General features: G+C 43.6%; 6 protein-coding genes, 1 long non-coding RNA gene and 1 pseudogene across 15 annotated transcripts; 6 read left to right on the plus strand and 2 right to left on the minus strand.

The window, feature by feature from the left end:
• Window positions 1-15,875: 15,875 nt before the first annotated feature.
• On the plus strand, window positions 15,876-20,297 carry TMEM247 (transmembrane protein 247). Its single transcript, XM_028139834.1, has 3 exons — window positions 15,876-16,085; window positions 16,809-17,141; window positions 20,109-20,297. The coding sequence occupies exons 1-3, from the start codon at window positions 15,969-15,971 to the stop codon at window positions 20,295-20,297; spliced, it is 639 nt and encodes a 212-aa protein (XP_027995635.1). The 5' UTR covers window positions 15,876-15,968.
• A 27,008-nt stretch (window positions 20,298-47,305) lies between these two features.
• ATP6V1E2 (ATPase H+ transporting V1 subunit E2) lies at window positions 47,306-51,561 on the minus strand. The gene is made up of 2 exons (XM_008162172.3): window positions 51,498-51,561; window positions 47,306-48,163 (listed from the first exon to the last, which is right to left on the minus strand). Exon 2 carries the CDS (start codon window positions 48,070-48,072, stop codon window positions 47,392-47,394), a length of 681 nt encoding a protein of 226 aa, XP_008160394.2. The 5' UTR covers window positions 48,073-48,163; window positions 51,498-51,561; the 3' UTR covers window positions 47,306-47,391.
• Window positions 51,562-64,886: 13,325 nt separating this feature from the next.
• On the plus strand, window positions 64,887-94,903 carry RHOQ (ras homolog family member Q). Its single transcript, XM_008162169.3, has 5 exons — window positions 64,887-65,442; window positions 66,028-66,086; window positions 90,778-90,942; window positions 91,259-91,354; window positions 94,627-94,903. The coding sequence occupies exons 1-5, from the start codon at window positions 65,301-65,303 to the stop codon at window positions 94,780-94,782; spliced, it is 618 nt and encodes a 205-aa protein (XP_008160391.1). The 5' UTR covers window positions 64,887-65,300; the 3' UTR covers window positions 94,783-94,903.
• An 82-nt stretch (window positions 94,904-94,985) lies between these two features.
• PIGF (phosphatidylinositol glycan anchor biosynthesis class F) lies at window positions 94,986-172,312 on the minus strand. Of its 6 annotated transcripts, XM_054727844.1 has the most exons (9): window positions 172,203-172,312; window positions 170,871-170,984; window positions 138,535-138,664; window positions 119,200-119,289; window positions 115,980-116,228; window positions 115,329-115,420; window positions 113,997-114,113; window positions 104,473-104,581; window positions 94,986-95,282 (listed from the first exon to the last, which is right to left on the minus strand). In XM_054727844.1, the coding sequence occupies exons 5-9, from the start codon at window positions 116,205-116,207 to the stop codon at window positions 95,169-95,171; spliced, it is 660 nt and encodes a 219-aa protein (XP_054583819.1). In that variant the 5' UTR covers window positions 116,208-116,228; window positions 119,200-119,289; window positions 138,535-138,664; window positions 170,871-170,984; window positions 172,203-172,312; the 3' UTR covers window positions 94,986-95,168. The 6 variants fall into 6 exon arrangements, with proteins under 6 accessions (XP_054583819.1, XP_008160392.1, XP_054583821.1 ...); XM_008162170.3 differs by lacking the exons at window positions 119,200-119,289; window positions 138,535-138,664; window positions 170,871-170,984; window positions 172,203-172,312 and adding an exon at window positions 117,978-118,049; XM_054727846.1 differs by lacking the exons at window positions 119,200-119,289; window positions 138,535-138,664; window positions 170,871-170,984; window positions 172,203-172,312 and adding an exon at window positions 117,813-117,970.
• On the plus strand, window positions 118,184-125,775 carry CRIPT (CXXC repeat containing interactor of PDZ3 domain). Its single transcript, XM_008162168.3, has 5 exons — window positions 118,184-118,315; window positions 121,948-122,013; window positions 122,667-122,721; window positions 124,448-124,551; window positions 124,858-125,775. Exons 1-5 carry the CDS (start codon window positions 118,300-118,302, stop codon window positions 124,920-124,922), a joined length of 306 nt encoding a protein of 101 aa, XP_008160390.1. The 5' UTR covers window positions 118,184-118,299; the 3' UTR covers window positions 124,923-125,775.
• Window positions 172,313-172,786: 474 nt separating the features above from the next.
• On the plus strand, window positions 172,787-221,120 carry SOCS5 (suppressor of cytokine signaling 5). 4 transcript variants are annotated; one of them, XR_008558447.1, is made up of 3 exons: window positions 173,191-173,325; window positions 187,423-187,506; window positions 187,884-188,533. XR_008558447.1 is itself a non-coding variant. In XM_028139977.2 (3 exons), exon 3 carries the CDS (start codon window positions 216,993-216,995, stop codon window positions 218,601-218,603), a length of 1,611 nt encoding a protein of 536 aa, XP_027995778.2. In that variant the 5' UTR covers window positions 173,205-173,325; window positions 187,423-187,506; window positions 216,981-216,992; the 3' UTR covers window positions 218,604-221,120. The 4 variants fall into 4 exon arrangements, 3 of the variants coding, with proteins under 3 accessions (XP_008160387.2, XP_027995778.2, XP_008160388.2); XM_028139977.2 differs by lacking the exon at window positions 187,884-188,533 and adding an exon at window positions 216,981-221,120 and having other exon boundaries at window positions 173,205-173,325; XM_008162165.3 differs by lacking the exons at window positions 173,191-173,325; window positions 187,423-187,506; window positions 187,884-188,533 and adding exons at window positions 172,787-172,988; window positions 216,981-221,120.
• Window positions 221,121-267,084: 45,964 nt separating this feature from the next.
• LOC114230265 (uncharacterized) lies at window positions 267,085-275,666 on the plus strand. The gene is made up of 3 exons (XR_003616137.2): window positions 267,085-267,184; window positions 268,028-268,209; window positions 275,601-275,666. It is a non-coding gene; the product is annotated as an uncharacterized LOC114230265 (long non-coding RNA).
• Window positions 275,667-284,545: 8,879 nt separating this feature from the next.
• Window positions 284,546-284,860, plus strand: LOC129151917 (60S ribosomal protein L37-like; annotated as a pseudogene).
• The last annotated feature ends 3,498 nt before the right edge of the window (window positions 284,861-288,358 follow it).

The raw sequence follows: 288,358 nt of genomic DNA on the forward strand, positions 1-288,358 counted from the left end.
CAGAGAGATGGGGGTGGCAGTGGCTGCAGCCTTCAAATCTGTTTTAGCACAGGATTAGGGAGATGGTTCCCCTCTTCCCAGTCACACTTGTGCCCCTGGGGCAGGGGGCAGGGGGCAGGGGGCAGGGGGCAGCTGGCCTTGCCTTCGTAATACAGCTGACCTTCTGGAGAAAGAAAACAAACACCTCTTTGGCAACTTCCCATCATCCTGGAAAGTCTCCAGGCCATTTTGTTAGGCCATCACCTCCTTCCAGACGGCGCAAGCCAGGAAAGCCTTCACTTACCTCTTCGGCGTGTGCAGACTTGTGCAAAGCGGGACGGCGCGGGAGCAGCTTCCGACGGGAGAGGCGGCCACAGGACTGGGGGTGATTTTCAAGGCAAATGCGCTTCAAGAGACAAAAAGAGATGTCGTCCCGAGTCACTTAGAGTCTGAGGGTTGGGTCAGCTCTGTTCTAAGTTCATTCCCGCACGTTTCAAAAACATGAAAGCGGGGTTATAAGGAGGAACCTCTTCCGGGCCTGCTGCCACATTGTCCCTTTAAACACCCTTTCCAAAAGGCTGCTCCTCAAGCAACCAGCCAGAGACCCGACCGAAGGCCAGTTCTTACCATCCATGCGCCTTTATAGGGTCAACTAATAGGTTTCAGGTTTGTACATTTCTCAGGAGAGGGGTCACCTGCGCGGGCCTGGCTGCAGCGCGATGCTTACCTGCTGGCCTCGCGCGCCATCTTGTGGGCAAATGCGGTACTGCGTCCAGAGAGAGGCTTCTCTTTCAGAGACTTTTAGAGCAAACTTGAAAATCGGGGCGAGGGGGGAGGGGACGGATTACTGTTAAGTGCCAAGAAACCAGAACAGGCGTACCTCAGGGATACTGCAGGTTCCATTACTTGATTACAGGTATAGCTCAATAAACGTGCTATACCTGTAATCAAGTTCCTTTCCTACAGCAAAGATGTATGCTATGTGAGCACAGCAATAAAGAGAGTCTCACAATCAAGTGAGTCGTCATCTTTTTGCTAGTGGAGGGCCTTGCCTTCAATTTGTGAAACACGCCACATCTGTGAAGCTCAATAGAGCCAAGCTCAATAAACGTGCTATACCTGTAATCAAGTTCCTTTCCTACAGCAAAGATGTATGCTATGTTGTTTTTAATCATTTCCAGTGTGTCTTGCATCACTCGACAAAGCATGTACTTGAGCACCTACTATGTGCCAGATATCCTGCTGAGTCATGGAGTAGAGATGAATCAAGCAGTCCTGCCTCCTCCCCCCACCCCCACCCCACCCCCCGCTCCGCCAAAAAGTTAAGTTTATCCAAAAAGGAGCCTGAAGTCCAGAGGTCCAGAAACACATAAGCCAATAGTACTTTTCAACGTGTAGTGCCCGGAAGGGTGTGCCACGTGCCCCGAAGCCCCAAAGAGGAAGTCTGCTTAGGGAAGGAAGGAGAAACGGTCCCTGGGAATAGAGAAGGTGGCATTTGGCTGGTGGTAAGCAGCACAACAGGAGGGCAGAGAAGCTTCGATTAAGTCTTGTTGAATGGAACGCTCTCACCACTTCCCTCGCACTCCATAGTGGTCAGCAACACTGTCAGTAAGACACTCGTCACTGGGGACCTGAAGGGCATCCTGGGAAGGGGAAGAGGTGAGAGGTTATGGGATCTTCTTGAAGGTGATGTGGGGGCTGCCTGAAGGCCATTGGGCTCAGTCTGTGGCTGTGGGACCGTAAGCGCTGGGGCCAAGAGGAAGTCAGATGCTGGACTTTGTAGTTAAAGAAACTTGGATCTCCACTTTGCTACGTCACAGCTGTGTGACCTGGACACATCACGTAACCCCTCTGAGCTGCAGTTTCTTCACCATAGATCAAGGTGATAGTCACAACCACTCCTGAGGGGCGGGAAAGGAAGCACTGCATGCAGAGCCCCGCCCGAGGCCTCACACAGAGCTGCCCCCTACGTGACTGGCTGTGGTGGTGTCAGGGTGAGATGCCCGGGTCCCAGTGTGGCTCTTCTGTGGAGCTGTGTATTCAGTCACTGTTCCCAGAGGCTCCCCACACCTCACACGTGTCTTCAAAATGGGGTTATCACACACTGCATGGAACACACTTGTACTAAAACGTTTGTTGTTTATCTGAACTCAAAGGCAGCTGGACCCCCTGTAATTTTAGCTGCTACATCTGGCATCCCTAATTACAATCCCAGGTTGGAGGCGTAACCCCGGGTAGCCCAAGGAGCTGATGATTTGGGGCTGCCATGGAAGCCCCTCGAAGACACAGGGAACTCGGGAACTTCTGCCAGTCAGAGCTTCATTTTCAATCGCCCTCTGATAATGGTCCCAGCACCACTCGGGCAGGTGCCCTGGGAGTTCCGTAGCAAACCAGTTTTAGGGCAGCAAGCACCGAGCACGCAGGGGAAAATAATTCTGGATCAAGTAAAGCTGGGAACTCGCACTAAACTCAAGTGCAGGGTTCCTTCGCTGCTAGACTTCTCAGGCCTTTAATCTGCTGGCGTGAATTGGGGGTTCCAGCGGTGGGGACATGGTGTATAGAGCTTCCCAAACTGACCTGGAAACTTGACCTTCCTGTGCATCCCTTAGGGCTGGCTTTGGAGAAATGACACCTGCAAACAGAGCCACATCCCAAACGCCATAAACTGCAGGCAGGACACAGGTGCTCACCCAGTGCCTGTCAGAGTGAGCCATTCTTGACCCTACCAGCGATGATTAGCCTCTTGGCCAAGTAATGACAGCACAGCCATGGCTCATCTGTGGGTTTTTGTTTTTGTGTTTTTTTTTAATATATTTTATTGATTTTTTTTTTTTTACAGAGAGGAAGGGAGAGGGATAGAGTTAGAAACATTGATGAGAGAGAAGCATCGACCAGCTGCCTCCTGCACACCTCCTACCAGGGATGTGTCCGCAACCAAGGTACATGCCCTTGACCGGAATCGAACCCGGGACCCTTGAGTCCGCAGGCCGACGCTCTATCCACTGAGCCAAACCGGTTAGGGCCATCTGTGGGTTTTTAAGGAAGGTCCCACTCTCAGTGCCTGGGTATTTATTGTCTTGTGGAGCAATGAGGGGTTCTGAGAAGCTTTCCCCAAACTCCCACCCTCTCTCCCATCATTCTGCTTCTGCACCTAAAATTCCATCATTTGGGTGTAGAGGCCTTCACACCAGTCCCAGTGCAAATACGCCGGGGAAGAGGGGCTTGTTGAGGCACGTGGTGGGATTCAGTAGGTGGATCTCTCTCGGGTATGAGCTCCAGCGGCAGCCTTGTGTTCCTGGCAGGGAGTTACTCAGAGACCCAGAGCAGGTACACACGCTGCGGGAAGGAGCAGCCTGGCCACCAGAGAGGAGCAGGGCCCTGCGGGGCAGGCAGAGAAGACAAGCTCAGCTCCTTCCGAATTTACCAAGCTCAGGTCTTACATGGAATCTTACAGAAAGCTAAACCCAAGCCTGAAATGACAGCCCCCCACATGCAGCTGGAGGCCTAATCCTTTCCCATAGGTTTGCCCGCCCCCTGGAGCCTCCATCTGTCCAGGGCCTCGAGTCCCCTGTGTGATTGCATAGCATTTACAGACCCATGTCAGACTCAGAGCTGGGCCTGCTCTAACCTGGCCCCCAATTCTAGTAACTGAACCCACCTGCTACCCCAGTTCCAAGACCTGAGTGCTTACTCTTGTCTCCTCACCTGATTTCCTAAGCCCCCAAGTTTTTTAAATCCTCACTCAATGATATTTTTATTGATTTTTAGAGAGGGAGGAATAGAGAGAGAGAGAGAGAGAGAGAGAGAGAGAGAGAGAGAGGTGAGAGAGAAACATCCATCGGTTGCCTCTGGTACGTCCCCCAACTGGAATGGAATCTGCAACCTTCTTGGTGTATGGCAGTGATGGGCAACCTTTTGAGCTTGGTGTGTCAAACTTTGCCCAAAAAACTGAGCATAACTCGGGTAGTGTGTCACTTTGAGGAAAAAACACATTATTTCGCAAATGTTTCATCCTCGGCGTGCGGCCGCCTCAGCGGCCGCGTGTCATCAGAAATGGCTACGCGTGTCAGTGCTGACACGCGTGTCATAGGTTCGCCATCACTGGTGTATGGGATGACTCTCCAGGCAACTGAGTCACCTGGCCAGCTGACTAAGCCCTGAATTTGATTCCCTGCCAGACCCTCCTGTCCTCCTGTCTTAATTTTCCACCTGTCATTCCATTTCTTTCCCCCCCAGATCTGTAGCCCTGTACCCTTCAAGGATCAGGGTCCTACCCCAAGCCCCAGGACATACCCAGCTGTTTGCTGTCACCGCTCTCCTACCTGCCAGAGAGAGCCTCCAGGGGCCCCGCCCCACCCCCCTGCCTGCCGGGAGGGCCGCTGGCTGCTTCCTTTAGATGCCCCAAGTGCCCAATGCCCAGCGTGTGGCCCCTTCCATTGTCGGTCTCATTGTCAGAGTTCTCTCTGGGCTCAGTGCCCAGGAGTTCCTGTTGGCGACATATTCCATCCCACCTTGACCTCCTCCCTGGAACACAGACCTCCGCAAGCCAGTTCTGAAGACTTGGGTTGCCTCCAGGCATCCTCTTGGGCTGGAACTCCTCCCAAAGGTCTTGTAGGTCTAGCTTTTCTGGGGTGACTTTCTGATAATTCTGCAAATGGCCAGGAGCAGGAATCTATAAAAACTCCTGGGCTAAAAGCCTCCCAGTAAGGACAAGCTGGACCACCAGAGGGCAGTATTGGCCAACACTAGCTTCACAGAGTTGGGGGTCTCTTTCCTATAGCTAGGGAGAGGAGAGATGGAGCAGCACAATGATGAGGCGAGTCAAGTTCTTTATGGGAATACATTTTTTACGTGAAATGAAAAGGGCTATCATATAAAATATCCAAGGAGGCTCCCTCGTGGACAACTTCAACAATGTTAATGTCATTACCTCATGCAGCTGAGCCCGACTGGGCCCACCACTGGGAAGCACATGTACAAAGTGGGGCAGCTCTAGTAGCAGATGCATCACAGGCCTCCAAGCCTGTGCAGGTGTAAGGTAGGAACCATGATAACAGGCCTGTATGGAGAGGGCAGCCTTACCTGCCCCAACTTTGTGCATGTAGAGGCTGCCCGACCCCTCCCCGCCCCCCCACCAGAGGTTTCGATGACTTGCCAAGGTCTTAGCTTAGCTATGGCAAAGCTTGGGCCAGAACCTCAGGACCCCAATCTCTGGTACACTCCACCAGGCCGCTCCTCTGACCCCAAATGAATTCATCCGAAGTGGTTACTGAGAGCCACTGTGTCTGGAGGTCTCCCAGGTAACCTCCCAGCTCTGGATGGCAAGTCCAGAATTTCAGCCTTACGCAGGCTCTTCACTGGAATATCCCCCCATCAGGAGCTCCAACCTGGTTAGGGCACAGGCACCTGTATTCAGGCTTCTCCAAGGTCACCAGAGGTGGGCTTTGCGTTAAGAAGCCCAGAGCATGAATAGCTGTCGGATTTACATAAAATGTAGGTTCGGGGAAAGCATCTTCATGAAATTAAACACAAAATTCCTTTAAATAGTGAAGCTCCCACATCCATCACCCTACTTCCCAAAATTGAGTTGAACTTACAAGACTGATTTATACCCAGCTTTGTGGGAATTCGTCTACTGCTAAGTCACCCACATTAAAGTAGAGCAGTGGTCGGCAAACCACGGCTCGCAAGCCACATGCAGCTCTTTGGCCCCTTGAGTGTGGCTCTTCCACAAAATACCACGTGCGGGTGCGCACGTACAGTGCGATTGAAACTTCGTGGCCCATGCGCAGAAGTCAGTTTTCAGCTCTCAAAAGAAATTTCAATCGTTGTACTGTTGATATTTAGCTCTGTTGACTAATGAGTTTGCCGACCACTGAAGCAGAGGGATCAAACAAGGAGCGTGCTTCGGAAGTGGGGTCTCCGGTTCTGCTTGGGGTGTGTAAAGACAGAAGGTGTAGCTCCTTAACTCTCTGGTCTGCCTGCCTATGTCACACTCACTAGCCAGAAAGGAGGCACAGCCTGGCCAGGGCCACTGGCTAAACCAGCCCTTTGCTGGCACCTACTGGGAGCAAGGCAGTGTGCTCCGCGCTCACCAGCCTCTACTCCGGGGGGAGTGATGCGACAAGCATCACATCATTTTAACACCAAGCAGCCTGAGACACAAAGCACTCAGTTTCACAGGGAGCAGTAACTGGCTGGGTCCTGAAGACTGTGGGGTTTTCCTCAGGTGGAGATCAAGGAGAGAGTGTTTTGTAGGCTGAGGAAACTGCCAGCAAATAGTCAGCGAGGCAGGCAAACTGAGGCGCATTCAGGGAACATCGGAAAGTGGTCCTTCTCTCTCCAGCTAGGTTATGTAGTCCACAAAGGTAAGAACGGCATATGATGATCCTTGGTTTTCCCTCCGTGCCTAGCACAGGGTCATGAACCTGGAAAGGGCTTGTGAGATATTGCTTTGGATGAATTCTCAAAAGGCAGGACAGTCCCCCGGGGCAACGGGGCAGGTGCGTTGAAAGAAAATTGAATTCCTGGTGTGCACCTGCTGTGCCAGTTATTGAGGTATTGCCTCTCTGCTGCAAACCCACCCTTCATTGCCCTGCTCCTGATTCTCCAGCGGAACACTATAAACATTTCTTTGCCAGTCCGCGATGCTAAACTTGGTCAGTAGAGGGCATTGGAGAGACACTGCAGAAGGAAGGGCCTCCTCTGGCTCTGGCCCACCTTCCTCTGTCTCTCACTCTGCCCATGGCATTGCAATGCCTGACCAGCACACCTTGCGGCACTCACCTCCCATGAGTCCCAGGGCACCTTAGGGGCAGCTTCTCGAGTTTCCCACCAGAGGTTCTTGCCAGTGACTTCCTGGCAAGTTCAACTCCACCCCCTAGGCAGCAATCTGGTCAGTTTCACTGGCACCTCAGTGAATAGCTTCCTGTTTGCCAGCCTTGACCTCAATGAGCTTTCACACCACCCAGAGTCTTAGCCACACCCTCCCCAGTCAGATCTGAATTTCAGCTGCAGAGGAACTCCTCTCCCAAATGCATAATTTAGAGTTCTCATGACCCCTTACTAGGTGTACCGGTAAATAATGCGGATTTTTTTTCAATAGATGGAGTTACACATATGTTGATATATGTATGCCATTTTGTTGTATTGACAACAAGCTGCAAAACTTCATATGTCAAATTTTCTGAAGGTATTAACATCATAGATATTTTTATGCTCAAAAATGTCGAATTTCGTGCCAAAAAAGAAGAGCATCTGCAGGAAGTTTTAATTCATTATTTTGAAGAAAAGTGCTGCTGTTATAGGTTCATTACATGTTAAGCAATTTTACCACGAGATGAACTACCAATAAAAATTTTAGTTAACACTTTAGGACCAGCTTTTTGTCCAGTACAATTAATTTTTCTAGAATATTCGCTTATTTCAATTAGCCAATTTAAATTAGTCTGAAAACTTGACTATTATTTTACTGTCAAATTTAATACTCTAACAACAATCTTATTTTACCCTGTAAATATTAGTGGAAAGGATTATTTGCCTTCTTGAGTAGGCCCTGAGCATTCTTGGTACTAGGTTGGATTTAGGCATCAAAAACCCACTTCTCCACACCATGGGTACAAGACAACTCAAACAAGTCTTGTTGCAGTGAGAGGGCAGCTGCTGTCAGCCACGTCTCTGTCTATTTATTACCAGGGTCCTGATTTGAGCTGTGCATGGGAAGCGAGGTAGCCATGGGGGCAGTAGACCTCCCTCAGAAGGGGTGAGGGTTCAGGCCCCCGCACAGTTGGGGGGGTGAGAGTCTATGCCCCACCTCTGTTGACCCCAAGTTCTCTCCTATTGGCCCCTCTGTGACTGTGCCTGTCTTAGGTTGTTCCTTCCCTGAGGAATCTTACCCGTTTGGGCAAAAAAATTAAAAAGGATCCCTAGTCAAATTTATTGAAAATATTCCTTTATTAACTTTTGGTCGAGATGTGTTTGTATATTTTCAGAAAACAACTCCAAGACCATGTGGATTCCTGGAACAGAGAGGAATTGACAGGACTGCTCCAGCCATGTAGACAAAAGAGAAACAGTCCAGAGATGGAAGATGCTGACGATGCCTTGCCATACTAGCAGTCAGCATCTGTGCATCGCTGCAAGTTGCCCAGGACCAAACCAGAGAGGGTCGAACCTGCATTGCCACCATTTGTCCACCATTCAGAACTGAAATATCATTGCTGACATGTACACATAAGGAACTGTTTGACATTGAAATTGGGACTCAAAAGAACTGTTGGCCCAGAATGAAACTCACTACAGAACTGATTCATTTGCCTCCCAGCATAACCATTATTGCTTGTCTCATTTTTCGGTTCTTATAAGTGTATTTCTTGTATCACATGATCTCACGCATCTAGGGGAAATAGTGAACAACGTGAACTGATGAACAAAGACAGACCCGGAGACAGGGAAGCATTGATAAGACTGTCAAACCTCAGAGAAAAGGTGAGGGAGGGTGGGGGGAAGGGGGAGAGATCAACCAATGGACTTGTATACATGCATATAAGCCTAACCAGTGCTCATGGACAACAGGGGGGTGGGGACATACGTGGGGAGGGGTTTGGGATGGGAATGGGGAATGAGGACAAATATGTGATACCTCAATCAATAAAGAAATTTTTTTTTAAAAGAAAGAAAAGTGCTGCTGAAAGTTATCGCATACTTCAGGAAGCTTGTGGTGAACATGCTCCATCTCAAGATCCTTGTGAACGCTGATTTAAAAGCTTTAAAAGTGATGGTTTCAATGTGAAAGGCAAAGAACATCCAGGTCAACCGAAAATAAGTTTGAACACCAACAATTACAAGCATTATTAGATGAAGATGCATGTCAAACTCAAAAACAACTTGCAGAAAGATGAAATGTTGCTCAGCAAACAATTTCCAAACGTTTAAAAGCAATGGGAAAGATTTTAAAGGAAGGAAAATGGGTACCACATCAATTGAACAAGAGACAAATGGAAAACTGAAAAGTCATCAGTAAAATGTTGCTTCAATGGCATGAAAGAAAGTCTTTTTTGCATCGAATTGTGACTTGCGATGAAAAGTGGATTTATTTTGAGAATCCCAAATGCACAAAAATCATGGGTTGACCCAGGTCAACCATCAACATCGATTGCAAGGCCAAATCACTTTGGAAAGAAGACAATGCTCTGTGTTTGGTGGGATCATGAAGACGTGGTTTATTATTAGCTTCTAAAACCAGGTGAAACGGTTAATACTGATCGATACTGACAACATATAATCAATTTGAACCATGCTTTGATTGTAAAAGGGCCAGAAGACACGCCAAAGTAATTTTGCTTCATGATGACACACCATCACACACTTCAAAACCAGTTAAAGACACATTAAAAGATCTTGCCTGGGAAGTATGAACCCACCTGCCATATTCACCAGACCTTGATCCTTCAGGTTACCACTTGTTCCAATCGATGGCACACACACTTTCTGAGCAGCACTTCAAAACGTACGAAGAAGTGGAAAATTGGGTCTCTGCATGGTCTGCCTTAAAACAAGAAAAGTTCTACTGGGATGGTATCCACAAATTACCTGAAAGATGGGGGAAATGTGTAGCTAGCGATGGACGTTACTTTGAATAAAGCACTTTTGATGTTTCTCTTGAAAATATTGTGTTTTCTTTGATTACAAAATCCGCTTTATTAACCGGTAAAGGTTATTAACCTGTACCAGTTAATAATGCGGATACCGGTTTATAATGCCAATTGAACATTTATCGGTTCAATTGTCATTATTTGGTTCAACCAATAAGAGGATTAGTTGGGGAAATCCCACCAAAAAGGGAGCAAGGAGTTGTTTGGGGACTCTCCCTCTTCCCCCAGCAGGGCAGGGATGTGTGTGAAGGTGCAATATTTTGTGCAAAAACACAATATTTTCAAGAGAAACATCAAAAGTGCTTTATTCAAAGTAACGTCCATCTCTAACTACACATTTCCCCATCTTTCAGATAATTTGTGAATACCATCCCAATAGAACTTTTCTTGTTTTAAGGCAGACCATTCTGAGACCCAATTTTCCCTCTTCCCCCAGCAGGACAGGGATGTGTGTGAAGGGCATATGAAGGTGCACCAGCCCTGGCTGCTGAGCCCAGCAGTTTGCTCTACATCATGGTTACAGCACGGCTGGTTCTGGTGTTGCTGCTGCAGTGTATCCTCTCACTCCCCACTGTCCCCCTTCCTGACATTTTCCTACCTCATAGCCTCAGGGCACCTGGGATCTCTGCCTCCTCCCGATTTCAGTATTTGTAACTTCAGCTTCTCATGGCGCCTCGTGGCCACTCTTTGTGTTGTTTGTCCTAACTCTCTGGTTCCTGGTGGACTTTTCCGAGGGCAAGAATCAGAACGACCTGGCTGGCTTCTATTTGGGCAAAGTATTTCCTTCTAGCCCCTGGCAGTTGAATGATTGGGAAAGTGCTTAGTCCGGTCACTTGGCCATGGAGAGGTGGAAAGATGGGGAAGGCAGGGACATACAGTGTGGGGCGCAGCAGCCTGGGGTTGTCCGTGAGCGGGAGCTGTGTGTGTGCGGTCAGTGTCCCTCAGAAGGGGCATTGGGTGCAGCGGGCACCATGTTGATGATTATGGGCACACTCAAAGAGCCACATGTCAATCATAGCTTTGGCGAATAACCAGAGGAGAGACTTGTATATTAACACAGGGCTCACGAGCTTTCATGTACATGATCTCATTGATTCTCAGAATGCCCTTGTGAGGTAATTTGAAGCAGGTACAATTATTGCTGCCTGGCAAGCAGGGAACCTGAGTCATAAGAGGGATGAAGTGATTGGTGTCTGAGTGCAAGGATGTTAACGGCTGAACCAGGACTGGAATGCAGGTTTTCCACTCCCCTTCCTGTTGTTTTTTTAATACCAGCCCATGAAGATGGTTTTTTAGGGGCTCCAACTCTAAGAGGTGAGATGATTTTCTACCTCAAAAAATGAAAGAAGGTGGTATGTACAACACTGTTTATAGCAGCAAAGATTGGGGGAAATTGGACTTTCTGCCAGAAAGGATCTGGTTAATTAGTGCTGTATCCATATCAAGAATAGTATGCAGATTTTAAAAAGAATAAGCTTAAAGAAGAATCCAAATAGGTAGAGGCATCAGTGCAAATGAGGAATGCTCTCCAAAACAGACTATTCAGTGTCAAAGCAAAACCAGTGCTCCCATGTGTATTGGGGTGTGCAAACATGTCATACTTGTATATGTGCCTACATAAGAGTGGTTCCTGGCTGTCTCACAGTGAGAGAGCTGAGGTGTTGGGGGTTTGGGGTTTGGGGGGGGGCATTATTAACTATAGCATTTTGTACCCTTTGGTTTTTAAAAAAACAATGTGCATATATTACATTTTTAATTAGACTTTTAAAAAGGCGTCTGGAAGGGAGAGCTCTGCTCAGTATGAGTGACGGAAGTTTAGGATGCAGAACTTGTTCTAGTTGAGGACAGGAGGGGCATCTTGGAGCCGCTGAGCCACATCCAACCTACACATCATCTCCCCTCCCGTGGCCCCCTACCAGTCTAGGGTAGTTTTTCTTCGGGGATAAAATGGCTGCCCCAGCCTCAGACTGTTGTGATTTTGGGGCACTTCAGGTCAGATGTGCTGGAACAATGAGGAGATTATAAAAGGTACACTAATACTAGCTTACATTCATTGGGCACTAACCATGTACCAGGCACCGGGAATTTTTCATAGATTATTTTACATAATTTTTGAGGAACCATATGAGTTACTAGTAAGTACTAGTATTATCTCTGTCATTACAGGGGTGGGAAGTGAGTCTCAGAGAGACAAAAGCACCTGGCACAAGAAGAGGAGCAGGTGACACCGAGACTGAAGCACCAAAGTCCCCGTGTTCAGTCCCTTCCTGCTTGAATACTGAGAGTGGTTTCTGTTTTCTTGGCTGAAATCTGGCTGATACAGGAGGAGGAGACTCAAGATGCTAAGAGGATTAGTTGGGGAAATCCCACCAAAAAGGGAGCAAGGAGTTGTGTGTGAACATTGAATCAGTGGGGGTAGGGCAATTAGAAGTAATTACACAGTAATTCCAACAGGGAAGGTACACTCTAAAGAATGATTAACTGCTAATAGGAATTGGCTACTACTAGGTGTACCAGTTAATAATGCGGATTTTTTTTTCAATAGATGGAGTTACACATATGTTGATATATATATATGCTATTTTGTTGATTTATTTTGAGAATCCCAAATGCACAAAATCATAGGTTGACCGAGGTCAACCATCAACATCGACTGCAAGGCTAAATCGCTTTGGAAAGAAGACAATGCTCTGCATTTGGTGGGATCAGGAAGGTGTGGTGTATTATGAGCTTCTAAAACCAGGTGAAACCATTAATACTGATCGATACCGAAAACAAATAATATGACATTTTTCAAACCAAAGGGCATATGAAGGTGCACCAGCCCTGGCTGCTGAGCCCAGCACAGTCCCCAGCCACCTGAGTCCCTGCCCTGTCTCCACTGCTCTCTCATGTGGCCTTACTACACATCCCTTCCTCTGGGCTCAGTGGAGGAAGGGGGGACCCTTTCCATGCTGCCAGGAGTGCCATATCACCCAAGGCTTAGGACACCTACCTTCCCAGCTTCCTGCAAAGTCCCCTCGAGGACAGGCGTGTGAGGATTCCACCTTGGGACAGGGGAAATGAGAATCCTAGACTCCATGTTGCACTAGAGCATATTGCTTTGCTCAATGAATTAGTGCAGTTTTGTGGAGGTCCGCCTCCGAGGGAAAGGGGAGGGTGGAGAAGGGCAGAAAGCAGAAATTGAGAGGCAAATGGATAATAATTATCAGTGGAGACATTGCTCATGCTGGTCCTGCCCTCTTGCCCAAATCCCACCCATCCTTCATGTCACTGCCTCCCACAAACGTTCCCTACCTGCTCCAACCATATCAGTACCAACCTTTTTTAAAAAATATTTTTATTGATGTTAGAGAAAGAGGAAGGGAGAGGGAGAGAGATAGAAACATTGATGAGAGCCCTAGCTGGTTTGGCTCAATGTATATGCATCAGCCTGTGAACTGCAGGGTCCTGGATTCAATTCTGGTCCAGGGCACATGCCCAGGTTGCAGGCTCAATCCCCAGTAGGCGTGCAGGGGGCAGCCGGTCAATGATTCTCTCTCATCATTGATGGTTCTCTCTTTCCTTCTCCCTTCCTCTCTGAAATCAATTAAAAGCAAATTAATTAATTAATTAACTAACTTAAATAAAAGTGGGTGGTAGACTCAGGATTTAAAAAAAAAAAAGAAACATTGATGAAAGAGAAACATCCATCAGCTGCCTCCTTCACACTGGCTACTAGGGATTGAACCCGCAACCCAGGCATGTGCCCTGACTGGGAATTGAACCAGTGACCTCTTGGATCATGGGTTGAAGCTTAACCACTGAGCCACACCAGCCAAGACCAACCTTCTTGACTATGATGACAGATTGTGTTTGGGGACCCAACTCTTCATCCCATCCCATAGCCACACTTGTTGCCCCAGGTCTTTGCAGTTCCTCCCACTAAAGGAACAGAGTACTTTTCAGCATCCTCTCACTTTGGGTTTGGCCATCTAAACATATTATTGGCCAAAGGTGATGGTGTGTCAGCTCCAGTACCTCTTGTGCTACTCCCATTGCACTGAAAAGAGCGTGCTCAGGCTAGCTCTCTGTTCCCAACGAGAGGACAAGGGACATGTGGAATAAAACTGCCTCGGCCAAGCCCCCTAGACAAGCCCAGCCAACTCGTAGATATCCAAGCTAAATAAATGTGTATTGCTGTATACCACTGAGATTTTATGATGGTTTGATATACTGCTGACCTAACTACCCATAGCACTTATTATATATTTCTGTACTTGGTGGTTTGAATAGCAGTTCATTATTTGTTTCTTTGAGCAGATTAAAATTGAGCAGATTAAAATGGACAGGTTTAGCGACTAAAAATACAGGATCTCCAGCTACATGTGAATTTCAGATAAACAATGAATGATTTTAGAATAAGTGTGTCCCACGCAATTTTTAGAATGAATTTATACTAAAAAATATTTACCTAAAATTCTAATTTTACTGGGTATTTTATGTTTGTCTGGTAAGCCTACTCCTAGTGCTTGAGGCAGGATCAACATCTTACACAACAGCTGTGAGATAGTTCCCATGGTCATCATCATAATGCTGGGAGAGGGAAGTCATGGTTCTGTTAAAGATTTGCAAGAAGGTAGATCTTAAACACTTTTTTCTCTCAGTGCAAACCCATCCCTTATAGTAATGATACGATGGTTACCATTTACTTAGTCCCTGTATAGGCAGGTAGTGGACAAATACACATTTTATTTTTACATCAGTGCTGTAATTGTAGGGGACTGGCTAAATCCTTATCCCCTTTAGAATGAGCAGACAGCTAGAGTGAGTAGCAAAGCTAGAATTCAAATGCAGCCCTTTGTCTCTTCATAATATAACCCTGCCTTTAACTACCAAAAATGTTTGATGTCATTTTCCCCAAAATTAAAGATGGCAAAGTGTATTCCCCAGCCCCTCAATCTCTTTGCTGGTCCGCCTTAACCCATTGATGAATGACAGTGGTTATATGAATTTGCTAGGGCTATTGTAACAAAGTACCACACACTGTGTGGCTTAAACAACAGAAATTAATTTTCTCAAGTTCTGGAGGTTAGACATCCAAGATCCAGGTGTCAGCAGGGTTGGGTCCTTCTGAAGGCTGTGAGGAAAGAATCTGTCCCAGGCCTGTGGTTACTGTGTCAACTTGACTACCCATGGAATGTCCAAATATCTGGTTAAGCAATATTTCTGGGTATATCTGTGGGGGTGTTTCTGGAAGAGATTAGCATTTGAATTGGTGGACTGAGTCAACCAGATTGCTCTACACCAAGCATGTCAAACTCACAGCCAGTGGGCTGCACGCTCAGCACAGTGTGGGTAGCCATCACCTAATTCTTTGAGGGCCTGAATAGAAAAAAAGAAGGTGGAGGAAAGCTATATTGGTGCTATCTGCCTGACTGCTTGAGCTGAATATTGGTCTGCTCCTGGCCTTGGACTGAGACTTATACCAGCAGCATTCTTAGTTACTAGGCCTTTGAACTCAGACTGGCTTTCCTGGGCCTCCCACTTGTAAATATCAGCTCATGCCACTTCTCAGCCTCCAGAATAACATGAGCCAATTACTTATAATAAAGCACATGTATAACACACACACACACACACACACACACACACACACACACACACAACACACACACACACACACACACACACACACACACAACACACCTATCCATCCTACTGGTTCTGTTTCTTTGGAGAACCCTGACTCACACAAAGGCCCTCTTCTTGATTTATAGGTGGCATCTTCTCCCTTATTTTAATGTTATCTTCCTCCGTGTATGTCTGGGTCCACATTTCCTCTTCTTATAAGGACATCAGTCCTAGTGGATTAAAACCTACCCTAATGACCTTATTTAACTTAATCACATCTCTAAAGACCCTATCTCCAAATAAGGTCACATTATAAGGTACTGGGGGTGAAGACTTCAATATATGAATTGAGAGTTGGGGGCATAATTCAGCCCACAACAGGGTTTGTGGAGCTAATTGTAACTCATCACATACATTCTACATTTAAAAGAGGACCCCCAAGGGAGCAGATTTCAAATGATGGAATTCTGGATTTCAAGTGGTGGAATTCTAGTTTTCAAAGCAGCCCCTCGGAGTGGCAAAGGCCCACCCCGCAGTTCTTAATAATGGCACCTCAAAGGTGTCACACCCTCTACCAAAGGGGCCCTAGCAACTGATAGAATGTGGGTTATTATGAGGGCAGGGGATTGTGATGGTGGCCAGGCTGTGGAATCTGGTGAGGCCAAATGTGAGTCCCTCAAAAGATGCCCTTTGGTCCCGACTGGCAGCATTGTGGATTTCAGGATGACAACGGACTCCAGGGAGTTCATGGAAGCCCGGGGGGCCGGAGAAAGCTGCCCAACCTTCCCCAAGACGGTGCCTGATGACCCCATGTTTGAAGGGAAGTTCAGGGCTGCTTTGGTAAGGACGGTACCTCATCTCACTGCTCCAGCCAGACCCCCCGAGGGAGGGAGAGGACTGTGGGGAGATGGGATAAGGGCTGAGTGCTATGGGATTCCAGAGAGCTGCTAAGGAGAGTAGGTGGTGGACACCCCATCCCCACAACTGGCATCTAGTTATAACCGGGGGCCAGAGAGCCCTTCATAAGACTGTGAAGCCACTTGAAGTTGACAGGTCTTTCCCATATACCTCCCCATTTGGGGCCCTTTCTTCCCTCCGTGTATGGGATCCAGCTCCTCCATAGCCCTTTGGTTGGTCCCCATATATTTAGGTCCTCTCAACACAGACCCTGGGTTTCTTCCTCCCACTGTAGCCCCAGAGGACTGGGTGTCTAGATCTTCTCAAGGATAAGTGGAGTAGGAGGTGGGGAAGTTACCTCCAAAGTGATTTGAAATTACCAGGAAGAGAGCCTTTTGCCTCAGCTCCCCAGCATCTCTTTCAATTCTAGGGTTTCATTCCTTTGTGTCAGCTTGCCCTCTTCCTCTTAACTCAGGTCCTGATAACCCCTTGTAAGTGCATGTCTAGTAAGAACTCAGTCTAGATCTTTACAACTCCCAGCAAGCACTCTTCCAAACACTGCAGTCCACTGTGGCCTGGGGCTCTGGGTGTGCCCTGGGGTGGGAGAAGGGGGCAGCTCCATACTGACTCCTCACCATCCCTCTACTTCCCCCTCCCCCACCTCAGGAGGCAGAGTCCCCTAAGCCAGACTCTTCCTCTGACTACATGGAGGAGATGGAAACTTGTGAAGACAAAGGCTGCTCAGGGTCACCCAAATCAATGTCCTCCAAGACTGGCTCCACCACCAAAGGCCAGGCGGGCGATGGACCCGAATTCTTCTCAGAGCGGCCCATGACCCTGGGGAACCCAGCAATTGAGCTCAGTGCTGAGATGGAGCTGGAGAAGGTGCGCATGGAGTTTGAGCTCACACGGCTCAAGTACCTGCACCAGGAGAATGAGCGGCAGCGGCAGCACGAGGAGGTGATGGAGCAGCTGCAGCAGCAGGCCCGGCCCCGCCTGGTAAGTGACATGGAAGTGGAGGGAACTTTGCAGGTCTCGCCAAATGGCCAGGGGCTGACTCCAGGGGTGAGGGAGCCTCCATCCCTGAAGTCCACCCTACCTGCTTCAGAGCCGCATCCTGCCCTGGGTCCAGAGCTGGGCGCTTACTGCTTTAGAGTTTCCATGTTAAACTGAGAGTTGACCCTGGAAGAGCCTCCCCTGGTCCATCCACCTGCCCATGGTTTTCCTTCTCAGGGAAAAGTCTTCAGCATTTCCTCTTGGGCTGGAATTCCACCACTCTTTGTTTCTCCCTGCATCTCTTTTAAGAGACGCGGTGCTTAAGCTAGACCCAGAACCCCCACTGCAGTCTGGCCAATGGAGTTTGATAAAACCACCACCTCCCCTGATCAGGGCTGCATTCGCTCTGTTGGGTCGCTCTGCATTACTGTCAACTAAAACTTAGACGTCTTTGGCAAGAAATGGACCATTCTCCCCTAATCTGTACGAAATGGGGATGAGAACGCCTACTTGTGATTAAATGGGATGTGAAGTGCTTAGCACAGTGACTGGGCCATAATTAACACTAAGTAATGAAAGATGTTATTGTTTAAAGAAGTCTCTTCTGGGCTTTAAAATCAGACAGTTAAAATCCTGGCTCCATCGCATATAAACTGCATGACTTTGGGCAAGTTACTCATTGTCTTGGAGCCTGGGTTTACACATCCATAAGGTAGTACCTACCTCATAGGCTCATTGTGAGGATTAAATGAGAGAATGCATGTAAGGCACGTTGCCATGAGCCTAGCACATTAGGTAAGCACTCAATAAATGTTAGCTATTACCATTTTTATGTACTCACGCAATTCACTTCCTGACCCAAATGCAACATTCATCATTTTTCAGTTTTATTGGAATATAATGTATGAGCTATGCTTCCCAGCTCTGAGTCATCCTCAATGCTGAGAAACTTGCCTTTTGCCTTTATTCAAGTCATTGCTATAACTGTTAGGAGGGTATGATCTAAAGAAAATACCACCAAAAAAATCTCCCTGCATGTTCCATTAATCACCACCCATGTGTTACATTTTATCAAGCTCACATTTCTCTACTTTGTCCAAAACACTGTCTTGAGACACACTGTCAGGTGTTTTCCCAGAATTATGATATTACACTACCTGTAGCATTTCCCCAATATGTAGTTTTTAAGAAAATAGAGTTGGTTTTGCATGATTTGTTCTCAAAGAATACATGCTGTCTTCTTAGCAATTATCATTTTTTTCTTGCTCACAAAATGCCTCCTTCATCATACACTGAATGCGTTTGCTGAGCCAGGTCAAGCTAATTGAATGGGGATTTCCAAAATCCATCTTTTCCCCCCACTTTTAAAAATCTGGAAAATATTTGCCTATTTCTAAGATTCTGGCACATTTCCTGATGTTTTTGACATCTCACAAATAATTTCCATTTTAAACTTGTTGTAGTCTCAGTATCCTGGGATAAAATTTGTTGTAAGTTGGAGCCTGAAACTATTGAAAGCAGGTATGTATGGAACTATGCCTTTGTTCAATGTCTCCTCCCAGCCATATTTATTTTCCCTTTTCCATTTGAAGACCTTTCTCCTTGCCAGATGAGATAGAAACCTTTGGTGTAGAGTCCTAATCTGCTTTCTGACTTCTACTCAAAAGATAAACCATTGAAAGTGTTTTAAAAGTCTAAAAGGTTTCACAAATGCATGCTTTGTTATCAAAATCATACATCTTACCCAGCAGCATTTCAGATTTAAAACGTATGCAGACCACAAAAGGTGGCAGAGATTAAGCCCGCGGATCCAGAGCCATAGGGAGTCTGCAGGGGAACATTAGACCTGCCCAGCCCTCCCATCCTGCTAAATCACAGGCTTCCTCCTCTGGGCTCCAGCCCTGCTTGCCATTCATTCTAGAGTGGGCATCACGGAATTTATTTTCCTCCCCCTCTGTTTGATTTCGTTGCCCTCACATTTTAAGTAGTGATTTCAGCAATGCTGTGTCCAAATCCCCAGTCTCTAGCAATAGTTTACAAAAGTGTTTTATGGAAAGGTGGAGAGCTGACTTGATATTTCAACTTCCTCCCCGCTCTCTCTTTTCTGGGTGAATGGGATACATCCCATTGCATTGAAAACTACCTCTGTGGGTGTGTTTCTACCAAGTTTAGGGAGCCACAGTCCCTGCCCTCTGCCTGCTTACAAAAAAATGTGGCATGGTTTTAAAAGACATTTTAAAGACTAACGCATGGGTGGTATCTTAATTGCAGATCAAAATATCACCTTCCTTATATGTTGGCACTTTCTACAGTTACAATGGGCTCTGTCAACCTCAATTACATAGATTCCAGAAAACAACAACACACAGGCAGGGTCAGCCAGACAACTTCAGTAGCTTTCCTCGGGACTACGATTCTCAGGGTTGAGGGAGTCCCCCCAACCCCCATCTCTCACCACCTGTCCACAGGAAGACCAAACCCTGGGCTGAAGGACCACAGACTGACCCTATGTGCCATGGGCCAGGACCCAGAGAGTCAGAAACAGTCATTTGTGCCCAGGGGACACCCTCGCATTGTGCTACTGTGCAGAAAACAAACTGTTAAGTTTTCCCGGAGGAAAACTGTCAGAGGACACGCTGAGACCAGGCCTCCAGATCTAGGGTCTCAGAGACGCAGGAGACTGCCTACCTGTGTGACTCAGAGGCAGCATGAAACAGAGGGAAGGCCTGAGTCAGGAGGGATAAGAGCAGCCTCAGGAAGTGAAGGCCCACGAATGCCCTCTCTGGCCAGTGACCTCGCTAGGAATTTACTCCTTGCCTCTCTCTCCTGGTAACCCCATGAGGTGGGCACTATTACTTCCCTCAGGTGACGACAACGACCTGCTGGAGGTCCCATTCAGGCTGGCAGCCCAGCTCTGCCTGGCACCCAGGCCTCTGTTTTGCCAGCTCCACTCTCTTCTTTCCCCCACAGTTCTCAGGAAGCTTCCAGGACCTCCTGCACCCCCAGAACCAGTTTGCCATGTTCCTGTACTGCTTCATCTTCATACACATAATCTATGTCACCAAGGAGATGATCTTCTTCCTCTTCTCCAAGCACTACCTGTTCTGCATCGCGGCCATCTTGCTCTGTTTGATTAAAACTTTGTGGTCATACTTCTAAGTGCTTTTGTTCTCTCCATCACTGAGAGCCTCCATGCTTGTGTTAATGGGACATGATCCACGTTAGCCCGAGCCACCCTGCCTCCTCCCTCCCTGGCGCCTCCTGCCCTAACACGCTGCCTCCTGGCGATCAGAACTCACTGTTAGAAATCACCACTGGCTGTCAGCCTTTTACACCTTAGTGTGAGTAACATGTTCCAGCCTTGCACTCAGCCCAAGTTCTCACTAAGGATGGTGATGCTCAATCTGCTCATGGAGCAATTTCACAAGTTAGCAGGATAGGGGCGCATCTGTAGGAAGAGGGGTTTAGAAAGCCTTTCCAGAATCACAGAAATCATGCCACGACCAGGCTGGCTTTGGATCCATCACATCTCCTCACTTTCATAGATCTGAGGTGTGGGGAGCTGTGGTAGCCTTGGCGGTGGGCCCTCCAAAGATGTCCATGTCTCAGTCCCAAGAACCTATGAATATGTCACCTTATGTGGCCAAGGAGACTTTGAGGTGTGACTAAATGAAGGACCTTGAAATGGGGAGATTGTCCAGGTGAGCCCAATGTAATCACAAGGGTGCTTATAAGAGGGAGACAGGAAGGTGGGGACCGGAGAGGAGATGTGACCTTGGAAGCAGAGGTTGGAGTGATGTGGGTACACAAGCCAAGGACTGCAGGCAGCCTCTGGATGCTAGGAAGGGCAAGAAGATGGGTTCTCCCCCAAACCTTCAGAAAGAATGCAGCCCTGGCCTCCAGAACTATAAGAGAATACATGGGAGGTGCCCTGCGCCTCTAAGTGTATAGTCACGTATTATAGCAGCAACACTAATGCAGGAAACTAGTACAAGACCCGAGACTCCCTGAGCTCTTTCCGGCTCTGCAAACGTGTCAGCGGAGCATCACTAGGCCACTGGCAAGGGTCCAGGTATCGCTGGGCTGAACAGGACTGCACAGTCAGTCCTGCAGGCTTAGAGCCTGCCCTCGGGCCACAGAGAGGGATGCTGAAGCTCTGGGAGCCCAGGACAGGCCTATCCGAATCTGATTGGCAAAGGGTGTCCCAATCCCTGAGCAGTGCATGCCTGGTGAGGCAGGGGAGCAAAATCTGAGCATCCTCCTAGGGAAGGAGGAATTGAACGCCTGATTGGGCCCAGAACAAGTCAGCAATACAGCTCCAGTGGAAAAGTGGGAGGAGGAAAAAAAACAGGCCACACAGCCCAACCCACAACACACACACACACACACACACACACACACACACACACACCCCACAGCAGATAAACAGTTATCCACAATAGAATTGCACACACCTCCCTCCACCCCAGATAAACAGGCAGCCACAACCTAAAGGAACAGACTGAACACTAGAGGGCTCGCGGGAAGCACCAAATGAAGCTACAGGGTGCATACGTAACAAGATAAAGAACTTCAACTCCCCCATTGCCAGCCCCCACCCCTTCTCACACACACTCCACCTCACGGTCAGCTGCACTGACCCCAGCAGCCCCACCCAGGAACGATGGCTGACCGGCTGGCGAAGGAATAGGAATCTTGGATAAATGCAGCAAACTGAATGTGGCTGGACAGCTGTACGATCAATCAAGTCTTTAGGAACCTCTTCTCTTCCCAGGCACAGGGCTCTGCCTTAAGAGGACAAAAGAGTAAGTTTCTGTCTCAGGCTCCGAGTGATGCTCAGTGAAAACACATGAAAAGAAGACGACCTCCCCAGGATTCAATGTCATTACACATTATCCTGCCATCCAAGTCTATGGTGACTTCTCATCTTCCACTCAACTCAATGCATCCACTCCCACGTGTAGCTCCATGGGACAGGTCACTTGGAAGTAATAAAGCTGTCATTTCTCATTAAATGCTCAATGGTAGGGTTTTCACTATGGGTCATTTTCACAACCTTCTTCGTCATGTGGCTGCTCCTAGCTGCAGGGCATCAGAGATGGCAATTTTGTTTTGTGTGTGTGTTTTTTTGCATGGACACTATTGCAGAATTGAACAAAATTAGGATTCTCAGAGTATGGGAAGAGGGAGGAGTGGATATTGAATAAGTGACTGTGTCTACCGTACACAGCCTTTTTTAGGCCCAGCTCCCACTCCATTCCCCAGCGCCGAGCCAGAGTCATGGTGGGGTTGAGACAATTGGGTGGAGTACAGCTGCAGCCAATCTGAGCCTGGCCCACTTCTGTCTGAAGATCTCATTCTCATACCACAGCAGGAAGGTCATGGTTTTCCCTGGATACATCACTGGAACAGCTCTGCCCTCATCTTCCTGACCTCTGCTTGAGGCCCCATGACCTTACACAGCCAGTACAGCAGCCTGGCCTGGGGACTTAGAAGGATGCCCCTCTGTGCTGGGAACCTTCAGCAAAAATGCAAGAGGAAGCAAGTTTGTTTCTAGATCCCTCCTCCTCCTGAGTCCCAGATCCCACAGGGCGAAGCCCAGTGCCCCCTACAGCTCGACAGACAGCTCGCCTGTCAGCCCGCTCATACCATACTGAGCTGCTCAAGACTGAGGGTGTAACAGAGCCGCACATTACACTCAGCTTTCATCCAAACAATCATGCGCTCATAGCCAAGTTTCAGGCAGGCTTAGGGAGAGGAAGATGGAACTATCTTTCCTGCTCCCCAAATGGAATCACACTGGTGGCAACCGGGCTCAAGGGCAAGACCAGTCCTGGAGACTGCTGGTCACAGGAGGAAAGGGGGAGCAGGCTGGTTCCAAAGGCCACTTCCTGCCATGTATGTTTCTTTCTTTTTTTTTTTTTTTTTTAATGAATCTTTATTTTTCAGATTACAATTGTTTCTCCTTTTTCCCCACATATCTCCCCACCACCCAGTTTCTACCCCCCCCCCCTCTTCCCTTACCTCCCCCCCCCCCCTGTCCTTATCCATAGGTGTATGATTTTTGTCCAGTCTCTTCCCATACTCCCCACACAGACACCCCTTTCCCCCTGAGAATTATCAATCCACTCCCATTCTATGCCTGATTCTATTAAGTTCACCAGTTTATTCTGTTCCTCAGATTTTTAATTCACTTGACTTTTAGATTCACTTGTTGATAGATATGTATTTGTTGTTCATAATTTTTATCTTTGTTCTTCTTTTTCCTCTTTTTAAAGAATACCTTTCAGCATTTCATATAATGCTGGTTTGGTGGTGATGAACTCCTTTAGCTTTTTCTTATCTGTGAAGCTCTTTATCTGCCCTTCAATTCTGAATGATAACTTTGCTGGGTAGAGTAGTCTTGGTTGTAGGTTCCTGCTATTCATCACTTTGAATATTTCTTGCCACTCCCGTCTGGCCTGCATGGTTTCTGTTGAGAAATTAGCTGATAATCGTATGGGAGCTCCCTTGTAGGTAACGAACTGTTTTTCTCTTGCTGCTTGTAAGATTCTCTCTTTGTCTTTTGCTCTTGGCATTTTAATTATGATGTGTCTTGGTGTGGTCCTCTTTGGATTCCTTTTGTTTGGGGTTCTGTGCGCTTCCTGGACTTGTAAGTCTATTTCTTTCATCAGGTGGGGGAAGTTTTCGTTCATTATTTCTTCAAATAGGTTTTCAGCATCTTGCTCTCTCTCTTCTTCTGGTACCCCCCATAATTCTGATGTTGGTTCGCTTGAAGTTGTCCCAGAGGCTTCTTACACTATCTTCAACTTTCTGAATTCTCTTCTCTTCATGCTTCTCTGGAGGAGTGTCCTTGGCCTCTTTGTATTCCAAATCTTTGAGTTGATTCTTGCAATCCTCTAGTCTGCTTTTGGGTCTCTGTATAATATTTTTTATCTCAGTCAGTGTATGTTTAATTTCTAGTTGGTCCTCATGGAATTTATCGGCCTTTTCCATGAAATTCTTGAAAAACCTTATAACCGTGGTTTTGAACTCTATGTCCAGTCGCTTGTTCTCCTCCATTTCTTTGGTTTGTGATCTGTTTCCTTGCCTTCTCATATTCTCTGCTTCCTTAAGTTGGTAGGGTAGTTTTGTGTACTAGGTGTCCTATTGGTTCAACGGGTCAGCCTCCCAGTTACTTGAGGTGGACACTCTTGGTGTACCCTTGTGTACTGTGTGTTCCCCAGCAGGAGCTACAGCAAGGGCTAGTTTTCTCCTCCTTTGCTTGGGCGGTTTTGGAGCAGTCTGACTGGAGCTGCAGTTGGTTAAGCTGCTCCAGAACAGGCCATTTATATGCAAAAGCCGCTGTGTGGAGCCGGGGCGGGTTTGTAGAATGTGCGGGGCGGGGCCTCAGGGCGGGGCCTCAGGGCTGGGTGGGGTCTCAGGGCGTCACTAGGCTGGGGCGTGGCCAACGGCGATGGCTGCCGTCAGCCGTCTCTGCCTTTCCAAGTTTCCAAGTCCCTGCGCCCCGCGCTCCAGCGCAGTAAACAATGATTGCTGGGCGCACCACTGCAAAAAAGTCACTCTCACTTTCCGACCCGATGGCCGAGAGTCCAGCTTCTCCCCGTAGGTGCCTGGGACCCCCGAGTGTCCCCAGAAACTGGATTTCAGAGTGATCGGGAGCTTGTCTCCCTGCAGGTTGAAGAAAAGCCGCGCACCCAGCCGCCCGCCGCCGGCCCGATTCGCGTGCCTCCGTACCTCAGCTTTTCAGTGATTGTGCTTCTTTCTCTTCTTAGTTGTAAATCTTCCACTCAGCCAGCTTTCCCGTGGTTCTGGGTGGTAGACGTTTTTGTCTTTTAGTTGTATTTTTGAAATTGTTGTGTGAGGCAGCAGATTAGTTGTTTAACTATGCCGCCATCTTGGTTCCTCCCCCCCCATGTATGTTTCTAATCCCGCTTTAGGGGATGACTGGCTGCAGCAAGTTGGTTAAGCTTTCTATTTTGGTGACCTGTAAGTTATCTAGACTCAGTTTTTTGGTTTTTTAAAAACATATACTTTTTTTACTGATTTCAGAGAGTAAGGGAGAGGGAGAAAGAGATAGAAACATCAATGATGGGATAGAACCATTGATTGGCTGCCTCCTGCATGCCCCACACTGGGGATTGAGCCTGCAACCCAGGCGTGTGCCCCGACCGGGAATCGAACCAGTGACCTCCTGGTTCATAGGTCAACGCTCAACCTCTGAGCCACACCAGCCGGGCTCAAACTCAGTTTTTGAAAAATTTAAAAAGAACCAAAGCCTAGGGTTGAATTTAATTGATTTGTGATGGCGTCCAGGGGGTTTGGTAGCCTTAAAAGTGCCCCACTGGTTGTACAGGGCAGCCACATTACAAAACCTAAATCCTTGCTACTCAACATGCCTTCCGGGGACCAGCTGCATCCACGCTGCCTGGGGCATCTCAGGAAGGCTGGGAAGCTCTCTGCTCTAGGTGATGTGACTCAATTCTACCTGTGCCTTGTTGTGAAGACATTGCTCTTAGCCTCGAGGGTCTGGGGGAGGAAAGGTGCAGATGGGCAGGAGAAGAGAGAGAGGATAACTGAGCCCGTAGCTCCTGGAAGTACTCCGGGAGCCTCCATCAGCATTGGGGGCAGCCCGGGGTGTCCATGCATATGGCCTCCCTCTGTGCTCTAAGTCCTTGCCCTGGGCTTCTAAGGAACCAAATGATTTTTCCCAGCACTCCAGGACTCACAGAAACTTCAGGAATCCCCCAGGCCTGTCTCTGTCTCTGTCCCTTTTTTGATCCACCTCTGATGTGCACAGCTTTGGGAAAAATCTTGCTAGTAGATGTTCATTCATTATTTAAAGGCTGCCACTGTTCCTTCAGGAAGGTTAAGCGTGATTAAAAGATGGGGTTTTTCCACAGGGCACAGCAGAAAAGCTGGGGCTCCCGCATTTTTAAGCTGTTTTGACCAAGCCTTGTTGCATAATTTAAAGTCTGTGACTTATTTAGACTTAATTAGCCACCGGAGCAGCAGCTGCAGGTTCATTAGTCAGTATTTATTAAGCACCCTCGGAGGGTTTGGTTGGCTTTTAAGAGCAAAGTGGAGAATCAGCTTCGGACTTGCAAATTTCCTACACTTCAGTAGGATGGGTTATGCATTTTTGTTCCTCAAGGGGAACACAGGGCCTGAGGTCATGGGACAGATCCCCACAAACGACCTCCTCCTCAGCCGTGAGTGGGTGATGTAACCACCTCACAGGGCTGTGGTGACAGATGAGTTTGATAAGGTGTGCAAGCTCATGCTAAATGGGGAGCTATACAAATGATAGGTGTTAGTAAGAGATGAGCAGGGAAAGGTAGGAATTGTCCACTCAATCTGAAGAACTGGGAGAAGTGGAGAGGACTGGCTCCAGAATTTGTGGGGCCCAGTGCAAAAGGACAATGCAGATGTTCAAAAATATTAAAAATTGCAAGGTGGCGATAACAGAGCCTGAAACCAAGCATGCCCCCCCTCCCCCAAATGCAGAGGTCCCTTTCAGCTTGGCATCCTCCCAGCACAGGGGTCCCACTGATCACAGGGTCCCCTTGAGCATGGGGCCTGGTGCCACTGCCCTGGTGGTCCACACATGAGGCCAGACTGGGGGTTATATGAAGGAGACCCCCTGAGGTAAGGGGCTTTGGTGGTACCTCTCAAATCCCACCCTGAGAGACTATGTCCTGGGACACCCCATCAGCAGGAGGGAGGGGAGCAGGAGCTGTGCATTGTGAAAGGGGGTGGGGGATGCTGAGGCCTCCTCCCAGGTAAAGTGGACCCCTGGTTCACCCATGGGCTCTGGAAGCAGCATCTGATGGAGCAGGAGGCACCTCTCTGCGTGCAGGTCACACCCAGGGCTGACAGCTGCTAATCACAGGGCTAATGACCAGAAGCCTCAAGCTCTCCAACTCCTCCGAGGTTCCCCACCCTCCTGGCTCTGCCCCTGGCCCCATTCAGCTGACCATTTTGCTCTGGGTTAGAAAATCCAAAATTAGAAGAATAAAGCTCAACTTGTACCCCCAGGAGCCTCATTTGTATCAAATGACACGGTCACTTTGCCTCAAACTTTTCATCAAAGGGGCCTTTGTAAGGTCCTGGGACAGAAAGCAGGCCTTGGACGCCAGCCACCAGGAAGCTGGGCAGAAAGTGCTGAGCAAGGCAACTTTTGGCTGAGGAGGTGGGGTGGGTGGGATGGGGGTCTCCAGATCTCCCCCACCCCCAGGAAGGGCCAGTGCTATAGCTCCCTACCATGAGCAGCTCTGGCTTCAGCCAGGAGGCACCAGAGAAGCTAATAGTGTGGCTGCAGGGAGCTCCCAGTACTTGAGGAATAAATGAATGAACAATCCAACAAACAAAAGGATGCAACAGGCTGAGCAGGGCTCTGTGGGCTGAAATACTCTGTGAAGGCTTCTTGGAGAGGGGAGAAGGGTGCGCACAATACCTCCTGCATATTCTGCCTGTCCAATGCACTTTGTCTCCTCATTTCATCCCATGCCCACCCCACCCCACCCCACCTCATCCCATCCCCCGAAGGAGCATGATTACCACCCTCTGGTTGTAGCTGAGAAAGCAGACTTAGGTTCAGGAGTTGCCTGGGCTTCCTCAGCCGGAAGATGGCAGAGACCAAGTGTGGCAAGGAGCTGAAAGTTGATTTAAAGAAAACAGAGAAATATACGTATATGTCTATTTGGGCTTGTGGATGAAGATTCAGAGCTGCTCTGAAGAGTACTGTTACTGAATTTCCAATGGTATTGTGCAGCCCTACTGTGTGTCTCTCTACTTGCGCACCTAGCAGTAGCAAATTCAAAAGTGTTTGACTTAAAAGCCTACCCTTTTATTCTACCCATTCTCTTCCTGCCCCCCACCAAAAGCTGTGGAGGGAAATGTCTTTCAGAGGGGACATGATGTAAGTCCTCACTCACTGGCCCAACCGGTGTCATACCCCTGCCGTGTTCTTGAGAAGTACACAGGAGATCCACACTCCAAGCTTCCTCTGGACCCCACCCAACATCCTCTATTTTGTCTCTCAAGTCAGGTGAGTGGGTCTGTAGCTGGCCTGGGGGTCTTCCCTCTTGAATCAGCCATACCTAGCTCTCCCTCTGGAGACCAGGATACTAAGGCAGGTAGAAGAAAGAAGAGGAAGGTGTTTGGACCCCAAGAGAAATCTTACAGTTCACACTCACTAACATTCACTTGTGGTCAATTTCTGTATCCTCACATGCACAAAGCTCCCTGGTACCAGAGCTGCCCTGGTGGGTTCCCAGAAATCAGTGTGCTTTGATTGGAAGAGTCTGGAAGCAGAAGTAAAGTGGTAAAAAGCTCACCTGCCCTCAGATACCAAGCTAACTTCATAGAAGCTTCAGATGGCTTTCCTAAGCAAACCATGCACTGCAGGACACGCCCCATTCACCAAATTGGGATGCCCAGAGGGCCCAGACAGGCCAGGTAAAAGAGGGACGCTGGCCTGGTGTAGTTAATAGGAAAGGAAGAGCCGATGTAAAAGCAGCAGCCCCTATTCACCTCCCTCCTGCCCATCTTGACCATGTGAGGGTGCAGGCCTCATGTACAGTTTTTCAAGGGCAGCAAGAATTGAATCTTTTTTATGTGAACCTGCTGATTTTCAACTGCTGGTTCAAGTTTCTTAGACACTCTCCAAAATGAACAAAAGTCTGGGTCACCAGCTCACAATCTCTGAACTTCAGATATGACTTCCCTTGTAATAGAGTCTGTTTCACTCAGAGACCTGCTGGGGGAATCTCTTTAAACAGAATGCACTCTTAGTACAAAAATAGAACATGATCGCTCTCGTCCTCGGTTTAAGCAGCAGTAAGGGACTCTTCTCTTCACAAATTGCCTCATTTTGAGGTGTTTCAAGAGAGATAGACCTCTTAATGCATTTCAAATTGAGTTAGAGTGGTTAAAATCTAATTTTCATATACAACTTCTTGAAGAAAGATAGGACTTTGGCTCAAGCCTGGACTAGGAATGAAGAAGGGGCCCGGAAGCACTGAAATGAGGAGGGAGGGAGTGTTGGGGTGGAGGGCAGAGCTGGGTGCCCAGGCTGAGTTATGTAGAGAGAGGCTGACAACAGCTCTATGAAATTGGTCAGACAGAGCAATGAGGCCTAGAGACCAGAAACAGCGAGAGAGGGGAACAGGAGGAGGAAGCATCATTAGTTGCCATGGTGACAAAAGAATAAGGAAAGGGGGAGAAAGAGTGAGGAGGGATCTCTGAGAAGAGCTATATTGTGCTGCTGTCTACAACCAGCTATCTCCTCTCCACCAGGGGCCTTGCCTATGACTCCCTGACCCCTTTCTTACCTCCCCCACCTGACTCGGCTCATCCCTGGCATGCATAAATTACTATGACATTATATCAAGGATATTTAAATCCTAAACATGAGTGGGATGGGTGGGTACCTACTTACTGTGCCTCTGGGTCTCAAAGGACCTCTTGAATTAAAAAATATTTTCTCCAGGCTTGTGTGGCTCAGTTGGTTAGGTGTCATCTGTGCACTAAAAGGTAAGGTGGCAGGTTTGATTCCTGGTCAGGTTGCATGCCTGAGTTACAGGCTCCATCTCCGGTAAGGGCCATGCAGGAGGCAACCAATAGATGCTTCATTCTCACATCGATGTCTCTCCCTCTCCCTTCCTCTCTCTAAAAGTCAATTTAAAAAATCTTTAAAAATTTTTTATTTCTCTAGTGTTCTGCCATAAAGCTTATATACCATTAGGGCAAAATTTCTTAAACTAAGGATTTGTTCATGTTCAATTCCAAACCATCATTAAGGAAGGGTAATTATTAAATATCAATTTCTAGAATCTAATAAGAAATTAATTTATCATATTTAGCAGGGATCTCAGCTGCAGCCTAGAAAAGTCCACTACTCGAGTTAAGGCATATCTGAACATGTATGATAAACTAGTAGGGCAGATCCCAGACAGGCCAGGTCATAGGATGATTCCAATGACATCCAATGCCAGATGTGTCCAGCATTCATTGTCCCTTGATTCTCTTTTGAGGAACTCCTTGTTACTCAATATCTGCCCATAAAGTTCAGGTGGGCTGACTTTCAGTCAAGGGAGGTCCAACACCCAGACCTGACCGATTGGAACATTCCATCTCTTGGCCAAAATACTTGGTTGTTGTGTTGTTACATGATCCAAGCCTGACCAATGAATCTCAGAACTAGGACTTTTCCTGGAACTCTAGGGTACTCAGCTGATAGAATATATGTCCAAAGCTGCTGTAGGCCATCTTGTTCCACTTGGGAAAAGCCTTCCTGAGAATAGAACCAGTAGAGAGAAAAGCAGAGCCAAGAAAAGATGAGAATGCACAGGTAGGGTGGGGGTGGGGTGGGGAGGAGAGGAGAGAGAAAGTGAGTCCTTGTTGGCATGATTTGAGCCCCTGGATCCACCTAAAATAAGAGACACCCTAAAGCTTTCAGTTGCTATTAACTTTGATTGGAATTGGGTTTCTGTCACTGGAACCAAGAGTTCTAAATCATACAAGGGCTTTCCCATTTGACTGAAAAGTTGGAACCTGGGCTTAGCAATGGCTAATAGAAGGGGTATCATGGCATCTGTTCCCAGGCTGTCCTATGGAGAAAGCTGTGGGGATGAAACTACACAAGGGTGTTTGGGAGACATTGGGGAGAAGTGGTGTTCTCTCATTTGCTCTTCCTCAGGAAAGGGAGCCATTTCCCCCATTCCTTGAGGAAAAACAGCCCTGCTCTGGCATCAGAAGGTGGAGACATTGATGATAGTGCCAAGGGAAATGGCAGCATGGCCCGACTGAGAGGGACACCTAGTGGGAAACTCCACAGACAAGCATATGCCATGCACCACCAACATTACAGAGTACTACACTCAGAAGAGGGTCCATTAAAAAGACCATGAAAGCCCAGCTGGCATGGCTCAGTGGTTGAGCGTCGACCTATGAACCAGGAGGTCATGGTTCGATTCCAGTCAAGGCACATGCCTGGGTTGCAGGCTCAATCCCCAGTGTGGGGCGTGCAGGAGGTAGCCAATCAATGATTCTCTTTCATCATTGATGTTTCTATATCTCTCTCCCTCTCCCATTCTCTCTGAAATAATTTTTTTTAAAGTTAAAAAAAAGAAAAAAAGACCATGAAAGATCGGGAAACAGCCCCAATGTTCATCACCTGATGGGTGGATAACTACAGTGAGGAATAGCCACACAGTAGAATATTATTTGGCAATACAAAGGAATGAAGCACTGACATATTCTACAACATGAATGAACCGTGAAAACATTATGCTAAGTGAAAGAAGCCAATCACAAAAGACCACCTATTCTATGACTCCTTTTATATGAAATGTCCAAAATAGGCAAATCTATAGAAAAGTAGATTAGTGGTTGCCTAGGGCTGGAGAAATTGGGAGCTAAGGTTCCCAATTGACAGCTAAGGTTCAGCGTTTCCTTTGGGGTGATAAAATGTTCTAAAATTGTTTGTGGTGATAGTTGCACAACTCTGAATACACTAGAAGTCATTGGATTCTACACTTTAAATAGGCAAATAAAGTATGAGTATATGAATTATATCTCTAAAAAAAAAAAGTGGCTGTTGTGGTTCCTACCCATCTGCATGTGGTGAGGATAAGGGTCAGGGTAGGTCTCTAAAAGGCCCAGGGCATATCATGTAGCTGCTGCTACTCTGAGAAGTGGTTCTACCCTTAGATCTGATAAGAGGGACATCATGCTGGACTGGCCCTTTAAGAGGGCCCCACTCTGACTCTTCTTTGGTCTCTTCCTCCCTCTCAGGTAAGGAATCTGTGGGGCCAAGTGGATGTGTCCACCATACTCACACATTTTTCCTAGACCCTGGGTATATAGGATCCAGGAATACCTTGCCCAAAAGGTACCAAACCTGTTTTTAGAGCCTGCAGGCTTCTTCTCCTCCCCAGAGGAGACTGAATTGGTGGTGAGCATCCAAGAGATGTGATTGGGACTTAAACGTGTAGGCTGAAATGTCCTTACCAGGTCCCTCAAAGGATGGGGGAGAGAAGAAAGGGACAGGCCATGTGTCATGAGTATAGGGTCAGAGGAGGTATGGGACCAGCTCTCTGCATAATCACCATGTTCCAGCATAGTAATGTAAGGAGTATAAAAATTCTCCATTCGACTTGACCTTCCAGGTCATTATGAAGATTTTTTTTTCAAGATAAGGAGTTTAGAACATTAAACAATATGTTAGCTAGCTTTAAAGTTATTTAAACACATGGTTTGTAGACCCCCCACAAATACAAACATCTGACCTGCTGGGAAATGCTGCATTTAAGAGAGAAATCTATCAGAGCTTTTCTTTCTAATGAATCCTGTGTGGGATTTTCCTAGGCTGCATTTACGGGTTTAGGAAACATGGTTCATGGATTCCTTGCTCCAGGCTAAAGAGAAGGCTGACACATGCCTGCCCACAACCTTGAAGTTTAATGATCTCTCTCAACGTTTTCTCAGCTGATCCCAGGGCTTAGGCATGTAGTGAGGTGTGGGCTGAAAATGGGGGTGGTTGTATAAGCCATACTAAGGAATTTTGTGGCTCTCTTTTTGTTTTATCATGGTTTGTCAAGATATAATGTAATAGAGTCCAATTGGCAAGAAATTCCAGCAGAAGCTCAAAAGTAAACTCTGAGAGCATCTTCTACATCTCCCTGACAGCCCAAAACCCTGGGGGATCTGGTGCTGGTACCCTTCAGGCATGGTCTCTGTCCTCCAAGAATCCACCATCTGGTTGAAGAAGTACCCCTGACACTGCAGTCATAAAAACACATTGTAGCCCTACCCAGTTTTCTCAGTGGATAGAGCATCAGCCTGCGGACCAAAGGGTCCCAGGTACCTCGGTTGCAGGCTCCTCCCAGGCTCGGGGCCCTGGTCAGGGCTCATGCAGGAGGCAACCAATCGATGTGTTCCTCTCACACTGATATTCCTCTCTGTCTTTCCCTTTCTCTCCCACTCTATCTAGAAAATCAATGGAAAAATATCCCCAGGGGAGAATTAAAAATCCTATATAATAAAAGGCTAATATGCAAATTGACCGAACAGCAGAATGACCGGTCACTATAATGCACACTGACCACCAGGGGGCAGATGGTCAATGCAGGAGCTGCCCCCTGGTGGTCAGTGCACTCCCACAGGGGGAGCACCACTCAGCCAGAAGCCAGGTTCATGGCTGGGAGCTCAGCAGTGGTGGTGGGAGCCACTGCTGCCTCTGCAGCAGCGCTAAGGACCCCTCAGGGGATGTCGGCCTGCCGGCTTAGGCCTGCTAAGCCGGCAGGTGGACATCCCCTGAGGGGTCCCAAACTGTGGGAGGGCTCAGGCCGGACTGAGGGGACACCCCCCCTACCCCACCCCCCACCCCCAGTGCACGAATGTCGTGCACCGGGCCTCTAGTAAATAAATAAATAAATAATAAATAAATAAATAAATAAATAACACATTGTAAAACAACCAAACAAACAAACTCAAAAAATATTATTTAGGGTGTGACATAAAGTCTTTTCGAGTCTAGAGATCATCTCATCCAGAGTTTCTCCTTGACACTACTGACCTTTTGGGCCAGATAATTCTTCACTTGGGGGGATGGGGGTGGGTGGGAAGGGGAGCTGTCCTACGCATTGTAGTATGTTTAGCAGCATCTCTGGCCTCTACCCACTAGATACCAGTATCAAGCTCCCTGCCCTCGTTGTGACAACAAACAATGTCTCCAGACACTGCCAATCATCCTCTGGGGGTGAAAATTGCTCCCAGTTGAGAACCACTGCTCTAGTGTAACTCCCCACCATTCCCAGTGTAATTAATGTGTATAGACTGACAGTCCTGCAGGAAGCCTGGGGAGGGGGAGTTGACTGTCGGGGGGTGGGGCCTGGTTCCTGACAGAGGAGGCAGCACAGAACTGGGCCTCCAAGCATGGGTAAGACTGGCTAAACCAGCTAGAAGGCCAACACTCCACATAGGGGAACAGTGAGCTCAAAGGCAGAGAGGCAGGAACCAGCAGCATATCCAACATGGCCATGCAAGTGTGCAATGCCCAAAGGTGCCCAGATGAGGGGACAAGTGAGAGCTGAAATGCAGCCCACCCTCCCTGGCCAAGCCATGCCCCATGCACTAAGCTGTGTCTGTCCAGAGGAAAGGGAGCCTTTTTCTTAGTACGAAGGTATCTTGTGCTCTCCACCTCATAGGCTCATAGTGCTGCATCTGCGCAGAGAAGACCTTTCCTAAGGACACAAAGGCACCACAGAGGCCAGCCAAAGCCTCATGAGTGAGCACGTCTTGGGATGGAGAAGAGACGCAGGCCAGCAAAGAAGCCAGTTCTCTGTTGGGGTCTGATGGAGGCTCTAGCTTTCTCTGGCCCTTGTTGGTCCCACTATGTTCCTTTCCACTCTACCTGGTCTATGGTTACCCCACCCTGCCCTGCAGAGACCCCCACATGGAAGAATGAGAAGGAAGTTCATTCAAGAGCTTAAAGCAGGTGGAGCCAAGAGGAGGAGGAAGGCTCTGAGAGAAGAATCTGGATCAGGAGACAGACAGCATCCAGTGTACCTAGGATTCAGATTACTGTTCCTCTGCCCCCTCAGCAGAGAGGCCCTACAGAGAGGTGGTTCCCCGACCCCCCCCCCCACCCCAAGGGAGATCACCTCTACCTAGAGCACCTTTCCTCCTACCACTAGACCTTCAGAACCTGTAGGAACCCCTTACCCCATTACCTTCCCTTCCTTTGTTCATCAATCCAGCAATGGGCCAAATCAAACTAAGGTTCAGATGCCCTTGCGGATACATGAAGACTCTCCAAAGGGTCTTTTTAAAAGCCTCACACAAGCACTCTCTCATACAGGTGTCCTGTCTGACCTCTCGGTCAAGGGTTCCCTGCTGTTTCTCATGATCACCTTCCTCCCACGTCCCCAAAGAAAGGCACACTTCTGACTCATCCCAAATCTTACCAGGTGCATTGATGTGGAGGGAAAGGCACAGTGCCAGAAGGGGGCAGTCTAAATCCTGGTATCCATGTTGAAAAAAAGGAGGGACTAATAACTGGGCACATCAACTAGCCTCCGATTCTCTCCTTTAATTCAAAGTGAAGGAGAACCTATTCCACTTGTCGACTGATAAGATGTTTGATGATTCACTCATGCGATCTTTGGCATACAGCTCGAAAGGAGTTCATAAAATTGAGTGACATTGTTGTAACAAAACTCCTTACATGCCTTTGTACTTACGTATGTGAAACTGTTTCTGAGCTCAGCTCTTGTATCTATTAAAAACAAAACAAAAAAATACAAAACACACACACACACGCACACAAACACACACACACACACACAAAAAAAAAACACAACAACAACACACACACCAGAAATAGAATGCTGAACCCTAACCCCTTCTAGCAATGAGTAATAGCCATCCAAGGATATATGAACTAATTAGTGTAGGGGAAAAAATAGCTTCATCTCATTAAGAGATGCGTTTCCAATTAAGCTTTAGTTTTTTATGCTTCCTTAGTATCTATTAAATTTTCTAATAGCATTTGTTTTGATTAATTGTGTACTAGTTGTCATGGTACAAATCCAGACAAAATGTTCCCTAACATTTAGAGTCTGTGGTCACAGGAAATTTTAAAAATAAATTCACTTTATATACACAGCTTTGTTGGAGAGAAATATGATGAGGTGATACATAAAAGACATTCAATCATAAAAAAATATGATAAGATAAAATTCTGCAGGGGAGGTAGAATGAAAATATAAATTCAAGGAGAAAAAAAGGAAGATGAAATATTTTCCACATTTAAGGACGAACTTCATGTATTTTTTAAAAGGATGATGGAGGGTATCCAATCACTACTATAGTATTTCATTTAGAAACATTTTTCAGAGTACTAAAACAGTTTTATTTTAAAAAGTCAATATTTGCATACATCAGAAGGCACACCCTATGTAAGTGTTTATACTATGAAAAATTTTTGAATGTTTGCTTCTAGAAATGTGCAAACAGGCACATTGAAGGTTTGCTTCTAAAAATGTGCAGATACATAGGAGGGTGCAAGAAAAACGTTTAGAACACCTGGGTCATCAGTCTGGCTCTTGCCTTCGAGCAGAGTGTGCCTACAATGAATGCAATCAACAGCGTTCCCTAAATCTTGGGGGACTTGTGGGCACCCTCAAAAGGGAAGTAGGACTCTCACTGGTGCCCACTTCATCCTATCAATACTTCCCTCGATCTTTTTTGTTTTCTTGCTTTATTTTAAGCTTTCCTCTAAAATCCCATGCTCTCTACTACAAATCCCCATCATACTTTTTCCCCACGCGGCCTCAACCCTTCCTTTCTTCCAGAAGCTTTCGGTGCCCCCACCCCCACCCCCAGCCTCGCGGTGGCAGTCTAATACCCCTTTGAACGCCTGGCACCCACTGTTTCCTCCCGTTTTCTGTTGCTTTGGACCTGTCCTCACTCCCCAGCTAGGCCATAAGTTTTCTCCTCTGTGTTTCCAAGTCTCTTTCCTCAGCAGTAAGAAGGATGTGGATGATAAGAACTGAGCGAGATGAAATTTGCACAGAGTCTGGCCCCGAGCCTGGCCTGCAGCCAGAACTGGGTACCCAGTTGCGTTCAGCAAATACTTGCTAATCGTGCTGTTACATTTTCTCGCTGACCAGTGATTACAGAGGCCTGGGCATTCTAGCGTCCCCCTTCTTCTTCGCCCAGGAAACCAAGGACAGTTACCTAATTCCCAGGTCTCCTTTAGGTAACTTGCTAGCTGGGAGTAACGAACACGCCCTCCCCCTCCTGCTGCCCTCGCGGAGGAGGGGGGGGGGGGTGCGGGGCGGGGCGCGCGGAGAAGCCGGGAGCTATGAGGTCATGCTCAGGTCACGTGACCGCTGCTGCACTGTCAACTGTGGTACAATTACAGAGACTGTCTGGGCTTGTGACATTCAAACTAGTATCTCTCCCTCCTCCCTCTCCCGAGCGCTGGCCCCTTTCACATCAAGGGACCGTCTCAAAAGTCTAGGACCCTGAAGGTTTATGGCTACAACTTAAGATCTGGGAAAGAAAGATTGAAGGAGAGAGAGAAAGAAGTCCACGATTGCACTTCTTGCTGCCGCAGTTTGAAAACCATGTTTAAGCCCCGGGCTCTTTAAAATCTTTTCTGCCAACGCAATTTGACATAAGCATTAAAGAGCCTTTTAAAAATCGTCATATTCTTTAACCCATTAATTCCAGTTCTAGGATGCCTGCCTGTGGAAATAATCCAAACTGAGGCAAAGGTTTAGGTACATAAAATTCATGGCTTGTTATTGAAATATATATATATATATATATATATATATATATATATATATATATATTACAGTATAAATAAGCAATATAATATTGGGCAGTCATTATAAATAGTGATTCCCAAGACATTTTCAATACATGGAAAATGCATGAAAAAATGGCCATGGGGCATATTTGTTGAGCATTTACTTATGTGCCAGATGTTTTTGCTAAATGCTTTATATGGATTGAGTCTTACAACCTCAGGAGACAGATACTATTATTATTCTTTTAAAAACTGGCCTAGAGAAGGAACTTCCTAAGGTTAGCTAGCTAATAAAGTATGAAAATTGAGGCTTAGAATTTATTCAGAGGGCTTAACTGAGTAAGTGGCAGAGGCAGCGTTTGAAGTCAGAGTATCTGAATCTAGAGTCCAGTCTCTTAACTCCCATGCTCTCAGCTGCCTGCCACAATAGTAACGTGTAGAGATCAGGATGCAACACAGTACCTACACACCATCAGGTCAATAATGTGTATCCACATGTGTGTTCCTACACACAACATATGTAACGAAACAAATAGAAGTACAGACTCCACATTTTCTTGATGGTACTCCCAGTGGTATAATTACCAGTGAGATAAATTCTCTTTAAACTCTTCTGGATCTTTAAATTTTTCTACAATGTGTGTGTATTAATTTAACAAATAGGCAAAACGTTAGATACAGATAAATTCCACTAAAAGGCCATGTGTCAATCACAGTATCATTTATTATAATGAAAACTTGAAAGTAGCTCAAATGTCTGTTTGAATGGTTAAATAAATTATAAAACACTAGAGGCCCAATGCACGAAATTCATGCAGGGGCCTCTGCCGCCTCTGCCTCAGCCCGCTGTGGCTTTGTCCAGAAGGAAGGATGTCCGGAAGGATGTCTGGTCTAATGAGCATATTATGATTTTATTATTATAGCTTATTATTACGGTACAATAATTTGCAGGCATGGAAAATGAAGGTACCAAAGATCAAGTATCACTATGTGAAAGGTCACAGTATAAAATGGTAGGCATATTATGCATAATTACTTGAGAATATCACTGTGAAATCTGAAAGAAAATAGAAAAGGGTAACTGTATCAGGATTTTTAAAACTTTTTAAAACTTCTATGTTTTCCTATTTCTTGTATAACAATAAAAATATTTTCATTGAGTTAAGGTTCAGTAATCAAAATTAGCATGAAACACATGGGAATCTGTTTTTCCTTTCTGTTTTATCTCATTTCATTGCCAACTCCCCCCCTCCCCCCCCCCCCCTCCCCATCCCCAATGAGAATAGGCCTTTTCTCTTCCATTTTACTGATAAGAAAGGTGAGGCAAAGAGAAGGTGAGTTTCCTGGAGTTAACTAGCAAATAAATGGCAACCCTGGGACTAGAATCTCCCGCCCCAGGGCTCTGGCTGATAAACCACACCTATCCTTCTGTAAAGTGCTGCATGGTGCTGCCTGAAGAATTCAAGATACGGTTAGTAAGACCCCAAACTCTGAGATGCAAGTGTGGATTCTCTCCCGTGGGTGAGAGCCTGGGAGCAGGAAGCAGGCCCGATTTATGCTCTTTGTCTTCAGAGTGGGAATGCCTAAGGCTTTCTCCATCCACCCTCCAAACCCATCCACCCACACCCACACACACAGCCTGCCTTGTCCCCAAAACAGGCTCCCAGAGAACATGCCTTGCCCTTGGATGAAGAGAAGGTCAGTAGGTTTGCAGTTTATCCTTCCCCACTCCCTTTAGGGGACAGTCCTGCTCACAGCCCTCATAAGAAGAACTGTGACCCCCATAGGCCAGCATATGTCAAAGGCTAGTTGCAAACCAGGTGGGCACCAGAGAAGCAAACCTGGGAAGAGAGATCAGAAGAGGTCAAAGGTCAACAACAATGGGTGAAGCTAGCAGTGGGGACCTGGGAGGCTGAAGTGCCCCAGAGAACATGGTCATCAGGGCCTGGTCCCTTATTTAACAAAGTGTGACTTGCCAGGTTCACACAAGAGCTGGAGAGAGTAGGAGTGAGCCTAATCCAAAGCCCCAGGGAATCAAAGGCCAGGTGATGACTCCACAGAACCAGGCTCCGTCATCTGTCCAACACACCTGATGCCGTTCCTGCTTACCCCATCTTTCTGTTCTCATGGGGTCAGAGCCAGTACCCGATCTCCGATTCCACTTCACTGGGGGGGTCCAGTGACCCCATAGTTCAAGGTGGAAGAAACCTGGGAAGTCACGGGCACAGGAGCAGCTCCCCCTCCAGGGCAATAAGCCCAAACTTCAAAGCACATGAGACAAACCACTGGGCTGAGAGTCCAAAGATGTGTCCAAGTCCAAGAATTCCAGAGCCAGGTGGGGAAAGGTTCCAGAAGGCAGGAGGAGTCAGGAAGAGTCACGACTTGAGTGGTCCAGAAAGTGGGGCCTGCTATAAAGAGCTCAGAGAAACCCAGAGATCCCACAGGTACGGTAAAGCCACAGGAAGTTCAGACGTGGGGCCAAGCCCAGGTGTACCAATCCCAATGGCTGGGCGGGCCCCTAATGAGGAGAAACGGAGCTGGCGGTGCTTGGATGGGGTGACTCTTGTCATTCGTGCATTTAAGTGTTCGTTCCCACCTTGAAGTGGAAGCCATGGAGTACCTGAATGCTAGCAGCTCCTGCTACTGAAGATAAACGGAAGTTAATGGTACTTTTTGTAAGAAAAGGAATGGTATTGGCCCCAAATGCTACTTACAGTGGGGTTTTTCAGGAGGGGGGAAAAAAAGTGTTACCTATAAAAATACCTGTGCATTGGTCTGAGCTGGCTGGTGACTGGCTGACTTGGCTTTGGTATTTCTGTGGGGTCAGTGTGGTTTCCTTTGTGCCAAGAAGGGGAGGGGCAAGTGTTATATTAGAAACCTAACAGAGAAGCTGATACATTTTACACAATAAAATGAAGTCATGCCCCTTTCATGCTTGCAGGCCCTCGATGGCTTTCCACTGTCCATAGAATAAACCTGAATTTGTCGTGTGCCATTCACAAGACCCTCCCCCTTCCCTCCCCCATCCCCTTCACACACTTAGTAAGCTCCACTGGCCTCCTCTCTGCTCCTCAAACTGGCATGGCTTTTTCTGCCTCGGTGCCTTAATTTGTGGCTCCTTCTGCTCAGAATGCCCTTCCTTTCGGCCCACTCCCAGCCTCCTCCTCTGCTGTTTGCATGGCCAGCTCCTACTCAGGCATTAGGGGCACGGGGGCCCTGCTTGAGCAGGGGTCAGGGAAGGCCTCACTGCCCAGAGCCCTGCACTGAGATCAACCTGAAATCGCCAGTTGTCCACTTGTTTGGTGTCCTCTTCCCACAGCCTCCCTGTGTCCCCACCCCCACGCACCACATTAGAATGTTCCTTTCTGAAAGCTGGGGCCTTAATTGTCCTGTTCACTGCAAGGGATGGAAAGCCCGGCAGAGCACCTGACATCTGGTAACCACTCAATAAATATTTATGGAATGAATGAATGAATGAATGAATGAATGAGAGGTCTGCTGATTGGAATTTATCCAAGTGAAAACCCAGGGCTCACATGCCAAACCAGAAAAGGCAAGACTCTTTAAACTCTTTATTGTTCCCCTTCCCCCAATGGAGCCCAGCGCATCTTGCTTCCTCTTTTTCCTCCTTCCCTCTCTCCCTCCATTAGCTCCATTAGCACCTGCTCTGTGCCAGCTCTGGGCTAGGTACTGTGCCACCTTCCTACCCACTCTGCTCCCCAACATGCCCCCTGTGCCCTGACCTCCCACAAGTTCCCAGGCTTCCCCTGGGCTCCCTCAAGTCACATCCCTCGTGCAGTCACCCACTGGTACTCCTTCTCTGTGGGCCTTCATTACGGCCGAGGCCTGAGGCCAGAACAACCCGGAAAGAGAAAGGAAGGATTCTCTGAGGATCCAGCTGTGGTCATGTATTTGCTACATCTCTAACCTGCAGGGAGTCAACGTTCTGGAACTTCTATAATGGTAACTTTTTCATAAAATGAATGACAACAACATGGTCTTTTCAGGTTTTTTTCTTTGCAGTCCCAGGTGTCTTGGCTGATTATGACCCTGGACAGTGTCCTTGCCTCTTCTGAGCTTCAGATTCAAATGAACCTTTGCTCTCAAGATCCCTTCAAGGTTTAAACATTCTGGAACCTCTGGGACATGAATCCACCCAGATTTGTAGCCACCAGGATGAGTTAACACTTCACCCTGTATGGGGTTATCTCCCAGAGACAAAAGAATGTGCTCAATTCTGTCATGCCAAGGGTGTGTGGGAGGGTGTGGCGACTGGGCCAAGGGTCTGCCAGGACTGTCTCTCAGATTTAGAGATTCTTTCGCTGTGTCTGCAGAGAGAAGTGGAGTAGGCTGCCTCCCCCATGAAAGGGCCGCTGACCTGCAGGAAAAGGCCACGGGTGAGCTGTGAGATGGTACAGGAGAGCACTGGGCGCCGTGAGAGAGTGCAGGTTTATCGTGCTTCAGAACAGTTCAGAAAGGTGGGATGGACGCGATCCTTCCCCAGTGCCTTCAATAACAGGTATGATTTCAGGATGAGGTAATGACTTAGAAGGGTATAGGGACAGAAACAGGAAAGCATAGGAAGGGGCAGACTTGAGCAAATTTCCCCTGGAGAGCTCAGTGAGGGGCTGCACTTGATCCCCAGAGGTGTGGAGGGTGGGGGGGGAGGGAGGGTTATGATTGGCCTAGAGTAGATCTGCTGACCCACTTCCAGGGTCCTGGGACCCCAGAGACAGAGAGGAAGCCCTGCGCATTTTCTGTTCTGCCAGTCTGCTCTCCCTGCCTTCTCTGAGCTTCCAGCCCATGCTCAACGCATCCCCTTTGCTTCTGGCTCTCCAGGCAGCTCAAAATCAGAACTAACTCTATACCCTCCCTCCACCAGTCACCCCAGCCAACAAGATTCCTGGGGTGGAGGCCTCAGTGAGGGGCAGGGCCTGGCTGGGTGTGTTTCAGACCCTCCAGCCCTCCCCCAGCCGGGAGTGAGCCGACCAAAGCAGCCTCGCCCTAACTCAGCACAGCCTCTGTCTGCCTCTGCAGCGAACAGCTTCCCTTGCACCTCAGGAGGAAGTGTTAATGAGGAAAGGGGTGGGGAGGGTTGGGCCTGCCTGCGGTTGTAACAGTTTGCTCTCGGGGGATTGAGGAGCTAAAAGGAGAAAGGCGCCTTCTTGAGGATAGGACAGTTAACAAGGTGGGTGGAAAGAGATGAACCAAAGAACTTGTATGCATATATGCATAACCCATGGACACAGACAATAGTGTGGTGAAGGCTTGGGGTGGGAGGGCGGGCTAGAAGGGGTCAATGGGGGGAAAAGGGGAGCATATGTAATACTTTCAATAATAAGTAATTAAAAAAAAAAAGAATGCCTGTACATGTGAACCAGTCAACTAACAAAGTGCCAGTGCATGCATTTCGAAAGCAGAGACCCCTATGGGAGGGCAGCCATCAGGATGGTGACAAACAGCCCACCAGATGGCCAAGGCTAGCGTTGGGGCTACAGAAAGGTAAAGGCTAAGGTTTGCCTCCCATGCCTGAGGCCCCTAAGGATGACCCAGCCTCTAACTTTGCACCCAGGTCCAAAGCAAACCTCCTCCCCCTGTATTTCTGAGGGAGGGAGAGAAGCAATAGGGCCCCAGGTTTGTCCAGCAGGTAACCAAACCCAGACAAGGTGAGGCAGGGGCACAGTCCTGCCTGAGTTCAGGCTCCGCCCATCCACAGCCTTCCCCAGGGAGCAGAAGAGAAGGGTTTTCTTGTTAAGCACCACCCCTGGACTACAGTGCAGGCCCTCGTTCTCCCTGCCCCTGCCCCCATCTCCCATCCTTGCCCCTTTCTGTGGCACAATCTAGGGGCCAAAGAGAAGAGAGACTCTGAAGGCCTCCATTCAGGAAGCGGAGCCAGGCGGGAAAGAAGGACACAGCAATCAGAAATGTCTGTTCAGAACGTACGACGTGCACACCCAACGTCAGCACTGAAATAACGAGGAGCAGGGAATGCAAAGAAGGAAGAATACACACTGTGCCTGCCCGCGTGGAGCCGAGTCCAGGAAGGTGGGACAAGTGGAAAGAGGGGCTCCCAGTAAATGAAGGTGAAGTACTCGATGGAGCTGCTATCCTTGCAGCCAGGACTGTGGACTGCCAGGCGTGGTGGGCCACCAGTCTATGTTTTGCTGAAGGGACATTATGAGGGACGAGACTGGAGCCAGTGGGTTGAGAGGGCTGAGGAGAAGAAGGTTGAGGAGAAAGAGAGTGTCTGGCAGCTTTGGGAGAGAGAAAAGTGGGGAGAAAGAGAGATAATTAAATGAGACTTAAGGGAAATTTTGCCCCACAGGCACTAATCCTTTCATAAAACCTGACTATCAATTTTTTGGGAGATGAATTAATGTCATGCCCCAGTAATGGATGGGAGCCAGTTCAGGGGGCCAGAGCTGGGGTAGGCCAACGGGATCCAGACACTCCTGGGTTACATCAGGAAATGGGGTCCCAGGTCCCAGAAGGAGCAGCAGCTGGGGGCTGGGTCAGCTGGGAAGGGACCGCTATGCTGGGCCTGGAAAGATGACTAGGAGAGAAGTCGGAAGGAGAGAAGGCGGTAGGAGAGAAAGTGGGAGGAGAGAAGGTAGGGGAACCCTGATAAAAAATTGTAAGACGCTGTGAAACTGTGATGGAAAGCCTCGGGGCCTGGACAGGCAGGAGGAGTAGAGGCGGGAGTGGATAGGACATACAGGTCACTGATTCTAATCTCTTCCAGTCTATATATCAATGAATTTGACGACCTCACATAAGAGCTGGGTAGGGTATTTATCATCTCTTACTTGGGCTGATAGATTGTTCCTAATGGGGCTTCTACCTCCCGCCTCTCCCTCCCTCCAATGTGTCTTCCACATACAGTGACACTAAAATAGTCTTTGAGAAGTCCAGTTTCCATTCTTACCTAAAGTCCTTCAATGACCCTTCACCCCCCTCCCCTCACCCCACCAGAATCAGTGTAACTCGTAAGCAGGGCATGCAGCACCACCTAATCAGCCTCCCTGTGCCTTCCCAGCCTCCACATGGTCACTCCCCCCTCACCCCTCACACTCATCACCGTGAACCACACACCATTCCTCTAACACCACTTGCTTTTTCACTCCTTGGGGCCTTTGCATATGCTTCCCCCCCTTTTCCTGGAGTACTTTCCCTGGCTCCATTGCCAACACCCCAGAAGCTTTCTGTGACCCTCTCTTCCTTGTATATAGCACTAGGCTGGCCTTTCCACGTTGTAGATTATCATGATCCTCATGATAATGTTTATGTGCCTGTGACTAGTGAAAGGACAGGACCAGATCGCATTCCTTGCCCCCCAGCACCTAGCCCAGGGCCTCGCTAGCTCTTTATTGGCATTCAGAAAACGTTTATCGAATGAGAGAATTTGTAACTCGAAAGGGCCCACATAGAAGACACCCTTTGGAGACTCTGTGTAGCTGACGAAGACCCCCTTTTCTCTGAGAACTGAAGACCAACTGGACCATAGGAGGACATCTGATCTGAGCTGGGCCAAATGGACTCTCAGGAAAGTGGAACTAAATCCAAGAGAAGCACATTTGTTTCTGGAGCCACAACATGTTGGGAATGTAAACTCTGTGGGGCATGCTCAATCCATCATTTATCTTTTTTTTCTTTTCTTTTTTTAATTTTATTGATTTTTTACAGAGAGGAAGAGAGAGGGATAGAGAGTTAGAAACATTGATCAGCTGCCTCCTGCACACCCCCTACTGGAGATGTGCCTTCAACCAAGGTACATGCCCTTGACCGGAATCGAACCTGGGACCTTTGAGTCCGCAGGCCAACGCTCTATCCACTGAGCCAAACCAGTTTCGGCTCACTCCATCATTTAAACTGCACAGTAGAGAAAGTCACTCCTTAAAGTAAGAAAATGAGTGGCCACCCAGGGAATTTCAGATGGCTTTCTGATCCCCACATCCAGCTCTCTCCTGAGACCATGAAAGAGTCCTGTCCTTTGGTTCTGGGAGGCACCCCGTTGAGCAATAACCTGTCCCTAAATTTCTGTACCTTACACAGTCCTTCCTGTACAAGCCAGCCTTTGCTGTTGGCAAAGTTACTTGGGGTTTTTCTCTTTAAAAATCTTTGATTTTAATATGTAAATTAAACTCTAGTTTACAGAGTTTAATACATTAGACTCTAAATCACCGTATCATGCAGAACTGGCCACATTATTTACAGGGCCCAAAGCAAAGTGAAAATGTGGTGTCCTTTGTTCAAAAAGTACCATGAGAGGGACCAAACTATAAAGCTTTTTCCTTTTTTCTGCAGTCTCTCATTTGATTTGTCATAGTTTTTATTTACAATGTTAGTGGCTACGTAAATAAAAATTAAAAGCTTAAATCATAAGCATGAATTTTATTATTTATCTTTATATTGCGCCATGCCCAAATGGGGAGTCACCAAAATTACAGTGTGTATTTCTTGGCTTCTCCCAGAATATTCATCAAGCTGGCGGGAAGAGATGACCCCAAGTCTCCTCAGGCACTGACTGAGCTGTTTGATGAGAACTCTGTCTGTCACGGGGACACTTGGCAGGGCAAGTACAGACCCTCATAAGCTCCTGAAGTTCCCGCCCTGAGACTCAGGCCCAGGAAGCTTGACAACTGCTGTGTCCTCTTTCCCACAGATCTATGTGCTATGTGCTGGCTGGGGTCAGGGAAGTCCTGCCATTACAGCAGGCTGGCTGACCCAACCCACAGCAGACACGTGAACCCAGGGTCTTTAAACCTCCACACCAGGATGTGCTCAGTATCTGGTGGGAGAGATACTCACCTTCATTGAGTCACCTGCTGAATGGAGCTGCCAGCCAGGGTGCTGATGGCCACTATTATGCCCAGTCATAAGACCCTGCAGAGCATGTATATCCCCCTCTGACCCTCCCTGCATGCACACCAGGTCCTCACCAGGGGCAGAGGGCAGCAATATTTACTGGGTGAGGAAGAGAAAGGCTGGGGCACAGGGAGCTGGCAAGTGGCGACTAAGAAGCCATCCAAGGGAGATGGGTAGGCTTTGGGAGTTGGCATCATGTGTGAGCCAAGGCTCCATGCAATAGTGCATGCTCCGAAGCCACATGGGGCTTCACTTACAAAACACACATTCAAAGTTAAATTAAGAATTTCAGGCCCGGCTGGCGTGGCTCAGTGGTTGAGCATCGACCTATGAACAAGAAGGTCACAGTTCGATTCCTGGTCAGGGCACATGCCTGGGTTGTGGGCTCAATACCCAGTGTGGGGTGTGCAGGAGGCAGCCTGTCAATGATTCTCTCTCATCACTGATGTTTCTATCTCACTCTCACTCTCCCTTCCTCTCTGAAATCAATAAAATTAAAAAAATTATTTGAAAAACAGAATTTCAAGGCAGTGGTTACAGAGCATTAAACCCCCAAGTACTGAGCTCTTTTGAGCATGGAGCCCTGTGTGAGTGACTGCACTGGTCACATATGCCCATGGAGTTGACCCTGTACATAAGAGGAAGATCTCTAAATCTCTTTAAACAACATAAGTACAGGATGTTGAAACAAAAGAAGGAAAACATTCTTCACACACATACTAAAGAAATTTAGAGCACTCAGACCCATAAGCCAAAAATACCACTCACATCTCACCTTGAGGATGAGCTAAAGAATAGACATCTCGTCTTTACTCCCTTCAACCAGACTGCAGAACTGAGCAGAAGCTGTGGTATGGGTGGATGAACTGGAATTAGATTTCTAAGAATGAAGTAAGGCTTTATCCCAAAGTAGAATGCCTTTAGCTATTCAAAGGGTATTTCTTAAAAGAAGATGGAATGATATCAGAGCAACACAGAAGAGAAAACATGACTAGTTTTATTTGCCTTAATAACATGCTTTTATGGCTCAGAAGTTCAACATGAGCTTCATTTCCCAGAGGTTTATATAAAAAACTTCCTGTTGGGATTGGCTCCAAATAAGGTCTTTCGGATTTCTGCCATCTTTTGATGGGCTAAGAGATCCAGTCGACTCTCTAGAGTATTGGAAACCTTTATTTTCTGGTTGCTACTGTAGACCTCCACACCTCCCGCTGCATTCATAGGCAGGTGCACCTCTAGATCAAGGTGGACATTCACATGTTTTTTGGAGACTGTCTTGTATTGAGGGATGGCTTTTTTCACTGCATCCTCAACCAGGAGGTGGTCCTGTGGCCTATAGCGTATAATCACCTCAGGCTCCAGCAGTCGGAACAGACCTTGTAGCACCAGTTTATACAACATCTTCTGGTAGACTTCTGGGTCTGCCACAATCCTGATGAGTCTCAGCCTTGCTTCACTTAGCAACTCTGAGACGAGGTCATTTCGGGCTTTCAGGAAATTCAGCCTTGCCTGACTCCTCATGGTGGACATCTGGATTTTCTTCTGCTGCTCTATTTGCTTTTCCTTTTTCTCATAATACTCCATAATCTTCAGTCGTTGGGTTTGCACAAGGCGTCCTTTCTCGATGTTGAATTCTTCCTCAGCCTTGGCATCTATTTGTTCTGCCTTCTCAATGGCTTCCTGCTCAATGAAAGCCATCATGTGCTTAATCCGCTTCTGCACATCGGCATCACTCAGGGCCATGGCTGCTCCTGGAAAGGGAGGTGGAGGGAGAGCTGGCAGACCCTCTGGTTCCTTTGATTAGGGCAGAGTTTTAGGAGTTCCACTTCCTTAGCTGTGGAGTGTGTAAGGGGAGGAAGGAGAGAGTCAACATCCAAAGAAAAGGATCCTGGAGACCATCTATTGGCTGCTCGTTTCACAGATGAGGAAACTGAGGCCCAGAGAGGGAAAGCCACCTGTCCAAGGTCATACCTTAGAAGAAGAAAGACTTGACCCTGGGTTCCTAGAGTTCTCTCTTTATTATACTTTCCACCTTTTTGTCATCAAATAATAATGAGACGATTAGGGCACACCTAGTCCCGAAGTTTTCTAGGCAGTGATGGTTCAATACACAGAAAGCATTACTATTGATGCCACAAAAATAAAAAGAATTACAGGATACTACTACAAACAATTACATGCCAACAAATTGGAAAACCTAGAAGAAATGGGTAGATTCCTATAAACATACAATCTACCAAGACTGAAGAAATAGACATGAAGAAATAGAAATTCTGAACATCTCTATAACTAGTGAGGAGATTAAGTCAGTAATTAAAAAAAAAAAAACAAAAAAACTCCCAACAAACAAAAGTCCAGGACCAGATGGCTTCATTGGAGAATTCTACTACAAATAGAAACAAAAATTAATGTCAATCCCTCTCAAACTCTCCCTTGCCCCAAAGGAAGAGGAAGAAATGCTTCCAAATATATTTTATGAGGCCTACATTACCTTGACACCAAAGTCAAACAAAGACACTATAAGAAAACTACAAGACAATATCCCTGATGAACACAGATGTGAAAATCCTCAACAAAATACTAGTAAATCAAATTTAACAGCACATTAAAAGGTTCATACACCAGGAACAGGTAGGATTTATCCCTGGGATGCAGGGATGGTTCAACATACAAATAGCAATCAATGTGATACACCACATTAACAGAATGAAAGATAAAATTACATGACCATCTCAATAGATTTAGAAAAAGAATTTGAGAAAATTCAACACCCTTTCATAATAAAAACCACTTAACAAACTAGGAATAAAAGGAAATAACATCACACTCAACAATGAAAAAGTGAAAGTTTTTCCCTCTAAGATCAAGAACAAAGCAAGGATGCCCACTCTTACCACTTTTATTAACATGGTATTAAAAGTCCTTGCTATAGCAATTAGGCAAGAGAAAGAAATAAAGGCATCCAAATTGAAAAGAAAGAAGTAAAATTATTTCTATTCCCAGTTGACATGATGTTATATCTAGAAAACCCTAACAATTCCACAAAAATAAAATGCTAGAACTAATAAACAAATTCAGCAGTTGCAAGATACAAAATCAATATACAAAATCAGTTGTGTTTCTATACATTAACAACAAATAATCTAAAAGGAAATTAAGGAAACAATCCCATTTACAGTATCACCCACAAAAACCAAATACTAGAAATAAACTCAACTAAGGAAGCTAAATACTCGTGCACTATAACTACAAAATGCTGCTGAAAGAAATTAAAGAAGATACAATAAATGGAAAGATATCCTATGTTAATAGATTAGAAGACAATATTGTTAAGATGTTCATACTACCCAAAACTATCTACAAATTCAATGTCCCTATGGCATCTTTTGAAGAAAGAGAAAAAGACAACCCTAGAAATTCATATGGAAACTACAAAGAACTCTGAATAGCCAAAAGCAATCTTGAAAGAGAACAAAGCTGGAGGTCTCACACTCCTGACTTTAAAACATATTACAAACCTACAGTAACCAAAATAGTATGGCACAATAAAGATGAAATATAGACCAATGCACCAGAACAGAGAGCCCAGAAATAAACCCACACATATACAGTAAAATGATTTTTGACAAGGGTACCAAGACTGTGGAGAAAGGATAGTGTCCTCAACAAATGGCGTTGGGAAAATTAAATACCTACATACATAAAAAACCCACTGAAATGGATTAGAGACTTATAAAACTCCTAGAAGAAAATATTGGGAAAGACTTCATAACATTGGTCTTGACGATGACTTCCTGACATGATACCCAAAGCATAGGCAACAAAAGCAAATAGGACTATATCAAACTCAAAATCTGTTCAGCACATAAAATGATCAGTATAACAATAGGCAACTTATGGAATGGGAGAAAATATTTGCAAACCATATATCTCATAAGGGATTAATATCGAAGTATATAAGAAACTTCTACAACTCAATAAGAAAAAAAATCAAAGAATAGATATTTCTCCAAAGAAGAGGTATAAATGCCCAAAAGGTATATAAGAAAATGCTCAACATCACTAATCATCAGGGAACTGCAAATCAAAACCACAATGATATATTGCCTTACATTTGTTAGAATGTCCATTATTCACCCTCCCCTGCCATACCCCCCCCCCCAAAAAAAAACACACACAATAAAGCTAAAAATAATGTGTTAGGGGAGATGTGGTGAAATTGAAACCCTTGTACAATATTGGTGGGAATGTAAAATGGTGTTGCAGCTATGGAAAACAGCATGAAGGATCCTTAAAATGTTAAAAACAGAACTACTATATGATCTAGCAATCCCACTTCAGAGCATTTATCCAAAAAAGTTGAAAATAGGACCTCAAAGAGATATTTGTCACCCTCCCCCATGTTCATTGCAGCCTTATTCACAAAAGCTAATAGGTGGAAACAACCTAAATACCATTGAGAGTTGAATTGATAAAGAAAATATTGTATATACATACAATGGTATATTATTTTGACTTAAAAATATGACAAGGATATCCTGTAACCCGCTACATCATGGATGAACCTTGACATTATGCTAAGTGAAATAAGCCAGTCACAGGACAAATACTGCATGATTCTATTTACATGAGGTATTAAAAGTAGACCAATTCATAAAAGCAGAAAATAGAATGGTGGTTGCCAGCGGCAAAGGGGAGGGAAAGTTGGGGAGTTGATGTCAACGGGTATAGAGTTTCAGTCACGCAAGATGAAACAGTTCTAGAGATTCAACAATGTGCTTATAGTTTACAATACTAACAATACTGTACTGTAACTTAAAAATCTGTTAAGAGGGTAGATTTCATGTTATTGTTTTTTAACACAATAACAAAATAGAATGCTGTCCCAGAAAGATGCACCAAGCTCGGTGAAAAATGACCCAGTGATGGTGACAAAGACCAAGACTCTGGACTCAACCTTCAAACTGCTATTAGAAATTAAAAAGAAAATTCCCACATTCATTTAGGATAGACTGCACTTTTGTAAATAGAGCAAAACATTCTCTGCTCCTGAATCAGACAAGTCAACTAAATGGTTAAGGGGAAAACAGGCTCCCTGGGTAAGCAGAGAGAGCAGGAGATCTAGGACGCCCCAGCTTATGTGCGTAGAAGGAAAAATGTACCCTTACCAGTCCGCTGCCAAGAGCCAGCCTTTGCTCTGGCGCCTGGAGTCCGCAGGCAGAATGTGGAACTTGGAACACACACTGGAACCTGGCACTGTTTCTTCCTTCTTTCTGCAGGCGACCCTCGCAGTCTGCCCAGGCAGCTTGATCTGAAGAGCCAGGCTGTCACCGGGGAAGGCTGGCCAAGTCTGCAAGAGGAGGCCAAGAGGGATTTCCTTGGCACACAGGCCATGCCAGGGGCTTCCCTTGCATGCTCAGAATCTCAATGAATTGGCATACAGTGGGCTTCAGGTCTGGGGTAGGCTGACCTTAACCGGGATATCAGAAATGGATACGTGTGTGAACCAGGCAGCCAGTTTATTAATTCACTAATGAAAAATACAGCTGTTGTGTTGGCAGATCCTGGCCTTCCTCCCCTCCCCACCCCTGTACGTGGGAAGGCAACCCAAAAGCAGTTTAATGAGAAACCAGAGCAAGCAAAATTTGCCAGATGGTCTATAAGGGGGCCACACCCACCACAGGGGCTGGCCTGCTCCAGTGGGGAGGGGGGGGGACACCCTCTCCAGGCCCAGACGAGGTTGACCTGGGCATCGCTGGCTCCTCAGGGTGGGCTCAGGAGTCAGTCTGCCAAATTTAGATCCTAGTGCTGCCCTTACCATTTTGTATGACTTTGGTAAATTAGCTCACCACTTGAAGCCTCATCTGTATGATGTCAATAATAACATCCCCAATAGAATTATTGTGAAGATAAAATAAAAGAAATGAATATTTAGCTTAATCCTCATGCTTGGTAGTTATCATCGTTACTACCACTATTACTACCATGATTAGTGTCTCTTCTCTGCTTCAGGCCTCATTCCTCCTCACAGACATATTCAGAGTGCCTATGACTGACTTGGTTTCCACTCGCTCAAGTAAGTGGAAACACAGCCTAGTCTTGCCTCCTTGTATTACACTTAGGAGCCCTGCCTGGAGTTTGGGAAGCTCCCAGCACTTCATGGCATCTTCACCCACAGCCTCAGGTGGCCGGCCACATCCTTGGTGATGGTGGGTGAAGTGCCGGGATTCCAGGGCTCCAGGGCTTGGGTGGAATCCCCTCAGAGCCTGTCACAGTCACCATCCAGAAACTCAGTCCTGAGTTCTCCTGCCCCCTCCCACTTCTCAACAGCTGATCAGTGGGGCGACCTGAAGGCAGCTGCAAGGTGGGGCAGGTTTAAAAGTCAGGATTGAGCAACCGTCTCTGCAGGCATGTGGGTGCCCGTGTAATGCATCTGGCAGCTGTAACTCTTAATCTGTCTGGAATGGGGATTATGAGGCCAATGGGCCTGTGGCTTGAGCAAAACAACAAGACAAACCGAGAAATGAGAATCCCACATGTCTGCTCCTGCGTGAGAGCCCGTATGCCTCCATTGCAATGGGGCAGGCTTGCGCTATAAGTGGCATCCACTTTGCCATTGTTTGCGGCGGGGGAAGGGCAGCATCTGGGGCTCTTTAAGAAGGCCTTCCTCCTATAAACTATTCAGTACCAGGGTTTTTCATTGCCTGCCCAACACATCAAGCTCCACCGCACTTAACAGCTTCTGCTCAGACCATTTTCTCAGCTAATTGTCCCACCTATATTTTCAGGCCCAGCTTGAGCTTCTTGTCCCACCTATATTTTCAGGCCCAGCTTGAGCCCCACCACCTCTTTGACCTCTGGACTCCTTCTCAAAACAACGACAGCATGGTTGTTTCCATGATAGAATCGGAGCTGGATTCAGTGTCTTGTTTTCTCAGTGACTCTGTTTCTTCCAGGAACTTCCTTGAAGACAAAGGATCTCCTTCTCTAGCAGGGGCTGGGCACAGAGAGGCATGGGAAGGGGCAGGACTTTCTTTTTTTGTCTTTTATTGTGAATATACATATATTACACATATGGAGAATTGTATAGAATGTAAATGTATGGCTTAATGACTTACTATGATATACAAATATCCTGTAACCACCACCCAGGTCAAGAAATAGAACATTGCCAGCACCCCTAAAAGCCCCTCCTTATGACATGAGGGAGACAGTTCAAAACTGGTGATTTTGTATTTGTGGGCATAGGAGGGTCCTTAGAGGAAATGTGAGTTTGGGGATCTCTTCTGGGCCCTCACAGTTGCCCAGTGAGCCTGTGTGAGCCTGGGGAAGGAAATGCAAATCCCCAGCCATTGAAAGGGAGGAGGGGCTGGCAGGAGTGCCCGGCAAAACGTAAAACCTGTCCTTCGGCCTGGAGCCCTGCCAGAGCCTCCAGCAACTGGTCTTCATTCCAGCTAGGATTTGTAAGCAAGTCTAAGGGCAAATGTCTGGGTGTGGGCTCCCTACCCCTGACCAGAAGAGAGGCAGCCCAATCTGGGCCTCCAAACACTTGGAGATTGCAGAGTGAGAAAGGGAAGGGACTTTCCTGAGTTAGCAGCACCGGGCAACTTGCAGAACGAGCCCAGGAAGTGGGTGAGGAAATTGAGAGGAACACTGATTCCTTTAGGGGATTTCAAATGCTAAATATGTGGGAAGGCTGCATCCCTTTTTTTGTCTCTCAACAAATGCTTGATGACTATCTGTTATGTGCCAGGTGTAGGCATTGGAGATATAGGAGAGAACACGTCAGACACCAGCCCTGCCTCTCCAGCCCACAATGTAATGGGGGAGGGAAACCAGGTAATCACTTGACAGTGTTTGGTGTTAGCAGTTTTAAGAAAGCTAAGTGAATGCAGGGATTTAGTGTCTAAGTCCCCTTCCTAGTTCATCACGGATTCTTTTATAATGCATTGCCTTACAGATAGGTAAGCCGTGTCGTGGGTGGTTTGAGATATTTCATCATTGACAACAGATGTCTTAACTTGGAGGCAAGTCACCTGGCAAAAGTAGCAAGTTGGGATAGAGAGACCAAGATGGAGACATAGGGAAATGCCTGTACTGGCCGCCTCCTACAACCACATCAAAATTACAACTGAAATACAGAACAACCATCATCCAAAACTGCTGGAAAGCTGGCTGAATGGAAGTCCTACACTAGAGACATAAAGAAGAAAGCACACTGAAACTGGTAGGAGACGAGGAGGCACAGAACGGGCTGGTCTGGCACCCACGTGTGCCGCGTTTTAAATTGGGAGGGAAACTGTCTCTGTGGAGGCCACCTGGAGGAGCAAGAGGTCTCAGCCCCACAGCAGACGCCTAGCCCAGAGTCCCAGAGCTGGGAAGAGAAGTCTCCATAACTACTGGGCTGTAAAAACCAGTGTGGATTGGGGCTCAGTGACACAGAGGCTGCTGAAGACCCAGCTGCTCCTCTTAAAAGGCCTGCACACAAACTGAACTTACAAGCTCCCGCTTCCTCTGAGCTTCAGTGCCAGGACAAAGCTCTGGGGGACATAGACACATACGAGGAGGAACTGGATTGTCTGGCATCAGGACAGGAACTCGAGGGCAGCTTTCTTCCAGATGGAGGTGCTTTTAGGGATCATTGTTCCTATGCTGGGATCTTCCCGATTGCAGGGCTGACTGGCAGCCATTTCTGTTTGCTCTGCCCTGGTGATTCCCTGAGACCCCGCCCCATCCAATTTGCAACCCCACCCAACCTGTGTGGAGTGGATTTTGCATATAAATGGCCTGTCCTTGAAAATCTCAAACAAGCTGCAGCTGAGTCAGGGAGCCCCAAACCTATCATTAAAAGGCCCAAGACCCAGCACCAGCATCAGCCTGCCTTGCTTCACAGCCGGGCCTTGTCTGGGCATTTCCAAACCTGATGCAAAGAGGAGGAATCTGTAGATCTCTCTGTAGCTCCTGTTGGGGGGCCTCAGGCAGGGCTGACTTTACTCTTCCCTGGAAACCCAAGAGCCAGTGCATCCAGTGGTCAGTGTCAGACCATACCAGATTATAATTCTACACATCCATTAGTAACACACTCAAGGGTCAGACTTAGTGAGCACGAAAGCCCCACTGAAGCAAGTCCTGCTCCACAAGGGTGTCTCCTGCACAGCAGTTCTCCCACTGTAGTTGCAGCTGGTCCTCACAGCCATTGGCCTGGAGGTCAATTCCTCCCAGTGACACCAACAGCAAATAAATCTCAACTACATCAAGACTGTGCACAAAGCCCACAAAGGGGTGCACCTAGAGTGTCCACCTCAGGTGACTGGGGATGCTGAACCACTGTGTCCTATAGGGCCACTCTATCAACTCAAGGAGACCATTAGCAGCTCTACCCAATACATAGAAACAAACACAGGGAAGCAGCCAAACTGTGGAGACAAAGAAACATATCACAAATGGAAGAAAGCAAACTACTAGATATAGAGTTCAAAATCACAGTTATAAGGTTACTCAAGAATCTTCTAGAAACCTCATAGGGACTTAGTGAGACTTTCAAGGATCTTAGTGAGAATGCCAAAAAAATGGAAAAGGACCAGTCAGAAATTAAGCATACTGGTACACTGACTGAAATAAAGAATAATATACAGGGATTCAACAGTAGACTAGAGGATCTGGAGAATCAAATCAACAATTTGAAATATGAGGAAGCAAAAAACACCCAACCAGAAGAGCAAAAAGAAAAAAGAATCCAAAAATATGTAGATAGTGTAAGGAGTCTCTGGGACAACTTCAAATGTACCAACATCCACATTATGAGGGTACCAGGAGAAGAGCGAGAGCAAGATATTGAAAACCTATTTGAAGAAATAATGACAGAAAACTTCCCCTACTTGGTGAAAGAAATAGACTTACAAGTCCAGAAAGTGCACAGAGTCCCAAACAAAAGGAACCCAAAGAGGACCACACCAAGACACATCATAATTAAAATGTGAAGGGCTAAAGACAAAGAGAGAATCTTAAAAGCAGCAAGAGAAAAGCAGTTAGTTACCTACAAGGAAGTGCCCATACGACTGTCAGATGATTACTCAACAGAAACTATGCAGGCCAGAAATATTCAAAGTGATGAATAGCAAGGACCTAAAACCAAGATTACTCTACCCAGCAAAGCTCTCATTTAGAATTTAAGGTCAGATAAAGAGCTTCACATACAAGAAAAAGCTAAAGGAGTTAGCTTTTATATGAAACCAGTATTGTATGAAATGTTGAAGAGTATTCTTTAAGAAGAGGAAGAAAAAGAAAAAGATCAAATATATGAACAACAAAATGGCAACAAATACATACCTATCAACAATTGAACCAAAATAAATAAGAGATCTAATGAACGGAATAAACTGGTGAATAAAATAGAATCAGAAGCATGGAAATGGAACCTACTGATGATTCTCAGAGGGAAGGGGGGTGTGGGGAGTGGGAAGGGATTAAACAAAGATCTTATATGCATATATGCATTACCTATGTGTCAGGGCCAGCCTGAGGTAGGGAGGTGTGATTTGAGAAAAGAAAGAAAGACAGGACAGCGGGATAGGGAGGTCTACGAGTCAATTGAGAGACTGTAGCGAGTTTATTAACTCTGTAATGACTTTTATACACAAATACTGAATAGGTCTGTGAAGAGGAATGTATTCTTTGTTCCTCTTAATCTCTAAGGGAGAGACAGAGCAGAAGGACAAATTCTCAGTACAGTAAATCAGGCAGATTCTTAGTATAGTAAATTTCAGTAAATAGTTACAGACTTCTTGGCAAGCCATGAATGGTTGCTCTCATTCTACTGATAACCACCATCCAAACAGGCCTGGGAAAACTGTGTGGGTAGGGGACCTAGCCTTGCTAGTCCCTTCGGGTACAAGGACCGTGTCAGCTTACACCCAGTCTCCAACACCTATGGACACAGACAATAGGATGGCGAAGGCTTGGGGTGGGGCAGAAACCAAGTGGAGGGGAGCAAAGGGGGTTGGAGAAAGAGGGTCATCTGTAGTAATCTCACCAATAAAGATTTAAAAATGATAATAATAAAAAGAAAAGAACATAGAAAAAAAAGTAGCAAGTTGGTAGTATTCATTAAGGAGAATTTATCCAAATAGACAAGAATCGATTAGGTTGTTATGGATACCTGACTCTACGCAATCTAGAGAACCTTGGTTCAGAAATGTGGAAAGGTATTTGGCACCCCAAATGGGATGGGATAAGAGCCAGGAGAGAACACAGGATGAGTTGCTATAGGCGTCAGCTGAAGGAGTGGTCTTGGGGGAAGGGGTCAATCCAGGAGGCAGGAGTCAAGACGATTATTGTGGGACTGATCATTGAGATAAGCAGAAAGAGAGAGCCTCTAGATGGGGAGAATGCTGTGGGCCATGGCACAGTTGTGGGGATGTGTAGGAGGTCTGGGTGCAGAGAGCAGATTGGGTTGGCAGCAGCAAGCAGGCCTGCAGTGGCAGTGGGTGTAAGCAGTGTCCAGAAAGACTGGTGTTCAGGTAGGGAAGGTTGGAAATGTCAGACTGAGATTGGGGCAGTAGGCAAAGGAGACCCATCAAAGGCTTCTGAGCAGGGCTGGAACTTGGCCAAACCTGGGTTTAAGAAGATTAGCAGAGGCAGGAGAGTCTGGCTATAAGCCAAATAAGTGCCATGTCGAGACTGCCTGGGTGAGGGTTTGGACAAGAACACAAGGACAGGCTTCGGGGTAGAAGGAGATGTTGTACAGAGCCAGCTGGCAGGTTTGATGAGTCAGGGGCAGGCCCTAGCAGCCTGCTGCGGCTCACAGAGCCTCGCAGCTCAGCTCAAGGTGAGGATGTGGGAAGCAGAGACTGTGCACCCTGCTCCCTTTGGAGCATGCTGAGGGAGAAGAGCATGAGCCAGAGAGTTCATTCGGTCTGGAAGTAAACGGAGACACCAGAGAGAAAATCAAAAGTGCCCAGAAAGCTTCAACTCTTTTTCAGTGCTGATGAGTAAGGGGACACATACAATTTTAATCCAAGAACTCCACCCCCAGTGCAAAGCAGGCTTTGGTCAGGGCAGGAGAAAGCTAATGCCTGCAGGGGCCAGAACCAGACAGGGTAAGAAACATTTCTCCTCAAATAATTTACATTAAGAATTCACACCTTGCCCAGCATCTACCTATGAACCAGGAGGTCTCGGTTCGATTCCTGGTCAGGGCATATGCTTGGGTTGTGGGCTCGATCCCCAGGGTGGGGTGTGCAGGAGACAGTCTATCAATGATATTCTCTCATCATTGATGTTTCTCTCTCTCTCTCTCTCTCTCTCTCTCTCTCTCTCTCTCTCTCTTTCTCTCTCTCTCTCTCTCTCTCTCTCTCTCTCTCTCTCTCTCTCCTCCTTTCCTCTCTGAGATCAATAAAAACATATTTTTTTTTTTAAAAAAAATAATTCACACCTTGCCCTAGCCAGTGTGGCTCAGTTGGTTGGAGCGTTGTCCCATCCACTAGAAGGCTGAAGGTTCGATTCCTGGTCAAGACACATATCTAGATTGTGGATTTGATCCCCAACTCAGGGTGTGTACAGGAGGCAACTGATCGATTGATCTCTCTCCCCCTTCCTCCCTCTCTGTTCCGGTTTCAGTCCTGATGTCACTCATGGGCCAGGCAATCTGGATAAAGGCTCAAAATCTGCCTGAATTCCATCTGGATCAAGACAAAAGCCTCATCTATAAAATAAGGATATTAATGAGGAATTCTGCTGCCTTGTCAATGGAGCTGTGTAAGCCAAATGTTGTAAGGAGTGAGCAAGCTTTGTGAAGTGCTAGGTAAAATGTCAGATGCCATTCACAAAATACCCTGCCCCTCATCTGCCCTTCCTAGAACCACAGTTCTTGAGCTGTCTGTGGAGAGGCAGGCCCAGGCCAGAGCCCAGGGAACCTGCAGAAGGCTGGGAGAAAGGATGAGGAGAACACGGAGTCCCAGGACAAGCCTCCAGTGAGCTATAGGCAGGAACAGCCCCAAGGAGTGCAGATGCTCTGCTTGCTCAGAAACACACAGTCCTCAGCTCAGAGGACATATTCAGATGCCAAACATTGCTTTACTGTTGACTTAATTCTCAACTGAGAGGTCCTGGCTGGCCTCACCTCTGCTAAGAGGCACATCTCAATGCCTGACACAAGGAAGAGAGTGTGTCCATCCAACCCTGCCCCTCACCATGGGTAGGGACTTCCGTGATGACCTTATTGGGGAAAGTACTATTTCTGATTCATCTTAGTACTTCCCACAGGGTCAAGCACACAGCGATCACTTAATAATAATTATAGTGGGATAGACAGATGAATAGATGGGTGGTGAGGAAACAGTCTTCCCTATAGACCAGGGTCCTCAAACTTTTTAAACTGGGGGCCAGTTCACTGTCCCTCAGACCGTTGGAGGGCCGGACTATAGTTTAAAAAAAAAACTATGAACAAATTCCTATGCACACTGCACATATCTTATGTTGAAGTAAAAGAACAAAAGGGCAAAAACACCCGCAAGTGGCCCGTGGGCCGTAGTTTGAGGACGCCTGCGACTGTCACAACTTTAGGGGTTTGCAACCCTCTTTGAGAAAAGAAAGGAAAGGGAAGGTGCAAAGAGTGCTGCTGTGGCCTGCCCTGAGGGGTACCTCCTCCTGACCTGACCACACTCCTAGAACACAGAGCTCAATAAGAATTTTAAAAAATATAAGTTATTTGGATGGATTTTCCCAGATCCTCTAGTTGAGTCTATTCTTCTCAGAAAGTGACTTGAAGGCCCAAGAAGGCTCCCACAGTCCTAACATGTCCCGTGATCAGAGATGACACTCAACCCAATTAACAGCTACCCAGCCAGAATTGTCCTGCCTCAGTTGCAACAGGGTTCTGCCAGGCATTAACCCTTTATGTTGAATCCGGATGTCAGAGGGAGCCAGGGAAAGGCCTGGGGTCTGGGGCACCTTTGGGAGGAGGGTTCAGGGCAGGTAGCTTTGACCAACCAATGTGAAATGATTTAATTTCGTTTACAACCTGTTCTACTACATTGTTGTAAAGGGGTTGAAGGTTAGCCCTGCCCGCTATGGAATCTGTTGGAAATTTCTACCTTTAACTAAAGGCCTCAGGAAGGTAGTTTAGGACACAGCAATTGTGTTTTGTTTTATTTCCTTAGGCCTTTTCTCTGTGTGCTTTAGTTTGGATAGGTTCTATTGTTATGTCTTCAATGTCACAGCCATTTTTTTTTCCTACCATGTTCAATCTGCTGTTAAAACCGGCCAGTGAATTTTTCCTTTCAGGTATTGTGTTCTTCAATTCCAGAAGTTCAATTTGGTTCTTCTTTATAACTTTCATTCCCCACCTCTCCATATTCACATTTTTCTTTAAATCCTTGTGTATATTTATAGTACCTTTTAAAATCCTCATCTGCTAATTCCATTATCTCTCATTTCTGGGTTTGTTTCTACTGACTGGTTTTTCTCCTGATTATGTTTTCCTACTTATTTGCATGCCTATTAATTCTTGACATTCTGAATTTTATGTTGTTGAATGTCTCTATTATGTTGCTGTTCTTTAAAAATGATGAAACTCATTTTGCCTGGCATTTATGGTAATAGTGGATGAACTTGTTCTTTAGGAGGCTTGTTTATAAACTTTGTTGGTGGGGCATCTAAAGTTACTTTTACTCTAGAGCTAATATAGCCCTTCTACAAATGCGCACCCCTCCTGTAGTTTCTACTGAATCCTCTGGACATTCTACAAAGTCCCTTCCTATTGTGTGGTTGGAACTCAAATACCTCCTAACTCTGTGTGAGCCCTGGAAACCAACCAGCTCAAGTTCTCGGGCAGTTCTTTGCCTAGCGTTGTGGAGTTTGCTAGGAATGTACAATTTAGTATCAGCAGCCAACTCAAGAGGATCATGTTGCTATACTCCCTCCATTCTGGGCCTCTGTCTTGAAAAGTCTCCTCAGCTATCTTCTCAATCCAGCAAGCCACTGTCATCTACTTCAGTTCCCCCTCATATGCTGCAATTCAGAAAGTACTTTCAGTAGAAAGTTAGGGTGATAGCAGAGCTTGCCTCATTGGTTCTGTTCTTTTAGGAATCACTGTCCCTTGCTATGTGCTGTCCAATTGCGGAAAACAGTGGTCTTGTATATTTTGTGCAATTTCCAAGTTACTTACATTAGGAAGGTATTATAAGTTCAATGTGTTCCCCCAGATTTGTATGTATTGGTATTAGCACGTGGAACCTTCTGGAAGTGATTAGGTCACCAGGGCAGAGCCTTCATGAATGGGATTAGTGCCTTTATAAAGAGGCTAGACAGAGCTCCCTAATGCCTTCTCCCATATGCAGACACAGCAAGTCTGCAACCCTCACCAAACCACACTGGTATCCTGATCCCAGACTTCCAGCTCCAGAAATAGGCAAAATACATTTCTGTTGTTTATAAGCTACCCAGTCTATGGTATATTGTTATAGCAGCCAGAACGGATTAAGACAGAAGGTAGGTATGACAGAAATGGGAACCTCTGCATGAAGCACAATCAATATTATAGTTCCCAATTAAATACAAAGCAGTTCCCCGGCACCACTAATGCTGCACTCTGTCCACCCTAGATGGCTCACTGTTCCCACGAAATTGTGTGCTGTTCCTTCTTGCCTTGGTGTGGGGCCGTCTTTTGCAGGCACTCTTATCTTGCTCCTATTAGCCTCTTAAACCGCAGGCCAATGACACCCTTCTGCAAATCCTTCTTCAGCTAGGTACTAACAGCCTCCCCTGCACTTCCAGAAGTCTGTTCTTTATCCTCTACCACAGCACTGATCACATTATTTAGTAATTATCTATTTGCTCATCAGTTCCTTTCTGCCTCTCCCTCCAGCGATTGCGGTTTTCCAGCTCTTTGTCCCCTGCCCAGGAATAAAGCCTGGCATCTAGTAAATCCCAATAAATGCTTGTTAAATGAAGTACTGGATGAATCAACGGAGAGTAGGAACTACAGGAAAAAGAGAAGGCTAAGTAGAGATTTCCTGATTCTCACACAGATGTTTTTGCATATATCAAAACTGTATGTTTTGATATATGCAATTGACACAAAAGGAGAAAAGCAAGCACAGAGCCTATGGGATGCTTAGAAACAAAGTTGATTTCTGTCTCTCAAGTCCCTGAAATTTGAGCATTATTTTTGTTGTTGTTTTGACCACTTGAAGCATTATCCTTTTTGCCCATAGGAAAAAGGTTTCTGCTAAATCTATCTGGTCCTTCCAGCTAACCCATCTGTGGGCTGATCTGGGGCATCCAGGATAATCCTCCCTCCCACTCCGCATACACACTAGTGGAATCAACCCAGAGCACTAAGTATTCCTGGCAGTCAATTTTGGCTTTTCTGTGGGCCAAAGGGATGAAGTCATCATCACCAATGAAGTCACCTCTGCATGATTCATCTGACATCAGTTCCCCACGTGAAGTGCTCTGACTTTTTCAGAGCTTCTCCCAGACCATCCAGAACCTGGGGGCCCTGACATTTTTCAAGGTTCTGGAGCTGATCCTCCAGCTCCTTGGATCGCTAGTAAATGCCTGCCCCAATAGGAACTGGGAAGCCAGAGTCCTGAACTGGGGAAGCCTCCCTGCTCCAGTCCAGGGAGAGACCTTGTCATCCTCATAAAGGCCTTCCCCATGTCTCCAACAACTGCTTCTCCTCTTGTCCCAAAACAGTAAGCAGGACACATTCTGAGTCACCCTAGAGTTCTCAAGGGTGAGACCTGTTCTTATTCTTTTTTTTAAAAATATATTTTATTGATTTTTTACAGAGAGGAAAGGAGAGGGACAGAGAGCTAGAAACATCGATGAGAGAGAAACATCGACCAGCTGCCTCCTGCACACCCCCTACCGGGGATGTGCCCGCAACCAATGTACATGCCCTTGACCGGAATCAAACCCGGGACCTTTCAGTCCGCAGACCGACGCTCTATCCACTGAGCCAAACCGGTTTTGGCTGTTCTTATTCTTATGGATGCGCTCACATTTATAGATGAGAAAGCTGAGGCCTAGAGAAGTGGGCCTCTAACTAGCATCAGGGACTAAATGCACTCTCCTGGCTGAGTAGACTCCAGTAGCTCCTAACCTCTTCAGATAGAACTTCCTTTCAGAATACTAGACCCAGCAAATGCTGCCTGAAGAAATGGTCCTATAGGCAAAGGGAGCAAGTCCTTTTTTCTTCCCTAAGTGGCAGAAGGTGACCTTGAACCTAGATCTGACTTCAAGGCTGCCTTTCTTGTCATTCATACAAAGTTTCTTCCAGATTCATTGCAGCGGGCAATGCACATGCCCACGCACACTTAGCTGCATTTGGAGGGATCTGGTGAGATCTTGAGTGTGATTCCACAAGGAACTAACTACCAGTAATCCAGGAGGTCCTCCTGGGACAATGGAAGTCAGACTTTGGGTTTGAGAGCTGAGGCCTCAGAAGTGAGGCACAGGGACCTAACAGTGAGCATTTCCCAAAGTGAAGTGTCCTTGAGTGCGGGAATTCGCTGGAAGCCTTGAGATAACCACTCCACCTCTCTAGGTCTGTTTGCTTACCTACAACCTAAGGAGTCTAAGGAAGATGGTCCAGTTGACTTCTGCACTGCCTCTCAACACAGCAGTTCCTAATCCTGTGAATCAATGAAAGGAAGTGGTTTCTCTCATGTCAGCAGGGGGTGCAGCGTCAGCGCACGAGTACCTCCTCTCCTCCACCCCTCTCGCCCAGTGCCTGCTGTTCAGAGCAGCACTATTGGTCAGTGAACGGTGTGGCTCCTCAGGGATCACAACCTAACACCTTCGAAGGGCACTGGGGACCGCAGGGGGAACAAAGGTCCATTTGTGGGGTCCAAAGCCAGCAGTGTCTCCCTTTTCTGGCTGGTTCTGGGTGCTTCCATGATTCAAGATGCTGTAACTCCCTTAGTCACCAGTTCCAAAGTAAAGGATTCAAGCTTCGGCTGCGAACGGCATGGGTGGTTGTGGGAAGGGGGCCCAAGCAATAAGCCAGGAGTCCCTACTTTCTAGCCCAGGGTCGACCACTCCCCCTCCCCCATCACTCTACCCGCCTTCATGAAAAAAATTTTTTAATCCTCTGGGTCTTTCTTCCGTCCCGGTTTCTAGTTCTGCTGTGTACGTAGAGGCCGATGGGTCCTGCCTTCCGGGTGGAGTTTAAATATATATGTATAATTTTGCATGGCTATTGCGTCATCGTTGGAGTCGTCGTAGTTCCCCAAGAGGCCTCCTCATCTCCCAGCATCGGGGCCTCTGGACGCTTCCGGGCGCTGCGGGCACTTTCGCGAGGAGCCCTCGGCTCCTCCCAGGCGCTCCCCGCACGGCCCCCTCCCCCAGCCTCACCTTTCTCCCCTCCCTCCTCCTCCTCCTCCTCCTCCGCGCCTCCTCCGCCTCCTCTCCGCTGCCCTCGCGGGGAGTCCAGCTAGGGCAAGCCGGCTGGGCCCGTGGCGGCCGCGGGCGGGGCGCGGGAGCCGGTGGCGGGCGCGGGCGGGCGCCCCGCACTCGGGGGAGGCGCCTGGGACCGCCCTCCTCCGGGCCCAGCGGGGAGGGGGCCCGGGCCCGCGCGGGGCGGGGACAGCCGCCTGGCCCCTCCCCTCTCTGCCCTCCCCAAAGTTGCGGTCTCCCCCGGGGCCGGACAGTCTTATGATCCAGCGGATCCTCCTGGGGAGGCCGGGTCGGGGCGCGGGCGCGGGCGCGGGCGCCGAGCAGCTGGGGCAGCGGGCGGGCGCGGAGACCGGGGCCCGGGCGGGGATCCGGGCAGCGACCGAGGCGGCGGCTGCGCCCCGGGCCCGCCGCCCCCTCCCCTTGGGCGGGGGGAGCCGCTGCATGGGGCCGGGGGGACGGCCCAGCTGCGCGGAGCGGCGGCGGCGGACCCCCCAGGCGGGCTGGGGTTGAGCCGGGGGCCGGGGCAGGGGCTCCGGGGGGACCATGCCCGGAGGCCGGCCGGCCGCAGCATGGCTCACGGGCCCGGCGCGCTGATGCTCAAGTGTGTGGTGGTGGGCGACGGGGCGGTGGGCAAGACGTGCCTGCTCATGAGCTATGCCAACGACGCCTTCCCGGAGGAGTACGTGCCCACCGTCTTCGACCACTACGCCGGTAAGCCGCGGCGCGCCGACCGAGGGGTTGCCCCCGGGCCGGGAACTTTGGAGCAACTTTGGCGGAGCCCCCCTCGCCGCCTCCCCCGAGCGCTCCCCCCGCCCCTCCCCCGCCGCGCCCTCCTCGGGGCGCCAGCCCCACCCCCAGGCTTTGCCTCGGGCCACCCCTTTGCGGGCCGATTGGACCCCTCTTCCTACCCCCACTCCCCTACCTCCGCACTGGGTGCCGGCTCCCCGCACTTCCCAACCCCCTGGGCGTCCTGGACCAGCCTCCTTGACCTTCCTCACCACCGCCTCCCCTACTGCCCCAAGCCCCCGGGAAAACATGTGGGGGACCGGGCGGGAGACACGGGGCTTCGGGAACTTGGGAGAAGGGAGTAGGCTGTAGCTGGGGGGTCCATCGCACCCCCACCTCAGGCCACTTCGTAGTGAGCCGGGCGCTAGGGAAAAGGGGTGACATCTCCCTTCCAGCGCCCTCCCGCCTCCAGCTGGGTTGGGAGTGGAAGGTCCTGGTGGGAAGCGAAATTGCCCCAGAGTCTTAAGTAATTGTGAGCTTTTCTCCCCGCCCCCACTTCTGCCCCTGCAGTCAGCGTCACCGTAGGGGGCAAGCAGTACCTCTTGGGACTCTATGACACGGCCGGACAGGTGAGTGTCTTGGCTCCTGGCCTACACCCCCTTCCCTTTCTAGATTCAGGGTGCTTGCGAAGGGCCTTTGGAAACTGGGGTGTCTAAGGAGGGAGGGCGTGTCTGCGAGGGGCTGCTCTGGATCGTCTTGATTTCTTTTTTTCAAGTCAGCAAATTAGGAAAAGGGGGAAAAACCCAACAACAAACCCCAGACCTGCCCACCCCATGTGAACGCCTGGGCTGGGAAAGTTTTTGCTTGTGTTGTGTGCCTTCTGTATGGTGCCTGGTGTGTGGGTCCCAACTCCTGTTGCAAAGTGGCAGCAGCCAATCGTGAAGCGCCCTTATTTTTGGTTGCAGATGCCCAGGTCTCCCCCTCACAGCCTCTGTCTGGTCCCTCATTGGTGAGTGGCCTGCCTGCCGGAGGAGCCTGATTGGTGGAAAATGGCATCATCTAATATGATGGGAAGGCATTTGGTCCTGGTTATGTTTATTACAACATCACTGCACTCTGGGACTGGAGTCCCTGAAAACATAATTTGTGGTGTTACCAGGGGACCACAGGGGGAAAAAAAAAGAAAAGAAACAACAACCATTTAGCCACTCCCTGGGGCTGGGAGGGGCTGGAAGGGTTAGGAGTTCAGTGTGAATCTTGGAAGAAGGACTTTATTTTCCCTAGGAAGGCCAGGTGACTGGCTTATTTTCTGGGAGAGGTTATTTTGTAGAAATTCTGGAAATGCACACTTCTTCTGGCAGCCTCTGACCATTATTTGCAAATTAGAGGTGTCTCCTAAAGGATTAAGGTCTCTTCTCTCTTCCTCTGTCCCAGCTCCACCCTCTTCCCAGACCCACTATTGCTGTGGGGGCTAGATTGTATGATGGAGTTTTGCAGAATCCAGGCCTGTGATTAGATATGAAGACTCAGGCAGAAGTTTCCACACATGTCATGCAGACTTGGGACCTTGAGGATATGTGAGCAGCTGAGAGATGTAGCGAGTGACTTTGGGGGATGCTCTTATCTGTAAAATGGGGGCTTAGCACCGAGTCTGGCACACACTAGGTAGGGGCTCAATAAAGGGGAGCTGTTCTTTGAGGCTTTTCTAGTTTTGGATTTCAGAATTGTGGTACCAGGTTAGATTCTGAAAAATGTCTTGTTTGAAGGGGGTTCCTTGATGTGACCTCTGGTTTCTAAACTGCTAAATTAGAGAAACATCTGAGGGTTGAGAAACTGTTGCAGTGGGAGGTGCCTGAGGCTGCCCCCTTTATCCAAACCGACCCAAGTCAGTACAACCAGTTCTTCTGGGCCCCTTTTGGTTGCTTGCTTTGTATTCTTTCCAGCTATCAGAATGCATGGAGACCAACTTTTAAGCAGTACACTCTACTTTTAAACAACAGGTTAAAATTATTGGTTGACAGGAGTCAGGTTTTAAAATATGGCCTCTATTTTTAACTTCTGTCACTACCCCTTCTTTCTTTTTCTCTTTTACTTGTCACCAAGACTGGTTTTTTTTGTGTGTGTTTTTTTACCACAGTCCCTATTCAACAGGACGTGTATATGTCAGAGCTGTTCTGTGCACATTCAAACCCAATTAATATTTACTGAGTTTCTTCTATATATCAGGCATGGGATGACCACTTGCAAATCCTATCTAATAAAGAGGGAATATGCTAATTGACCATCATCCCCTCACAAGATGGTGGCACCCGCAGCCAATAAAGAGTAAATATGCTAATTGACTGCCACATCCTCAAAGATGGCGGTGCCCACAGCCACAAGATGGCAGCACCCAGTCCCCTCAGCCCCGCCGGGGTGGCAGGCACACTGCACGGCCGGGCCCATCCCCAGGCGGGTCCAGCTGCTCTGCACGCCTGCCTCCGAAGTCCCCCAGTCCCCTCAGCCCCCAAGCCACCCAGGGCCAGCCCAAGGTGCAGGCAAGCCTCAAATGGTGGCTGCCTGGCTGCCCAGGCCTGGCCCGAGGCACAGGCAAGCCTTGGATGGTGGCTGCCTGGCTGCCCAGGGCCGCCCGAGGCTCAGGTAACCAGGCCAGTTGAGGCTTGTGCTGCCGGCAGTGGCAGCAGCAGAGGTGTGATGGGAGCATCTCCTTCCCCTGATCACTGGGTCGCCTGCTGCCTGTGAGGGCTCCCAGACTGTGAGAGGGGCAGGCCGGGCTGAGGGACCCCCCCTCCAGTGCATGAATTTTCATGCATCATGCCTCTAGTATTATTATATTTTCTTCACAAAACAACCCTATGAAATAGGTGATATTTCATCTTTGCTGATGAGGAAACTGGGACTCAGAGAGATGAGGTTGCTGACCTAAGGTCATAGCTACTGAGAGGTCTTGCTTTGTTTAGGACATGCGTCTGAATCTGTCCTACTTGAGGCAGAAAGCCACGGGAGGTGCCGAGATACCACCTGAGTTGATGGAATTGCTTGTGTGTCTGTAGACATTGTATTTGGAATTTTTAAAAAATATATATATATTTTTTTATTTCAGAGAGGAAGGGTGAGGGAGAGAGAGATAGAAAATCAATGAATGAGAGAGAATCATTGATCAGCTGCCCCCTGCACACCCCCTCCCAGGAATCGAGCCCACAACCTAGATATGTGCCCTGACTGGGAATCGAACCATGACTTCCTGGTTCATAGGTCAGTGCTCAACCACTGAGCCACACTGGCTGGGGAGTATTTGAAATCTTCACAACCATTTTCTGAGTGGGGGCTGTATGCCACTTTTACAGAGAATAGAGAACCCCCGATCTAAAAAGTCACTCAAAATTAGGGCCTACTACAAAATCTTCCATATGTCATCATAATTGCTGTTTCCTATGGAGATTATAAGATATATACCAAGTGGAGGGTCAACCTATTAGTGAGGTTCAAATATTAATGTTTTTGCCCAGTGGGTGGGACACCTCCTCTGTTGGTCAAGTCGGTGTTTCTCTCAATGTCTGAGACTTTTGCTTTTGCATAAAAGTTAGTGATAATTCATCTTTTAGCATCTAAGGGTTTATTACTACTGTAACATGCAATCTTAGCAAAGTAATCACCAGTGAGATTAAATGGCAAGTGCCTACTGTGCTAAGCACTTGGAAGGTCAAAAGAATAAATTTATTAGAAGGATCTGCCATGACTGATGACAGCATAGGGGGAAGTGTCTGGATCAGATGCCTGTTTATGCATGTTATGTAGGAGATTTCAATGTTGTATTTGGTCATTAAGACCCATGCCTCTATGAATAGGTATCAGGTTAATCTTATAGTAACAATAATAATAATAGGTATCAGGTTAATCTTATAGTAACAATAATGTGTGTGCGCGCACACACACACACACACACACACACACGCACGCACGCGCACACACGAGAATTCTTAAGCCTGATGGGCAGAAGAGGAAAGGCCATGGGCTTTGAAACCAAAGGGTGCTCGATCTCTCCCTTGCTCTACTAGTCATGTGATTCTAGCAAAGTTATCTTCCTTCTTTGTGATCTAGTAAAGATGTGGATAATTAGACTCTATACTGCAGTGTTTTAGGCCAGCTTATATTGCTTAATGTATGTAAATTTCTTCATTCATAGTAGATGTATAATACTATATTACAACAAACTATTGTATTCCACCCTGGGCAGCCTTGTGGGGGGAAGGGATCACAGGTGGAAGAGGACAGTGTATTATGCCTGGAGTTGATAGCAATTCCACTAGGATTCCAGATCCCTTACTGTTCCCAGCAGAGGTGTGGAGCCAGCTTTGCACTTTATGATTCCCACAGTCCCCATCCTGGACCGGCCCATGACACAGTCGAGTGCCCCCTGCTCTAAGTGCCCTGTTATGTCATATGGCTTTCTTTCTGAATCAGAGCCTGCATCCTCAGTGAGATAAAAGAAACTCTTAGGAAAACGAGGAGTTCAGTGTAGAATTTGAGAAAAAAGTGGGTTGTGTAGGATTCAGTTGATTCTACTTAGGGAGACAAAATGGGATGAGGAAGAAGCTCACAGCGCTGGAAAACAGATGCTTTCCCTCACGCACATGGGCGCTCACTGTACTTGAATAACAGCAACACTACCTCCCTCTGGTTGGAACTTGTAGTCTATGTACTCATCCTTCTTGGTCTCGGACCCCAGTGAAGTTCAAAGCCATCGGCAAACATTTGCCCAATTTATGTATTAGGGAACTCAAGAGATGACTACAGGTATACCTTATTTCATTGCGCTTTGCTTTATTGCACTTCCCAGAGGTTGCACTTTTTTACAGATGGAAGGCAAGTCCCTCCACCAGCAAAGGTTACAACTCACTTTCTTGTGGTGGTCTGGAACTAAACCCACAATATCTCTAAGGTATGCCTATAGTAGGTGACCTTTTGCCTTCCAGAGCAGGCCACTTCCCCTCTTGACTTCTGCTGAGACCTCTGAGAGACAGAGAGAGAGGAAGAGGAAGAAATATGAATGTGAGTGTGTTGGCCAGTATTGGTCCCCATCACATTTTCTGCCTGGGGACATCCCTCAACATCCCCAACACACTCACTGGCATTCCTGCTAAAGGGAAGCCCCCTCTCCTGGCCAAGCCCCTGGGGTGGTCCAGGAGCAGCTGACATTTTGACTGCCTAGCTTTGTGGAGTGGAAGTTGAGGCCAGTGCCTTCCTCCTCACTGGTGCCTTGTGCAGGGGTCTGGCTTCCGGCCCCAGGGCTCTGTGCAGCTTCTCCTTTCTTGCTTGGCTTTCAGGATCAGCGTAGGCTCTGCAGCAGCCCCACTGTCTGCTCAGGGAGGGGCTGAAGAGGCGAGACTTTCCCTCCTGCCTCTGCACTGTTTGGAAGCACATGGGAAGTGGGAAGAGCTCTGGCTCTCTGTGCAGATGAGAGGTGGGGACCTGCTTGGCAAGCTGCTCTTGAGCTTCTGGCTCCAGGCTGATCTCTTAATCCTTGGCAGGAAGGCAGAACTTGATACCCTGAAGAGAGAGGACTGACGCCCAGTTTATCCCCAGCCCTGGAATACCCACACTCCGGAGAGTGTGTTGGGGGTGAGTTTGGGTTCTCCAGAGTTCCAGATTTAGCCACTGCCTCTGTGTGTGGAAGTCTGTATGTGCGCTTTTGGGCGTGCCGTTGCTATGTCTGTTAACTTCAACGCACACCAGTTTAAGGGCACGTCCATGAGAGCTATAAATACCCTTAATTCAGATGTCGCTTGGGGTTGCTTTCTTAGTGACAAGCCAGATCTGTTTCTCTCTTAACAGCCTAGCATCTGTGGCTGCCCTGCCAGCCCTCTGGGCACCCAGGGAAGCACTTCCCCACCAGAAGGGAATCTCCCTGAGAGGCAGCCTCAGAATTCCCCGCCAGGCCCCGTCTTCTGCATTTCCTGGGGCTGCCCCCAAGGGCCCTGTGTAATGGGAAGGGGGAAAGGGGAGGGCCAGGGCCAGCTCCCCCCACCTTTAGGCTGCGTTCCTCACTATTATCTTCCCAGGTAGACTTTTCCCAGATGAGGAAATTGGGCTTATAGGAAGCAGAGATGTGATTAGGAAAAAAGTTTACTTCGGAGGGGGCCTGAAGGGAGTATCAGTCGGGCGTAGGAAGTGCCCACTCATGTCGTCTGTGAGGGGCCCCAGGGAGCAGAGTTTAGGAGGAGCCACAGGGTTCCTTCCAGACATCAGCTGCAACAGGTGGGATGCTGACACCAAGCATCCTGGTTTCCCTTAGTAACCTACTGTAGATTTGTCATCTGTGCATTTTGCTAACCTTTTTAGAAGCTATTTATATCTCCAGCCTGCACCATGTCACATGGAATGCTGGCTTCCTTCTCTGCTGGGAAGGTGGACGGCCTTTGTTGACGCCAAAGCCTTTGCAGCGACTGAATGCCCCGTGTTTCCCTCTCCTGGGACTCGGATGTGGGTTTGGGATGTGCCAGCTCAGGCAGGCAGCAGGGACCTCAGGGTGGGGCGGTCCCATCAGAGCTGACTGGTTTCTCTTTGTGCCTCACACGGGTCCGTCCCCTTCCTGACTCTTTGATCCATCTGGCTTCTCCACTTCTGCCTTGATTCTCTTGAGGTTTGGTGACATTTACACTCCGGGAACCAACGTTTCCCAGCAGGTGTATCAGGAATGGGTGTTACAGGTGTGCCGCAGGGGGTGGGGCAGCGTGCCATTCCCAGTGTGTGCCAGGGTATCAGAAAGGTGGGGAGCACGGCTGTAAAGCTCCTGGGTCAGAGGCCTAATGGGGAGATGGGCTTTTGCGATTTTGTTGTGGAATTTGGGGTTTCAGTATTAAAAGGAAACAAAACAAAGCAGCTCTCCAGGGGGTATCAGTTTCTAGCAATGACACACGTATTGGCAGCAGCAGGTCCTACCAAGAGGCCTCTGATGCAGAAGAGCAATACTGCAAGGAGGAGACAAGAGAAGCAGTTACAAAGAAACAAACCAAGGACCACACATGTCTTTTTAAAGAAACTGAAATTCGTGAGCCTCTGCTGAATTTCCTTTCCCTCGGAGGGGCTTGGTTTTGCCCTCGTTTGGCACGGTAGGGGTGAAGGAGCAGCTTTCCTGGCCCTCAGCAGTTCGCTCTTCCTTTTTTTTTTTTTTTTTTTTAGTTTCGGGCAGGCAGTTGCTTTGCTTGAGGAAGTGAGGGGACACCCAGCCAGGGAGGCTGCATGGGGTGGCAGGATGGCTATGGCTGGGCCATCGGAGCTCCCCCAGGTCTCCCAGCTCCCCCAGTAGAGATCTCCCAGCTCCCCCAGTAGAGATCTCCCACATCCACTGTCTGCAGCACCTCCTGGCCGGTGCTTGCTCTCCGGAAGCTCCATGGGGACAGACCACTGTGTCTGTTTTTCTCCACCACATTTCCAGTACTTAGCCCAGGGCCTGGTGCATGGAAGGCATACATCAAATATTCCTTAGATTGAGTTGATTCTCATTTGCCTGTCAAGTCATTTTTGCTCAAGGTTAACCAAAGACTAAGGTTATGGCTATTAGAGAATAACTTCAGGCACAACCCCTTTCTTGGAAAAAAAAAAAAAAAAGCTTTGTTAACCCAGCAGTAGGTTGGAAGGTTAAAAGGAGTGACTGACGGTATGGAGGTGTGCATGGGCCATCAATTTCATCCCCACCCAGGGTCCATCCCCCAGGCTCAGGCCTCTGCATCTATAGTCACCCGTGGGCCATCCCCCAGGCTCAGGCCTCTGCATCTATAGTCACCCGTGGGCCATCCCCCAGGCTCAGGCCTCTGCATCTCGCCTGAGACTTCTCAGCCTCAGGTCTCCTGGGGAGGTAGCAGCTTGGCAGTGATGGATTCTTGTGGGGTTTAGATTCTCCAGACCAACCTTGAACCCCAGGTCCTCTTCTCTGTAGCTGTGAGACTGTTGGCCAGCAGCTCACCCCTGTGAGCCCCCTCCCCTCCCTGGAACAGGAGATGATGTCTACCTTCCAGGGTGGCTGTGAGGGTGTGTAGGTGTGTTGCCCTATATGGCCTGATGCTCACTCAGCCTGTGGTTACTGAGAGTGATGGCCCAGGCCAGCCTGGGCGGCGCCACACCAGTTCATGTCAGTTGGTGCGGATTCAGGGCCTGCTCTGTGTTCTGATCTTCTGTGGAGAAGAAAGGGGGGATCCGATCGCAGAAAGGTCCACCTGTGCAACTGGGAAAGCTCATTATGTGAAACTGAGCGCTGCCCGGTCCCAGGTAGGAAGGGGTGGCAGGGATGAGCTTTTGGGGAGGTCTAGGCTTTCAGGAAGAGTTGGGAAGCAGTAGAGTATCCTGGTTACCGCTGTGGGCCCCCACATTGAACTGCCAGCGCCCACTTTCCAGCAAGGAGCTTGACCTCTCAGAGCCTCAGTTTCCTTATTTGTATAAAGGGGATTGTGTTATGGAGCCATTGGATCCAATCAGAGCTGCTCAGCTCCCAGATAACGGATTTTCTCAGGCTCATGGAGGCTGGGTGGAGCCTGGGACAGACAGCCCCGGGCTCAGGCTGTCCCTTCTGACTTGAGCAGTCCAACCTCAGTCACTTAACCCATGGCCCCTTCATCCCACCCGCTGTGTGTTGGACATGGCACCTCTTTTCTCTGCATCATGAAGTGAAAGCTTGGGAGGCATCTGACTAAATGAGGTCATGCCAGGCAGCGGGTCCCTGGGAGCTCATATTCTGGGTGGGGAGCAGTGCGGGCATGGGGGTGTCTCAAATGTGTCTTTTTCTGGATCTCAGATCCCTGCTGTCAGTGTCAGCATGTGGAGTAGGGTTGATAACTAAATTATGGAGTTTTTTTCACCCAGTGACTGACAACTTGGTAATTAGGAGAGACTACTCTGGGGCTGTGTTGCTTGTTGATGTTAATAAAAAAAAGGACAAAAAGTAGGGGAAGGGGCCTTTATTGTAGTTTCTGTTCAAGGGGCTGGTGAGAGTAGTGAACCAGCCCATCCTGGACTCAGGACCGAATTTGGGGTTTAGTAATGACATACTCGTCATTGAGCGGCATTTTTACAGAGTGCAAAGCATGTTGCATTTTACAGATTGCAAAGCATGTTGCACTTGAGGCTTCTCACCTGCTCCATTGATAAAGTGGTTAGCACTTGGTTGCCTCGTTTTGTAGGTTTTGTGAGAGTAAGTGACTTGCTCCAGGCCACGCAGCTGGTAAAAGGCAACACCCAGATTACAGGGCAGGCTGTCCAACTCAGGTCCCGGGTTACGTTAAATCACTCACACCAAGCAGCTTAAGTGTCTCCTTTAGTTGTGTCTGTTCTGTTGTTGAATAGTTCATGTGAAAAGTGCATTGCTTTTACAAACAGAGGAGTTGGCGGAGTGGTGTCTATAGGTGGGACAGTAGGGGCTGCTGTTAAAGTGGCTCCAAAAAAACAACAACACTCCCCTCTACCTGGGAAGTTGAGGTTGTTTTGTCAGTTTGTTCACCAACCTCAACTCTTGCTTAAAAAGAGAGATGCCTGTGGCTGCATGGCTGGTGAGGGTGTGGGGGAGGCTCGGTGCCATTTGTGTGCAGGTGTAGCTCTTCCCGGGAAGGAGCCGGGACTCTGTTGACATGAGCTGACTCCTCAGACCGAGGAGGCAGGGCTCCCTCCCTGCCCTTGGAGCTCTCACCCCTGCTCTGCCTGCCAGCCTTCGCTCGGCATTAGCTTGCCGTTTGGGGGCTGCCGAGCAGGGAGCTTTGGCCTGCAAGTGACAGGTGTCTTTTCTGTCCCAAGCAGCTGCCCCAAGTCTTTCTTTTCTCCAACAGTTTTCTTATTCAGGTGAAAACTGCCACTTCAAATCCGTTTGTCTCTCTTCCACTTGAATATGCCCTGGATACACCCAGAATGTTTTCTGCCGCCTGCTACTCATGTTGCTTGCCTTCCTGGGCTGTCCCCATCGGCACCACCTCTGCGTGAGCTCCCATATCCTCCTGCCTGGCTGGCTGTCAGGACCAGATGAAAATATTCATGCAGTCAATCAGCAAACATTCCCCAGGTGCCAGATCTGGGCTGAGCCCTGTGCCAGGGGCAGGGCTTACAAGACAGGTCAGGCACAGGCCCTGCCCGCGGGAGCTCACGATTCCGTGGAGGGGCCAACAGTGAGTGATGGGAGAGGAGCGGGTGCCTGTTCACCGGGGACACAGAGGCGGCCGGTCCTGTCCTTCCCAGGAGATGAACAGCTCCTAAGAGCTAAGTGGACCAAGGGGTTCTCCAGGTCAGTTTTTGGCTCAGATTGGATTCTGACACGTACTAGATGCTTAAGAAGGATTTGACTTACTGCACTGGTTTTCAGATGTGCAACTCAAACCAACATGTATCTCCAGTGAACTTGTTAGAAATCCGAATTTGTAGGCTCCACCCCAGACCTGAATCAGAAACTTCGGGACGTCCCTGTTACAATGAGCTCTCCATTCCGACGCAGGTGGAGATGTCAGAGCTGCAGAGGGAGTTCATGAATGTTTGTGTGCTTACGTACCTCCTCTTAGCAAGCCACCTTCCCTCCCCCTCCTCCAACACACACACACACACACACACACACACACACACACACACACACACCCTCCCCCTCTCCCCTCTCCCTGGAGTGCGAGATTTATTTATTTTTAACCCCTGCCCCACCAAACACACCTCCTTTCTAGTTCTTTGCACATGGTTGTGACTCTCCATATTTGTTGCAATGAATTGAAGCATTCAGCCTTCCTAGCTCTCCTGGGGATGGGGCCAGGAAAACACAGAAGCAGAACTTCCTAAGCCTCCCTTGGCTCCATTGGTATGCTGTCGGGCCCAGGGCTGTGCACACAGTAGGCTCCATGGGTATTCTTTGCTAAACCATTTTCTCTCCTGGACATTAAGCAGCCAGACAAGTTGGGGCCCGGGCCCTTCTCTGTTCTCTGTAGCTGAGGTTAGCACTCTGGGTGGTGACAGGCCTGCCCCTACGGAGGATGCCAGTGTGGTTTGTGCTAAATTAGTTCCAGAGCAACAGATGGCGATGAGGTCCTTTTGTTTTAAAACTCCCCAGGCAGGTCACCAGGAAAGGTGGGAGGAAGGGCTGTTACTCAGACACCCATCTTGGCAGGAATTACTTCTCTGGCTGTCCTCCTCCATTCCTCCATTCTCCTACACACACACACACACACACACACACACACACACACACACACACCCCACTTTAAAATTAGTTCTTCCATCCTCATCTCTTTCCCTCCCCCCCACCCCCACCCCGTCTGTCTTTCTTCTAAACTGTTCCAGTGTAGAAAAGACATCCGCTTTCAAATGGCATAATGGTTGGGGTTACAAATGAGTTGGCTCAAAGAGTGCTGCCTCTGAGAGCCACTGCTGAGAAAGAGCATTTAATTCTGATTGTCCAGTTCAATTAAAACTCCATTTGCCCCAGCTTAATTTTCAAAGGGCTGTCCTCCCAGGCAAGCTGGTTCGGGGCTCACATTTACGACCTTAAGGTTTTTTTCGAGGACTCCTTGGCCCTGCAGGGATAGGGAAGGGGCTTTGTCTGGCAGGAAGTAGCCCTATCTCCATCCAGCTGCAGAAAGTGGGAAGGTCCTCTTGAGACTGGGGCACCCCCATGCCCTCCTCCTCAGTGACTCCAGCCCTCTTCAGGTTGAACCCCTTCTTTCAGTTTCAACTGAGCAAATTGTTAGCATTTGGTTTTATTCACGTGTAAATCTTTGTTCAGCACCCAGATGGTAATGGGGCACAAAGCACTTAGCATGAGGTTTGGGGGAGGGGGTCCCAGGAGAAAACCAGGTATGTGTTGGGTTTAGGGAAATCTGTCAGAAAACTTATGGAAAGAACCTTTCCCATGACTTTCCCACCTCCATGTTGGCTTTCTTATCAGTTCACTTTGAAAGGAATTCTGATCTGTCTGGACATGACTGAAGATCTTTAAAACCAGGTTATAGCCCTGGCCGGGTGACTCAGTTGGTTAGAGAGTCATACCAATATGGCACGGTTGTGGGTTTGATCCCTGGTCAGGGTACACACAAGAATCAACCAATGAATAAGTGGAACAACAAATCAATGTTCCTTTATTTCTCTCCTTTCTCTCTAAAAATCAATAAATAAATTTAAAAATGACATCAGGTTACAGGTGGTTGTTCTAGTGCATTGCTCGTTTAAGCACAATAGAACTCATTTCTTCACTCATGGAGCCCGTTAGTAGAAAGGCTGTCAGGGCTATTTGGCCAGAGTGTGTGTTGTTCTCGAGCAAGTCTGGATCTTTAGGAATCCTTCAGCATGCTTGAGGCCAGTGTCCCTCCAAGATGTCCTGTGGCCCTCTGTTGGAAGCAAGGGCGAGAAGGTGCAGAGAACGGGCTAACCTGCTCAGCTCCTCCTCGATAGGAGGGAGACTGAACGCTGCCTGCTGCCCCGGGGGAGCCCTGACATCCTGCTGCCGGACCTGGCAGGCGGGTGTGGAAGCAGCCACACCTTGGTCGGCTGGTGTTAATGAAGAAAGTGATCACTCAGAATTCCTGGTGGACCAAACTGCTTATTGTATACGTTTATTCCTCTTTCCTTTTTTATTTTTATTTATTTATAAATATATATTTTTATTGATTTCAGAGAGGCAGGGAGAGGGAGAGAGACAGAGACATCAATGATGAGAGAGAATCATCGGATCGGCTGCCTCCTGCACGCCCCACACTGGAGAATCGAGCCCACAACCCGGTCATGTGCCCTGACCAGGAATTGAATCATGACCTCCTGGTTCATAGGTCGATGCTCAACCACTGAGCCATGCTGGCGGGTTCCTCTTTCCTTTTTGAAAAAATTGAAATATAACTCCCATTCATTGGATCTTATATATTCACAAAGTTGCACAACCATCAGCACTATTTAATTCCAGAACATTCTCATCACCTCCTAAAGAAACCCATTTAGCAGTCACTCTCTATTCCCCTTTCCCTCCAACTCCTAGCAACTGCTAATTCATTTTATGTCTCCATGGACTTGCTTCCATTTAAATGGAATCATAGAATATGTAGCCTTTTGTGACTGGCTTCTTTCACTTAGCATAATGTTTTCAAGGTTCGTCGTGTTGAAGAATGTGCCATATTTCATTTCTTTTTTATGGCTGAGTAACCCTTGCCTTCCCTTTTTATTCTCTCTCGTCAGTCTGTGTTACATGACATTTTACCCCCGGCTCTAGGAACCATTTATCAGGTTGTGAGGCAAAGAGTGAGGTTCCGCTGGTCATGCACCTGCACGAGTTCACTGACCCCGAGTTCTCCAAACCCTGTCCTTTTGGGGTCTTATGGAGGTTTCATTGCGTAGGCATGATTGAGTAAATCATTGGCCATTGGCAATTGATTCAACTTCAGCCCCTCTTCTTTCTCCTCTAATCACATGGTTGGCTTCTCGGAGCTGTGAAGTTGAACACGGCTCTAGTAATGTGATGCGGTTACTTGCTATAGGACTGGAGGGGCTCTGTTGGGAGCCTCCTGGAGTACAAGAGGGCTAGAGCTGGCAGGAGAAGATGAAGGAAGAAATGCAGAACAGTCAGGGGGTTGGTATAAAATAAGGATAAGCTGAGCTCCGGTGCTCAACATCGGGGAAGCCTGCCACGGGAATCGGTGTGGGTCCTGAGCAGTGGATGTGTTGGGCTCCAGGGACTTCCTGCAGAGTATTTGTGCCGTGTGCCTCACCTCTCTGAATTTCAAAGAAATCTCTGTTACTCTGTGTGTGTGTGTGCCCGTGTGCATATATGTGAGTACTTGCAAGGTTCCAGCTTTGCACACTTATGGACCTGTATTTTTCTTAAATTCCGGTGAAATTCACACAACATAAAATGAATCATTTGAAAGTGTATAATTCAGCCCTGGCTGGTGTGCTCAGTTGGTTGGAACATCATCCTGTGCACTGGAAGATCACTGGTTCAATTCCCAATCAGGGCATATACCTAGGTTGCAGGTTCGATCCCCAGTTGGGCACCAACCGATCAATGCATCTCTTTCACCTCTCTCTCTCTCTCTCTCTCTCTCTCTCTCTCTCTCTCTCTCTTTCTCTCTCCCTCCCTCCTTCACACTCTAAAAATTAATAAAAAATAAAGAAAGAATAAAATAAAGTGTTAGTATACATTCACGATGTTGCAAACCTATACCTTATCGAGTTCCAGAACATTTTCATCAGTCCAACAGAAACTGTAATTTTCAAAGGGTCTGTTCTGTGAAAGTGTATTTGTGAAGTGCATTAGGTCATCCTGATTTTGCCTGCCTGCCGAGAAGACTTTCTCATCGTCAGATGGCAAATTTCACTGTATGTTTGGCCAAGGAGTGAGGTTTAAGTACTCAGATTCCAAGTGGGTTTGTCAGTCATGGTTTAACTCTGGAGAAAACCAGAGTGTCATTCCTGGGGTCTTCTCTTATTGTTTGGCCTCTTGTCTTGGTGTATTAAAAGGCCAATGAGAGACTTCAGTCTTTGTAAGCCTCTTCCCCAGCCTCAAAGGCAGGTGTTAGCTCACAGCTGAGGAGAAGGATGTTTCCTCCGGATTTGGCCCATCTGTTACTTACAGTTCTGTAGTGGCTGTTTCCCTCCCCTGATCCTACTCTGGCCCCCACGATGGAAGCCCAGGTGACCTGCATTCACAATGGCCAAGACTCCTCTGTAGCCCAAGTGTTGGAAAGGGTGAGAGGGATGCTCCTGTGGAAGTGTGAGGCCTGGTTATTATATGTGCCTCCCTCTAAATAGCTAGTCCTGGGCAGTATGTACTCCAGTGTGATACAGGGACCACAGCATTGCTGATGAGGAAGGGGTCCCTGAACAGTCTTCATGATCTGCAGAGGGAGAGCCTAGTGAATGGCAACTACATACTGAGTGAGAGAGGGAGGGCGGGAGGGAGGGAGGAAAGGAAGAAGGGGGAGAAAGCTGAGGATAGCAGAAGGAGAAAGGAGTGAATGAGGAGCCACCTTGGATGATCCAGGGAATACTTCTTTCTGATTGGACTTCTTAGGTCATGTGCCCACAGAGAACCAATGACTTTGGTAGGGTGGGGACTGGGGGAGGGGGCAGGGAATGAGTCCCTTGGATAATCCAGAGACTACTTCGTTCTGATTGGACCACTTAGCTCGTGTGTGCCCATTTGAGAACAAATGCCTTTGGTCAGGGGGTAGGGAATGAAACTCTATGATTGGCTTAATCCAACCAGGAATTCTTTTAGCTAGGGGCATGTGTCTGGATGAAGGAGTGATGGGGTCCTGAACAAATTCAGTTTGGGGAAGAAGAAGGAAATAGGAGAAGGATGCTTAGTTGACAGCCAACAATATTCCTTCAAATTAGGTAAAATAAATGTCAAGACAGTGAGTAGAAGGCAGTGGTAAAAACAGTAGCAGGAACTAAAATGCTGAAAGTATGCCCACTCTGAGGCTCTCCTCTTTAGAGCTCCCATTATTCAGGCAGGTGGGTTGGACCCATTGGTGCACCACAGAATAGCCCTGATCACAGGAGGCAGTTTGATTCTTGGCTGAATGTGGTGATGGCCACCTGAGAAATTAGCCTGTTACTGGAGAGGTCAGTAACAGGCTAATTTCTGGTGAAGGAGGTGCAGGCCAGCTCTGTGCAAGCCCCCATGATCTGGCTGCACTTGGCCTTTCTGACTTCACCTTCCCACATGCTACCCTCATTCACGCAATAAGAATTTAGTAGCAGTTACTAAAAGCCAGGCTTTGAAGTAGAGCGCCCTGCTCTCAGGGAGTCCTGTGCAGCTTACAGAGAAGAAAGAGGCAATCCTCTTAGTGTAAGAAGGGGAATGACAGAAAAAGCCTGGGGTGCTACAGAAGTACTTAATGATACTTAATCTAAATGGAAGATCTGTTGGATGAAGAGATTTCTAGACCAAAGCCTGAAAGATGAGTAGGAGCTGCCCAGGTACGGACATGTGGAGAGGGAAAGGGCAGTGAGACTGGCTGGGCAATTGACTCACGTGCTGTGTGTTTGGGGTGGATATTGAGGACCTCCAGGGGTCTGGCTGGAGCCTGATTGAGTGGTGATACCTTTTACTGAGATGGTGAACACAGGAGAAATTGCAGATTTGAAGGGGAATGAATTTAGTTCAGAAATGTTGAATTTGAGATTCTTTTGGTTTAGCCAAAAGGAGGCATCCGGAGCAGGAGCCTGGACCTCAAGAGGCAGAGAGCTCCTCCAGATACACTTTTCTGACAGTTTTCTTAACATCTCAAGCTTAACATGTCCAAAATTGGCTTCTTGCATTTTCTCCATACTGTGCTTCTTCACCCTCAGTCTTCCTCATCTCCCTGTAGAAGACAAGACCTATGCAGCTACGTAAGCCGAACCCCGGATTATTCCAGGGACCTCCCTGACCTCTAGCCACACTTCCAGCCCATCACTCATGCCTGAGTTTACTTCCAGAATATATCTAGAATCCCCCATTTCTTTAGCTGTCAGCTGCTGCCACTCAATCCAAGCCACCATGTTCTCACCTGAATTGTTGTAATACGTTCTCTCCTTGTATTCCTGCCCACATCTGATTCATTATCCACAAAGCAGCCTGAATTGCTTTTACAAAATCAAAATTAAAAAAAACAACAGAAAACTCCCCAAATTACATGACTCGTGTTTTTCACCTTTTTGGTGACTTTCCATTGCAGTAGGCTCTGATAATATAGGACTGCTAGCTATCAACCACCAGTCTCCCTGCCTTTTCCCCAGGATCTGCCAGGGCTTTTGTGCCTCAGGCTGTTGCGCTCACAGTCCTGCATTTGGCTCCTTAAACCCTCCCTCAGATCTCAGGTTAGATGTCTCTCCCTCTGAGAGGTCACCCTGGTGATCTCTCTCCTAGTACCCGGCTCTTTTCCTTCATCACATGTATTTCAATTTGCATTTAGAGTTCTTTTTGTCCCAATTTGTTGAATGCCTAGCTCAGGGCCTCAACCAAATCAGACTCATCCTCCCTTTTATAACAAATGTTTCTCCTTTACTTATCCTTGAATGAAATCTACAGATAATATAACCTCTCTATGCACCTAATTTTAAATCAATATAACATCCTAGCAGCAATAGGAAAGAGAAATAAAAGGAAAGCGATTCATCATAAAAAATATTTATTTCAGTATTAACCTCCTAAGTCTTTAGAGCTGAGTTATCCAGAAATTATAATGAAGTGGTCAGGTGCCTATACATAGATAACAGCTACAAATGTTGACTAACAGTTGTGGTTTATTGGTGATTCAGTTATTAAGAGCAATATTGCCGGTGGTGCGCAATTTTCTAAAATGGTAAGCAACTCCTGTAATGTTTTAAACAAGATAAAATACAGCCTATTTTTCTCCTTCAATTTGCACTGAAATTACCTTCCTAAAAAATTCATTAAAACCGTGCAAAAAATACTTTGTGCTTTTATGTGTACCAGAGTTAGATCCCAGACTCGAGTAATTATAAAAGGGTTTTCCATGCTCATCAATGCCAGGCAGTACGCTCACCAGTCATGCACACAGCTTTTGGTAGTACCCTGGCTCGCTGAACTCCAATAGGGACACCATAGAAATACCATTTCACAACTGAACTGAAGAGTGTACGGGAGGGGGTGGGGAGGAGAGGGAAACATTTAAAAAGTTTCTGAAGTTACCTCTTAGGAATTTATAGCACTTTAAAAAATTCTTTTTCCTCCCTCAGTTTTCCTCCTTCATTCATTTGACCATCAAAAACATCTCCCACGTTTTCCAAACAGCGCAGGACACGGTAGCACTTCCCTAGTTGGGAGGCACTTGCTTTCTCCTGTCACATTGTGAACTCCGTTGGGGCAGGGTCCTGTCTGTTTTTCACTAGAGCATTCACAGTGCTCAGCCCTGAGCTGACAGATACTTGTTAGAATGAATGAATGAATGAATGAATGAATGAATGAATGAATATTCCATCAGCATGAATTTGTGCCAAGAAAGTTAGAAAAGGAGTAGACTGCCTGGAAGCATGACCTGACATTTACCTTCTGTCTGTGTGCCTTAGGCCAGCTGACCTCTGTTTTAGTGAAAAAGACTTGTCATTATAGCTCCAGACAGTGTAGAATTTCAGCTCTAAATCCTTTACAACGAGGGAAGTCATCTCACCACGCACAGAAGAAACTGTACTGGCTCCGAAGTTGTGGTTTGTCTTTTTTTGGAAAGTCAGGCTTGTCTGTTGCTCAGAACACTTGACCAGCTCTCTCATTTATCTTCACATGTGTATGCTATATTTATTCTCCCCTCACAGATGGGGAACTACAGCTTGCCCGAGGGCCATATTTAGCTAAGTCTTGATCCTCTGCCTTGTGGGGTCAGCTTAGATAAAACAGAATCCTAAAGCTTGATTTTTACCCAATCGGTTAAATCTCCTCCCACATTAAATCTGTTACTAAGGCTGTTCACTGGGGTAAAAAGTGTTCTTTTGAGCATTTTTAACCACATGATGTGGTGATCTAGCTCAGCCCCTCCTTTTAGAGAAGAGGAAGTGCTGGTTCATAATGGCACTGTTGGACAAGGGCTGGGCCAGTGCTCTGGCGGACTGCACATTTCAACTTTCCTTTTCCTCCAGCCAACGTACCCAGGACTTAGGATCAGTCACACAGTCAAAAGGAAGATAGTGAGGGGGAAAAAGCTGAAGATTTGGTTCACGAACTCCCTAAATAATTGGTAAATCAATTGAGCCTGACTTATTATAAATCAAAATATATGAAAATGACAGTTACTGAAATTTAGAAGCTAAAACTTCGAATTCAAGAATTCTTTTACTGAAAGCTATTCAGGCCAGTGATATACACTGAGTGGCCAGATTATTATGACCTCAGAACGCATAATAATCTGGCCACTCAGTGTATGTCCTATATAATAAAAGGCTAATATGCAAATTGTGCCCTCGACCAGGAATTCGACCAGCAGGCAGGCCGGCCAGCCACCCATGTCCCCTCCCCCTGGCCAGGCTGGCCAGACCCCACCCATGCATGAATTCCTGCACCAGGCCTCTAGTGTGTATATATGTATATATATATATATATATATATATATATATATATATATATATATTTGTGCACAGCGGGGGGGGGGGTGTCCCTCAACCCAGCCTGCACCCTCTCCAATCTGGGACCCCTCAAGGGATGTCTGACTGCCCATTTAGGCCTGATCCCAGTAGGATTGGGACTAAACAGGCAGTCGGACATCCCTCTCACAATCCAGGACTGTTGGCCCCCAACTGCTCACCTGCCTGCCTTCCTGATTGCCCCTAACTGCTTCTGCCTGCCAGCCTGATCTCCCCCTAACCACTCCTCTGCCAGCCTGATTGATGCCTAACTGCTCCCCTGCCATCCTGTTTGCCCCTAACTGCCCTCCCCTGCAGGCCTGGTCACCCCTAACTGCCCTCCCCTGCAGGCCTGGTCACCCCTGCCCTCCCCTGCAGGCCTGGTCACCCCTAACTGCCCTCCCCTGCAGGCCTGGTCTCCCCCAACTGCTCTCCCCTGCAGGCCTGGTCCCCCCCCCAATTCACCTCTCATGCAGGTCTGGGCCACCCCCCCAACTGCCCTCCCCTGCAGGCCTGGTCACCCCTAACTGCCCTCCCTTGCAGGCTTGATCGCCCACAATTGCCCTCCCTTGCAGGCCTGGTCCCTCTAAACTGCCCTCCCCTGCTGGCTATCTTGTGGCGGCCATCTTGTGTCCACATGGGGGCAGCCATCTTTGACTACATAGGGGCAGCCATCTTGTGTGTTTGGAGTGATGGTCAATTTGCATATTACTCTTTTATTAGATAGGATGTATACACTGAGTGGCCAGATTATTATTCGTTCAGAGATCATAATAATCTGGCCACTCAGTGTATACATAAATACCATTTCATAACTGAACTGAAGATGAGGGAAAACAAACAAAAAAGCCAAATATTTGAAAAGTTTTTGAAAAACAGTTACCACTTAGGAATTTATATCACTTAAAAAAAATCTTTTTCCTACCCAAATTTTCTTTAATTCGTAGTAGTAGGAGGTGGTAAGCAAATTCAATACACTCATCACTGATGTATTTAGAACCAAACTTATCAAAATGCTCCCCAAAGGAACCCAACCCAGCTTCCATGAAAAACACAATTATTAAGGGGATGAAAAGAGATATATTCATTTCACAAAGTCAAATGTAAAATGAACTCAAAAGTAAAGGATCACACAAAGGAAATGATGTTTCATGGACCATTATTACTAAGAATTATTGTAGGTGGTCCCAGTGTTTCAGGAGCCATGCCTGATACCTATTTTGGGCTTCTCACGAGAAACAGATGGAGATTACTACTGTGTGCTTTGGAAGTGACAAAGTTGTTCTTTTATATACCACAAACCACCAATTGTCAGGGGCATTCTTCATTGTCTTACATTTTACGTATTTCTTAAAGTAGTTAGAAGCTGTTTCAAACTTTATAAGTTTGGGCTTCTCAGTTAAAGAATTATTCCCTTGTGGTCCCGCATTTTATCTTTCAAGGTTGTTACAGAGGAAAACTCTTGTAGGTTTTGATGAGTGACTATCTCTTAATATACTTTATTGACTTTTTTACAGAGAGGAAGGGAGGGAGAGAGGAGAGAGAGAGAGAGAGAGAGTTAGAAACATCATTGAGAGAGAAAAACATCGATCAACTGCCTCCTGCACGCCCCCTACTGGGGATGTGCCAGCAACCAAGGTACGTGCCCTTGGCCGGAATCGAACCTGGGACCGGTTTTGGCGAGTGACTATCTCTTAAAGTAACATGCTGGATTATTCGGGAGTACATAATATGTTCTTACGGCACTTTATAGTCTTCAAAACATTTGTCATTGATGTTCTCCCATTTTACAGACAGAGAAACTGACCCTCTAAGAAATACGTGACTAGACCAAGGCCACATTGCTAGTAGGTCATATATGAGCCAATTCCCTTCATTCTTTAAGGCTACCTCCTCTAAGAAGTCTTTTAGCATTCCCTAATTACCACTCTTGGTATTTACCACATTCTGACATGTAATATAGTGTCCACGCACATTTGTCTCCATTACAACGAAGTAGAACAGGCACTGTTATAAATGTTTATGTGTCTCTCCACCTGTCAAATTCTTCCTCCTCCATGCTGACCTTATGCATGTTCCCATACCAGGACTGAAATTTCTTCTCTTCTAGGCTATGGCTTTGAGGTCTGCAAAGTTCTAGTGAGGTGCACGAGCACATAGTGGGTACTATTATTGCTCATTTGAGCTGGTTGCCTTGTTTTTAACATACAAATATCTTATGACAGAGCTTTGCAAATGTATAAATTATAAGGGTGTTATAGAAATCAGATATGATCAGAATCTTGTCCTTCCTTCATTTCCCTAATGATTGCACTTCACACTATTCTGGACACATAGTAGGTGCTTATTAAGGTTTTTTTTTGGATTAAGCATTTATATGTTCACCTGACCAGTTTCCACTTTTATTTTTCCCATTATTGTATGTGACTGTCATTTTATATGTATATATCTTGAACTCCCAACTAAACTGTAAGCTCCAGAGAGGACAATTATTCCTTGTAATTATGTCTTCCATGCAGTACGATCTCAATACATTTTTGCTAATTAATGTTATGTGACCAGTGTGTGGTAGCATACCAGTTAACAGAGCATGGTAGGGGCTGTATTATCTGATGTGAGTGGGTTTACTTAAAATTCATGTTTGGATATGTATTTTAAATAGGCATACATGTGCTAAAAAATATGTATTTTAAAGAGAATTCACTAAAGTAGGAGAGAGCACCAGGTCCACATGAGGGGACAAAGGTCGTTTAGAAGTGGGGATGGTCATGGGCACTGCTGGCTGCCTATATGTGAAAAGGGGTCTCCCACCTGGTGGTCACTTGCTACAGTTCTGTTACACCTAACGGTCTTTTCTTTCCTCTCAGAACATTTCTATTCAGTCTCTTTTTGTCAGAGGATTCTTGTCAGGTTGTAAGTGTGTGATATTTTTCCAGGGTTAAGGCTGTCATCATCGCAGATCAAAGACTCTTGACAAGAGCTGAGAGCTTAATCACTAAGCTACCAGAAGACATTTCTAAAAAAATTGGACACTTCTGGTACTTAGCCAGTTGGTCAGAAACTAAAGCTTTTACTAAGCACTCTAATAATCCTGTTGATCGAACTCATGATTGTTTTTCATGTTTTTGATGTAAGACCAGTTATCTTTAATATGGTTTTCTCTACTCCTAAGAAAGTTCCAGTTACCATGCTGAAATATCTAAAACTCTATCTTCTTTTAAAGAACTAAAGTAGAACTGGCTTGTTAATTAAGAAGACCACTAGAGAGTTGGCTTTGGGAAGGTACTGACTTTGATAAGTGGCTATTTAAAATGAAGGGCAGTTGTTCCACATTTAACGTTCTTTGTGTTGTCAAATTTAAACTAGATAGCTGGAAACGAACTGTATTCATCCCCAAATCCAGAATTTCACCGTAAGTTCACTCAAGATACTGCACAGTGGATATAAACAATTTTATATGATGCAGGGTAGAGGATGCATGGGAGATAATTTATTTTTTTTAATGTGCTATTATTAGACTTCTAATTACTCAGGCTAGATGGAAGCAGAAGGCTCTCATTCTTATAATAACTGCCAATTATTTAGTTGGAGAGTACAGGCAGAGTTCATTTTAGGTAGTTCAGACTTCAGAGGTAACATTTGTTTTTAAGGAGGTCTAAATGTACTTGTCTTTGTCTTGTGTTTTTATAACCCAGATCCTTCACATTTTAATTATTTTAACAAAATCTGCAATTTAACAAATATCTAGAAATGATTAGTCTACTTTCTTTCCTTTGTGCCCACACGTCTCTCATTGAGGAAAGTCAGGCCTCACTATGGTTATGAAAGCAAACATACAACACTTACGTTCTGTAGAATATTTGCATTAATATTATTAGGCATATCCAGAGAATTGTTGTGCCTTCATTTTCTTTTTATTCTTTGCAATACCCTTCTAGAGAAAGAGTGCACATTCAATTTCCCAGATGAGGTAAACGTGCTTGAAAAGTAAAATTTCATTTAAAAATCTCATTTGGTTTTCTTAGATATATATATATTTGGTTACATTTTAAATAGTCTTAAGGCTCTTGAGTCCTCAAGTGCCTAATTAGTACAGTAATAATATTCTCTTTTATTAATCTGAAAACGATGCTGTCCTCAAGAGACTTCAGTTTGATTTGTGTGTTTTGATGCCAATGTAGAAATTTTATTTCTCACTAAAGGAGTTTCTTCTCTGTGGTTGGAGAGAGATGCAAAACCGGGTCTGGAGTGGGACTGCGGGGACACTGCGTGTTTTATGGAAGGATAGAGGAGTCAGTTTCCCATGGGGTGAAGAATTTATGTGGAAGCATTGGAGGTTTTTACGTGCCTGGCACTACGCTGAGGGATTGAGTTGCATTCTTTCATTTATTCCTCATAATCCTATGAGATAGTATCCCCATTTCCAGTTCTGTGAAAATTGGAGATCTAAATATGGATGAGGAGAGGTTTTGGACAAGAGTGCCCCATTCCCTGAGCATGCCAAGTTTTCTCTCTGGAATGTAGAGTTGCTGGGTGGATGCTGAGATTAAATGCTGTCACTTCCCGCCCCGCCCCCCCTTATTAGAATATGTTTTTAAAAATCAGCTTGAAATAGGCAGCAGAGTACAGAAAGTATATTTAATGAGCCTAATCGTACTATCTAACCCTCAAACTGATTTTTAAAGACATATTCTAGTATCAGTCCTTTGATATTAATTGGCTGGGGTGCAACCTGTTTCATACCCACATTACTTGATTTATTTATTAGTATTTTTTAAATTGATTTCAGAGAGTAAGGGAGAGGGAGAGAGAGATAGAAACATCAATGATGAGAGAGAATCATTGGTCAGCTACCTCCTGAACGCCCCCTACTGGGGATTGAGCCCACACCCCAGGCATGTGCCCTGACTGGGAATCAAACCATGACCTTCTGGTTCACAGGTGGACGCTCAACCACTGAGCCACTGCGGCCGGGCTATTTATTAATTTCTTAGTAGCAGAGCACTGCTTTATTAAAAACCAATTAGAAGCCTCCACTTTTAAAAATAAAGGGGATGGCTTTTCCCTTCTTGTCCTGTAATAGCCAACACCTGAGAAATCTTTCAATGCCCAGGGCTCTGGGTTGTGGAACAGAAGGATTAACTCCAGAGTCAAAACTTTGAGACCTTAATATGCTTGTGTTGAACATTACACTGAGAAAAATGTTAGACGATAACATGCAAGAAAATTTGTTCCACAAGGGAAATACTGCTGCTGAAACTCCGAGTGCCAGGTGTTCTTAATATTTGTTCCTGTAGCCCCACATTCAGGCAGCAGTTTAGACTTCCATGGCCGTCTAACACATTCTGGTCTGGAAAGATCTCCAAGACATACCGAAGGGTGCAGGACAGCATGGATTGCACAGTCTCGTCTAGTGCAGAAGTTTGCACGTGTACAGTTGTAGGTATATACATGCATAGAAAAAGAACTAGAAAGATACACGTGAGAACATCTCCATTTCAGGAAGGGAATGAAAATTAGAGAGGGAAAAGTTTTTGTGTGAATTTCCTCTATATGTTTCTATCTTTAAATTTTCACACAACACACACACACACACACACACACACACACTTAAAAAAAAACACCTATATTAATAGGGAAAGCAAAGATTTAAGGTCTCAGAGAAAATGTATGGTGGGTAAGGCATAGGCTCTGGAGTAAAATTGCCAGGGTTGAAATCCCATCTCTTTTACTTATTGGCTATATACATCCCCACCCAAGTTATTTAACTTCTGTGCCTCAGTTTTCTCAACTGGAAAACAGGGATAATGGTACTTACATTATCATAGGTGTTAGGGGGCTTTAATAAGTAATACTTGGGAGAGCATATGGCTCAGTCCCTGACACAGTAAACTTTCAGTACATGTTAGTTATTATAAATGGTTAACACTTAGACTACATCTAGCTATAATCAATTCTTCGTGCAGACTTTTCAGTGAAAAATGTTTCCAGTGACAGCTTTAGTAATCACAATATATTTTCTGCAAGTTTCATTGTAGTTGTCAATGATCTTGTCATATTTTTACCCCACTGGTGTTCAGAACTTCAAAAGGAGAAATAACAAAAACAAATGGGCATTATCTTGTTTTATGTAGCGTGCCATACATTTCACTTGTAGAATAGTCCTAACATGTGTCTTTGACCATGTTAATGTAATGGACATATTATGAGTAAATTGAAGAAATGGAAATAATTAGGTTTTTCTTCCTTCCTCAGGAAGACTATGATCGTCTGAGGCCTTTATCTTATCCAATGACTGATGTCTTCCTTATATGCTTCTCTGTGGTGAATCCAGCCTCATTTCAAAATGTGAAAGAGGAATGGGTACCAGAACTTAAGGAATACGCACCAAATGTACCCTTCTTATTAATAGGAACTCAGGTATGTCTGCTTTGATCTTACCCTTTTAAGAAAACGCTCTCTGGTCTATCTTGTGGTGTTGCTCTCAGACCAATGGTCCTAAGGTTTAGCAAATGATATGCGTGTTTAAGCTCAGTTGTAAGTTATGAGAAAATCTATCACATTTTTTTTTGAAAATGTAGTGCTGAAAGAAAGCAATTATCTTAGTTGGTTTAAAAAGTTAAGATCCTTTGTTTAATCTTTTACTGATATGTGGGAATTAAGTGGGGCTCCATGCTTGGATTCATCTTTAAAGATTTGTAATTATTATGGGACATTATTGACCTTTCTTCATTAGATTGATCTCCGCGATGACCCCAAAACTTTAGCAAGACTGAATGATATGAAAGAAAAGCCTATATGTGTGGAACAAGGACAGAAACTAGCAAAAGAGGTAATGGAACCTTTACAGAATTTATAAATAAGTGTAAAAGCAGCTAAAGTAATACTAGAAGCTGACATTTATTGTGCACTTACTGTATGCCGGCCACTGTGCTGAGAGTTTTCCATGCATTATCTCATTTAATCCTTGCACTGACTCCAAGGTAGGTCTGACAAGTTCTCTGTTTTATAGAACAGAAAACAGAGGTGTGGCGGTGTCAGGTAACTTGCAAGGTCCCGTAGGTAATAACAGCAGAGCTGGGCTTCAGTCAAGGCCTGACTCCAGAGCCAGACTCTTATACCACCAACAATATTTTCTTAATAAGTCATGTGTAGCTAGAGGCATTATGAAAAGGTGCTGATCTCTAAGCCCTTCTTAATCACTTAAATATCTGTACTGTGTCAGATCAGGCTCTGTCATCAGTTAACACTCATGGAGTAGATAGTGGAGTGACATCGGGTGACAGATTAAATCTGCAGTTAAAAATAAAAATGATGGCTAGGTTTGAAATAAACGAGTTGAATTTTCTTCCAATCTTTTAATGAAAGATTTGAAATAGTAGCATTCTAAAAAAGATCTAACTATGACGCACATAATATCTTTTAACTTGTATTTTTCCTCATCCCAAAGCTAGGCTTACTTTTTTCTCTATTGGGTCCAAACATTATTGGATTCTATTTTTTTGATATGACTTTAATAGGACTTTGGTGGAAACAGATTCTAATAAGTTCCTTTCAAATGTACTCTCAGGAGGCAGAAGAAAGCAAGAAAACTTTTGGGAGGACAATTTTTCCTAAAGCAGAAGATAAATAGCTTCACTAACAAATCACTTTAGAAATTTCATATATTCATTTTGTAATCTTGGGGAGAGAAGGAATTTCTAAATGACACAAAGGTAAAAGTCATAAATGAAAATATTGATGATTTAACTACATAAAAATTTAATACATCAAATGCCAGGAATAAAATTAAAAGTCATATAACAAACTTGACACATATGGCAGAAAAAGGGATTAATATCCTTAGTACACAGGAACCCCTTGCATAGGAATTAGTCAGAAAAAGAATTATATGCCCAATAGAAAAGCGAGCTAAGAACATCAATGGAAAATTCACCAAAAAAATGCAGATTGCCATTGAAGATAGAAAATATGTTAAAATTCCTTAATAGTCAAATGTAAGTTAGATTTTCACCTATAAAGTTGGCAAAAAAAATGAGAAATGAATTACAATAACCCCTGCCAGGGGTGCAAGGAAATGGGCATTCTATTGTACTGTTGGTCATTGAGTAAAAGCAGTCTTGATGCTACGCAAAAGCCTTTGTTCAAGCAATTCCATATGTTGGAATTTATCCCAAGGAAATTATTTGGACGTTCTTAAAGAGATGGCTACAAAGTTGCTGTATTGTTTATAAAGGCAAAAAATAAAAAACCCGCATCTATTAAAAATTTATACTAATATATCCATTGAGATGTTCAAATTTATTATGTAGTTTAAGAAAAAAAAGTGGTTGCAAAACAATATGATCCCATTTTAGGCCTCTCAGCAGCATTTGGCACAGTTGGTTCCTTCATGAAATACTTGCCCTTGGCTTCCTTGAATGCTCTTTGGTTTTTCTCCCTGCTTGTCGGCCTCTCCTCTATCCCTTCATCTCCCTGTCTCAGAATGATGGGGGGCCCAGGGATCAGCGTTCAACTTCTTGAACATTTTTTCTTCTATACCCACATTCATTCTCTAGGCTTAGGTGAGCTTCTATCAGTCTTGTGGTTTGAACAATCTTCTACTGAAGACCCCCAGATGTCTATCTCCAGCCTGAAACTCTCCCCTAAATTCTAGACTTGGTTATCCAGCCATTCACCCGACAAGTCCGTCTTGGTGGCTAAGCATCTCAAAATTAACATGTCCAAAACAATTCCTAATTTTACCCTCTAAGCCTGTCCTCCCAGTTACTCAGGTCAAAATCCTTGAAGTCACACTTGACCTTGCTGTTCTTACATAATGCTCTACCTCCATAATATATTCAGAATCCAAGTGCTCCACCTCTTCTATCAGTCAGGTTTGGGCCCCTCCATATCTGGCCTGATTACTGTGAGTTTCTAACTCACCTTTCCATTTCTCTCCGTGCCCCGTGTGAACCTGTGCTCCACACAATATCCCGAGCGAGTCTTAAAATATAAGCCCCATCAGATCACTGCTCTGCTCGGGATCCACCAGGGGCTCCCAGCTCATGCAGTCAAGGCCAGAGCCCTCACTGTGGCCCCTGGTACCTCTCTGCCTACTCAGGCACGTGAGCTTCTTGCTGTTCCCTTCTGTCTCAGGGCTTGGAATTTTGCTGCTCCCTCTGCCTGGAATGTTCTTCCCTCTGAAATGTTCTTCTTCCTCCTTTCAGATCTCTGCTCAATCATTTTGTCAATGAGACCTTGCCTGATTTCATCCCCGCTCCTTCCCTATCTCGCTTCTCCATTTTTCTGCAGACCACATAATACCCTGTGACATTCTACCTCTGTATTTATTAGTTCATGGTCTTCTCCCTCTAAAATGGAAGCTTCATGAGTAGAGACCTTATTGTTTCTTGCTATATTCTCTCATTTGGCAAATAAAAGTGCTCATTACATTTTCAATGAATTGGTTTCCCCCAATGTAGAAGCCAAAGTCTTTAGTGTGGCCTCAAGGCCACCTCACTGACCTCATCTCTGCCATCCCCCACCCTCCCCCCACCCACACTCTCTCTCTCCTGCCACTGTGGCTTCTTTAGCGTTCCTGGATCTCTCAAAGCAAGCTCCTCCATCAGGACCTTTGCACCTGGGCTCCCATCTGCCTAGATATGCTTCCTCTAGTTATCCCTCACTGCTCAGACTTCACCTTGTAGAGCTTTCCCTGACCACCACCGCCCTCTGCTCTCCCCATCTTCCTCACTCTGCTTTCCTTTTCTCCAGAGCATGTGCCACCATCCCTTTGTCCCTCCCCCAGAACTTAAGCAAATGTAAGCATCACACAGCAGGAACTTGGCGCGATTGTTCAGTTCATTGACAGTATCCCCAGCACCTAAAGCAGTGCTTGGTATAGGGTAGGTACCCGGTAAATATTTGATGAATTATTCCCAAAATGTCTGGGAGGATATATACTAGTAATTTAACAGTTAGCTATCTCTGAGTATTTTGATTTCATTCTTTTTGCATAGCTATATTTTTAATGTTCCTTATAATGGTGTCTGTGTCATACCAGTTGACCAGTTGTGGAAAAAAATTTTACACATTTGTGTTTGTTCTTTCTCTCCCTCCCAGATAGGAGCGTGCTGCTATGTGGAATGTTCAGCTTTAACCCAGAAGGGATTGAAGACTGTTTTCGATGAGGCTATCATAGCCATTTTAACTCCAAAGAAACACACAGTAAAAAAAAGAATAGGATCAAGATGTATAAACTGTTGTTTGATTACGTGAGAAACATCTTCAGTGGCCAACGAAACTGTCCATTTCTCTCTAAGAAAGCATATGAAATGCTACAGCTATACCCAGACCTCTTATAAATACTGAAGCAGTTTAAAACTTGAATGAAAAACAACCCTGTCCTCAGAATTCTATAAAGTTCATTAAGAATGTTTCTTAAAGGTCCAAGAAGCAGCAAACAGCATCTGAAGCCACAATCTATTATAAATACTTTATTTCAACTAGAAGGTACAATCTCTCAGGGGTTTCATAGTTTAAAAAGCTACAATCACATCATAAAAAAACAGTGCTGTAAATGGGACTGCCTGGCTTAGACCATATACATTTCTGCACAGTCTTTATGGAATCTGCACACACAAAAAAATCTTCCTTTGTTCCAATTAATTGTTCTTGTATGTAAGTTGCTTTCTATTCCAGTATATCCAGAGTGGTGAAATAACGAGGCCAGCCACGTAGCCAAAGGTCGCTCCAAGCGTGCAGGAGATGGGCCACACCTGAGGAGAGAATGTTATGAGGTCAAAAGAGAACAAATGTTTTATTATTACTTGAGCACAACTTAAGTGTAACCTAAATATTTCTATATTAAAGCTTATTGTGCTTTCTTAAAGAATGCCAAAAGTGTAATAAGGTCATAACTGCATTTATCACGAACACTAAAAAATGTACGTGTTTTAGTTAATGTGCATTCAACTGTAACAAGGCTTTTGGCGGCTGTAGATTTAGTTTGATACTCCCAAACTGCATGAGACACATGCTAAAATTACAAATTAAAATTTTGGGTCAGACTTTGCCATAATCTTGGACTCAATTTAGCTCTCTGAAGTTGGTAATTTCGTTTGTGAATTTCCACATTGACTTGTATATCAAATGAAATGAGAAGAGTGTATGATGACCAAACCATACAAAACTTTAAATTGTGTTAAGGAGAAATGACCTAGAATTCAAGCATGTTACATGCAATTTATAACAAAGCAATTGCTTCCATTATAAAACTGATGTTACCTTTCAGGTAGATATTGGAACCCCAGTAGAAGTTACAGAACTACAACTTAAGTCAAACGCCCAGAGTGTAAGTTAAACAAAATACCGGCTTCCAGAACCCATTCTGTTCCAGCCACATTACATTTCACAATATTACACCAAGCCAGAAGTAAATAATGTTCACTTATTCCATCTACAAACAGTACATGTTGGTCCCTAGGTGAAAGGCCCTGTTTTTAAAAACTTCTTCATGCTACCTGTGAAGCTTATTTGGCATGCTTGAGCCACTTCTAACCTGGGGGAACAGGCTATAGAACTGTGTTAGAGGTGACCATCTGTTACCTATTTAAGTTCCTGCTGTGGATCTGCCTCATTCCACATACCATGCAACAGACAACAGAGTTAGACAGAGTTTCAGTGTGAACAAACCAATGCAGTTCAGAAAGGCATAATCTCATCCATGCATTTCCCCCCAGCCTTTTCTACATTTAAACTTGCTGTTGCCTAAATTATGATTTTGTCTTTGGTAGGCTCCTGTTAATTTCCATGACTTGAGCTTATAGCTATGTCTATTGCATAGATTGGTTAATGGAACATTAAACTTCTATACTTGAAAACGACAGCCTTAAATACTCATATCAGTCACAAATCTAGGATGCACTGGCTTGTCTGTGAGCTTTGTAGATTTTTTAAAAACATAAGCATCATCTTCCACATTGAAGAGTGGAGAGTCTACTGGGTAACTAGTCAGGAGCTTTCTCTCAGAGCTGGACAGTGCATGTCTTTCTCCCACGAAGCGGTAGTTCACATTAAGGACCATGGTCTTATGTATGCTTAAAAGGAATCTCATGTAATGTTCTCATTCACTTTTGGTTTGCTGGTTTTAGATAGAACTGAAAGGAATTGTATAAATCAATTAGTATATTATCTAAGTTGTCCAACACATGGTATAAAGGAATTAAGACAGTAAAGTATTATGCATTTCCAACTGTCTTTGGGGATTTGATAGGAATTTTTTTTTTCTCAAATTCACATCTCTGGAATTCTTCACACTTGGTTTTGTTTTACTAGCCAATGAAAGTTAAAATCTAGAATTTGTCCTACCCTAAGAGAAAGAGACTTAGGAATCTGGAAACACAGTTCTGTTATCACCTGTTTCATGAATGGGCCTCAGTTTCCTCATCTATAAATATGGACGTAGAACAGATGATCTCCAATGTCACTCACTTTTATCAACTCTTATGATTCTCTTCTTCTTCACAATTATAATGGTTGGCCATTACCTTTTCAGCTTCACATTATTTTTATTTTCAGCTTCACATTCTTAAGGTGGTACAATCCTGTGCATAGATTATTAGAACTTAAAGCAAAGATGATTGTATCATCCGAACCTGAGGTGCCTTAGGTACTCTATTGACCTTGATGGGGTTTGGAGTTTCCCATTGCTTATTAAGAGCCTTTTCATTTCTTTGGTTCTTGATTATTTCTTTTTGCAAAATCCTTCCTGCCACTTTACCTAAAAACCAAAGATTTGTTTTCTAGTCATTTGTTTTCAGATTGTAGAAAATTGCCTTCTTTCCAGAAACACATCTTCATTAGGTCTTCATAGAAATTGAGACTAGTCACTGAACAACTAATTCAAAGAAATGAAATATCTGGGAAATAAAATATTTCAAAAATCTTAGTGACTTGAATTTTATTAGTGAGTGCAAATACACTGCTTCAAATAAGATCACGTATGAAAGAACTTAAACTTAGTTAATACTTTTTATATATAATCAGTTCTGATGTTCTTAAAAGTAATTTTAGTGGCTCCCTGAAATCTTATTTAACACTTTGCTAACTTATCCCTCATTCTATCTCTAAAGGTATATTTTAGGTTAGCCGATTTCGAATTACCATATTTCTATAAGCAGAGCCTGAATTATGGTTTTTATTGTGAATTATCTTAGTTACTTTAGACATTGCTTCCATTTGATTTTTTATTATTAATTTTAAGTACCAAATTATATACTGGTTTGTTGGTTGTTGCTTTTTAAGTGATTGTTAATTTAACAGTGTCCCATCTTAACACATGGGGTTGCAAATAAAATAACATGCATAGTTTACTAAATATGTAAAGCATTGAACTTCTTACCTTAGTAGTTTTAATTTAACACCCTGTGTAAACATTTGGAATAATACTCTTTCCTCTGTTTCTCATGCTGTGAGTCTATTCATCATTGGCCAAGTGTAAGCATCTGCACTTTGTTAAAAAGCATGCTGTCCAAGATTAGGGAGAAATATAATCCCTTGGGAATTCCAGCCAAATTCCAATTTGGGTTACTAAATTCTATTTTAATCACTTTGTAATTTCAGTGTGGCTCTTTGTTTCTAAACACATACAGACATTCGCACACACATTCTTTAAGCAGTTGCTGTACATCACCTCCGGTGGAATGCCAGAAATGAAATAAATGTCGGTTAAAAAGTTTTGTCTAATGAGGGGGCAAAGCTTCTTGAACATTAATTAAATGTCTCAAGAAATCCATGCCTTCAGCAAATTAAAATGTTGGACTGACTGTGAGATTGTTTCCTAGTGATGGATCAGGCTTTCTTGAGTGGTCCTTAATTGTAACATGGTCATTTTTTTAAAGAGAATTTCTTTATACAAGGGTAACTTCCCTGATTTTTGTAGACCAAGATAGGGAATGGCAAACGGAGTAGTTGAAGGGAGTTGGGAGAAGTTGCCCACTAATGTCTTTTTTCTCAAGCAATTTCTTATTAACCTTTTTACAATTATTTTTTAAAAATGTAAACCTATACTATGGCAACAGAATTTATATTAACCTGTCAAGTAATCCTATCTTAATCATGTATTTCATAACTAGATCTTGAAATTTATATTTAAAACTATTTACTTGTCTCACATATAGAGATGTTTCTATGTAACATTCTTCATGCCTAAAAGGACCAAAAACAACAACGCATGGTCATCTACTGAACAGATGATTCAACTGCATTGCTACAAATATTTCTCCAAATTGTAGTAATCTGAGATGGCTATGTATAATTATATTGTTTTGTTTAAGGAAAATAGAAAACTCAGAGACATCCATGTAAAGGAAGTCATTCACAAGTCTTTGCCACCAAAACGATGGTCATCTTTTTATCCAATTTTTATAAGTTTAAAAAAAATTTCAAATCATGAAATAGAAGAAAAGCCCCCTGTTGCATAACAAAGATAATACAATGCACGTAGGTAAAATTATTAAAATTAACGTTGCAGGGGAGGGAATGGGGTGGGTAGAGGTGGAAGAGGGTATAAGGGGGATCAATGGTGATGGAAAAAAATAAAAATAAAGGAAAAACAAGCATAAAAACATTAAAAAAATGAACAGTTACATCATGTGAAGTATCTTACTTAGTGTACTATTATCCTCTATACCAAATAATTCATATTTTTCACCACTTAAAAAAGGTCAGTGTTCTCTTAAAATAATCAGCTTTAACAATGGCCTAATAGTATAGGTTCTGAGTAAATGGCATCTGGAAATTTCATCCTTATAATATAAAAAATTTATTAATAAATAAGTTATAACTTTGTGTTTTCTCTTAAAAACTGATATATTTCTGGTTGAAAGGAGCTTCAAAGTTACACAAGCTTATTCCCACCTGAAGACCACACTGCTCTCTCTGATCAGGCATTACTGTAGAACTCTGCTTACATTTTAGGAAAGCAAAATGTGTTAATATATCTATGTAGTGTTTGATTTTTTTTAATTGATTTTTTTCTTTTAGGGAGAGAGAGAGAGACATCGATCAGTTGCCTCCCGCACTCGGCCTGACCAGGGATTGAACCTGCAACCTGCGTATGTGCCCTGACTGGAAATCGAACCCACAACCATTTCAGTGTACAGGACGACACCCCAACGAACTGAGCCACACCACCAGGGCTTATTTGATATTTTTCAAAGCATGTTCTGAGTAGTACAGAATAGGGATTAAGAACACTGGTTTTTGTATTAGACTGAATGAGTATCAACTCTGCCACTTGTTAAATATGTGACTCTGGGCAAGTCACCTAATCGTTATTATGTGCCTTGGTTTCTCATCTGCAAAATGGGATCATCACAAAACTCACCTCCTGGGGTTGCTGTAATGACTAAATGAGAGAATGCACTATACGGAATTTACAGCCATACCTGTAACAGTATCTGGCACACAGTACAAGTGACTAATACATGTGAGCTATACTTGATGATAATCTTTTAATTCATATTCCTAACGGGTACATACAGGATGGGGCAAAAGTAGGTTTACAGTTGTTTGTATGTAAATAATACAATAATGATAAATAATAATATAAGAATAAACTTTGACGAACTCACAACTGTAAACCTACTTTTGCCCCACCCTGTATAAGTTTTTACAATACAGAAAATTGTCATTCCCCAAATCTCTAGAGCTGAGATTTCTAAAGCTGCTCCTATTTAAAAAACAAGGTCCTGCCTAAATTTTAAGTACTTTAAAAATAAATTTTAAAAATGACATCTAACAGAATTCATGCTTCCTTGTCAAACACTATCCAGAAAAATCACATATATACAAAGTGCCTATAATTCCAGGGGTTCACAGGCCTCTGAAGCCCATCTATGGACTCCTGGTTAAGAGTCCTATCACTCTAACAAGTATTTTTACTAACTGTTCTAGTTGGCCAAAGAAATATGATGACCCTTTACATTTTTGGTTTCCTCATTTTAAGGATCATTTTCAGTGGTGTAGATGGCATTTGTCTGTTGTTCTGTGATTTGAGAGTAAACAATTTTAATACATTTTACCTAACTATAAAATGCACAATATTATATAGGTCCCTTTAGTATATATTAAGTACAAATAGATGTTTAACTTTGTAATGTCAATAAAGTGATAACCCACACTTTCTGATACTCGATGTAACAGCTAGTTTGATATGTCACTGACTGGCAGGGTATAAGCTGCAGATTTTCTAAAGTGATGATCGGTATTTATTAGGTAATTATGATTATATAATTATGATTTTTGTTGAAACTAGTTATAAATACTCAACAGAAAGTTTTGAAATAATTACACAAAAACATTAGGCTACTTTAAAAAATACTTCCTATTTTACTTTGCTTTTCTGGGAAGGAGCATGGGACAGTGGGCTGAGAAAGTTCTGAGTCTGCAGTGCCAGGTCAGCCACTTATTGTCTGTATAACCCCGACCAGGTCACTGAACACCTGAGCCTCAGTTTCTCAATGTGCAAGGCAGGAATAACAGCACCTCTTGTACTTAAAGCATGGGGCTATTGTATTTAATAAAATAGTATTTTAAAACTGTCATGAAAGTTGTAAAGTACCATGCATTGGTATAATTTTGTATATCACATGTCCTAACTTGAAAAAATTAAACTTATGTGATCAATAATATAAGTATTTCTTAGGTAAATGACACTGCTAGGTAATAATTAGAACCAGCAGTTTAGAACAAATAAATTTGTTCATGAGCAGTGTTAGTACCCTGCTGTAGGAACTACCCCCTTGCCTTTGCAATATTATAATTTTTAATACATGCTATTCTTTACATGAAATGTCTGGAGAGTATCAAGTTTACAAGAGAACACACTTCATTCATTGTATTACTATACTAGAGACCCAATGCACGAAATTCGTGCAAGAGTAGGCCTTCCTTCCCCCGGCTGCCAGTAGAGGCTTCCCTCTAGCACCCAGGATCCGGGCTTCCCTCCAGCCCCGGCTTCATCCAGAAGGACATCTTGTCTAATTAGTATATTACCCTTTTATTATTATAGATGCACCCCCCCCCTTAAAAAAGGGGGGGGGGAATTCCTGCTCCTAGTTGTCATTTTATAAGTTTAAGAGTGTAAGTACAGAAATTGGTTCTACACCAATCAATGGGAGACATCTGTCATTCTTAAGAGTCTCATATGAATGACTCCATTCATTCATAACTATTGAGCCTCTACTATAAACCAAGGTACAAACTAAGATTATTTAATTCAGGATATTTTAAAATAAAATTTTAAAAATATGTGTCACAATCTACACTAATAAAAGAGAAAGATGAAAACTGACTGTACCTTCACGACACCCACCAACCAATCAGGAGTGAGTATGCAAATTAACCCAAAAAAGATGCCCCAGCCGCTCCGGGCCTCTGGGCAGCGTGGGAAGGTGGAAAGGCGGCTCTGGGCCAGAGCAAAGGCAGAAAGGTGGCTCTGGGCCGGAGTGAAGGCGGTGCTGGCAGCCAGGGGAAGGCCCATTCTTGCATGAATCTTCGTGCATCGGGCCTCTAGTATAATTATAATTTTTGGAGAGATATATGTCATCACAGATATCATGGGGAAACCACCCTATCTGCAGATCAGAGAACCTAGAACACTTAGAACAAAGCAACAACCAATAGGATTACTAGCTCTTTCAGATAAAAAAGGAAGATTAAACCCAGGCAGCCAGTTCTAAATTTCTCACAAGCTGTTTTTTAATGTTTTTATTTATTGTGCTTATCACAAATTTGCATTTGCAGTACAATTTATCTTTCAAAGCCTGGTAACACTTCTACTGGTTTTAAATGACCATTTATATTTTCCTCTGAATTTGATTGTGATGTTTTTCCAGATGTTCCTAAAGCAAATGCTATTGTCTGATGTAGGAGTACATACAGATGATCTACCCATGTGGACATATTTCTCTAGTTGTAAATCTGCTCTGATCCGTGTATACTCTACCACTCTCCTATGCCTAACAGTACATACCTGAGAACAGCTGTCTGTGGTGAGATGTATAGTCTCCTGTCTGGGACTTTTTGTCAAAGTGATGCTAAATGGTTCTTGCTAAGATCACACAAATGAGTTAATTTGGCCAGCACTATTCTCTCTCACATTGAAAGTCCTGCGAGCAGAGCACTTTCAACAAGACTGCCTTACAATGAACCCACCTTTTAAATCTAAAACGATTTTCTAGCCCTGACCAGTTTTGCTCAGTGGATAGAGTGTCGTAGGCTTGTGGACCAAGGGGTCCTGGGTTCAATTCCAGTCAAGGGCATGTACCTCAGTTGCAGGCTCCTCCCCAGCCCAGGCCCTGTTCAGGGCGTGTGCAGGAGGCAACCAATCAATGTGTTTCTCTCACATCAATGTTTCTTTCTATCTCTCCCTCTCTCTTCCACTCTCTCTAAAATCAATGGAAAAATTTCCTCTGGTGAGGATTAAAAAACAAACAAACAAAACCATTTTCTGTCAGTTAAGTATTACAGGTTTTTTTTTTATCCATGTTTGGAATGTGGCATATTCATATAAATTAGTATTTTATTTTGGTCTGTCTAAAACACTGCTTAATACCTTTGATAACGAAATACCAAGTAACCTAAAAACAGGCTACTCATCAACAATTAAATCCATAATCTAATTTCATCCCTCACTCTAGCATTATTTGTAGTAATTCACTTAGTTATAATCCTTATGACCCCTAGCTTCAATTTATGAAAAAATTATCTGTGGCATCTCTGATTGTGGAAAATGAATATATGTTTCCCAAATATTAAATTTTTAACCTAATAAAACCAGAGAAAACAAAAAGGATTTTAAAATATAACAATGCTTCATTTATCTGATATCTGATGGGAATAAGTACAAATGTTTTTAAAATAACTTTAAATTGTTTTAAAGACAATCTCAATTAATTTTGCTTTTTAAGAAATAAGTATGCTCAGAAGAGATTTGATTATCTGGTTTAATTCCATTTTGGAGATAGTAGCATTAAAGTCCAAAGTTTAAAGGCATCTAAGTGGCTGGATATTGGATAATTTTTCTTTGTAACTATAATTTTTCTTTGTAATCTTTCTTTGTAACTATTAATATTTCTTAAATTTTCTAAATACAGTATATATACAGTCTCTGTAATCAGAAAAAAAACTTTCTTCATGTTAGAAAAAGAAAAAATATATTTTTAAAAGCACAATTCCATTTAGGGGAAATTATCTTAAGAATATAATTGGGAAAATCTGTGAAGATAGAGTCAAAGATGTTTATGATAACACTGTTTATAATAGTAAAATATTGGCAATAACCTAAATGATCAATAGTGAGTTTGTTAAATAAATTTTAGAATAACTATATAATGGCATACTACTAAGCCATTAAAAATTAAATAATGATATATGCATTACTAGCTCAGTGAACTTTAAAATATTACATATCCCCTTGGTACCAGTTTCCTCATCTGTAAAATGGGGATAAAAAGAACACTTATCTCATAGTGCTTGGCTTATTTAGCCAAATCCTATTGGGATAGTAAACGAAAAACCTGATGTTAATGAGCTTCCATCTATATCATGCACCCCTTTTAAAAACCCACTTTGCTACATGCTTTTAAAAAATATTTCAAGATCAACATAATTTGGCCATCAATCACATTAACAAGAATATGACTCTAAGGCCACAAAGGCAATGAATATCAAGGTTAAAAATAGGGAATTCCTGCAACTTCTAGCTTATTTTTTTTTTAAACTAAGCATGTTTATTCACCTATATATGTAGGGGAAAAAAAACCCACCAGTGCTGGAAGATAGAACTGTCATTGCTACTTAACTGAACAAAACAATTTACATAAATAAATAAAATATGTTAGCATCATCAGTTTTATTATTATAAAAACATTTATCTTTTAGTTTTAAGTGGCTAAAACCAACCTGCCATGGCCTTTCCCAATCGAGTGGAATAGGAAAGGCTCCAAGCCATGTTCCTAGAAAACTAGAAATTGTGGTGATCTGGAGACTATTCTCCCAAATGGATGTAACTCTGTAAAACATAAACATGTAAATTGTTGGTGGTATATATCTTAGCTGCTGTAGAATCTAACAAACAGAAGCACAAGTTAACACTATACATACATACTGTTCATTTAAAATAGGCACCTCAAATTGACATATATTTACCATGAACTATTAACAATCGGCAAGAAGAAAGCATTTTTCAGTTGAAAAGCTAACACATGCACACAGTATAAGTCAGACAAAATGAGAGTGCATTTGTGGTGAAATCGAAGTCTTCCTCCTGCCCTTATCACTACTGGTTCCTTTCCTCAGAAGCAACTGCTACACCATCACCTTGTCAATTCCCTTTGCTTCTCAGTGATTTTGAGTCTCCTGTTTTCTAGATTCCAACACTTCCTCTTCCTATTTTCCTTTTTTTAAAGTATCTCCTTCAATAGATGCCTGAGAAAGGGTCCATGGAAAATAGATTTTAGAGATGTTTTACGTCTGAAAATGATTTGACTAGAATTGTTGGAAATCATTTGCCTCAGAATTTTGAAGGCATTGCTCCATTGTTTTGATTCCCACCTGAGAAGTTCAGTGTCCTTCTGGCTCCTAGTCTTCTCTGGAGAACATGTTTTCCTCGCCACCTCCTTCTGGGACCTTTTAGAATCATCTATTACTAGTTATCTAAAATTTCACAATAATGTGTCTTGAAGTGGCTGTCTTCTCATACATTATGCGGGAAATACATGGGCCTTCTTAATCTACAATCTCAGGTCTTGAAATTTTCTTTTACTTAAAGACTTGCTTTTTCGGCCCAGATCCCACTGTATTAACTCCTATTGCTTATATTAATTTTTTATAAATATATTAATGAATAAATATATTCTATTCTGTAACCCCAATTCATTCAATTATTTTCTTGATATAGTGAGCCTCTTAATATACAAACTAAATAATTCCTTCATTTGGGAAAACTGTCTTCTACCCTTTCTTTGAATTATTTTTTTTTACTAGTACATTTTAGGTGCACTAACTCACCTTAAGTTTATTTCCTTTGTTCCCTATTTATTACTTCTTCTTGAACTGGTTTATTCTTCCAAACCCTCTCTCCACCTCTCATTTATTTTGATTAGCTCAAATCTTTTCTCCATGCTGTAACTTGATTTTCTAATTTGTCTGTTTCTAACTTATGATTAATAGTGTGGTTTGGATTCTCAATTTATTTCATTAATTTGGAATCTTCTCCACCTCATTTTGTTTCGTTATCTCATCTTTGAGCTCTTATTTAATTAAATTCATATCCTTAATGACATTTTTCTATGGTAAACTATGTGTTATATATATATCTATATATATATATATATATATACACACACACACACACACACACACATATATATCTATATATAGATATATATATATACACATACTTTGGTTTGTTTTTGTTCTGTGGGTATTATTTTCTTCTAAGCTGGATTCTTTGTCTTCTGCATGCCTTTTTCTTCTTTTTCTATAGTGTGTTTTTAGGGTTGCCATGCCATTTTTTTCATTTTACTCACACTTCACATGGGCAGGCTACCACACCATCTATTTGCTCAGATACAATGAGTGAATTATCTTTGAAGCTGTTATTCCATCTTAACTGGTACCAATTTTTCCTGTCTCAAAGCTGCATTCTGAGGATTGTATGTTATTTTCTATCCAGTTTTCTGTAACATGGAGGAGAGAATGAGGGCAGGGAAATGCTATCTACAGTTTAATCAGTAATATTCAGCTGAAATTTAATAAATGATGATTCCATAAGACAAATTTTTAAAAATTTTGACTGGGGCTTATACATCCCATTAGAAATCCAATGGAGCTACTGTAGCACCGTCTGCTGCCTCGGCAAAGGCCCCTTGGCAGAGCCCACTATGCAGCAGCCCCAGTAGACTGATAGAAGTAAATAGCCCTGCCCTGGCCGGTGGCTCAGTTGGTTGGAGCATCATCCCATACACCAAAAGGACATGGGTTTAATTCCCTGTCAGGGCACATACCTAGGTTGTGGGTTTGATCCCCAGTCAGGGTGTATATGGGAGGCAACGAATCGATGTTTCTCTCTCTCTGTCTCCTCCCCTTCCCCAATCTAAAATCAATAAACATATCCTTGGGTAAGAATTAAAAAAAAAAAAAAGTAAACTGTCTTGATGGGGATTCAGTGAAACCATTACTCTTATGTGTGTGTAAGTATGCATGTGTATACTCTCCAATACCTTCATCTAGAAAATGCCCATATTTGTATGTATACTTATATATACACTAGGGGCCTGGTACACAAATTCATGCACTAGTGAGGTCCCTTGGCCTGGCCTGCGAGATCAGGCCCGCTCTCCGACACCCCCCAAGGGGTCCCGGATTGCGAGAGGGCACAGGCCAGGCCGAGGGACCCTACCGGTGCACAATCGGGGCCAGGGAGAGATGTGGGAGCCAGGGAGGGACCGTGGGAGGGCTCCAGGGCATGTCCGGCCCATCTCGCTCAGTCCTGATCCCCAGCAGCAAGCTAACCTACCGGTCGGAGCATCTACCTCCTGGTGGTCAGTGCACATCATAGTGACTGGTCAACTGTCTGCCCCCTGGTGGTCAGTGCATGTCATAGCGACTGGTCAACTGGTCGACTATCTGCCCGCTGGTGGTCAGTGCACGTCATAGTGAGCAGTTGAGCGGCTTTAGCATGTCATTAGCATATTACCCTTTGATTGGTTGAACGGATGACTGGAGGACCAGACACTTAGCTTATTAGGCTTTTATTATATAGGATAAATAGGTATATACCTATTCTTCACATCAGAACTTTAGTTTGGCAGTGTCTATCAATTTCTTCTTTTTAAAAAAATATTATTTTATTTATTTCAGAGAGAAGAAGGCAAAGGGAGAGACAGAAACATCAATGATGAGCCCTATCCGGTTTGGCTCAGTGGATAGAGTTTCGGCCTGTGGACTGAAAGGTCCCAGGTTCGATTCTGGTCAAGGGCATGTACCTTGGTTGCGGGCACATCCCCAGTAGGAGGTGTGCAGGAGGCAGCTGATCAATGTTTCTCTCTCATTGATGTTTCTAGTTCTCTGTCCCTCTCCCTTCCTCTCTGTAAAAAATCAATAAAATATATTTTTTTTAAAAGAAAAGAAAAAGAAACATCAATGGTGAGAGGGAATCGATTGGCCATCTCCTGCATGCCCCACACTGGGGATCCAGCCCACAACCTGGGCATGTGGCCTGACCGGGAATTGAACCATGACCTCCTGGTTCATAGATTGATGCTCAACCACTGAGCTATGCCAGCCGGGCTCTATCAACTTCTTTTGATCTAGGAATTCTATTCCAGAAATCTAGTCTACAGAAACGCTTGCACAAGTATACAAAATTAAATAGTACAAAGATGTTCATAACAATATCATAAAAATGTGGTAATAATCTCAATAGCAAACTAGTTATAGAAACTTGATGTAATACTTATAATAATGATTAACTGCCCAACATACATCTCATCCCTGATGATTAGAATAATTAAATAATGGCAATCCCATTCTCCTTCCCAATGATTAGTTTAGGAAAACTCAAGGATGAGAGCTGCTACCATCTCACCACCAGCCCAAGGATGAGAACCAGGAGTGTCAGTGAGAAGCACAGCTATACCTTGACTATCTGGTATCTAGAACCACACAACCTGCTATGTGACATAATCAGTTTCCTTATTGTTTACAACAATATAAGCTGAAGTTTTCCACTGCTTATAGGTTAAGATATACTAAGTAAGAATACTATGCAAGAAGATGTAGTTTATACACACATATAATGAAAGACATGTCTAATAAATGAAAAAAGCAAGTTATAAGAGCAGTGGCTAGTGTAGCCATTTTAAATTACATATGTTATATGCATAGATAAAATTAGAATATGTAAAATGTTAGTAATAGCTGCTTCTTTGATAGGATTACCAGGATCTTTAACTTTCTATGTATTTCCATTATTTAAAATTTTACAATATGTGTTTCTTGTAATAAACAATTAAGATAAAAATAAATTCCTTCCTATTAACTAATTTATAGCAATATTAACATTGGTTTATTCTTATTTTATAAGTTTCCATAATAAAGTCATCTAAATTCTATGGTTATTGGCTAATTTTTTCATAATTAAGAAATGTGTATACACATAGTCAATAAGACTGAGAATTAGAATAAATGGTTCACTGTTCAGTAAATAATGAGCAATGTTACAGATCAATTTTCATGACAATGAGCCCCAAGTAACTGGCCACACTGACTCCACTGAAATTCATCATGCCAAATATTAATTGAAGTAAATAGAATATTTTGAATGCCAAATACTGTATCAGGTACCTGAGGTAGTTCACATTAAACACTGTGGCTGGACAGACTATCATCAAAACAGAGCTTGTTTAGATGGAGTTGATCTTTTTAACTGTTCACTCTTCATTTTAAAAAGAGACACCACACAACTCCTCCTAGTGGCTAAAAGTATTTTATAGAATTCTTATGCAAACTTTCCCCTTAGCCACTGAATGAGTAGTAAAACCAATCCCTCTTTGCCACTAAATTTCTGTGCCCACATTAAGGTGAAATTGCCTATTTTTTAATATGTATACATTTTTCATCATTCATACCTTTTCACTCTTAATGTCCACAGTGGCTTTTCCAACATAAAATCCACTTCAATACAAAGATGAGAGAAAGAGGCTTGTTTTTGTCTACAAATAGGTCCTACTAACTGTCTTTACCTTGGCAAGATAACTACAGATTCAGGCACCTATGCAGAAATTCAATTTTTTCACTTCACCAAAAGTGATTAGATTCTCACTTAAACATTTACCTAACAACATAAAAGAACTAATAAGTCAAAAAGTAAACTTCAATGACAAATATAGGTTTAAGATAGTTAGATTATTATTTTCCTTTAGAAGAGTCTACAAATGAAAAAAAAAACCCCACAATAACTATAATACAAAGACAACAAACTGAATTAAAGTAGTACAAATTGAGTACATTTTTTTCAGTAATAAGCACACCAAAAAGTTAGTAGAACCTTTTAAGAAACCAAATGACTTTTCTACCTTCAAGTCTCTTTAAAACAACATTTTTTAAAAAAATCTGGAATAACTTTGCATTTACTTTAAGGGAAAGTCTTGTTGCCGAAACCGGTTTGGCTCAGTGGATAGAGCGTCGGCCTGCGGACTGAAAGGTCCCAGGTTCGATTCCGGTCAAGGGCATGTACATTGGTTGCGGGCACATCCCCGGTGGGGAGTGTGCAGGAGGCAGCTGGTCGATGTTTCTCTCTCATCGATGTTTCCAGCTCTCTGTCCCTCTCCTTTCCTCTCTGTAAAAAATCAATAAAATATATTAAAAAAAGAAAAAGAAAATCTTGTTAAAATAGTGTCATTTAATTATGTATTAAATCTTGATAATATCCCAAGGTCCTTTACTCTTGGGATATAATTCCAACACAATTCTTACAATTAAAACTTTTGTGTTTGTCAGTCAACTGATATCATCTACTTAATTTAAACATGCAAATAAGTAACATTAAAAATTAGGGTGCAATACTTATTTCACTTAAAAGTAGTATAAAATATTTATATTAATTCAATACTGAGTGAGATGTCAAACCCAATTCAAAATTGGCCTATTCATACTGAACATCTAAATGATCATATTTACTAAAAGGGCCAGCTTTACACAAACAAAACAAAAACTCTACCATGTTTTATACACTAAAACACAGGATGAATAATAAAAATATTTTAAGCTCTAAAATCTTCAATTCAAACTTTTTACATAAAAGGTAACATCTTATACACATTAAGGTATTTTAAATACTTTTAATTAATTAGAACTACAGCGTAAGAACTTCAAATCTGAACTTTAATTTCTGTAAGTAATTATTGGGTAGGAAAAAACATATTCATATGTTTTGTGTAACCTCTTTAAATAGCAATAGAATTCTTTGAAATTAAAGTTGTTACTTAACCTAAGTAACGTGAACTGTGTAATAGAACAATTTCAAAATAACACAAAAGTCATTTTTTTTGTGTGGGTATTTCATATTTTCACTGCAGAAGAGCCAGATCTTTGAATTTTAAAAAGATTTTTGCTTAACAGTGAACATTTAAGAAGGCCAACTCTAACATTAAATACGTTAACCTATCGAGTTAATTATTTCCTAAGTCATTCAAAATTTGACATGCTTTTTATTCTAAATTCTTAAAGTGTAATGAAAGTGCTAGGGGAAAAGGTGAACTATCACTAATGTATGATGGAGACAGGAAGACGTAAGTTCCCCTCTTATGAAAAAGTTCAAATTAATTTTACATTCAATGAACTGAAAAACTGTTCCTCCTTCTCCATGGTTGCACTCCTGGGTCTGTTACCTGAACCAGGAAGAGCTACTAAGACAAACAAACTGGAAGTTTGAGTTATAAAAATGCTGACATTTGTAAATCCACTGGGCAAACATTTCTTGAGCACTTACTATTTGATTTCACTCATCGTTTCATCAGTTCTGACAATAATCCTGGAAAGTACAAATTTGTATTATTCTAATATTATATATGAGGATCTGTAAAGTTAAATAGCTTGTCTAACATCACTGGCCAGTAGTAAAGACAGGGTAGGAACTCGTTTTCTGACCCTCAACTAGTAGAGTCTTCTAAAAATTTCTATACCATCGGATGATGCGGATTGAAGTCCCATCTCTACCTCTTTCTGGCTATTGGACTTTGGTGAGTCACTTAACCTGTTAGCTTTCCAATACCTTCATCCAGAAAATGGTGAAATAGGAGTATCTCACTAAACTACTGTGGGAATTCAATGCTATAACATATATGAAAATGCTTTAGAGGTTATTAATGTATTTTTGCATATTTCTATTTCATGCCATGCCCTGTGTGATGTTAAAGAAAATGTTTTATATTACAAATTGATTATTTTTAGTCATAGTTTTCTAGCAACTGAACTGTTATCTGGTTGTATGTTAGAAATTTTAGAAGGATATTTTTGTAGTCTACAAAAAGTTAGGTGGCATCAGAGAAACCTAACAGATTCTTGATACAGATCTAACTTTCTTTTTTTTTTAATATACTTTATTGATTTTTTTACAGAGAGGAAGGGAGAGGGATAGAGAGTTAGAAACATCAGATGAGAGAAACATCGATCAGCTGCCTCCTGCACGCCCCCTACTGGGTATGTGCCCGTAACCAAGGTACATGCCCTTGACCGGAACCGAACCCGGGACCCTTCAATCCGCAGGCTGATGCTCTATCCACTGAGCTACACCGGTCAGGGCCTAACTTTCAATTACTAAAAAGAAGTTAAGTATTGGCAAAATCCTACTCATTTAAAATTTTCATTTTGACTATGTAATATATGAATATAGTTCAAATTCAAAAGATACCAAAGGGTAGTCAGTGGAAAGTCTCCTTATCTTGTCTTCTAGCTTCTCAGATCCCCTCCCCAGAGTCAATGGATGCTATATTAGTTTTTTATGTATTCTTTCAAAGGTATACAGGTATATTTATTCCATCCTAAAACTTTTTACATAAATGGTAGCTTCTTATACACATTTCTTCACCTTGCTCTTTTCCACTTAACAGCATTTTAATTAATAAAGACTTGATTTTTTAACAACTGCATAGTATTCCATGGTGTAGATTAAATTAAATGTGATCCATCGTATTAAAGGACATTTAGACTATTTTCAAAGCTGCAAGGAATAATCTATAGTCAATATTTTACAGGTATGTCAATATATCTATGATAATATCCTAGAAGTAGAATTACTGGGTCAAAGTTATAATAACTTACAAGAGACAACTATTCCCACACCTATTCGCAAAAGCAAATTTCAGGGTTTTTCCCAAGGAAAAATGCTACATTTATTACAATATTTATGTATTTCTTAACATGTCTAACATGTATAAAACCATCCTACCATTTTTATTAAGTTCCCACCTTTCTTTGTGTTTTTTATTGCCCAAGTTTGCATAGTGCAGGGATTTTTAGGACTGTATATGCCATATTATAGCAGGAATCAGATGTCTCCCCCCAATACACTATTATCAGAAACAAAATTCAAAGCTGGATAAATCACCAAACAAAACCAATAAGATTTCAACCAGTTTCCACTGTTTAAAATTTTCAAACTAAAATGCTAAAAGAAATCAACACCATTTGGAATACTATGGTAACAATATGGGAAAAAGTTTTCAATAATTACACTTTTGTTTTCTAGAGGTGTTATGAACACTAGATGGTTCGAAAGGGGGAAAAAAACAGCATTCATTTCAAAAACAAAAAGTCAGTAATTTATGGAGCCTCGATACCCATCAGGCATCCTCTGCTCTAGCTGGGTTGTTCCCTCTCAAATCCCACAAAAATACCATGTTCATTTCAGTTTCTATGGTTTCATTCATTCCCTTAGCATGAGGTCTTTTTCCCCTTTCCCCAGTCTCCCCAAATCTCATACTCCTGATCCAAGTCCTTCATAGATCATCCCACCTCCAACTCATTCCTCAGTGGTCTCCTACTCCTCTGAGTTCCTACAGTACTTACTGTCTGATTTACACAATTCTAGCCTAATAATGTTTGCTCATTTCATTCTTGTCCCGTGAACATACAAGGGACAGGGAGAGAATCATGGCTGACACTTCAGAATCCACACACATATACAAAAAAAGAATCCACACAGAGCTTGCACCACATGGCACAGAGTAAGAAGAGCTCAAGACTTTTTGCCGCTGAGTGATAAACAGGACAAAATTATGGGCACCAAGGAACTTTCTAGTTTTATTAGTTATGACTCAACCATTTTTCCCCCCAACCATTTCTGATACAAATCATCTCAATACCTTTCAAGAAGCTAAAATTTTAATTTAGTTATGCTGAAAATATATATGGCTGCTAAGGAAGTAAAATCCTGTAAAACTTGCACTCAGATGTCATATCACAAAAGAGGCTAAACAAGAAATGGCAGTTGTGACACTAAACATTTTTAGATTGTGGACTCCAATTCTACATTAGAATACATAAGGAAGCAATTTTATCTGTCGTAATTTTATCACAGTGACAAATTATCCCTGAGGAGTGGTCTTCAAAGATTACCTTTGGTAGCAGAAACCCTTTTTCAAACAAAAGGCTAAGTGGAATTCTACCATATGGAAAAATGCAGAGCTGATCTTGCTAAAGCAGAGAGAGGGGCCTGTAGTTCTGCCAGCTTGGATCTCCCTTAAGTGCATACAACTCCTTCTCTCTCTCCAGTCCCCAACTGCAGTGGGCCCTTAATGCATTTCCGAGAACCATACAGAGCTGAGAAACACTCATGAGATAATCAGCTAGCCGCCATGAATAGAAAAATACATTAATTTAAAATATTTTTCAAATCACTAAAACATAAAATTAAAACTTACCCGTTTCTACTGAAAACTCTTAGCCATGCTTTGATGTTTGGTCCTAACAAACACAAACAAGGTACAGTAGTAAAAGTAGACAAGATCACTGCAAATAAAAATGTTTCCAACACCAGCCTAGGAAAAAGAAACTTCATTAATTTTTTAAAAAGTATTAAAGCAGCACATATGCATACATAATCTTTGTTACTTAAATGGATTTAATATAATAATATTTTCTTGCACTTTCCTTTGAAAGGTAACATGAGTCCTACCAAAATGGTGAGTATAAAAAATGTAAACTATAAAAAATAATCTACCAAATATCTGGCTTTAATTGTAGAGTGCAGAAGTGTTGAAAACCCTATGATCCATTCTGTTCAAGGCAAGAAATCTCATTTCCAGATAATTAACTTTCTTCCTCAATAGTCTCTAGAACTTTCTCTGCAGCCAGTGGTTCAACTTTAGCTTACATCAGAGCCACTTTAAAAACTGGATAAACTTAGAGATTAGAGGACCACACCTCTAGAATTTCTGACCTGCTGAGGCCTGAGAATTTGCATTTAAGTAAAATGCTGATGCTGGTTTAGAACCACACTTTGCACAACATTGCTCTAGGCATTCATTCTACTCTAAAATGGATTAGATAGAAATATCTGTTTACCATTACAAAGGTCTTGTCCTCCCTTCTCTTGAAAAGAATTATCTGCTAATTTAATATGTATATATAACAAACTATGTATGCATATATATAACTATGTACATAGCTATGTATTTGTGTATATACATAAATCAATCATTTCACCATGATCACTAATCACTGCTGAAGTTTCCCAAATTCTAATGTAAGAAATATTCATGAATTTTTGCTAATTTAAAATTGGTCAGTTTTGAAAAAGTATCGAGTTAATTTTACCTTTAAACAATAAGCATTAACTTATTAAGTATTTAAATACCAGAATCTATTGGCTTTTCTTAAGAAAACAAACTTTTTTCAAGCACATAAGAATCACATTTACCAAGAACTGATATGCTAATACTACCTAAGTTATTCATATCATTATTTTAAGTCCCACTAGAGGTTCTATGGGTCACACATTTATTGGTATAGTATAGTTTCTCATCCACCTCCCACCCCCCACATGCAACTGTGTAATAGAAGGCTAGGTAATAGGAGCAGCTGATGAATTAAGTTATTACTGCTAAGGAAGGGCAATGATGTCAGTATCCTTCCTTGATCCAATAATAAAACACACCACAGTCTTTCTCTAATCATCAACAGAATTAGCCCTTTGTTTAGCAAAAAAAGTATTTTAAAATATAATTGGCTTAAGGTAGAAATTTCAGACTTACTCTATTAATGGTGCTCCATATAGAACAAAAATTACATGAAAGACAAAACAAGACATAAGAAAGTAGATACAGCATTTCAAAAATCTGGTTACCTAAAAAAAAAAAAAAAAGAGTAATTTAAAGACTCAAGAGAATGCCTAAAGGACAGTACATGTTTCCATTTTATTTACAAACATAACTTATTCCCATGTGTGAACAGTTGAATGCTCTTTGGATTTGGGTATCCTGAAGTCAGATTACATCTTGTGCACAGTCAGGTACACAGCCCTCAATAGAACTCCCCCCGCCAATATTCTACCCACCCAACTAGCACTAGAGTCAAAAAGCATTTCTGTTTCTATGGTATGCATTGAGCTATGCTGTTAATCAGTATTTATGAACTATTTACCAATAACAGACTGCTAAAATACAATACAAACAGTCCTTATTATTATGAAATATTTGCTATATTATTCACGAAGACACCTTAATTCCACAATTAATGCCCAACAAGGATCTATCAAATGCTGTGGGCAGCCTTCCAGCAACCAACATTCTCTTTAGTCACTGTAAATAACTCAAGTGAGTACTGGAATAATGCTTTATTTTTCCATAAAAAAACAACAACCACTACCTCTGTCTAAAAATCAGTTATCAAGAAATGAGCCTTACCTTGTATGATAATGAACTTCTTTTAGTGGATGCATTTGGTTTCACCACTAAATATAATACTAGATTGACGGCAGTTACAAAAACAGAACAGATGCACAACCACGTCAAGTGAGTTTCCAATATTGAGAAGTTCTCCAAGAAGATTGATGGAATGAAGATGCTTAGGATAATTGAGAATATGCATAAAAGATGGGTATACAGTAGTCTCTTGATATCAGTATTTTTCATGGTGTTTCCTTGAGTGGCTGTCTAATAAAAAACAAATTAAGAAGAGCATATGCAATAATGACTTTTCCCATTGTTCTAAATGTTACAACACCTAAGAATAATTATGAGCCAAAGTCAATTTTCTAAGTATTAGTTTCAGAATATAGGAAGATGCATATGCGTGTATGCTCATGAAGACTAATATAGTAAACAGCTCTCAGAGCCTAAGAAGGACAAATTTTCTAATTTCTTAAATATGTGTGACTGGTTTCTGCAAAAGGGTCGTGTGCTAGGACCAATTACGTAAGTGATTCCTTTTCCTTTGTTTTTGTTTTTTTGCCAAAATCAGAGGTGACAACAAATTGCATGGAGTAATGATCTACCACGGTTGGAAATATAACCTATGCATTCTAGAAACTCCATGAATACACTTTGGCTAAATTGTTGGCATTTTTTACCATTGTGGATCCTTGTCCAATATCATAGTAGTTCACATCTTCTAACAAATACCAGGTGATACCAAGTGCACACTTGAATACTCAAATGGTGACTAGTGTAATCAAGAGTTCAAAAAACATTATGCTAAACTAAGGGATCCTAGCGCTCCAGAAATACCAAAATGACAATGTTTGTTACTGGTGTTAAATTCCAATAAAAAGTAGAACACAAATGGAAGGAAGAAAATAATTTAAGCTTTCTACATCACACACACACACACACACACACACACACACACACACACACATCTTTATAAATTACCTAGCAGAGAGCTTATACATAGCACAATTGTTAAGTAAAGATCTTATTAAAAGTAATAGTCCCTATGTAGCTCTGGTTACTCCAGTATATTTTATACACACACAGAAGAGGGGGCGCCCACTAGCAAGCACAAAAGGGCAAGCCCATGACTTACCCCAACAGCTCTCCATTAATTCACACTATAATTTTCAAAGGTAAATATTTTACTGATAAGGAAATAGGCTAAAACAGGTTAGAGGACACGTGTAAGATCCCAAGCTTCCACGTGCTAAGCCATTTCAAATAAAGACACACAGCAGGGATCGGATCGAGAAGCATATGAATGGCAAGAGGGAAAAAGGAAAACTTTCTCAGAGGTCCAACTCTCAGGGGCGGGAAGCAGATCAGCAATACACTGTCTCAACAGACATCCCTTCGCACACTTTTTTCTGGGTCACTCTCACAACCCCAACTGGCATGAGCAGATCTGGATGTAACACATGGAGCAATACCTCAACTCAAATGCTTCCTGAGTCAATGAATGCACGAAAGAATGAATGAATGAACGAGGGACCAGACAAAGGGGAGTGGGTCAAGTGTTAGCCCCTCTGGAGATACCAGCCCTGGAGAGCGAGCGTAGGACACCCATCAGGCGCCCCCTAGGGAGGCTAACAGCCCTGGCGTCCGCGGTCACACCTGGCCCGGTTCCGCAGACATTGTGGGGTGAGGGAAGGCCGTTCTGAGAGCGGCTCCCGGAGACTTCGCGGGAATCGCCTGGCCCCACCATGAACTGGGTCGCTTAGGACTCAGACCAAACCTCAGCCGGCCGGAGTGCGGGCCGCGGGGACCGAGCTGAGGGGCATAATCAAAAAGCACAGGTGTGGAGACCAGGAGAGACGGAGAGGCGGCCACAGAAAGTCAGAGGGGCGTCAGAGCAGCCCCTGGGTCACACGGGCGGGCCGGGGGCACAGAGGCTCGCGGGCATTTGGGCAGTTGGCAGGGTTGCTTGCACCCCCGGGAGGCCCGCGTGCCGGACTGCTGGGCTGGGCTTACCTAACGCTCCCGCCCGCCGAAGGGAAGGGGAAGCTACCACCTCCCACCATCAGGTGCGACTCTTCGCGCAGGCGCAAGCCTGTGGGGCGGAAACCCTAGGCCGCACAGCCAATCGCGGAAGTGGAGGGGCGGGCAAAGGAAGCAGTCCCGCCTTCCCTCTTAAGTTTATTCCTCCCTTGGCTTCCCAGGTGTTGGAAAGGCGGGCGGAGGGCGGAGAGGCCGGAAGTGGTTGTGGTAACCCGGAAGGGGTATCCTTCCCTGGCTTGTGTTGTTGTTTTCAAGCTGCTCCTGCTTCTGCGACTAAGGGAACCATCGCGGAAGGATGGTGTGCGAAAAATGTGAGTTAAAGGGTCCCTTCTGCGGGAGAAGGAAGGTAGGAGAACCTAACTGGAGTTCCCCGGGAACTTTGCCCTTTTTCTTTTGGTTCGGCCATAGATCTCTGGTTCTAGTCTCTGTCCTCCTACCCTGTCCTTTGACTGTTCCTGCCCCACCCCAACGATCATTCTGTCCTATATGTTTTGCATTCCGGATAGTCTGTTTTTGTACCTTTGTTTATTTGCGTTGTTTCCTCTCAACCCAGAATATCCCATACAGCTTCTTGACTGGCTCCCTAACCCCACAGACCCTCAAGGTTAGAATGAATTTACTTCAGATCTCACTCATATGTGGGATATAATGAACAACATAAACTCCTGAACAAAAATAGATCCAGAGACTAAGAAACACTGAACAGACAGTCCAACCTCAGAGAGAAGGCAGGGGAAGGGGTGGGTGGGTAAGAGAAAAGTCAGGGGAAGGGTGTGGGTAAGAGATCAACCAAAGGATTTGTATGCATGCATATTAGCATAACCAATGAACACGGACACTGGGGCGGAGGGGGCTTGTCCTGGGGGAGAGGAAGGAGGGGTCAATCGGGGGGAAAAGGAGACATATGTAATACTTCAAACAATAAAAATTAAAAAGTAAGAAAGAAGGGAGCAATGTAGAATCATTTTCTGTGCTTTAAATTATGTGTACAAATATCAGTAGTTCAGATAATCCCGGACATAGTTTTGATATTACTAGTAGTAAATGACCACACCACTTTAAAAATTAAAAACATTTCTGACAATATTCATTGTACCTGCTACTTTAGACAATTTAGTGAAAACATATCCATTTTAATTGTGGTGAATGCAATGTGTGAGTTCTGAGAAATGAGACATCTTACTTTTTATATTACCTTGTCAGATAGAGGTAGACAGGGCGATGAGGCATGATGGATTTAGATTTGAGGAGTAAGAACTGGAGTCTAACAGGAATCAGTTGTGGTCTGGAAGCAAAATTCAACAGTGAGGATGTTTCCCATTTAGACAATAACCAACAACCATAAAAAGTACTTGGCACCTGGCACTTGACTGGAAGAGAAAATTCGGTGGTCCTTGGAAAAACAGTGATACAGTTTGGCACTAGAGCAAAGCTTCTTTTCACTGTTTTTGCCATGGCAAGGAAAATGTGGTGTCGGTGAGGGTGGGGAGAGTCTCCCCGGTTGCCGTTTCAGTTGATTTTTCCAAACTCTTAAGATCTTTCAGACATTAAGCAATATTCTACACACAATCCCAGATATCCTACTTAGCCCATACATTTTCTGCAGTATTCTGTTGGTTAAGGTTCTTTGGGTTTCAATTAACAGAATCTAATTATAGCTCTTTATCTAGAAAGGATATTTGAATACTGGGGCATTTCACAGAAACCAAGAAGGAATGACATATCAGAAATTGAGACAATTTGTTGGGGGGGTTTGGGAAGGGAATGGGGGGGGGGGGTTGATGACAAATATGTGATACCTTAATCAATAAAGTAATTTAAAAAAAAGAAATTGAGACAATTCTAGGGTCCTCATGAATCTACTTCCTAGAGCACTGCCATTAACAGGGCCCACCTACCAACCTGTTCTGGTCCCTAGATCTTTCATTTCAAATATTCTAGAGAAGCATGTCTCATTTGTCTAGCTTTGGTTATAGGTTTTTCTCTAAGCTATTCAGTGAATTATTCAGGGAGAAGGTTGAGTATTGCAAAAATTATTACTAAGAGCTTGTCCTGATGGAAAGAGTGGCCAGTTTCCAGTAGTTACGCCTTCCACAGACCTTGCAGCCTCTGATCCAAAGTCTCAAATGAACCATCGTTTTCAGATAATATATTATTAGGATTGCATCTGAGCCTAAGAAATTTAGAAACTCTTCTACCAAAGGGGTTATAAAGTCTTACTGGTATACCAACAGTAAGGCTAGGTCTTGAAAATAAAAGTAGTCTTAAGTTGTTTTTACAAAAATGGAACCAAATGTCACAATAAAGTAAGGATTTAAAAATAAAAATAAAAACTTGTTAAATTTTCTCACTGTTATTAAAATATTCAGCAAATACAAAAAAAGTCACTTCAACATTTGCCAGATTTAAGCAAATAAAAATACTGATGCCTGATTAAATTTGAATTTCAGGCAAACAATGACTAATTTTGAGTATAAGTATATTCCATGCAATATTTATGACTTAGTTCTGTTTGCTGCTCCTTACTACTGTGAGGAGTTCTTTGTCCCAAAGCACTTACTTACAGGACATTCTTTCCAAAAATAAGTATTGGTTGTGTATCTGAAATTTAAAGTTAACTGGGAATCCTGTATTTTATCTGACAACTGGAAGTCAGTATCCCACCCAATGGCTTTGGCGCTTTTTTCAAGAATACCCACAGTATTGAGGCAAGGTGGCAGGAGATTCTCACCACTTTCAAAGCAGTCTGTGTAGACTTCACTGGCTTTTAGAAGAGTCTTTCCTCCCTATAGTTGCCACCCAGTGATTCTAATACCAATCTAGAAGGTACCTTATTTTTGACCTCACAAACTGTCTGTATGTTTAAAAATAACTGTCATATGCCCAAGTCTCTTTTTCCCCAAGCTAGACATATCTGACTCTTCTGTGACAGGGTTTCAAGTCCTCTTATGTCTAATTAACATAATCTATTTTGTTTATATATCCCCATTGCCACATACCCTCTCTAATACCTTTCCCACATAGCTTTCTTGGATTTCTTAGCCAAGGTTGTTTCTTTCTCCATGGAATTTCTCCTAGTATGTTACTCTCAAATTGTTTTAGCTCTCAATTGTTATACTTATTTTAAGCTCATATTTTAATTGAATGGTTAACTTTTTTTCATTGTTGTTTCTCTGAACCCTTTGAAAATTTGATGAAAGCTATAGATTCTTACCAGAATCTATAAATACAGGGAATATACAAAAGGTTTGTGTATAATTTCATCTAGTTCATGTCCACTGGTAAAATCCAAGTTAAGGACTACTGTTAGAGAAATCAGAAAGCTCCTTGAAATTTAGATCTTTATTTAACCCATCAGGGTTTTTTTTCTCTGTATTTTATATAATGGTTTATACTTGGTATAAATGGCTTATAGATGTTTAGTAAATATATATGGAATGAACAGATTAGTTTACCTAGTTTGTTTAAAGTGTGCAGAGGAAGCCTATTATAAGCCTACTAAAGACCCAGTCCAGGGAGCCCTCAGAGAATGTCTGGGCTAAGCTGGCAGTCGGACATCCTTAGCGCTTCAGCGGAGACGGGAGAGGCTTCCACCACTTCCGCTGCACTCACCATGAGCCCAACTTCTGGCTAAGCAACACTCCCCCTGTGGGAGCACACTGACCATCGGGGGCAGGTCCTGCGTTGAGCAGGTTCCCGTCAGGTCGATTTGCATATTAGCCTTTTATTATATAGGAGGATTATACTACAGATTTTACTATGAGTCTGTTATACATTGCCCATAGTTAATAGCATAAGTCACAGTTCACTAGCCCTGACCCCAGCATTAACAGGATCCTACTATAATATGTCTGTTGAGACCATTGTGAACTTTGGACAATATAATATATTTCTTAGATAGTAAATACTAATTCCCTTTACTTTTACTCTCTTGTTATAACAGGTGAAAAGAAACTTGGTACTGTTATCACTCCAGATACATGGAAAGATGGTGCAAGGAATACCACAGGTATTTTTCCTTTTAGAACATAGAAGTTGGATCCCATACTTTCTGTAAATAATGTTTTAGCTTTTAGATTATTTGTAAAATGAAATGTTGTGTGTACAAAATATTTCATTTATTAAACATTAAATTGTACATGGATTCCCCAACAATTCAATATCTTATATAGTTCTCTCAGTTACATGTTGGGGTTCCTAATTTGGTTGGCAGGAGACAGTAAAATTATTAAATGACTTTCAAGCGATAAGTATATCATAGTAATTGATTTGATTTAGCTTAATTACAGTTGGTATCTAATCCCCCTCTTCATACCTGATTTTTTGTATTCTTAAACAAATCATTTCAATGTTTTCACCTTCTTACTCATTTTTTTTGGTATAAGATAATTTATTACAAGACTAGCCAATATCACCTTCCTAATTAAAGTTCTGCTTTGAGTCTGAGAAATAAAATGATTGTGTTTTATCTAAATTTTTATTGTTTTCCTAATAAGTAATTGTTTTCTATTAAGAACCTGGCTAGTAAATGAGAATTTTGATATAAACTAGTCTGGTAGGGGGTCAAAAAGGGAACGTTTTAATTGTTTAATGCTATATGTATGTATTATATGTGACATTTATAGAAATAACTCACTGAAATACATGTATGTTTTGACATAGAAAGTGGTGGAAGGAAACTGAATGAAAATAAAGCTTTGACCTCAAAAAAAGCAAGGTAGGTATAAAAGCATCTATAGAATAATAATATGTAAAATTGCCACTTTTTAACATCAAGCTTGCTGAAGTGAATTTGGTGTGCATCATTCTATTGTGATAAAACAGGTAGTTCCTAGCATGCAAAACCAAGCTTTCTGTTTCAACCTGCTGGTTTCACTCTGTTCTTCCTCACTATATCAATACCTGAAGATATTAGTACTATGGTAATTTTTTAACTTCATCTGAAAACATGACTTTTATGTTTTCTAGTTTTTAGTTATCCTGCAAATCCTGGTAACAGAGAAATGTAGAAAGAGCACAAGTTCTGGAGTCAGACCACAATTTGAATCTAGACTCTGTCACTGTCTAGCTCTGTGACCTTACACAAGTTAAGCCAGTTGCTTAACTTTTCAGAACTTTACTTTTCATCTGAGAATGGGGATAAAAATGTCCCCCACCTTAAAAACAATTCTTGACACCATGCTTTATTATATCCAATCTTAAAAATCCCATGAACTCTTCCAGCTGCCACCCCATTTCCTTGCTTCCTTTTACAAGACTTTATTTTTGGAACCCTTTTTTCTTTTGGCCCTGGGACACCACACTCTTCTTTCCTCCCAACTCACTGGCTGTTTCTTCTAAAGTGCCCCTGGACTTTTTTTGTCTTGTTATAAATTTATAATTTCTCCTCATTGACTTTAGTCTAATAGCTTTAGGTTCAAACTATCTGTTAATGACTCCCAAATGTGTATCTCTAGTTCTGACTTCTCTGAGCTCCAAACATACATCCAACTGTCTACTTGATTTATCCAATTGGATGTCTAACAGGTAACCTCTTTTTCTTTCAGTTTTCTAATCATAGTTTTTTCATCATTGCACTATTGTCCAATCCAGTTGTGCAAACCTAAAAGCTAGAATTCCTCACTGGTTCCCTCTTTTTCCTCACTCCCCATACCCATCAGCTAGCAACATATAACCTGAATCCACCTGCTTTTGTGCATCTCACTGTTATTCCCATGTCCCAAACCACCATTATTTCTTACTTGGATACCTTACTTTCTATCTCTCTGCTTCCTCTCTGTTTTCCTGTAAAATCTTAGAGTAACCAGAACTGTCCTTTAAAAGGCATGTAACTTCTTTGCTGAAAACCTCCTTTGTTTTTCTTTTTATGTTGAATAAAATCCAAGCCCCCTACTATGTTCTTACAAGGTCCTCCATGATCTGGACCCTCCCACCTCTCTGACTTCCTGTTGTAGCAATCCCTACATCAGATATGCCAAGCCCACTCCCAGTGGAAGAGGTTTGTGCTTATTGCTCCCTTCTAGAGCTCACCCCTCAAAACTGGGGAAGGAACCCGCAACCAAGGTGTGTGCCCTTGACCGGGAATCGAACCTGCAACCCTTCGGTGTACAGGCCAACACTATAACCACTGGGCCACACGGGTCAGGGCTCCATAATATTTATATTATCTATCGACCAATCGATCGATTGATCAATCGATCAATAGATCAATCAGACAAATAGATCAACAAATACATTGGCTATAAACTGGCTTGGGATTAAGTAAGCATCCGCTTGCATGGAAGGGATAGAAGTGTGCAGGCATTTTATAGAGTAGCCAGAGCTGGTAGAGTTTGACAGAGGGAATTGAGAGCATGGATTAATCCCATTTGTTGTTCAAAAGAGGTTATTTAAGAGTGTTTCTATGGGATTATACATTTTTCTTTCTTTAAAAAATTCTCTAGATTCGATCCATATGGAAAGAATAAGTTCTCCACTTGCAGAATTTGCAAAAGTTCTGTGCACCAACCGGGTTCTAATTACTGCCAGGGCTGTGCGTACAAAAAGGGTAAGTTTAATACTTTCTATTCATATCAAACTTATTTTATTTGGTATTGATTTGGATAATATAGAAAAAGGAGTAGCATTTATAAATTCTATTACAGTCAAATCCTTCTTATTCCTAAGGCAAAATAGAACTTGTTCATCATTAAAAATATATATTTCCTTTTTCTGTTTTCTGATGTTATAAAATTATGGTTTTAGCTTCAGGGTTGACTTAAATTAACCAAACCAAACCATTGTTATTAGATATTTGTTGGTATTATTAGTTGGTATTGTGATTTGACATGTTCACTTGTTTTCTTTTGTTTAGGCATCTGTGCAATGTGTGGGAAAAAAGTGTTGGATACCAAAAACTACAAGCAAACGTCTGTCTAGATGTATTGATGAAGATTCTGTCTTTCTGTATGATTTTGCTTTCTGCTTTAAATTTTCAAGGCATATCACAGATGTTCAAGTTATAAAATAACATGTTTTAAGACTATTAAGGTTAAGCCAGGGAAGTTGATTCATTCTTTTGCTCTCTAGAAGTTCTGAATAGCAACAATGGAACTAATCTGCCTTACAAGCATCTTATTGAACTAGAATAAGAGGCAAATTTAACAACAACAAAATATTTTCCCAGTTCTGTAACACTTTTTATTTAACAATATTCATATAATTGTTATTATCCGCTCCCTCTACTTTATACTTACATATATTGCAAAAGTGAAAAGGGGATTATTGATATTTCCTCAGAACTTGGCATTAGGATTTGTAAATTTCCCCTCATTCCCTTGTTGGTTGCCTAGTTCTTAGAATCAGCAGTCCCTTAATTAATTTCAGCTTCACAAGGTATTTAATTATCTGAGACCACAATTGCTGAATGGTTCCTTAGAAATTAGCCAAAACCCAAATCAAACACAAGTTCTATTTATGATATTTAAAAATTTGTTCTTGAAGCCATAGTGCTTTCATATGAGAATAAGAACACAAGGGATACTCCATATATATACAAATGAATACACTGGATTTCAGAAAGTACATGTTACACACATAACCTTGAATTTACACTATTACGAAAGCCAGAAGAACAGTGTTCATTATGACAATGTATGATAGAAATGAATCACTACTCTTTGGGAAGGTTTTTGAAGCAAAAATGAAACTTCTTTAACCTTTCCCCCCCAAAAGAAAGAAATAAAACAAAGCAAACATTTTGATTCTCAACATATATATCTTCAAAGAAAGATTTTTTTTTAATGCTACTTTCAAAGGTTTAGGACTTCTGCTTTGGAAATCTGCAGCCTGGTAGGGGAGACCAAAAAAGTATCCCCTATTGCAAAGTATAGTATGTGTAAATACTTATCACTATAAAATGTGTAGAATAGATAACATGATATACATAGTATAGATATTGCATTATTAAAATTATTATGGAAAATAAAGTTTAACTGTTTAAGTTTTTAAAATAGTGTTTCTGGGATATGTTGTTATTAATATCTAGAAAAACCACAAGGATCATCTAATCTAATAATAGACAAATATGCAAATTGACCGCACCTTCGCTACACCTAAGCCACGCCCACCAGCCAATCAGGATGAGTATGCAAATTACCCAACAAAGATGGCGGCTAATTTGCATATCAAGACAGCATCGAAGGGAGTAAAGCTTCGAAGAAGCAAGCAAGCGGGGCGGGGGGGGGAGGGGAGGAGAAGGGAAGAGCGAAGTCAGGGCCGGGGGCGAAGGGAAACGCAGGCGGGCTGGAGGAGAAGGCAGGGCGGGCGACAAGGGCGGAGCGGAGGCGGGGCCAGGGGCGAAGGGAAACGCAGGCGGGCTGGCGGAGAAGGCGGGGCAGGCGACAAGGGCAGAGCGGAGGCGGGGCGGGGGCAAAGGGAAACGCAGGCGGGCTGGCGGAGAAGGCGGGGCAGGTGACAAGGGAGGAACGGAGGCGGGGTAGAGTGCAGCAGGAAATGCTATTGCAGGATTTTTCCTGCAACAGGAACGCTAGTGTAAAATATAAATAACAATAGCTGTGAAGGCAGGAAGTATCTCCTCATGCTTTAATCAATTTGGGACTTTTAGTTAAAATCAACAAAAGGAACTCAGTTAGAGAGTGGCCCAGATACATTAAAAGTTGGGTTTGGCTCAGTGGGTAGAGCAGATTGAAGGGTCAAGGGTTCGATTCCAATCAAGGGGGCACTATCTCAGTTGCAGGCTTGATTCCGGCGTGGTCCCAGTCCTGGCTCAGTTGGGGCTTGTGTGGGAGACAACCAATTGAAGTGTCTTTTTCACATCTCTTTCCGTCTCTCCCCTTCCCACTCTCTCTAAAAATCAATGGAAAAATATATATCCTCAGGTGAGGATTAACAAACAAACAAAAGTTGGGTCAACCAACTTAGGGAAAAGTACATTTCTCAGGTATTAACCGGGATCTGGACTTCCACAACTCACATTTCATGTGTATGCCTTGAGTGGCCTCCTTCGTTAGTATTAAACCTCAGATCAGAATACAAGTATTATAAGTCTTCATATTGTTGAAGTAATAATATGACTGCCATATATTGAATAGACTATTAGATGAAAAGGAAAATCCCAAAACAAAACATGAACATAAAATATTTTTTTTAAAAGGCATAATAAACAGAAACTATAACATTAAATGAGATGATAGAATTAAAGGCAAACATAGTTTTAAAGTAAATGTTAAAGTGATGAAGTAAGGTACTTTTTAAAATCTCAGACTAGATTCAAATATATATTAGAAACAACTTAAATATCAATAGAACACTTCTTCAGTACATCATAAGAACATGGAGCCATCAAAATGACATAAGAATTCTATATGCTATCTATGCAGAAGTTTGGGTATATACATAGAAAACATCTGAAAGCTATTGATACTATTTCCGCCCGCCCCCCCCCCCCCCTCCATGGAGTGGAACTGAAGGTTGAGAAAAGAGAGACTTAACTCTTTATAGCCTCATGCCAACCACCTAATATTTTTAGCTCCAAGTTTTTTTTATCTGGGGAGTACTGATAATTTTAGTACCCTAGAAATATATATCTACATATACATATGTGTTTTTGTGTTAAGGATTTTAAATAGAAGAAATATATACATTGTTCTGCGCTTGGGCTTTTTAAAATGTTTCTCATATTTGCTTTATCATTTTCTCTCTATCTCTTGTTATGTATTTTTTCCTTAGCCCATTTGAGAGTATATTGCAGACATCATACACTTTACCCTTCAATACTATGTCTGTACTTCATAAGAACAAGCATACTAAGTACAGTTATGAAATTCAGGAACTTAGCATTGATAACAGTACCCTTGTTTACAGTCCCTCTTCCAGTTTCATTTGTTGTTCAATAGTTTGTTTATTACAGTTTCTAATTCAGGATCATATGTTACTTTATCATGACTCTTTAGCCTCTTTTTGTCTTCTGTAGTATTAATGTATTAGAAGAATATAGGACAGTTAAAGCATAGAACATCCTTCACTCTGGCCTTTCCCAATATTTCTTTATGTTTAAATTCAAGTTATGAAGTGTGGGTTGAAATACTATGAGTGATGTCACATCCAGACTCACAGAACATCCCTTTGTGCCTTATTGGTAATGTTCACTCTGATCACTTAGGACAGATGTGGCTAGTCACTGTAATTATTGTTTTTCCTTTGCCATTAGTGGTTAATTTGTGAGGAGAAATTTTTGACACCATGTTGATATTCTATTTCTCATCAAACCTGTCCCACCTAGATTAGCACCCTTTGATGATTCTTATCTGAAAAACATTTTTACTGTGATGTTTACAAAATTATAATTTTCTAACTACCTCATTTTTTTGTGTGTATTAATTAGTTGTCATCCTACTATAAGGGAGAATTTTCCCTTTATCAGTGTAGAATAAATGCTTTTTTCTCCTGGCTATTTGCATGTTAGCTACAGATATGATGCCTCTTTACCTCAAATACTTGTGCATTTCCTAAGAACAAGGATATTTTCTAACATAACCAATTTTCTATATTTCACTAGTTGTTCCACTAATGGCCTTTTTTTTTTTTTTAAACAAAGCTGGGCCAGGATCCAATCCAAGATAATACATTACATTTAGCAGTCATGTCTCTAGTCTCCTAGAAAATTCTTCAGTCTGTCTTCCAAAAATGTCAAGCTCATTAAAATATAGGCCAGTTATTTTAGAATGTCCCTTAATCTCAGTTTTTTTTTATGCTTCTTAAATGATTAGGTTGCATTTTTGGCAGGAATGTCCTAGAAATGATGTGTCCTTGTCAGTGCATCATCATGGTGTCAATTGTCCCATTTCAAGGTGTAATTTCACTCACTTGTTTTAGGTGACGTCGGCTACATTTCTCCACTATAAAGTTTCTTTTTCTTTTCTATTAAATTAAGCATTTTATGGGGAGATACTTTGAGACTGTAAATATTCTATTTCTCAGCAAACTTGCACACCCTTATTTAGCACCCAGTAATGTTTCTTGGCTGAGTTGTTACTCTGATTGTTGCCAAATGGTGGTTTTCCTATAATATCATTCCTTGTACACTTATTAGTTGGCATTCTATTATAAGGGAAAGTTTTTTTCTTTTTATCACTTATGTTAGCATGAACTCATGGATTCCTATTTTATTCAGTCTGTTACTCTCATTTGTTTTGATGTCAAATTGTCCCAGCTTTGGCCAGTAGGAGACCTTTCAAGCTGGCTTCTGGATCTTTTTGGCATGTTCTTACCATTTTTTGAGAAATTCCTTATTTTCCAGCACAAGTGTTCCAAGTTTATCTTATTGTTTTCTTTTCCCATTCAGCCCTAGAATCAGCCATTTCTCCAAAATTCCCTTTTCTTTTGGAAAATGGTGTTTAAAACCTAAGATCTGGGCCTGCGGGGATGTCATTGACTCTAGAAAGAGCAAGAAAACATATATATTAAAAAATTACGAGTTTTATTGCTATCTCCAATTCCAATCCACCTCCACAGGGTTCTTCCTTCCCTTTCCCCCTTCCACATTTGTATCTTCCACAGTAAGAACCGTAGCTCCCAACATCATCAATGTAATTACTAATTTTTCATATTGGTCTTGTATTTTGTAATCAAATATAATTTTAAGTTTGAAAAAATCTAGGTAAGCCCACAGAATTATACATGCGAATGTCATTCATCAGTATGCTATTACAGAAAAAAATGTGGAGACTTCTGTACATATGCTGCCTCCCTGATAAATTTGGCAAATGAACAAATGGCACTAAATACTTTTTTCAATTCATCTAACTTTTATTGAACCTCTACTTTGTTCTTATCCCTCGTCAGATTGCTGTTATTGATTCTAAAAGTTTTGCTTATAAGCAACCCATCAAATTAATGTAAAATTGTAAAAGAAAGGTGTGACAATAAGAACAAGGAAAATATAATGGAAGAATAGTGACTAAAGGGAGAGGCTGCTTCAAAAGCAACAATTCTAGAAAAAAAAATCTAGGAACAAGACTAAGGTAGCACTAGGAAAATGGAAATAAAAGGAGAATTAGGAAGACCTGATGAAAAGATGATTTGACAGGATTTGTTGACAATTTGGGGGGAATGAGAAGAAGGTGAGTCCAAGTAGGTCTCATTTAGATGTGGTAATAGTATATTTCTCCACCAGATGGCATTGGTGTTCTTGGTTTTCCATCTTGCTAAAAGATTTACAGTTTAGCAACTTAAAGATCAAATAAGCCCTAGCTGGTTTGGTTTAGTGGATAGAGTCTTGCCTGCAGCCTGAAGGGTCCAGGGTTCGATTCAGGTCAAGGACACATGCCTGGGTTGCGGGCTCGAGGCCCAGTGGGGGGCATGCAGGAGGTAGCCGATCAATGATGCTCATTGATGTTTCTACCTCTCTCCCCCTTCCTCTCTGAAATCAATAAAAATGCATTAAGAAAAAAGATTAAATAGAAGGGGGAAAATAGGGACACCTGTAATAGTGGCAACAATAAAAAAAGATCAAATAGATGGACTTAAGTTTTCAACAACAGTGAACAAGCTAGCCAGAGAAACTTAACCATACAACAATAATAATTCTGGAAAATATTTATATACATACATATGCATGTAAGTATACAAAATTTATATATGTATGTAGTTTTTAAATATGTATATAATTAAACTGTCAGGAAAGTAATGATGATCCTCAGAAGCCAGAATCGGGGAAAGTGCAAATTCAAAGGATGAAATAACACCGAAGTTAATGTTTGCCTTTAGGAATATCTGCGAATCCCCCAGGGTCTGAAGCCTTATTTTAAAGGGCACCACACACATGGAAGACAAAGCCATGGGCTTGGGCAAGGTGGAAATGTTAGATTATTAACAGATCATCTATGGTTGCTTTTGTGTATAATGGCAGAGTTGCAAAGCCTGAAATATTTACTACCTGTACCTTTCAGAAAAGGTTTGCTAACGCATGTTCTAAATAGTTCTAGAAAGGGTCACCATTTTTGGAAAAACCTTAGATTGATATGAAAGATTAGTGGCTGCACAGTAATACAATGTTTTCCCTGGCTATTTTTATTGTTTCTTAATTCCTTAGTCACTTAACGGACTCAATTTAGGGCAAGGAGTCATGCAGATATCTGTAAAGATTGTCTTTCTGGCACAGGCTAAAGCACATATTATTCTACATTGATAACTAAACTATTAAGTAATTTGATCTAGATGATTATTTACAGTGTAACCCAAATGCCTTTAGCTTGTTCTGGTTATTTACCCAAGGATTATACCTTCTTGCTATGTTCACTCAAGAGTAATAGAATGTAATTAATATCTTCTGGGATATGGAATGTTGGGACCTTTCTCCAAATACACCTCTGATTTGTTTCCATGACATGGAGTTGGCCTTTCGGCGATGTGGTTGAGGTACCCCAAACAGGACATTCATTTTCATTCTTCACAACAGAAGAAATATAATCCTACTTCATGATTTAGTGAGCCAAAGACCCTCCTGCCTTCTTGCACTATTTTTTAAATAAAATAAATGTTAATTTTTTTTGTGTGTGTGGATCATTTGCAACAAACTTGTATTTTCAAGGAGCTCACACCATATTCAGGTGAGTGTACTCAGCTAAGACAGCGCATTTGGAGCCTTAGCCAGGAGTTTAATGATAAAAATGCATTGCTTGCAAAAGCTCTAATTGAGCACTCTGGTGTGTCCTGTGTCGTTTTGCCAACAAACTCTTCTTTGCCTAAAATACAGAATCTTTTAAGTTATATGTCACTCTCCAAGAAGCAAGTGGAGGAGATGTGTGGCTTTTGCATTGTGTGTTCCTCCCCTAGGCTCGCGATTCAAATAGCACAAGTTTAGAAACATGGGAATAGAAACTTCTTGCCTGGACATGCAACAGTTAGCTCTTTGAGGAAAAGTGTGTGTTCATAATTACCAAATTTGAGATGTATAGGCATCATTGCTACTAGAAATTTGAGGTTGGTTTAGAGCCAGATCAGCTGCTCCCTGCTCCCTCTCCCTCACCCTCTTAAGAGGTATCCAGCCTGCCTGGTTATCCTGGTGTTTCTTATCTCAGTGCCATCTGTTCCTTCTTGTCCTACCCAGGAAGCCTTCTCGGACACCTCAAGGCTTAGTGAGGTGTTTTGCCTCTGTCCCAGGGCAACCTGCATTTTCCCCATCATTGAGATTATTCCTTCACCTGTCTTTGCATAGGCTCCTTCCTCTTCCAACTTGAACTATAAGATCCTTAAATCCAGAGATCATGCCTTTTTGTTGTTGTTAATCCTCACCCGAAGATATTTTTCCATTTATTTTTAGAGAGAGTAGAAGAGAGGGGGAGAGGCCGAAAGAGAAACATGGATGTGAGAGAGAGACACACATTGATTGGTTGTCTCCCTCACGGGCCCTAATTGGGGCCCGGGAACCAGCCTGCAACTGAAGTGCGTGCCCTTGACCGGGAAGTGAACCCACTACCCTTCAGTCTGCGGGGCTGGTGCTCTATCCGCTGAGCCAAACTGGCTAGGGCCCAGGCCTTTTTTTTTGTTCAACGGACTCTAAAAGTTCATCAAGACCAGTTCCTCAGTATATAGCCCCACATGGAAATTCAATTATTTGAATGAAAGAATAAGTGAATGAATGAAGGGACTTTATTATCAACCAGGTTGATATTATTCTGCCACAAAAACAAATTAATTGGGCTCCTGATTGATAATAATCTTGGCTGGGGGGAGGGGGGGGAAGGAGGAGGGAGGCAAGAACTTTGGATGTAGAGGCAACTTGCCTTTCCAACAGCCCCAGGGACAGGGAAGTTGCAGAGAGGACCTGCATGAGAGGAGAGCCTCAAGGTGGTGCCTGGCAGTGTACAGCTGCCTCCTCTTCTTATCTCAGCTTCCTTCTCCCAACACCCCAGTCTGACTTGCCGAAGAGCCTCCATATAACACGGATGGAGCCTTCATCGCTCACCCAATCCTTAGAAAAGATACCTCTATTTCAGTGTTATGTATGAAAGTCACTTAGCTCCAGAGGCTACAATGCAGGAAATGTTGAGAGCCTGTAGGAAAACTGTACCAGTCCTGGGGGTCTTATTTTAATCATTCTATAAAAGTTCAATTTTTGCCCAATGTCTGATTCTATTTGGGACTGACTTCCTCTTTTGTAGTCGTGAAATCTATATTAATTTCTTTATGTGGCAGAATAATATCAACCTGATTCCTTTCCCATGTTTACCCCTCCTCCTTCCTTCGCCTCATTCAGGCACTAGCCTATTTTGTGCTTCTTATCTCAGAGGAAGGATATGATAGCAAGAGACAGAGGAATAGAATATCTTCCTGGCTTTTTGTTTTAGAAGCTGCCCTTAGGAGAAAGAAGAAGGAAGAGGGGGGAGAGAGGGAGGAGGAAGGGAAAAAATTAACAGCATAGACAAAAGGTTTGGAAGAAAAGATAATTAGAGTAGAAAGAGTTCCCTACTGGGGAATAAATAAATTTGTGGGAAAATACCAAGGGCAGAGATGTTGCTAGGTCCTGTGGCTCACCCTGGGAAGGTGGCTCAATCCAAGATGTTTTGGTGGGGCCTAGGAATAGAGAAGACATGTTTCCTGCATCCTCAGGAGAGGCCCAGGAAGATTACAAGACCTCAGAGAAGAAATGGGTGCATGGTAGGTCACCACTGAGGCGGCCTTAAAAGGCTTGCAAAGCTTTCCCTGCCCCAGTGAGACACAGAAGCATGTCTCCTTGTGCCCAAGAGGGCACTGGAGAAATGAAGGGTGCTCCATTTGTTGAAGGAGTTGGACAAACAGGGCGAAGGACGGGTCAATAAATACCATTGTGCAAGGGTGCCCTGAGGACCCGTTCCTCACTCACTCCTCTCCCCTCTCCCTACTGCATATCTTGGCACCTCATTAACTCCTCCCAGAAACTAGACACAATCTTAGGGAAAGGGGAGGCTGAAATCAAGTTCACTGGAATCAAGTTTCTGACAATGCAAAGAAAGGGAAGCTTGAATTAAAATTCAGGTTGTGTTTATGTAAATTTGTGGACTAAGGGATATATCCACTGCTTGCTTGTAGTTTATATTCTAGGGTGACATTTCCCATAGAGGAGCAGTGCTCAGAATAAGCCATTACTAGTACATGTCTTCCTAACTGGTTTTAAGGTTCTAGAAACCAAATGGTGATAGACTATCCAATATATGCCATGAAAGTGGGGCCAATAACCAGGAAAAAGGTTCTCTCCTGATGGAAGTTGTCCATATCTCTGAGATGAGGATGAAGTCAAATGATGACAAGTGTGAACACTGCCTTTGGACATCAAACAAATGTTTTTCTTAAACTCAAGCATCATGCTAACTCTACTTTTAGTATCAGCTAATTAAGAAAACACATAACAAAAAGTTAAGATATATTCAGTAACATTGTAAGTTAATTTCTTTTATTCATCACAACAATTATGCATATTTCAGAAGTAAGTCATGTGAATGAGCACATTTTTCATCCAGTCTACAGTCAGAACATGCACATGGGTTGCAGATCCCTTGAGGTACACAGTTCTGAGTGGTTTGAAGTCCACCAGTTAGGACCTAATGGGCCAATTAATTTGAAATTGGTCTTAGTTGGAAAATCCAATATGTAGGATGCCAATGTCTTGCATAAATATTTCTGTCAGTATTCTAGCCTGTGGGCTCTGGCAGAAATAATAGTTTGCTGCAAAACTGATCACTCCTTTTTGTTTGCAAAGTCTCCATACCAGCTGAATCACAGCTTGCTTTTCACGTCTCGTAATACCTTGCAACATCACAAAATATTTGCTGAAGTTTGTGAAGGGCGGCTGCAGAATAAGTACACTGAAAGGAGGCCTGCCTTTCCTCCCACCGTCAGCACCTTCTGTTCTCGCAGACCGACAGGCAGCTCGAGAGCCCTGACTGCTTCTCCAGATTCGGACAACTCCTGGCACCGGAGCCGGGAGCAAGAATGGAAGCAAAGGAAACAGGGAGTTTTGCAGGTGCCAGTACCTAATGTTGTCACTTTGCGGAATTGAATTTATAAATGACTTCATGAAGGTGAATTGCTATGGAAACCAGCCTTCTCAACTTTTAGGTAAGTAAGACTAGTGTGGGCCATTTCTATTTGGGAATATATAATCTGGGTTTAATGACTAACTAACTGCCCATGCTCTAACTCCTAGTTAACTGGGCTCATATTATGCTAGGTCAGGAAGGAACCTTAGCATTTATCTACTTCCAACTCCCAGTTTTATAGATGGGAAGCTGAGACTCGCAGAAATGAAGACACACTTGGGCTCCCGTGTGTCAGACCTGAGCCCATGTTTCCTCACTTAGTTTCCTAGCGTTCTTTTCTTTATATCGTGCTGCCTTTCTGAATGGACTCAACTTCAGTGAGTGGGTGAGAGAAATGGAACCACAATTAGACATAGGGCCACCCTCACTACTTATTGAGATATTAAATCAAGTCTTGTTTATAGGTTGCTGCCTAAGTATGTAATTTTCTCCATTAGCATTATCATGGATTCCACATTCCAGCTTTTATTTACTTAGAATATGGGTGGTAGGACAGTGTGGGGAGGTAGGGAGTGATCTGAGGAGACTTGATCATGTTTCCATCATAAACCATATGTAGATGAACAGTTTCAAAGAATTAAAATGTGCCAAAATCATTTGAACATACAGTAAACTTAATTTAGTGATTCAAAAATGATCCTTTAGGATTTTTCAAGGCCTACTTTCTTGAAGAACGATACCCATTGCATAAACACATGCAGATTTGCTTTGGAAAAGAGCTTTCCTTCCAGAGCACAGCCTTGAACTGTTAGGAATCTCCACAGATTTTCAGAGAGAGGAATGTCAGAGGCATAGAGTATTTAGTACTATCTTCTTAAAACCAAATCAAAATCGAAGTTATAACTAAACAGTGAAATTAAAGAATGTTTTAGAGTATTATTTTATGGTAAGGTAACATATGACTTAGTCTCCAAAAGTCTTTAGTGTGTGAGAACCACTGGGGGTGGTGGGGGGAGGTTTTGTTTAAGTGCAGATTCTGGTTCAGGAGCTCTGAGATGAGACTCAAGAGTCTGCATTTCTAACAAGCTCTCAGGTGGTGGTGATGCCACTGATCCTTGGGCCACACCTTTGGTAGAAAGGACTAGTTTACCTGCCATCTCCCTAAATGTGTTTTCTATGAAGGTCAGCTCTGATTTTCAGACCTGTGACCACCCCACTCGGCGTCATTTTGGCCTCTGAAGTCCTAGTACTCTTATATGTATGTATATAACCCACAAGGAACTTAGGTACTGCTGTGTATTATGTCCCACATGTGTATGTCTTATATCTGCAACCAGATTGTAAGCTCATCTATGTCTGCTCAGCCCTATGTGTGAACGAAGAACTACTGACTCATAAATTGAAGATTATTTCCTCCTCATTTAAAATGCTACAGCCCAGCTCATTAATGAGCTCAAGACGTAAATGTCTGGTCCAAGAGCCATAAGTCTGGCTGCCCGCCCCGTGGCTGCCCCCCCCCCGAATTGACGTTTTAGAAACCTATGGCTCTGCAGAGAGTTCTGATTGGGTATGTGATAAAGTATATGGTTGTCTAACCACTAAACGGTACACCTGAAACCAATATAAAATAAAATTGAGTCCTAGTTGGTTTGGCTCAGTGGATAGAGCATCGGCCTGTGGACTGAAGGGTCCTGGGTTCTATTCTGGTCAAGGGCACATGCCTGGGTTGAGGGCTCAATCCCAAGTAGGGGACGTGCAGGAGGCAGCCGATCAATGATTCTCTCTCATCGTTGATATTTCTATCTCTTTCTCCTCCCTCTTTCCTTCCTCTCTTAATCAATAAAAGTATATTTAAAATAAAAGAATCATATATAATAAAAGGCTAATATGCAAATCGACGAAACAGAAGAACAACCGGTCGCTATGACGAGCACTGACCACAAGGGGGCAGATGCTCAATGCAGGAGCTTCCCCCTGGTGGTCAGTGTGCTCCCACAGGAGGAGTGCCACTCAGCCAGAAGCCTCTCCTGCCTCCATGGCAGCACTAAGGATGTCTGACTGATGGCCGTCAGTTAGACTTCCCCCAAGGGCTCCTAGACTGCGAGAGGGCACAGGCCAGGCTGAGAAATACCCCCTCCAAGTACACGAATTTTGTGCACCAGGCTCCTAGTAAATAAATAGAATTGAAAGAAAACAACAATTATCAGGGGTCGGGGGAGCTGACACAGCCAGAAGCATGCTTATTGGTTGCATTAGGCCACTACAGTGGAAACACTGGGCTATACTGGAAAGGACACAGGCTTGGAGGTCAACAGACCCTGGTTCAGAGCCTTCTACACTGTCTACAAGTTGTGTATTCTTTAGAAAACTTACTTAAAATTGCTAAAAATTTATTTCTTCATCAGTAAAATAGGATACTTTCTCCTGTAGTTGTTGTAAGAACTATTCTATATAATAAAAGCCTAATATGCTAAGAGTCCGACCATTTATTCGACCATTCAACCAGTTGCTATGACATGCACTGACCACTAGGGGGCAGAGGCTTCGACTGGTAGGTTAGATTGCTGCAGGGGTCTAGCTGATGGGGACTGGGCGAGATGGGCCAGATATGCCCTGGGGCCCTCCTGCGATCCCTCCCCAGTCCCAATCGTGCACCAGTGGGGTCCCATGGCCAAAACTGGCAGTCTGACATCCCCAAGGGGTCCCTATTGCAAGAGGGCACAAGCCAGGCCAAGGGTCCCCACCGGTGCATGAATCTGTGCACCGGGCCTCTAGTAGAAAATGTATAAAATGCATTGTAAATTGCCTACCAAGGTGCTCAATAAGAGATAGATGTTATAATATCAGCAGAATCGCTTTACACTGGAAATTGAGTCCCTTTGAGAAGCATCTGGATAGTTTACATGCAGGGCATTTAGCTCCATCTAGTGGCTTGCCACTGCCTAAGCATCCTTACACAACTATGTCTTCCCCTAGTTAGTACATACCTTTGATGCTCATTTCATTGCTTTATTGATTTCACTCAACAAGCATTTATTGAATGCCTCCTGTGTGCCAGGCACTCATTTGGCTGCTGATGCTGCGACAGTGAACAAGACAGACATGGTCCCTGCCTTTAGGGAGTTTATGGGCAGGCGGGAAAGACAAATTAAGAAATTTCCCAAATTTTGAGTTCAAGTTCTAAAAAGCAGTATAAAGGAGTACAGGATCCTGTGAATTTGTAAGAAGACTTCCCTAGGGAAGTGACACTGAAGGTAAGAAGAGAAGAAGTTGGCTAAGAGGCCACACCAGGCATGCCTCAGCCACCCAGCAGCATCTCTCTAGAAACTTCAACTCAATTTAGGATCAGGATCCTGCCAGCCCATCGAGCACTCCAATCTTAAACCATAGCCTATTTCATCAGTCATTTAGTATCTATTACAACCCACCCTATGCAAGTCCCTGTGTATACATCGTCACTGACCTCTGATTATCCTTTTACAGATGGTATTCAGAGAGGTTGAGTAACTTACACAAAATGACATGACAGAGACAGGATTCACACGTGGGTCTTTCTGCCCTCAAAGTCCATGTTCTTTCTTCTACTTGTGCTGTCTCCCCAGTGCCAAGCTCAGATCTCTTTATTCTGCTGCTTGCATTTGGCTGAAAGGAAACCATTAGGAGAGTGAAAATGTGCAGGGAAAATAATAGCTTTGTGGGTCATCTGTGAAGGGCAGGGAGGAAACTGCTGACTTGGCTGGTTATGCGCCATCAGTGTGTCAGAAAAGTGAACCCTAGAGATCTCCTTCAGTAAAGAGAGTCTCCCTAATAATGCTCATGATGCGCTTGTGATTTAAAATGGGATGCAGTGTGGCTAAATTAAAATGATCTGAGGGATCATTTGGAGAAGAGAGGATCTATGGAGATCTCTAGGGAGCTGCAAGGATCACCAAGCACCATGAACAAAAGTCCACTGGGTCAGAAAGTGGCCGCAGAGCTGTGCAATGGGGAGGCGACCAGCTGCCCTGGTTTGCTCAGGGCTCAGCGATTTCCCATGGTACAGGACTTTCAGCTTTAAACCTGGGACTTTCCTGGGCAAACCATGATGGTTGGATTCCCTAGAAATAGGTCAGACTACGAGGGCGTGATATCCTCATGGAAGTTAAGCTGCAGCAGTTTTTGAAACCCGGGGTTCAGGCAGAAAAGGTGGGACACCATATGATACCTTCCTGCTGAGTCCCTGGATTACTGTCCCAGAGCTCCTGCCAGCAGAACTGGTTGGCTTCAAGCTTAAGGGAGGGCTTGGTAGAGGACAATAGGACAACAGAGTCAGGCTGGTCTGCACCTTAGTTTCCTCATCTGTAAAATGGGATAACAGTGCCTACCTCCTAAGACTCCATATGAACAATATGAGATAATACGTGTGAAGTGCTCAGAGCAGAGCCTGGCCTAGAAGAATACATCAAGTGTCACCATGTAATTCTCAGGAAGAGAAACTTGTGTGTCGTCCTGGACCGATCACCATCTATAGCTGTTTCCCTGTCTTTTAAAGTGGAAACCAAAGGCTCTGCCAAAGCTTCCAGAAGAAACAGAACAGGATGCAATCTGGAAGGAAATGGCGAGCGGTTAGGAATGGGAGCTCTGGAATCAGACCACTTGGGTTATATCCAGCGCTGCCATTTAGATGTTCATTTATTATTTAGCAAACACGCACAGGGCAGGCCCTGTTCTGAGCACTTGACACATATCAGCTCATTTGGTTCTCATAGCAATCTTACCAGGTGGGTGTTTTTATTATTCATCCCATTTACAGACGAGAAGAGTGAGGCACAGAGAGGTTATAACTTGCTCAACCCACCCAAGGAGCCAAAAGTTTATTGACATCTCTGTTCCCTAGCTCCCCTAGAAAAGTGGGGATATAAATGATGATACCTACCTCATAGGGTTGTTATGTGGATTCGATGAAATAATCTATAGAAAGCCCTTAGCAAAGGGTCTAGAACATAGTAAGTGCTGAATACTTAAACATAAAGTACCTTACTTATTTGGAATGACAATACATATATTATTTGCTATATTTATAAAAAATGTAACTGGCAGTTTAAGGAAATGGCCAAATGAGTAAAGCAGTAAAAGTCCGGGGGAGAGGGGTACATAAGACACCCTAAAGATCCTATTTGCATGAGAGACCTTATAGATTTTGGGGGAGAAATGGTAAAGAGGACTTTAAGGATTGACCATTTGTCCCCAAACTCCAGGCTTTATTTTGCTGAACTAAGCGAGGTAATAAACAAGCCCTCACCTCCAGGAAGAATTCCTCAGAAGCTCCAGATTGGAAAGTTAAGGTACCTGAGCCTGGGGCTGAGATGGCTGTGGTCTATTCTTGCCTCCTGCGGTAGAAAGCCTGGGCAGGGCAGGCTCCACTCGTGTTCCGGATTTCTACCATGATCACCTCCGGCTTGCCAGCTCGAAACCACTGTTATGTCTCTGGCTTCATCCATTTAGATGCTCCTCTTTGACTCACTAAACTCAGCCCTCTCCCTTCTCCCGCTCTATTTTTGATCATGCCCTTTGATTCCAGACAAGGCATATTACTCTATGTACCCTAAGTGGAGGGGCCTTGAGGGCAAAGGGGATTGGCCAGGGATGGGTGAGGTGAGAGGAATCTCTCCAGGAAGCGATGTGGTAATGATGCTCACAAATAGCTCTAGAGTCCTGGCCAGCCCCTAGGAACTCACCCCAAGTTCTTTACCAGAGAGGGCGTTAAGCTACATTTTGGAAACCTAGTAAGAGTTGTAAATAGCAGCAGAAAGAGAACAAGAACCCTTCTCCAGGGTGAGTTACAAGAACAGTAAATAGTGAGTGAACACTGGCTGTCCAGCCAAGCCACAATCCCTTCCCTCCTCTCTCATCGCTTAAAAAGTGGCCAGAGCTGTGCTCTTGGGCTCAGGTCATTATTCCAGGCTGCACTGCTTTGCCTCCAAATGGACTCTTCATCTCTCCTAAGCCCTTTCTGATAGAGAGCTGGATTGAAAGGTACTTGATTTTCATTTCTATTTCTCCCCTGGAAATCATTGACATCTAGTATTGGCAACTTCCATTTCTCCCCTTTGAGTGGATGCTCCACCTGCTGGGGTGAAATGGTGAAGAGGACTTTGAGGATTGACCATTGGTCTCAAAACTCCAGGCTTTCCTTTTTTGAACTAAGAGAGACAATAAACAAGCCCTTGCCTTGTCTGCGTGGAGGATTTGGATGAGGGCTGCAGCAGCCTTGGTGCCTGGCATTTCAACCCTGGTTTCCTGGGTTTGGGTTGTGGGTGGGATGCTGCAGATGGGGCCACCACGTGGCAGAAGGGAACACAACAATGGGGAGATTCCCCTGCAATGGAAAGGAGGAGGTTTCTTGGGAGGAAATGAGCACCTGGGAACCCTGGTGGTCAAAAGCCATTGAATTGTTTCCCACAGACTGATGTTTTCTGGGGGAACTCAGCTAGAGTCATCATGTGTCTCTGGGTTCTGCTAAGAAAGCTTCCAAGAAGAGACTGGAACTGGGCTTCAGCTGGGCTAATGGGTGATTTACCCACATGGTGCATTCAGGTCTGCATTTCTGCCCTGAGTGACTCTTCAGTGCAATGTTACTAACACTTTCCCACGAACGTTCTGTTTTGTCCTACAGATCCTATAGGACATAGCATGACAATGAAATCTTTGTGCTTCCTATTGTTGTTACAAAAAGACCACACTAATATTTTTATGGCACTTTTGTTTTTGTTGTAATGTATGTGAAAATAACTATTACACAAATCAAATAGTCTGCTTTCCATTGCCAAACATCTCTAACAGAGGAGCTGTAAGACGCATGATAGATAAAACAGTTTTTAGAATCACTAATTTGGTGGCTGGGATATGAAGCTGGCCAGCCCCTCTCCGCCCATGCCACCAAAGACGGACCAGTGGGCATGTCCTTCCTTAGGTCATGGTTCTGCAGAGGAGGGAGGTGTCTCTCCTTGGCCTTCATCCCCAGTCAGCTCCTCCCTTGTGACACCCTCCTTGCTTCCCTGGGGACTGATATTGAGTGCCCTGCTTGCTGCCTTCCTGAGATCTGTGGGCCGCTCAGTCGTCACTGGCCTCCTTGCTTAATCCAACTCCCACGATGGCATTCGGAGTCCTCACCAGGGAAGGGAGCATCCTTAGTCATCTCTGCGGTCACGGTCATCTTCCCTCCCCTCGCTGAGGTCCCTCCTCCTTCAGTACATTTCTTTTTTTAACTGTAAAGAGTCTCTCTCTGACCTTCCATCTGGAGGCTTTTCCTGCTCAGTAAATCCACACCCACCCCACCCCACCCCTCAGTCCTGTTCCCAGTGTCTTTCCCACAATGCCTGTCACAGTGCCATTGACTTATCTGGGCTGCCTAGGACATTTCTATTTACATTTCATTACAGCATGGATTTGAGATGAGCCTGTCAATGAAATAAGTGTGAACTTGTTTTATTTTTGTTTATTGTGAGTTTAAAGGGCAGAGAAGAGAAAACCATAGTGAGGGAAGGAGAAGGGAACCAGCATTTACTGAGCCCTTGGAGTGCCCGCCCAAGATAGATGCCTCACACATTAACTTAGCCTCCCAGTGGTCCTGGGAGGTGTCAATTATTCCAATCTACAGAGGAAGAAATGGAGAGTGCATAACTTGCACGAGGTACCAGGGTTGGTAGACAGAGAATCCAGTTGCTAATTTGCTCTCATTTCATGTAAAAATTAATGAACATTTCCTGGATGATTCAATCCTTAAAAAAAGAAAGGACTCATGAGGTGTGCTGTCAAATGAGCTGTGTGACCTGGGGCAAGTCAATTAAGTTCTTTGGGCTATAGTTTGAACATCTATAAAATCAGGGATCTGCCATCTAAGAGCTTCTGACCCAGTCGTTAATTACCCGTTCTCAAAGAATGACTTCCTCCTGCCCAGCCCAAATCTCTCAAGAACCTAGATCACACTGACAATAAATGATTACTAATAAATGATTAGTACTCCTGGGGTATTAATCAGGAGCACATTAGATATTCCATCCTTCCCAGCGAGGCAGCAGTCGTACAGCCATGCTCACTCTCCTAAACCAGGCCCTGGGAGAGGGTAGAAAAGGGGAAAACACAGTGAGCGCTACAGGGGTTTCCACATCACCTAGATTTCTTCACTACTCCTCCACCCCTTCTGCCCCAGCAGCTGGAGCCAGTGGGCCTCGACCCTGCCATCCTTCCCTTGGCAGCCTGTGTGCTCCCCCACGGTGGGCTGCCAGTGCCTGGGGAGGGCCGGTGCCACTGTGCTTTATCCCTGGGCAGGCCAAGACAAACAGATTGGACTTGCATGGCCTCCCCTGCGCCCTGGGAGAGCACTGCCCATGTGGGGGAAATAAGATAATATTTATGAGAAGCAATAAAATCTACAGCAGCATGTGCACCTTGAAATTCTAGGAGCCGTGAATTGAAGGCCACTTCCTGACTCCCTGTGCAATTTGTACTCACCTAGCCTAGGTGGGGGAAAGGATCACACACATATACATGCACATCCATACACATATATATACACACACGTGTGTGTGTATATGTGTATCTATGTATGTATATATATGTTTACTGACTATCTCGTTGGGATTTGCTAAGCATCTCATATGAAGCATCAGCTTTCCTAGGAAACTGCATTTATGAACTCTTGCTAGTAATTCTGCTAGAGTTTGCCAGCATTCCAGAGTCAAGGCAAGACTTTTAAATAGCTGTGCACTAGATTCTGACCTCAGAGCACAAATCAGACAAAGATGCCAGGGAAGCTAAGTTTAGGAGGTTCATTAAAGAAGCTAACTTATTTGCTTAATCTCAAACAACTAGATAGTGGTAAAACCTAGATTCTAATCCTCTTTCTGTCTCCAGATCAAGTGATTGCTTCTTTTCGTTTTACCTCTCCTACCTAGTTACTACCATGTTAACTTTCTAAAATATTATATGAAATGGATTATATATGCAAATAAATATAAATAATATATATATATGTACTGCTAAATAAGCACTTGTGAACCCAGCCACCCAACTTAATAGAATATTACCAAATCACTGAAGCCCCCATATGCCCTTCCCTTCCCACCCAGAAGTAACCACAATCCTAAAGTGTGTACCAATAATTCCTTTGTCCCTTGGAATTTTACCACATTTCCTATGTATTTTCTATGTAATGTCTACTTGCCCCTCCAGATCCATTTTCATCTTCTCCATCCTGCCCTGTGCCCCACCAGGGGCTCCCTTGACCCCTCGCTTCCAGATGGGTTTAGCAAAAGTGAAGCACAGACAGGAGATCTGAGGATGAGGAGAATGAGGTCGGGGTGTTTGCTCCCGTGCCCCCTCCCTGCTGGGTCACCCACCGTAAATTGGTTGCAATCCTCTACCAAAGTCAGACAGCCCCTTCCACATAGCTATTCCCATCTTCTCCTCGCCTTGCTGCTCAGGCCTGGGGATGCGAACGCTTCCTGGCTGTGTGGTTAGCCCTAGGGCGCTGTACCATTCTTTGTTGGTTTCCCAAACCTAGTGTTTCTCAATCATTTTTCTCATTATCACCTCCCAGATTTTTTCCATATTCGTCTTCCCCACCATTAAATTTTAATAGCACAGACATACTGTACTGCCTATCTGTTTATGTACTGTACATCACTTCTGTACTTTGTACATGAAAAGAATATTTTTCGCCCCCAAGAGCTAATTTTCTGCCCTTATTCAGAAGGCATGCCCTAACTAAACTCACATTTTTGTACAATCCCTTTAATAAGTGATTATGACCACCCGGGTTGTGTATGTCATCTCTCTCTTGTCAGAGCACTGATTAATACATATCTATGTCCCTGACAATATATTTTTAGTTTTTCTGGGTTTTGACATTTATATAAAAGAAACAACACTATATTTTTCTTTGTCTTGCTTTTCTCACTCATTATTATTTTGTGAGATTCATCCATATTAATGTGCATAGCGATTGTTCATAGTCACTGCTGTATAGTATTGCATTGAGTCAACAAATCAAAATTTGCATGTTCATTCAGTGTTGATGGACATTTGGGTTGGTTATTTGAACATGTGGCATGAAACTTTCTTGTACATGTTTCCAGGTGTGGATATGGATATGGATATGGGAATAGAGAGTCCAGGGTACATATCAGAATGTAAATAGCTGAGTTGTAGAGTATACCCTTACAAGAAAATACAAAATTGTTTTCCTATACCTACATTAATTTATATTCACACTGATAAGGTATGAGAGTTCTGGTTTCTTCGCATTCTTTCCAGCATTTGTTATTGTTAGACTTTAAAATTTTTGCTGATCTGGTGGATATGAAATAGATATCTCATTGGCCATTTGTGTTTCCTTTCTGTGAATACCTGTTTATGTATTTTGTCTATGTTTCTTTTGGGGTGTTTCTCTTTGTTTTTGATTCTTTGGCATCCTTCATATATTCTGGACACTAATTATTTACCAATTACATATGTCATAATTTTTTATTCTCTCTTTAAGGTGAATTCTGATGAATAAAAGTTTATATTTTAATGTAGAAAAATGTATTAATCATTTCCTTTATGGTATGTGCTCTCTGTGATTTATTTGAGATCCTCTTTCCTATCCTGAGTTGATAAAGTTATTCTTTTAAAATATTTTTTAAAATATATTTTATTGATGTTTTACAGAGAGGAAGGGAGAGGGAGAGAGAATTAGAAACATTGATGAGAGAGAAACATCAATCAGCTGCCTCCTGCACACCCCCTACTGGGGATGTGCCCGAAACCAAGGTACATGCAATTGACCGGAATTGAACCTGGGACCCTTGAGTCAGCAGGCCGACGCTCTATCCACTGAGCCAAACCAGTTAGGGCTGAAATATTTTTAAAGATTTTTTATATTGTGCCTTTCACATTTAAATTTTTATTCCATCAGAAACTATTTTTTGCACCTAATAGGGATCCATTTTTTCTCCCATATTAACTGAAACCAATTTTCCAGTACCACTTACTTGATGGATCCTCATCTCCCTTGTCTACCTTTAGAGCCTTCTCTGTCATATATTTATATATGTGTGGGTCTCTTGTATCCCATTGGTCTGTTAAGATATCCCTGCATCAATAACACAGTTCTAATTTCTATAGCTTATTAATGTCTTGATATCTGGTAAGGTAAGGCTCTTTTCTTTTTTAGAAATGTCTTGCCTATTCTTTTTCCTTGGATCTTTTCTGTAAAAAAATTTAAATGGTTTGTCAAGTTTCAAAAAGAACCCTAGCAGGCAGCATTGTGGACAAACAGCAGGAGCGGGAGGAGCATCTACCGCAGCTCAGGGAGGGCCGCTTGGGGCAGAGCAGGTGATGAAAGGTGGTGCCAACAACCCGAGCATATCTGAAGTCCAGGAGCCAAGGCCTCCGGGAGCCAGAACAAGACCACCTGGTTGCGAAGCTTATTTCAGAAGTACTGTGAAGCTGTCTCTGCTTGTTTTTATTAGCCCAGGGGCCCAGGGACATCATAAATGTGCGAAACCTCTTATCATAAGCCTCCTTTGGGGAATAATTTATTGTGAAAAAGAGAAAAACTAGCAGTTATTTAATTGATGAGTACTGTTCTAGGCTAAGGAGATAAGTGAAAATGTAAAAACAGGCCAGAGTTGTGGATTCGGACTCAGAGGCTTCTGTTAGTGTTGCAGGGAGACAAACCGAGGTGAATCCACAGCACCAGCCAGTTTTCTCCCAAAGAGAATGTAGATGGTTCCAATACATGTCCATTTTTGTTTGTTTGTTTAGCTGACACTTATTAAGCATTTACTTTGGAACTGGTTTCTCTTGTCGGCACTTACCATGTACTATTTTAAATTCTGCCTTCCCAACCCAAATCAACTCAGAGAATGTATCCAGCTGATGAGTGATCAATCACTTGGCAGAGATTACTGAGAGAAGGTAAAGAATGCCCCTAAGCATCCACCTTGGCAACCACTCTGCAAACTGGGCTTTTGAACATTTTCCTGGTGGATCTTGTTTATTTGCTCTGAGTGGGAAAACATACGGCCAGGAGTAGGTCATGTGGCTTAAAAACAAAAAGAAACAGGATCATGGAGACCACATGTTCTCTGCTGGGCGCAAGCAGAAGGAAGGGAAGGGCAGGTAGAGGGGTGCTTTGGAGCAGACTGCCTGTAGCACCCTCCGCAAGGCCGTGTGAACAAAACTTGGCCCCTGGCTCTGGGCAGGAAGTCCACAGTCTCAGATGCCAAGTATTGGCATCAGGGGTTTTCCAAGAAGAAGGCAGTGCCTCAAATCCTTTGTGGAGCAAGACAGGTTATAAATAGATCTATAATTTTTTTAACCAGAAGGCAACAGGCTTAGCACAGCTATTCTTCCCTTTTGGTTCTCCTCCCTGCTCCGCTTTGCCTATTATATCCCTGCTACCAGGCAGATCCACCTGCCTCGAGCCAATCGCTGCTGAGCAGCCTCAAGGAGTCAGGATTGAAACTGGCTTCTATTATGATTCCAGATTGTGACCTTGCTTGTGGAAAAAAGTAAATCTTCCTATCTTATGTCTGGCTAAATGGGCAGGAGGTAGGGAGACAAGAATTTATCATACAATTTGCCACCTGCTGACTAGAACACTAATAGCCATTTCGGAGGCAGGCTCTGATTTTAGTGACAGGCTGAGGAGAAAAAGGACATAGTCTGGGTTTCTGGGACACGTAGTGAGAACCTGCTCCTGGGGCTTCTAACTGCACGATCAGAAGACTGGTATTTTATGGGTGGCCAAGTTTTATGTGGCTTGAGGTGTGTGTGTGTGTGTGTGTGTGTGTGTGTGTGTGAGAGAGAGAGAGAGAGAGAGAGAGAGAGAGAGAGAGAGAGAGAGAGAGAAACAGAGGGACAGAGAGATTGATTTCATCTCTCCTAACAGATCCAAAGGTGTATGAGCATGCAGGCATGTAGAAATCAGCCCAGTGCTTCTCAAACTACTTGTTCATCAGAATTAGCTGGAGGTTTGCTAACACAGAGATTGCTTGATTCCACTCCCAGAGTTTCTGATTCAGTAGTTCTGGGCTGGGGCCTGAGATTTGCATTTCTCATAAGTTACCAAATGATGCTGATGAGAACCACTGATTTTGGCCAACCTCTTGATGTCACAGATGAGGAAACTGAAGCCCAACGGTTAATAAAAGCACACACCCAGGGGCTCACAATGGTTACTGGCTCAAGCCAGACTAGAACAGAGATTCCTGACTCCTAATCTGGTGCTTTTCCCACCACTTCAGGCTGGTGCCTGGCCAGAGTGCCAGGGAGGTGCTAATCTAATAACAAACATGTTATCCTTTGTGGCTGAAGATTACCAGCCTCTACATTGTTTCCTCTTCCTCTGCCTTCCCCAGTCCAACATCACTGGCCCTGCTGGTTCAGTACATAAATAGCTCAGCCCAGCTCACTCACCCCATCACCCAGTGGGACTTAGAATCAGGCCCTGTTCCCACAGCCAAGGTGCCCACTCCCAAAGGCCTAGTGCCTAGCTTACTCCCTTCACACCCTTGCTGGCAAACGAACTGGAGATCTGGGGCCACTGGTCATATTGGCCCCGAGTTATAGCTCTTTCTACATGGATGTTCACCAGAGTTTTGACCTTGGTGTCTGACATTTATCCTGCCTGCCACCTAAGTCAGGTTATTGTGCCTCTGTGGAATCCAAATTCTGGAAGGAGACAGAGACGTCTGGAGGCCTCTGACTGGAGAGCCTGATGGATTAAATCCAAGCCTTGAACAATCCCAAAAAGCTGTCGGGGTGCCCGGGCAATGTGGAGCCAATCTGGACAATGCATTCCAGATGGTTCGCCTTCCTTCCTTGGGTTTGGGACCAGTTGGAGCTCCCGGGCGGTCTCCCAAGGTAGACCCCCAGAGAGCTCAGGGCAACTGTCCAGTGGGAGGGACCAGGCTCAGGATGACTGTGGCAGGCTCGGAATTGGAGGAAGGGCCCCTCCTTTGTGTGAAGCATCTGGATATCATTTTCAGGCTATTAAAAACACTAACTATACTTTGCTAAATACAGCCAATCCATTAAAAAAAAAAAAAAAAAAAGTACTCAGGGGACAATTCCAGGCCAAGCAATTGCCCCAAAATGGATCCAAATAATTTTGGGCTATACTATAGGTGAAGCTCAGAGAAAGGCTCCAACATTCTCTAACGGGCGTCCAATCACCACCACCACCCATGTCCACCTCCCAACTTTACCAGCTCTTGGGCAATGACATCACCCACTGACTACAAAGACTCAAAAACTGCCAGGGCTTAACAGTATAATTTGCTTTGTTGCTGTTGTTAATCCTCACCCGAGGATATTTTTTCCACCGATTTAAAAAAAAATTTTTTTTTTTAGAGAGGGTGAAAGGGAGGGAGGGAGGGAGGGGGAGAGAGAGAAACAGCGATGTGAGAAACAACCATTGGTTTTCTCCCCCACGTGCCTCGACCAGGGCAGGATCCAACCCATGTACGTGCTCTTGACCGGGACTCAAACTCAAGACCCTTTGGTTCTCGGACAACGCTCTAACCAGTGAACACTACCAGACAGGGCAGTATATTTTGCTTTTTTTTTTTTTTAGTTTTATTTTAGCTTGTGCAAAATGGTCAAGACAGATATAGAAGATTTTCTTCCACTTTCAAGGCTTTCTGACTGGTTTATAGAAAATAAGCATGAGGTAGAGAGAAGAAGGGTAGGGACAAGGGAGAGAACAGAGAGAAGGAGCAGACTTGATGGATGAGCCACCTGTCAATTCCCAGTGGACTCCATGGTCTGTGAATTAGCTTTGGCTATGACTGAACTTTTTTACTGTAAAGAAAGACTTATTTGCCTGTGGCCCTGTTGCAACGCAGAGGTTGGATGGTAATCTGAGGCCAGTCAGCTAATAGCAGCCCCCTCCAAGAAGCCTGGGGAGAAGACAGGAGGTAAAGAGTGTGCCTCTGCCCAATGAGTGTCCAAGGCTCAATGGGAGAGAACCAGTCCCTGCTATGGGGAAATCCTGGTGAACAAGACACCATATCCCAGTGTCGGGGAGCTTTGGGCTTACAAAGCAGCATGCGCTAAACAATTCCAAAGGAAATGAGTCCATAAATATTGAGGGGTACAGTGAGGAAGTGAACAGAGCAGGCTGGGGTAATTTGGAAAAAGAGTTGCTGAGAGAGAATACCCTTTTCAATTCAATAGTCATACACAAAGGAAGCCTGGGTACAATCCTGCCCAAGCATTCCAGTGTCCATTCTGTTGCTTATGGAACTGTGCTTTACTGAAACTATTTTGGACACATTTCTAGAAGGTAAATAACAGAGAATTAAAATCTTACACATCCAATTAATCCCCCAGAAGCACCTTGTTTGAGGAGTGGAAAAATCATATATATCCTGAACCATTTCTCATGCTTCTTAAAATTTTCAGTATAATCCACAATGGGAGAAAAGAATAACATTCTTGACATAAATCTACTATAAATATATATCATTATACAAAACAAGCTATGAATAATCAAATACACAAATTTATACACTGCAAACTTCTGGGGGACAGACCTCTACAGAGCATGTCCATATGCTTCTCACTACTTTATCTTACTATGTCTTTGGGAGTCAGACAAGAGGATCCTTATCCCTGTTATTCAGAGACCTCGTTTGACCCTGGTCCTCCTGGATGCGTCAGCCTGCAAATCTACAACCTGAGGCCCAGACCCTCACCTGTCTTGACAGGGCTCTTCTGGGTAGCCAAACAACACCCTGCTGCATTCCGATGTGTTATTAATTATTATTGATGTTGCTCATGGCAGCTCTGCTGTGAAATGCCAGGCTTGCTAATAGCTCAGCCTCGGGCTCTATGCTTGTCTTCTTGGAATCATACCTCAGGCCTAACCTTTATCTTCTTTTACGAAAGCAGGACACTGACACACTCTCAACTGCCATAAACAATAATTTTCAGCAACTCATCCATCTTGTGATAACTGACACATATCATAAGCACCAGCCAATTTTTCTGGAATAATATTGACAGGCACACAAGGAAATGACAGTTATTTTTCCTTCCAGACTTAAATGGGGGTGTTAGAAATTGTTTCCCAGACCAAGAGATTTACACGGTGCAGAACTTCCCTGGACTGAATGTTTCTTATTCACTTGAACTTTAAGAGAAATTTTCTCAAGGGTCCAGACAAGTGTGGCTCTAGTTCTTTAGATGGAAGAAATGTTTGTTTTCATCCTGTCCGTACCTGGTGACCAGCAGCACTGCTCTTCAGCATGATGTCAGGTACTTTCCCGTTATGTTGGACCTCTCCCTTTGTGACTCGTGCTTCTCCATGGCAGGTTGAATGGAGGAGCTCAGGATTTTCCCAATCAGAGACACCTGAGACATGCCCCAAATCGGCTTGCCTAAGGAACAGAAGCAGCAGATGCAGGGCATCTCTGCCCATGTCCAATGTCATGGCCACACAGTCCACATTTCCTTTCCTGAAAAGGCCATAAGCTCAACTTGAGATGGAGGCTTCAGTGTTCACTTAGGAGGAAGATACCTGAAGAACCACTCCATGATGAAAACTGGAGTCCTTGAGGCTCTGCTCCATAGGGGTTTGGTCTAGATTTTCTTGAATAATTCACTGCACTGTGGGAAATGAGCTCATCTGGTCATGGAACTGACAGATGGCAATGACTCTGGTCAGGAGTGTCAATGAAAACTCCCCAGAAGATTGCTGCTCCTCTCTGCAACTTCGATGGCAGTGCCATATGGATGGGTCTGCCCACTAGTAACCTTCTCATACCCACAGAGTGTAAGCACCAAAAAAAAAAAAAGCACGTTTCCTGAGATCTGCATAGGGCATACCTAAGCGGGCATCTGACCTGTTTTGAGTCAGCAAAGGAGAATCCGTCAAACCAAATATCATTGAGGAAATGTGGAGCTGTTCTTAGACTCTGACCTGGTAGAGGCCACACTGGGACCTAAGAGCTGAGGAAAGCTGGCTGAAAACAGCAAGAATCATCCAAGAAGCAGGATGGAGGCACACCCATCCTGTCCTGGTGGCTGGCTGCCAAAGTCGATTGGCTCCAGGGAAGTCACTGGCAAAGAAAAAAATACTTCTCCCTGCTCTGCATCAGAAACCTGTGCATGGGTCATGAGCTGCTGGAGCAAGGGCAGAATTGGAAGGACACCAGGAGGCTCTTGCAATCTGATGATATTCCTGGGGCTCAATGAATCCTTCCATCTGATCTTCTGCTTCCAGGGGGCTTCCTCCCCTGGCTTCCATCAGGTGTGGTGATGAGCCTTTCATTTGACATTGAGCAGCTATTTCCACATGGCCTATCCATGCCTCCATCTAAAAAAAATAAGGTGGATTCTGGGTTTTCCCCACCTCCCCAGCTATTTCACTGTGAGAAATGAGATTACCCTGCAACAAGGAATTTAAGGAGAAAGTACACAGACTTGTTGTTACTAAATATATCTAAATTTACTTTAATCCATAGCAATTTATGTTCGGAGAAAAGATACAGCAGTTTTTCTTTTCCAAAGGTTTTCCTTCTGATTGTTCATGTCACCCTTGTAACTCTCAGAACCACCTGGGGACTAGACAAATTACCTCCCTTTGACAGCTGAAAACAACGCCACCCCATAGCGATTTGTTTGAAGGTGTCAGAATTGGTGACAAAATTGATGTCTGGCCTCCTGATTCCCATTCTGGGTTCTTTATACCAGTCTTCCTTATTTCATTTATTCAGTGTAGCAACTAAAATGAAAAAGTGCCTACTACATGCCATGGAAGAAACAGGTTTCTAGCCTTGTCTCCCACAGCCCACCCACACAAACCATCTGTCCAGTCACACAAAAATAGCTGGTGTTTTCAGCCTCTGCACCTTTGCTCCTGCCATGTGACTTGCTTGAACTGCCTTCCTCCAATTCTCTGCCTAATGAAACTTAATCATTCTTTAAGCCCAAGCTCAACTGTCCTCTCCTATATTTCTCTCCTGATTATTGCAGCAGGAAGTAATTTCTTGCTGGAGATGAAGTTAATTTTAAAAAAGCAACTTTGATGGCACCATATACTGCTTTGGTTTATAATATTTTGCAGGTGAATTTTTATCTCCCCAAGTCAATGGTGAGACTAAAGGAGGCAGAAACAGTGTTTCGCACATCTTAGTGTTCCCCACAGAGTCTTGCATATAATAGAAGCTCAATAGTTATGAAATGAGCAGACATATGAAAGTTAAGCGGCTTCTCTAAAGTTTCACAGAATGCCAGAATCTGACCTCCATGTACTCCACCAAGTCATGCTGAAAACAATGCAGTTTCCACTATAATTAGCCTCTTTGTAGGTCAAAAATGGTTGAAAATAGGCTTTTTCATATAGCTCAATCTAATACAATGCATTTTGAGCTGTTCAGAGAGAACAGAATAGTTTAAATGTTTGTGCTTGAAAACCTGAAATTCCTATGCTGCTGGCTAGCATGAAATGAATAGCCCTCTCCCCATGATGCCTCCTCTTTTAAACATGAATTAATTCTCACCACGAGTCAGTGTAATAACAAAGTATGGCGGTCATTAAGGTGCCTTTATGAACCAAATTAAGAGGAGAATCAGAGAGTGACCCAGTGTTATCTTCCTTCAATCATCCATGCACTATTTCCATCAGCATTGAGTAAACGCACTCTGCCCACACTGAGCTAGATGTTATGGATACAGAAGTAACCCAAAATCTCTGCCCTCATGGAATGCCAATCTGGTGACTATCTATGCCTATTGCTATAGTAGTAGTAGCACTCTTCCTTTGGTTTTATCTGAAGAGTTCAAGTAAGGGTGGAACTCCAGGCATCATTCTGTACATGAAATGTATACTCAATCTGCATTCTGGGTCAATATGTATACTGAAATGTAATGAATAGAAATTATTATGCTTACTAGGATCCTTTCAGGAAGTTTCTTGGGGTTGGGAGACTCCTAAGAGAGTTGCTCAAGTAACAACAGAAGATCACTCACCTGCCTTCAAAGAGGGGTAGAGTGTGTTTACTAAAGAGGTCTTCTGCTGAGCAGAGGGTACAAGTTTGGGTCAGAACTACATTGTTGAAGTCAATAGAGAAAAGACTGAGCCTATCCTCTTTTCCCTGTGGTTCTCAGGCTGTCTTTAAATAAATATTAAATACGTATTTACAGAATATGGGTTGAAGCAATACCAAAGCGGCCTATTAAGGCAGCTGTCTGTCTTGATGTAGCCTTGTTTATCTGTCATTTTATTTATCAAAGGTAATGAAGCATTTCTTGGGCAGTAGCAGAAGCCACAATGGAACTCAGGAGTCTTAACCCAGTATTACATCATACACATTAACATCCCATTGCTATTAGCAATTCATTCAATTTGTTTATTTATTAATGACAATTATCTGCATTGCTCAAATGACTTCCTCATCCAAATTAAATATTCAGCTATTAAGTCAACAACATCAATTTTCTAAAGGCCATACCTCTCTCCAGTACAAGAGGGAAACAACTCAAGCAAAGGCTAATAGGCGACTTTCTACCAGTACTGTGCTAGGTACTGGTACAATGTAGTTTTGTCATAGTAGAAAAGACCTAGTATGGTTCATTCAGAATACTACTCTGATAGACAAACCAAGAAATGTTTTTGTAGATGGATAAAAATAATCATAAGTACATCATCATTAAAAAATTACAGATATATCCTAAACAGCTCTAGCTCTCTTAGTTCTTTATCAATGCAATTATCTAAATTCCTATAGCATTTATATAGTTCACCTCTCTAGTACTTCTTGGTATGACAAATTTATAACTCAAGGAGTAAAGCAGAAATTCCTCTTTCGTGTTCTAAAATTGCTTCTTTCAAAGTTCAGGTATTCCTTATCCCATTTAGTTTTGGTGTTGGATAGTCTGGTGAGTCATTCCTGATTACATATATATAAACTTCATATTCATAAAATTCAATCTTGTTTTTGTTCAGTCTTCTTTCCAAAGTGCTTTATCCACTGCAGCAAGCCACCAGTCCTCAAATCATTTATGAGGCCTTTCTGGAACTGTTCTAGTTCTTCATGTTTGTATTGATATGTGTATAGTTCCCAAAAGAGTAGGTGATAAGCACACAAGATGTAGACTACCATGATTCTATATATATCCAGGTTAATGTTTACATAATTCTTTAATAATAAACAGGTCAGTATTTTGCACAACCATTTGTCATCAATCCATGTTTTTATCCAGTCATTTCCTTGCTGTATGAATTTTCTCACTGCAAAAACAAAACAGTCCTGCTGTAGCAAATACCTGTCTAGGACGTTCCTTTAAAACTCCTTGCCTGCTGCTGCAAATCTTCCCTGATACTGGTTTTCTATACACACTTAAGCACTTATCTACATACTAAACAAACAAACAAACAAACAAACAAAAAACCAACCCACACATGCAAATAAAACTAAAAAAAAAGTTTCTCCTTTGCTTCTGCAAAATACAAAACAACAAACCATCTCCTAGTCCCTGTACACTTCATTTTCTCTTTAGCTCTTTCTACTCCCTCACTGAACTCCATGTTCTCTTCTGGCCTCTAGGGTTCTTTCTCATCTTTTTTTTTTTTAAACAGGGTAAATATTAAAAACACAACAAAAAGAAAAGACTTCTCATTCTCCAGCTAATGTGTAGGATAAGAATTGAAGAGCAATGCAGTGAGGAGCAAATAGGTCTCTTAAGCCAAATAAATTTTAGCAATTAACAGCATCTTCTGTGCACGGAACTTAAAAATACAGTTTTTGATACTTCATATTTTATGAATGCCAATTGGGAAACTTGCATTTAGGTAATAATTAACTTTTTAAAACTAGACTCCAATATTGTGGAGTCCAATTTTAAAGTAGTTAATATTTTTGGATGGATGGAAATCATGTGATAGATTGATGAGGAATGGATGAAATGTATGGGCTTTAAACTGTTCGAAGGTAATAATAATACCTTTGGGGCCGATAGTCTGTGAGCTAGTATTCTGTAGAATTAATACAACTATGACAGCAACATACATTTAAATAAATGAATTAGCCCTAGAAACTGGTACTTTTTAAGGTTTCATTGGAATATCTTCAAAAAGAAAGCACTGTAACCCATTCATTCAGGAAAAGGGTTTTTTTTTTTTAAGGCAGATGAAAATTGGTAGTATAGGTGCTCCAGGTTTTCTTCAGTCTTTCCCTGATTTATCCATTCTAAATACTTTTAGTCTAGAGAATCATCATTAGCCTCAAGACTCCCTAACAAAAACCTCTATTGAGTTTCATTCTGAGTTTCCCAGTGACAATGACAGTAGTTCTACTTAAAGATGTAGATAGATCTTCACCTTCACATGATCAGGCCACTGAGTAGGTGGCATCATATTTTGGTGAATTGGGAGTGAACATAAAATTACCAGGGACAAATGTTGACCCAAGTACAAATAAGGAGTCTAGTATTTTAAAATATATAATTAGTCAGTGGCTAGGAACTCTTCCATCCATGAGTTTGGAAAGTTAAGTCATATAAGAATGTTTTCTTTTTCAACCTTAAATATCTGTACTAGTTAACTAGACAATACCATGTGAGTTGCTAATTTTAGAGGTGTTGGACTCATTTTTACAGTAAAGATACAAGCTAAGTATGAGGTCCAAAAAAGCTGGTTGTTGTGGAAGTTTTTTGAGAACCTAACTAAAAGTCCCTATCAGAAGCTGCCTGTTGTTAATGAGAAGCCTGTTGAAATAGAAGAATATAATAAAAACCAACTGTCTTTCCCAGCTGACTTAATTTTTGAAGAAAGCTGAAAAAACAGACATGTGACCTCTGGTCTGAGAGATACCCAAATAGATCCCTCCAACATATTTATATTCAAACTTGACCCTGCAGAGAATTCAGTTTCTACTTCAAAGATGTTGTGGCTAATGGGAGGGTTCATATGCATCTTCCTCCTGAATGAGCCTCCAAAAGTTAGCATGTTCCCCAACCTCCAGCTGCATTATCTCAGAGCAGCCATAAACATTCTGTAAAGGTTCTATAGAATTTAAGAGCCCACCAGCTCTTATGTACAAAGCTCTCTGATACCTATTCACAGACTTTGGGTTCAGAATGAAAATGCATAGGATGCATAGCCTCTTCATAGAACATTCACTATTTTCCTTTTTGCTATTTAGGAATAGGAGTCTACTAATTTAAAGGAAATGTCCAAAAGAAGCCCATCATCCTCCAGGTAGTTTGGCAATATCTAGCCAATTTTTACATTTTTAAAAATATTTTTTTATTTATTTCAGAGAGGAAGGGAGAGGGAGAGATAGAAACATCAATGGTGAGAGAGAATCATTGATTAGCATATAGTTTTTAAAAGACAGTATTATAAGTGAAAAAAATTAGGTTAGCATCAAATGTTTCAGCAATAACACTTATGTCTGAAGAAAATGGAGTAACATATTCAAGATTCATAATTAAATGTGAGCTGAGAATTTTTATATTCAGAAAAACTGATTTTTGGGTACAAGGAACACAAAGCGTTACCAGCATGTAAAAACTCAGGGAATATTGTTCCTGTGAATCCTTCCTGTGTATCTACTAGAAAACAAGCTTCAGAGTAACTCATGCCACATCAGTAGGAAGATTTGTGAGGATTAAAATATATAGCTACTCGTAGAATCAGGATAAAGTGAGGAATAAAGGGGAGCTAGTATTGTATACAATGGCTATATACTCAGACAAATGTAGATATAGTAGAAATTATTTTTTTAAAAATAGAAGCAGTTGCAGAGTGCAAACGAAAAGAATGTAACTTTTAGCAATCATGGTGGTTGTGGTACTATTATTGTTCTGAGCCTACTGTGTTCCTAAGCCTATGGTTCTAAATTTGAATTAGGAGTATAAAAATAAACTCAGCATGTATTTTATTTTTAATAGTATACTGTATAGATATTTCCTAGCTCTGTCCACTAAGAAGGTCTAGAAACTATGCTAACACAGAAGTGATAAACATATTTAGTGCCTATATTGTGGTTTTGAAATACCATTTCCTACTGAGAGAAAACAGGGCCTATTGGAGAAATGGCAGATTCCAGATCTGGGGCATGAGATGTACAAGATGAGCCTAGAATATTTTGTCATATCAGATGGCAAGGAAGCTATCAAAAATTACCAGGATCATGTCAAAAGGACTCAAGTACCAATGGAAGAGGCTCTCTCAGGCCAAAGGGAGAGAAATTGAGAGGCAATAAAAGTAATGATAGCAATGACTCAAAACCCATAAAATATGAAGAACACATGAGTTTATGATGACTAAAATAAAAATCACCTTTGTAGGATGATGGGAAATATTAGTGAATAAAGGGAAAAAAAATCAATCACTTACTTTTCCTCTTTTATCTAAATTGTACCACTGATTAAACAAACAATAGATGGGAGGAAGTATCTTTTTATAGAAATATTCCAGCTAATAAATGAAAAATATATAACTGAATTAGAATATTCTATAGCCCACAATAAATTAATGGGTCTAGGCATTGAGCATTAATATATGCTATAGTCACAGAGACCTCCTGATGTACCACTCATTATCTTGCCAAAGATGTGAGACTCAAAACCTGAGTCTCACCAAGCCTAAAAATCCAGTTACCAGTTTACAGGAAATACGAAGGGCAGGGGAACTTGCTGAACTGCACCAAGAGTATACAACTGGCATCATCCAGACTGCAGGAAACATGAGAGGAAGGGAGAGGTCAAATTGCTCTGGGTTCTTTAACAGATAAATTGTATGGAAAATAAAAGTATGGAAAAGAAAACTAAGTTTAAAAAGATTTAAAAGACATATCAAAGTTTTTAAAAAATGGACACAACTGAACCATAGTGTTCAGGGATGCCACTTGGTTGCTAAAACCTCAAAATTAGAAGGAAGTGATTTCTATAGAGGTCAGTATAGTGTCTACTTTCAGGGGAAGGGAGGCAGTTATGATCACCACAGAGCACATGGAGAACCTCTGACATGGCTGACCAAGTTCTGTTTCTTGATCTGGGTGACGGTTAAAAGTGTGCTTACTGTATAACAATCCATTAAGCTCTATATTTGTTTTGTTTGGGTGTCAGTATTTTTGTTTGATTTGATAATAAAAAGTGGTATTTAAATTTTAAATGCACATATCCTTTGACTTAGCAATTTCACTGCTAGTCTATAAAATAAACTCACTGAAATATGCAAAGATATAAGTATAGGTATGTTCACTGCAGTACTATTTGTAATTGCTAAAAAGTTGGGGTGGTGATGGAAATGTCTGTTAGGTGGGGGTTCATTGAATAAATCATGGTACATCACACATTGGAATAGTATGCAGCCAAGAAAAAATGAGATAGGTCTATATCTCAGACATATCATTAAATGAAAAAAAGCAAGATGTAAAATAATATTATGATGATCTCATATTTGTATACACATGCATACACATTGTATTTGAATTAAAAATATTTTGCAACAAAATACCCCAGATGAGAAAACATGAAGGCCAGAAAGGGTCAGTGCAGGAAAAGCATGACAAGATGGCTGGCAAAAGTAAACTATTGGTGAGTTCAACCCCAAGAGAGCAAATTTACTACTGTGTGCAAGATTTGTTTAGGCTTCATTTGAATAAATAATGAGACACAAATTAAACTAAAGGTCATCTTGCCACTGATGTTTCCTTAGAGTCTTCAGAGTATTGAATTCAACTTAAACTTGGAGCCCCTGTGCTGTTGGGTGGACAGAAAATTCAACATTGATCAGTCTGAAGTATCCTGTGTACACTCACTGAGGGCTCTGGCAGGGACCAGGCATCTTAAGAAGCACAAGAACATCTGGAGGCCCTTCTCATCATTACTCCATAATGGAATGTCCCAATCTGCATTATCCCTTTGGGTTTACCCTCTGCTTTTTTCTAGAAAAGAGGTACTCTTTGGTAAAGTCATGGCTTCCCTGAGGCATACATAACAGGGGTACTGCCAAGAAGCAGAGAATAGATATTGATAGTGTGGGGAGATATGGTTCTCCTCAAGCCATAATTCTCTTTGATGGGTTTTATTCAGAACTAAAGCCTGGAAGTTCAGCCACAAGTCTCTCCTGAGGTAAAGGCACAGAATCAGTTAGAATGAGAGAGGAAAAGGGGAAAAGACAGAGAGACAATAGAAATCAATATTGCTTAAAAGCTTTCTCTCCAAATTCTTTTCATTTTAGAGTTGAAGAAACTGAGACATGGGCATAATGACCAAAGGTATATTAGTACATAGTTACCAACAGAGCTGGCTCTTTCTACTATGTCACAGTGCCTGTTGGCTTTTCCTAACTCCCAACCTCTGTTCTATTCTAAATTCCCCTTGTTAATTGGCACATAAGTTTCTGCACCTAGAGTTTTAGACATATTTGGAAACTTCTTTTAAATATGTTGATCTACTCAAGGCTGAATTATTTGTGACAGTAAGAATAGCTCCACCCTGGGGCATATCCAGCAGGATGAGGGATTCGGGGATAAATCCCATTGTGTTCCATTCTTCCTGGCTCTTGATATTTTCACACAAGAGAAATCAGGTTCCTCGGGGTGCACAGGCCCAAAAGGCCATTTTTAGGGTATGTGTGGAGGAAAAGTCCTCTGTGGAGGAAAAGGTAAAGTCCTACAGGCCCAGTTACTCTCCACAGACACCCTTAGGATGACCTTGGGAAACCTGATTCCTCCTGTGGCAATCATATACGTGCACTGGATGATTTGGAAGAGGCAGGTGAATGAGCTATATGTATGTAGCTAAGTCGTTGATCCTTCTTAGCAACAGCTGGAAAGACCATGTCCTTTTCCTACTGCCTCTGAGAGTCACTGTTCACCTGCATCTAGGCAGGAAAGGGAAGAGGAAGTGGTATTGCATCTAATTTTGAGAGTAATCATTACTATATCAGTGTGCAAAGGGCATGTTCCAATGGGCAGCGTGGGAGTACGCAGGATTGTCTAGCTATAGGCATGGTCTAACACTTTCTTGTATTCTTTCTTCTAATAATAAATTGTGAGAGAACAGGATGTACTGTTGTGTTAATAATTCAGGCAAACCACATACAGGTATTGGCTAACATGGTTTGACATGCCTTTTTTTTTTCCTTAAGCCAACCTGACAGAAAAGCATTGAGAGTTGCATTGGCCCTTCCAACATTTTTCTGTCCAGTCCATTAATCATCAGCAGAATAGCCAAGAGACCATGTTACTGCCCTGTAGCCCAAAGAGGTCTGTGGTTGTGAATGGGTTGACTGGGAACAAAGTTATATCATTGCAGTTCTGATTGATTAATGCTGAAGTCATTGCTAAATAATGATTACCAGCCCCAGTTTCCACAAATCATTCATTGGGTGAATAAGAACAAAGTTAAACAAACTTAGGCCTGTGAACACAGATTTTTCTTGTGGTGGAGGCAGAGGTGTGGAGATAGTGGGCAAGGGGAGAAAAAACTAGATCTGATCACAAGTGAACAGAAAACAACAGCAGTTTGGGTTCTCATGGTGACTTGGGCACTTCCCTTCCTCATGCAGTTGCTTCTCATGTCTCTGCATTCCCAGTCTCTCTGCAGTCAGATTGCCTCTGAATGCTGCCACCACCGTTATTCCCCTCTATCATCCTTGCTCCCTTCTTACAGATTTCCATGACTAACCAGAGGGAGTTACTGCCTACTCAAATGATTTAAATCTCCCCTTTCTCCAGGCTTTCCTACCCCAACTCTCCAACCCCCCTCAATTCTTCCCAGTTTATTTCGAGCAAAGTACATTCTATATCATTCCACTTGTCTCTTTCACTCTCTGTCTCTTTTTTATCACTCCCATGTTCAAGTATTTGCATGCATGGAAAGATAACATTCCTCTACTTAGGTTAGATAACCTTTCAAAATATTTAGTGCAGTGGTTCTCAACCTTCCTAATGCCGCGACCCTCTAATACAGTTCCTCATGTTGCTACTGTTAATGAGTCGTAATGTAAATATCTGTGTTTTCCGATGGTCTTAGGTGATCCTGCTAGCGGTTCTCAACCTGTGGGTCGCACAGGTTGAGAGCCACTACTGTTAAGCCTAAGACCATCAGAAAACACAGATATTTACATTACGATTCATTAACAGTAGCAAAATTACAGTTATGAAGTAGCAACGAAAATAATTTTATGGTTGGGGGTCACCACAACATGAGGAACTGCATTAAAGGGTCGCGGCATTAGGAAGGTTGAGAACCACTGATTTAGTGTATTTCCACTAATCCTGAACACAGAGTAGGTAAGATATTAGAGTCACAAGAATGTTTTGGACAATATCAAATTTAAACCTTGTTTGTGGTTCATTGAGGCATATTTAAACAATTAAAGGGGGAAGTGTTTTTAAGTTTTAAGGAAGCTCTGGTATCAGCAACCTCTCATGTTGCTTCTTGACAGCTTTCTATTTGGTATTAGGTGCTTCCTAAAGATGCACTTTTTTGAAGTCAGAACCAGCACAGGCTGAGCCAAAGCATGATTAAAATTCTTGCTGGCTGCTCCTTTTGCCAGTAGAGTTCTGTGTTTCCACTTGTTGGAAATACATCTGCCTGTCAATGATTGAGAATGCCAGTACCTTTCTGAAATTACAAACACAGTGTTCCTCTTCAAGAATGCCAGCATTCATAATTTTTAAGTCTCAAACTTTCAAGAAATGGAAGCAATTGAATTTCTCTGCATCTTAAAGTAGAATGGTAATATAATATGGATTGGCAATAATGTTATTTATGCTTTCAAAAAGGAGGTCCTTCTAAGTCTATGCCTGTGTATTAGTCACAAGCTAATTCATTCCTTAACTTCAAATGACTTTCTTTCTTTCCTTGTTTTTTTTTTGGTCCCAGAAATTCTGAATGATTGTTACAGTGTAGAAATTTACAGAAGTTTGAGTTGAAGTGAAATGTTTCAGAACTCAGGTAGACATAAATTATAATTTATTAATGCAAAAAAAACCCAACAACACTTAGTTGCAATATCTCTTACAGGAAAGTTTTTAAATATTCTAGATATGAAAAGATTTATGAGGTGTGATTTCATAAGAAAAAATATTATTTTGGTGAAAACTCTTTTTTTTTTAGGTAAAATAAGAAATCACAAGAGTAATTAGATGAACCTCTGTGGAAATCATTTGCTAACTCAATTGAGCAAGTGAAGTCCATTAATCTCTAAAAACCAAAATACATGTTTATTATTAGTTTCTGGTGCTGAGTTCTTTTTATTTCCTTACAGAGTTGTTTGTGGAATCTTTTATTTTGAAAACATGGCACTTTAACATGGGTTGTCAATAACTTGATCCTAGTAATATGAGAGAAAAGGCATTAGGTTAGAAACCATAGGGCCTGGGTATCATTTTCATTCTGCTATTCACCAGGTTTGTGACTATAGTCATTTCTCTTCTATACTTTGGACTGCCACTTTCTCCTCTGTTCAACAGGAATAAGAAATACATGATCTAGCTCTAGCCAGTTTTGCTCAGTGGATAGAGCATTGGCCTGTGGACCGAAGGGTCCCAGGTTCGATTCTGGTCAAGGACAGGTACCTCGGTTGCAGGCTCCTCCCCAGCCCAGGCCCTGATCAGGACTCCTGCAGGAGGCAACCAATCGATATGTTTCTCTCACATCAATATTTCTCTGTCTTTCCCTCTCAATTCCACTCTCTCTAAAATCAATGGAAAAATATCCTCGGGTGAGGATTAAAAACAAAAAACAAAAAAACTGATCTCCTTGTCTCTTAATGTTGTCATGAGGGTCAAATAAGGTCCTAATTGTTAAAGCATTTTGAAACTATAAAGTGTGAGATGGTAAGCATTCTACTCCTCTCAGATTACATTGCCTCAAATGCATTATTTAGGAAAAGTATGAACTTGAATGCCATGTGGAGTCCTTGTTGACACTGCAGATGTTGGTTAATTTTAGATTCTAAAAGAACAAAAGAACAGAAGCACAACCAAGCAAATTATCCTCTTTAGCCTTTTCTTCGAAATCTCCTATTATATGAATACCAAACTAAAAATGGCAAGCTAAATATTATAGAAAATTACATCATTTGAAGCACTGAAATTCTGTATATCCAAGCCCTTTTGCAGAACATGAGTTTATTTCCTCCAAAGCACATTACCAATGAATTTAATGTTATAAGATTAATTATGGTTATATCGTCAAGGATCAAGTAAAAGGATTTTAATCTCCAACTTTAACTTCAAATAACACAGCCAGTGGAAACAGAAAAGTCTCAGAAGAGTCACAAAAAGATATGCAATCCATTTTGGTGATCATAGCCTCTCTTGAACCAATGAAAAATTGATCTAAGCTCAGCTAGCCCTGGGCTCAATTCTGAAAATTCATACTTGCAAGTGTGCATTTCTTTACAGAACAGGTGTGACAGTCATGCACATACTCAAGACAACTGCTTTTATAGCCTCATCAGTTTGGAAGACCTGTCCTGCTCACGTGTGCCATCTGTTAAGACATCTCTTTGCATCTTGTCAAATCTGACTTCCTGCTTACACATGCATAAACAAGAGGTGTTTTGTAAAATATGTAGACAGCATCTGTCATTCTATCCCTTGTTTGCATACCATCCACTAACAAAAAATATCCTGAAATAAGCTGAGCATTTTGTGTCTCAAAATTATTTATATATACATGCATATATAAAAATTATAAGTAATATATTTAATAAATAAATATAATACATGTAGTTTCATATATATGAAGCAATAAAACAAAGGATACTTCATATCAGAACATAGCCATTAGATTACCTGAAGCCGTTTAAAAATGGTCCTGTTGATATTCTGAATCTAGATTTTTAATAACATTTTCCGGAAAATAATCCTGTCTCAAAATTGCTCACTAAGTCTTTGTGCCTTAAGATATTGACAGAATATCACTCTAATTAAAAATAATCCTCAAACAGAAATGTTTCACCTATATAAGATCCTTGTTTCTCTAACAGGCAAAAATTTCAAAAGATGTTTCAACCTATATTTTAGAAATTTGGTAGATACTATATGATATATCTTAAAATGTGTCCTCCTCTGGATTAGAAATATTCAAAGTAAATCCAAGGGTAGATTTTAGGATACTTATTATGGATGCAGTCTAGGCTGATTATTTTAGTATTAAGTATATTATTAATCACCTTCCTATCTTGCCCATATGCTACCTCTGTTAGCACAAAGGCCGAATAAGACAGGTGCAACTTGATTCTATGTTACATAGTTCTCTCAAATTGAAACAAACTTTAACCCCCCAAAATAGTTTCCCATGTGAAGGACTGGATTACTGCAGATGATTACAAGCCTGAACCAGAAATGGATTCAAACAACTTTCATTCACTGCTGAAACTGAACTGGATCTGACCCCCAAAATAAATTGGCTTAGTTCCCTGTAAGAGGAACATGAATCAGGTTGCCATCTGTTCCTTCCTTCTTTAACATCAGTGGGCTGGGTTAAACATATAACCGGAGGAGTCCTTGGGGGAAGGGGAACAGAACTCTGGGTTGGTGTGTAGATAGATAGGTGTGCTGCAGTGGTAGAGTCACCCCAAGTGCAAGGAGGAGGAGTCTGGAAATTATCTGGGGAAATCTTGCAATTTGTCAAGCCATGGGGACAAGATGAGATTAATTTGCCTAAGTTTGTTTGAAGATATTTCATAAACTAAAGCTCCTTTGCTTGCCAGAGAAGAAAAACGTAATCTGAACTAGCTTAATCAAAAGGTAATTTAGAGTTTCTGATTCAGGCAAAGCTTCATCCAGGGCTCAAACAGTGTGACCCAGGACCTGATTTCTCTCTCTCCATTTCTCTATTCAGCATCTTCAATATTGGCTCCATTCTTGAGCAAGCTCTCTCCTTGTGTAGCCAACATGGATGCAAGCCACTCCGGGGACACTTGTCTCTAGATTCAAGTCTAATTGATTTTTATTACAATTAGAATACAGTTCAAACTCTTTTCCCTGAACTTCCAAGCCCCACATAATCTGATCTGGCCCCTGTATGCTTCTTTGACTTCACTGTCTACCTCTGCCCCTCACTCCCTCCATACCACATAGGCCTTCTTTCAGTTCTTCACATCTACTTTGCCTGCTCTTGTCTCAGGGCCCCTGCCTGTGCTCTTCCCCCTGCCCTTCTTTCTGTATAGATGCCTCATCATTGATGCTCATACACCACTTCCTCGGGGAAGCCACTCTGATCGCTCCAGTTACATCAGCCCTGCACTCAACATTGTTCTATTTGCAGCACCTTTAACTATATAGATTAACATCTTAATTTGCTGGTTTGTGCTTATTGTCCGCACTATAATGTAAGTCCTATGAAGTTTCTTGTATGACCAGTGCCTAGAACAATGCTGGCCATATAATGACTCAAAAAAGTTTTGTTGAATAAATAAAGGAATTTAAAATTATTGTGGGTAGAATATTTATTTCCTTAGAGAGCTTTTACTGTGTGTGTGTGTGTGTGTGTGTGTGTGTGTGTGTGTATATATATATATATATATATATATATATATATGGCTAATATGCAAAGTGTCCCCTTGGGAGTTCAACCAGGAGACCAGGAGTTTGATTGCTCGCTATGACATGCACTGACCACCAGGGGGTGGTGCAGAATGAAGGAAGGCCCTGGCCAGCAGCCTGAAGGAAGGCAGGCCCTGGGCTGGCCCTGATCCCAGGCAAGGCCTAGGGACCCTACCCGTGCATGAATTTCATGCAGCGGGCCTCTAGTTTTAATTATAAAAAGGCAATAAATAATTATAAAAATAAATGAGGATGTCATGATTGGCTTTTGAAGAAACATTATAGATAGTAGGCTAAAAGAGTTAATAGTGAGAATATAATTCTACAAGAAATGGTAACTTATGCCATAAACCAATGTAGGCGACAGGCAGGCCTGGGGACTATGTTAGGCAGAGGGATATAACAGTGACCTGACATTGATTTCGCACTCGAGGAGCTGAAAATCTATCAAAAAATATAATTTTATAATTATATCTAGAGGCCCGGTGCACAAAATTCGTACACGAGGGTGTGTGTCCCTCAGCCCAGCCTGCACCCTCTCCAATCTGAGACCCCTTGAGGGATGTCCGACTGCCCATGGGCAGTCGGACATCCCTCTCACAATCCAGAACTGCTGGCTCTCAACTGCTCGCCTGCCTGCCTTCCTGATTGCCCCTAACTGCTTCTGCCTGTGAGCCTGATCACCCCCAATTTCCCTCCTCTGCCAGCCTGGTCACTCCTAACTGCCCTCCCCTGCAGGCTTGATCGCCCCCAACTGCCCTCCCTTACAGGCCTGGTCCCTCCCAACTGCCCTCCCCTGCTGGCCTGATCACCCACAACTGCCCTCCCTTGCAGGCCTGGTCCCTCCCAACTGCTCTCCCCTGTTGGCCATCTTGTGGTGGCCATCTTGTATCCACACGGAGGCAGCCATATTGTGTGTTGGAGTGATGGTCAATTTGCATATTACTCTTTTATTAGATAGGAGAGAGGCCTGGTGCACGGGTGGGGGCCAGCTGGTTTGCCCTGAAAGGTGTCCTGGATCAGGGTGGGGGTTCCCTTGGGGCGTGGGGCGGCCTGGGCGAGAGGCCTGTGGTGGTTTGCAGGCCAGCTATGCCCCCTGGCGACCCAAGCGGAGGCCCTGGTATCTGGGATTTATTTATCTTCTATAATTGAAACTTTGTAGCCTTGAGTGGAGCCAAGCCTCCTGCTTGCTACATGGCCGCAGCCATTTATGTTGGGATTTATTTATCTTCTACAATTGAAACTTTGTAGCCTTGAGTGGAGGCCTGGGCTGGCCAGGGTGTGCGGAAAGCTTGGCTTCCTCCATTACTGGGGAAACCCAAGCCTCCTGCTAGCTCCATGGCCGCAGCCATCTTGGTTGGGTTAATTTGCATACTTGCTCCTGATTGGCTGGTGGGTGTGGCCTATGGGTGAAGTAATGGTTAATTTGCATATTGCTCTTTTATTAGATAGGATATCTAATATCTACATAATGCAAATCATGTTCATATTTATAATTACCTCATTTGATCACCACAAGAGTCCTAGGTGAGTATTACTATAATTGTTATGATTACAAGTTTTATAGGTTAAATAACTGAGCCCCAGAGAGGTTATGTGACTTGCCTTGGATGGCACAGCAAGTAATGAATAAGATTTTTAAGTTAGACCCAGATATTTTGACTATCTCTCCTGTTCTATTTTACCACTATGACTATTCAGTGTGATAAATGTATGTGCAACATGCTATGGGAGGTCAAGTATAACAAAGAGACTTTTTGTCTGGAGAGGTCAGGGAAGGATTCATTGAAGAAAAGTCATATAAATGGAGCTGTGAAAGGTGAGCAGGAGTTTCTAGGTAGAGAAGGAGATATGTTTCAGACAGAGATCTGATAAAAAGGGAAGATGAAAATGTATAGCATGTTGCATGTTGTGGGGAGCAGAGAAGTCCAGAAGGAGAGGTTGGGGCCCTATTCTGTGAAAGATTTTCGGTACCATTTTGTACACAGTTGAGTAGTCCCTGAATGCAGAGGATTGAAACAGCCAAACCTGGGTTTTCAAAAGAAAATTAGAATGGCAGATTGGTGGGTGAATTGGAGCATGAAGAAACAAGTTAGGCATTTTTCTTTCTTTTTTTGTGTGATCGTGCAAGCAAGTTTAAGTGTCTGAAGGAGGAAAGTGGAAACGAAAAGGACAGATTACAAAATGTGTGAATTAGAATCACTTTGGGGAGGTGGAAGAAAGCGAGGAGTAAAGATGATTTTTAAATATTTTTAGCTTATATGACTTGGTAGATGATGATTTTTCTCAACCAACTTAAAGAATACAGAAAAATGATTTGAGGAGATGGGGGTTTTCTTTTAGCTAAGATTTATCTTTTACTCATTTTTCATCTGAGGTGCCTGTTTGTAATGTCTAGTTAGATATGTTAAACAGATAGTTAAAATTTTGGGCCTAGACTTTGAAAGCGACGTTAAAGCTAGACATCCATTTTTTGGAGTCATCAAATTACAAGTTGCATAAAAATTTCTATAGCAAAAGAGGCACAGGAAACTTTTTGGCTTGATGGAAATGTGCTATTTCATGGTTATGATAGTGATTACACTGTTTACATGACTTAAAACAGATCAAATTTTACACATAAATGGGTGTATGTTATCTTAAATCCCTTACAAAACTAAAAATATAAGTGAATTGCTTTATATAAATAGTAAGTGATAAATAATTTTTTTTAAAAATCAGTTGATTTTTAGGAAAAAAAGAGAAGAGAATGGGAAATTGTTCTACACACATCAGTTAAAAACATCAGCACGGAAAGCTGCCATGGTTTCTGTTGTTCCAGAAGCCAGTGCTAGATGTGCCAGTTTATGGGCCATATGGGAGTTCTGCGTTCAAAATTGTATTCCCTCCCCAAACCACCCTCCTCCATCCTCAGCACACCTTGTGCCACCTGGGTTGACTTCTGTATTTGGAAGAGCTGACACAAGAAAGGTGCTTGAAGAATATAATATGACTCATTGCTGAACAAGAAATCTTTCCTTATTGATTGATTTTAGGCTAAAGGCCAATTTGGCCTCCTTTTATGGCACCATTCCCTCAGCATCACTTCCGAATTGTCCTTTCAGTGCTCAGCTTTAAATCTACTTTGCTCAAAAAAACATTTTTAATTTGATAGGAGGAGGTGAAGTCTGATACCTGTATTCACCCATCAGTGTGGACACATCTACCATGAGTATACAGTTACCAAATTTGTATCTTTATGTTCACATCTCAATTCTGTCACTTACTAAGTCTTTGAGACCTTGAAGAAAATGAGACTAATAAAATCTACCTTGCAGGATGGTGTGGATGAAGTCAGATAGCATAAGTGAAATGCTGAGTATGGCACTGAGTAGGCACTTAATGAAAGGAAGATATCTTGTCAAGCCTGACTATACTTTCTGAATTATTTAGTCTGTATCATAAGTTTTTTTTTTCCAATGTAAAAGCACTCTTACCTGCACTCTGCACTCTCACCCTAACTAATATATCCTCAGGAGACATTAGGGAATGATGGTTAAGAAGCTGACAGGTCAAGGATAAAGTTGAAAAGATTTATATAATATATACATAGATGAGAAGAGATCATTCTGGGGAGATGGGGGGGGGGGGCGGGGTGAGGAACTAGATCCAGAGAGGATGGCAAAGGTCTTTACATTTCCTCTTTCCATTTATTTAAAAATTTATCTAGCTAAAAAGAGGGGACAGAAGGACCCATCTTGATGAGTGGAACTGCAAGCCTGTGTGCCAATACACCTGGTATCAATTCATGCCAGCTGGGAGAGGAGCTTGGCTCCTCAGTGTTTTACTACCATGGTTTCCTGGGCTGGGCAGCTGGGTGTCTAATAATGATAAAAACCATAATAATACTTCATAATTACGCACTGCCCTTTGCCAGAACTTGGATTTAATTACAATGACTATGCCGGAACTGGCAACAACTCTCTCCCTGTCGGGGTGCAATACCCAAGGGCCTGGAAATACAGAGTGAAGTGGCAACTGCAACTTCTCCTGCAGAGTCTACCCTGGCAATTCACCCAAAGTGCTTTGAGTTGGAAGCTCATCATCGGAAACAAAGAGTACTTTTAAACTGCCCACATGTACTTGGCACTGTCAAATAAATGGTGTTTATGAAGCAACTACTGCTACACATGGGGCACAGCTTCATGGAATCCCAGGCCTGGAAGGGATGAACACAGATTGTCTAATTTATTATTACCCTGTCGCCTACCATGAGGCATCACTACCACTAGATTCTAATAGGTGAGTTCACTGACCTTCCATTCTGATTTGGGCCAGGGATGCTTTTGTGGTAGTGTGATTCAGGTCTCAGGCGATTCACCAATTCATGTAACACTCATTTTTCTGAGCACCCATTCTGGGCCAAGGTGCTGAGGAGACACAAAGATGTATAAAGTAAGGCATAATCCCTGCCCTCAAAGTAGCTTATCTTCTAGTTGGGGGATTTGTATGCAGACAACTGTTAACATAAAGATAGAGAAAAGTTCTCGGCTTTACTCTCTTTAAGAATAAGAAGAAAGGATGAGTGTTACGGGGGGAGACAAAAACTGAGGTGAAGAGCTGGGCAACGACTTCAGGAGGGTCTTGCAGGTGTCCCCGTCTTTTTTGTTGTTGTTGTTGTGGGATGGGTTTTTGTTTGTTTGCTTTTGTCTTCATAGCAACTATCATCTCCTGAATTATCTTGTTTATTTGCTACTTTACGAATATACTCTTGTATGTCTCACCCCATTCATGAACCTTATCAGTTTTGTTCATCACTGCAGCCTAAGCATCTCAAATAATCCCTGGCACAGAGTAAAGTGCTTAGTAAATATTGGCCTAATGAATAAATGGCCCAGGTGAGGCAGTGGCTGTAGAAATGGAGAGGAAAGGGCGTTTGGTAAATCGAATCAACAGGACCAAATTAGAAGGGATAGAGAGGTGTTACACTGTGCTGGGGTAGCATGGAGGATTACTCCCAGGTTCCTGGTTTGGCTTAAGTGAATGGATGGTGATGTTACCAAAGAAGATAAGGAACAGACTGTGTGGACTTCTGAAAGTATCTGAGTTCCAATGATGAATGAAGCTCAAGTGGAGATGTCCAGAAGCACATATAAGGTATACCCAGGCATCAAAATGATTACATCACCTACTATGCAACAGAATGATTATGTACTACAGAGGAGAGGCCTAGGGATCAGATGCTGGGCTCAAAGAGCCAACAGAGAACAGATTTGGATTAACTGAAGACAAATACAACCTGAGGCTGTAGTTTCAGGGAAATTATAGTTTCAGGGAAACTGGGGTCAGGTGTGCATTTGGGTGGCGCACGTTTCAAGAAGGATGTGGTCTATAGAATACACTGCAGTGGAGATCAAATAAGAACTAAAAAGTGACCCTTAATCTTGGTTCCATGGATGTCGCTGGCAGCTTTAAGAAGAGCACTTTCAGTGGACTCCTAGGGAGTATAATTTGACTGTTCTTGAAGCGTGAACTGAAAGCTCGATAGGGTCTCATAGGCAAGTGTTTTTTCCCCCTTGGAGGGGGGTGGTGGTTAGGTAGTAGTTTGTTTTATGTTTGGAGGCGTTGGAATCCCATCATGGGCTTACCTAACACATTAGTTGGTGAATGATGACAGGTTTCTAGAAGGCCAGCGGGAAAGAGTCCTGGCAGCGTCACAAGGCCTCAACTATGAGGCTTCTACCCTTTCAGCCATTTCTAGAGCGGGTGCCCTTCCATACAAAGTGAAGGCAAAAGGTGGGAGACAAACACCCCTCCGTCGGATTTGTGAGTCACGTTTGTGACAGCTGGGAGTCGGGATGGCAATACTTGAATTAAGTGCCCGGTTTCCCGCAGATCTTGTAACGTAGTAACGACGAGGCTCCGCGCTGGAAGAAGCTCGGAGGCTCATTCACATTTTCCGACCCGTCGCTCACACTATCCATTCATCGTTTTTCCTTTCCTTTTCCTGAACGGAGTTGAAACCTGGGCGAAGCTTCCCTCCTTCTCCCACCTCAGGTTGACCTTCCGCCCCCAAGCCCACCCGCGGCCCTACTGCGACCACGTGACCACCCTCAGTCCCCATAAGTCGCTGCCGTCGACCCCTCCCCTCGAGCCGCAGCCCGCCTAGCCCCGCCCCTCAAGCTCACGTGACCAGCTCTCTCCCACCTGACTGGCTCCTCCCTCCGCCTCGGGCCCGACCCGACCGCCTTAGCAACTGCCCGGCTCCAAAATGGCAGCCGCGCAGTGCGCGCACCCGAGTGGCCGGACCTCCCGGACTCCCGGGCCGCCCCCCCTCTCGCTCCCGGCCTCCCTCCTTCGGCCTCCACCTACCTGCCTCCGGATTGGCCACTAGGGATCCCGCCCCTCCAGAGCCCCGCCTGCTATTGGTCACGGTAGGCTGCCCTTCCGAGAGGCGTGCCCCCGCCGCCCCCCAACCCCGGGAGGTATTTTCCATTCCGGGGGGGGGTTTGGGGGGGGAGGGGGGAGGGGAAAAGGGTGTCAAGGGGGAGGCGGCCGGGAAAGGGGGTGGGGGCCTGGCGGGGGCATCCGGCGGAGCTGGTGTCCCCGAGCTCGGTCCGGAGGGAGGGAGACTGCGCTCGATCAGGCAGTCGGAGGGGACGGGACCGCGGGCGGGCGGGCGGACTCGCCCTCTCGGTGACTGCGCCTCCCGGGCCCATCCTGCCTGGCCGCAGGTGCCCCTGGATGAGGCCGCCCCGCGCGCCCCGACCGGTGAGTCTCCCCGCGGCCCGCGCCCAGCACGGCGGGCACCCGTTCCCCGGCCCCGGTGCCATCCTTAGCGGCAGCCTCTACGGTTCCTGGTGCCCGCGCCCGGCGCAGTCCGCCTCCGGCCGGTGCTTCCACACCCCGGGCGGAGGCAGCGTCGTGCCCCTGGTCGGGAAGGAGACAGCGGGCGTGGGACAGCGAGCCCTGTGCAGACCGCGCCGCGCGGAGTGGGAGCTTGCGCTTAGTAGGCTCTCGATGCATTTCTGTGGAATTGTTTTCTGGTTGGAGAAACGTGAGGTGTCTAAGGGGAACAAGGGTCCCCCGGGTCTAGTAGGAGGACGCTCGTGATCCAGGTCGAGGTGGATGGGGGCGAGGCTCCCGGAGATTGTGGGGCAATGCGGGCGCTGCAGGGAAGGAGGCACCCGCCCGACTTACTTCGGGCTCTGAGGCTCTGACGGGAGTGGGGGGTCCTCAAGGTCGAAGAAAAGAGGTCCACTGGGAGAGAGGAGCAACTGGGACGCTTGATCTGGAGGTGACTGGAGCACCTCCGGGTTTCTAACGCGAGGTGGAAAGGGATGCGCAGGCGGGTGCAGGAAGACTTCTCTGCAACTGCTTGGGGGTCCTAAGATTCTTGGGTTCTGGGGTTTGGGTATTCAGCTAGCTGAAGCGAAGTGACTTTCCGGAGAGGGGGTTGCATTTAAAGAAGGATGCTAAGAAACAATTTAAGTGCACGTCTTGTCATGGATCTCAAGTTTGAAGGCTGGGCGATTGGAGTCTCGAGGTGATATTGACATTTTTCTCTTGGCATTCCCACTAGAAGCTGGCTGGCAGCTAGACCTTTTCCGTTATCCTTTAATTTTAAATGTATGTACGTATTTGATGGTGTTTTACAGTTACTAGTTTTGCTGGAGATTCTCAAAGCTGCACCTTGAAATTCTTGTAGCAGCCGCTCCAGCTGCTGAAGATCCTTTTTCTTCAGGTCTCTTCATCTATAGCAGTGGCTCCGTTCTTACCAAGTTAACGTTTAGATTGGACTGTATTGTTTAGTTTGCTACTGACTTTTATTCTTCAACATTAATACATAATTCACATGCTTTCTTTCCCTTGCTTTTAATTGTTTCTTTACAAGGTCATGCAAAATTGAACCACAAATTCTATAGAAGTTTTAAGATATTTTAACTTGGTGTTGAATAGGAAAGATGCTGGTAAGTTAGCAGCCTAGAAACCAATACTAAAGTCAGGTTGAGGTTTCTAACAGTTGGGGATCTTAATGTCAGATGCTTAGTTTAATTTTAAGAATCGTGCATTTGCATAACACTCTTAAGAATGGATTAGGAACCTAGAAAATGCATATCAGGGTTAGGCAGTGAGTGGCAGTCCACAGAATCCACCTCTCTGGCAGTCCATAGAGGCACTTCCTGTCTCTGAGAAGCAGCAGCTAAGAATTGCACAGCTAAATCTTTTAATCTTTTAAATATTTCCTTAACCCCATATGTTATCTTACTAATTTCTCATAATTTATAAAATGTAAGTTTTTTTAAGGGAGTAGTACTTAAAGAGATTTGATAAAATTTTATAGATCAGATTTTGCCTTTTAATGCAATTCATTGGTCAGAGAAAATCTGCAAAAAAGTTAATATGTTCAGTTGGCTGAACCTCTTTAGTTCTTGAATAATTAATGGATAATTACATTTTTTTTCTCCCTATTGTCCTTGAATTTTACCGTTTGTCCTTAGGGAGAATGTACTGGCACACAAAACAGTAGCCTAAAATACTGAAACCTAACACCTTTTAACATTATAATAGCTTCTACATTTTTCACCTTGAGATTCATCTGTAGCAAACCAGTGATCTTAGAAAGCTATTCCCTGTCACCTTTGTTTAGAATGGGCTGTTTTCTCCATTTGTAGAACTAAGGGACAGTAGTGCAGTAATAACTAAACAATGAGAATGGGAAGCTTGGGAAAAGATATGTGTGTATGAGTCACATTTCTTCTAGAGCTGGAATTGTAGACCATGGAGATGATTATTTTGCAGATCAGGAAACCAAGGCTCAGAATAGGGGAAGGGACAAATTGCTAGTTAGTGATGGACAGATCTCTGGACTGTAGTCCAGGGTTTTTCTATTTTATCACATTTACAGTGTTTATTTTATTCTATTTTTACCATTGAGGCATTTTATTTGCACATATGTATTATACCTATAGAAAAAGAATCCCAGGATTTGCCCTCCTGTGTGTTTTTGTCTTTTCTTCATGGTCCATAATGCCCGCTGAGGTTGGCAGCACAGTGAAACGAAACTGACAGGTTGTTCTTCCACTTTGCTAGATCTTTGAGTTGCCCATCAAATCTGGACTGATCACTCCATACTTATTTAACCTGCCTATGTGGATTACAACAATTTTCCCAGCTCTGTGATCATCGGTGATTTCAGATTCACCAATGTAACCATGCTTCATCATCACAGTTAGAAACCAGACGATGAATTTGGAGAACAGCCTAATACGAACCTGGAGTTTGCCTCTCTTTTTGGCATTGCTGATACTCTTTAGAGCATCAGCCAGTACATTCATGTGCCTCATTATGGTGGTACAGAAAGATGGCGGAAAAGCATAGTGTTTAAACTAAAACATTCTAGTGCCAACTATAAATGACTTTTGAATTATTTGTGATGTTGTTCCCTTCTAAAGATGAGAAGTTGAGTTGACTGATTTTTCTCTCTCCATTTTTAACACCTTCACTGAGGTGTAATTAACAAACAGTAAACTTCACATGTTAAAATATACAATTATGAAACCATCAGCACAGTCAAGATAATGAACATATCCATCACCTCCTAAAATGTCGGGTCTCTGTAATCCTTCTTTTCTGCCCCTCCCCCATTCCCAGGCAACCCTTTCTGTCACTGTGGACTACTTGGGATTTTCTAGAATTTTATATAAATAAACTAGAGGCCTGGTACATGAAATTCGTGCACTGCGGGGTGGGGAGGGTGTCCCTCAGCCCAGCCTGCAGCCTCTTCAATCTGGGACTCCTAGGGGGATGCCCAAATGCCTGGCAGTTGGACATCCCTCTCACAATCCAGGACTGCTGGCTCCCAACCGCTCACCTGCCTGCCTTCCTGATTGCCCCTAACCGCTTCTGTCTGCCAGCCTAATCACCTCCTAACCACTCCCCTGCCAGCCTGATTGACGCCTAACTGCTTCCCTGCCGGCCCAATTGCCCCTAACTGCCCTCCCCTGCAGGCCTGGTCCCCCCCAACTGCCCTCCCCTGCTGACCCGGTCACCCTAACTACCCTCCCCTGCCAGCCTTATCGCCCCTAACTGCTCTCCCCTGCTGGTCTTGCCCCCCCCCCCCCAACTGCCCTTCCCTACAGGCTTGGTCCCCCCCAACTGCCCTCCCCTGCCAGCCAGGTCACCCCCAACTGTCCTCCCTTTCAGGCCTGGTCCCTCCCAACTGCCCTCCCCTGCTGGCCTGATCGCCCACAACTGCCCTCCCCTGCTGGCCATCTTGTGGTGGCCATCTTGTGTGTTGGAGTGATGGTCAATTTGCATATTACCTCTTTATTATATAGGATTCTCATAGTGTGTACTTGATTTTATCTAGTTTCATTTGTGCAGCATAATTATTTTTGAGATGTCGATATTATTATCTGTATCTATAGTTCATTACCTTTTATTTGCTGAGTAGTATTCTGTTATATAGTTGTCCCAAAATTTGCTTATTCATTCTTCTATTGAGGACATTTGGGTTGTTTTTATTCTTTGGTTATTAAAAAATCTTTTATAAACATTCATGTGCAAGTCATTGGATAAATGCTCTCATTTCTCTTAGGTATATAGCTAGGAGTAGAATGACTGGGTTTGATACAAGGTGTGATTTGTGTTGTGGTTGTGGTTATTGTCCTTTATGAAATTGCCAAACTATTTTCCAAAATGTCTGTACCATGTTACCCTCCCACCAGCATCATGTAAGAGTTCTAGTTGTTCCACATTCTTGAAATTGACCACTTTTATACATGAAGTGATGTAAAGCTGTATAAGCTTTTACTGAAAATTTTAAAACAATATGCTGCATTGTTAGTGAAAGTGCTGATATTTCAGTGGAAAGGGATAAACTATCATCTAAATTTTAAATATTAGGTAAGCTTATTAGAGTAGGCTAGTGTTCTATAATTTTTATGCTAAAAATTAATTGTTAAAAGATTTTCAGTCTGGCTGATGTGGCTTGGTAGTTGAGTGTCCACCTATGAACCAGGAGTTGGTAATTGGTTCAATTTCCGGTGGTCAGGAAATTGAACTAATTTAGTAAGTGTGAAGGTTTTATGTTAAAATGGATTCTAGTACTTTTATAAAAGAGCAGTAGTAGAATTACATGATAATTATGAAAACATAATTTCTATTATAGTTGTAATAGAGAAAAACTGGATTTGTATTTCAGCCACTTAATAACATTATGATCTCTAGCAAGTGATTTAACCATTGTGTACCTAGGTTTCCTCATCTGTAAAGTGAGGGTAATAAAAGTACCCACCTCATAGGGTATTGGTGAGGATTAAAAGTGCTTCTTTAGCACATAGTAAGGGTACAGCAAATATTAGACCTTATACTTTATGGTTCAGTAGGTATATATAGGCATTTGTATGCCCACTTGTTTCCTTGCTGTTAACAAAATCACTTTGAGGCTACAAAAAAAAAAAAAAATTCCTAGATAAAAATAATAGTCTGCCTTAAGGGTAGTTAGTATAGTTGATGCTCTCTTTTTTTCCTGCTTCCTCTGTTCACCTTGGACCTTTAACTAGATGTGCATAACAAGTTGGGTGTCTGTTTTTCTGAATGTCATCAGGAGACCCTTGTTGCAGTTTCACTGTTCTAGAACCAAAATGTTAAAATTGATTTGCAGGTACTCTACTGAGTTCTAGAGGCCTACTGGGTATGCTCAGATAAGGAAACCAGGAATTTATAAGGTCTGTTATTAAACTCCTCTCTGCCAGTGGAATCATCAAAAGATCTTTGAACCTTGCTTTTTATTAACTGAATATTTTGATGACTTCATTCATTAAACTGTTAGGTTTTAGTGATAAAATTTGTGTAACTCCAATTTTGTAACATTTTGTTCTTTTTAAATTCGCTGTAACCCGGGTCTAATTAGTGTCATGAGCATGTGGTTTATCAAATGTATTTTGTGGTGACAGTGGTAGATTTCTTTTGGATATGTATTGTTTCTGCCTTAGGAGGTTCTATTGCTTTTACAGTAGCTCTTCTTATTATAGTAGATTACTCTTAATTCTCAAGCATCTTTATCATCTTTCCTTGATTCTCAAGCATCTTTGTGGTCTTTCCTTCTCACAACATCTCAACCTCCTGTAACAACATGTAACTTTTCAACATCTGTAACATATGAGCTTATTTTGCATGCCTCTTTTAAGACATTAATTTCAATTATTTTTAAGTGTATGTCACATAATATTTTTAATTGCTCTTATTTTTTGAGTTTATTAAATTGAGTTTATTTTATAGGTTATATATTAAAATCATAAATAAGGTATAGCTCAAAAGCCTATCATTATGATAGTAGTAGATTCTTGCTATATTGTTTTAGATCTCAGGCAGGCATTCTGTTGGTGGTACTTCATATGATAAATACATGGGTCATCCCTTTAGTCTGAAGTAATGCTAGCAGGACTAAAAGAGTTACATAGAGCCATCAAAAGTTTCCAGGGTTGTATTAATTTTTAACTGATACAAAGTTTTAATATATTAGGGTGACCTTCTTTTGATGAACCATTACAATAAAGATTATGAAGTTATTACAATTTATTGTACATTTTTTGGACTCATTACATGCCTTTAGAAATTTTATAGAATTTAGACATACAGATACTTTGTTCCGTCTATTACGTAATCTAATTATATGAATAAAATATTTAGTTAAATATGGTTTCAAAAGACATTAGCAAACATGTTATAATAAAATACAACTATTGCTCAATTTTTCATTAAGTTGGAATTTTCTTTGTATATTTAAAAACAGTTATGGCATTGTGAATTGCCTGGTACTCATATTTAAAATTCATGGGGATGTGGACTGGGTAGGTATGGACCATGCAAATTATTTTCTTAGCCTCAGTGTAGATGTTAGAGAATGACAGGGGAAATACAAATCATTTGCCTTGCCCAACCTAAAAATTCTGTAGCTGGATTAGCCAACTATCCTACTTTTAAGGGGGGAAAGGGCTTTTGAATCTGATTAAAGCAGAAGTAACCTTGAAGGGTAATTGGCTAAACTGCTGACTCAGGTTAATGTTAGGTAAATTTACATCTGAGTGCTTTAACTGAGAATTAGTTGCCTAGTTTTATTCTACATGTAGGTGACACATTCTAAGGAATGACTTGAGAGAGACTATAATTACACCATTGCCAAATACAGTATAGTGAGAATATATTTCCATGGGTTCTCTAATAGTTCATAACCACTTTACTTATATGCTGTTTAGCACCAAAATTAAATTTACCTTTCCTTTGATGAGATATCATACAGTAATCTTTTATCAAAATTAATAAGAGGAAGCAATGATGAAGATAATTTTGAAATGGGCTTACTAGTATCTGCTCTGCAATTATCTTCAAATTATGACTCTTTAAATTTGAAGACCACTATAACAGGAATAATATCCAGTCTTTTTATTCTGAGCAAGATTCTTCATTTAGAGGTGGTAATCAAGTATATGATATGTTGTAGTTCAAAAAATTGAAAAGGATAGAAGCCTATTTAAATAATATATATACTTAAAATGAAACATGAAAGAATGAAAATTATTTGGGAGCTGAACTTTAAGTCTATATATATGGTAGGTATTCAAAAGAAGGGGAGCTAAGGAAGCCATCAGAGGATGGATAGAGAAAAATGTTGAGGAAAACCAGGATTTCATGGGAGCTTGGGGCCTGGCATAAATCTTGGGATCCATAGATTAGCATGTCGTTGTATCAGAAAAACTACTGAAGTATTTTATAAAACTAAAGGATAAATTTACTAAACATTAAGTATAGTCTGATTAGAGAAATCCAAGTAATTTCTTAAGGGTTAAAATATGCCTGTGGCCCTGCCCAATGTGGTTCAATTGGTTGAGCATCATCCCGTGCACCCAAAGGTTGTCAGTTCGATTCCTGGTCAGGGCACATACTCAGGTTGCAGGTTCAGTCGTGTGCAGGAGACAGCTGATCAATGTTCCGCTCTCACATCTCTCTCTCTCTCTCTCTCTCTCTCTCTCTCTCTCTCTCTCTCTCTCTCTTAAAGAAAAAAATCAGTAAAATATGCTTATGGCCAAAGGGGAGCTGATTTATCTAATTATTTATTTAGTTTTTTACTTTATTAACATGAGACACCATTCCATCCTCATTAACCTTCAGTTGATCAGTGCTGGGACCAATTTTATTTAACATTTTAAAATAAGTGATTCAAAAAGCATACTGGCAGTAAAAAAAAAAAAAAAAAAGCCAGATTTGCAGCTGACTCTGTGTGCTGTTCCAGGTAGTTAAAAGTCAAGCCAATAAGGAGAAGCTACAGGAATATCTTTTGATGAGTTTTCGTGTGGCAGAGAACAAGATTATGCATTTAGGAGGAGATATTCCAAGTTATATTTCTAGGACCTGAGTTATGACCCAGGTAGGGGATCCAGAAGTCATAGAAATAACTTCCTTGAAGGCATTTATTGTATTTGCTGCTGGGTCACAAAGTCCAAGAACATGTTTCAGAAAACAAAGATGATGTTGTATATAAAAATAATTATACAAGGGGTTATCAGTTTTTTACTATTGTGTTCCAGGCTAAGTGATTTGTAGTCATTTTTTCATTTAATTCTCTTAACAATTGTGAAAGGTGGGTGGCATTATTAAACTGGAAATTTGAGTCAGGGAGATTAAATGATGTTCTCAAGTCAGTTAAATATGTGTTGCAGTTGGGACTGTGGCCCTGGTCTTTTGATTGTTAATCCTAAAAGTTTCCCAAGATATTAAGAGGCACCTCTTAAAACATTTAATAGTTTAATTTAGGGTTTATGGAGTGCTGTTTTACTTTGCTGTGGCATTACCACAAGAGACAGTATCTAGGTATTTTCAGAGGATTTAGAGATATTCCTTAAATTCCTGATTTTTAAGGAAAGGTAGGGATGTTTTGGTGTACAGTTTTACCCTCAAGATTGGTAAATCAGTGCTGGTTGCCCATAAAATGTTTCTCCTTTTGACTTTACAAAATGCTGGATAATTAATGGGCATTAGTAAATATAATATTAGTTAATAAGGAAAATAGTTTGGCAGAAAAGAATACCAGAGTAGAGTTCAGAGACTTATATTATTCTAGTTGTGTGAAAATATTCTGATAGTATTGAAACAGGCATAACATTCCTGCTCTGGAAGGACGGGAAGACAGAAGCTGTGTCTTAAGAGAGGAACAGATGAAGAGAGGTTATGGAATTCTAGGCAGAGGGAATAGCAGTATGTTAGGTGAATCACTGAACTTTTGGAACTGCAGTTTCCTCAATTTTGAGTTAAAATATAAGAAGAACATCTTATATCCTACCTAATAAAATAGTAATATGCAAATTGACCGCACCTTCACTATGCCAAGCCACGCCCACCAGCCCAAGCCACGCCCACCAGCCAATCAGGGCGAGTATGCAAATTACCCAACAAAGATGGTGGTTAATTTGCATAAGCTGAGAGAGGGAGGAGTGAAGACTGAAGACAACTTAGAAGGAAGAGGGAGGAAAAGCGGAAAGCAAGGTGGCTGCCAGAGGGAAAGCCTGGGCAGGGCGGAGCGGGGTGGAACAGGGCGGAGCGGGGCGGGTGGCAGTGGTGAGCGGGTGCAGGCGCGGTGGCCGCGCACGTGGCCGAAACAGCCGCTTGCAGGATTTTCCTGCAAATGGGCTACTAGTTTTAATTATAAGGGCATATATATTTGTTGATTTTGGAATTCCAAAAAATGAGGTAAGAACCAAGTGAGTAAGTATATGTGAAAGTGCTTTGTAAGTTTTTATGTGCTCTACAATTAAAAGTGGTAGAAGAATACTGGTGTTCTTGTGAAGGGTGGACAAAGAGGTTGCTGCAAAAGCTTAGCAGGAGAAGAAAACTGCAAGAGGAGAAACAAGTGGGGAAGGGAGGTGTTAAAGATGAAAGAAAGGAAATGGATAGATATGAAGAAAATTGAATTATAGTTCTATTTGTGCCTGGGAATCAAAAGGAGGACAATAAGTCTGTCACTGAAGAATTTTAACATTAATTTACTGTAAGGAAGAAGCTCAACAGTTGTTGAAACATTTATTCACTTAGTCTATACTGACCATGTTAATAGATAAGCTAACTGAGAGTTGGCTGTATTATCTGATTGTTCAGCTAATGGCTTAAAATAGTATAAGGTACTCATAAAAACAAAATAAGCTGGACTGAGTTACTATTTATTCTAGATTATTAAAAAGAAAGGGCATAGTGTGTCTAAGGAAAAGGGTGAAGTTTGATCTGCTGAAATGAGTGCAGAAAAAAATTAGGAAGTCAGACTAGAACCAAGGTGAAATGGGAACAAATTGTGAGTAGTTTTATATGCCATAGTAGGAATTTGGATTTTATTATGTTTTATAGGTAGGGAAGTGACACAAATAGTTTGGTAGTTTAGAAAACTGATTATAGCAGTAATAAAGAGAATAGTCTGGAGGGACAGAGATTGGAGACATTTATTCATCAAGTAATACATATGGCAGGCTGAGTGAATGTGGCAGTCTCTGGCCTCTGGTAGGTAGATTAGTGTCAAGGATGTCATTTAAGGCTCTGCCCCAGTTCAGGAAAGAGATAATGATGGTCTGAATTAAGGAATTTGTAGTGGGGATAGAAACAAGAGCACTGATTTCAGAGATATTTAGGAGTTTGTCTTCCAGACTGCGTTAGTGTTTGGAGATGGTAGAGAAAGTTGAGAATGAGTCTAAGGTTTCTGACTTGGCAGTAGAATAATATGTGCAAGTTTGAGAGAGGGGGGAATATTGTGTTTGCTTTCAGATAACTCATTATGCTTTTTAGATTAACGTGATCAAGATATCAGTTGGAAATATTCTAGCTCAGGAGCATGATCAGGTTTATAGATATGATTTGGAAGGCATAGTTTAAAATTGAAAGTTGTGATATTAGCTGAGTAGTTCCTAAGTAATAATGTATGCAGAACAAAGAGTACTGGCGCTTAGTTTGATTTTTAATTTTTGCCCACCTCCAGTCAAACCTCTACCCCCTAACATTATAAAAAAATACATAGAAATATTTGCTGTCAGAATATTTGAATGTCTTTGAAACTGTACTGCATCCTGTCTGATCATCTGTATAACACAGAGAATTCATAGACAAACACACTTCCTTATTCCTCTCCTAAAGTCTCTTTTTAGAATCCTGTTTGCTTCCTTGGGCAAGTGAGCAAGTCTGAACAGATATTGAAGCCTAAAGGCTTTTTTCACCTTCTTTAAAATCTAATCCAGGAGCAGCCATAATCAACTATCTTTTAACTCTCTCTCCTACCCCTCCATCCATATAGAGTTTAAGCCTCTGGCAACTAGAATCCCAGAGAGAAAAGTAAAAACAGCACAAGAGAATGAACCTTGAAAAGGACTGTAATCTTTTTAATCCACTGAACCCAAAGGGTCTATTCTATAACCAGGGGATGGAGTTAGTGAGTCATTATAAGAGATGTCCAAATTCAGTAAAATAAATACATATATTAGGAGCAAGATCTTCAAGTGCTGAGAGAATTTGGAAAAAATCTGAGGTTTCGCACTTAGTGGAAAAGATGAGTTTTTGGTTCAGTCTTAAAGGAGGTAGAAAGACAAGTCTGTGCAGCGAAGAGTAAGAATAACACTATTAAAGAGATGGGGAAAACAGTACCAAGAAAGTGGGACATTAAGGAAGAAAAAGAAAGGGAACTGGTGAACAGGATTTTTATCTAAAAATGCACAGTATGAGTTGGGATTAATGAGAAATTAGGGTAGTTAGATGATTGAAGACTAAAATTTGGAATTGGAATTCCTTGAAGCACATAAGTAGAAAATTGAACATGAACAGATGAATAGTATAACATGATTTAAATGGCAATTAAGCACTTAATGGAAGATAACAACTGTTACATATAGTTTATAGTGTATATGGCACTGATTAATTTATAAGTTACCCCAATCCCTTATATTTTCTCTTTTTGTTTTCTTACATACTTCCATAACAATGGTTTTCAAACTTTCCTGGGCATAAAAATTTTATAAAGCTCTTGTTTAAAATATAGATTCATCCATGTTACATGTAACTGTAGTTACTTCCTTCTAGTCGCTGACCAGTATTCAATTGTATGGATATACTGTAATTTGTTTATTATTATTGCAGAAAGGGTTTTCAACTGTTATGACTAAAACTATGAACATTCTTATACAAGGCTTTTTGTGACACATGTATTGTGGATGAATACCTAGATATGGAATTGCTGGGTTTTAGAATATGTGTATGTTTAACATTATGAGGAATTGACGACAAATTCGAAGGTGGGTTTACCATTTTACATTTCTACCAGCAGTGAGTGTTCCTTTATTCTTCCTTTTATGGGAGGGTTTGGGTACAATTGCTGTTCTTCCTTAAGTGTTAGATAGAATTTACCAATGAAGCCACCTTGGCCTGCAGTTTTCTTTGTGGAAAGGTTCTTAATTAAGGATTCAATTTTTAAAAGAATGGATATACGACTATTCAGATCTTCTATTTCTTTTTATCCCTGTTTTGGTAATTTATGCCTTTCGAGTAATCTGCCCATTTTATCTTAACTTGTCAAATTTATCAGCTTGAAAATAAATTATATATGTTATAAAACAGTTTTCCTTTTTATGTTGGTAGGATCTATGTGGATGCTCCCTCTTTCATTCTGATATTGGATTCATTTTCTCCCCCTCCCCCTTGATTAGTCTAGTTAGGGGTTATCAATTTTGTCAATCCTTTAAAATAATCAACTTTTGGTTCTTTTGATTTTTTTTCCTCTTGTTTATCTGTTTTGTGTTTTATGATTTGAGCTCTTCCATTAATTCTTTCCTTCATCCTTATTTTGGGTTTAATTTACTCTACTTTTTCTAATTTTTTAAGGTGAAAGCTTAGTTCATTGATTTAAAATTTTTTTTTTAATATCAACATTTAAAGCTATACATTTTCATTAGCATTTCATTCAAAATATTTTCTAATGTCTCTTGTAATTTTTTTTTTTACCCATAGATTGTTCCAAAGAGCATTGTCAAATAATTTTCAAATACTTGGGATTTTCCTCATATCTTTTAGTTACTGTGTTTTCATTTAATGCTATTTTAGTCAGAGAACATAGTCTTTTTAAAAAAATTTATCTTTATTGTTGAAAGTATACAGATGTCCCCTTTTTTCCCTCCCTTCATCTCACTCCCACACCCCACCCCAGGCCTTCACCAAACTTTTGTCTGTGTTCATTGGTTATGCACATAAGTTCTTTAGTTAATCTCTTCCCACACCGTTCTCCCCTCCCCCTTCCTTCTGAGATTCAGTCTATTGCATGCTTCCATGTCTCTGGATCTATTTCTGATAACATATTCTTAATACAATATTTAATATTTTTTACATTTTCTACAATAAACATGTATTCATTCGCACACCTCCCCCCAAAAAAAACCTACTTTAATTTTAAAAATTCTGATAAAATTAATGATTGGGAGGATAAGGGAAGGAGGATTTAAGTGATTTTAGTTTTTCTCATCTTAACCATGCCTCTTTTCCATTTTTGCATATATTTTAACTTGATCTTTATCAGTATAGACTAAGTGAAAGAGACATTTATTCTTACACTATATGTGTAATATATATTCTAAACTTTTCCCAAACTAAGGCAGTGTCCATGTTTCATTGTTTAAAAGTGTGGGTTTCTATCAAATAATTCTTTGTATACTTAAAGATACTTAATATTGCTTTCTTTCCTTTTTTCTTTTTTTCAGAATTTTTTTTAAATATGTTCTTATTGATTTTTAGAGAGAGAGGAAGGGAGAGGGATAGAGAGATAGAAACATCCATGAGAGAGGAACATCATAGATTGGCTGCCTCCTGCAGGCCCCCTACTGGGGATCCAGCCCGCAACCTGGGCCTGTGCCCTAACTAGGAATTGAACCGGCAACCTCTTGGTTCCTGGTCTGTGATCAACTGAGCCATGGGCTCCAGAGTATTTTTTAAAGATGTTTTTGTTTTCCTTTCTCAGCCACTGGTACTGCCCACCTCCTTGCAGATATGGATGTTCTTATGTTAAAAAAAGAATGGAAATCATTGTCTTTAGTTTTCTTAATAAAATATTATATTTGCTGTCTCTATCCAGGGCATCTTAGGCATATGGACCTGGTACTCTTCAAGAACTCACTCTGGTGGCTCAGCTTCACATTTTCTGCTATATATAGAACATGTTAGAAATCCAGTGGAGAAAGTTAATATTCAAAAGAAGGGACAAAGCAATGGTATGGTTAATGAACAAAGAAATAGACATCTCCTCCAGGGAGGTGCCATTCATAGCAGACCTCAAAGAATGACCTTAGCTTGAATAGTCTGGTATCTGTTCCTCAGCAATTGTAGATCTAGAAACTCAGTTTGATCAGGGGAACTGGTTTCATGCTAAGCAAATTACTGAAGACTCATGTGGAAAACAAAGCTAATTTCTTAAGTTACGTTAAGATATAATATCCAGTTATGATGGTTTGATAGTCCACATCTTCACTATAGGGCTATATCTACCAAAGATATGTGAACAGTTGGGTCCACTGATGAGAGACTTTTCCTAAAGGCTTAAGACAGTGGCACATTCTTTGATTACCTTATTTTTAGGCTTTGTAAAATATTATGTAGCTGTGGGACATTTTCTTAACCTCCTGAGCCTCAATTTTCTCATCATGACAATTGTGATAATAACTAGCCGAGTCATAGGATTGTTGTGAGAACTAAATAAGGTAATCCATTTAAAGTTACTTGGACAACATCTAGCACATAGTTGTCATTTAGTAACTGTTAAGATGATTTGTTTTTTTTTCTACTTCTGGGTTTTAGGTCTGGAAGTTAAGGGCAACTCTTGACCTTTTCTTGCTGCCTGCAGACATTACTGGGAACTCTACTGCACTTGGTGTTCTGGAGGTACTAAGAGTATTTGATTTACAAGAATATTGTTCTGAGTCATAAGAATTAACTCAATCTAGCAAAGAACTGTGATGAATCTTTACATAGGTTATGTTTTACTGTGAGATCTAGCCATTTTAATATTTTTAGACTAAAGTAAGAACTGTTCTTTTATAAAGAATTCATTAGTGTTCACTTTTCCTATTTGGCATTTCTAAAAACAGTTTGATATTTCTTGTAGAACAAACAAGTAAAGTCCAGATAACAAATTTTATAAGCTGTTTTACTCATAGCTGACAAATTAGTAAGGTTTATGTTCTATGGATAATATTTCTAATTTTTATATTAATAGATCATGATGTTCTAAAAGACCTGATTGATTCCCTTTCTTTCAGATAAGCTTACTAAGACCCAGAGAACCAGCCTGAAACTAAGCCAGACAGCTGATGCATCATAGGGGGTCCCTGGGACTGTGAGGTGCCAGTGCAGCTGGGCCCAGGACAGTGAGGCCCTTGATATAAGAGTTTGTGCTCTGGAGGAGGCAAGGAGAGCAGCCAACTCCTTCTTTTGGGTGTCAGCATCCTTTCTTTCACATGGTTGTGAAAAGATGGAATTGAATTCAAACAGTGAGCTTGCCATAGGCCTAAGTTTCAGAATCCGTTCTAGAAGGAGCCTATGCCTGCCCCTTCTTCCTTGCTTAGCCAAATCCAAAGCAGCGGTGAATGAACAAATGTCCTTTTTGTGTCAGGTACCTTGCCTACTAACTATACACTGCGGAGCAGTTGGGACTTACCCAAGAGTTTTTAATGGCAGAGCTGAGACAGGCCTCTAGACTCCAGTACATTCTTTTCACTGTATTCCAGTGTCTCTCTACATCAGATGAAATTATTTTCTCTTCTGAGTTACCAGAATGTTTTGATGTCTATTTAGATGTTATTCTCCAATTGTTGTACATAATAGTTTCTTATTTACAGTTCTGGTGTCTATCTCATGAGTCTGTATTGTCTCCTCAGCTAAGTCTTTGAGGACCTATACCATTTTGATCTCTTTTTTTTTTTTGTTTGTTTTTTTAAATATATTTTATTGATTTTTTACAGAGAGGAAGAGAGAGGGATAGAGAGTCAGAAACATCGATGAGAGAGAAACATCCATCAGCTGCCTCCTGCACACCCCCTACTGGGGATGTGCCCGCAACCAAGGTACATGCCCTTGACCGGAATCGAACCTGGGACCCTTGAGTCCGCAGGCCGACGCTCTATCCACTGAGCCAAACCGGTTTCGGCCCATTTTGATCTCTTTTGTATGACCCTTAGGGCTTGGAATATTTAAGTACTTAATCATTAACTTGTTTAGCAGTAGATAAATATTTGTCGTCAAATTTTCATTGCCCCAAGCTTTACATATTAACATACTTTCAGCTGTTGAAAGACTGAATTTGCTACTTAAAGCTCGTATCACCAGAAGATTAAAGATTGAAAAGTTATAAAAATGCTATTGTCCTTTAAAAGGAATTGAGTGCTTCTACAGATAACTTACATTTAATGTTTAGAAACTAGGACACAGTTAGGGATGGTGAGGTTGGTTACTTATCTAAATAAATGGCTTTGTTCATATGGTTGTGTTTCGTTAAAACTCACAGTCTAAGATCTAACTTTTATGGCAGCCACCCCAAAATACATATAGTTATAGAACAGTGATGGGCAACCTTGTGAGCTTGGTGTGTCAAACTTCGCCAAAAAACTGAGCATAACTCGGGTAGTGTGTCACTTTGAGGAAAAAACATTATTTCGCGATATTTATAGTTTAAATAACATAAATGTATAATTGTTATATATAATTGTATTTAATAAACCAAAAACTAAATATTTAACTTACCTGCTTAGTGACTTCTTTGTTCATCCGTCAGTCGGTTTCTTTTGTTGGTCTTGATATTATTTAGCTTGTGTGGGGTGCCGTGAACTAAGATAAGTGAGGGGGAGGGGGAATTATTTAACTAACCTGCCTATTAGTGACTTTTTTGTTGCTGAATTTCATTGACTAAATCTTCAATTGAAGGTTGGTATTTTGTACACTTCAGGCCCAAGCAAGCGCTACTAACTTCATCTGTCAATCTGTTTCTTTTGTTGGTTTTGATATTATTTAATGCTGAGAATAAGGCCTCACAAAAGTATGTAGAGGGGAAAATTGTGAGTAAAGCCATTGCTATATTTTTCAGGGTGCTAAAAGTGTCTGGTAGTCGGTTCCAGGCACTCCAAATTTCCTGTTCGTAGTGGCACTCCTCTTGATTCTCCAAGCGGCACCTTTCCAGATTCTCAAGCTTTGACCTCAAGTCGACAAACACCTGAGCCCAGATACTGTCTTGAAATTCTGCAAGTTGCATCTCCAAATCATCAATTTGCATCCATTGGAAACCATTTAATTCCAAACTACTGTAGACTACTATATCAGGATACTTAATTATTTTCATGGTCTGTTCTAGACTTATAAATTGACTAAATCTATCACTAAACTGGTCAAATAACGAGTCTAAAACATGCTGGTACTTCATATGCAAGAGTTCCATTTCATTCTGTACAGCTGCACTGGCCTTCTCAAAATACTTTGTTACTCGAGGAAAATACTTATAAGTTTTAGTTTCTACATCTCGCTTGAAAATTTTAACTTTACTTTCAAAAGCTTTTATGTATCCAAACATAACGTCAATACTTTTGCCAAAACCTTGTAACTTTAAGTTCAGTTCATTAATATGAACAGAGAGATCTGTAAAAAACATCAGGGTGTTGACCCACTTATCATCATTAAGCTGAGGAAAATTTCCCAGATCCTTATCATCAAGAAATACCTTAATTTCTTCAAAGCACTCCACAAAGCGCTCAAGAACTTTGCCTCGGCTCAGCCATCTTACATTATTGTACATCAGCAGTCCACTGTAGGTGGAATCAACCTCCAGTAAAAGTGCCAAAAATTCTCTCTTGTGAAGGGGGCGAGCAGCTATTAAATTAACTATTTTTGTAACAACTGACATTAAGTCGTTTAAGTCGGTGAATCCTGCCTTGGCACATAAAGTCTCCTGATGGATAATACAATGAAAAGGCACAATCGGATGTCCAATAGCTTCTGTAAACAATTTGACAAATCCGACTTTCTCCCCCACCATATTTGGTGCCCCATCTGTCGTCACTGACACAACTTTAGAGATATCAATGCTTAGGTCACGAAATGTTTGTATAACAACCTTACATATTTCGCTTCCTGATTTACTTGTTGACACTGATACTAACTTTATGAACTCTTCTCTCATTGTGAGACCATCAGAATATCGACCAATAATGACCAACTGAGCATATGATGTGACATCAGTAGTTTCATCAAGAGAGATCGAAAAATATTTACACTTCCTTATGTCTCTCTTTAATTGATGTACGTTTGTGTTCAGTCTCATTATTCGGTCTTTTATGATATTTCTACTGAGTGGTAACTCAGATATTCTCTTAATAATTGCATCTTTATTCTGCATATCGTGAAATAGAACTGGTGCACATCTTAGGAGAGTTTCTTTAATAAATTCTCCCTCACTGAGTGCTTTTCCATGCTGAGCTATAGAGTGAGCAGTGCTCAAACTTGCAGATGTTAAATTTGTAGAGCCTTTCATAAATTTAAGGATGGAATTTGATTGGCTCTTATAAAGGTGTAGCTGCCTGGAAATGTATTCCTTCCTTTCATCCTCACTTTTTTCCAAGAGCTGGGAATGATTAGTTTCAAAATGTCTATTTATATTCCACGTTCTGCTTACTACCATTTCAGTACATAGAACGCAAAATGATCTGCCATTTTTTTCTATAAAGCCATACATCTCAGTCCATGTCTCTTGAAAGGGTCGGCCACTGCTACTACCACTTCCTTTACTTAACCTTAGTTTTTTATTTTTTGGGTTCTCCATCAGGGGAGCAGTGACAGAAGATAGAATTATAGATAGCTTGTTAGGCCTGCAGGCAATTAGGGGTTAACTAGCCTAACTAACCACAAAATGGTGCATATAACTGTCTTTTAGGAAAGGGCAGGGTTAATAAGCAGAAATAGGGGTTAATAAGGATGCACAACAGTAATAGTGGTGAAATGGAGTCTGCACTATGGAGCAAGATGGTGTTCCTTATGTGAATTAAAATGGCTGCCGCTATTTCTAATGGCGGGAAACGGCACCCATAGCACGCCACAAACCCTCGCCTCTCCCAGCCTCCCCCTCACTTATCTCAGTAATGATGGATTAGAAATCCATGACACCCCAGAACAGTAGATAATGGTTGCTGTGGTTAACTGTTATTTGGTTACTGGTAATGGCAGGGCCCCCAGAGATGCGTCCCCCGCTGCCTTCCGCTGCTCCCTGCTCTGCCGGCAGAAGTGAGGGCAAAGATCCCGGCTTACCCGTAAGTCCCAGAACTAGACGCTCTGTGCTGGACTTCTGTTGTTTTGGCCTACAGACCTCCGGCACAGAGTGTCTAATAGGGGAGGATGAAACATTTGCGACTAGAGTCTTGGAGTTAGTCGCAAATGTTTCATCCTCGGCATGCGGCCACCTCAGCAGCCGCGTGTCATCAGAAATGGCTACGCGTGTCAGTGCTGACACGCGTGTCATAGGTTCGCCATCACTGTTATAGAGAATACTGTCTCGAATTATAATCCTTTGTGTGTTATCTCCCCAGTGTCTAGTTTGGTGGACTAGTTTATTTTTTGGGACACACACACAAAAAAAGAAATATCTTATACCTGCTTAGGATGGTTTGCAGAGTGGTGCAATTATAACCAGTCTTAGTACTTGGTCCCAGTCAGCATTTTCCACCCCCCTAGTTTTATTGAGATATAATTGACAAATAAAAATTGTATGTATTTAAGATATACAACATAATGATTTGATATACATATACATTGTGAAATGATTACGACTACCAAGCTAATTTACATAGCCATCACCTCACATAGTTATACCCCCCCTTTTTTTGGTGATAACATTGAAGATCAACTCTTAGCAAATTTCAAGTATACAATGCAGTACATTAACTATAGCTAATGCCATATATTAGATCCCCAGAAATTATTCATCTTATAAGTGGAAGTTTGTACCCCTTGACCAATATCTCCCCATTCACCCTACCCCCTCCCAATCCCTAGAGAAATGAAAACTTGTATTCACAGAAAAACTTGTACATAAATGTTTTAACAGTTCTATTCATAATTGCCCCAAACTGGAAATAATCCAGTGTCTTTCAACAGGTGACTAGATAAATAAATTGTAGTGCAGTTCATCAATGGATTACTATTGAGCAATAAAATGAATGAATTATTGACACATGCAACAGCTTGGATGAGTTTCAAAAGCATTATGCTGAGTAAAAGAAGCCAGTCTCAAAAGGTTACTTACTGTATGATTCCATTTATATAACATCGGTGGTTGTCAGGAGTTAAAACGGGATAGTTAGGGGTTAGGGGTATGACACAAAGGGATAGTATAAGGGACTTTGGTTTTGTACCACTTTTTTTCACTTCCTGCCTTATTTTGGGTTATTTGAACAGTTTTTAGTATTCCATTTTAATTTATCTATTATGTGATTTTTTTTTACTATATCTCTTTCTAGTGTCTGTGTGTATGGTTGCTTAGGGATTATAATATACATATTTAAATTTTCATAGTCTACTTAGAATAAATATTTTTCCACTTGAGTGGGATGTAGAAGTCCTAACACTATTTATGTCTCTTTACCCTCCTCCTTTTTTATTTTATTTTCTTATATATTACTTATACATACACAGAAAACTCCATCAGACATTATAGTTTTTGCTTTTAACTGCCAAACGTTCAAGAAGAGAAAAATAATTTATTATATTTACTCAGATGGTTATCATTTCTTTGTTCTTTCTTCATTACTAATGTTCCATTTTTTTTCTTGGCATCATTTTCTTTCTGCCATTTAGTAATTCTTTTAGAGTATATCTGCTGGCCATGAATTCTCTTAATTTTACCTTCACCTGAGAGTGTCTTTATTTTGCCTTAATTTCTGAAGAATATATTCACTGGATATAGAAATTCTGTGTTGACAGTTCTTTAAGTCTTTTAAAAATATGCCATTTCTTTCTGCACTTCATGGTTTCTGATGAGAAATTTAGATCCATTCAAATTGCTGTTACCCTATAAATAGTATATTACTTTTGTGTGTGTGTGTGTGTGTGTGTGTGTGTGTGTGTGTGTGTGTGGCTGCTTTCCAAGTTTTCCTTTGTCTTGAGTTTTTATCAGTTTGATTATGATGTGTCTGGGCATGGATTTCATGGGGGTTTGTTCTTTTTTGGTCCTCTGAGCTTCTCAAATCTGTATATATGTTGTGTCTTTTACCAAGTTTGAAAACTTTAAAAGTCATTATTTTCTTAAATACTTTTGTGCATTGCACTCTTCCACTCTTCTTTTAGGATGCCAGTAACATCAATATTAGACCTTCGTTATCCCAAAGGTTCTTGAGGCTCTTTTCATGTTTTGTTCTATTTGATGTTCAGACTAGATAATTTCTATCAATCAGTCTTCAAGTTCACTGACTTCCTTTTGTCATCTCCTTGACCAATATCTCCCCATTCACCCTACCCCCTCCCAATCCCTAGAGAAATGAAAACTTGTATTCACAGAAAAATTGAGACTTGAAGTGAATTACTGTATTTTTCACTTTCAAATTTCCATTTGGTTCTTTTCCTTCGCTGAGTCTTTCTATTCATTTCAAGAATGTTTGCCCTTCTTTGGAGCATTTTTGGTAATAGCTGCTTTAAGATCTTCATCAGGTAATTCCAACATTGCCTCATCTCAATGTTGATGTCTGTTTATTGTCTCCTGCAAGTTGGGATAAATGATGTATTCACAGAGGCCATAGACCCTCTCAATAATTTTGTCTCTGATACTTCTATGAGGTAATAGTTGCTGCCACTTTTTATTTTTTGATTGGGCATACATGGTTGTTTTTAAAACTATAAGTTTACAAAAATAATACATGATATTACAGAAAAATAAAAGAATACTACCTGCTTGAGTAAAAATTAAAACAAACATAAGGAGCACTGATTTTTTTTCTCCCTTACTCATATTTTTAACTCTTCTTTGATAGGAAAAGGTATTTGATCATCAAATACCAGGTTCCTATTATAGCTAGATGCTGTTCAGCTATGACAGCCATTTGTAAAAGGATACAATGGGTGCAGGCAGATAATAAAAATAAAATGTATTATAATCAGATGCTCATAGTTACACTGTAATTCATTGACCTCAGTTTACTTTAAACAGCAGGTATTCCAATCTTTACCTCAGCCAGACATTGCCAAATTATATGTATGCTTTTCTTTTCTTTGTTGTCAGATTCCTCTCCCTTAACTATTTCAGGAGTCCTAATCTTTTCTTTCTGCCAAGTATTATTTCTTCTAGTCCTCAGCATGTACAGAAATACTACTGTGCCTTTCTCTTATAGAACTAAGTTTCTCTCCCTTACCATACCTTAATCCATACTGCTTTGTTTTCTGACAGAGGCATTTGGGTCTTCTAAAATATGCGGAGGATCATCTGAATTCATAATCATTTAATACTAGAGGCCCGATGCACGCAATTTGTGCAAGAGTAGGCCTTCCTTCCCTCGGCTGCCAGCACCGGTTTCCCTCTGGCACCTGGGGCCTGGGCTTCCCTGTGGCTGCCGGCAGGCACCTGGGACCCAGCTTCCTTTGCAGCCCCGGCTTCGTCCAGGGAAGGACGACTGGTCTAATTAGCATATTACGCTTTTGTTATTATAGATGACCAAATATAGGAGTAAAAGCATCTTTTTCAGCATGGCATGGAAGAATACTCTTTATGTCTGTTTCTCTAACTTTCGGAGTGCTTTTTCTTTTACTTCATTCCACCTACCTTATACATCAGTCATCTGAACCATTCCTCATCCTTTGGAAAGTCAGACCCTTTCCTGCGTCTGTGCCTTTACATTAGCTGCCTGAAACGGAAATGCCTTTCTCCACTTGGCAAGTAACTGTTCATTCTTCAAAACCTTGCTTGACATCACCTTTTCTGTGAAGCCTTCCCTGACCCCCTGCGTTCGTTAGAATTATGTACAGTGACATGTAACTGAACCACCAGAATAACAATGACCTAAAAACGAGAGAATTTATTTTTCTCCTATAAAAATAGGGAATTTGCAGTGTAAGCCTGAAATGACAGCTCTTCACAAAATCACTAAGGAAGTAGTTTCCAGCTAACTGCTTCAGAATCTCTCATATCTCTCAGACCTTTGTCCTCCTGGCCCAAAGTTGAGGTATCTTTGTTTTAAGCAGCATGAGTATGAAGGAACAAAAATGAAAGGTCTTATGCAAGCTGTCTCTTAAAGTTTCCCTAAAGCTCCCACACGACATTTCTGCTTGCATCTCATTGGCTTGAATAATATGTCTTTGTTCTTGGCAACTGTGTGCTAGCTAATTATATTATTACTAGAGGCCCGGTGCACAGATTCGTGCATCAGTTGGGTCCCTCAGCCTAGCCTGTGACCTCTTGCTATCTGGGACCCCTCGGGGGATGTCGGACTGCTGGTTTAGGCCCGATCCCCGCAGTCTTGGCCTAAACCGGCAGTTCGACATCCCCTGAGGGATGTAGCAGTGTGCAAAGCGGCAGGTGGCTGGAGAGGAGCCCGAGCTGGGGCCAGGCACAGCTCTGCTGCCACTCATCCCCGCCCCGCTATGCCTGCCGCCACTGCTGCCACCACCACCGCTTGGTAGTGCTGCCGCAGAGACAGGAGAGGCTCCCGCTGCTGCAGCTGCGCTCGCTAACTGTGAGCCCGACTTCTGGCTGAGCAGCGCTCCCGCTGTGGGAGTGCACTGACCACCAGGGGGCAGGTCATGTGTTGAGCCTCTGCCCCCTGGTGGTCAGTGCATTGTCATAGCAACCAGTCGAGAGATCGACCGGTCATAATGGTCGCTTAGGCTTTTATATATATAGATGGAAGAAAGGAAGAACAAGTAGGGGGTACAACAAGCAGTGTGTTACGCTTCCCCAGCTAGAGGAGTTGCTTTGTGCTTTGAATTCCCAACAGGCCTTTAATTAATTAGCATTTAGGTTGTATAATAATTAGTTTGCCTTGTCTACTAGATTGTGTACTTCTCAGAGATTATGATATTCTTTCTTTTTTTATTTATTTCTAGCAGCTTACATAAAGTTTAGTACCTAGTCTGTGCTCATAAAGTATTGAGTGAATGGATAAAGACATTCAAGAAGATTACAGCAAAATTATCAGAGACATAAGAAGGCAATATTTAAGTACTCCTGTGAGCAAGAGTGATTGCTTATGTAGACACTGATTTCTTAGACTTAACTTTTTTCTATGTTCTCTATTATGTGGAGAGAAGTGGATACTTCAGTAATAGCATAGCTGCTTTTCAAAATTTATCAACCACACAGAGAGAACACAAAAGGTTGTATTTACTTAAAAGGTTGTATATTCTTCTCTGTGTTATACTGCCTTTTCATGGTGATAAAATATACATGAATGATACCATTTTTACTATTTTTAAGTATACCTTTCTGTGGCATTAAAGCACATTCACATTGTTGTGCACTAATTACTACCAACCATCACCAGAGCTTTCTTCTCTTTCCCACTGAAACTCTGTACCCATTAAACACTAACTCCCCATTTCCTCCTGCCCCCAGCCTCTGGCAACCATCATTCTACTTTCTGTCTCTGAATTTGACTATTCTAGGAACCTCATATAAGAGGAATCAGGCAATATTTGTCCTTTTGTGATTGGCTTATTTCATGTAGCATAATATCATCAAGGTTCATCCATGATGCAGCATGTATCAAAATTTCTTTTTTTTTAAAAAAAAATTATGTTTTTATTGATTTTAGAGAGAAGAAGGGAGGGAGAGAGGGGAAGAGAAAGAAAAGAGGGGGAAGGGGAAACATCAATGTGAGAGAGAAACATCTATCTGCTGCCTCCTGCATGCCCCCTACTGGGGATGGAGCCAGCAACCCAGGCCTGTGCCCTGACCAGGAATCAAACTGGCAACCTCTTTCTTAGTGTCTGGAATGATGCTCAACCAACTGAGCCACACTGGTGAGGGCAGAATTTATTTTCCTTTTAAAGCTGAATATATTCCATTATAGATTGTACCACATTTTTTTTTTATCCTTTCATCTGGATGCTTGGGTTGCTGTATTACACTGTTTGTTTTTTTGTTTTTTTGTAAGTTTACATGCTACAAGTATTTTCAATACAAATAGTGTCTTATTCTATTGTAATTTCACCACCACTACCCCCAAATAGAAACCATATAATTACATACCTTTATATAAGGAAAGTACAAAGAAGATAAAAACAATCATCTACATTAGGAACTTACTATGGGAAGTAATCAACACTTCTCCTAATCATAGTTTCTGAAGTATAAATTAAAACATAAAATTAAGTTATGGAAAACATTATCTTGGTGTCAAATCTAGGTACAAGAGTGGAATTGGAAGAAAATATAGTGGCTTTTCACAAGAAAATATTAGATTTTCTTTTAATGGAGAATTTCTTGATTTATGGTAAAGACACAGGTGAGTTCAACCTATTAATCCCTATCCTTTTAAATATGAAGGTTTTACCATGACTGGACAATGAGAAAGAAATTTTTACAGCTGTAGCTTAGTGATTTTGCTTTTATAAAATTTCTATAACATTCAAGAGAAAAGGGTTAAGAATAGGTGGAATAAGGAAAATTAGCCCCATTCCTATCACCTGACCTCTTGTTATCAAATAATAATTATTGAATGTTTGATTGCCTAGTAAACTCTGAGTTTTGGCCTCTATCCCACTAGGCACATTATCCAAATTAGCAATCAAATTCTTTTACTAAAATTCTCTGACCAAGCTTTCAAATAATTACTTACATAGAATACATGCCCAGAGGTTTAAATAGAATTTCATAGACACTTTCCCATTGCAGCTAATTGTTTAATCCATTTGGCAGAATGAGTCATACTTCACTAGCCAGCTCACAGACCAGCTGTTGATTTAGTTATCTGAGCCAAGACCCAAGTACCAGAATAGAATAGAGCACCTTGGCCTTGACACCTTTTTATCTTTTCCTAAAAAATCTGATGTAAAGTTTTTTATTTCTCCCCTAGGTGTACTGTTACAGAGATAAAATTAATATGCCTGAAACGATCTGAGAAGAAAACAACAAATTGTAGCGTTAGTAATAAACCCTTTTAGAGAAATTAGAACTTGATGTAGACATTAAAAATAGAATTGAATAGTGAAGGACAGAGTAGTGGTGGAGGTGTTTCAGAGTAAGGAGAATTAAGTTTGGATAAAATGGGGCCTAATTATGGATGTCAGTCAGTGAAAGTCAGGCACAAGATGTGTGCAACTGTTGAATGTTGCTGAAAGGAAATGTCTGGTGGTGGTATGAGTATAGGAAGAGAGGAGAGACTGAGGTGTTGTAGAAATCTAGGAATGTAGCAATAGAAACCTGGACAAGGTTACTGGCAGTGAAGGTGCAGAGCAAAGGTAAATTTGAGAGCCATTTTGGAAAAGAAATTGTCAACTTGGTAACATTAAATATAATGGTGTTGCCTGGCCAGAGTGGATGACATCGTCTCATGAACCGAAAGGTCACTGGTTCAATTCCTAGTCAGGGGGCTTGCAGGAGGCAGCTGATTCATGTTTCTCCCATCGATGTTTCTCCCTTCCCCTTCCTCTCTCTCTAAAATCAATAAAAACCATATTTAAAAATAATAAATAAATATAATTGTGTTATTGGAAAATTATAACATTTTTCTAAGAAATTCCACAGAAACGTGGTTCTGATGGTATCCCAATTTGGGAGAAAGCTTAAGTTAATTTTAGACATGAATTTGAGGGGCGATGAAGAATAGCCAAATTGAGAAATTTTTTGTAGGCCATTAGTGGACTAAAAAGTGGGTGGAATATAAGGACTGCAAATGTGCTTCCCATAAAAATCCAGCTGTACTCAAGGAGGTAACAGTTGGTTCTAGAAAATACCTGATTATAACTGTAAAGACAAGAACATACATTCATATATATATATATACATATATATATATATATACACACACACTTAAAATCAAATAAAAATTTTTCCCCATTAGCTTCATTTCAATTGAAGGGACTAGGTTAGTTAAATAGATGAAATACATAAATTACATCCAGGAAACTGAAGTTCTCCCATACTATTAAGTAAGAAAGTGTAATCCAAATTGCCTTATATGGCTAGTAAGATGCAGAACAGGGCAAAACTTAGATTCTTTCATAAAAAAAAAATATCTGAATAGAAATTGTGGCAGAAAAATGTTATATAAAGGATACTTACGTTCTTGAATAATGTAAGTTAAGTTACTGAATTAACTACTTAATATGTAGTTTAACCTCATAAGATTTAAAGTAAATCTACCACTATGTAATTGAATGTTTTATGGGTCATTTTTAGTGGAACATTTAGTTATATCTGCTGTGCCAAATGTTTATGGCTTTCTCTTTCGAACTAGCTCTCTGTGTATGTAGCAGCCATATGGAGTCAAGTAGAAAAAACTTGGCAAAGGACTATTTCTCTTATAATTAGATTCGAAATTTTGTTAAGATATAATATGTAACAGTAATGATAAAGGTAATATAATGAAAGAAATAATAGTCTAGTGTAGAGATAGACTATTATTTGGGTTTCACTGAAGATACCTAAAGATTGTTAAGTAGCCCTTTGCTAGTACTAATACCTACAACAAATACTGCTTTCTGCTTTTTTTGATCTCTGTGTATTCTTTTTTGTTGTTCTTTATTTCCCATGATGAAATCTAACATATACAGAACAGTGTGTAAATATATATATAAAGGTACAGTTTAATGGGTAATTATAAGGCATTCACCACCCAAATTAAGAAATAGAACATTGCCAGTCTACCGTACTTGTGCTATGTGCCCTTTCCAGTCAAACCCTACATGTCTCTATCCTTTCCATTCCCCAGAAGTAGCCATATTCTTGCATTTTTCCTTCTCTCAAAAGTTTACATCCTTAAAGATGTAGTTTACATCTTGTATAGACACATATACAGACATATGTATATATGTCAATATATAGTCTTTTGTGTCTGACTTATTTTTGTGCCATTCATTCATTTGTGTATAACATTTCATTTCTCTAATCCATTGTACACATACTATCCTACTATATGAATATACATAATTTGTGTATTCTGTTCTGTTTCATAATATTGAAAAACTCAGCTATGACCATTATTGTATATTTTTCTTGGTATGCATGGGTATCAGTATCTCAAGGTCTAAATTTATGAGTGGAATTGCTGGATCATAGTAAATTTATATTTTCCATTCACAGCATAATACCAAACTGTTTGCGAAAATGGTTATAGCAATTTATTCTCACCCAACAGAATATGAGCATTCCTGTTGTTTCACATTCTCACCATCACTTGGTATTGACAAACTTAAATATTTGGGCAAGAGAATGGTATCTCTTTTGGTTTTATTAAGGAGGATGATCCCCTCTTTTATATTTGGATTTCTTCTTGTGATGTGCCTATTAAAGCCTTTACCCACTTTTTTACTTGGTTATCTGGTCTGTTCTTACTGATTTTTAGGAGTTCTTTATATTTTCTGGATATTAGTCTTTTAGTCTCTTAATCAATATTGTGTGTTCAGAATTTTGTTTCCTACCCTGTGTTTTTGATAACTAGAGTAGTTCCTAATTTTAATGTAATATAATTTATCATTCTTTCCCCTTATAGATCATACTTTTTAAATATTCCAGGAGAGATTTGCCTAGGTACTTAACAGCAAATGGTACATATTTTTACATTTCATTTTCTCTTTGTTGCTGACACAATAGATATTTTATATACTGACTAGTGGCCTGGTACACGAATTCATGCACATTGAAAGAAAATTAATTAGAAGAAATATTTTAATATTGCTATTTGCCCTTTCTCTATAATAGAAGTGTCAACCAGATTCACTATCGATAATGACAGATGGAAACACACACGTGCAATTGGCACCAGCAAGAATTTTATATGTATCGCGCATGCACGAGTCAACTTAGCCTTTTATAGATATAGAGCAAACTTGCTTAATTAAACCTGCTTTCTGATTTAGCTGAACTTTTTTCAGCCCAGTGAAGCACCCCAACTTCTCTTTCAGGTAATTGTCAGCAACACAGCAGTAAATATCAACACAAAGCAGATTATTATTGTAGATCATGCAGGGAGAACAAAGGTAAAATACTTAACTGTAGCAGTGTTTGACTATATTCTGTGCAGTGAGAAAACCTGAAGTCATTTTCAAGGTCCACCATTTCTTCTTTTCAGTCGGGTCAAGTTTCTAAACATTCTAAATCTCCATTTTCTGGCTAATGAAAAGAAAATAGGATTCCACTGAGTCGCCTATCTACCTACTTAAGGACTTCTGTGAGGATCAAATGAGATGAGGCACAGGAAAACGCTTCACAGACATTTGGTTATAGTGTAAAGTGTTTGCACCTGGCTATAAAGTAAGTCGTGTTCCTGGGCTGAAGAAACCGAAAGGAGGCTAGTCGCTAGGGAAAGGAAGCTGGGAAGTTGCTATGTGACGTCATTACCCGGACAGGGGGAAGGACACTTAGCATTTTAGCCTTTTATATATATATAGACTAGAGGCCCGGGGGGGGGGGGGGGTGTCCTTCAGCCAAGCCTGCCTCTCCAATGTGGGACATCCCTCTCACAATCCAGGACTGCTGTCTCCCAACCACTCATCTGCCAACCACTCACCTGCCTGCCTTCCTGATTGCCCCTAACCGCTTCTGCCTGCCAGCCTGATCACCCCCTAACCACTCCCCTGCCAGCCTGATTGATGCCTAACTGCTCTCCTGCCAGCCGATTGCCCCTAACTGCCCTCCCCTGCTGGCCTGGTTCCCCCCCAACTGCCCTCCCCTGCAGGCCTGGTCCCCCCCAGCTGCCCTTCCCTGCTGACCATCTTGTGGCGGCCATCTTGTGTCCACATGGGGCAGCCATCTTTGACCACATGGGGGCAGCCATCTTGTGTGTTGGAGTGACAGTCAATTTGCATATTACTCTTTTATTAGATAGGACTAGAGGCCCAGTCCATGAAATTCGTGCACTCGGGGCGGGGTGGTGGTCTCCTCAGCCCAGCCTGTGCCCTCTCACAGTCCGGGAGCCCTTGAGGGATGTCTGACTGACGGCTTAGGCCCACACCCCATAGGGCAGTTGGACATCCTTAGCGCTGCCACGGAGGCGGGAGAGGCTCCTGCCACTGCTGCTGTGCTCGCCAGCTATGAGCCCGGCTTCTGGCTGAGTGGCACTCCCCCTGTGGGAGTGCACTGACCACCAGGGGGCAGACCCTACATCCCCTGAAGGGTCTCGGATTGCGAGAGGGCACAGGCCAGGCCCACTGGTGCACAATTGGGACCGGGGAGGGATGAGGGAGGGCTACAGGGCGTGTCTGGTCCATCTTACACTTTGATTGGTTGAATGGATGACCAGACACTTAGCATATTAGGATTTTATTATAAAGGATTTGTATCTACCAACTTTTCAAATTCTTATTCTAATCATTTTTTGGTAGATGATTTTGGATTTTTGAAATGCACAGTTATTTTATCCAGAAATAATAACTGTTTGTTCCTTTCAAATCTATAGAGATAAAATTAATCACTGCCTTTTATTTCTTAACTTGCCTTATTCCGCTGACTAGAACCTTTATTACAATGTAGAGTAGAAGTGATGATAATAAGCATCTTGTCTTATTCCAGTCTCAGCATTTCATCAAGGATGAGGTTAGCTGTCATTTTTTAGAAATGTTCTTTATTAAGTTAGGCAATGTTTAGTTTTCACTCTTAGTTTGCTAAATATTTTCTTAACAAATGGGTGTTGGATTTTATTAAATGCTCTTCTACATGTCATGAGCTACAAATTTTCTTGTTCTGTAACTGTCAGTATGATGAATTATACTAATTGATTTTCTAATGTTAATGCAACCTTATATTCCTAAGATATGTCTAACTTGACCATTTTTATATACTGTTAGATGCAGCTTGATAATATTTTGTTTAAAAAACTTATATCTATACTCATGATTGAGATTGGCCTATATCCTTTTTTCTCAAAGTTTCCTTGTTAGACTTTGGTATTAGGTTATATTAGCCAAATAAAATAAGTTGGAGGATGTTTCTCTCTTCTGATCTCTGAAGAGCTTGTGTAAGATTGGAATATTTTGTTTTTCCTTAAATAAAGATAGAATTCACCAATGAAGTAATTTGGGTCCAAAGTTTTCTTTTTGGAAAGAATTTGACTACTGATACTTTTATCTCCTGTAGACTCTTGTTTTCAGTCATGTCTTCTGTGTAGTTATGTTTGAATCTACCTCCTGCTTATTGTCCTTAAAATTACTTGTGAGTATTCTTTGAGGCCTAGAATGAAGATGTCTTCCTTCAGTGAGGGTTTATCTTTCCTTCTTTTAAGATATGTGAAGGTATCCCTAACCGAGGAATATTTTTAAAGAATTTCACAGCTTGAAGTTCCCTGGATTAGGAGTCCATGCAAACCCAGACTGCAAACTCTACCTAGGCTGGTCCAACTTCTTAGGGATCTATATCCTCAGATGTTTTACCCGCCATTCTTTTTTTCTCACTTCTCTCTGGGCTAAAATAACCTTCTCTTCAGTCTCCTGGGGGTGGGTTTTGGGTTTGGTTTTAGTTATTGTTTACCTTTGATTGAGGTTATAGCCCCTTGGGATCCTGGGGCTTTCCACCTTTTGAGGAATCTGTGCTTTGAAATTTGTTCCCCTAATCCTGTGAGGCCACTGAAACCAAAGACCTAACTTGTTGAACTCTACCTGCAAGTGCCCTCAGGATCATTGTCTTTAGAGGGTTCTTATTGGGTTCCAAATTGTCCCTAGAATTTGGTCTGACTGTTTCCCACCATCTTGTCAGCTTTTTATTTTAAGCTATTTTGGGATTTTTGGATCTAAGGACTTTTAATTGTTTTCAGCGAGGAGGTTGTCTGAAAAATCCTAGACTACCAGAAACGGTAGTCTTCTTGTTATTTTTCTTCACTTACTCTTCTATTTACCTTTTTTTTTTCCTTCAGCTTCCATGTTAATGACTTAGTTTCACAAACTTTTGTATATCGTCACCTAATTCATATATTGAACATTTACTATGTACCAAGCATGGCACAAAACAAAGTCCCTTCTTTACCTTTTTTATTTTATTTTATTTTGAATCCTCACCCAAGGTTCTTTTTTCCCATTGATTTCCTAGAGAAAGTGGAAGGGAGGGAGAGGAGCAGGAGAGCGAGAGAGAAATGTCAATGTGAAAGAAGCACATTGATTGGTTGCCTTCGGTCCACGGGCCGATGCTCAAACCATTGAGCACAACCAGCCAGGACACTTTTCTTTATATTTAAAAGTAGCCTGCCTTGAGGAGGGGGATAAAGGCAGGACTAACTCATCAATAATCTCTCCCTAGCCATAAACAGCTTTGTTTTTTGCTACTAGCACCAACATGTAGCTTCTCTTACCTTAGATTGGTTGTATAACAGAAGCTACCATTTTTGAGCCCCTATTATATACTCAGCTATTATTACCTAATGTCATGTTATCCTCTTAAAAACCCTTGAAAAGAGGAGTAATTTTTCCTATTTCAGACGGAAAGGCTGAGACTTAGATTTCACACAGCTAATGAGTGCTTGATTTTTATTTTAGGGCCCTCAGAAGCTAAAGCACATGTTCTTTGTGTTCCATTCAGTCTGCCAATAGTACTGGCCAGATAAGAAACATTTCAGTTAATGGTAGACTCGTTAGTATATTACATAAGATACTTTCTCCACAGAAAATGAAGCATAACTTATTAGGACTTTATGTTTCACTGGTGTACAATATCTATGTGGTAAAATTTAAATTGTGGCAGTGTTTTTATAGACTAAAAAGGAATTTTGAAGAAAAAAAAAAGAATGAGGACTATGTTCCTGGATCTTTCCCAGTACTATACAGATTAGCTATGCTTAGTTTAGGTTGTAGATGAGCTGTAGCTTCAACTGCTAAGGAACATTGAAATCCCCAGAGTTTCTTAGGAAATAACATAAATTCAAATGATTAATAGAACTTACAGTCTGGCAGATACTGTACATAGGACGATATTGACATTTGGGGCATGACCCACAATAAATGAATGGGAGAATTATTTTTAAAGGAAAGAAAAGCTAAAGTTTTATGCTAGATAGTACTGATATCATTTTTAAAGTCACTGTCTTGAGTATCTCCTATGAGCCAAAGATTTTATAGTTAACTAGAGGGCTGATGCACGAAATTCGTGCAAGAATAGGCCTGCCTTCCCCCGGGTGCTGGCACCAGCTTCCCTCCGGCCATTGGCGTGCACCCAGGACCCAGGCTTCCTTCGCAGCCCCGGCTTCGTCCGGAAGGTCATCTGGAAGGACATCCGGTCTAATTAGCATATTATACTTTTATTATTATAGATGGTTTTTATTCCTCATAACCGATCTATGATGTAGTATTGTTATCTTTATTTTACCAAGAGACAAAGTTAACTTCAGAAATGTGAAGGAATACATTCAAGTTCACAGTATTCTTAAGTGGTAAAACTGGAGTTCAGCCTCCTCTCCTCTCTGTCCCATGGACTGTCTCAACATACTTATGCCCTAAGCAAAGCACAGGCAATGTCTCCACAAGTGATTTGGGCTTAAGAATGGGATTTTTGAGGCCTGGAACACCTTCCTACATGACACTGGAAGTTAGAACTATGTGAGTAAAATTTAAGAAACAAATTTTAGATACTTGTTTTTACTAGAAAAAGATACCACCCTTAGGTTATCACTTTTTGGGGGTATTAATGCAGAATCTACACTGAGTGACCAGATTATTATGATCTCTGAATGCCTAATAATCTGGCCACTCAGTGTATATCCTATATAATAAAAGGCTAATATGCAAATTGTCCCCTCGACCAGGAGTTCGACCAGCAGGCAGGCCGGCCAAACGCCCATGTCCCCTCCCCTTGGCCAGGCTGGCCGGACCCCACCCATGCATGAATTCATGCAGCGGGCCTCTAATATATGTATACACACTGAGTGGCCAGATTATTATGCGTTCAGAGGTCATAATAATCTGGCCACTCAGTGTATATAATAATACTGTGACTCTTAATTTGATTTTATATCCTCTTTCTTTTTTCTTCTTTTTAAAAATGGACTACTATATTTTTCTTAATATGCAGAAAGAAATATAAGAACTTCTTGAACTTCATTCCTGGAATTAAGCATATGGCTTCAAACACATTCTTAACTGACCATGTGGTTAAAAGTAGTATTTGAGCAAAGAAATAGAACTTAGTCATATAGATCCATTAGTTATAAAAATATCAGAACATTTCTGAGTGGTATACAAGTTCTACACAAAAAATGATTTTCATAATAGGTAAGCATAGAGTATAGACACCAAAATATTCGCAGTAGGCTGTGAATATAGTTTTCACTCTGGACTCTTGGTCAGAGTATTGTTTCATACATTATAATAAAATGAAACAAGCCAGGCCTGGTTAGTGTGTTCAGTGGTTAAAGCATCAGCCTGCACACTAAAGTGTCAAGGGTTCAATTCCCAGTCAAGAGCACATACCTGGGTTGCAGGTTCAATCCTTGGCCCTGGTTGGGGTGCGTGCAGGAGGCAACCAATCAATGTGTCTCTCTCACATCAATGTTTCTCTCTCTCTCTCTCTCTCTCTCTCTCTCTCTCTCTCTCTCTCTCTCTCTCTCTTTTTCTCTTTTTGTCTCTCTCTCTCTCTCTGTCTCTCACTCTCTCTCTCTCTCTCCCCCTCACTCTTTCCTTCGCTTCCACTCTCTCTAAAAAGTAATGAAAAAAATATCCTCAGGTAAGGATTACCCAAAACAACAAAAGAAACAAACCAGTAATGTTCTTTTGAGTGTGCATGTGCTACCTTCCAAATTTTAATATCAGTTTCATCTTTTTTTGTTCTCTGCCATAGTTGAAAATATATAGAAATGATGTATTTGTTGAGGTTTTAAAGAACTTATTAATAACCCTCAGAGTTAGAGTTGTTAATATACAGTTCTAAAACTGATTCAAGAAGAGATAGAAAACCTGAATAGATTAATAATAATGAAAGAAACTTAATTCCAGATTATTATTAATCTTTCGATTGTATCAGTTTCTATATATAAAATTGAGATAATTTTTACTCATAGGACTGTTGGGAGAAGTATAATGCTTATATCAGTGCTGGCACATGGTTAGCATTCAGTAATGTAAATTGTCATTATAGCCATCATTACCATTGTTATTTCCTTTTTTCAGCTTTCCAGTGTTTGTCTGCTTTATTGTGTGTGTTTTTTTCAATACAAAGGTTGACCTTTTTTTTTTTTTTTAAATGTATTTTATTGATTTTTTACAGAGAGGAACGGAGAGGGATAGAGAGTTAGGAACATCAATGAGAGAGAAGCATCGATCAGCTGCCTCCTGCACACCCCCTACTGGGGATGTGTCCGCAACCAAGGTACATGCCCTTGACAGGAATCGAACCTGGGACCTTTCAGTCCCCAGGCCGACGCTCTATCCACTGAGCCAAACCAGCTAGGGCTGCTTTATTGTTTACTTCAGATACTCTTGGGTTTATTGATCAATTTAAAAGATATAGCTGTCAGAGGTCTTTCTCTTGTACTAGTCTGATGCCATTTCTGACATAGCTAACTAAAAAAAAGAAAAACACTATTCAATAAATGAGAAGGGATATAGTCACAGACATGAAAATATATATTTTTTAATTATAAAAGAAGATTACATACAGCTTTTTACAAAAAAGAGAACTTATGGAAAGATGTCTACCAAAATAGTAAAAGTGGTGGGATTCCAGGTGAGGGTTAGACTTTTATTTGGTATGAGGGTTAGACTTTTATTTGGTATGTTTATTTCTTAGAGTATTGTTTCCCCAAATTGTTTTCTAGAATAAATGTAAATATTAGTAAATATAATATCAAAGGCTTTATGATGTACTTTATCAGAAGTTGGCAAACTGTGTAGGTAAATCTGTCCTGCTGCTTGTTTTTGTACAACCCCAGAGCTAAGAATAGATTTATATTTTTAAATGGTTAGGGGGAAAAATCAGGAAAAGAATATTTTGTGACACTAAAAATTATATGACATTTGGATTTCACTGACCGTAAATAAAGTTTTATGGACAAACAGTTATGCTTATTCACTTACATATTATCTGTGTGCATTCAGGCTACAATGGCAAAGTTCAATAGTTTCCACAGAGAATGCATGCCCACAAAGCCTAAGATATTTACTTACTATATGGCCCTTTTCAGAAAAAGTTTGCTGACCTCTGTATTACATTAGAAAACTAGTTTAGCTTAATATTTTTTTCTGGTTGTTGGTTTGTTTGTTTGTTTTTTGTTTGTTTTAAATTTTGCCTGCTTTAGGGTAACCATCTAGTCTAGAATAAGTGCCAAGTTGAAGAGTTAAGAGTGTTTTGATAAATATTGCCAAATTGTCATATAGGAAAAAAATTGCAAAATATGAGTATGCTATTTTCTAAATAGTCTGTAACTTTTAGTTTTGAATTCCTTTTTTACCTAAGAGTTATGAGAACTTTTTATTTTCCTGGTGGCTTTTTTTTTTTTTTGTATAATAATTGTTATTAATTCCTATTGTGGTCAAAATGTGGCCTACATAGTTTTTTAAATTTTATTATGCAATGTATCATGTACAGGAACAAGTTTATAAAATGTAAGTGCAGTTTAAAGAATAGTTAATAAGTAAAAACCATGTCCCCATTACTATAATAAATAAAAAATCACCTGTGTTCTCGAAGCTTCCTGAGCACCTATCCCTAATTCCATATCCCTCCCCCAAATAGGTAGCCATTTCCTTGCTTTTTATATTTTTATTATGTATGTATGTATGTATACCTAAACAATATATTTTGGGGTTTGCCAGTTTAAAAGGTAAATGAATTCATAATGTATATATCATCTGTATGATTTATTTCTCTAAGCACTATGTTTTTAAGATTCATGTGTATAGATGCAAGTAACTGTACTTTATCATCCCTGCTGTATAGTAATCCATTATATGAACATACATTGAGGGACTAATGAGGCTTTACTTAGATATCTCAATGACAGTCTCAACTGTAGCATTTTCTAAATTGAATTTATTAACTCTCTCCAACCCCTCACTTGCCAAAACTTCTCTATCTATTGTGTTTCCTATCTCAGAAATAACAGGATAGCATCTCTATCCACCTATTTCCACAAGTCAGAAACTTGGCATTGGTTGTTTTTGTTTTTCTATGTATTTTTAAATTGATTTTAGAGAGAGACTAAGGGAAAAGGATAGAGAGATAGAAACATCAATGACAGAGAAACATTGATTGGCTTGCCCCTCCCCTACTGGTGGGGATCAAGCCCAAAACCCAGGCCCTGATTGGGAATCATCCGGTGACCTACTGGTGCATGGGTTGATTCTCAACTACTAAGCCACAGCAGTCGGGCTTGGCATTCATTTTTGATACCTCTCTCTTCTTCATTACCTATTACCAATCAGTTATTAATCCTGTAGATTTGACTTCTAGACATTTCGCTAGACATTTCGAATCCATCTCATGGTACACATAAACTAGTTACTAAAATTCCTGTGGTACACCAGTTGAAAATCATTGTCTAAATGATTATGTATAAATTACATATAAATGTTATGTATATTCCAATAGTAGAACTCTGAGGTTGAATTATATCAACATTTATTACCCACAAAACAGTAATTTTGTATGGTTGAACATAATATTGAATAACAGTATAAGAGATTCTAGTAAATAGGCATCCAGTTCTATTTTTCTAAAAATTATTGAAATACCAATCAAAAGTTGAAACTCTTAAACTGTCTCATGTACTCTGAATTTGGCACAGAAATACTTTCCTCAATCATGTGTCCCAATTTTTGTTACTGAAACTGAAGGACTTTCTGTTGGGAAGGTATTATCATGACTAAGTAGTCTAGATAGACTAAACAGTAGACGAAGGATTTGAGTTGAGTCATATTCTTCCTCTTTAACTATTGTGGCATGCCATGTAGTCTTAAAACTTACTGAATTAATTTATTTCTAATAAAGTGTGGCTTGAGTCCCATTAAAATGAACTCCTGGAAACTTTTAATTATTTTGTTTTGTGGGAATTTTGTAATAGATACAACTTGGCATTAAGAGGGCCATTGACTGTAGTCTTTAATATTTTATGTATGTAAATTTTTCTAGTAATGGAATTTGACCTATAATTTTCCATAATTCTGGTTTATAGCTTATCCTGTTAAATATCATTTTTCAACAAACGCTGTTGTTAAAAATGGCATTATAAAACCAGTTTTAAATTCTGATTATCCTTGGAGGAAGAAATGAGTTTTTAGAAATTTGTTTTTGTTAGTTTTTAGGATAGCTATACAGGAGTGGAAATGGAAAAATTGTAATGAACGAGTGACTTTTATTCCAGAATCAATACAGTTTAAATTTAACACTTTTTTAGCTACGTGTAATCCTATCTAATAAAAGAATAATATGCAAATTGACCATACCTCCACTATGCCCACCAGTCAATCGAGCAAGTATGCAAATTAATCCAACCAAGATGGCTGCGGCCACAGAGTGAGCAGGAGACTTGGGTTTCCCCAGCAATGGAGGAAGCCAAGCTTTCCGCCTGCCCTGGCCTGCCCTGCCTCCTCTCAAGGCTACAAAGTTTCAATTATAGAAGATAAATAAATCCCAACAAAAATGGCTGTGGCCACGGAGCAAGCAGGAGGCTTGGGTTTCCCCGGTGATGGAGGAAGCCAAACTTCCTGGCCTGCCCTGGCCTGTGCTCAAGGCTACAAAGTTTCAATTATAGAAGATAAATAAATCCCAGATACCAGGGCCTCCGCTTGGCCAGCTTGCAAACCACCACAGACCCCTCACCCAGGCCACCCCACGCCCCAAGGGAACCTCCACCCTGATCCAGGATACCCTTCAGGGCAAACCATCCGGACCCCACCCGTGCACCAGGCTTCTATCCTATCTAATCCTATCTAATAAAAGAGTAATATGTAAATTGATTGTCACTCCAACACACAAGATGGCTGCCCCCATGTGGACACAAGATGGCCACCACAAGATGGCCAGCAGGGGAGGGCAGTTGGGAGGGACCAGGCCTGCAAGGGAGGGCAGTTAAGGGCAATCAGGCTGGCAGGGGAGCAGTTAGGCATCAATCAGGCTGGCAGGGGAGTGGTTAGGGGGTGATCAGGCTGGCAGGCAGGCAAGCAGTTGGGAGCCAGCAGTCCTAGATTGTGAGAGGGCTGTCCGACTGCCCGTTTAGGCCCGATCCTACTGGGATCGGGCCTAAATGGGCAGTTGGACATCCCTTAAGGGGTCCCAGATTGGAGAGGGTGCAGGCTGGGCTAAGGGACACCTCCCTCTCCGCCCCCCCCGCCCCCGTGCACGAATTTTGTGCACTGAGCCTCTAGTGTTATATAAAGTAATAGAGTTGTAATTTAGATTTCAAAGCGTTTCAGCTAAAAATATTTCCTAAAATTTAACAACAAAACAAACAAAAGAACCTCAAAACTGACATTGTAAATATTAAGATAGTTGAAATGCAGGCCATGGCCCAGTAGCTCAGTTGGTTAGAGTGTTGTCCACATTCACCAAGGTTGCAGGTTTCATCCCTGGTCAGGGCACATACAAGAAACAACCAATGAATGCATAAATAAGTGGAGCAACAACTTGATGTTTCTTTCTCTCTCAAATCAGTAAATAAATAAATAAAAATAATAAAATAAAAAAAACCTTCTCCGGAGAATGTCAAGGCAAAACATTAAAAAAAAAAAAATAGTTGAAATGCCTGCCTGATTCTTACATGGACTCTTCTATGAATCATTATCAGAATTTTTTTTATTCCCAGTATTACAGCCGCCCACATAGCATTTCCCACATCAAGAAAAATTCCACTTTATATCCCCAAAGGGTGTGGAAGCATAATAGTCTTTCTTTAAATTAGAGTATTTTGTCACGATGTAATCTATCAACACTATTCAGATTAGAAATAGAGAAATCACTAAGTTTCATGCTCTATTTATAAAACTGAACCAAAGTTTCAGTATTAGAAACTGCCTTTTGTAACCTGGCAAGTACAGTTGTGTTTTGCATGTCCCTCTTGGTTATTCAACTTATAAACAGCTGTATAGGGAGATAAGTGGCTTTAAGTTTGGTTGCTTTCTAAAACAGCCATTTTTCAAGTATAATTTGCTGTCAAAGAAATATTTTTAGATAGCTACAAAATTTATGTTGTAAACATGTAGAAAAGAGACTCTGACTTCTTGAATATTGCTATTCTAATGTCTATCATGGTATGGTTTGTAATCTTACAGACTGTAGGTCAGGGTCATTAAACTTTCTGTAAAGGGCCAGACGGCAAATATTTAGGTTTTGCAGGCTACATGTGGTTTCTGTCAATGTTCTTTGTGGGTTTTTTGTTGTTGTTGTTGTTTATTAATCCTTTTAAAAATGTAAAAAACAGCCCTGACCGGTTTTGCTCCATGGATAGAGCGTCGGACTGCTGACTGAAGGGTCCCAGGTTCGATTCCAGTCAAGGGCATATACCTTGATTGCAGGTACATCCCCAGTAGGGGGTGTGCAGGAGGCAGCTGATCGGTATTTCTCTCTCATCGATGTTTGTAACTCTCTATCCCTCTCCCTTCCTCTCTGTAAAAAAATCAATGAAATATATTTTTTAAAAATGGAAAAACCATTCTTAGCCAGGGTCCATACAGAAATAGGCCACAGGCCATATTTTGTCCTCAGGCTATATAGTTTGCTGACCCCCTGCTTTAAATCAGTACTGTCCAAAAGAAATATAATTTGAACCATATATGTAATTTTAAATTTTTTAGTAACCACATTGAAAAAGTAAAAAGCAGATGAAATTAATTTTAATGATATATTTAACCAATTATATCCATGCTGTTATTTCAGTAGGTGACACTAACCAAATGTCAGGGACTCAATAACCACATGTATTAGATAGCACAACTGTATACCAGAGCTACTCAAAGTATGGGCTGTGAATTGATGCCAGAAAGATGATAAGTTAGGTATAGAAATTAAAAGCAAGCATTTAAAATATTTTATAGCAATTTGACAGTTATTTTTATGTCTGTTCAATCTAATAATGCACTTGCATTTCATGTCTTTATTACATTTCCTATTTCCAGTAATTTGTTCTTCTTATATCTTATAGTACAAAAGAGTCAGTGCTCTAGACAGTATCCTAGGATTCTATAGGCCTGTGGAATACATGACAAAAGTAAAAACATGAGAAATAGTGATGAGATTGTGGCACATAGTTTATTTAGTATTGTTCACACCCTACTTCAGAGCATTGTCCTCTTTTTTTTTAATCCTCACCTGAAGATATTTTTCCCATTGATTTTTAGAGGGAACGGAAGGGAAGGGGAGAGGGAGGGGAAAAAAACCACATCGATGTGAGAGAGAGACATCGATTTGTTGCCTCCTGCATATGCCCACTAAAACTAAAGGAATAAAAAAAGCATAAGGAATAAATTCACAAGCAGAAAACAAATGAGAGAAGACAAAAATAGGACTAATTGATCAAGTTTTTGGTAAAAGCAAGTCACTAGAAATTAACAGAACTGAGAACGGCAATCTAAGCGCCTGCAAAATGAGTATGTTAGAAAGGAGCAAACCAATTTACACTGCTGGCTCAGAAATTAGAGGAACCAGCTCCTTCAGAGAGTAAGGATGAAGTATACAGCTGAAAGCATGTATGGTTGAAAGTGTATACATCAGGCTCCCATGCGTCGTCCTTCATCCTCAGCAGCCAGGAGATCACCATTCCTTTACCTTAGATGAAACTAGAGGTTAGATCTGGGAGAAATTTAATCAAGAGGTTTGGGTATAGCTGGAGCTGGGACAGCTTTTATAAATAAGGACACCTTTGAAAAAACAGGGACTTAAGGTTGAGGTTATTCTCTTGCCCTGTTCTCAGAACATGGCAGTCAGGTATATATGGGGGTTGGCAAAAGTAGGCTTACAGTTATGAGCACTCAAAACAGTTTGTTCTTGTATTATTATGTGTTAAGTAATTATTATATTTATTATTATTATTATTATTATTATTATTAACCTACTTTTGCCCACCCCTGTATGCTCTAGAGAAGAGATTGGAGCATTTGTCTCTGGGATGAGCCAGCCAGCAAACAGACTTATAGATACTGACTTTTGGGGATAAAAAAACAACTCATTGACTCATTACCTTGTAGTAAAACCAATCATTTGGCAAACAACTTTCTCAAGTAGACAGAGCTTCTGATTAGCATGTTAGTGCTGATGGATAGTCAGGGCTCATCAGACAGGGACTTAAGAAGAAAACAGTACTGAGAAGAAACAGATAAAAATATTTAAAATGTTAAAACATTCAAAATTTTTTGTATCCTTAGTGAAATGAGATATTACAGCCAAGAAATTAAAATAGGATGCTATTAAAGAGAACATTTAGAGAGCCCTAGCCGAGTTTGCTCAGTGGATAGCGCATCAGCCGGTGGACTAACGGTGCCAGGTTCGATTCCCATCAACGGCACATGCTGGGTTGCTATCCCCAGTAGGGGGCGTGCAGAAGGCAACCAATCGATGATTCTCTCTCATCATTGATGTTTCTATCTCTCTCCCTCTCCCTTCCTCTCTGAAATTAATAATAATTATTTATATATATATATATATACACACATATATATATGTATATATACACACACACATATATATGTATATATATGTATATGTGTGTATGTGTGTGTGTGTGTGTGTGTGTGTATATATATATATATATATATATATATATATATATAAAAGAAGAACAGAGAGCAAGAAAATTGTTTTGGAAATTAAAACTGTGATAGAAAAACTGAACTAGAAATGTTGGAAAGTGACACCAAAGAAATCTACCAGACAGTAGAAAAGGAAAGGAAATACAATATTAAAAGGAAAACATGATAATCAAAAGATGAATCTAAGAGTTCTAGTATCTAATAAAAAGGACTTTCCGGAGAGAGGGAGGGGGCAGTGGGGAGGACATGGAAAGGCCCCAGCTCAATGAATGTAAAAAAAAAAATGGGGGGGGGGCACTCGAAGGATAAAGAACAGCTATAGTTTTTCATGAAACAAAAACAGGCCGCATAAGAAGATTAGGGTCAAAACCGGTTTGGCTCAGTGGATAGAGCGTCGGCCTGCGGACTCAAGGGTCCCAGGTTCGATTCCAGTCAAGGGCATGTACCTTGGTTGCGGGCACATCCCCAGCAGGGGGTGTGCAAGAGGCAGCTGATCAATGTTTCTAACTCTCTATCCCTCTCTCTTCCTCTCTGTAAAAAATCAATAAAATATATATTTTTTTAAAAGAAGATTGGGAATTAATATGATGTTGGACTTTTTGACAGCCACCACTAGAACAGTGAAGTATTGCCCTCAAAATTCTGAGGGCAAATTATTTTCCACCTAGAATTTTATCAGTTCAGGTTTTTCCATTTCTTCCAATGTTGACTTTTAGGTTACTGAATAAGACAGTATGCCTGTTAATATTGTAGTCTTAAAATAATTTATTTGTAAAATGCCATAAACTGCTTTTCAATTTTTATAAAGGGGCAAGAATAAAGATGCCAAATCGCATTTTTTTTTGTTTTTATTTTGTTAATTACTAAAGTATAAATTTTTTTTTATTTCTTCTAAGCTCTAACGGGATTGAGAATTGGGAAGCTTAAAGATACCTTTTCACTTAAACCTAAATATTATATTCTCTTTCCTTCCTCTTATTTTTCTTTCTACTCAAACTGCTTCTTCAAAATCATGGATAAAATATGATATATTGTAGGGTGGAGAGGGAAGATATGGAATTTTTATAAGTGATTAACCTGTAAGCTTTAGATTGCTAGGTTAGTGGAGTAGTAGTATTGAATCAGTTATGTTTCAACAATACAGAATATGTTTTCCCTTTTCATACATGAGGCAAGTACCTAAATTATTCAAAGTAAGAAGACAATCAATGTCATAATGAAATTAGATTGATAAATGGGAAAAGAAACCAGAGTTTAATTGAAAGTGTTTCTTTCCTTTCCCCTGAGTCCTCAATATGTTATCTGAAAGGAAATGGGAAGTGAGGACTAGCTTGAATGCAGTGCCACAAAGGCCTGGTGACCTTAACAGCTACCTAGTGGGATGTCTGTCCTATCACTGTAGTAATGGAAGGCAGACTCTTGACCATTATTGCTGAAATTTTCAAAGAGAGGGGGAGTGGGTTCTGCCTTTCCTGTTTTCACACACCTATTAACTTATTTTTCTTTCCCTGTTTTGTCTTTAGGTCTTATAATCAATGGATAAAGTGGGGAAAATGTGGAATAACTTCAAATACAGGTGTCAGAATCTCTTCAGTCATGAGGGAGGAAGCCGTAATGAAAATGTGGACATGAACTCCAACAGATGTTTGTCTGTCAGAGAGAAAAGCATCAGTATAGGAGACTCAGCTCCTCAGCAACAAAGCAGTCCCTTAAGAGAAAATGTTGCCTTACAACTGGGATTAAGCCCTTCAAAGAATTCTTCAAGGAGAAACCCAAACTGTGCCACTGAAATTCCTCAGATTGTTGAAATAAGCATTGAAAAGGATAACGATCCGTGTGTCACCACAGGATCAAGACTTGGAAGAAGAGATTCCTACTCTCGACATGCTCCGTGGGGTGGGAAGAAGAAACATTCCTGTTCTACAAAGACTCAAAGTTCACTGGATACTGATAAAAAGTTTGGTAGAACTCGAAGTGGACTTCAGAGGAGAGAGAGGCGATACGGCGTAAGCTCCGTACATGACATGGACAGTGTTTCCAGCAGAACTGTAGGAAGTCGCTCTCTGAGACAGAGGTTACAGGATACTGTGGGCTTGTGTTTTCCCATGAGAACTTATAACAAGCAGTCAAAGCCTCTCTTTTCTAATAAAAGAAAAATACACCTTTCTGAATTAATGCTTGAGAAATGTCCTTTTCCAGCTGGCTCAGATTTAGCCCAAAAATGGCATTTGATTAAACAGCATACAGCCCCTGTGAGCCCACATTCAACATTTTTTGATACATTTGATCCATCCTTGGTTTCTACAGAAGATGAAGAAGATAGGCTTAGAGAGAGAAGACGGCTTAGTATTGAAGAAGGGGTTGATCCCCCTCCCAATGCACAAATACATACATTTGAAGCCACTGCACAGGTTAATCCCTTATATAAACTGGGACCAAAGTTAGCTCCTGGGATGACTGAAATAAGTGGGGACAGTTCTGCAATTCCACAAGCTAATTGTGACTCAGAAGAGGACACAACCACGCTGTGTTTGCAGTCACGTAGGCAGAAGCAACGTCAGGTATCTGGAGACAGCCATGCCCACGTTAGCAGACAGGGAGCGTGGAAAGTCCATACACAGATTGATTATATACACTGCCTCGTGCCTGATTTGCTTCAGATTACAGGCAATCCCTGTTACTGGGGAGTGATGGACCGTTATGAAGCAGAAGCCCTTCTTGAAGGGAAACCTGAAGGCACATTCTTGCTCAGGGACTCTGCACAAGAGGACTACCTCTTCTCTGTGAGCTTCCGTCGCTACAACAGATCCCTGCATGCCCGAATTGAACAGTGGAATCACAACTTTAGTTTTGATGCCCACGACCCATGTGTATTTCACTCCTCCACTGTAACAGGACTTTTGGAACATTATAAAGATCCCAGTTCTTGCATGTTTTTTGAACCTTTGCTTACTATCTCACTAAATAGGACTTTCCCTTTTAGCTTGCAGTATATCTGCCGTGCAGTAATCTGCAGATGCACTACGTACGATGGAATTGATGGGCTCCCTTTACCATCAATGTTGCAGGATTTTCTAAAAGAGTATCATTATAAACAAAAAGTTAGAGTTCGCTGGTTAGAGCGAGAACCAGTCAAGGCAAAGTAAATTCTCCTGTCCTAGATCTACTTTTATGTGCATCAGACAGTACTCCTATAGCAAGCACACATATCAGTGTTAGGTTTTTTTCAGTACCGTATGTAAGCTTAGTGTTAGTATCTGTCAGAGGTGTTAGTATCTGTCAGATGCGATCTGCTGTTACTCAGAAAAACGTGGTGGCTATTGAGACAACAGAAAATAGAACTGAAGTGTTCAGTAAGGCTACAAAAATAGTTTGCCGATTTAGCTGTTTGGTTTTTAATGGCTGAAGTTATTGAGTGAGTCAATTCTGAGGCATTTGCTATTAAGAATTCTATTTCTTACTAAAGAACAAATTGTTAATATTGGATGAGTATTTCAAAAGTGTGACTAATGTTTGAAATTATTATTTTTTCTAAGAATTTTTCTATTACCTTCCAAAAGTAGTGATGTCTGTAGTTACTACAAATTAAGCTTTGGAAGTCCAAAAAATAAAGACTGCCTTCCTTTTAGAAAAAATTAAAAAATAAATGCAATTTTTTGGCCACAAGGGCATAGTGCAGTTCACTTAAGTGTTGATATAGTTTATAGTTTTTTTCTCTTCTGCAAAAGGTACTGTTAAGTAAACCAGTTTTTCTTAAAATTTCAGACTTATGAAGTTGGTAGGAGAATTTTATTTAAAAGCCTTAGGTGTTAATTTTTTAATGAATGCTTTAACTTAAAACATATTAGGAATAGCTGCTGCAATTTAGTCCTGTGTGTGATGTTTAAAGTTGACATATGTAGTCTAATTGTTGATTTATTAATGTTGGATCTTTTCCTATGCCCATGACAAGTTTATGAACCATGAAGAAAATGAGACTAGAAGATGTCCAAACAAGTCAGAAATAATAACTACAGTGATTGTTGATGTTGAGGTTATTGTTAAACTGTAATAATTTGGATGGCAGTATTTATCTCTTTGTTGTAAATGCTCATAGCTGAATTACTTAAAGTACGATTTATAGAATTTCAATGGAATTGAATTTCATTTTTAATGGAAAATCTGAAATCTAAGTTGCAGATTTAAAAGGTACTGTACAACCATTGTATCTGTAAATAACTTTACTTAGCACCTTTTTGTCACTTAGAATAGTATGCAATACTACTTGAGTGAGCTATTTTGGAAGTAATAGCAAGTTCTAGTGTTTGCTTCTTAGCATTGAACTGAATTTCCAGTTCTGTCCTAGACGTTTTGCACTAAAGTAGCAGAATCCATTCTTGTGTCTTTTTGTTCATGTGCTCTGTACCACTGGTGAGTGCTCCTTAGTTCCCTTACCTGCTGCTACAGAAAGTTATTTTACATCCTGATGGCTATTGCCAAGGCTACAAAAAAGAAAAGCTATATTTGTATGCAACACTAACCCTTTGACTGCTAATGTATGTTTCTCTGCTTGCTGTGCCTTGTTATGGCTGCTTTTTTGTGCTAATAAAGTATGTTTGGTGTTCTTCTTGTATATCCACTGTTTTATACATTTGCAACAATTTCTCTTGTAAATGGAATGGATTGGGTTTTTAAATAAGCTTTACCTGACAACCTACTATAGTCAATGCAGAATTACTGTACAGTCTAATATTGACTTATTCTGACTAAACTAACTCTAAATGTAATGCTATACATCTTTCCAATCATCACATATACTGTGGAACACTATAGTTACTGCAAATTACTGTGCAGTTCAGATTGTAACAGAAAATGAACAGAGAAATATTGACTAAACCTGTTGATTTCTCTGCTTTTAAGTGAAAAATAGAAACTGTCAATGACATGTCACAGTAAGTATTTCTAGCCTCCCACTACACCAGAAACAGGTTAAAGGAAGTCTTGTGAACTAATACATCAGCGCCATTTATTGGTTAGGGGACCATTTTAATTAACAAATGCCTGAAATGTAGAACTTTAACCAAAGATTTGTCCATTTTAAAGCAAAATGGGAATTGAAGGAACTTATAATTCCTGTTATTTCTAATAGAAGTCCCTGAAGAACATATACCAAAGTGTTTGAGAACTTCATCCAAACCTACTTTACAGCATTATGTGCAATTAAGTTGTTATGACATAATTATATTGCATAATTGTTGGGTTCATTTTCTCGAGCTTATCATGTACCTGGAAAATAAACCTCTTGGAAATGAAATGTTCTTACTGCTTTTTGGAGACGGACTATATGTGCAAGCAAGATCTTGTTTTAAAGAGGTAACTTGAAACTCCAAGAAAGCACTTGATGTTTTATATGCTTGTAGCAAATCAATGTTCTAATTGTAGTTTTATAGAAAGTATTAATGCATTTATGTATTTCAGAACTTTATATGTTAAATGAAATTGTTTTAAATGTGTAAATATTTGAGTTTCTGTAAGCATGTATACACTGTGCTAAAAGTCACTTATGTTTCATTTTGTGTGTAATATTAATATGCAACTTTTGGTTTAAAAATTTTTTCTTGAAATATTAGTGGCTTACATTTTAAAAAAGAAAAATCACCAGCATGAAATTGCACTGAAGTCTATATTCACTGTGTCTTTTTCTGAGTCCCATTGTAGTCTGTCAACTAAATTTGTGTTTTCATGGTCTTTCTGAAGTGTATTTTAATACAAACCAGGAAATTCTTTAGAGAAATTTAGACACATCTTCACAGTGAAGTAATTAACCCAAGGACAGATTGATCTGATTCATAAATATTCTCATTCTTTCACTCACTCATTCACTTGTTCATTCTCTCTGTATATGCATATATGTACACAGACATACATACATTTGTGGTGTTAATATTACTTTAGACAATATTGCCATCTGATTTTAAGTCATTTAGAGGCTTTATTCCATATATATGTGTATATATACGTGTGTGTGTGTGTGTATATATAAAAACCAAGTGACCGGAACGACTGGTGGCTTTGACACACACTGCGGCCCCATTTGGCCCCTCCCCCCAGCTGGGCCGGCCCCAATCAGCCCCAATCAGGGCAAGCCGGCCGGACCCCACCCATTCACAAATTCGTGCACCAGGCCTCTAGTATATATATATATATATATATCTGTGTGTGTGTGTGTGTGTGTGTGTGTGTGTGTGTGTATACCTTGTATCATTCAAATTTGATTATGTGCACCTACAGTTTAGTCTTGCTACTCTTAGTCTTTTTTGTAACACAATCACCATACAAAGATAATGCTTTTATTAGTATTTTCTTTTTTGGCTAAACACAGTAAAAAAAAATAAAAAAAAAGAGCTTGGTTTAAATATAGTTATTAACAGTCATAATTAAATTGATATTTCTTAGACAAAAATTTAGCCCAAGTAATTATACCCCACAACTGATCCATTTTCTTAAGGTCTATTAGAAGGTTTATGTAAGATAATGGCTTGAATATAAAAATTGATACTTCTGAGCTTCATTTTGACAAAATTCAAAGCTTATGAACCTTTTTATTTGACGTTTTGACCTGGTTACTATTCATTTTTTTAAATATATTTTTAATTGATTTCAGAGAGGAAGGAAGAGGGGGAGAGAGATTGAAACATCAGTGATGAGTCCTGCACACCTCCTACTGGGGACCTCCCCAGCAACCCAGACATGTGCCCTTGACCAGAATCGAACCTAGGGCCTTTCAGTCCCCAGGCCGACACTCTATCCACTGAGCCAAACCAGATAGGGTGAACTGTTCATTTTTATCCCAAGCTTCCTTTGCTCCTTGGCACTAAACAGTCATTTGATAAGTTTTATTGAGATTAGTCTTAAATCACTTACTTTGATAGCTATAAAATTGCTTTTAGGTGAAGGAAAAGAGGCTATGAGCGAGTCAGGACTCTCCATCTCTGGGAGTGTGAAATTACACCAGTTCGTTCACTTGTTCTGCACACCAATACATACAGTTTTACTCTATGAAATTAGATAAATATGCACACACAGGGCTGACTTAAAGGTGAGAAGAGTTCCCAAAGAGGACAAGACTGCGTGGTTGTATGCACAAAAACTACAGTACCAATGATGTTAAGTTTTGTTTCATATTTTTTTTGCAACAGCTGATACAGAACAGACTTTCTAAATAGTATGGTCTACAGAGGCTTGGAGTGGGGTTTTTGTGGGAAGTAGTTGGTGCTTGCTTGCCATTGCAAAGTATGGTTCAGTTGGAACAACTGTTTTGGTGCCCAGGAAGCTTGAACATTTAGACTCTTGAGCCATTCATTCAACAAATATTCATTGAAGACCCATGTGCCAGTCACCATTTTAGGTGCTGGGTCTACAGTGGGCTATCAGACAAAGTTATAGGGTCACTGGGGAGTGGTGAGAGAAGAATGACCAAAGAAAAGAGCATTTTGATGAAATAAAAAATCTCAAGTTAAGAATGAGCTTATATACTGAGAAAGAAATGCTACCAAGTCTGGAGTCCAGTGAGGGGGTAGCAGGGGGCTGCGGGGAGAGTGTAGGTGCTAAGGTTGTATAGATTGTTAAGGGACTGACCAATGAGGACTATGAATCCATAGTAAGAAATTTTTATTTTATTCTGAATATGTTGGTAAGCCATTGGAGGATTTTAAGTAGGGGAGTGACATGGTCTGCTTTTTATTCCTTTGGTACATGGAGCTATAGTGGGGCAAAATAAGGGAGACCGCTTTTGTTTTCTATACACATCTTTATTTTAACATTTAAAAGTACCACACACTCATTCTGACAGCCTCACCAGGCTTCAGTACCCAATAAGTTACACACACACACTCAGGTACTTGGAAAGTTATTGCACATTTTTTGAACTGATCGAGTGAAGGCACAGGGGCCACTATGCCCACAACCAGCTCAGTTCACCTTCCATAAGGATACCCTGCTGGAAACGGGCTGTGGGGCAGCTGCATTTGAACCTTGCTCCAGATTATGAAACCAGTGAAGGTAGCACGATTCTCGTGGCTACTTTTACTTCAGTGTGTCATGTTTCGCCCCGCGCTCCAGCGCAGTAAACAATGATTACTGGGCGCACCACTGCAAAAAAGTCACTCTCACTTTCCGACCCGATGGCCGAGAGTCCAGCTTCTCCCCGTAGGTGCCTGGGTCCCCCGAGTGTCCCCAGAAACTGGATTTCAGAGTGATCGGGAGCTTGTCTCCCTGCGGGTTGAAGAAAAGCCGCGCACCCAGCTGCCCGCCGCCGGCCCGATTCGAGTGCCTCCGTACCTCAGCTTTTCAGCGATTGTGCTTCTTTCTCTTCTTAGTTGTAAATCTTCCACTCAGCCAGCTTTCCCGTGGTTCTGGGTGGTAGACGTTTTTGTCTTTTAGTTGTATTTTTGAAATTGTTGTGTGAGGCAGCAGATTAGTTGTTTAACTATGCCGCCATCTTGGTTTTCCTCTGGTGATGGATTCTATGTGAAGAAGAAATCAGACACCAATTTTTGACCTGAGCAAGAGTGGTGATGCCAGTAGCTACGATTCCAGAAAAACAGTGAAGGAGCAAATTTGAGGGTATCTTTGATATGCTAAGTTCTGAAATTCTTATTAATTACCCCAACGGAGACACTGAGTAGGCAATTGGATGTATGAATGTAGAGTTAAAGGGAAAGTAAAATCTGGGGAGTCACTAGATAAATAGTATTTAAAACCATAGGACAGGAGGGCAACAGCTAGGGGTTTTGCATGGAGTAAAGCATTTCTTTGGGGGAGGTAATTATGGCAACATTTATCTTTGGACAATTCAAGATTCTGCAAAATTAGGTGTGTTTTTTAAGCCAACTACTTTTAATAGGAGACTTTCCTTTCAAAAAATTTTAGAATACTGGAATCATAACCTTGCACTCTTAACACTTTATCCATGTCAAATTTGGTTGTCATGCCTTCCATGTCAAGTTGTGTATTTTTAGTACAAATTTTCATGTGAGAGATACAAGTGCATTATGGAATATTTAGAAAGTACTGAAAGTATAAAGAATCAGTACCAAAAAGAAAAAAAACCTCCATATTATCTCTTTCTCTACTATCACCAACTCCAATCCTCCCTCTCCCAATTTCCATTTTGTAGTCTTCCAGTAGTAACTGTTATTAACATTTGTTCCCTTCCACTATTTTCCATGCATTTTAACAGTTAAAAGATCAAAGTTTATAAAATAATAGAGGCCCGGTGCATGAATTCGTGCATGGGTGGGGTCCAGCCAGCCAGCAGGCGTGGGGAGGGGGTGGAGGAGGGGGATCAGGAGGTTGGCCGGCCAGCCCTGCCCACATTGGGCCAGTTGGCAGGCTGCAGTGTGCATCATAGCGACCAGTCGTTCTGGTCGTTCCAGTCATTCCAGTCGTTCTGGTCACTTGGCTTTTAGATAGATAGATAGATAGATAGATAGATAGATAGATAGATAGATATTAACATACAGAGATGAGAAGAGGCTTAAACCTCAAATAACTTTTAGAGAGTATACTCAGATGTGCTCCAAATTATTCGGTGGTTAGAAGAACTGAGAATGCAAAGGCCTAATCACTGGTGCTTTCTTGAAATAAAGTTTCAATAGAAGATGAGAACCCTCACCTCACAGAATTTATAAACTAGGTGAGAACATGGGCAAATATATCCTATACTAGAGGCCCGGTGCACGAAATTCATGCACGGGGATGTGTTCCTCAGCCAAGCCTGCACTCTCTCCAATCTGGGATCCCTCTCACAATCCAGGACTGCTGGCTCCCAACTGCTTGCCTGCCTGCCTTCCTGATTGCCCCTAACCGCTTCTGCCTGCCAGCCTGATCATCCCCTAACCACGCCCCTGCCAGCCTGATTGATGCCTAACTGCTCCCCTGCCAGCCTGATTGCCCCTAACTGCCCTCCCCTGCAGGCCTGGTCCCCCCCAACTGTTTTCCCCTGCAAGCCTGGGTCCTCCCCAACTGCCCTTCCCTGCAGGCCCGGTCACCCCCAACTTCCCTCCTCTGCCAGCCTGGTCACCCCTAACTGCCCTCCCATGCAGGCTTGATCGCCCCTAACTGCCCTCCCTTGCAGGCCTGGTCCCTCCCAACTGCCCTCCCCTGCTGGCCATCTTGTGGCGGCCATCTTGTGTCCACATGGGGGAAGCCATCTTTGACCACATGGGGGCAGCCATCTTGTGTGTTGGAGTGATGGTCAATTTGCATATTACTCTTTTATTAGATAGGATAATAAAAGCCTAATGTGCTAAGTATCCGGTCATCCGGTGACCAGTTGACAGTTCAACCAATCAAAGTGTAATATGCTAATGATATGGTAAGGCCGCTCAACTGCTTGCTATGATGTGCACTGACCACCAGGGGGCAGACGCTCTGACCAGTAGGTTAGCTTGCTGCTGGGGTCCGGCGATTGGGACTGAGCAAGATGGGCCAGACACACCCTGGAGCGCTCCCGCGGTCCCTCCCCAGCCCGATCATGCACTGGTGGGGTCCTTTGGCCTGGCCTGCACCCTCTCACAATCCTGGACCCCTTGGAGAGCCAATTTCAGCCCAATCCCACAGGCCACTACCCTCAGGAGGGCACCAGATGCAGGGCTCATGGCTGGTGAACACTGCTGCGGCAGCTCGAGCCTCTCCCTATCGGGACTGATTGGGCGTGAGCCCGTGGAGGCACAGTGGGGTCGGGATGAGTGGGAGCGGCAGGTAGGAGCTGCAGGCGGAGTTGGACTGTGGACTTCAGTCTGATCCCCGCAAGCCATCCAGAGGGGACCCACCCATGCACAAATTCGTGCACCAGACCTCTAGTAAAAATATAATGATGCAAATATATGGAAATAGACCAAGCAAAAAGTAATTAAGCGCCGAAACCAGTTTGGCTTAGTGGATAGAGCGTCGGCCTGCGGACTCAAGGGTCCCAGGTTCGATTCCAGTCATGGGCATGTACCTTGGTTGCGGGCACATCCCCAGTAGGGGGTGTGCAAGAGGCAGCTGATCGATGTTTCTCTCTCATCGATGTTTCTAACTCTCTATCCCTCTCCCTTCCTCTCTGTAAAAAAATCAATAAAATATGTTTAAAAAATAAATAAAAAATAAATAAAATAATAAAATAAGAGGAAAAAAAGTAATTAAGCAAAAACTGGTTGCATGCTTGATATGGAAAAACAGAAACGTGAGTAGAAGCAGGGTGATTTGGTGTCTTGGATTTGTTTCATCACAACAGTGTCTAAGAATTTGACTCAGCAGAAGATGGAGAAGTAAGATGGGGAAATACAGTGGTAAGTAGCATGCATTTGGATCAGAGTCTATAATGACTCACTGCAAAATGAAAGCTGAATGCTTTTTAAATTTTTGTCTTTTATCATAAAAGCGAAATCTTCTTTGGACATATTTCAGTTAGCAAAAATAGGTACTACTGTAGGTCTCATAAAAGCAAAGTGGTGCAATGTGAATATCTGAAAATACCTCTATTTAAAATAACCCAGAGTTAAATCTTTTATTAAAAGTGAGAGATTGATAACATGCCATATCTGAGACACTTAAAAGTTGTTTCAGAGTAAATTTCCTACAGAAAAATATAAATTTTCTGCCTGAATAACCGGAATGCAGGGCCCTGGAGTGATAAAAATCAAATGAACACATCTATTCACCTCCCCCCCCTTTATTTGTTTCCCCAATCTTGTTTTCATACTTAGTGTTCGAATTATCTTCCTTCTTTATATGTTGATATTTTTTAAGCACACATACTTTTTTCACAGTTCTTCGGGTAGCTTCTAGTGAATTCCAATACAAAGAAGATAGATGGATAGATAGAAAGATGATTAGATAGATAAAAGTAATTGCTTTTATACCAACACCTTAAAGCTATTTTGAACTTTTAGGAAAGCAGTGAAAGAATGCTGTATTGGAAATGGAGAAGTACTCAAAAGCATGGTATCATGTTTTCAAATGGATTGTGATTACAGTCTCAGTTCACTGAACTGAACCTCTGGTGGGCAGGTGTAGGATTACTGTTTCTTCAATTCTTATTAAATGAGGGCAGAGACCCAAGGGGACTCATGATCATGTGGGAATGGATGAAATGGGGACTATGTTCTCTCTGGTTGTGTGGGCTCAAAGCTATCCATCCAGATAGCTTTAAAAGAAAGACAAGGACATAACTAATATGATGGCCTTCCTGTGGTGAATGGAGAAACCCATGGATAATTCACAGAACAAATGAATGCCTTAGGAAACACTCAGGCAATAGTCTCTTGCCATTGGAGGTAACTATATCTGTGAAAATACAGGTCAAAAGTTATATGGTACTGAAAGTCATCTTTTTTAGTGGAAACCAATGACCTTGAAGAAACATCATATGAGATTTTAGGAGTTGGTTGCAGGGGAGTAGCAGTCCTGGGTTCAGGTTAGGAGTCTTGGCCCCCACTCATGTCATCTTGGTCAAATCACGGTATCTCTTGACCTTCCTTTTTTCTTGTCAAAAAGAAAATATCTGCCTATCTCACGGAATCATAGTTTGAAAATCATCTCAGATAAGAAATGGCAGATATATCACCAATCATTTACAGAGCTCTATGGCATTTGGAAAAATGAGCATTTTGTAATTTGTATATATGAGTTAATACAAGACAGGGATTTATTCAAAACTAGAGACCCTGCACGCAAAATCGCACGAGACCCAGACCCCTTCGCACCACGGGACCCCAGACTCCCTCCGCTGCACCGCCATGGGCAGGACCCCAGACTCTGCCACGCTGCTGCAGGCAGGACCCATCAATGCACCTTCAGGTGACCAGTCATTTGGTCGTTACGGCATTACGGCCATAGGCCTTTTAAAATATAGATAATTTTTAAGTTAAGAAAGTTGTTTTTTACATAACACTTTTCTCCTGATAAACTCAAACTTCATAGTTGTGTAGCTATTGTCAAATTGCCTGGGTTGTGCTGCAGTTCAGCTACCTACTAACCAGTAAGTTTCTTAACTCTTCTCGTCTACCTCCTCTACCTACCTCACTGTGGTGAGCAAATACTGTACTAAATAATCCTTGAGAAGTGCATAGCACAGTGCCTGGCACATCATAAGTGCTCAATACATGTTGTTACTGTTTTCTTTATCCTTACATTCATCATGCATATTATCCCATTAGTAGAAATGCAGAACTGAAGTCTAGAGTTGATTTTGGTCTTTCTTCTGCTGACGGCTTGACTACAGTGTGAATTCAGCCAGTAGTTCTATATATTGTTGGTTTAATGTGGAGTTTTATTGAAGGACATAGTCAAAATGTTGAAACATAATCTCTAAATCTTCACGAGAAATAAATCTATAAAACTTGCTCAGAAAATTACTTGGAACCAAGATAAAGCCAACCATAACTCTATTCAAATTTTTATTTCAAGGCTCATAAAATGTTTTAGTTTTTTTCCATAAAGTGAAAGAATTTATCTCTGGAATCAATAGAAGTAGAGTTATTATAAATTTAGTTCATATTTTTACATCCTGGTAGAAATGTGGCAATCTACATAGAAAAGTTTTATTAAATTTTAATTATTTTTCTCTAAATACACCCTGCTATTTTATAACCGGGGCTATGACCACAGGACTGGGACACACACACACACACAGGCACACACACACACACGCACACATGCACACACAGCATGGGGATGCCTACAGTAAGCCATAAGACCTGTTTGTAGCCACCTTGTACCACCAATACAAATTATTGCAACTGGGTCATCCTGTGGGAAATCCACATTATTATCGATTACTGGCTGAGACTTTGAAAGCCAATGTGGCTCCTTTCATGATTGAGATTTCTGGAAAAACTCCTGTATACCTTTCCATCATATGTGTTTGCCACTCATAATCTTATACACAAAATCATTGCTAAGTTGTTACTATGGGCCTCTTGAGGGCAGAAACCTACCATTATGTCCCCAGCTGTATGCCTTGTACCCAGCCCAGTGCTTAACCTTTTGCACTCAGATGTCGAGTGTGACTCGACACGGTTAGCATTGGTAGCAGCTCTTTTTATACTCTTTGAATGTATCAATAATTTGAAATATAAAAAAATCCAAATAAATAAGTTTGTATGAAAAGAGACCAGTTTTTTATTCTACTGCCGCGCTTTGTAAAATCTGAGGTATTTAAAAAATTAAATACCAAGTAGAATAAAGGAATCGAGAAAAAAGCAAGCAAGTGCAAAGGGTTAACTCATGGCAGGCACTCAGTAAATAATATCGGTTGAAAGAATGAATTAATTTTCAAAAATAAAGTAATTAAATATCTATTGAGCATATATTTTAAAAGCATGAAACATGACCTTTTGACCTAAAACCCAAATCTCGATTTGAAATAATTAAAGAGAGCATCGTGTAACTGCTAGTTTTACCTGGCCTTATGTCAAAAACGTTGATAAAAAGCCGTGGTGCTTTATTCTGACCTTATGACTCAATTAGCTGAGTAGTTAAAAGTTTCTAACTGTTAATTTTGAAATTGAGACTCAAATGCATCATTCTGCTGATTCTAGACCCTAACCTCTAAACCATAAAAAGACTGCATTCACATCTGATTCTAGAATTGCTGGAGGTTTGGCTTTGAAGTTGAAGTGCCTACCTTTTGTTGAGAAGGGAGGCTCTGAGGACCTGTAGTGCCCCAGTATAAGGAGGAAATTGCTTCTACTAAATTGACATAAAGATTTTTCTTAAAAAGAGACAGCGGGACATAGGTAAAAGGCCGCGGTAGCTGTCACTTCTGAATGTACTTATTTATGGCAATGGATTCCAGAGTGGTGCTTTCCTTCTCTGAGACAACGTGTTTAGGATCTTATCCTTGGGACTTGCCCTGGAGCGGTTTCTAACAGAATGTTTTGAAAACTACATTTCCCTTTTAAGGAATGTCTCTGAACACCACAATATAGATCAAGCCAAAGGAAGTGCTGGTTTTATTTTAATGGTTAGTGACTTTTAGTGCATGTCTTGTCCGGAGGTCCTGGCTTGAGGAACTGTGTGTGCTATTCAGTGCAGAGCCCCACATTTCTCCCAAGTCTGGCTATGTGGGAAGGAAGGTCAAGGTGAATGAAGGGAACTCCAAAACAAACCACTCTAACCATATCCTTACTAGTAGAACTGAAGCTCAATTCTACTTTAAATTATTTGATTCTTCTTCAAGTTCAAGAAAGCTAATACCATGTTGTTGTTGTTGTTGTTTTACATAAACCAGAAAAATGTTGAGGAGAGCGTAGTCCCGATCCCGGTTTACCACTGACCTGTTCTTTGGGTGATTCTAGTTCTTTTAGGTTTAAAAGCTTTACAGTTTTGATCATAAGATTATTTTATTCTGTTACTGAATGGAGAACAAACTTGAATGACCCAAAGTATACTTAATTTGATTTTTTTGCTTAAATATATTAAGTGGTCAAAAATAATAATAAACATCTGGATGTCCCAACCCCACATCTTGGAAGAAGAATATTCTCTCTTTTTTTTTTTTTTTTTACTCTTTTTTTTTTTTTTTTTTTTTTTTTTTATATTTTTGAATTACTTTATTGATTAAGGTATCACATATTTGTCATCAACCCCCTCCCCCCGTTCCCCTCCCAACCCCCCCCCCCCCCACACACACAAGCCCCCCCTCCCCCTGTTGTCCGTGATCATTGGTTAGGCTCATATGCAAGCACACAAGTCCCTTGGTTGATCTATCTCCCTTGTCCCCACCCTCCCCTACTTTCCCTCTGAGGTCCGACAGTCCGATCATTGCTGTTCTTGTTCCTCAGTCTATGCTGTTCATCATTTCCCCTAGATGAGCGAGCTCATGTGATACTAGGAATACACTTATAGGGACTGAAAATGAGACAAGCAATAATGGTTATGCTGAGAGGCAAATGAATCAGTCTGTAGTGAGCCTCCCTCTGGGCCAACAGTTCTTTTGAGTCCCGGTTTCCATGTCCAGCAGTTGTTAATGTGTTCATAACAGCAATGATATTGCAGCTCTGGATGGTGGACAAACGGTGGTATTGCAGGTCCAACCCTCTCTGGTTTGGTCCTGGGAAGAAGAATATTCTCATACCAGGAAGTCGCTGTGTCTAATAAATGACTCCTTCAAGAAAGGGCATGGCCCAGCCTTACAAAAGCTGTGCTCTAGTCCCCACCAGACATTTGAGCATGGCAGTTGTGTGGCCTTTTATCTGTGTCTACGTTCTCTTGTCTCTTTCTGGAATTAGTTACCTTAGGCCACTTGAGTTCATCTCCCCATATATCCTATGTTTCCATCAGTTTAGGACAGTGGTCCTCAGACTCTTGGGTCTTAAGACTCTATTATACTCCTGCCCTCATGGCTGCTTCGCTTCCCATGCACAGCTCAAATCGGGACCCAGGTAACAGACAGAGACTTGGCTGACAGCAGCTGTCCTCTCACTGCAACAAGACTTGTTTGAGATGTCTTGTACCCATGGTGAGGGGAAGCGGGTTTTTGATATCCAAATCCAGCCTAGTACCAGGAATGCTCAGGGCCTACTCAAGAAGGCAAACAATCCTTTCCACTAATATACACAGGGTAAAATAAGATTGTTGTTAGAGTGTTGAGTTTGACAGTAGGATAGTAGTCAAGTTTTCAGAGTAATTTAAATTGGCTAATTGAAATAATTGAATATTCTAGAAAAATTGATTGTAATGTACAAAAAACTGTTCCTAAAGTATTAACAAAAATTTTTATTGGCAGTTCATCTCATGGTAAAATTGCGTAACATGTAATGAACCTAAAGCAGGTTTTATTTTAGTGCAAAAAATTAAAATGTAAAAGCTATCAAGACTACATTATAAAATTTCCAAAAGCCTCCTAATATTTAAATTTAAAAAAGGGGGTGATAGTAGAAGAATATCATGTAAGGAAAAATATCCTGTAAGTAAATTACATCTAGAAAATTTTTACTTTTGAAAATTAACTTTCATTTGTAATGCTAACCGCAAGACACCTGTGAAAAACACACATGGTGTCAAAACAAGCCAGAGGAAAATCATTTGGGCAAAAAATGAAAAAGGATCTCAAGTCAAATTTATAGAAAAAATTCCTTTATTAACTTTTGGTCGAGAATATGTTAGTATATTTTCAGAAAACAACTCGAGGACCATGTGGATTCCTGCAACAGAGAGGAATTGACAGGACTGCTCCAGCCATGAAGACAGAAGAGAAACAGTTCAGGGATGGAAGACACTGACAACGCCTTGCCATACTAGCAGATAGCAGCTGTGCATTGCTGAAGAATGCCCAGGACCAAACCAGAGACGGTCGGACCTACATCACCACCATTTGCCCACCATCCAGAACTGAAATATCATTGCTGACATGTACACATAAGGAACTGTTTGACATTGAAATTAGGACTCAAAGGAACTGTTGGCCCAGAAAGAAACTCACTACAGACTGATCCATTTGCCTCTCAGCATAACCATTACGGCTGGTCCCATTTTCGGTTCTTATAAGTGAATTTCTTGTATCACATGATCTCACGCATCTAGGGGAAATATTGAACAACATAAACTGATGAACAAAAACAGAAAAAAAAAGACTCTATTATACTCTATAAAATTATTGATGACCCCCCAAAACTTTTATTCATTGCCTTATTCATCAATATTTGCCATATTAGAAATTAAAACAGAAATAAGTTCAAATGTATATTTCTTTTAAAAAGAAATGATAAACCAATTAACACAAATAACATTTTTTGAAAAAATTATATTTTGAAAAACAAAATGTAGTGAGAACAGCATTGTTTTAATTTCTGAAAGTCTCTTTAATATCTGGCTTACTAAAAGACATCTGGATATTCTTATCTGCCTCTGGATTCAGCCTGTGGCAATATGTTGCTCTGGTTTAAAGAATATGAAGAAAATCTGGCCTCACATAGACATGTAGTTGTAAAGTAGAGGAGTATTTTCATAGACTTTTCGAATATCTGTAGACACTCTTCAATGATACTAGAGCAAAATGGTAGTTTCTTAAAGGCTCTTTGCAAACTAGAATCTGAAATTCTATCAATGAACTTTAAAAATCATTGCATTAAAATCCAGTGGTTCATCTTGCACTCTGAATGGATTTTGTAGCATCATGCATCGGTCATTTGGAAAATATTAGCTAATTGAGTTATGCAGTTCTTCCAAATGTTTACTCATTTCAATATAGAATATTTAAAAAATCACATTTGGTAATAGCACCTCTGATCTCATCTATAAGTATTGGCCAACTCATAATATTGGATACAAGTATTCCAAAATTCTAATTTTGGCTTGAGAGCTCAAATTTTATTGCCACATACTCACGTCTGAACGATCAGAGTTTGTCTGTCAGGCAAATAAAAATGGTGTTCCATTAAAAAGGGGCTAGTTCAGCTTGAAACTCAAAACAGTCACACCAGTGTTTTTCTTGGAGAGGACCATTTACTTCAGGATGCAGCAGAATGCTCTGGTGCACTCCAGTTCTGTCACATAATATTCAAAACTGTGTACTCAAGGAATCAAAATTTAATAAAACTAATATCTGTATTGTTTCATCAAGAACATTCTTAGCTGAAGCTGGCATTTTTGTTTTGCCAGTGCATGGTGGTAAAGGATTCAATGACCCCTAGTACAGATTGGGGCCTGGATTGATGTGAAGGCATTTTCACCCACCATTGCGTTTGTACCATCATTGCAAATTTTGACACAGTTGTGTAAGTTAATTCAAAAACTTTGACTGTTTCAGATGTGTTTGTTTCCAAGCATTCATATAATAAAAGATCTTCAGTGATTCACTGGGACTAATATGGACAATATAGCAAATACAGCCACATCTGAAAATCTGTGCAGTTTGAAGGCACAAGTGCAATTCTGCAGGTAAGATATTGACTTAGTCTTCCTGTTTGCAGTGACATTCGTAATTTGACAAGTTATTGTATCTTTGGGAAGGGATACTGGTTTACTTTACTGACTTTTCATCCAATTATCACAGCTTTATTTTCCCTTCAGTTGTGTGAACTTCCCCAGCCACTGCAGTACGATAACTCATCCTGTAAGGTGGTTCAGCCTCTTTTCCATTTCTAGGTTGAAAATGTAAAACAATTTTTAGCTTTTAAAGAGCACATCATGCCCACATTTAAACTATTCCTTTTTTCAAACTCTGATCAATCTCAAAATGACAACTTGAAATTGTTTTGTTGCGTAAGACACACAAAGATGAATTATTAACTTCCAGAAAGGTGAGGAGAAGGTAGCTTTCATTGTGTTTTCATTTCTTATGAATAGCTTCATCCCATTTCTTTGAGGTTGATTCTTTCTTCCATGAGTCAAGGTCTCTATTTCAGTTTCACCTTCTTTAGCATCTTTGGATATAGATGCTATAGATATGGATTAAGAAAGCAAGTCTTCTTTTCTCTTGTATTTAAGCCAATGATCTATCCTTAAAGATAAGAAAAATATCCGATAAATAATTTTCTCTTTAATTTTGAAAAAAATAATGAATTATAAAGTAATAACTGTTTGAGATAAGCTTTTTAAAATTTGAACGTTTTTGCCGAAACCGGTTTGGCTCAGTGGATAGAGCGTCGGCCTGCGGACTGAAGGGTCCCAGGTTCGATTCCGGTCAAGGGCATGTACCTTGGTTGCGGGCACATCCCCAGTAGGGGGTGTGCAAGAGGCAGCTGATCGATGTTTCTCTCTCATCGATGTTTCTAACTCTCTATCCCTCTCTCTTCCTCTCTGTAAAAAAAAAAAAAATAAAAAAAAAAAAATCAATAAAATATATTTTTAAAAAAAGAAGTTATATTAAAAAAATAAATAACGTTTTTGAAAATAATATTATTGCAAAAACAACAACAAAGGATACTTATTTCTTGTTGAGTTTCCAAACAGATGCAAGGGAAACTTTGGGATTTCAAAACAATACTTTGGGCAATAATAAAGTTACAGAAATTATAGCAAATATAATAAAATATAGTAAGAGTATAAAGCATTAAGAACAAACTGAGTTAGATTCTAAATAGGCACATATTTATACCTTAAACCTACCACCTAAGAAAATTATTGAAAACACAAGAATTCACAAAACATGCATCCCATCAGTCGCCAGAGCAATGATGTCATATGCCGGTGGCCTCTGGAAAATTCCACTGCACACTCATGAGAGAATGAAAGTGAAAAAAAAGCGAATGATGTCTTGGCATTATTATGACCTCCCGGACTTCCTGAGCCGGAGAGGCGACGATCTGGAGTTGTTCTTTTCTTCTGCTCCCTCCTAGCCTCAAACCGCCCTTAGCTTGTTCAAGGAGGATAAAAGGTGAAGCAAGAGAAATGGGGGAGGCAGCAGAAGGAGGCGGGAGGGAAACTCCAGAGTGAGCTGCCGTCAGCCAGAGGAGGCTGTCGGGATAAAATGACCAAGAGGACCAGGGCGCCTTTGTCTGAGGTGGATGTGGGGGGGGCACCGCCCAGAGCCCCACCCCGGCTCCGTGTCTGCAGGAAGTGTGGGCAGTAGTCGGCCTCCAGCTGGCAGCTCCTTCAGGGTCTGCCTCAGCTGCAAAGAGCCGCCTCCCTCCGAAGAGCTGCCTCGCTCAAGGTCATGCCCTTCCCCGGGCAGTTGGCAACCAGTAACAGAGAGGCAGGGATGCACAGGCACCGCCATTTCAGACGGCTGCGGAGCTCCCTGCTGGACTGAGCAAGGCCTCATTGCAATTCAGCTTCTCCCTCTGTCCCACCCAACGTTCTCCCTCTTTTCTTTACCGGTGTTGATCCCTAAGAATATCTTGCACCCCAAATTCTGCCTTAATACCTGATTCTGGAAAATCTAACCTGTGTCCATTCTCTCATCCAGAGCTGAATTCATACATATATGTTATATATATATATATATATATATATATATATACTAGAGGCCCGGTGCACGAAATTCGTGCACGGAGGGGGGTTGTCCCTCAGCCCAGCCTGTACCCTTTCCAATCTCGGACCCCTCAAAGGATGTCCGACTGCCCGTTTAGGCCCGATCCCTGGGATCGGGCCTAAACGGGCAGTCGGACATCCCTCTCATAATCCAGGACTGCTGGCTCCCAACTGCTTGCCTGCCTGCCTTCCTGATTGCCCCTAACTGCTTCTGCCTGCCAGCCTGATCACCCCCTAACTCCCATGCCAGCCTGTTTGCCCCCAACTTCCCTCCTCTGCTGGCCTGGTCACCCCTAACTGCCCTCTCCTGCAGGGTTGATCACCTCCAACTGCCCTTCCTTGCAGGCCTGATCCCTCTCAACTGCCCTCCCTTGCAAGCCTGGTCCCTCTCAACTGCCCTCCCTTGCAGGCCGGGTGCCTCCCAACTGCCCTCTCCTGCTGGCCATCTTGTGGTGGCCATCTTGTGTCCACATGGGGGCAGGATCTTTGACCACATGGGGGCAGCTATATTGTGTGTTGCAGTGATGATCAATCTGTATAGTTCTCTTTTATTAGATAGGATAGAGGCCTGGTACAGGGGTGGGGGCCAGCTGGTTTGCCCTGAAGGGTGTCCCTGATCAGGGTGGGGCTCCCTTGGGGCGTGGGGCGGCCTGAGTGAGGGGCCTGTGGTGGTTTGCAGGTGGGCCACGCCCCCTGGGATGCAAGCGGAGACCCTGGTATCTGGAATTTATTTTCCTTCTACAACTGAAACTTTGTAGCCTGGAGCAGAGCCAAGCCTGGAGCTCCCTCCGAGGCCCAAAGCCAGGGGTTATAATTGAAACTTTGTTGCCTTAAGCGGATGGGCCCGGCCAGGGTGTGCGGAAAGCTTTGCTTCCCCTGTTGCCAGCAGCAACCCTGGCCTGCTCTCTCAAGCTCCATTCTGCCGCCATTTGTTTGAATTTGTTTACCTTCTATAATTGAAACTTTGTAGCTTGAGTGGAGGCTTAGGCCTGCAACGGCTGCCAGAAAGCTTGGCTTCCTCTGTTACCTAGGGAACCTTGCTCTCTGTGGCTGTAGCCATCTTGGTTTGGGTTAATTTGCATACTCGCTCTGATTGGATGGTGGGCGTGGCTTGTGGGCGTGGCTTCTGGGTGTGTCGGAGGTATGGTCAATTTGCATATTTGTCTATTATTAGATTAGATATATATATACACACACACACACACACACACACACACATATATATAAACACATTATAGATGTATGTGTTTATATGTTTATGTATACATATAATATTTATATTAATAACTTTCCTCTATTCAATAGCACACTATCTGCCAATTATCAACAAACTATTTTCAACTGGTTGGCTTATTTATTCTAAATATAGCTATTATGTTCCTCTAATGCCAAAAAAATTTTTATTTTTTTATTATTTTTAAAAATATGTATTTTATTGATTTTTTACAGAGAGGAAGGGAGAGGGATAGAGAGTTAGAAACATCGATGAGAGAGAAACATCGATCAGCTGCCTCCTGCACACCCCGCACTGGGGATGTGCCCGCAACCAAGGTACATGCCCTTGACCGGAATCGAACCTGGGACCCTTCAGTCTGCAGGCCGACGCTCTATCCACTGAGCCAAACTGGTTTTGGCTAATGCCAAAAAAAATTTTATAATAACAAAATAATTTATGTTTTCCACTAATCCCAATGTAATGTTTGCCCATTTTTGAGACATTAAGATCCTAAATACACATCATTTGTTTAGAACTGTAGGGTGACACAAACAGATACAACCAACTACTTTACTGATCACTGTGGGCATTTGCTGCAACTTACAGATGACACAGTGAGGAACACTGGTAGCAGGTTCTGAAAGCCAGGCTGGAGGTGGGACAAAGCTGACTTAGAACCGGGCTCCCAAGACGGATGTCAGCTCACATCCCTGCTCCCAGCATGACTGTTTTGGCCTCAGTAATGTTAATCATAATTATAAACTCTTAGGAAGAATGGAAAATATTTCATTTGTAATTTCAAAACTATGATATCTGGCCCTGGCCAGCATGGCTCAGTGGTTGAGCGTTGACCTATGAACCAGAAGGTCACGGTTTGATTCCTGGTCAGGGAACATGCCCAGGTTGCAGGCTCCACCCCCAGTGTGGGGCATACAGGAGGCAGCCGGTCAATGATTCTCTCTCATTGATGTTTCTGTTTCTTTCTCCCTCTCCCTTCCTCTCCGAAAATCAATAAAAATATATATATTTTTTTAAAAAACAAAAACTACCCGGCCGGTATGGCTCAGCGTTTGAGTGTCAGCCCATGAACTAAGACAGTGATGGCGAACCTATGACACGCGTGTCAGCACTGACACGTGTAGCCATTTCTGATGACACGCGGCAGCATGCCGAGGATGAAACATTTGCTGCTCCTGAGGATGAAACATTTGCGACTAGAGTCTTGTAGTTAGTTTTTTCCTCAAAGTGACACACTACCCGAGTTATGCTCAGTTTTTTTGGCGAAGTTTGACACACCAAGCTCAAAAGGTTGCCCATCACTGAACTAAGAGATCACAGGTTTGATTCCAGGTCAGGGCACATGCCTGAGTTGCAGGCTCTATCCTCAGTAGAGGTTCCTCTCTCACCAACGTTTCTATCTCTCTATTCCTCTCCCTTCCTTTCTCTCTCTAAAATCAATAAAAACATTGAAAACAAAAACAAAAAACTGATATCTGGAAGGTTGAAAGCCACTTTCTCAACAGTACCTGGTGAAACCCTCATGTTGCACCCTCTGTTTACTCGGTCTTTCAGCCCCGTGGGCAGAACAGAGGACCATGATCTGATTATACTCATCTGTTTGCAGGAAACTCAAGCAAGGTCAAGCCTTTTCTGCAAGAGCTGCCATCAAATCAGGAGTTGGACTAGAGGATCCCTGAGATCCCTCTTATTCTAACATCCCAGGTCCCAAGTCTGTTGCCACATAGGTTATTTGGGGTCCTGAGAAGTAGGTTAAATGGTGACTTTTAAATTTCATTTTAGGCAAGGCTTTTTATATAAAACAACGAGCGAATGTGACAAACCTAAAATTCATCACGAGAAGCAAGCATTTCTTTCATGAAACCCAGGTTCGGTGGGACGGGGGAGGGGGGAGGGGGGAGGGGGGCGTCCCTGGGCTTGACTATAAGGCAACGGGGCCATCCTCAATGTTCTTCCCACCTCTCCTTTCTTTGCCTCACCCGGGTTACTCAGGCCTGTGCCTCTCACCACAGCTCCCGAACATCACTTCTGATCACTGTCCCACCGACTCCCCAGGGCCACAAATGCAACCCAGATCCCTTGGGCTAATCCCACACAACAGCCTCTGTGGTCTGACCACGGACCACCTTTCCCAACCTCCCTCTAGCCACACTTCCCCCCTGCACTCTGTGCTCCAGCCACTCTGGAATTCTCACTGTCCTGGGACACACCACTCCCCCGCACTCTCTGCCTTTGTGCCTGCTGTTCTTGCTCCTTAGACTGCTGCCCTGCCCGCCGGCCACCCTCTCCCATCGGCCTGGCCCAGCGCTGCTCAAACCCAGGCCCTGTTATCTCCTCTCTGTTCTTTTCCCTGACACCGCCCACCGCCTCTGGATTCCGAATATTCTGTTCACACCTCTATTATAACTGGTGTATTTTTTTTTTCGGGGGGGAGGGGGTGCAGGGGAGGGGGGTTGTTTGCATTACAGCTCCTTTATTTCTTATGCCGGACACTTCACTTGGTTGTGGATGCCTGAAGAGTGAGAACAACATCTCGTCCCTCTTTGCATCACCAGCACTGTCACTGGCTGGACACATACCCAGCCTCAGGAAGTGTTCAAAGTTGAACGCTTGGCTTCCCCGCCCCCCGCCCCACCCCAACCCAACTGAAAGGACTCTTGTCTTGCTCCGTTTGCTTATTTGAATGTCTCATCCGGTGTCCAGTACAATAAGAGGAGAAAGAAGAACGCCCCTTGCTTTTCAGCAGGCAAATGCTAGGGTGAAGCTGCACTTTAGAGACTTCTCCTTTGGGAAGGTGCAGGATAGGAATGAGGGAAGAGAAGAGGGAGGGGGGGGCTGGAGGCTGGGGGAACATTTGGGATCAGGCGTGTAAGAGGTAGGCAAGTGGCGAAGTAGCAGGAGTGCACCGGGATGGCCGCGCCAGTTCTCATTCACGGTGAAACGTGCACAGTGGTCGGTGGAGAATTACCGGTAACTGCTTGCAGCACGTGGTGAGCGAACCGAATAATATAAATTTTGGCGCGCATCATTTGTCTCAAAAACCACACAGCATCGCCATTTCAGAATATGTTTTCTGGTTTGGGCAGTGGTGTTGAGGGTTGGGGACGGGGACAGGCTGGGAGGGTGGCGGACATCCTGCTGTTTATTTCAGGTGTTGGGGACTTGCTTGGTCTCCAGGAGCATTTATGTTTCTAGAGCACATTCCGGTAGTTGCGTCCATTTCCTCCTTCAGGACTGACGGCATTCTTGTGGGAGCAAGTATGTGCACCTCCATTTCAACTGAAGAGGGAAACAAGGCCTAGAGGTAAAGTTAGCGGCTCGGGGTTGGCTCTGGCTGCAGAGCCTGCCTCCCGGGTCACCACGGATGATGTTAGCACCTGTAGGGAGAGCAGCCTGGGGACCTTGGTCAGTGTGGCCTGGTCTGTGTCCCACACACATGCCCTTGGTCCACTGGCGGTCTCCTGCAGGCTCAGAGGACTGCTCCTGTACATGCACGCCGATGACTTCCCACCCCAGTCACCTGAGGAGTATGGCCTTAGCTTTGAATGGCTTTCCTGTCTCAGTCACAGCTCCCAAGAGAGACAATTGAGTCAAGGTCCCTGTTCTAGAAGTCACCATTCTTCCCACATAGATCCTTGTACTAACCCCTCTTTCCCCGAACCACCTCAAGGGGGAAGGGGCGGGGGGGGGCCTCTGTTCCTGAAACACATCTGCTCATCAAGGGAAGGTGTTTAGATCATTTACATTTAATGTAATTATTGATATAGTCAGGTTTATATCTACCATCTTGCTACTTATTTTCTATCTGTCCCATCTGTTCTTTGTTTCCTTTTCATTCCTTTTGTCTTTTTTTTGCATGAACTGTACATTTCTTTAGTATTCCATTTTTTTTTTAAATATATTTTATTGATTTTTTACAGAGAGGAAGAGAGAGGGATAGAGAGTTAGAAACATCGATGAGAGAGAAACATCAATCAGCTGCCTCCTGCACACCCCCTGCTGGGGATGTGCCCACAACCAAGGTACATGCCCTTGACCGGAATCGAACCCGGGACCCTTGAATCCCCAGGCCGATGCTCTATCCACTGAGCCAAACCGGTTTCGGCAAGTATTCCATTTTAGGTCCACTGTTGATTTGCTAATTATATCACCTTGTTGTGATTTTTAGTAGTTGCTCTAGGGTTTAAAATATGCATAATTGAGGTGTCACAGTCCACCTTCATGTAAAATACTAATTCACATATAATACAAAAACCTTCCAAAGGTATTCTACTTTCCCCTCCTGTATGGTGCTATTGTTATCATACGTTTTACAGCTTCATAGATTACAATACCACAATACACTCTTTTGCATTAAATCATTATTTTTTAAGTTTTTAAATGAAAAAACAAAGGGATTTATTTTTACCCACATATTTACCATACCTTGATCTCTCTAGTCCTTTGTGTCGATCCAAGTTTCCATCTGGCATCATTTTCCTACTGCCTGAAGAACTTTAATATTTTTTAAGCTCAGGCTTACTGGCAACAAATGCTCTTGTCTTTTTTTCTGTCTGAAAAATTCATTTCACCTTCACTCTTGAATTATATTTTTGCTAGATTTAGAATTCTGGGCTGATATTTTTTTTCTTTCCATACTTTAAGATGCATTCCACTGCCTTCTTGATTGCATTGTTTCTAATAATAAGTCTATAGTTAAGTTTTATCTTTGTTCCTTTGTACAAAAATGTGTCTTTTTTCTCTGGATGTTTTAAAGACACTATCTTTATCACTGTTTTTCAGAAACTTGATCATATCGTGGCATAGCGTAAGACATTTGGATTTGTAGATGTATAGTTCTTATCTGATTTGGAAAAATATTGGCCATAATTTCTTCAAACATTCTTTTGTTTATTTCCCCCTCCCTTCTATCTTTCTGGAATTCCAATTTCATAAACACCAGACTGCTTAATATTTGTCAAACAGTTCCCTGAGGCTGTGCAGTGCACTTAAAATGTGTGCAGTTTCTTATGTGTAAATGAAATGAAATAGAATTGATTTAAATACATGAAATAATATATACAAGCTCCCAGCACCATCCATGACTCACAACAGGTGCTTAATAAATATTACTTCTCATCTCCCCAACCGACCTCTTTAATTTCCCTCTGTGCCCTGCTCCCAAATTCCTCCCATCCTTCAAGATCCAGCTTCAAGGCCTACACCCTGAATGTCCAGCTTTCTCCAGGTCTTAAAGCACTCACCACTTGCTTCCCCAGAATCAGGCATGGGTTGTATATTGACCTGTGTCATCCACAGTTTATGAATGAACGGTGTCCTGCCTCACCTTTGGTTTTGAGTTCCTCGAGGTGAATACTACCTTTTCCCCTCTGTAGCCTGGGCACTGCCTCTCGAACACTTCCAGGCGGTGTTTCTCACTGTCTGTGGCCTGGAATGAAGCCCTGTAGGTCTCCTCCCCTGGTCAGTGAACTCTACTCTGGAGTAGGGGAGAGGGGGTGGAGGAGACTGGGCTAGAGAAAAAATGTGTTGCTCTGAAGGAGAATGGACTTTGGAGCCCAGTCATCCTGGTCTGAATCTCAGTCCTGCTTGCTACCTACTATCCGTGTGACTCTGGCCAAGTTACTTAGCCAAACTCAACCTCAGTTTCCTCATCAGATTCATGGGTGTGATTGTTGGAGTGAGATGAAAGACAATTGTGTCAAGGGTCTGGCTAGTGTCTGCTATCCTTGAGAGCTGGGTGAATGGATGAAGGACCAGGCTCTCAGCCTGGCAGGGGCACATGGAACTGGACGCCTGTTCAGAGAACACCTAGACCTGTGGATTTTTGCTGGTCATGAACTCATTTCCCCAGAGAGGAGAGAAACAGGCTTTGCAACCCCTCAAGTACAGAGTATCAGGTCCTAAATATTAAATTGAGCCAGAGCAGATAGTCCAGGATGGACCCAGTCCTAAGTCCAGCCTGGTCAAGGGACACCCAGGGATGCACACGACGGTCTCCCATGGGACCACAGCTAACTATGGAGAGGAAAGAACAGGCTTCAATGGGCAAAAGCTGCTGTCTCCTTACTTAGCAACACATGTGTCTTTTTATATAACAGAGTTAAATAAGAAATGCAAACTGTGAAAATCGGTGGTTAAAAATGAACACGGCGGGGTGGAAATAAAGACTCTAACAGATGGTTGGCGTGACTCTCTCTTCGACAGGTGGGACAGAATCATCTGCATGAACACATCTCTGAGGGCGTTCCTTCTGGTTGGCGCATTTATTGGCATCCTGCAGGCTGAGCCCTGCACATTCAAGCTGCAGAGTCCGCGAAGCCGCTCTGCAAGGAGGACCTTGGCCTCAGCCTTGCCTCACCTGGGGCCAGAATGGCCCCTCCCCAGAAGGGAGAAAAGGCGAGAGGAAATCAGACAGACCTGGTCAAAAGCATAGAGGTCCGATGGAAGGTGGTGCTGAAAGACCTGAAACTTGCCCTTGGGGTGGCCAGGTTGCATCCCTTTCCCCATGCTGCCTACCTGACCCTGTGCCCTTCCCCCTGCTGCTCCGCCCACACCTGCTCTCTGACGGCCAGGACTGCTGGGCCCTTGGGAAGACCCTGCCTGGTCCACTAACTGGTTTGTGTGGGCAAGTCTTTTTGCTCCACTTGGAGGTAGAGACCAGCCCACGTCCTCCAGCATCCCCGTGGCCAATCACAGGCTGCCTGTGTCCAAGCTGCTCCTGCGGGCCTGGCACAGCCATCCTCATTTCCCATGGGGCCAGGCTCCGGAGGGGCAGTGGTGGTGGCGGGGGGGCGATTGGAGGGGGACCCTTCTCATCAGCTTCTCTGTGGTCCCCACTGTGCGTTGTGCACTGGCCTCCTCCCCAGGCCTCCAGCCCCTGCATGTGTGAGTGCTGAAGGCTGGACACCAGTGCTGGTTCAACACAAGTCCACAGGGCGTCCACGAACCCCACAATGGGGTGGCGTGGCGGGGAGCTCTCGCAGGAAGCAAACTGGTCTCAGGAAAGCCTGCCATTTATCAAGCGCTTGCTGGGCCAGCCCACCGTGCTGAACCCTTTATATGCAGAATCGTATTAAATGCTTACAGTTACTCCACCAGATACCGTAGCTGCCATCAGCATCATCAATCCTCATTTAATACATAAGGAACCTGAGACACAGAAAGGGCAAAAAACTGGTCCAAGGCCACAGAGTTAATAAATGGTGAGCCAGGATACACACCCCGGCAGGCCCACTCCACACTTTCTGCTCCGAACCCCACTAGGTTTTGCACAGCCCGCCCTGACCTCACCTGTCCCACCGGGTCACGGGCACTTGAGCGGGAGCCAGAGACGAATGCAGGCTCAGGTGGGAGGCTGCCTCTTGGCGCCAGTACTCTGGATCAAGTCACTGTCCCTCTCTGAGCCCCAGGTTTCTCATCAGGGATATCAGGGTTGTGGTGGAAGATGCCGCCCAAGGTACTGGAGGATTCAATGTGCTAATCGTGTAAGAGACTCGGAACAGCCACTGGCACTGGAAACACTCATACACGTGACCCTTTATCGCTAGCATTAAGGCTAGGATTGCTCCAGCTGGCACACGCCAGGTCTCTGTCTGACCCCCACTCCCTTCTCCAGAAGGTTCGTGTATTGACTTCTAATATCCGGTCTCTTTTCAGGTTTCCCCTCCGCTTCATTCCTCCACCTTCTCTCTTCCTCCTCCTTGCAAACCTGACATGCCATTGAATCTGGTTAATTCATTCTCATGCTCAGATCCCTGAATGTGTCAGAGGCAGAGGGTGGAGGTGGAGGTGGAGAAGGAAGGAGCTTGTGTAATAGGACATAAATAAACTTGCACATGCGTCTCTTTTTCAATATCAGATTTTACCCCATCACGGGGCAAGTTTTGCTTTGTCTTCTCTTGAATCAGAGGGAAGATGTTTTATTCATGCGCCTCTCCCCAGCACAGACGGTGGGTGGGTGCTCCATGTGTGACGGTGCATTGGGTTCCGTTCGAGCCGCCACGTAGCTCAGCACCTCACACGCGCTGCTTCTTTGAATGCTCTCCTACCCTCTGCAAGTCCCCGTGCCTGGCAGATAACGAGCGCTCAAATGCCTAGTGAATAAAGCAAGTGTGGTCAGTTTCTACCCTCTCGGTGGACACATCATTTTAAACCCCCAGCTTGATCGTTGTGGCTCCTTACTGTTCTCTCTGAACTTCTGGCGTCACTCCCTCTAACATTCAGGAAGGGGGTTTCAGCACAAACGTTCACCTGGGTGAATGGCAAGGCCCAGCTGACAATGACAAAGCGGAGTACACACCTAGAGAGACTTGGTGTTTTCCACAGGGTTTGATTTAAACAGCACCCAGGAATCCCCCGGAAACATCTAAAAACATCTCCCTTGACACGGGAGAGGCATTCCTGTGGGTTACCTCTCAGGTAGCACTCTATAGACCGAATGCAGCACAGTCGTGGCCAGGCAGGCCCGTGTACATCCTTGTCCCATGATTTATGGAGCGAATTCCTCACCGTCTCCTCATCAGTGAAGCGGGTCTGTGGGAAACCGCCCAGTTCGGTGTCTGACATTTCGTGGGTGCCTTCCTCACTCGAACAGCCCACGGAGCAGGCCCCTACGGAAAGAAGGATTCAGAGGGAGATAGCAGAGGGAAAAGAAAGGGAGGAGGGAAGCTTCTGGAGTCGGTCAGGCGCGGGTGGGACAGGGTGGTGGGTGGAAGCTGGGAAGGGAGGGAGCTGTTTACCGGCACCATCAATAAACAAAGATTGAGAATATAAAGCAAAGCATTGTGCTGAGGGCTGAGGAAGTACAAAGGAATTTGTATTTATAAGTTCTATCCACCTACTCCCAAAGTGACTCACAATGAAAACCACATAGGCAGCAAGATCACTGAGAAGAAAAATCCATGGAATTGAAGAAAAGCAGCAGCGTCTATTATCACCATGCACCGAGTTCCTGAGTGCATTCGGTCTTGTAATCTAACAACCCCATTTTGCAGACGAGAAAGGCGAGAGCGAAGAGGTGTGCCCGGGCAAGTGCAGGCGCAAGCAAAACCCCTCCGTTAGGCACAGCAGGCACGGGGCCCGGGGCCCGCGATACTTTCAAGAGGCCAGGAAAATGTTTTACAATTTCCTTTACTAACAGAAGAAATAAAGGACATTTGGGTTGGAGAAAATGTTTTAACATATAATATTGATACTGTATAGTCTTCTCTATACCAACATAATTATAAAATATAATTTTTTGCTATTTTTTTAATGGAGGAAGGGGCTCACAAGGGTCCAAGTTCCTAGGACCCGGAAAAGTCGTAAGTCAGCCCAGGACCACAGACTCCACCTGCCCAACTCCACGCCTGCGCTGTTTCCACGCCTGAGCAAGGATACTTGCCGTCGTTGGGTACCATTGCAAGTCGGTTCTGAAACTGAAAGGAGACTGTGATGTGATAGATAATTCTTAGTGCCATGAAGACGATGTGTGGTGGGGCATACATACTCACTTTATAATGTGAATGCGGAAAAATGTGATTTTCCCAATTTATAATTAATCTACTTTTTTCTTATCAGCTCTACTAGGTATCAGGAGGGGGCAAAAATCCCTCAATTTTGTCCAATTTGGTAAATTTCCCATCTGATTCGGTTACCAAAATGGTCTTTCTAGGTGACTTGTCTGATCCAGGTGAATCTCAGCCTTGGGGAAACTGCTTTCTCTGCCTGCGGGATGCAGTGTGGTGAAAGGTTCCGACCAGACGCTGCTGGAAGCCCAGGAGAAGGTCCTTGCATTCCTGAGGGATGACCCGGATCCTCGCTGCTCTGCACTGCCCAGGGCTGAACGAGCCTGCTCCCTGAACGGATGGTCGCTGTGGTGGGACGGCCCCATCTTGCTTTGCATTGTGCTGTGCCAGGACCGGTGACCGCTTGGTCCCGTTGCCAGGCCTGTCCTCTGCTGTGCAGCCTGCTGTCTCAGAACCTGCTCAGATGCTATCTTGGGCTCCCCTACGTACTACTCCCTGCCACGCCTCCATGCCACGGTGTGGGTGCTCCTCCCTGACTGTGTTCTCCCCCCACCGGCCTGGGTCAGGGCCCTCCTAGCCCAGACACTCGCTCTCTCTCTATACTTCTCTGGATGCTTCAAAACTCCCGACATGCCAGGTTGTGCCCTGACACGTTGGTGAGGAAGACGGAAGAGGTGACAGTGGTGCCTGACTACCTGTTCCCCGGCAGTCAGCGTAGAAGGAACAGGCTTTCCTCTCTTCGTGTTCAAAGATCAAGTCAGATACACCGAACCCTTGATATGTTAAATGAGAGTTCAAAAACATTTAGAAAACCTTTTCTCTTAACAATTGCTAGCTTTCCATCTGAGAACCTTGTTACAGACCCAGACAAAATCGAATCTGAATATGTCGAGCTAGTATTCTATCTGCCTTCCTCTTACCTCCTGCCCCAAACATTGCTTCAATGGACAAGAAACCCCAGAACAATAAGATTTACAGAATATAAAAATGCATCTAAAACATTCCAAAAGTAATTCCAATAATTACTTCATGGCAGAAACATGTTCATTCAACGGGAGAGACCAACCATGCTGATGATACATTCCAAAAGAAAGGCATTCTGTGGGTTCTTATACCAGGAATGTTGACCAATATGGTGAACACTATCTTCAATACTTATTTGGCAAAACTTTTTCCAATAACTGTGTGTTATATCAGTCCTCAATAACTGTAGATTAGAACATTAGGCATTTCTCTGGTGAGAGGGGGCTGATCTGGTGATTCCAGTTGTGGTATTCCTGGTGTTCTTACACCTGGATGCCACGTAGACACTGAGAGAAAATAGCGTAGCACAGCACACTTCAGTTCTCTCAGGCAGCGTTTAGATGAGGGAGCAAAGACACTGTCCCTCTCTCCCACCCTAAAGAAGGTCAGGGAGAGTTTCAAAAAAGGGAGATGGTTGCATCCAACCTCTCCCCATCATACTAGTAGTTTTTCTGAAGATTATTTGTGATTCAAATGTGGACCAGAAATGGTTTGGGAGTTTGGGAGGAACTGAATTTCAGAGGAAATGACTCAACAAGTATGACCTGTTAGAGAATAAGAGATCAGACTACAGGATCTTCTAGATTTAGGCCAGAGATATGCAACTCTCAAAGTTTTTAATACAAGTTAGGACTCTTTCTCTGGACCAGGAGAAAGACTAGGGAGCTGTGAGTAAGCACATGATCATGAAGAAAATCAAGATCTTTGCATTGCAAGAGATTATCTTGTCCAACTACTACTACCTTTGAGACCGAGAACAAGACGAATGGTTACTACCACTTTTTCTGTCAACATTGTACTGAAGCCCTACATGTCAGTAAAGAAAGAAAAAAAAGTAATGATTAATATTGAGATAAAAGAAATAAAACTTTAAATATGTACAGATAATATTAAATATTATTAAATCTGGTAAGAAAGTTTAGCAAGATTGCTTGGTATAAGATTAATGTACAAAAAATGAGTTTGTTTCAATATATGAACAATAAGCATTATGAAATGTAATATTTTAAAAGTGATTATTTACATTTGCAACAAAAATGAAGTATTTATGAATGAATCTAACAAAATTTATGCTAGATTTATATAAAAAATTATTAAACTTTATTGAGAAACATTAAAGGATGCTCTAAGAAATACAAAGGTATACTATATTCATGGGTGGATGATTCAGCATTGTAAAGATGTCATTTTTTCCAAATTTATATATAGATTCAATGCATCCCAATCAAAATTCCAACAAAGCTTTGCATGTAGAATTTAGTAAATGCATTGTAAAATTTATATGAAAGTATTCAAGAAGAAAAACAAGGTGAAGGAATTATCCTACCAGGTAGCATGACTTTTATAAAGCCATAATAATTAAGACAGTGTGACACTGGCACAGACATAGAGAAATGGGTCAATAAAACAGAACAGAGAGCCCATGAACAGATCCACATGTATATAGACACTTGATATATGCATGATTACAAAGCAGTAGGAAAGAACAGATTTTTTTTTTTTTAATGATGCTAGAAAAAAAGAGCTATGGGGAAATGTATTCTAAATGGTTCCCTGGTGGAGTATTTAAGGATCATTCCAACATGGCCACGGAAATTACACTCAGAGAAGCATATGAAATGAAAGAATTTGTTATACTCATAGGTCCTAGAAGAGGGAGGCATGGCAGGCCGCACAGTCAATTATATCTCTGGTTTACAAAAAAAAAAACAAAAAACAAAAAAATGCATAACATATGATACTTACTTAACAAATCTAAAAATAGAGTAAACTACTAATTTAACCTATAGAAATTGCTGATATTCAACCATTTTTGTTTCACTAATATAGCAATTTTCTACAGTTCACCCTAATATTGTTTAGGGTGCATATATAAATGGTAAAACCATGTAGGAAAGCAAGATTATGCTGAACAGAAAAGTCAGGATATTGTTACCTCTGGGGACTAGGGGGGGAGTTTTGATTGGGAGAGGTGGAGGGGTTAGGGAAGCTTGCAGGTACTGGAGATGTTCTAGTCTATTTCTTTTTTTTTTTTCCTTTTCTTTTTTTTTTTTTTTTTGAGGATGTAGCTTTTTAAAAATATATATATTTTTTATTGATTTCAGAGAGGAAGGGAGAGGGACAGAGAGATAGAAACATCGATGAGAGAGACACATCGATCGGCTGCCTCCTGCATGCCTAATACGGGATCAAGCTTGCAACTCGGACATGTGCCTTGGCCAAGAATCGAACCCGGGACCTCTTGGTCCATGGGATGATGCTCAATTCACTGAGGCACTCCAGCCGGGCTCTAGTCTATTTCTTGACCTCATGAGTGGTTACAAAGCTATATGCTTTATAGTTCTTTCTAAATACGAATAAGTTTTATACATTTTAAAAATGATAGTCTTTTAAAAGGGAAGAAAAATGTAGACACCAATTCTGAAGTCAGGTCAGTGTAGCCAAACAAGCTGTCTATGGTTGAGTGGCCGAGAGAGCAGGGCACTTCCTGCTGGCAGCCAGGGGACCCACATAATAGATTCCCTGGAACAGTTACCGTATTTTCTGGCGTATAAGTCGACTGGGCGTATAGAAGATTTTCCTGGGTTAAAAAGTCGTCTTATACGCCGGAAAATACGGTACCTGCCACAGTAGATTGTCTTCTTTTGTTTTTCCCAGATAACAATTGGTGAGACTTATATTATTCCACTTATAATGATATATTACAAAAATTATTTTTTTGTGTTTCCCCAATAGAGGGTGAGCCACTGGAGGGAAAGGACTGAGAAGTTTTCATGGCTGACCCAATAAAATAGGGTACAGGGCACACTGTAGATACTCAACTAAAAGTTGGCTGAAAGGTATGGAAAGATGGCGACCGGCAGGAAGGTAGGGAGAGAGAGAGTGTGAGTGAGGAACCCATAGAGAAGAGTGTAGACGTGTGTGGTGTGTGTGTGTATAAGCTAGGGTCAGTTAGATTCTGCACGTCTTCCAAGGGGCTGCCTAACCGGGCAGTTTTAGATGGCGGAGCCCCGCGCACAAAGCGGACACATCTCCGCGGCTGTTGCGGACGCGGAGACCACGCCATCTTGAGAAACAGAGCAGCCTGAGACTCGGATCCTGGCTTCTGACACAAACCAGGACCCTGCAGCCACTGGGGACAGAGAACTGCTATCACAGCTTCAGACCAACAAACAACAAGAATCCAGACGTCCCGGCAGAATTCCGTGAGTCAAAGAGCCTACCCCCTCCCCGCAGGCGCGCAGACAGTGCCATTTTAACTGATAGATCCGCCTCTCGCCCAAGCCGCAGAGCTTTGCGCAGGGACTTGCTCCCCCTCAGGGAATTTGGCGCGCACAGGAGAGAATCAGCTCCCTGTTGGGGAAATCTGTCAGTGCGCACAGAGGGCTCCCCTTCGGAGAATTTGGGGGAATTTGGCTTGCGGGTCACAGTTCTCCCTTCAGGGAATCTTAGTGCTTGCACAGAGGGGCTTTCCCTTTGGGGAATTTGGCGCGCAGGACAGACTCCGCCCCCCTTCCGGGACTCCGGTAGAGTGCACAGAGCCAGCTCACCTTCAGGAAATCAAGAGTGTGTGCCCAAGCCGGTTTGGCTCAGTAGAGAGAACACACACAGGTCGCAGCTCCACTTCAGGGAATTTGGCACGCCGGACACAGCTGCCTGGGATCCCTGACTCACAGCGCATTCACACTAAGAGCCAGCGACCCCAATTGTTGGTGCATGCACACATAGGGACCCTGAGTCTCAACGAGAAAGCGCACAAGGCAACAGAGACTCTGACACTCTAGTCTTGGTGCAGACACAGGGAAACTCTGACTCCTGGCACATGCTAAAGATCTCATTTTCGGCACATACCAACAGTGTGGTGCAGACAGGGCCCCTGAATCTAAGTGTGCACACGAGACCACACGGAACACTGGGGACACTGACCCTGGGCAAGTCTGGTTCCCACCAACCAAAGGCAGCCACACGTCCTAGTGTCAGAGCACTTCAGTGAAACTCGGGTGGAGTGAAGTCCCCACAGCACATGGCCCAGGTCCACACAAACGGAAGCTTGAGCTTTCTGGTGATAGCCAGAATGGGGAAACGAAATAACTCACAGAGGAAAGAAAATGTGGAGTCGCCAAGAAAGGAAATCAGTGAAACTGAAGCTTGCAACATGACCGAAAAGGAGTTTAGAGTAATGGTTGTGGAATTTATACATCGGATGGATGAGAAAATAAACAACTTATGCAAGAATCAGGAAGAAATGAAAAGTGATATAGCTACAATCAAAAACACCATGGAAAGTTTCAACAGTAGACTACAAGAAGCAGAGGACCGAATTAGTGAGTTAGAAGATCAGGTACAGAAACAAGCTCAATCTCAACAGCAATTGGAGAAAAAAATTAAAAAGCAGGAGGAAAGCCTAAGGGAGCTTCGGGACAACATGAAACGAAGTAACATGCGTATAATAGGGCTGCCAGAAGGACAAGAAGAGCAGCAGGGATTAGAAAATCTATTTGAAGAAATAATGACAGAAAACTTCCCGGATATGGGAAAGATAAAAGTTACGCAAGTACAGAGAGTCCCAAGCAGGATCAACCCCAAAAGACCCACACCAAGACATGTCATAATTTCAATGGCAAATATAAATCATAAAGAGAGAATCTTAAAGGCGGCAAGAGAGAGACAGAGAGTTACCTACAAAGGAACACCCATCAGATTGTCAAATGATTACTCAACAGAAACACAACAAGCTAGAAGTGAATGGACGGAGGTATACAAAGTGTTGCAAAGCAAAGGTCTGAATCCAAGAATACTATATCCAGCAAGACTATCAATCAAAATTGAAGGGGAAATCAGGAGCTTTGCAGATAAAAAAAGGCTTAAGGAGTTTATCACCACCAAACCAGCAATGCAAGAATTGCTAAAGGGAATACTGTAAAAAGAAGAAATAAACAGGTAAGAAGGAATATAGACACAAAAATAGATATGACCACAAACAAATACCTTTCAGTAATATCTTTAAATGTAAATGGACTAAATGCTCCAATCAAAAGATATCGAGTAGCTGAATGGATAAAAAAACACGACCCATATATATGCTGTCTACAAGAGACCCACCTCAGAACAAGAGACTCACACAGATTGAAAGTGAAGGGATGGAAAAATATCTTTCAGGCAAATGGAAATGAAAAAAAAGCTGGGGTAGCAATACTTATATCTGACAAAATAGACCTCAAAGTAAATGCCATAACAAGAGATAAAGAAGGCCACTTCATAATACTGAAGGGAGAAATCCAACAAGAAGAAATAATTCTGGTAAACATATACGCTCCCAATATAGGAGCACCCAAATACATAAAAAAACTCCTGGAAGATTTCAAGGGAGAGATTAATAGCAATACAATCATAGTAGGAGACTTTAATACCCCACTATCACCACTGGACAAATCCTCTAAACAAAAAATCAGCAAAGAAACAGCAATCCTAAATGAATCACTAGACCAGATGGAATTAACTGACATATTTAGAACATTTCACCCCAAAGCCACAGAATATACATTCTTCTCAAGTGCACATGGGTCATTTTCAAAAATAGACCATATGCTGGGTCACAGGCAAAGTCTCTTCAAATTCAAGAAGATAGAAATTATATCAAGCGTCTTCTCAGATCACAGTGGCATAAAACTGGAAATCAACTACAATAAATACAATCCAAAGAAATCAAACACTTGGAGACTAAACAGCATGCTATTAAACCATGACTGGGTCACCAGAGAGATCAAGGAAGAAATAAAAAACATCATGGCAACAAATGACAATGAAAACACAACAATCCAAAATCTATGGGACACAGCGAAAGCAGTCTTGAGAGGGAAGTTCATAGCTCTACAAGCCTATTGCAAAAAACAAGAATCAATGTTAATAAATTACTTAACCCTACAACTCAAAGAGCTAGAAAAAGAGCAGCAAGAAAAGCCCAGTGTAACCAGAAGGAAGGAAATAACAAAGATCAGAGCGGAGATAAATGACATAGAGACCAAAGAAACAATACAAAAGATCAACAAAACCAAGAGCTGGTTCTTTGAAAGGATAAACAAGATTGATGGACCTCTAGCCAGGCTCACCAAGAAGCAAAGAGAGAGGACCCAAATAAACAAAATCAGAAATGAAAGAGGTGAAATAACAACAGACCCCGCTGAGATACAAAGGATTGTTACAAAATACTACGAACAACTCTATTCCAACAAACTGGACAACCTGGAGGAAATGGACATATTCCTAGAAAAATATAACCTCCCAAAAATCAATCAAGAAGAATCTAAAGAGCTCAATAGGCCAATAACTATGGACGAAATTGAAGCAGTCATCAAGAAGCTTCTGGCAAACAAAAGCCCGGGGCCTGATGGCTTCACAGGAGAGTTTTACCAAACATTCAAGGAAGAACTAAAACCTATCCTCCTCAGACTATTCCAAAAAATTCAAGAGGAAGGAACACTTCCAAGCTCCTTCTATGAAGCCAGCATCACCCTAATACCAAAACCAGATAAAGACAACACAATGAAAGAGAATTACAGACCAATATCCCTCATGAACATAGATGCCAAAATCCTCAACAAAATTCTAGCAAATCGGCTCCAGCAGTACATCAGAAAGATCATACACCATGACCAAGTAGGATTTATCCCAGGAATGCAAGGATGGTATAATATCCGCAAATCAATAAACGTGATACATCACATAAACAAATTGAGAGATAAAAATCACATAGTCATATCAATTGATGCAGAAAAAGCATTTGACAAAATCCAACACCCTTTCTTGATAAAAACTCTCAACAAGGTGGGAATAGAAGGCTCATACCTCAACATAATAAAAGCTATATATGATAAACCCACAGCAAACATCATACTCAATGGACAGAAACTAAAAACATTTCACCTAAGAACAGGAACAAGACAGGGATGCCCACTCTCACCACTCCTGTTTGACATAGTACTGGAAGTATTAGCCATTGCAATTAGACAAGAAGAAGAAATAAAAGGCATCCAAATTGGAAAAGAACAAGTAAAGCTGTCTTTATTTGCAGACGACATGATATTGTACATAAAAAATCTGAAAGACTCCGTCAAAAAACTAATAGACTTAATAAATGAATTTGGCAATGTAGCAGGATACAAAATTAACGCCAAGAAATCTATGGCCTTTCTATACACCAATAGTGAACTTACAGACAGAGAGACTAAAAAGGCAATTCCATTTACCATCGCACCAAAAAAATTAAGATACCTAGGAATAAACTTAACTAAGGAGGTAAAAGACCTATACACGGAAAACTACAGGACACTGAAAAAAGAGATAGAGGAAGACGTAAACAGATGGAAGAACATACCATGTTCATGGATTGGTAGAATCAACATCATTAAAATGTCCATACTACCCAAAGCAATCTATAGATTCAATGCACTCCCCATTAAAATACCAATGGCATATTTCACCGACCTTGAAAGAACTCTCCAAAAATTCATCTGGAATAAAAAAAGACCCCGAATAGCCACAGCAATCCTGCGAAAGAAGAATAAAGTAGGAGGGATCTCAATACCAGATTTCAAGCTGTATTATAAAGCCACTGTTCTCAAAACAGCCTGGTACTGGCACAAGAACAGACATATAGATCAGTGGAACAGAATAGAGAATCCAGATATTGACCCAAACCACTATGCTCAATTAATATTTGACAAAGGAGGCATGAACATACAATGGAGTCAAGACAGTCTCTTCAATAAATGGTGTTGGGAAAATTGGACAGATACATGCAAAAAAATGAAGCTTGATCACCAACTTACGCCATACACAAAAATAAACTCAAAATGGATACAGAACTTAAACATAAGACGGGAAACCATAAAAATACTAGAGCAATCCACAGGCAGCAAAATCTCAGACATATGCCAAAAGAAATTCTTCACTGACACTGCCCCTAGGGCAATGGAAGCTAAAGAGAAAATTAACAAATGGGACTACATCAAAATAAAAAGCTTTTTCACAGCAAAAGAAACCATTAACAAAACAACAAGAAGGCCTACTGCATGGGAGAACATATTTGCAAATGGCATCACTGATAAAGGTTTGATCTCCAACATCTACATGCAGCTTATACAACTTAATAAAAGGAAGATAAATGATCCAATAAAGAAATGGGCAACAGACCTAAATAGAAGCTTTTCAAAAGAAGACAGAAGGAAGGCCAAGAGACACATGAAAACATGCTCAACGTCACTAATTATCCGAGAGATGCAAATCAAAACAACAATGCGGTACCATCTCACACCTGTCAGAATGGCTATCATCAACAAATCAACAAACGACAAGTGTTGGCAAGGATGCGGAGAAAAAGGAACCCTCGTGCACTGCTGGTGGGAATGCAGACTGGTGCAGCCACTGTGGAGAACAGTATGGAGTTTCCTCAAAAAACTGAAAATGGAACTCCCATTTGACCCAGTAATCCCACTCCTGGGAATATATCCGAAGAAACTAGAAACACCAATCAGAAAGGATATATGCACCCCTATGTTCATAGCAGCACAATTCACCATAGCTAAGATTTGGAAACAGCCTAGGTGCCCGTCAGCAGATGACTGGATCAGAAAACTGTGGTACATCTACACAATGGAATACTATGCTGCCATAAAAAAGAAGGAATTCTCATCATTTGCAGCAACCTGGATGGAATTGGAGAACATTATGTTAAGTGAAATAAGTCAGTCAATGAAAGAAAAATATCACATGATCTCACTCATTTATGGGTAATAAAGAACATTATAAACTTGAACAAAAAGATAGATACAGAGACAGTAAAGCATCAAACAGACTGTCAAATTACAGGGGGAAAGTTAGGGAGAGGTGGGGGAGATAAGAGATCAATCAAAGGACTTGTATGCATGCATATAAGCATAACCAATGGATGCAAAACTCTGGGGGGTGAGGGCATATATGGGAGTGGGGTGGGAGGTGGCAATGGTAAAATATGTACACATATAATACCTTAATAAAAAAAAAATTGGAAAAAAAAAAAAAAAGTTGGCTGAAAAGATAGACTCCAGATGAATGGATGGAAGGATAGATGGATAGATAGAGATCTTAATGGGGATTTGTTGTTGTTGTTGTTTTAATATATTTTTATTGATTTCAGAGAGGAAGGGAGAGGGAAAGAGAGACAGAAACATCAATGATAAGAGAGAATCATTGATCGGCTGCCTCCTGTACATACTCCCTCTCCCCTCACTGAGTATTGAGTCCACATCCCAAGCATGTGCCCTGCTGGGAATTGAACCGTGACCTCCTGGTTCATAGGTCGATGCTCAACCACTCAGCCACGCCGGCCGGGCATAAATAGGATATTTTATTTTCAGAACTAGTGAAGAAATTTTATTTATTTATTTGTTTTTAGTAGTGAAGAGATTTTAAAGCATATTTAAAGCAAGATTTTAGTGAATGGAACATAGATCTATATTTTGAATATTCAGTTATATCTCTATCTAATTATGCTGTTGGGTTTGCCAGCCACCCAGGGCCTCCTACTTCCTTGCACAGCTCCAGGGTACTTGCTTACTTTGTGTTTCAGGTAAATAGTGCTCCCAGAATTGTGCGATGAGGAGGTTCAAAACCTGCCTTTGCTGGGACACAGTGATTACCCAGGAAAGGGGTGTCGGAAAGCCATGCCATGTGCGGGATGCTTCCTGATTGCCCTCCCCACCCCTCAGTCATGGAGGGTGGGCACTCAGATGACAGGGTTTGGAGATACATTGTCCTTCCTCACCGTTTCCTTCCTTCTCCCTTCCTCTTGACTGCTTTTCTCTCCCCTTCCCCTCCTCTCCCTTCTCTCTTCCTCTCCCTCTCCTTGTTCCTCTCTTCCTCTTTCCCTTCCTTGCTTCTCTCTGTCCCCTCTGCCTCTCTCCATCTCTGTCTTGTCCCTTTCTCTAGCTCTTTCTCCTCTTCTAACCTCTGCACTTGGCAATCTTTCCAGTCCTCTATTTATACCTCCAACTGTCCGTCAGATGGGCTCAGCGGTAGAGAAACCCGAACATTTTAGCTCTCCTCCCCAGGAGACCAACTATGACTGTGGTTTTTAGGAGACTGCATTCTCTCAGGGCCCTTTCCCCATGCCCCCCCCCCCCCCCCCCCCCCATAGTCATGGACTTCTCTGGGTGGCCTAGAATCTGCACCACCAGGCAACCACAAAGCCCACAGCCAGAGAAGGGGACATTTTATTACTTCTAAATGTATTCATCCTTAGCCCCAAGGCAAACACCCCTCCTTTCTGGACCCCATAATAGAAACACAGATTTTGGCTGCCCTTCTCTTCACCCCAAGAAGGGCTGCTTTTGCAATAAAGGGGCATTAGAAGATTGTCGTCTGCCAGGAATGCATAGATGTTTTTCCTCCACAGTCTCTGCCTTGGGCTGATCTGGCCTGATTGACAGGAGAGATAGAGATTCTAGGAAGAGAACATTTGGGTAGGAAGGGGTCTGGAGAGGCAGAGCCTGGGAGGGTAGAAAGAATCAGAGAGAAGGAAAGATGAAGTTCCCGGATATTAGAACTGGAGGAGATAGAAGATCATCCAGTAGCACTACCCCCACTCCCACCCCCACACCACCCATTTTCCAGAGAGGAAACAAGGCCCCAGCAACAAGAAGCAGGGTGCTCCTTTCCGAGCTGATAATTGGCAGAGTTTGGACCAGCAGGCAGGTCTCCTGACTCCAATCCCAGCCCAGCACCACCCTCTGCCTGACTCAAAGCAGAGAAAGTTGACTGTCTTGGCAGCAAAGTGAAACCTTTGATTTATGAGGAATTCTGAGATATCTTCCAGTTGACAGTCTTTGGAGAATTGCATAAGCCCACACTTTTGTGGGGGCAGCACTTAATGAAATGAACACATGAGTAATTCATTTTTCATTAAAAATGACATGCAGAGAGTCCATATCTAAGGATGAAAAATAGGTCCTGGCCTGGGCCCCCTTGGTCCTAAGGAGCACTTGTCTCAAGACACAGGGATAGAGGGGCAGGGGGGCAGGGTAACACCTTCCAGACACTTCCTGTCATGTTCATTATCTCATGTAATTCTCACAGGGACTCTGAAAGCTAGCTATTATTGCTCCAGTGTTGGAGATGAGGAAACAGAGGTTCAGAGAGAGTGAGTAACAAGCCCAAAGTCACCCAGCTAGTGAGTGACAGAGCCAGAATTTAAACCCCAGGCTGCTTTGGCTCAGCTTCAATGAGCTGTCCGTGCAGGAATGGGAGGCCAACTGTGCAGAGCCTGGGGTCCGATTGCACAGACACGCACTCCAGCTGGATGCTCCAGAGACAGAGGAGTCCCGGGCCGGGCGAGGGGAACCCTTGGCACTGGTGGTCAGCCAGGCCCAGCTGGACAGTGGCCAAGCCGATGAAGTCTAGGGAACAGGGGCCATGAAAATGATGCCTGGCAGGTTGTTTTCACTGCTTTCCAACTCCCCAGCCTCAGAGCAACTTGGCATCTGTATCAGGAAACCCAGTCGGGCCTCCATCTCAGATGCATGTGCTGCAAGGGTGGGCCTTGGAGCCAGCAGGACCTGAGTTTGAATCCTGAGCCTGTCCCTCATGAACCACCAGGCTCTGAAAAATTGCCCCAATCCCTCCTGAGCCTCAGTTTCCACATGAAAGTTATTATTATTAATACTAATAGCAGCTATTTGCTATAAGGACAGCTCACTTATACTGAGTGTGTTTGACATGCCAAGTACTCGATTACGTCACCTGAGCTAACCTTCGGTAAGTTCCATTGCACCTGAGAAAAGGAGGACACAGAAGCTCAGAGGTGTTATTTGCTTGCCCAGACCACAGAGCTCAAAAATGACGAGGTCAGAATTTGAACCCAGGCCTGTGTGCAGCGCCAGCCCACTTACAGGACTCTCCTTATTAGCAAAGCCCCTGCCACACTGACATTCGAAAAATAGGAGTTCCAGTCCCTTCGTTTTGCTCTAAAATCGCAGATTTCCACAGGGCCCTCTGGGATTTGCTGTAGGGCTTGCCTACATGGAGTTTTCTGGAAATCAGGAGAAAGCTGGGGGGAAGGAGAGTTGCACCTCCCACTCCAAACCTTTCTTTCCTCCCCTGGCCTTCCTTCCTTATAGGGTTTGGCAAAAGCTGGCCTCACTTGAGGACTCTGTGTTGCTGGAAACAATGTAAGTTTATTTTGGCACCGCGGAGAGGGCCTGATTTCCCCGCTCTGGACGCCTCTGTGGGAAGAGGACCTGGAGAATGTGGCCCTGCCTGTCAGTTCCCATTATCCCCCAGCACGTCCACACCACAGTCCTCTCCACCCCATGGAGCTGGGAGCAGGGAATGATCAGAGCTTTCTGTCCACTTCAGACAGATCATAAGATCTGCCGGCCCCCTCCGTACTCCCCCTCCTGAAAGAAGTCAAGCTGAGGACACGGTGCTGCAGTCAACTGCCCACTCTTAGCAGATCCCCTGTCCACCCTGTGGGCGCTTCGTCAGGCGGCGTCTGCACCCGGGTATTCGGCCACCTGTGGCCAGTGTGCTGATTAAAGTCACCGACGCTCAGGGCCGCAGGGGTTGTCGCCGCCCTCGGCCCGAGTCCCCTCCTGACTTAGATTCACAGTCGGCCACATTTATCGAATGCCAGCCCTGGGCCCCGCAAGAAGGCTTTTGCATCTGTTGGTTTATATTTGGGAGCCCCTCGCACCACCCTTTTTTAAAAAGACCTTATTTCCCCGTGTTCACAAATGCGGAGCTTGTGGCTCCGGGAGAGGAAGCAGTTGGCTCAAGGTCATGAAGTGGGGAGGTCGCGGGGGAACCAGGGTGTAGTCCTCCAGCTCTGAGCCCAGCTCTGTCTGTCCCAGCCCAGGAGGCGTCCCCCGGCACCACTCTCAACAGAAGGTCCGTCCAGGCCCGGTGTTCCCTGAGAAAGCTTCACTTGAAAGGTGCGTTAGGCTTGAGCTGAGACCTACCTCCCTGTCGCTTTCTCCCACGGGCAGATGTCCTAAGTCTAACTGCAGGCAAGAAGAGGAAATTTAAATGCCCCTTGGCCACACCCGTCCTTCAGACATGGGAAGATGGCCCAGATGACCCTTAACTGCCCCTCGTCCGGCCCCAGAACTGGTGTGGACACGGACGGGGGTGCCCGCCCAAGGAGACTGGTCGTCAGAACCCTGGTCTGTGGGCTTCTCTGGCCCTCCCTTCTGACTGCCCCACTTGGCTCTGGGTGTGAGTTAGGAGAAGACAGAGGTGAAAGTACGACCAGGTGAGCCTACCAGGCAGGCCCCAAGTGAGAGGGACGAATGGGGACTCCTGCCACAGCCCAGAGAACCAGAAATTTCCAGCGACACCAAGAAAAGCACCAAAGCACCGCTGAGTGGGCAGTAACCTGTGGGTGGGGAGAGCCCTTAGGCTCCAGAGATCATACTGGGGTTCACTCTCCCCACACCCCTGCCCGCCCAGGGCCACTAGGGGAGACACTGATCCACCAGCAGGGATGGCATGGGTGACAGCTTTCCGAGCTCCTTCTCCACATTAGCCCTCTCGGTCCCTCAACAACTTGTTGAAGGAGGTAGGTAGGGTGAGCTGCATCTTAGTTTACAGATGTGGAAACTGATGCTCAGAGAGCTCCTATGACTTCGCAAGGCCACACAGTTAATGAGGGGCCGAGTGAGGCCCAAATGCAGGGCCTCTGGCTCCCAAGCTCCCTGAACTTTATTTCCTGCTCTGTCGCACCCCCCTCTTTCTCTGTTGAATCTGGGAAGATTGGTCTGGGCACAACTGCGAAGTTGCAGATGGGAGGAAGCCAGCTGAGTCAAAGGGCAGTGAGAAAGCGATGGATGAATTGCCTGATTGATTGATTGATTGATTGATTGAACCATTGAGCCCTCACCTTCCTGAGCACCCTTCAGGCTCTTCTCGGATCACTCTCCTAAAATAATAAACCACCGGGGAACAGGTGAAGCAGCCCAGCCAGCCCTGCTCAGTGCACCCTCTCTCTCACCTCCCCCTCCAGGAACCCTTTGAATAGGAGACCCGAGCTGCACTGGCAGTTCCCGCCCAGGGCGAGGCTGAAACACTTATGGTTTCTATTTAGAGCCGTGCCTCATTCATCATTTCAGCACCAACTAACAATTAAACCTGATTCAATCAAGCACTGACAACTAATTTAAACCGGGCCTCACAATCGGCCTGTCACTGGCTATTTAAAACCCTATCCTGGCCTCTGGGGCCCTTGGGAACCAGGACTGTTTGTCCTACCAAGAACAAAGCCCCGCCTGCTGCTTCCCGGATGCAGACCTATGAGTATCTAGCGTCCCTGTGCCTCTGCGGCCTTGAAGTTCTCTCTGCCAGGTGAGGGGCAGGGAGGGGGTCCGGGGTGCCAGGCGGAAGGAGCAGGGGAAAGCGGAAAAGGCAAAAGCCCACTTCAGAGGTCAAGACCCCAAGTGCAAGCACTTTGGGTGCTTTCTTGGCTTTAGTCAGGCCCGAGCAAACGTGGCCACCTGGGGATTGTTAAGAGCACAAAAACCTGGGTTCAAATTCGGACTCTGCACTCGAATACTCAGTCCCGTGATCTTCGCCATGTCTCTTGGGCTTTCTCAGCCTCACTTTCCACACCAGTATAGTAGGAATAATAAAAATCTCTCCACAACCGCCTCTCTGTGTTGTGAAGAGATCCCTCAAATCTGGCCATTCCGGTAAAAGCACTTGGAACATGAGAAGCCCTAAGACATGGAGGTTATGAGTGGGTCAAGCTGAGCTCCTGCTGGGTCTGTGGCTGTGGGGGCAGCATGGCGGATTCCAACAGACGCTCATGAAAGAGATGCCTGGGTACTCATGGTTCTCTAGGGCTGCAGGAGCACACAACAAACAGGTCACCAAATGTGGATGGTGACCCTCCAGGCTGAAGACTCGGTCCATGCTGGTGTAGTCCGGTAGGTCTTCCTGGAGGCAGTGGACTTCAGCTGGCCAAGACTAGAATAAGCCACGGGTGGGAGGGAACCAAATTAGATAGAGCCACTTAGAGCTGGCAAAGAGCTCCCACAGCCACTTCCCATTTAATCCTCCCCCCATTTTATAGGATGAGGAGGCTGAGAGTGTAAATGACTGGCCCCTGAGAGATTAAGGCAGCCAGGTCCTGGTGTGAGCTCCGGCTGCCAGGTGCCTGGTCCCACTCTGCCCCCTCCACAGAGCAGAGAACACCAGAGGTGGGAGTGGGACCCTGAGCAGTGGAAGGCAGAACTCCCAGCAGGGGCTCTTCCCTCTAGGATTCCTAGTGCATATTCTTCTCCAAGGAAGAAAAAGCACAAAAGATGCACTTGGGAGGCTGAGAGACTATGGGATAAATTGGGGAGGTGGTGCGATGTCAGGGGCGGAGGAGCATGGGGTAGTGACGGCCGCCCATCCCTGTCACGGGGAGAGCCTGGGCTGCCCTGACATCGGGAAAGGGTCTTGAGATTCTCTAAATTCTCGAGTGTGGGAGGAAACAATAGCCTCTTCTCTGGGGCCCAGGGGGTGAGGAGGAGTGAGATCATGTCTGGGGAGAGAGGGCCAGGGACACAGGATATGAGTGTGCTCCCAGGGGATCCCAGCGAGGCCATGGAGCAGAGCCTTGAGGGCAGCTGCCTCCTTCCCTGAACTCCTCCCCGGCTCCGCCCCGCTATCCTCCCCCATCTAGGTTTCTGGTCCTGCAGTCAAGAGTGCCTGACTCTCCTGGGATCCTTCAAAGGTCCCGCAGAGTCCCTGTGCCTCTGCGGCCTGTTGAAGTTCTCTCTGCCAGGTGAGGGGCAGGGCGGGGTGCCAACCAGACTGCAGTGCCCTGGAGGGCAGGTCCACGATGCCGTCAAACTGTGGTTTTGGGCCCGGGGCCTGGGGTAGGACAGGCTCAAGGTGACCTCCAGTCCTGCCACTGGCTGAGTGATGTTAATCGTGTCCCTGTGCAATGAAGGTAAAAATAGGACCTGTCTCACGAGGTCATCATGAAAATTAAATAAGTTAATCAGAGTAAGTGCTTACCAAAAATATCTTCATTTGCTGTGTCCCAGAGCAGCTAGTCCCCATCTCAGTGGATCGCAGATCCTGACTATTAGTGGATTGCAAGCTCAGGACAGCAGCTGCAGCAGCAGGGACAGGATGGAACAGGCGGGAAGGCCTCCTGACATGCACAGGTGATTCAAAACGAAGGGCAGAGCCTGGCCACGGCTGGCATGGCTCAGTGGTTCAGTGTCAACCAGGAGGTCACGGTTCAATTCCCAGTCAGGGCATATGCAGGTTGTAGTAGGGGGCATGCAGGAAGCAGCCTATCAATGATTCTCTCTCATCCTAAATGTTTCTATCTTTCTCTTCCTCTCCCTTCCTCTCTGAAATCAATAAAAAAATATATATATATTTTTTTTTTAATGAAGGGCAGAGACTTTCTCGGGAATTTTGTTCCTGTGAGGCCTTGGGAACATGGCAGTCCTTCTGTCATCCCACCCTGAGGGTCGATGCCCCCATCTCCTGGGGAAATTGGGAGCCCCAAACTCTCTCTGGGGTCTTCCTGGGGAGCCTGGGCCCCGCCTCATGGTTGGGGTGGGACAGGGGACCCAGGAGTAGAGTTGCCTTCCTCTGGCTGAAGCTTAGCAAATATCAGGGTGGGTTCTGCCTTCCTGGGAGGATGAGGGGGGGAGAAGAGAACCCCTAATTCAAGCCCCTGCAGAAGCTGTGTGTGGACAGACATCAGACATCATTCTCTAGACCGGTGCCTCTGAACCTTTCTGTGAAGGACCAATGCTTTTGTGAAATACAACAAAAATGAATTACAAAAAAAAAAAAGATCATACACTTGTACTGTGGCAATAGCAAGTGGCTCTAAATATGTGTAAGTGTTTGTTCACAATTTCTGGGCTTATCTCATCAGCAACTGGTGACAAATGGTTTGTGCCAGACGTTTGCAGCCGCACTGCACTGGAGCAGACACTCATGAAGGCTCACTGCCCTCTCCTCCCCTCTGCAGTCTCACCTCCTTCACTGAATGGGGAGAGGGGTTCTGAGAGCCCCTCGCCATGTGTTTAGGAGACCCCCAGGTCTTCCCTGGTCCTGTGGCCACGTGCCTCAGTGTTTCTGGGCCCGTCCCGATTATACGTGTTTTCCCATGGCAATGTGTTCTGACTTTTTTAAAGGCTGCCACACAGCAGGTGTGTTCCTGAGAGGATGAGCGTGACTTCTGTAGTTCATGCAAAGGAGAATGAGGAGAATTGCCTGCTGGGGCAGCACACCCCTCCCCGGGGGTGGGGCGGGGGTGGAAACAGTGCCCTCCTATTGGGAAAGAGTGCAAAAGAACTATTTTTTTTTATTATTGATTTTGATTTTAGAGAGAGGGAGGGAGAGAGAGAGAAACATCCATCGGCTGCCTCCTGACTGGGGATCGAACCCAAAACCTGGGCATGTGCCCTGACCGGGACTTGAACCCCCTACCTTTTGGTGCACAGGATGATGCTCCAACCACCTGAGTCACACAGGCCGGGCAGCAGTTACTATTGTTTTGAGCTCCTACAATTCGCCCAACCCTGGGCTCCACGAACAAGATCCCTCTTTCCCAACAAGGCAGATCTCATTTTGTCAGGTTTGAAATGAGACGCCTCCACTCTGAGCTCCTAGAAGGAGGGGTCCAGGTGCGACGCAGCCCCGCCCCCAGTGCTGGTCGGGCTTCAGGGCATCCAGAGGGGCTTTTTTTTTTTTTTTTAATATATTTTATTGATTTTTTTACAGAGAGGAAGAGAGAGGGATAGAGAGTTAGAAACATCGATGAGAGAGAAACATCGATCAGCTGCCTCTTGCACACCCGCTACTGGGGATGTGCCCGCAACCAAGGTACATGCCCTTGACCGGAATCGAACCTGGGACCCTTGAGTCCGCAGGCCGACGCTCTATCCACTGAGCCAAACCGGTTTTGGCAGAGGGGCTTTTTTAAAATGCAGATTCTCCAGCCCCACCTCTGCTGCAGAAGCCTGGGCGGTCCCCAGGGTCCCCGGGTGAGCCTCCCAGTCAGCTGCCTGGGCACCCGGGTTCTCACCGCTGCGAAGGCCTGGAGGCAACAGGCGGGGGGAACAGCCCCCATGATGCCGCCTTCACAGTGAAGACTTTTTACCGACACACTAAGGAGAAAGCGGGCAGTAAAACTGTGTATTCTATAGCTTTACGTCAGCTATGCAACAACAACAAAATATTGCGAGGGGAAAAAAACACAAAATCTTGACATCAATGATGGCCACGCAAAGGGCTTAGGTGTGATTTTATTTTCCTCTCTGTCGTTTTCTACATGGAGCACGTATTCCCTTTATAGATCTAGCAGCAATGAGCACTATTTTTAAAAGGGAAAGTCTCCCAGCCTCCACCAGCCTGAGTCAACTTTGACCTTCTGGGGAGAGGCAGAAACTGCTGGGGGTTTTGTTTTCTTCTCTCCGAGGGCAGGAAGTAACTAAGGAACTATTTCCCCCTGGGTTTCCTGCTGGAGCCGGAGGCGGGGAACACTTCTGGCAGAAGACAGGTATGGAAACACACGACTGGCAAGGCCCTTGTGAGGGGCTGCTGCTCTCTGTGGCCCCTCCCTCTCCACCGCCTGCCTGGGCCTCATTTCTGGAAAACACTCTCTTGACTCTGGCCAGCAGGCCTTCGCCCGTGCTGTCCATCCAGGAGCTCTTCCCTGCCCCCTGTTCACTGAACTAACATCATCCGGCATCATCTTAGGTGTCCTTGTTCTCCGAGGAGCTTCCCTGACCCCCCAATACTGAATGCGACCCCATGAGTGCCCAGAACAGCGTCCTCCCTGTTACAGGATGTGTCACAATTGGTTGTGTTCATGGCGACTCCCATGCTTGCCCACCGGCCTTTAAGTTCCGTGGAGGTTTGGACTCTGTGTTCTCTGCCTGGCACAGGCCTGGGCACTCGGCAACTGTTCACCGAGTAAAGGAAGAAACCTGCCTCGAGGCCCTGGAGCTGGGTGTCACTCAGGCGGCTCTAGGTACCTGCCCCCCTACCCTGCTCTCCGCCCTCCCCCGCCACTCCCCGCCCCTTAAAGGAAAGTGGCCCCAAAGCATCCTTTCTGCATAAGTTGTAAATTGTATGGCTGGTGACACGTGGTCAGCAAAACCACCTTCTCCGCCTGCTCCAGCAGATGAGACCAGGGATGGGAACCCAGCTGGAGGGAGGGAGTATGGCCGCCTGATGGCTTGCCCAGAGAGTTGGTCCAACATGGTGACTCTGTGTGGGATGGTGCCAGATGATTCATTCTCTCTCTCTCTCTCTCTCTCTCTCTCTCTCTCTCTCTCTCTCTCTCTCTCTCCCCCCCCCCCCCCTTGGCTGCTCACTGGTCCTATGACCCCTCCTTCTGAAGTCAGGCGGGGTGGGGGTGGCTGGCCCAGCTGGCGATGCTTAGGGAGCAGCCTGCACACACACTGGACCAATCCTGAGGGCACATTTGCAATTGGCTGGTGAGTTCGAAGCCCTGCCATCCAGCCTGGGGCACTAGGCAGATGTGACTTCCCTTCCCTCACACACATCTCCTGACCGAGGGAGGGGAGCGTTTGGCCACAGGCTCCCTTTGGTGGGTGGCATGAGCTGCACCAGGGAGACGGGCAAAAACAGAAGCTTGTTTCTGATGCTGCATGAAACGTGCTAGGAGCAGGGGTCCTGAGAGGGCAGGAGGGGGAGGCCACCAGGGTCAAGGAGGGGCTGACCCACACTTGTAGGCAGGCAGTGTCCTCCCCCCGCCAGCCCTAAGGAAGTCGGGACTTGTGCGAGGTAGGTCTGTCCCACTCCCCCCACCTTGTCCACCCTTTCAACACTTTCTCTCCCCCGTCTTCAGGGAACCAGTGCCCTGATGCTTCTGGAAACCACATGTTCCGGTCTCTGAAGGAGAACTTAGATTTACAGTGTTCTCGTCCCACATCAGACCACGTGTCCCTGTGCTGTGACCGCCCAAAGCCTTCTGCCCAGGAGGACAGCGGCTGACACCCACATCCACCCTGAGGAAGGAGGTGGCTCAAGGTAGAGGGTGAGGAAGGGGATAGAGAGTATTGCCTAGAAAACCACTTTCCCCCAAAGATACCAATCCCTTAGACTGGGATGGACCAGTCCAAGGTGGGATGGTGGCACCAAGTGTCCGCACCAGCTTTGCCTGCCTCCAGCCACTGCCCCCACGTTCTTCCAGCTGCTCCAGTAAAGCCAGGCTCCTGCTCAAAACCCTTTCTTCCCTGCCTGGAAAAGTCTATTCCCAGGAAATTCCCTCCGGACTGTGGAGCATCTTGTTCTGAGTGCTTTGCTAGCGTTTGTCGAAAATGCTCTGATACTCTAACATTGTGCAGTTTTGCTCAGATATCATCAGATTGCAAAGAATTTTCCAGAAGGGTTAGAGGAGCCCTTCCCACAGAGGCCACTGCAGCAGCAGACCAAGTGGGAAGTGTACTGGACTTGGGAGCAGGATCCCTGGCCCAGGGTCTGCCACTGCCCCTAACTGGCTCCCCGCTCTGAACCTGAACGTGCACAACTGTGAAGTGGGGGTGGCCTGGGTGACCGGAGGTTCCTCCTCACCCTAGCCCTCTGAGTCTTCAGAAGCTGCTCCAAGCTGAACACAGCTGGGCCGGGCACAGCTCACCTCCAGGCTCTGCTTCCCGGGGCCTCGGCCAGCCCTGGCCTCCTGCCTGGTGAGCCAGGGGCACAAGGGGCCTTCACAGAGGCTCCGGTGGTTTTCCTGGGGCGCAGGGGCGGGGAGCCTCGCGGAGCTAACACAAGGCTTCGTCTGTGTCCACGCTGAGGGAGGAGTGGACAGAGTGGCCCATGGGGACTCTACCTTGCCTCTGGATTTTTCCATGGCCTTTTTCAGAGCCTTTCATTTGATCATCAAATAACCCCTCCGCAGCAGCGACGGCAGGACAATCTGCTCCATTTCACATTTGAGGAAGCAGAGGACCTGAGGTGCCGCGAGGCGAAGTGATGCGGGGGGACACTGTATCCAGGCAGTCAAGAGTACCTGCTCCTCTGCCATTTAACCTCAGACTCCATTGTCTCACCTTTTTTTTTTTTTAATCCTCATCCAAGGATATTTTTTCCATTGCTTTTCAGAGAGAGTGGAAGGAATGGGAGAGAAACATCTATGTGAGAGAGACACATTGATCGGTTGCCTATCCCACGAGCCCAGACAGACCTGGGATCAAACCTGCAACCCAGGGACATGCCTTTGACTGGGAATCGAACCCTCGATCCTTCAGTGTTCACGCCAACGCTCTAACCACTGAGAACACCATCCAGGGCTCCATTTTTCTCACTTAAAAAAGTAAATTCTTAATTATTCTGGTAGTCTGCCCAAGCTCTACCATGAGGAACACCTTTGGGCCTGAGTGGGACCCAGGAGCCAAGCCAATGCAAAGGCAGGGCCCTGGGAGATCCATGACAGACCAGGCAGTATTCTAGAACTTTCTGTACTTCATCTCCTATCATCTTCACAGCAGCCCTATCAGTCAAGATCTTTTGGCTCATTTTTCAGAGGGAGAACGGGAGGCTGAGTCCACACCCAGCCAGAGGTCAAACTCAGGCTCCAAGTTATGTTCTTCGACCTCCTTGTGCTGCCCCTCGGATGGGGGTCTGGCTCAAGAGGCAAGTTCTGATTCTGTGTGATCTCCTTCCGCCCTTGGACAGTTGGCCCGTGGGAGGTGGTCAGCCTGCAACCCCAGGCTCCAGCACAACCAAGAAAACCAGGGAGGGAAATTGCTGAGTTTGAGAAACTTATGCTTTGAAATCATCCCCTTCCTCAGAGCAGAGGGAGTTTTTTCAGAGATTAAAGAGTTACATACTTTTATAAAAACCTAGGAAAACTAGCAGAGAGACAAACATTAATCAAATCTCTGGAGGGAGAATGTTTCATTAAACTTGGAGATCATCAATGAAATCACAAAGGAAAGATTAGCACGTTTGACTACAAAAAATGTAAATTTTGTGCATTAAAAATGACTGAAAGCCGGTGACCCAAAGACCACACTTTAAGAACTACAGCTCAGGCGACACAAAAGAACTATGGCTCAGGCGATACAACAGCGGCCTGGAACGTGCTCGGCGCAGTTCCCCCGGCGGTCTCCGGCTGAGGGGACGGCTCCATTGGCAGCCAAACACGGACAGACGAGCCCCTATGAGACATGGGGTGGGAGACTCCGCGCTTGCTGACCTCTGAGTCCGTCAAGAATCTCAACGCCCCGGAAGCGGCCAGGTGCGCATGCTCGGCGACCGGCCACCGATGCAGACCCAAGGGCCGACACAGCGACGCCAGACTGGCCCACCGCCATGCACCGGGTGCACCGGAGCTTCGCCGAGCCGCCGCCCGACGAGTTCTGCAGCAGCCATACTGGAGCTCCGGAAGGATGGCCAGGGGAATTGCTGAGGGGGGATTGACCGGCAGGAATTGGGATCGGGAAGACGGGGCCCCGCTGAGACCCGGGTGCGGGCGGGGTTGCGCGCCTCTGGGCTAGGGTGTGGTCACACGCCTCTGGGTATAAGTGAGGCCTCACGTCCCTGGGTCTAGGTGAGGCCACATGCCCCTGGGTCCAGGTGAGGCCGGACTCCGGGTCCGGGTGAGGCCAAGTGCCCCTGGACCCGGATGACGCTGGATCCCGTGCCCGGGCGAGGCCAAGCGCCCCTGGGTCAGGGAGAGCCCACACACCCCTGGGTCCAGGTGAGACAATGTGTCCCTGGATCCGGGTGAGGCCGCGTGCACCTAGGCCCGGGTGAGCCCAAGTGGCCCTGGGTCTGGGAGAGGCCAAGCGTCCCTGGGTCCGGGTGAGACCATGTGTCCCAGGATCCGGGTGAGGCCTCGTGCACTTAGGCCCAGGTGAGCCCAAGTGGCCCTGGGTCTGGGTGAGGCCAAGCATCCCTGGGTCAGGGTGAGACCATGTGTCCCTGGATCCGGGTGAGGCTTCGTGCACCTAGGCCCGGGTGAGCCCAAGTGGCCCTGGGTCGGGGAGAGGCCAAGCATCCCTGAGTCCGGGTGAGACCATGTGTCCCTGGATCCGGGTGAGGCCTCGTGCACCTAGGCCCGGGTGAGCCCAAGTGGCCCTGGGTCGGGGAGAGGCCAAGCGTCCCTGGGTCCGGGTGAGACCATGTGTCCCTGGATCCGGGTGAGGCCTCGTGCACCTAGGCCCGGGTGAGCCCAAGTGGCCCTGGGTCTGGGAGAGGCCAAGCGTCCCTGGGTCCGGGTGAGACCATGTGTCCCTGGATCCGGGTGAGGCCTCGTGCACCTAGGCCCGGGTGAGCCCAAGTGGCCCTGGGTCGGGGAGAGGCCAAACGTCCCTGGGTCCGGGTGAGACCATGTGTCCCTGGATCCGGATGAGGCCTCGTGCACCTAGGCCCGGGTGAGCCCAAGTGGCCCTGGGTCGGGGAGAGGCCAAGCGTCCCTGGGTCCGGGTGAGACCATGTGTCCCTGGATCCGGGTGAGGCCTCGTGCACCTAGGCCCGGGTGAGCCCAAGTGGCCCTGGGTCTGGGAGAGGCCAAGCATCCCTGGGTCCGGGTGAGACCATGTGTCCCAGGATCCGGGTGAGGCCTCGTGCACCTAGGCCCGGGTGAGCCCAAGTGGCCCTGGGTCTGGGTGAGGCCAAGCATCCCTGGGTCAGGGTGAGACCATGTGTCCCTGGATCCGGGTGAGGCTTCGTGCACCTAGGCCCGGGTGAGCCCAAGTGGCCCTGGGTCTGGGAGAGGCCAAGCGTCCCTGGGTCCGGGTGATACCATGTGTCCCTGGATCCGGATGAGGCCTCGTGCATCTAGGTCCGGGTGAGCCCAAGTGGCCCTGGGTCAGGGAGAGGCCAAGCGTCCCTGGGTCCGGGTGAGACCATGCGTCCCTGGATCCGGATGAGGCCTCGTGCACCTAGGCCCGGGTGAGCCCAAGTGGCCCTGGGTCTGGGAGAGGCCAAGCGTCCCTGAGTCCGGGCGAGACCATGTGTCCCAGGATCTGGGTGAGGCCTCGTGCACCTAGGCCCGGGTGAGCCCAAGTGGCCCTGGGTCGGGGAGAGGCCAAGCGTCCCTGGGTCCGGGTGAGACCATGTGTCCCTGGATCCGGGTGAGGCCTCGTGCACCTAGGCCCGGGTGAGCCCCAGTGGCCCTGGGTCTGGGAGAGGCCAAGCATCCCTGGGTCCGGGTGAGACCATGTGTCCCAGGATCCGGGTGAGGCCTCGTGCACCTAGGCCCGTGTGAGCCCAAGTGGCCCTGGGTCTGGGAGAGGCCAAGCGTCCCTGGGTCCGGGTGAGACCATGTGTCCCTGGATCCGGGTGAGGCCTCGTGCACCTAGGCCCGGGTGAGCCCAAGTGGCCCTGGGTCTGGGAGAGGCCAAGCGTCCCTGGGTCCGGGTGAGACCAAGTGTCCCTGGATCCGGGTGAGGCCTCGTGCACCTAGGCCCGTGTGAGCCCAAGTGGCCCTGGGTCTGGGAGAGGCCAAGCGTCCCTGGGTCCGGGTGAGACCATGTGTCCCTGGATCCGGGTGAGGCCTCGTGCACCTAGGCCCGGGTGAGCCCAAGTGGCCCTGGGTCTGGGAGAGGCCAAGCATCCCTGGGTCCGGGTGAGACCATGTGTCCCAGGATCCGGGTGAGGCCTCGTGCACCTAGGCCCGGGTGAGCCCAAGTGGCCCTGGGTCTGGGAGAGGCCAAACGTCCCTGGGTCCGGGTGAGACCATGTGTCCCTGGATCCGGGTGAGGCCTCGTGACCTAGGCCCGGGTGAGCCCAAGTGGCCCTGGGTCGGGGAGAGGCCAAGCATCCCTGGGTCCGGGTGAGACCATGTGTCCCTGGATCCAGGTGAGGCCTCGTGCACCTAGGCCCGGGTGAGCCCAAGTGGCCCTGGGTCTGGGAGAGGCCAAGCGTCCCTGGGTCCGGGTGAGACCATATGTCCCTGGATCCGGGTGAGGCCTCGTGCACCTAGGCCCGGGTGAGCCCAAGTGGCCCTGGGTCTGGGAGAGGCCAAGCATCCCTGGGTCCGGGTGAGACCATGTGTCCCAGGATCCGGGTGAGGCCTCGTGCACCTAGGCCCGGGTGAGCCCAAGTGGCCCTGGGTCTGGGAGAGGCCAAGCGTCCCTGGGTCCGGGTGAGACCATGCGTCCCTGGATCCGGATGAGGCCTCGTGCACCTAGGCCCGGGTGAGCCCAAGTGGCCCTGGGTCTGGGAGTGGCCAAACTTTCCTGGGTCTGGGTGAGACCATTTGTCCCTGGATCCAGGTGAGGCCTTGTGCAACTAAGCCCGGGTGAGGCCACGTGCCCCTGGGTCTGGGAGAGGCCAAGCGTCCCTGGGTACGGGTGAAGCCAGATCCTGGGTCCGGGTGAGGCCGTGCGCCCCTGGATCCATCCGGGTGAGGCTGGGTCCCAGGCCCGGGTGAGACCACGCGCCCCTTGGGTATGGGTGAGGCCACGTGCCCCTTAGTCCAGGTGACGCCGTGCCCCTGGGTTCGGCCGAGACCAAACCAGAGGGAGTCGGACCTCCATTACCACCATTTGTCCACCATCCAGAGCTGAGGGGTCAGTGCTGACATGTACACATAAGGAACTACTGGACATCGAAATTGGGTCTCAAAAGAACTGTTGGTCCAGGGGGAAGCTCGCTACAGATTGATTCATATGCCTGTCAGCATAAATATTATTGCTCGTCTCACATTCAGTTCTTATTAGTATATATCTAGTGACATTTGATCTCATTCATCTAGAGGAAATGATGAACAACATAGACTGAGGAACAAGAACAGAACCAGAATCAAGGAGGCATCGATCGGACTATCGGGCCTCAGAGGGAGGATAGGGGAGGGTAGGGGGAGGGTGGGGGGAGGGGGAGAGTTCAACCAAAGGAACTGTATGCATGCATATAAGCCTATCCAACGGTTAAGTTCAACAGGGGATTGGGGCATGCGTGGGGAGAGGGGTGGGATGGGAATGGGGGGATGAGGACAAATATGTGACACCTTAATCAATAAAGAAATTAAAAAAAATAAAATAAAAAATAAAATAAAAAATAAAATAAAATAAAAAAAATATTATCCCTAAGTCTACTGTAAGATTCTAGCTGTTCAGAATGATGAAAATTGATGCTGAGATTGGAGAGAAGAGAGATTTTTTAAATAGAGGCATGCTAAACTGATAAAATGGAAGCAAAAAAGGGATGGAAGTGGAAGAAGGAATTAAAAAGAGAGAGAGAGAATGTGTTTCTAGAAAGTCAAAAAAAAAAAAAAAATGACTGAAAAAGGGGCAAGTGGGGAGAAATATTGACAGCAAATAAGGAAAATAAAAGATTATTACCTGTTTTTATTTCTCTATACTCTGCCCCCCTCCTAAAAAGTTCTGAGGAGGGAATATTACATAAAGATCTCATACAAACTGATAGTTGAAAAACAAAGAAGCTTTATATGTAAACAGGCAAGGGGCATTTCACATAAGAAAGAGTGACTTACATAAAAGAAATTATAACTACTAAATGGATTTTCACAAAAATGCCCAACCTAGCTAATCACCAAAGAAATGCAAAGCTAAATAGAAAAAAACATTTCAATTGATAGAGTGCTCACGTAGGTAGGATAACAATTTTACCTTACAATTGTTAAGGAAACTAATTTGGTGAAAAGCTACTGAGAACTAGAAACACATTGGTCTCTTCAACAGAGTAATCTTATTGCTGGGGATTTATGCCAAAGTTCTAAAATGTGAAAAGAGTTAGGTGCACAAAGATGCTCACTGCAGCACTAAAAAAAAAACACACACAAAACAAACAAACAAACAAAAAAAAAACCTGAAATTTTAAAATGGCCTAAATGTCCAAAAGCAAAATAATGGTAAACTAAAGTTTGCCCTATCCACTCAATGAAATACAATGCAGCTACAAAGTTCACAAAGACCTCTGGCAAATAAAAATGCCTGCAACAGAATGTGAAGTTTGTTTGTTTTTTTAATATATTTTATTGATTTTTTTTACAGAGAGGAAGGGAGAGAGATAGAAAGTTAGAAACATCCATCAGCTGCCTCCTGCACACCCCCTACTGGGATTGTGCCCGCAACCAAGGTACATGCCCTTGACTGGAATCGAACCTGGGACCTTTCAGTCTGCAGGCTGACGCTCTATCCACTGAGCCAAACCAGTTTCGGCAGAATGTGAAGTTTAAAAAGCAAGACATTTAATTGTAGTATTCACGCAGGGATGGGTGTGAGTTTTATCACAGCCTCCAGGTGAGCGCTTTTAAGTGGCTCACTTTGGTGGCGCTACAGGCGTGGATGAACTGAGCATCTTTTTTTCTTTCTCTTTTTGACAGTGAAACTTTTTTACATTTAGAATTAGCCAGCTGGACTCAGTCTAGATGAGGCCAATTTTGTTGGCAACATCCAAAGCATCGTAGTTGGGAGCCAGTCAAACATATGCCTTCTTCTCTCCCTCAGGCCTGATGAGGGTGTTGACCTTGGCCATGTCAATGTCATAGAGCTTCTTCACAGCCGGTTTGATCGGTGCTCATTGGCCTTGGCATCCACAGTGAACACAAGGGTACTGTTGTCTTCTTTCTCTGTCATGGCTGACTCGCAGTCAGGGGAGCTTCATGATGGTGAGGTGGTCAAGCTGGTTTCTCCCCAGGGCGCTCGTCCCAGGATCCTTGGGCTGCCTGAGAGCTGCAGTCTTCACCCCAGCAGAAGGTGGGTGATGGGGGGGGGGGGGTGTCTTCTTTTCTTTGTGGCTGTGGGCGCCTTTCAGCACTGCTTTCTTTGTCTTCAGAGATTTTGCTTTGGCTTCAGCTTAGGGAGGGGCTGGGGCTTCTTTTTTTCGCATTTGGCAGCACCTCCATGAAAAGGCTGATCCCAGCATCCTCTCTGCGAATCTGGCTCTTCCCGATGTTAATGGGGTTTGATGGTGGCTTCCCTGACCTGCCTTCACCCAGCCTTCCCGTCAGCTGTATAAGCCTCTAAATCCCCTGTGTTAAAACCCTGCATCGCTGGGGTATCTAGAGTAGCTTCTGTTTTTCTGACCAAACCCTAATGGACACAGATAAAGAAGCTATGTTAAATGAAATGGGGGAAACCCTCCTGGCGTGTAAAAGATTCCTCCTGGGAAGGTTTTCTATAAAGCGACAAACTGCCCCGGAACCATTGTTTGTAGGTTTGTTGTTTGTTTGTTTGGCAGGAGCCATCTTGGGTGTGTGGCCGCAGAACCACAAGGTGAGCATCGAAGGTCTCCTCTGAGACCTGTTCCAGAAAGGAAAGCCCCTTTGCCACACCCACCATCACCACAGGGAGCCAAGGGGGGGCGGTCCACGGGGCCAGCTCGAGGCGAGAGGCCTCCTTCCCTCTAGGACTGTGGACACACAGGACCATCTACCTGAGTATGGTCATCCCGATTTTAAGGGAGCAAGGAAGAAAAAAAGTTTAAATTACTTGGTTTTTATAAAGTATGGGAACAAATGTTAATCAAGTCCAACTAATCTTTTTAAATATTTTTTAATTGATTTTTTAGAGAGAGAGCGGAAGGGAGAGAAAGAGAAAAAAAACATCGATTGGCTGCCTCCTTCATGCCCCATACTGGGGATCGAGCCTGCAATCTGGGCATATGCCCTGAGCAGAATTGAACTGGCAACCTTTGGGTACATGAAATGACGCTCAACCAACTGAGCCACGCTAGCCAGAGTGAGTCCAACTAATCTTTTAAGACAAACTTCAGTTGATATTTTATGTAAATAATAGTATTTGCTGCTTTTTATTGATATTTTTCTATGCGCTGCCTAAAATTTTCTGTATATCATCCTATTTAGTCTTACCAACAATGCCAAGGTTAGGCTATTACTATCCCAGTTTCATAGATTAGAAGCCTGAGGCTCATCAAGGTCAAAGCTGCCTGCTCCCAAGCCATTCTCTTTCCACGCAGCCATTCTGCTTCTCCTCCTAGAAAGGAGGAAAGAAGAACACGAGGGAAAGAGAAAGCAGCAGGAGGAGGAAATAAGAGAGACTGACAAAGGAAGAAGTGTAAGGAGACACGTGTTCAAGTAGAAAGGGGAGAGATGAAGAGAAACCCCAAAGGCTACGCGAAGTTGGAGAAACTCTCCTCACAGCCTACTCAGATGGTGTGCCATAGAACAGCGGTCGCCAACCTTTCGGATCTCACAGACCACCTGTGGTCCTTGGGCCACCGGTTGGCGACCACTGCCATAGCTCTGGGCAGTGCCATTAGCCAGGTAACCACTGTCCACAGCTCCTAATTCTCGGGCTTCCTGAGACTCCAACGTGAATGGGGGGGAAAACAACAATCCGCTGGGGGAAGAACCCTTTGGCTGCCCCATCAGTGCTCAGAGTAATGTTACACTAGAGAGTAAATCAAGCAAGGGGGCAGCCCCAGCCCCTGGGCTAAGGAGGGATGGGCATCAGGCTTGCCCTTGCACCAGGTAGCCAGTGAAGTCGCCCAGACCTTCTCTAAGCACCCTCAACCCCACCTGCGTCTTAGGCCCCAGCTACCCCTGAGCTTACCTTCATGGGGTAATGACAGTCTCAGAGAACCTCCATGCTCCGTGTCCTGTGAGAAAGCCTCTCTGTATAGGAGGCAGGGCTGAGGCAGGCCTTCCTGGAGCCCCCTGCCACACCCTGGCCGTGGTCCCTCTCTGTGAGCATGTAAGGCCAGCCCAGGGCTGGGAAGACCCAAGGGCCACAGGAGAGGTGGTCCCCATCTCATGATAGCCCAGATTCCCAGAGCCTAGGCAGAGCCCTCGTTGGTCCTCTAAGCCAAGCACTTTATAATAAGCCTTCAGTCTATCAGTGAGGAACCTGAGGGTCAGAGAAATGAGGGCAGGAGCCCAAGGCCAGGCTGTCTGCACATTCACCCGGAGCCCAGACGCCGGCCCAGCGCCCTTCCCTCTGGCAGCTGTGTGTCTCCCCAGCCCCAGTGCCCAGCGAGCCAGCGAGGCCTCACATGTGATTGCAATTACCGTGGGCTTGGCCTGAGCCCAGCCACACCGCGAGCACGTCCAGGCCTGGTCTCGGGCCAAGTTTCCATCTCAGTAGAAAAATGAAAAGATTCAAGGGATACATGTTAATCCCAAACACACGAGCGGGAAGAAGTGGGGTGAGAGGGAGCGGGCCAGCCGGGATCTCTCAGGGCAAGCACATCAGTCCACCCAGCGCTCCCCTGCCCAGGAGACAGCAGGCCCCCAGCCGACAGAGCATAGGGCCAGGACTGCCTGGTTGTAGGGCATTGTGGCTCAACAGCCATCTCAGGATTAGTTGTGGTTATAAACCCTGCTGGCTCCCGGCCCAAGGTGGAACTCAGCTGGCAAGACTTGGCCAGTGGTCCCCATAGCAGCCACCCCTCCCCAGCTGGCTCCTTCCTTGTTCTATGCATTTTCCACACCCTGTGTATTTTTATCCTCTCCTTCATCATCACCACCCCCTGCTACAGATAGGGAAACTGAGGCACAGCGATGAAGGGACTGGTCCAAAGCCAGGTAGCCATTGAAGAGCCAGGGTGGGCTAGAACACAGGCTCTGGGCCGCCAGTCTGGCTAACAGCCCCATTCCTGACGCTATGAAGCCGCACGGGGCAGCCTGGACTGTGTCTAGGTTTCTCCTGCACTCTCCTGCCCACCGCCAGCATGTATTTCACGTGCTCTCTGACTTCATCTGATCCACACCTGCTACATGGCCCTAGGGGGTCCCAAATTCTACCCTGGCTGCTCACTTGTGCCTCTCATATCTTCAAGGCTTCTAGACTCATGTGTCCCCAGTTCTTCCACCACAGAGATGAAGGTTCCTTCTTTTCTCCCAGAGTTGAAGCCATCCTGAGTAACACACGCCTCCCAGCTTCCCTCAACTCCTGGAACTCCCATCTTCCAGCTGGGCTTGGTTCTGGCCTCAGAGAGGGCAGGACATTTGAATTTTTGACCTGAAGTATGTGCATCTACCCTTTGGGGTCTTATAGCAGGTTAAATAGATATTGGGAGGAGCAGCACTCTCTATTGCTGGAACCCTGTTCGCCTCTACTGGTGATGTGGTAAAAACCCTCTGGAGGACAGCAGCCAATTCAATAACATCTGTCAAGAGGAGAAGAGCTGTGGTCCCAGCAGGCAGGCAGGGAACAATGGACTGATTTCAGATGCTCTTGAGGGTATACAATTCCTGAGAAAATGAGGTTTACCGCCAATAAATGTGCTGATTTCCACCAGCTTCTAGACTGGCTGAGGACGGCCCAGGGCCTGCAGCCAGGCCTCCGAGCAAAGGGCACAAGCTCCAGAGTGCAGCTTCGTGCGGACTCTGGGATTTATGGGCCTCCCGGAGGGGCCAAGCAGCCTGGTTTTGAGGCCAGCAACTGGGCCAGGAGGTTGGCCCAGGTTTTCTCAGAGGCTTTGCAAGCAGTTGGGCCCTTGGGGAAAATGCGTTTGAAACACTGGGGTGTTATCTGGTCTCCCCTCTCCTCTAGAGTCAAAGCCCGGGCGGGGGCGTTTCCTGGCTGAGGCAGGGCGGTGGGATGAGGACGTTATTCTCAAAAGGTCATCTTTGCTTTGTTCTGCTTTCAAAAGGCCCAAATGATCACTTTGTGTTTAAGCCAATCTTGGTTTTTTTTGTGTGTGTTTTTTTCAAAGAAATGAAGAAAGGAAAAGATGTTTTTCCAAGTTTAATTATAAGAACTATAAGGCTGCAAAGAGATGGAGAAAGCCTCCATCTTCACTCAGTACACACTGAAGCCCTTGGGGAGGGGCTGGCCTATGGATAACCTGCTGAGGAGGGGGGGGGGGCTCCATCAGAAGCCCCGGGACCCCCAACCTCAAGACACCCCCACCTCCAGCCTATTCACATTCCCATTGCTGGAGTAAAAGTCCATTTCTCTCTTTTGGTCCTCATGGGAACTGGAAAATGTCCAAGAGACTAGAAGAGATAGTGATTTGGGTCCTTCTAGAATCGGAAGGAAAGCAGTTGGTGGTCCCGGTCACCCCAGGACACTCAGTCCTTAAAACCTGCCCTGTCCCAAAAAGCAACGAGCCCCCGAGCCAGGGTGGTCCCCAGGCCTTCCTGTCCCTTTGATCTGCAAGAGTGTCCTCTGCACTGCGCTGGTGGGGGGTCACCTTCCTAAACAGAGGGCGTCAGTCTTCTGGTCTTGCTCTGATCAAGAAAAACAGAGAGTGTGTCCCTCAATTTCCTGTTTAAAAAAGTGCTGGTGCGGGAAGTTGAGGGGTGGGGGAGCATCTCATTCTATCACAACTACAAATCTCCACTCCCTCAGTTGAGGTGGAGGTGGGCTGGTGGGCCGGGGACTGGGCGTCTGGCGGTGCTGGCTGGTCTCTGGGGGCCTCTCCAGCTTTGACAAGCTCTGAGCTCTGAATCCAGGCCCTGGGGGACCCCCGTCACCCACAGCAAAACTCTTCGTGTTCCCACAGCAGCTCACAGCCCTGGCCACTCAAGATGACATTTTCTAAACACCGGAGATAGAGATAAGAAGCAGACGGGAGGAGAGGCCTGGGAGCTGGAGATGGGCCATGGGGAGGAAAGCAGGCTTCCTGCTGCGAGAGGCAGAGGCCTCCAGATCCCGCTGGACACTGGACATGATAGGCGGGGACACCAGCTCTCACCGTTGACACTGCACGGAGTCCGGGCCCAGCACAACAACTGGTGCCTGAGCCCCCTGCTGGACCAGTTATTCCCTAGTCAGAACCTGTGCTCCCCTGACCATGGGCAGAACCCTGCAGGCCTTCAAAGAAGGGGGGACAGAGAGCTCTAAGCACTGGGTGTGGGGAGGCGCTGTTCACCCTGGGCCCCAGTGTCTGGACCAGGTCTGCATGTGGCCTGGTGGTGCTCAGGAAATACCTGTGCAAAGAATGACTTGCTGTGCTGCTGCTCCTGAAGCGAGCTGGCATTTTAGCTGGGACAGTTCCCCAGGGACGAATTCAGAGCAGAAAGGACAACTTGGTGTCTTGGAAGCAGACACAGAGGGGCTTGGTTAGGTGCAGATGGCCTGCACGGGGGATTTGGATGACCTGGGCTCTTGATCTGGGGTGTCTTTAGGAAAGTCATCCAACAATAACAACATCAATAATAATAAAGTGTGCAGAGGATGGTACTCATGGGAACTGGAAAATGAGGCTCTTCTGACAGGGGTTCTAAAGAGTCATTTCAAGGTCACCTCTGGGCCTCCTTGGAAACTGAAGAAGAACCAGAGTAGCCAGCCTGTGTCCCTGCATCCCAGGAACCCTGAAAAGTGGGAGGTGTTTGGGGGTTCTAATTGGACCCTCATTGAATCCTTACCTCCTTGAACTCACACCTCCGAAGACAATCAAGCAGCCCCCACTGGGATGGCACACACACATTCCACGGATGATCTTCAGTTCCTTCTCAGCCTGGACAAACGGTGAAATACAGCATCCAGCACAGCTGCTATCTCCAGGCAGAAACCTTGAGAGGAATCCCAGCTCTGGCCAAGGAAAACATGAGTTCGGTCTGGCTAAGCCAGGTGGCTTCTTTCTCCCTACCTTCCTCCGTCTCCCCACCTCCCCCCTGCATCTCCACCCTCTGGAGCCAGTGAGCTGTTTGGGTAACCCCTAGACCCCCCTTCATACTGCCTGCAGCCAGCCCGGACCTACCAGCAGGATTCTGGGACCTTGGCCTGGCCCTCGGTCACTGCCTTGGAGAGTGTGAGATGAGGGGCTCTGGCTTCTGGGAGCCAGCCCACCTTGACGGCCCTGCCTTCTGCTTTCCCAGGACAGGGATCCCTTTGGGAAGGGGTGGTTGTCCTCAGAGAGGAGCCCACCCCTCCCTCCCCCACCACTCTCTCTCTCTCTCACTCACACACACACACACACACACACACACACACACACACATGCATCTGCTATGCATGGACCTCACAAAAAGTGACTCAACCTTACATAAGAATCTGAGGGGGCCCAGATGTGCAATGACTCATGTCTTTGAAATTTCCAGTGGGTTTTACGTGTCTTCTTAGATGATTTTTAAAATTTTATCTTTAATGGTTGTCAAAAAGAAAATAATTGGTTTGGGAAGCAGGTGGGGGTGAGCATCCTGCGTCAGGGCAGGAAAGAGTCGTGTGATGGACAGGAGGGCGCTGGCAGGGACTAGGAACTCTCAGCAGTCGGGGAATCGGACGTCTCCTCTCAGGACCTCCAGGCATTTCAAAGAAACTCAGTGTTATAATCACGTCCAGAAGCTGCCTCTGGTCTCCAGGAAATATTTGATTTGGGGAGGGTTGACCAACTCCAGGGTCGCCGCTGACTGAAAAGCTGCAGAATGCTGCTGGGCATCGGGCCCCAGCTCTGATCACACCCTACAGTCTTGCGAGGAGCTCTTTGCAATCCCGATGCCCAGCTCACCCCAGCCCTGGAGAGCCGGCCCAGGCAGCAGGACGAGTAGGTTTCCCGGCGATTGCGATGTGCCGCCCAGGAGGAGATGCTGCTGGTAGGAGGGTCCGGGACCTTTCACACCCAGCAGATAATCCCCCCCTGGCTCTCAGAGGGGCAGTAGCCATTCCCTTGCGTTCCAGATACAACCAGATGTGGTTCTCCAGGGCACTTGAGAGTTTCCCCCTCCAAGAGCTAAAGAAAGGTGGTGGGTAAGTCTGGATCCCTCCCTCCCCATGTCCAGTTACAGACGTCTTTATGTCTGATGGCATGGGATTTCATCTTTCTGAGCCTCCATTTCTTCATCTGTAAAATGGGAAAATAAAAGCACTAGCCACACAGATGTGATGTGGTGATTACATGAGGTAATACCCACAATGCTTTGTACCTGGTAAGCTCTCCAACAAACGGTTGCTGTGATCATGGTGTGTGATGATGTATTTGCAAACTCATTGGATACTACCTTGGCCTGTAAGTACATTGAAAACAAAGATAGTGTTTACTTACATGCTGGGTGCCCAACACATGCCTGGCACCGAGGAGGGACGCAGTGAGTATGAGTTGAATGAATGAATAAGGCATGAGCTATCATATTGTTGTTACTGTTCTCATTCTCATTGTTGTTGTTCTCATTGTTGTTGATATTATTATTTCAATAACACCAGATCTGAGGGTACTGTCCCTGGCCCTCTGCATGGCCCTAGCTGGCTGTGAGCATCTTCTCCCCTCCCCTGATTTCTCTGCAGCCTCCTCTCGGGGGCCATTGCTGTCTGTCCTCACCGGGAAGCATGAAGCAGGGACAGCTGCATATCCCTGCGACTCCCTGCTCCTAAGTAGACAGCTTCACAAGGAACCTCACATGCACTTGTCAGTCACGTGGATGAGGAATCCCACTGGGGACGCAAAAGCCTGCCCAGAGCACCCAATGCCAGGCCACTTTTCCATCCCCAGCTGGTGGTCACTGAGTGGGAAGCTGAGGCTGAGAAGGACTCAGCGGGGCCTCACGGGAAATGCAGAGGTGGGCGCCCAGACCAGCACACAACGACAGTTTTGACCCTTTCTTTTCCCACCTCAGGTCTCACCTCCGCCCTTCCCTTCCCCTCCTCCTCTCTGGGCAGTTGCCCTGGGCAAGCAGACACCCCTCCTGGCTGCAGCTCAGCCAGTGTTGGTTGAGAACGCAGTGGCTCCTGGGCCTGCCCAAGCACCTCAGCTTGGTTACTCCCACCAGTCTCTTTCCTGGGATCTGGCCTGACCTTGGGGGAAGGCTGGGACTGGGTTAGGAGACAAGGGAGGGAGGGAAGTCACAGTGCATGGTTGCTCGTGACCCCTCGTGTCCTGTTTGGCACCAGGGAAAACCATCCCAGGCAACACAGGGGCGAAAATGGCACAGAATTAGGACCACCCACGTCACACGCCCTTGTTCTAGAAAGAACTGGAAAGGTCTGTCCACCAGCTGTCCCTGCGCTGCCTGACCTTGACAGTGCCCGGTGGCTGGTTAAGAGGGAAATCTCAGACACAGACCCACACCAGCCCCCCTCCAGCTCAGAATACAGTCTACAGAAAAAGTAGTAAGAAACAGTCTAGGAGAAGACTAGGATTTTTTTCTATGTTGATTTTTCCTCAAAAGATTCACAACGCGACCCTAACTTCTTTGCGTCTGTAGTGGTGAAAATGCAGCCTGTCACTCCAGACCTTACCGCAAACCCCTTTGACCTGATTGGTATTTTCTTCTTGTGCTGCTGCAGACCCCAGGACTGCCGCTGGCTGGCCTCCTCAAAGCATGGGGTGACCTCGTTAATCCAGCGCTCCAGTGAACCTCACGTCTGTATCAGCAGTTACCAAAGGTTCTAAAGCAATGGCCAGTGTGCTCATTCTCCCTTTTATTTTTACTCAGAAAAGACGTTGAGGCTCTTTGGGCAATGTTTCCTAAAGCCTATTTTATGAACCTCAAGTTTCATGAGATGTTCATTGATATTATGTTTTTAAAAAAAAGGGGGGGGGGGGTCTCGGCGGCAGAAGCAAGATGACGAAGGGGACGTCACCGTTCGGCAAGCGCTACGAGACCCACACTCTGTGCCACCGCTGCGGCTGGAAGGCCTGCCGCCTGCAGAAGTCCCCCTGCGGCAAGTGCGGCTGCCCCGCCAAGCGCACGAGGAAGTGTAGCGGGAGTGCCCGGGCTAAAGGACGAAACACTACCGTCACTGTCGCATGAGGCACCCGAGAATTGTGTACCGCAGATTCAGGCAGGGGTTCCGTGAAGGAACAACACCTAAACCCAAAAGCAGCTGGTGCCGCATCCAGTTCATCTGAAGGATTTCAATGATTAGTCGCGCAATAAATCTCGGGTTTGAAAAATAAAATTAAAAAACAATAAAAATTTTAAAAAAGGTCTATGTATTATTATTTTTGTTTTTCAAATATATTTTTATTGTTGATAGTATTACAGATCTCTCCCATTTCTGCCCCCCCCCCCTTTCTCCCCTCTCCCAGCCCCTATTCACCCACCCCCAGGTCTTCACTACCCTGTTGCCTGTGTACATGGGTGTATTAGGTTTCTAAAATGAATGATTATGTTTCTTTATGGCCTGATTCTGAGACTTTACTAAATGCACTAGAGGTGGGGAGAGTATTTTCCAAATGTTCTTGACCACTCAACACTCTTTTCTGGAGGAGGCCTCAGGCCTGGTGCTCCGTGGCCCCGACTTCAGGGAATTCTGTGTTTGTTAGGTTCAACATTAAACGCAAGTGTTCTCATTGGCCCTTTACACAGCTTGTAGGATTCTAGATGGAAATGTCTGGAAGTAAGCAGCAGCTATTAGAATGTTCGATGGCAGAGCTCTTCCTGTCATAATTCCTTTAACGCGGCTCCACGTTTGACAGGCCTGGCAGCTGTTCCCTCTCAGACAAGTCCCAAGGTCGACAGAGAGCTTTGCTGGTCTTCCTGAGTCCCTCTCAGTGACGGTCCTGAGAGCCTGGGGCCTGGGCCAGCACCACCCACATCCATCTGCTCAAAACACCTCAGGGGAAGTCAACACTTTCTGCAAAGGAAGGTGGCTGAAAGCACTGGCTATGGACCACTGGGGATCCCTAAGACCTGGGAAAAGATGAGGGGTTGGGTCTAAGCATTTGTTTAACAAAATATAAATGCCATAAATATCCAACAACAGGGGAGTGGTTGGGTAAACCGAGGCATGTTGGCTCTTGGAATGTCAGGAGATTGTATAACACATGGAAAGATTGTCATGATGCGACATCCGGTGAAAAAAAGGCCGTAATGCGGAGGGAAAATTGTTAGCTTAGATCGGTGGCAGAGTCTCCCAGAGGATGCCTCTGTTTGGCCCCAACCAGGAGGCCTTTGGGGGTGTGAAATGTGAAGCCCCCTGGGGAATGTCCTGAATGGGCGGAAAGAGTGGAGGGAGGCTACTGAATTGCATAATACAAAAGAAATCACGGAAATTTGAGAGTCGGGCTGGCAGCTGGGGGAAAGTGAGGAGCTGCCAAGGAGAACATTCGGGCATTCGGTTGACATCTGTGGGAAGGAGTGCAAGGGCCATCGAGACTCTGAGAGGTGTGCACCTTCTGTTTTAAGGCATCTGCTGTCGCATAAGTGGCCAGGGCAGAGTATTCCAACGCCAAGGAAGACAGTGATCAGGCGTGGCTCCCACCCACCAGGTGGAAATCCTCAGAGCTCTGGGAGCACTGTTGGGTCTGCCATCCTACCTGGTGTCTCAGGGGCCCAGCAGGAAGCAGATGGCATGCTCAAATGCATAATGCGGGAGAGTTGAATACAGGGACTATTTACAAAGGTGAGGATGAGGTGTGTGTGTGTGTGTGTGTGTGTGTGTGTGTGTGTGTGTGTACCTCAGGGGCTGGAACAGCCCAGCACCATTAAGTCCACTAGGCCTGATGGGGCCCAGGAGAGAACTGGCTGTGGGCTGGCTGCCTGGCATGATTTGTGACCTTCTATTGAGGGGCACAGCAAGCCCTCATGACCCTACAGAAAGGGAGTCAGGGAAATATTTCAAGCATCATCATCGGAAGAGGGCGTCCAGGGCTCTCGGGCGCCTCGGCCCCCTTCTTGGGTATGGCAGGGGGTTCCCCAGCACTGGACTCCACCTCAGCAGGAGGCACACCCAGGGCACACTTCAGAGAGGGACAAAAGCTTGGGGAGCTGCCCTAGTGCCCCTCAGCCCTCAGTTCTGCCCCAGAGGCCTTGGGAGCTGTTACTTTCTACTCTGGCCAGTGTTGTCACCTTAGTCTGTGAGCACCAGGATGTCCGACCTACTGGATGACACAGTCCAGGCCCCTCACTGCCCACCCAGCTCTTCTCTCGCTGCGAGTTAGAGCCCTTGCACCAGTGCCCCAGGACTGCCTGGCAGCCCGCCTCCCTGCCCACCCCTCCTTAGCCCAGCCCCAGCCGCAGTGCCACAAGCCCTGGTTCTCCAGATCGGGGGGTTGGGAACTGGGGGGGTGGGGGGTGACTTGCCCTCATTGTTTCTCCTCAGGGGGCCTCAGGCTGGCCACCTGGGGGTGGGGGTGGGGGATTCTGAGAACATACCTGTCTTCCTTGCACAGAGCTGACACATGCTCAGCTGCTCCCGAGCCTCCTTAACGTACAGGGATTGACCCAATGGAACTGGTGATAGAGGACCGCCTGTCTCGTGAGGCTGAGGCGAGGGCTGTGTGAGCATCAGGACTGGGGTTCGGAACACGAGACACACAGCCTGTCGTACAAACAGGGACATTACGAGAGGACAAGGCCTCTGCGAGAGAACCCCCTGGACGCCTCACGGGGCAACTGGACTTTATGACAGCTCCGCTCTACTCGGCGCCTCCCACGTGCCTGGCGAGGGTGCTCCAGGACCACCTTCAGGACACCCCTGACCCTTCCGCGAGAGGGGTGCTGTGAGTCTCCCCGGTGGAGGGGCCGCATCATGAGCGCCCCGGCGCACAAATGGCAATGGTGCAGCCAGTATGTGAACTGAGGCAGATTCAGTCCTGAGTTGCTGTTTCGAGTGTTCTCCTGGCTGAAGGTAGTGGGTAAGGCCCTCCCTGCCTCCCAGAGAACACGCTCTATTTCCAGAGCAAGAAGCAGCCCTGGAGAAATCCAACCGAGCTCCCTGCCTCCTCCTGGCAGAGTCCTCAGGCTGGTGAGGCTGTCCCTGGAGAGACCAGATGGCTCTGACCACATCGGGGCTCCACTGTGCCCAGGCCTCCTGCAGCCCTGCCCTCTGTAGGAGGAATTAACTGTGGGTCACAGTAGGGACAAGCCATTTCCGGTCTCCCTGCGCCTCCCTGGGGGTTATCTGAACTTGAACACTTGACCCCCAGGATATTAAGCAGAGGCCTACTTGGTTAAAACACATTAGTCAAATGGGACGCCGCAAGCTGGGAGTCCTCTGGGCAGAAATGGACTCCTCCCTGCCCACTGCCCCCAGCATCTCAGAAATGGACAAGGGACATGCATCTCAGTGGCCCCAGCTGCTGGCTTGGGAGTGGTTGGGGAGGGGAGATGTAGGCCTTTAATCTTCTCCTTCTCCTTCTCCTTCTCCTTCTCCTTCTCCTTCTCCTTCTCCTTCTCCTTCTCCTCCTCCTCCTCCTCCTTCTCCTCCTCCTCCTCCTCCTCCTTCTCCTCCTCCTCCTCCTCCTCCTCCTCCTCCTCCTCCTCCTCCTCCTCCTTCTTCTTCTTCTTCTTCTTCTTCTTCTTCTTCTTCTTCTTCTTCTTCTTCCTCTTTCTAATCTTCCTCTTCTTGACACCAGAAAGAACTGACAGTCCTACATTAATCAGTTTCTCCCTCAGGCAAAGAGCTGAGCTGGGAGG

This window comes from Eptesicus fuscus, chromosome 16 (genome assembly GCF_027574615.1).
Source record: "Eptesicus fuscus isolate TK198812 chromosome 16, DD_ASM_mEF_20220401, whole genome shotgun sequence".
NCBI classification, from domain to species: Eukaryota; Metazoa; Chordata; class Mammalia; order Chiroptera; family Vespertilionidae; genus Eptesicus; species Eptesicus fuscus.

Bases quoted from the DNA above. Each gene is read 5' to 3' on its own strand.
- TMEM247 (XM_028139834.1), top strand. From the start codon at position 15,969: ATGACAACGGACTCCAGGGAGTTCATGGAAGCCCGGGGGGCCGGAGAA. The intron at 16,086-16,808 runs GTAAGGACGGTA...CCCCCACCTCAG, and splicing joins GGAAGTTCAGGGCTGCTTTG to GAGGCAGAGTCCCCTAAGCC. The intron at 17,142-20,108 runs GTAAGTGACATG...TTTCCCCCACAG, and splicing joins AGCAGGCCCGGCCCCGCCTG to TTCTCAGGAAGCTTCCAGGA.
- ATP6V1E2 (XM_008162172.3), bottom strand. From the start codon at position 48,072: ATGGCCCTGAGTGATGCCGATGTGCAGAAGCGGATTAAGCACATGATG.
- RHOQ (XM_008162169.3), top strand. From the start codon at position 65,301: ATGGCTCACGGGCCCGGCGCGCTGATGCTCAAGTGTGTGGTGGTGGGC. The intron at 65,443-66,027 runs GTAAGCCGCGGC...CTGCCCCTGCAG, and splicing joins CGTCTTCGACCACTACGCCG to TCAGCGTCACCGTAGGGGGC. The intron at 66,087-90,777 runs GTGAGTGTCTTG...TTCCTTCCTCAG, and splicing joins TCTATGACACGGCCGGACAG to GAAGACTATGATCGTCTGAG.
- PIGF (XM_028139982.2), bottom strand. From the start codon at position 117,641: ATGTCTGCGGAACCGGGCCAG. The intron at 104,582-113,996 runs GTAAGTTTTAAT...TATGTTTTACAG, and splicing joins AGAGTTTTCAGTAGAAACGG to AGTTACATCCATTTGGGAGA. The intron at 95,283-104,472 runs GTTGGTTTTAGC...TTCTCTCCTCAG, and splicing joins ATTGGGAAAGGCCATGGCAG to GTGTGGCCCATCTCCTGCAC.
- CRIPT (XM_008162168.3), top strand. The intron at 122,014-122,666 runs GTATTTTTCCTT...GTTTTGACATAG, and splicing joins TGGTGCAAGGAATACCACAG to AAAGTGGTGGAAGGAAACTG. The intron at 124,552-124,857 runs GTAAGTTTAATA...TCTTTTGTTTAG, and splicing joins GGGCTGTGCGTACAAAAAGG to GCATCTGTGCAATGTGTGGG.
- SOCS5 (XM_008162165.3), top strand. From the start codon at position 216,993: ATGGATAAAGTGGGGAAAATGTGGAATAACTTCAAATACAGGTGTCAG.